General features: G+C 61.6%; 9 protein-coding genes and 2 long non-coding RNA genes across 27 annotated transcripts; 5 read left to right on the top strand and 6 right to left on the bottom strand.

The window, feature by feature from the left end:
• Window positions 1–4128: 4128 nt before the first annotated feature.
• Window positions 4129–32369, bottom strand: ASS1 (argininosuccinate synthase 1). The gene is made up of 15 exons (XM_064171102.1): window positions 32281–32369; window positions 29524–29636; window positions 29015–29083; window positions 28571–28759; window positions 26645–26701; window positions 25668–25742; window positions 24023–24093; window positions 23642–23672; window positions 18294–18384; window positions 15800–15884; window positions 15007–15071; window positions 10430–10561; window positions 7034–7190; window positions 4955–5020; window positions 4129–4409 (listed from the first exon to the last, which is right to left on the bottom strand). The coding sequence occupies exons 2-15, from the start codon at window positions 29629–29631 to the stop codon at window positions 4355–4357; spliced, it is 1251 nt and encodes a 416-aa protein (XP_064027172.1). The 5' UTR covers window positions 29632–29636; window positions 32281–32369; the 3' UTR covers window positions 4129–4354.
• An 832-nt stretch (window positions 32370–33201) lies between these two features.
• HMCN2 (hemicentin 2) lies at window positions 33202–67472 on the bottom strand. Its single transcript, XM_064171433.1, has 79 exons — window positions 67238–67472; window positions 66354–66424; window positions 65088–65246; window positions 64532–64654; window positions 63967–64138; window positions 63552–63658; window positions 63264–63384; window positions 62908–63168; window positions 62645–62789; window positions 62301–62422; window positions 61917–62189; window positions 61674–61815; window positions 61003–61130; window positions 60409–60522; window positions 60107–60256; window positions 59282–59476; window positions 58881–58976; window positions 58486–58610; window positions 58102–58246; window positions 57876–57988; window positions 57495–57651; window positions 57123–57285; window positions 56537–56664; window positions 56328–56436; window positions 55826–55995; window positions 55452–55547; window positions 55166–55342; window positions 52416–52535; window positions 52088–52249; window positions 51494–51766; window positions 50805–50972; window positions 50545–50658; window positions 50271–50357; window positions 49610–49804; window positions 49028–49201; window positions 48536–48649; window positions 48133–48275; window positions 47814–47964; window positions 47407–47625; window positions 47030–47143; window positions 46776–46963; window positions 46500–46596; window positions 46110–46271; window positions 45636–45749; window positions 45381–45512; window positions 45089–45232; window positions 44806–44965; window positions 44484–44608; window positions 44217–44400; window positions 43951–44048; window positions 43407–43679; window positions 43127–43317; window positions 42912–42993; window positions 42506–42642; window positions 42230–42389; window positions 41916–42063; window positions 41548–41675; window positions 41271–41427; window positions 41028–41149; window positions 40657–40821; window positions 40442–40549; window positions 40215–40349; window positions 39794–39928; window positions 39511–39701; window positions 38821–39034; window positions 38517–38651; window positions 38256–38446; window positions 38087–38168; window positions 37686–37955; window positions 36523–36672; window positions 36197–36334; window positions 35884–35999; window positions 35554–35791; window positions 35368–35430; window positions 35156–35284; window positions 34752–35066; window positions 34529–34648; window positions 34147–34273; window positions 33202–34033 (listed from the first exon to the last, which is right to left on the bottom strand). The coding sequence occupies exons 1-79, from the start codon at window positions 67470–67472 to the stop codon at window positions 33697–33699; spliced, it is 12192 nt and encodes a 4063-aa protein (XP_064027503.1). The 3' UTR covers window positions 33202–33696.
• A 1777-nt stretch (window positions 67473–69249) lies between these two features.
• NCS1 (neuronal calcium sensor 1) lies at window positions 69250–89965 on the bottom strand. Its single transcript, XM_064171434.1, has 8 exons — window positions 89527–89965; window positions 76699–76723; window positions 74899–75037; window positions 74028–74106; window positions 73823–73911; window positions 73454–73531; window positions 72828–72944; window positions 69250–72709 (listed from the first exon to the last, which is right to left on the bottom strand). The coding sequence occupies exons 1-7, from the start codon at window positions 89588–89590 to the stop codon at window positions 72846–72848; spliced, it is 573 nt and encodes a 190-aa protein (XP_064027504.1). The 5' UTR covers window positions 89591–89965; the 3' UTR covers window positions 69250–72709; window positions 72828–72845.
• A 10112-nt stretch (window positions 89966–100077) lies between these two features.
• On the bottom strand, window positions 100078–123423 carry GPR107 (G protein-coupled receptor 107). 2 transcript variants are annotated; one of them, XM_064170910.1, is made up of 18 exons: window positions 123288–123423; window positions 118476–118601; window positions 117859–117909; window positions 117567–117655; window positions 116793–116959; window positions 115287–115321; window positions 114991–115047; window positions 114343–114453; window positions 112928–113061; window positions 112190–112265; window positions 111760–111833; window positions 111131–111248; window positions 109976–110106; window positions 108233–108276; window positions 105354–105403; window positions 104110–104193; window positions 103136–103260; window positions 100078–100562 (listed from the first exon to the last, which is right to left on the bottom strand). In XM_064170910.1, the coding sequence occupies exons 1-18, from the start codon at window positions 123405–123407 to the stop codon at window positions 100466–100468; spliced, it is 1689 nt and encodes a 562-aa protein (XP_064026980.1). In that variant the 5' UTR covers window positions 123408–123423; the 3' UTR covers window positions 100078–100465. The 2 variants fall into 2 exon arrangements, with proteins under 2 accessions (XP_064026980.1, XP_064026981.1); XM_064170911.1 differs by having other exon boundaries at window positions 123283–123343.
• Window positions 123424–124344: 921 nt separating this feature from the next.
• Window positions 124345–128385, top strand: LOC135190072 (uncharacterized). Its single transcript, XR_010308419.1, has 4 exons — window positions 124345–124505; window positions 125497–125547; window positions 125858–125936; window positions 128176–128385. It is a non-coding gene; the product is annotated as an uncharacterized LOC135190072 (long non-coding RNA).
• A 554-nt stretch (window positions 128386–128939) lies between these two features.
• FNBP1 (formin binding protein 1) lies at window positions 128940–195855 on the top strand. 15 transcript variants are annotated; one of them, XM_064171021.1, is made up of 18 exons: window positions 128940–129218; window positions 154192–154307; window positions 156939–156995; window positions 157988–158135; window positions 161415–161477; window positions 162003–162107; window positions 170436–170564; window positions 171741–171887; window positions 175475–175672; window positions 177061–177243; window positions 179766–179855; window positions 182655–182669; window positions 186584–186693; window positions 188363–188495; window positions 188846–188967; window positions 189552–189691; window positions 190497–190655; window positions 193137–195855. In XM_064171021.1, exons 1-18 carry the CDS (start codon window positions 129195–129197, stop codon window positions 193142–193144), a joined length of 1947 nt encoding a protein of 648 aa, XP_064027091.1. In that variant the 5' UTR covers window positions 128940–129194; the 3' UTR covers window positions 193145–195855. The 15 variants fall into 15 exon arrangements, with proteins under 15 accessions (XP_064027091.1, XP_064027087.1, XP_064027090.1 ...); XM_064171017.1 differs by lacking the exon at window positions 193137–195855 and having other exon boundaries at window positions 190497–191608; XM_064171020.1 differs by lacking the exon at window positions 193137–195855 and having other exon boundaries at window positions 179769–179855; window positions 190497–191608.
• Window positions 195856–196684: 829 nt separating this feature from the next.
• Window positions 196685–211780, bottom strand: USP20 (ubiquitin specific peptidase 20). Its single transcript, XM_064171016.1, has 24 exons — window positions 211664–211780; window positions 208592–208702; window positions 208218–208271; window positions 207356–207418; window positions 207136–207243; window positions 206442–206538; window positions 206207–206276; window positions 205643–205756; window positions 204861–204939; window positions 204103–204541; window positions 203396–203533; window positions 203028–203140; window positions 202472–202644; window positions 202024–202118; window positions 201884–201917; window positions 201488–201533; window positions 201079–201259; window positions 200417–200543; window positions 200157–200326; window positions 199550–199631; window positions 199144–199252; window positions 198784–198886; window positions 198482–198553; window positions 196685–198241 (listed from the first exon to the last, which is right to left on the bottom strand). The coding sequence occupies exons 2-24, from the start codon at window positions 208670–208672 to the stop codon at window positions 198081–198083; spliced, it is 2709 nt and encodes a 902-aa protein (XP_064027086.1). The 5' UTR covers window positions 208673–208702; window positions 211664–211780; the 3' UTR covers window positions 196685–198080.
• Window positions 211781–212294: 514 nt separating this feature from the next.
• On the top strand, window positions 212295–218023 carry C35H9orf78 (chromosome 35 C9orf78 homolog). Its single transcript, XM_064171034.1, has 9 exons — window positions 212295–212477; window positions 212952–213011; window positions 213939–213990; window positions 214171–214241; window positions 214451–214528; window positions 215007–215204; window positions 215601–215737; window positions 216300–216398; window positions 216913–218023. The coding sequence occupies exons 1-9, from the start codon at window positions 212395–212397 to the stop codon at window positions 217002–217004; spliced, it is 870 nt and encodes a 289-aa protein (XP_064027104.1). The 5' UTR covers window positions 212295–212394; the 3' UTR covers window positions 217005–218023.
• Window positions 218024–218676: 653 nt separating this feature from the next.
• Window positions 218677–224300, top strand: LOC135190286 (torsin-1A-like). The gene is made up of 5 exons (XM_064171476.1): window positions 218677–218897; window positions 219617–219882; window positions 221878–222053; window positions 222136–222263; window positions 223011–224300. The coding sequence occupies exons 1-5, from the start codon at window positions 218693–218695 to the stop codon at window positions 223259–223261; spliced, it is 1026 nt and encodes a 341-aa protein (XP_064027546.1). The 5' UTR covers window positions 218677–218692; the 3' UTR covers window positions 223262–224300.
• Window positions 224301–226223: 1923 nt separating this feature from the next.
• On the bottom strand, window positions 226224–231731 carry LOC135190285 (torsin-1B-like). 2 transcript variants are annotated; one of them, XM_064171474.1, is made up of 5 exons: window positions 231407–231731; window positions 229775–230040; window positions 228855–229030; window positions 228082–228209; window positions 226224–227994 (listed from the first exon to the last, which is right to left on the bottom strand). In XM_064171474.1, exons 1-5 carry the CDS (start codon window positions 231729–231731, stop codon window positions 227717–227719), a joined length of 1173 nt encoding a protein of 390 aa, XP_064027544.1. In that variant the 3' UTR covers window positions 226224–227716. The 2 variants fall into 2 exon arrangements, with proteins under 2 accessions (XP_064027544.1, XP_064027545.1); XM_064171475.1 differs by lacking the exon at window positions 231407–231731 and adding an exon at window positions 230506–230767.
• Window positions 230728–231731, top strand: LOC135190287 (uncharacterized). Its single transcript, XR_010308472.1, has 2 exons — window positions 230728–230826; window positions 231439–231731. It is a non-coding gene; the product is annotated as an uncharacterized LOC135190287 (long non-coding RNA).
• Window positions 231732–233061: the final 1330 nt, after the last annotated feature.

Here is a 233061-nt window from a genome sequence, read left to right on the forward strand (position 1 = left end):
CAAACCTATTCCCATCCACGCAAGGGGAAGCACTGAAGGTCTCAGTTTCCACTTCCCATCTCTCACCCCCGCCCAAGCCAGAGGAGAGGGCAGGAAGGCACCAACGGCCGTGGATCCAGTTACCTGCAGCCAACAAAACCTACCTGTCCCATCCTGCCTGCTCCCTCTGCCCCCCGCTCCGGGGGGACAAGCCAGCAGGACCCCCGAGCACGCCCGGGTGGCTGCCCAGCACGATCGAGTGACCAGATGGACGTGGGGCTCACGCCGCAGCCCCCTCCGCGGGTCCCTGCTCCCCCCCGAGCCGGCTGAGCTTTGACGTCTCTGTCCCCCCGGGGCAGCCTTTTGTCAGGGGCGTGCAGAAGGGCCCCTGTGTCCCTCTGATCCCCCCGGCCGCAGCATAAAGCTGGCTTTCAGGGCCCCGCCGTTGGGAAAGTGCCGGGCAAGGAGCGAGGCAGCTCCTTGTGAAGCGCCGAGACAAAGCCACCTTGTTAGGGGGCTTACAAAGGCAGCATCTCCCCCTGCCCTGGGAAGCTGCCAACCGCCGACTCCCAACCTCACCACGGCGGTGGCTTCAGCAGCTCTGCGGTGCCTCAGCCCCCTGACCCGGGTGTGGGGCTCAGGGCACTGCTCCCCTGCTCCCAGGGACCCCTCGGGGCTGTGGCTCCAAAGGGCAATGGGAAGCGAAGGCTCTTTGCTGGGATCCAGCGGTTCCCCCAAGAGCACTGTCACTACCTGGTGCCCCTGCCAGGGCACAGGTGGCCCAGGCTGCCCAGGAGGTGGTTGAGGCTCCATCGCTGGAGACTTCCAAGGCCCGGGGCAGCCTGATCCCGTTGGAGGTGTCCCTGCTGCCTGCAGGGGTGTTGGACAAGGTGACCTCTGAGGGTCCCTTCCAGCCTGATGCAATCTGTGAGTCTGTGACACCACAGCCCAGGGACCATCACCTGCACACAGCTACCTGACATGGGGGTGGGAGAAGAAGATTTTCTGTCTCTCCTTTGGGATAGATGGGCTGGGGACCATCCCCAAGCCCCCCACACATGTGCAAGTGGATGCCCAGGAAGGGACAGGAGGGTGGCACAGCCCCATAAGACCTCCCAGCTTTCCCCCTGCAAATCTTTGCTCACAGGGATCCACTGATGCCTTTTTCTGCCCCCTCAAATTAAAGTTTAAGCAGCAGCCCAGCAGCCCTACAGCTGCTCTGCCCCACCAGGACTTCCCTCCTGCTGCTCATCTCCTCTTACTGCCTTCTGCAGGGGAAAGTCCCTTCCTTGAGCATGGTTGGGTGATCTTTGCCTGACCTTCACCAGATCTGCTGGTGGCTCAGCCCAGCCTCTGACAGGCACCCCCAAGACCCTGCCCTGTTTTGCAGACCACCTCTGGGGGTTCCACACAGCGTGGCCAAACCTGAGCATTGTTCTGAGCCGCTCCTGGCAGCCCTTGCTCTGAGCTCCCCGTGCATGTTAAACCTCCCACCCAGCAATTACCTCAGCCTCCTGAGAGAGAGGGAAATTGATTCCGCCGTAGTGATGCAGCAGGCTGCAGGGCCAGCCTTGGCTGGTCAGCTGGCAGCAGCCAGCCCCTCTGGGCGTGGGCAAAGCTCTCCTGGGCACCGCAGCCAGCAGGGGAGACCTGCCTCTGCCGGCAGTCCCTAGGGATGGGCAAAGTGGGGCAGAGCCCACGTGGGGAGCTCCAGCGGGCAGCCAGAGCGGTGCCAGAACAAGCCGAGGAGCTTTCCCCTCTGCTCTGCCCTGTGCTGTGGGCTTGCCTCCCACCTACGCTTGCAGGTGGCACTTCAGCAGATCCACATTGCTCTTGGCACCATCCCTACACCCCCCTCCTCCTCCTCTCCCCGGAGAAATGCCATTCCCAGGTATACAGGGCCAGAGGGCACATCACCTGCTCTGCTTTGAGCCGGCAAACACGAGCTGCTGTTGCCACCCACGCTGCCCACCCTAGGTGCCCATTCTTCTCAGCCATTGCTCTGTGCCCATCGGGGCTGGGCAGGGCTGGAGGCAGCCTCCTCCCTGGGCCCAGCAGTGAATTGGATTGCTGCAGCTTTAAAGGGGCTGCAGCGCTCGGCGGCTGGCTGCGGGCTGGCGGCAGCGGGGAGAGCCGGAGGACACCTGCGGAGATCCTGTGCAGCTGGGGAAGATTAGGCTTTTCCACTAGACCAGAGCCATTACCTTCTTCCAATAAACCATCACTTCCGCTAGGAAAGCCTGCAGATGAGATATCGATTGCAGTGACCCCGGACCAGCCCTTCCCCGCAGCCTGCCAGGGTGGCAGAGCGGCCCCACGGCACACAAAAAGGGAGTGCGGCTCCACAGGGGCATCCCCGAGGAACCCAACCCCCCCCCGGCTGCAGAGGGTTGGCTCGGAGCAGGGTGGAGCTGGAGCAATGGGAGATGCTGTTGGGGGATGCCCACAGTGCAAAGAGGGGGTGCAAGGTCCCCAGGGGTATCCCCAGGTGGCCAAAGGTTGGCTCGGAGCAGGGTGGAGCTGGAGCAATGGGTGGAGCTGTTGGGGGCTGCGCAGAACCCCAGACTGCAGCTTGGAAGGGTCCTCAAGGACCATCTGGTCAACCTTTCTAGGTGATGGTGGAGTGGAAAGGAGCTAGCCCAGCAGCCTGGCAATCTGAGCCTTCAACCTGTCCCACATAGCAGACTCCAGCAGTTCCCTTGGGAGGTGATTCCAGTGCCCAGCTGTTCCCAAGGGAACGAGTCTCTCCTGGAGTCCAGTCAGAGCCTCCCCCTCAGCAGCCTGTCCCCACCACCCCTTGTCGTCTCCACATGGCTCCTTTTAAAAGAAAAGTCTCCATCTCCAGATCTCTTCTTGGGGTCCCTCCAGGCTCTTTCTCAGCTTTGCCATGGGGATGAGGAGACCTCAACCCAAGCTTGCCCCTCAGTGTTGTGGATTTGCTGCTGAAAACAAAGGGAGGGAGGGAACAGGGTGGCCCCACACAGCAGCTCCCCCTTCCCACACCCCACGGGGGTCAACCAGGCTCCCCCAGCCCCAAAACCCAACTCTTCTGACAGCCCTCTGCTGCTTTCTCCTCCCAAGATGGGCACTGCCAGTAATAGCAGGGAAAGGCACAGCCAAGCTGGGAAAATAGCAGGTTATTTGCCCAGCTGTGATGTCAGAGCTTGTCATGCTCACAGGTGCTGCAGCAGAGCTGGCAGGGCACACCTGGACCTCCCCAGATGACCACCACATCCCTCTATCCCTCTGGGGGCTGCAGAAGCCTTCCCCTTTTGGGTGGCAGCTCTGGTTTTTCACTCCCCAAACGGGTGGGATGTTGGCACACCCCTGCTGCCAGGATGGGGCTGCCTGGTGTCCTGCAGCTGTGCCAGGCACAGCAGGATGCAGCACAGTGAGTGCATCGGTGCCAGCTGTGGAGAACACCTCTGCTCTCAGCCTCAGGGCATCTCAGACCAGCTCCTTCCCCATCTTCAGAGGTGGGGAGAAGCACAGAGCTGGGTGGTGCACGGCTTAGAGCTTTCTTCCTTCCCTTCAGCTTCACAGAATCACAGAGTGCCAGGTTGGAAGGGGCCTCAAGGATCATCTGCCCCAAGCTGGCTTGGCAAGAGCATGGTCTGGCTCAAACGGCCCAGCTGAACCCTGAAGTGGCCCAGTGCTGGGGAGCCCACCACAGTTTTGGAGCAGATCTCTCTTGCCCTTCCAACCCTGCATCCCAGCCAGCTGCAAGGGATCCACAACCCACCCGGGCACGATGGGGAGAAGCCCAGTGCCCAGCCTGGAGTCAGCACTGCTGTCCTCCCACGAGCCACTCGGGGTGGGTTTGTTTCACCATCCTCTGTTCTTTTCTCTCCAGTATCCCCCAGGTCTGCACCAAAACTGTGCCAGAAGGAGAAAACCAAAATCTCCCAAAAGCTGAAAACTGAAATTCTCTAAACCCATCCTCACCCCTCCAGGGTGCCCTGCAGCACCCAGGGCAATGTGCCCCCATCGCCTCCCACCTTCACACCAAGGTACCAACAAACCCCTCCACGCCCTTCGCGAGCCACTTAACCCACGACAACCCCCCCGGAGGCAGGCTTGGGGGGGCTCTGGACCAGCAGAGCAAACAAACAAGGCAGGGATAAAGTCCAGCTCTCAACGAGCAGCCCCTGCGTGTGGCTGGAGGTTTATTGCTGGCCTCACTTCTGCTCTGGCCAACTTCATTTTCTCTTTTTTAACCCCTTCTTTTTCTCCCTCTCCCCCCAGATCATCTCAAAGTAACAAAGCCATCACCTCCGGCAGGCTCTGGGCGAAGCCAGTGACCATTCTAAACCATCACCACCGCAATTAGTGCTCCACGCAGCCAGCGCGGGCTGGGCGGCTGCTGCTGCTGCTGCTATTCATCCTGCTTCCCGGTGACCTTGCTCTGGAGCCGATGGTATTCCTTCAGCCTGGAAAAGAGATTTAACACACACAAGGAGGGGGGGAGAAACACAACCAAACCACAACTAAATTAATTGTAAATTAACAGTAATAACACCCATTTCCTATCAATTAATTGACACAGAATGAGGGGGCGTGAGGAGCAGGCGTTTGTTAAGGGCTGCACGGTTTAATTATTTCTTCCCCCCCCCCCCCCCCCCCCTCTTTTCCAAGAGATAATGTAATTAATTTATCTTAGAGGGGTGAGGGATGGGGGTGGGGAGGGGGCGCACAGAGGATCGGGGAGGACAAAGCAGTTAACAGGCGATGGGGAAATTAAGAGCCCATTATGTAAATGCAGTTGTTTTACAGCCTTGGAGCTGGGCTTGGGGCAGCGCGGGGGGGGAGGTGAGAAATAAGAAGGACCTGGAGACTGGTGGTGGTGAGAAGGCTGTAATCAGGCGGTGGGGGGGCTCAGGGGGAGGCTTTGGTGCGCCTCCGAAGTCTGAGCTGGGAAAGGGAAGAGCGCAGAGGGTGCTGGAGGGCTTTTTCCTCCCTCCTCGACCCCACAGACCTCAGCGAGTTGATGTTGATGAAGCCGGTGGCGTCTGCGGGCTCGTAGTCCCCTTGCACGTTCATGCTGCGGAGAAAAAGTCACTGTCACCGCCAGGGGAGGTCCTGGGGGCTGCTTTTGGGGAAGGGAAAGGACTTGGAGGAGCTCAGAGCTGCCGCCCTGCTCTGCTGCCGCGTCCTCGTCACTTGCTGGTGGGTGAAGAGGGCTTGGAGCAGGGTCCCCGACAGCCCCCGGAGAAGGAGCGAGTGGCTTCGGGAGCGGCAGAGCCACACTGACGGCGTCCTCAGGCTCCCTAAGTCCTGCTAGAGGCACAGCCCCAGATTTCCCTCCGTGGTCCTTCATTCGCATCATCCTTCCTCCACGTGTTTGTGTGTCAAGCAGGGATGCTTCGTGTCCCGGAGCTTCCACCAGGGACTTTGCCCCAGGCAGGGGATGTGGTCTTGGACAGGGGATGGGGCTCCGGGCAGGGGATGCAGTCCCGGGCAGGGGACAGTGCTCTAGGTGGGGGATGGGGTCCTAGACAGACAACTTTGCCCCAGGCAGGGGATGGGGTCCCAGACAGAGGACTTTGCCCCAGGCAAGGGACAGGGTCCCAGGCAGGTGATGAGGTCCTGGGCAGAGGCCGTTGCCCCGAGCAGGGCAGCAGTGCTGAAGGAGCCGTGCCCAGCACCAAGGGGTTCACGACTACAGCAGCCACTGCCTTGCTCCCACCCGGAGCTCACATCCCAGCTTCCCGTCCCCAAAAGCAGCATCCACCCAAATCCCAGCTCTGCTGCTTTCCTACGTCCCCAAACACAACTCATTTCCCAGAAACCACAAACCTTGAGGGAGGAAAGAAGGGGGAGAGATAAAGGAGGGGGGGGGGGGGGGGGGGGGGAGGAAAGAGGGGGAAAGGAGAGGAAAAAAAAGAGTTTACAATGATTTTACCTCCCCTGACGGGCTACAGAAAAACCTCTGGGCTTTTATTTTTGCTCATTGGAGTGGTTCTGACCTGCTCTATAATTACGTTACTTTCTACCTACTGTGCAGAGGCATTTCCACCCAGCTCTGCCTCTCACAGCTTTCTCTCGGGTTCCTGTGACGCCGTCACTCAAAGGCTTTCAAACCAGCGATGTAGAAATCAAGAAGAAAAGGAAAATGGTTGGAGACACAGGGAGAATAAGTGGCCCTGCTTTTCTCTCCCTCTCTCTCTTTTTCCTCCAGCCCACCCCCCCCCCCCCCCCGCCCCCCCCCCCACCCTGGCCCCATCTCCTCTTCTTTTTTTTTTCCTTCCCCCCTTTTTTTCATTCTGTTTTTTTTTTAATATACTTTATTCATTTAATCTCCCCAAGTGAGAATGTGAAGCATAATGAAGGGTTGGGATGGATTATTAGGAGCTGTTGATTTCGAGAGGGAGGGAAAGGGGGGAGAAAAAAAGCTGGAGAAGAGAAAGAGAGAAGATAATTTGACATTTACTCCGACTGATCTAAACTGGTTTGGGTGTATTTATGGCTTATAAAGTGTTTAGAGAGATTGAAAGGGGATGGGGGGGGGGGGGGGGGGGGGGGGGAGAGAACCAGGGAGAAACAACGTCAAGGAAAAGGGAAAACCAGAGGGAAAAAATCATAGTGGCTGAAAAACAGAGCTTGAGCCTCAGCCAGGAGCTTGGCTGGCAGCATGGGGGGCACTGGGGATGGGACAGGGCAGGATGGAGTGGGATAGGATTAGGAGAGATGGGGTGAGATGGAGTGGGATGGCCCAGGATTGGATGGGAGGAAATCAGATGGGATGAAGATAGGATGGGATGAAGATGGAGTGCTGCAGGATGACATAGAGTGATGCAGTGCCATGGGATGCAGTAAGATAGGATGGGATGCAATAAGAAGGGATGGGATGCAACGGGATGAGATGAAATAAGATGGGATGGGTGCAACAGGATGGGATGCAATGGGATGAGATGGGAAGCAATGGGATGAAGCAGGGTGGGACCAGGGGCCTAGGTGGGGTGCAGGAGGATGGAATGGCATGAGATGCAACAGTAGGAATGGGATGCTGGCTGCCAGCACCTCTGCCCACCCTGGCCCCTCAGGCCCCTCTCACCTGACCAGCTCCTCGTTGTACAGGGACCGTGGGGACTCCCTGCCAAGGATGTAGACCTGGCCCTTGAAGACAGAGAGCTTCACAGTGCCCACCACAGCCTCCTGCGAGTGCCCGATGCAGTGCCGCAGGAACTCACACTCGGGGCTGTGCCAGAAGCCTGTGGACAGGAGACAGGGTCAGAGGGGGTACAGGGAGGGTGGGGGGCCCCGGGGTGTCCATGCAGGGGGCTGCACCCCTTTGAGTCCTGCAGGTGCTGGGTAACTTTCAAGGAATGAGCTGCAGCTGTGGGACTGGGAGAGGGAGATGAGGAGCTGGGACACCCAGGTGCAGCTCTGAGGGATGGAGACCTCATGAGTGTCTCTTGCTCTTGGTGGCCCTCAGGGCCCCGCTCAGGAGAGGAGACTGGAGCCAGCTGGCAGAGATGAGGCATCAGGCCTGGTGGAGATGAGGCATCTCCTTCCAGCCTTGCTGGGCAGAGGTGACCACAGAAACCAGAAGCTTGGTTAGGTTCATGAAACTGCTGCTCACAACTCACCACCTCAGGAGCACCAGGTGCAGACAGGCAGGTGGGGACACAACTAGTGGGGGGACCAGCTCCCAGCTCCCCAGGAGGGGATGAGCTGCCCCCAGCCTATTCCCATGCCTTAACTCCATCTAACCATGACCACGGCAAAAGCTCTTGCCGAAGTTGCAGGCAGCACAGCAGCCCCCTGGCACCTCGAGTGCCCAGCAGCCAGGCTGAAGCCCGGGACAGGTGCTGGGGCAAGGTGTGGGCACACCATGGCCCCCCAGAGCTCATCCTGCAGCAGCAGCTGTCAGTGCTGCCAGCCACTGCGGGCACACGAAGGGGCCACGGCCCTGCCTGTCACCCCCTTGCTCCCTCCTGTCCCTAAGCAGGCTAATTAGCCAGGGAACCCTTGGAGACCTGGAATAAAGCCTGGGAGATGGAGAAGGAGATAGAGGCAGGGAGAGAAAGAGCCCATTCAGCCCCTGGCTCATCCCAGGTTTTATCTTTCCCATCGCCCTCCCTGCACACCGGTGCCCTCTCACCTTTCCCTCCCCAGCTGGGCTCGGCCGAAGCCATTAAGGAAACAAACAATTTCTTTTCTTGCTTGGCCTCTTGGCCCCCAGCAGGGCCACAGCCTGCAGCCTGGTCCCCAGAACCAGCGTGGCCATGCTCTAAGGCACAGCACCAACCCCTGTGAGCCCTCGCCACCAAAACCACCTCTCTGCCTCATCATGGCATGGACAGGGGACTCAGAGACACCGGTCCGGCAGGGACACCATGCAGGGGGGGACCCCAGCTCCCCTGTTTTGTTAACCACCCTCCAGGTGCAACTGCAGCTCCTGCAGGGTTGGTGTGGGGTTGCCACATCCCCTTAAAACCCAGGCCACGTTAAAATAATAACCAGCTACTGAAATCCCACCTCGGCTGCTGCAGGTGGGAGGAAGCATCTCCCCCTCCCTACTCCCCCAGCACCACAGACATTCTCTGCTGGAAGTGATCCCCCTTAATGACCTCATCCTCCCCTAATGACAGCATGGGCAGGGGGACAATGGCATTTCCACACCTGGCTGTACCTGGTGGGACAGAGCTGGCTTCAAAGCCAGCCCTCCACAATGGGATCAATGGGGAGGGGGAAGATAAACGCCAATTGCCCTGCAATCAGGGACTAGGTGTGAAAGGAAGCTGAGCTCAAAGCCTGGCCTGGGGCACGGGGACCCACGGGTGCTGCCTGCAGTGTAGTCCTGACTTCCTCTGCCGGGAATGTCGTTTTCAGCCCTCCCATGCCCGGCAGCCTCCTGGCCCGGCAGGCTGCTCCCTGCAGCCTCAGCAGTGCTGGGGAGCTGAGCCGAGACCCCCCCAGACTCTGCCCATGGGAGTAGCTGAGCAGACTCAGACTGGAGCTGGTGGATGCATCGCAGTGGGGAGAGCAAAGTGGCTTCATTTCGGTCCCTAACTGCAGGTGCCAGCCCCCATCCCTTGTCCCTTATGGCTGCCAGTCCACCCTTGGCCGGTGCTGTCTTCGCCCGGGCCTGGCTGTGCTGCGGGAGGCTGGAGGAGGCTGGAGGAGGCAGGAAGCCACAACCCGCAGTGCCGCTGTGTGGGCTGCACACCACATAGCACAGCCAGGACGCTCCTGCCCCTCCTGCAGCCCCCTGCACCGCGGCAGCCAGAACCGTGGCGTCTCTCTGCCACACTCCCCTGGGCTTGTCCCTGCCAGGGTGCCAGGAGAGGAGCCTGGCTTCAAACCCCACCACGGGGATGGCTGCGCTGGGAAATGGGGGAAGCTGGTGAGGGGTCTGGAGAACAGGGTCGGGGAGGAGCAGCTGAGGGACCTGGAGGTGTTCAGGCTGGAGAAGGCTGAGGGGAGACCTCACTGCTCTCTACAGCTCCCTGAAAGGAACAAGCAACAGGACAAGAGGAAATGGCCCTCACATTGTGCCAGGGGGGTTTAGGTTGGGCACAAGGAACAATTTCTTCTCTGAAAGGGTTGCCAAGCCCTGGACCAGTCTGCCCAGGGCAGTGGTGGAGTCCTCATCCCTGGAAGGGATTCAAAGCCATGGAGATGTAGTGCTAAGGGACATGGCTGGTGGTGACCTGGCAGTGATGGGTTAAGGATTGGGCTCAAAGATCTTAAAGATCTCTTCCAACCAAAACGGTTCCATGACTCTGTGAGTGCTGTTGTGCTCCACCCAGGGTGTTCCATCCTGGTGGGGCAAGGGCAGGAGGAGAGATGGAGAGGGTCAGAGGGAAGAGCTGCAGGGTGATGTGGTGGTGGGGACCAAGGGACAGTGAATTACAGCCTGTGAGACATTCAGGTGTGCTGGGTGGAGGAAAGCAGAGCTGCTAGGCTGGGAGAGATGTGAGGAGCATTCCCCACCAGCATCACATCCCAAAGGCAGGCATGGAGCCCCTTGGCACAAAAGCAGAGCGTGGGGTCGAGCTCAGCCCTTGGCACAAATGAATCATAGAACCAGTCAGGGCTGGAGGGGACCTTCACAGGAAGGCTGGAGGGGATTCTTCACCAGGATGGTGGAGCTCCAAACCCCCTGCCATGGGCAGGGACACCTCACACCTAGGTCAGGCCGTCCAGGGCCTCATCCAGCATGACCTTAAACACCTCCAGGGACGGAGCTTCAACCTCCTCCCTGGGCAACCTGTGCCAGGCTCTCAGCAGCCTCATGCTGAGGACCTTCTTCCTAACCTCCAGTCTGAATCTCCTCATTTCTGGCTTCGTGCCCCTCGAGTAGCCTTGAACCCCACTCCTGAACCTCAGAGCCCCAAGTCCACGCACCAGCAGGACCTGCAACCTCCAGCAGTGAGGGAGGAGGAGGAGGAGGAGGCTGAAGGCTGGGAGGGGCTGCGGCAGCAGGGCCAGGCTGCAGACCTACCATTGTACACCAGCTCGGAGAACTTCGCCGCCAGCCCCTGCTTGATCCTCCTGACTTCGCGGTCCATGGTGAAGGCCTCGATATCGAGATGCGCCTGGTGGAGGACGGTCCCCGCTGGGGTCTCATAGATACCTGCCCATTTGGCCAGGCAGGGGGAGCGGCAGAGAGAGAGAGAGCAGCAAATGAGACCCAAACTGTCAGCAGATGACAAAAAATAATGAGTGGGCTGACAGGAGGAGCCGCGGCCGAGCGCACTCAGCGCCGGCTCGCCGCAAAATGCAGCTGTCATTATCTTCACGCTGGGGCCCAGACAAGTCCACTCTGCACCTCGTGGAGAAAATGCCTACGTTCCCCGCTCCGAGGCGGCGAAATGACAGGCTTTGGGAAGCCATCCCCCCGCCGCTCCCTGCCCGGCGCGCCGCGCCTGAAAACCTGCAATTAACGGCACGGCGCAGGGCCGCGGACCCTCCTCTGCCTCCCTCCTCTGCCTCCCTCCTCTGCCTCCCTCCTCTGCCTCCCTCCTCTGCCTCCCTCCTCTGCCTCCCTCCTCTGCCTCGCCTGCCGAGGAGCAGCCCCGCCAAGCGCTGAGGATACCTGGTGGCCGGGAGGGCTCGTTTGGGGTTGGCAGTGCCCCCTGCCCTCCATTGCGCAAGGGGCCGAGGGGGGCTGCGTTATCTGCTGGTGCCGGTGGGGGCCGGGGCGGGTTGCTGCTGCTGCCTTTGTTCCGGCCGGACGGGGATGGTTCGCTGCAGGGCGCTGGAACCGCGGGTGGCTGTGTCGTGCCACGTTTGGAACCCATCTACGGTCAGGGCTGCTCCACCAGCATCTCCCTGTCCCACCTCCCTCCGTGGGAATTGCTCACTTCCACGTTTGTGACATACCCATGGGCAGGGCTGCTCCACCAGCACCAGCACCAGGGAGGTCTTAAAGCCAGCTTGGGCTGACTGAAGGCTTGAGGTGTCTTGACCCTCACCTGCTGCCCATCTGCCTGCACCCCTGCCCATCCCAACTGACCTGATGCTAGAGGACCGGGGGCTGGAGGTGACAGGCAGGGCAGAGCCGGGGGGAGCTGACAGGCACTCTCCCAGCCTCACCGAGGAGAAAAGAGACACCTTCAAAGTGACACTGGCAGCGTCTCCAAGTGTCTATTTTCATCTCCCCGTGTTTACAGGAAAAAGACAGAGGTGTCAGCACAGCAGCCTGGAGAAGCTTCAATCACCCCATAATTACTGCTGGGGAAGGGGGGGCACCAGAGCAGGGGGGGCACGGAGGGGGGCAGCCGAGGAGACAGCTGCTGCTTAAAATTTCCTCATTTGTAACCTCTGCTGTCAGCTCACCTCCAGCCCAGCCGGGCTGAGTCTGGGCTCACTCCTGATGGCATCTGCATGGCATGGTGGCTTCCCGAGGGGACAAGGGGAGAGTGGTGAGGCTCGTGGGGACACCCTGCCCTTGGGGAGGTGCTGGCCACGGGAGGATGCTGCCCACAGGCCAATCACAGAATTAACCAGTTTGGAAAAGACCTTTGAGACCATCGAATGTAAGCCATCACCTATCCCTTCAAATTAGCTAACCCCTGGCACTCATGCCTCATGCATGCCACTTATGCCACTGCAAAAGTGCCTCATGCAGCCTCCTTTTAAACATCTCCAGGGATGGGGACTCCACCACCTCCCCGGGCAGCCCATTCCAATGCCAATCACTCTTGCTGTGAAGAACTTCTTCCTAACATCCAGCCTGAACCTGCTCTGGCACAGCTCGAGGCTGTGTCCTCTTGTTCTGTCATCGGGTGCCTGGCAGAAGAGACCAACCCCACCTGGCCACAGCCTCCTTTCAGGTAGATCCTGCCCACAAAAAGCTGCTTGCCATGACAAGATGCTGGCTGTGGTAAGATCATGGCCGAATTTCCACCACTGGTCTGGGACTGAGGCCAATCATGACTTGGTGTGGGTTCATTGCAGGGAAGAGGTTTTCCACTTCCCTCCTCCACCTGCTCAGCACATCAAGGGGAGGAAAAAAGGAAAGGAAGGAGAGAGCTGTGGGGAGGAGAAGCCCCAGATGAAGGCAACAGCTCTTTTGGCAGCAGCCATCCCTTCCTTCCCTCCTCCTCCCCACTGATTTCATTTACTTCACTTAATTAGCCCCCCTTTGGAGTTAAAAAGATAATTTGATAATGAGGATGCAAAAGGCAGGAGAGGCAGGGCCGCGGTCCCGCCGGCAGCCAAGAGCCCCTGGCTGGCTGCAGCTCCCCAGCATCCCATAATTACCACCACCCCCTCCTCTCCCCACACCTAAAACAAATGTGACAAAATGGAGTTAATGGGGCTGGGAGGGCTGCTGTGGGCACGCTCTGCTTGCCCTGTGCCTGTCAGCCCTTAACGAAGCTCAATTAGGAGCTTAGTAAAAATCAATGCAAATGAATTTTTCTCTTCTCCAGCTCCCCAGGCCGAGAGGTGATGGAGAGGAGGCACCTGGCAGGAGCCTTCACTGCCACCTCTGCAGGGCTCTGCTGTGCTGCTGCCTGCCTGTGCCTCAGTCTGCCCTGCAGCTGAGGAGTCCTGGGGTCAAGAGGGGCCCCAGGGGAGAGGGTGGTCCCTGTGCTGCCCTGAGGAACCTGCAGAGCCCCAGGCCCTGGAGGTTTATAGAGCCGTTTATGTTGGAAAAGCCCTTCAAGGTCATGGAGTCCAATCATTAACAATCATTAACCCGAGTTAACTAAGCCGCATGCCCAAGCACCACATCTCCAGGGCTTTCAGGCAGGGACAGTGACTCCACCAGCGCCCTGGCAGCCTCTCCCAGCGCCTGGCAACCTTTTCCGTGAAGAAGTTTTTCCTAAAGCCCAGCCTAAACCTGCCCTCCTGCAGCCTGAGGCCATTGGCCGGGGGAGGTGGTGGAGTCCCCACCCCTGGGGGTGTTTAAAAGGAGGCTGGGTGAGGCACTGAGTTCCATGGGTTAGTTAACGAGAAGGGTTAGGTGAGAGGTTGGACTCGATGATCTTAGAGGTCTTTTCCAACCTGGTTCATTCTGTGAGTCCCTCTCTAGTTACCTGGGAGAAGAGACCAACACCCACCTCATGACAGCCTCCTTTCAGGTAGTAAGGGACCATCTCCTCCGGGCTGCAAGCTCAGGCTCCATCTCCTGCCCTGTTGACCCCAGTGGGTCCTAAACACTTCTGGCAGGGCAGTGGTGGGGCCACTTCAGCTGCTCTGCACCCCCCCTTGCGGCACCCTCACTTGCTCCAGCACCCTCCCACCCCATCAGCTCTCCACCTCTCCCGCAGAACATCTCTCAGCGCAGATTCCTGGGAGGGTTTTGTTAACTCCCAATTACAAAACGAGGGGCAGGGAGAGAGCTGAGCCCCGAGGTCCCTGCGCCCCCCACTGCCCCCAGAGCTGCCCGTCCCGCCGTGCCCGGCGGCGCAGCGGCGGTGGCTGGGCCGTGTCAGGCAGCAGACAGACGTGACAGCTAAATGGGCTTTGGAGAAATTATTAAATGCTGGAAGGGTCACTAGAGCGTGTCAGTGGCTCTTCAAAAATCAAATGGATTCTGACAAATTACTCAGCAGCCTGCGTGCCAAGGCGCGGGCTGGCGCGGGAGGCTCGGGCTCTGGTTTTGTTCTGTGTGTGTGTCCCCCTCCTCCTTTCAGTTTTAATTCGATTATTCAAACCCAGATGGAATGATTTGGGGTTTTGTTTCCCTCCTTCCACGGCTGATGCTCTCAGGGAAGGGCTGGTGGGGAGGGAGGCTGCGGGCTGAGCATCATCCAAACGTTTGCTGCCGCCCTGTGCAGAGGGCAGGTTTAGGGAAAGGGAGCAGCTAATGAGTCGTTGATGAGATGGAAAACGAGAAGGTGGGGGTGAGGAGATAGGGAAGGGCCACGGAATGGTGGGGGTCGGAAGGCACCTCGGGAGGTGGTCAAGTCCAACCCCTCTGCCAAGGCAGAGCCGCTTAGAAAAGGCCATGTAGGAACATGCCCAGGTGGGCTGGGGATGGAGACCCCAGCAGCTGCCTGCGCAGCCTGCTCCAGGGCTCCAGCCCCCCTGTGTTAGTTTCTCCTCACGCTTAGATGCAACTTCTTACCGTGACGAGCTGCCTGCTCCCTTAGCCCTGCACAGGGCAGCTCGCTGCCTCCCGAGGTTGGCTGGTGGGGGTCAAAGTTCAGACTCAGCCTCAGACCCCCCCAAATAAATAAAAAATTGGGTTGGAAACTCCCCCCAGACCCCTGCACTTTGGAGCAGTGCTACAGAGTCTTGCACCCTCCAGGGCCTCCCATGAGCATCCTCCCTCATGAGGCCACAGCTTGGGGACAGGTCTCACTCAAGAGCTTGGTTCTGCAGTGCCACTGGAACCTCAGGGCTGGTGCAACCTGCATCACTGGCAGCAGGCAGACAGCTGCCTTTGTTAGTAGCCAGGCAGAGTCCTCTGGGCAAAAGGTGGTGAGGGGGAAGGAGCTGAGGGCTGTGGTGTGTCCTGAGCCAGAGCACCCCCAGCCGTGCTGAGCACCCAGCACATCCCACCAGGGCTTTCCCTTTTTGGCTGCTTTGGGGCAGGGGTGGCACTGCTGGTGGGCAACTGCTCACCTCTGGACTTCATCCCCACGAAGCGGTTCTCCACGATGTCGATGCGCCCCACACCATGCTTGCCCCTGCCCGGGAGAAGGGGGGGGTTGGACCGTGCCCAGATGGCAGCATGAGCAGCCCCTGAGCAGCACTGGTGACCCCCAGGGCAGGTGACAAGGAGGTAAGTGTGCTCCTTTCCCCTCAGCTTCATGGTGCCACCAGCCCCTCTGCTGCTGCGTGGCTGGGCAAGCCCCTAGGCATGTCTTTGTCCTGGTGGCAACAGAAGCCAGGCACAGGGTGGCATGGGGTACAAAACCCCAGAGGAACTGCTGCTGCAGGAGCAGGAGGAGAACAGGTCAATGAACCTGTCCAGAAGGTCTCTGTGCACCAAAAAAGTTGGATCTCCACCCAAACCAGACATTGAGCCACCTCGGGCAGGCAGTGAAAGGTGATGCCCCCCAAGGCGTGGCAGCTGGGGGCCTGGGGAAGAGCTGGGACCAGGGCCAAAGGGTGCCCTCACGCAGGGGGTGACCTGGGGGCTCAGGGCAGGGCAGCCCCTATCCACCTGGGAGGTGTCAGTGAGACTTTAGAGATTTCTCAGGCACAGGGAGTGAAATGCCAGCGGACTCCTGGCCTCCATGCCCAGCTCTGCTTGCTGGGACTCAGCTGGGACCACCCCATCCTCCCACTGCTGATCACCACCCCCGAACCCACCGGGGTGTGCCTGCTGCCAGCATCCCACATCCACCCCACCCTGGGGACGCTGCCCTGGCCCCCGCTGCCAGCCTGCTGGCAGGGCCAGCCTGGCACTCACGCGATGTCGTTCAGGTAGACGAAGAGCTCCAGGGCCGAGGAACGAGAGGCTCCATCCTTGGCGTTGGTGACTTTCACGGGGACACCTGCGGAGGCGGGGAGGGAGGAGGGGCAGCGTGAGGAACCCCCCCGGGCCGTCACCCCGCGGGCGTTAAATGGATGTGACAGATATGAACTCTAAATAACTTCTTAAGAAGGCAGAGCCGAGCTGGTGCCGGGCGGGAGGCGAGGGCAGGGGAGGGGAACCCTCCTCGGGAGAGGACTGAAATAAATAAATTAAACCCGGCCATAAACCCGTCGTGTCCCGGCCCCCCCCGGCCCCCCTGCCCCCCCGCCCGGCCTTTCCCCTCTCCTCTCCCTGCTCTCTTTTTTAGAGCCTGTGAAATTGCAACCAGGCCCTTCACTAATTGAATTTCACGCTCCGCGATTGTCTTAGGGCACAGCACCTTCTGTCCCACCAGCCCCTGCCACGGGGGGGGCTGACAAATGTGTGTCCCCTCCCTCTTGGCAGCGCAGGGGGATGGCCAGGGGGGTGGGACCCCCGCACCGGGGCGCAGCCGCTCGCACACGCACGCACACGCAGCCCTCCGCAGGGTGCTCCGCGCCAGCGGCTCAGGAGTGCCTCTCTTCGCCTTCCCCCTTCGCGTTTCCCTGTCCCCCCTCCCCGGTGTTCCTTTTTGCCTCTTTTTTTGCCTCCTCTCTTGCTTCTTTCTCCCTAACTTTTTCCCTTTCCCTTTCCCCCTTTCTTTTTCTTTACCCTCTCTTTTTCTCCACCCCTTCTTTCTTTCACTCTTTCTTTTCCCCTCTTTTATTTTTCCACCTCATTTTCTCCTTTCACCCCTCTCTTTTTACTCTCTCCTTTCTTCTCTGCTTTTTTTCCTCCCCACTTTTTTCTCTTTTTCTCCTCTTTTTTCCCCCTCATTTTTCCTTTGCCCCATTTTTGCCCTCTTTAACGTCTTCTCCTTCCTCTTCTTTCTCTTCCCCCTTCTCTCTTATCTTTCCCCTTCTCTTTTTTCCTTTTAAACTCCTCTTTCATCTTTACATCTTTTATTTTCCTCCTTTCTCCCCTCTTTTTTTTCCTCTCCTCCCCCCCCCCCCCCCCCCCCCCCCCCGTTTTTGGTTTTTTTTTTTTGCTTCTCCCCCTCTATTTTTTCTTCCTCCCCTTAATTTTTTTTGAGGGCACCGGGCAAAGAGCAAGGTGGGGACGGGGGGAGGTGGTGTGGCAGGGAGCAGGGGGGTGCTGCTGAATAGAAAGAGGCATTTTTCTTTAAGGGTGTGAAATGAGCAATAAATGTATTAGGAAGCTGACAAGGGGGCTGGGGGGCCCACAAAGAAAAGCGGTGCGGAGTTGGAGCCTAATCCCCCCTCCATCTGCCCTCCTCATTTCCATGGAACGCGCTATCAGTTGCCAATCAGCCTCAATGCCTCCCTTTCGAGTCTTTATTACTGACCCCCCCCCCCCCGCTTCTGATGGGGACTGTCAGCTCCCCCAAACCCACCCCCCCCCTCCTCTGCAGCCCCCTATTTGCCAGGGGGTTTATAAACCCAGTTGTAAATTGCTATTAAATGTAACTCGCGGCAATAATGAGCCTTAAGCTGCTTCTCGGTGCAGCATCCCCCCCCCGTCGGCGCCCTCCCCTCGCCCCCCGGCTCCTTTCTATGGGCAATTGGCCGGGGTCCGCCAGCCGAGCGCCCACAGTGGCGGGGCCCTTGTTGGCCAAAGCTGCTTAGCCCTGAAAATAGTTAATAATTAGATTAAAACTTCAAATAAATTAACTAGAGGCTGAATAGGCTCCTGGAGGGGAGGGGGTGGGGGCTGCTGGAAGGGATGGGGGCTGCTGGAGGGAAGGAAGGAGGGGGCGAGGGGGGCTGCTCCTTATAGGAGGATCGTTTTGATGGAGCAGGGATTCTGGTGGTGGGGAAGGGGTCCCCCTCCAAGCAGAGTCTTCCCCCTCCCGACTCTGGGCTGTGCTCGCTGCTGCTGCCAGGATGGTTGTGGCACAGGCACGGACGTGGCTGGTGGAGGTGGGAGATGCTGTCCTGTGCTCTCTCTGGGTGTTATCTCCAGGGCCGGACCCTACCGTGTGTCTCCCTCAGGGTGGGATGGGAGTGTCCCTGTCCTCTCCGTGCCATGTTGAGAGCACCACTGGACAAATCCTGCTGGAGCGTCTGCCCAGCTATGGCACCTCCTGGGCCCACCCTGTGTGAACAGGACCCCATACCCATGGCAGTGACCTGGCAGTGCTGGGTTAATGTTTGCATTCAGTGACCTGAAAGGTCTCTTCCCACCAAATGGGTCCATGGTTCTGCCACTACGCCTGGGGTGGGGGCTTGGATCCCTCACCAGGAGGCCCTGGTGAACTCCCTGAGACATCCACACACCTCCCAGCATGCTGCAAGTGCCATCCCAAGCCCTGATGCCACCCACTGGGGCTCACCCCACCTGCCACCTGCAGCCCCTGTCCTCCTGGGTTCAGCTGGGAGAAGATGCTTACCCCGCTCAAACTCGATCTGCAGCACGTCCGGGGTGTCAGGAGAGGTGGCTGGATCACAGGTCTTTGTGTACAGCCCGGGGGGGGCCTGATTCTGCCACAAGGGAAAAGAAGAGGGAGAGTCAGTGGCATTGGCACAGACAATGCTGTTGGCAGCCCCAACCCCTGTGTGCACCTCACACCCTAAAGCTCGGGGGTGGCACAGCACTGGTGCTCACCAGGGCCCCGGAACAAAGGGGTTGAAGGAATCAGCCAATTTTCCCCCTCAACTGATCTCATCTTTCCCTCCAATGCCTCCACAGCTGGAGGTGGGATGGCTGCAGAGGAGCAAGGCAGGCAGGGGAAGGCAGGACGCTGGCAGCGAGCGGCAGGGTGGGTGGGTAGTTGGGTGCCTGCATCCCTGTGCCCTGCCTGGGTTCATTCGGTGCTCACTGCAGAGCTGATGAGGAGTCCTGACCTCAGCAGGTGCTCCTGGCACCACAGCTCTGCCTCGGGGTCCCAGGGTTAATACACACAGGGGGAAATGGAGGAACAAAGCAAAAACCCATTTCAGAGCACAACCACCTTTGTGAATGGGTTTTCTTCTCCAGGTTTACAGGCAAGAGGCATCTTTTCCCCATCCGAGCCAGGGCACCAGAGCCTTGGGTGCCAGCCACACAATGCAGCAACCAAAGCAGGAGCCAGAAGAAAGGGGGGGGGGGGGGGGGGGGGGGGGGGGGGGGGGGGGCGTGGCAGTAAGAATTTTTAGGAAAGGTTTGCAGAAGAAGGGAGAGAGACCACAACAAAAACCCTTCCCAGCCCAGAGAGCAACTGCTTGGCAATTCTGTGTGTCCCCTTGGCACTCACATGCAATGCCACATGCTGACCCCAAAACACTTTCCCAGAGCAGTGTTGGCAAAGTGCTGTCTCGAAAGGGACCCACACACACCCACCCGCAGCTCCAGAAGGTGTAGGAGAGGGAAACTGAGGCACGGAGCACCCAAGGCATGAGCAAAGCAATGAGAAGGCAGAGAGCAAGCGAATGGCAGAGCTGGGCTGGGCCAGAGATGTCCTTGGCCAGCGCTGGTGGGAACTCAGCAAAGGAGCCTCCAGTGCCCTAAAGCCCCCACTGCAAGCAGCTCAGGTCGGGATTCTCCAAAGGGAGACACTCCTGCACATGTCTGAAGTAGTGGGGAACTGGCATTGCCCCCCAAACCCAGGCTGGTGAGAGTGGAGCTCTGGGCACCACTGCTCGGTGAGGCTCTGCCCGCACCCACCCACCTGGCCCACACTGCTCCCTGTTTCTCTTCTCCTTCTTAAAGCACTTTTCTTTTCCTGCTCACTTTCTCTTCCTTTCCCTCCTTTCCAGAGAGGATGAGAAGGGGCAGGTACAAAGCAAGTCAGGAGAGCCAAACCAAATACCAAACACAACAACAAACCAAAGCAATTTAGGAAAAGCTCAAAGAAAAAAGTCTTGACTTTTAAAAAAATATGAAGTTCTTCTCCTGTTTTCCCCCTGCTCACTTCTCCTCCTTTTTTTTTTTCCTTTTCCAAAGAGCCTAAGGAGGGTCCAGGTCCAAAGCAAGCCAGGAAGATCCTAAAGCAAGCCAGGAAAGCCCCAAAGAAGTCATTGCTCTAAAACCTAAGGGTGAGCTTTTGGGGAGCAAAAGGAATTTCTGTGCAGATGCTTCCATCTCGTTTTGACTTTCGAGCTGGGCAGCAAAGCTTTCATGAGCACTTGCTTTTGTTTTTGCCCGCTAAACAGCAGAGCCTGATCGCTGCCAGCACCCGGGAGGGTGGCAGCGTCCCGCGGCTGCAACACACCCCCCCCCCCCCCCCCCCCCCCCCCCCCCGGGACCCCCTTTGACCGCACCCCAATCCCCCCTGCAGCCGAACGGCAGGAAAGCAACAGCCAAACGGCAGGAATTGAGCCCTACCTACCCCAGCAACTCCCACCCACCCCCGGCCCCCTCCTCCGGCTCCCGTTCGACGCCGTCCTTGCCCCTTTCCCATGTTTCTTGCCTCCGCCGGGCCGCCCCCCCCAGCCCGGCCGCACACGCACGGATTACACGGGCTGAGGATTTCAATTTTACATCGTCTGGCCTTTCCTAGCCCCCATCACACTGATTAACCAGAGATGATGAAAAACTTGGAGTTCAAAAGGAAAAAAGAGAGGAGAGGAGGAAGAGAGAGGAGGGGAAAAAAAAAAAAAGAGAGAGAGAGAGAGAGAGAGAGAGAGAGAGAGAGATCCCAGAAAGTATTAAAAACTCTTTACTAAACATTGGAAGCCAAAGTCAGGTAGTTTCCAATTTTCCAAGCCAACTCCGAAGGCCCCCATTAAATAAAATAACTAAATAGACATAACAGTGACATTTGGGCTTTGCATTCCATCATTACGGGTGCCAGCCGCTCCTCTTTTTATTCTCCCTCCTAAAAGCACAGTTCAAATGACAAATAGTTTGTTGTAGTGTATCAATGCCTTCTATTTATCCCTCCCTGCAGGGGGGCTTAGTCCTGCGATGTCATCTTTAAAGGGGACGAGAAGGGAAAAGAGAAAAAAAATAAAGGAGGGGGAAAGAGAAGGGAGAAAAAATAGAAGGAAAAGGAAGGGGGAGGTAAAAAAGAGGGGACGAAAGGAGGGGGAAAAAAGAGGGGGGTGAAAGGAGGAGGGAAGAGGGGGGAGAAAAGGAGGGGGAAAAAAGAGGGGGAGAAAGAAGGGGGAAAAAGGTGAAGGATGACAAAAGGGGGAAGAAGAGAAAAAAGGGAGGGGAAGGAAATACAAGGAAGTGAAAATGTGAAAAAATGTGAAGGAGATAAAAAGGGGAGGAAGGGGGAGGGAGGAAGAAGGGAAAAGCAAGGGGGAGAAAGAAAAGGAAAGGGGGGGGGAAAGGAAAGGGAAAACAGGAAAGGGGGAAAACAGGAAAGGGGGAAAACAGGAAAGGGGGAAAACAGGAAAAAAAAAGGAAAGAAAAAATAAGGAAAGAAAAAAAGGAAAGAAAAAAGGAAAGAAAAAAGGAAAGAAAAAAGGAAAGAAAAAAAGGAAAGAAAAAAGGAAAGGAAAAAAAGGATAGAAAAAAAGGAGAGAAAAAAAAGGAGAGAAAAAAAAGGAGAGAAAAAAAAGAAGAGGAAAAAAGAAGAGAAAAAAAGGAAAGGAAAAAGGAAAGGGGGAAAAAAGGAAGGAAAGGGGGGAAAAGAAAGGAAAGGGGGAAAAAGAAAGGAAAGGGGGAAAAAGGAAAGGAAAAAGGAAAGGAAAAAAGAATGGAACAAGGAAAGGAACAAGGAAAGGGGGAAAAAAGGAAGGAAAGGGGGGAAAAAGAAAGGAAAGGGGGGAAAAAGAAAGGAAAGGGGGGAAAAGAAAGGAAAGGGGGGAAAAGAAAGGAAAGGAAAGGAAAGGAAAGGAAAGGAAAGGAAAGGAAAGGAAAGGAAAGGAAAGGAAAGGAAAGGAAAGGAAAGGAAAGGAAAGGAAAGGAAAGGAAAGGAAAGGAAAGGAAAGGAAAGGAAAGGAAAGGAAAGGAAAGGAAAGGAAAGGAAAGGAAAGGAAAGGAAAGGAAAGGAAAGGAAAGGAAAGGAAAGGAAAGGAAAGGAAAGGAAAGGAAAGGAAAGGAAAGGAAAGGAAAGGAAAGGAAAGGAAAGGAAAGGAAAGGAAAGGAAAGGAAAGGAAAGGAAAGGAAAGGAAAGGAAAAAGGGGGGGAAGGAAGAGTGAGTGGAAAGGGAGGGAGAAAAAAAAGAAGCTGGAAAGACGGGGCAAGAAGAGAAGAAATTGGAAGCAAATGGTCCATGAAGTAAACCATGATGCAGAGCTATCGATGCCGCAAATGGTTTATTCATCCGGCTGATATTGTTGTGCCCGGGCCTGAATGAACTCTTTCAGGGTGCCATATGAAGTTAAAGCAAGTAAATTTCTATCTTTCTCCACATTAGCTGCCTCATTGCCCTTCAATCGGGCCTCACAGAGGCAGAAAATAGCTCAACCATCTGCTTTCAAATCCCTGCCTTTGGCAGGTCCCGGGGGTTCGGGGAGGGGAGCCCCTCGTAGTGCCTGGCACCCCGGATCGTGCCACAGCCACCCCGGTGCCCAGTGCTGTAGGAAGGGGATGGTGGAGATTGGAACAGGCTGCCCAGGGAGGTGGTGGAGTGCCCTTTCTTGGAGGGGTTCAAGAAAAGGGTAGCCACAGCACCTGGGGACAAGGTTTGCTGCCCCACGGTGGTGCTGGGTTGGTGGTTGGAGTGGATGATCCTGGAGGCCTCTTCCAACCCCCAAAGTTCTGTGATTCTATGGAGTCCCACACGGTGCTGTGGGGAGAGGAAGGGAGGGGCAGTGGGGACATCATGCAGTGGGTAGGGGGCAGTGGGGACGTCGTGCAGTGGGAAGCCACTTCCCGGCGCTGGCAAAGGGAGATGTGCCCAAGCAGAGGATGCTCAGGGGCAGGGTCGCTGCTCTCTTCTCTGCTAAACTGTCCCCATTCCCCAAGCTGAGCTTGGCAGAACCTCAGGCCTGGGGGTCCAAGCCAGGAGGAAAGGTGCTGAGCATGGAGCCATGTGTCAGGATGGGTGCACTGGGAAGGGCATGGATCAGGCTAGAGACACAAAACCATCCCTGTGCCAACCTGGAGGAGAAGATCCACCAAGGACTCAACCTGGCAAATACCAAGCCACAGACATCCCTCCAGAGGGCACGGAGTGGGACCAGGATCCTAACGCCACCTTCCTCTTCCTCGCACCTCCACCAGAGGCTGCAGTGAGCCAGCTGTGGGCTCTGAGCTCCTGCCACCTCCTCTCCCCCTCTTCTCCCACGCTGTCTCATTACCCCTGATGGAGAGTTCTGTGGCCACCCGCGCCATGACCTGCTGGGGTAGGACCTGATCGGGCAGGGGCCAGCGGGCAGCCAGGCCAAGAGCACCCTTCACAGGCAGCCGCAGCCAGGCTCATGCCCACAGGAGCAATGTGCCCTGCGTGGCACCCGCCACCGCCAGGACTTGGCCAGAAAGAATCCATGGCTCTTGGTGTCCCCATGGGTGCCCTCAGGGGTCTTCAAGAGGAGGCAAGAGGAGGTTTCACCCCGTGGCTGGTGGGGATGGCAAAGCAAAGTGAGCTGGGTGAGCTGGCAGGGGACAGCTCGGACCTCTGCCACCCGCCCCAGCCGCTGCTCTCCCACCAGCATCTCCTCTAATTGCTCCTTTGTTGCCGCCCCTGACATTGTCCCCTCCGGTGTCACCCTGGAACGTTCCCTTCCCCTGTTCTCGCCGGCGGCAGTTAACGTGCCGGGAGAGGCGGGGGGTCGGGAGGGGGTGACAGGGCCTCCCCCCCAGCCCGCCGTGAAATTGCCCATTAGGCTGCCAAGAGGCGTCGGGCAGGCAGCTCTGATCGATTACCTTGGGGTTCTCCAGGATCCCGGCTTCGTAGCTGCAGCAGGCAGGGAAGGAGAGAGAAGTCACTGCAACACCTGTAGCCCCTAGCCCCGCCGAGACCTCCCCTCCGCTCCCCCCACCCGCTGGGGATGGGCATGAAGAGGAGCTCTGCATCTCCGGGGGCTTTTAGAAGCAACCCTGCAAGGAGCACAGGGCTTGGGAGAGACCAGGAGATGGCCACGGGCAGGTGGGCAGAGGGGGAGGCTGGGGGTTTTGGGGTCACCCTTGGGTGGCACATGGTGGGCAGGCTGGGGCTCTGGGGGTGCCGTGGTCTGTCCTGGCCACACGGGACCGAGGGGCCTGGGGTCCCAGGATGTGTGTCCTCGAGCCACAGGAGCCTCTCACCTGATGTGCATGAGGTTTTCATCCATGCTCCAGGGCGTCTGCGGCGTGACGGGCACCGGGATGCCATGTTTCTGCCAAGGGAAGGGGAGCAGGGCTGAGGCAGCTGGTGGGGACAGCAGCAGCTCCTGCTGGGGCAGCCCCCGGAGCACAGAGTCGCAGCCTACAAACAGCAGCGAGGCGGCGCAGAGCAAGGCGGACGGCAGCGTCCCTGGCCACGAGCAACGCCAGCTCCCAGCAGGAGGGCCACCTGGATGGGCACATCAGGGACGCAGGGAGGCTGGCAAGAGAAAGGCCACCCCAGCCCTGCCACGAGGGTGCTTCAGAACACCTCCTGCCCAGCAGGGCCATTGTGCGTTTGTGCCAGCTGCAGCTCCAGGGCGGTGCATTCCCTGAGCTGGGCTCCTCAACAGGTGGAGCTGACACGGAGACAGAAGTCTGCAGATCCACAGAACGCTCTGCAGCCCGACCAGGGCTGATGCTCTGCCAGGATGGCACAGCACACAGGTCCCCACCACCTGGTGCTGGCACACGGTGGTGCAGACACATGGCACACAGGTGACAGCCTGAGCACACCATGCCTGGGGATGCACGGCCCTGGTGGCCTCCCCGGTGCAGCGCCCAGCTCCCTAACAAGGTCGCCAGGGCTCACCTGGCCACGCATCTCCTTCTCCTGGGCAGAAGCAGAAGAGAGAATCCCTTCTTGTGTGTAATGCTGCACAGAAGCAGAGCCTGAGACCCACAGCAAACCCCCAGCCCCACCTTGTCCCTTTGAACCTGCCCCAGCCTGGTTCATTTCCCTTTCCCCCTTCCTCTCCAAACAACCCCAAACAAAACCCAAACACATGTCCCATTTTCCGTGGCACAAACCCTCAGCACTCCCCACAACAACTGCCCTCTTTGACGATTTGTTTGGCAACATATGGGCAGCTCTCCTCCGCCAGCCCCTCAGAATCCCCCCGGCAGATGGCGAACACAATCCTCAACACGCAGCTCTCGATGGCCCTAATGGGCTTGGAGGGCTCCTCAGCCTGCAGCCCTCCAGCTCCACACCTCCAGCTCCTTTTCCCAGGCAGCCTCCAGGGCAGCTATTTAAAAACTGAAGCAATTTTCTGGTTTATGCACAGAGCTGCCTTTTCCCTGGTGATTGATTGAGCCCAGTTGTCAAGCACTGCCACCAAGTCGTGGCAGAAGAAAGGTACCCTGGTGGGCACATAAAAACCTGATGCAAAACTTCTAATATGTTTTATTGCAACTTGTACTTCAAAAAGGAAGGGACAACAAAGGCAAACGGATTTGCTTTGTCTCTTAGGCGAGTCAGGGAGCTGGGACCTGCTTCCTTGGGAAGTGAGTTGCCATTAATAGCCAGGTAATGATGGGCTCGTGGGGAGAGAGGAGGAAAAGAGTAATAAAGGAGGGGGGCAAAGCTCACAAAACCCATCCAGAAGGCTCCAGCATGGTGCTGCAGGGCTTAGTGCTGTCACCTGCCAAGCCATAGTCACCTGAGCATCCCATAACCACCCCCAGCATCCTGTGATGCCTCTGAGCATCCCATAACCACCCTCAGCTTCCCATAACTACCCTCAGCATGCTGTGACGGCTCTGAGCCTCCCATGCCCACCCTGAGCCCACCCGGCCCTGCTCCTACCTTGGCATAGTCCATCAGCTCCCGGCGCCCTGGGAAGCGCTGGTAGAACTCAGGCAGCCTCCACGGTGCAACAACCTGGCAGGAGAGTGGGAGCATGAGACAAGAGGTCCCCACGCAGCCCCTGGGTTGCCTTGGCACCCCCCAGGGATCCCCACAGAAGGGTCCCACCAGCCCTGGGGAGCCCAGACCCGGGAGGTGTTGGCCCCCAGCTGACACTGAATCTCCCTGCTGGGGTTGGAGTAACCCAGACCCCTGACCCCAGCACGGTGCTGGGTGCCAGGGAGGAACAGGCAGCATCGGCGACCTGGCAGCTGCCTTGGTGCTGCTTCCTCCCTTGTGGCGTTTGGGGTAAAAGTGATCAATTAAGGATCATTAGAGCCCCTCGAACGCCAAACCATCGCTTTCTGCAGCTGGGTGGTCGTTAAAGCAAGGCACAGCCACTCTCACCCCTGTTAAAACAAGGTCCTCGCCAGCTGGGGAGGGGGCAGCAGCCCAGGGGTGGGGCTCCAGGGGACAGTTTGAGACTCTGAGCTGCTGGAGCAGGTCCTGAGAAGAGCAACAAAGCTGGGAAAGGGTCTGGATTACAGGGCTGGGGAGGAGCAGCTGAGAGGGTTTGGTCTGGAAAGAAGGAGGCTGAGGACAGAGCTCATTGCTCTCTACAGCACCCTGAGAGGAGGCTGCAGTGAGGTGGGGGCTGGGCCCTTCTCTTTAGTATCAGGTGATAGGAAAGGAAATAGCCTAGAATTGTGCCAGGGGAGGCTTAGGTTGGAGATGAGAAAACATTTCTTTGCTGCAAGAGTGGTGAGGGACTGGCACAGGTTGCCCAGGAGGGTGGTGGAATCCCCATCCCTGGAGGTGTTCAAGAACCGTGTGGCCACAGCCCTTGGGGACAGGGTTTGGTGGCCATGGTGGTGCTGGGTGGAAGCTTACTCTTGGTCTTAAAGGTGACTGCCCCCAGAAGCAGCTCTGGGCCTTACCTTGATCTGAGGGCACAGGGCGTAGCAGCTGAGCTCAAACCGAACCTGGTCGTTGCCCTGAAAGATCAGTGGAAGATGCCGAGAGGTCAACCCCACCCCGGGCTGGGCTGGGAGGTGGAAACACAAGGCCTGAGGATCCATCTCCTCCTTTCTCCCAGCAGGAGAGGGTCCTGCACGCCAGGACCTGGGTCAGCTTTGTCTCTCCTGGTCCCTCATCATGGCCAGCCTGAACCCTGAACCACCTTTCCTGCTGCTCCTGAGAGCTGTGTGCCCAACCCCCTGCTGCAGCTCCCTCATTCGGCTCCAAGGGGGCCTGCCTGACCCTGGGGTCCCCTGGGCTTGACAACCCCAAAGTCTGAACCCAGACCCCCCGGGTCTGGACATTTCCCCCTGCAGACGCCAGAAGCCAAGTGGAGGGAGAGAAGAGAGCTGGGGGGTGGGAAGACCACAGAGGCCAGGCGGATGCAGCAGCTCAGAGTTAAACAGCTCTGAGCCTCTCCTTATCCTAATTAGCCTGTGCTGATCAGGCCCTGCTGGCGAGGCCAGGCAGCGGGGCAGGGGTGAGGAGCGAAGTGGGCACCACCCAGGGAACAGCCTCCCCCGAAGGCTGTTTTCCACCAGCACCAAGGGGTGCAGGGACCTCCCGTTCCCAGCCTTCTGTCCCCCGCAGGCTGGAGGATGCATTTACAGCCGGGCTGGGAGGTCCCCCGGGACTATTACCGGGAGCTGGGGACAGCTACCAGAGCACTCACTCCCCCCCAAGGCCCAAAACAAGTCCATCTGCTCCGGCAGCAGCGGGGGCACCGCAGATGGCCCCGTTCCAGGCGTGCTGGCCTCAGCCGGGACGGGGCAGTGCCGGATCGGGTTACCCGCGGCCGGTCCCTGCCTGTGCCCACGGCTTAATGGTTTGGGGAGAGGGCAGAGCCTGGGCGGCAGCTGAGGTGCCCCTGGGAGCAGGGGTGGGTGGTGCTGGTGGCACGCAGGAGCAGTGGGGACATCGTCGCCTTGGGGTGCACAACTCCAGGGCATCCCCCGAGCTGGGGTGCTGCTGGGCACGGGTGAGGTGGGCAGGGAAGGGCTGCAGGGAACCCATCACAGCAGGAACAAGAAGTACCACAGCCATGAAGCACCACCTGCCCCTCTGCCCCCTTACCTTGGTGCCATCCTGCCCCTTGGCTAGCTCCTGGCTACCATTCCCTTTCTGGCAGAGTCTTGGTCACAGCTGGGGACGCCCAAACCCACACCCCTTAAACTGAGCCTCTTGAACTCCAGCCCCTCTAGGTGGGCACCTCGCCCATCCCTAGGCCAAGATGGGCACCATCTGTGCTGTGGGATGCAGAGCAAGAAGCATCCAACCAGGTCCTGTGTGCACACACAGCACCCACGAGTCCCACAGTCTTCTGGTGACGGTGCCTTGAATCGGGCTGGGCACGGCCAGAGGCGCCAGGGGTAGCCCACGGCCCCACTCTCGTCGAAGGTCTCCCCTCTCTGGGCAGGGGCTGGCTCCGAGCATCTTTTCCATGGTCTCTGGCTGCCCCTAGCGGCAAAGCCTCTTTCCTGCTGCCACCAGCCACGGCGGCAGCCGGAGATGGGTAAGGACAGCAGCACTCTGCCAGGTGCCCTGAGTCACCCCGAGTGGGATTCAAACCCCATCAAGTCCTAGCCCGGGCAGTTTCTGGCAAGCTGCTGCCAAAATGGGGTTCAGCCGTGACCTGAGCCGCCCCCAGCCTGCCCAGCGGGCAGAGGGAACCAAAACCGGGCACAGAACTGCCGGAACTGAGAAGGAAGCACCAAACCGTGGGTGGGTTTTACACACCCCACAGAACACCCACAGAGAAAACCTCCGTAGACCCCTCCTGATGCTCACAGCTTGACCAAGTGCCCCCCGAGCACCCCGTGCCAAGCTCACGCCCTTAGAGCCCTCACCTTGCCAGTGGCCCCATGGGCGACATGCTGGGCTCCCTCCCGCCGGGCGATCTCCACCAGCCTGCGGGCGATGCAGGGCCGTGCCAGCGCCGTGCCCAGCAGGTACCGCTCCTCGTACAGCGCATTGGCCTGCACCGCTGGCCAGATGAACTCCTCCACGAACTCCCTGCTGATGTCCTCGATGTAGACCTGCCGGGGCAGAGGCAACTCTGCCAGGGAGCGCCCGGGGGTGCCCCTGCTCTGCCGGAGTGGGGGGTGGAGGGGCAGCAAGTGGCTCCTCCAACGCTCCTGGCTAGCTGCTGCCCAAAGGCTTTGGCCCAAAAGCCCTGGAGAAGGGATCCCTCGCTGCCACGGGGTGTAAGAGAGCCCAGGGCTCAGTGCTGTGGTGGGGAGCAGAGGGAGCTCAGAGCCCCCTGGGTGCCCAGAGAAGGGGGCAGCAGTTACCTTCCTGGCCCCCAGTGCCAGTGCTTTCTTTCGTGCTGCCTCAAAATCTTCCTTCTGCCCGATGTTGGCCTGGGAGGGGACAAAAGAACAGGACCGAGTTTGAAAGGAGAACACAAAATCCAGGGCAAGCCCAGACTGGCATGGGGCACCACGTGAGGAATGGCAAAGCTCACGTAGGCTGGGCTTGAGGCCACCAGGGATGGGCAGGAGGTGGGTCCCCCACCCAGGATGCCATACCCAGGGGCCAAACCTCCCTCTGTCAGGCCCCGTGCCCTGCCCTCATTAGCAGAGAGTCATTTGCTGGCAGGGACAGGCTGTGCCATACAGGGCTGGCAGCTGAAGAGAGCAGCACCCAGGCTGGGCAATGGTTAACCAGCAAGAGCAGGGGCACTGCCATGGCCACACGCACACCGGGACCCTGTCACCCACCCAGGTGCCCAGACTCACAGCCCAGCACATCCCCACCCCCCAGGACAGAGTCCCCATGGCAGGGCTTGGCATGAGCTCACCAGGTAGGCAATGACATCGTAGCCCTGCTCCTTCAGCCACACCAGGATGCAGGAGGTGTCCAGGCCACCACTGTAGGCAAGGACCACAGTGCCCTTGGGCTGAGCCATGGCAGCTGGCAAAGCAAATGGACAGGGGGTCACGATGGCACAGCCCATGCCTGGCACACAGGTGCTGCAGCCATCGGCTGTGGAGCCCTTTCCCGTGTCCCTGAGCTGCCCACGGGGCTGTAATGGTGCAGCCTGGGGTGAGGGCTGTCCTGGGGATGGGATGTTCTGGGAACGCAAACACGACCCAGGGCAGGAGTAACCAGGAGGAGAGGAGCAAAGCCCACGGCAAACGGAGCCCCGCGGCCAGCCTGTGGGGGAGCTGCTGGGACAAGCTCTCAGACTGGAACAGGCTCCTGGCACTGCTCCTGTTCGTGGGCAGTGGGACCTGCTGGCATCAGGTGCTAGGTGCTCCCATGGGACATGCTCAGCCCAGGTCTGGCAGCCTCGTTCCTCTGCCAGGAGCACCAGGAAGGGACTCACCATGGCATCAGGGGGGAATCCACTGGACAAAGAGCCCTCCTGGGACTGCGAGGAGCAGGGGCTGAGGCAGGAGGAAAAGCTGTGGCACCAGGGCCAGGTCTGGACTGTAGCTCCCAGCCAGAGAGGCCGCCTAGTCCGTGTGCCAAGCAGCGCGCCTGGTGCCAACTAGTGGACAGAGGAGGCCAGGGCAGCCATTGGGAACGCTGAGCTCTTACCCACACTCCACGCAGCTCCTGCTCTGGCAACCCTGGCACAGCCTGTCCCTCACTCCCAAGCACTCTGCAATGCCAGGAGCTGGGACACAGACACAGGCACCCACCACGGTGGACATGCAGCCTAAAGCCTTGCTAGGGCATGACTCAGCACGTTGTGGTCATGTGCCAGGGCTGGTGTGGAGGTGCCACAGCAGGAGGCAAGGCACTGCCACCCACCAGCTTTGCCCCAGGCACTGCTGGGTGTGTGACCAATGCAGGACTGGGGTGCTCAGCAGCAGCCCCCAGAACCCGGCCCCAGCCTAATCAATGCTCATCAGACTTTCATCCTGGTTACACTGCCCTGCCTCTTGCCAGCATGAAGTGCCTGCGTGGGCATTCGGCGCCACTCACCCCTCGGCCAAGGATGTTGAGGAGCAGCCAAGAACAGGAGCTGGTGCAGGATACAGCAGGCCAGGGGTGGGATGAGGAGGTCCCACTATGAGAAGGGGCTCTGGGCTGTCCCCACGGTGCCCAGCTGGGCTGTGAGTCGCAGGGCCCCAGGCAGAGGCGATGCCAGCTGACCCTTGGCCGGGGCAGGCAGGGAGCAGAGCCAGCCAGGTCCCGTCCTGGGAAGCTTCTGTGCTGCTGCTGCTGCTGCCAAGTCAGCACAATCCTGCTCCTGGGGAAGGCTCTGAGCCTAGCTGTCCCAGGGTGGCCACCCAGCAGCCTTTCCAGTGGATGTGCTCACACCGGGGTGTGCCCCTGCACCCTGGGCACTGTCAGCATGGCATGGGGCCAGCATCCCACAGGGCATGGCTTGGAGCTGGCCCAGGTGCAGGATCCGACCTGCTGGTGCTGGTTTCTCACTGAAGAGCAGGGGGGTCTGGCCCCCCACGGCCCCCTGCAGCTCCCCGCGCCTGCCCGTGCCCATCAGGCTGCCTGCGCAGGCAGCACCCAGTACCCAGCTCCTGCAGCCAGCACTTCCTTGGCCCGGGGGCCCCGCGGGGGCGTGGGCCTGGGACCCTGCCCGGGGAGGCTCTGCCGTTCCCTTCGTCAGCAGGGCACTTGGGAAAAGCCAACGCAGCTCCCCAGTGACCTGCAGCTCCTCACTGGGCAAACCCCCTCCTTGACCCCCGACGCCCTCCCAAATCCATCCCCTCTGCGGCCATCAGCATCGCTGCCAGGCTGACGCAGCGCCGCCGAGACCTGGCACAGTTGCTTCACCGGTGGCCTGGCAGCAGGTTGGAGGAGCTCCTCCACTTGTGCCTGCTCAGACACATTCTGCTGCCCACAGCGCGCCCAGAGGTCCTTGCCCCGGGGCCGCATCCTGTATCCCAGGAACGGTGCGAGGCAACCAGCGCTCCCAGCTCAGGAAGCTGGGCTGCTGCCAAGCCCTCTGCCCAGGAAGGGAGAGCCCCGGAGCTGTGGCAGCAATAAATGCGAGCAAACAAAGCCCCGCGCAGGGACTTTCTCGGCCCCGGGTGTTATTCCGCAGCAGTTTCCGTGCGAGCTGGGGCAAGGTTCGTGCCGCAGCCGCTCTGCAACTTTTCGCTTTGGGTTTTAAACCCAAGGAAATAAAGGAAAGAAAAGGGAGAAGGAGGAAAACAGCTTGAAACGCTGGTGAGGAGAGGAAGCGCCGAGCCCAGCCGGCCTGGCACCGCAGCCCCTGCCCCGGTGAGTGCTGCCCGCGGGCAACAGGGGCAGGAGCGCCCCACGGGGTCCCAGCAACAGTGCTTGGGGGAGGGGGAGCTCATTAGCTCTGGGCTTTGTCCCAGCATCGCTCTTGACCTCGTAGAGGGCCCCCTCTTGCTCCCCCCCAGCATGACCAGAGCAGAGCAAGGAGGGCACGAGTGGTGTAAGCTGAAAGCCAGGTCCTGCAGGGCCCAGTAAGCCCTTCCCTGGCACCCTGGGGTGAGCAAGACCCTCAGCCCTCCACCAGGGTAGGTGGGGAGGGGTCAGCCAGTTGGAGGGCACGGGTACCCCAAGGCAGAGGACCCCCTTTCCCCTTCAGCCCCCCTGTCACGTTCTCACTCACCTGCTCCCTGCGGTGCTCTGGTCAGGTGCCTGGAGCATCTTCCTCCTCCTCCTCTCTTATAGCTGGGCGTGGGCAGGCGGAGCTGCTGTAGGACTGTCCCCTCCGTGGGCACCGGCCCCTTGCCAGGCCCTGCCTCCGCCTGCCCACAGAGGGGACGGCAGGGGACAGCTACACCCCGAGTGGGAGGGAAAAGTGTGCCCAGCCCTCTGCTCTGGGCGCTGCCACTCCTGACCTCCCCACCAGCCCCCCACAGAGCACCAAGAGTTGCTCCCCATGTCGAGAGGGCCTCAGAGAGATGCTGACTCTGAGAAGTGGCAAAACGAGGGGCAAAGGGGAGCTGGAGTTGTGCAGCCCCTCGACTCTGCTGCCTGGCACGATGTGACAGGGGGAGGGTGAACTTGTTTGCAACTCCATCAGAAGCCCAAGTGGGCAGGAGGGCATCGGGCAGGGGCTGGGCAAGGGGCAAAACTACCTTCTCCCTTCACACCTGTCCAAAGGACCCAGAGCAGCAGCAGGCACGGCCCTGGTCAGGGGAAGAAATCACCAGCCCAAAGGACAGGGTTGGCTGGGGGCATCTCAGTGCCCCTCCCTGGATGCAGTAATGGGGTCCAACTGCACCTCCAGCACACTCACTTGGCATCCTCAGGCCAAACCTGGGCACACAAGGGCTCAGGTCCTCAAGCCCAGCACCCCCTGCCCCTCCAGCCCTCTCACACACAGAGAGGCCCCATCCTGCTCCTGCTGACCTAAGGACCCAACACTGGGGCAGGATTAGACCTTCAGATGTTGGACATTTGCCCTCTGGAGTTACCACATCCAGACAATCTCCCTTCTGTGGTCCAAGGCCACGCAGGGAGGTGGCCAAAGCCATAGCAAGTCTGAGGTCTCCCCTGGCTGAAGGAAGCTGCTGCAGGGCTGAGGTTTGAGCACAAAATGCCTTTATTTGGGACAGACCTAGAAATAAATACCTGTGCCTGGCACCCCAGCAGGCTGGGCACACGAGGCTGTTTCTCTTTCATAAACACTTAATGGCAGGGGGCCCTGTGCCCTCCTCGGCCCTAGGGTCACATCCTGCACCCCGGAGGCTGCCACCCCACTCCACCCCTGCCTGGGGGCTGGTCGTGGCCAAGGCCACCCAGAGCTGTTAGCTCCAGAGCCTGTGGTGCAGACTGGGGCTTGCCACAAAGCCTGATTGCGAGAGGCTGGCAGGACACGGTGACCCCCCCGCGGACCTGCTGAGTCAGGGTCTGGCCCTGGTGAAGACAACACAGAGGCTCCACTGGGGGGCAAGGAGGTGTCCAGAGGGCAAAGGAGCAGTGCAAGCTCAGCTCTGCCTGAGACGGCTGCCCCCACTGGTGTGACGGTGAGGGACAGGAGGAGAAGCGACCCTGTGGCCCCTCCTGTCCCTCGGCTGTGTCAGTAGGGGTAGGGTGAGACAGAGATGATGATGAGGAAGGCGATGGGTGCCCGCTGCCCGCCCAGTGCCTGCACCTTGAGGCGGTGGGTGCCAGGCTCCCGCAGCGGGCGCAGGGTGGAGATGATGCCACGGCCCCGCTCAGTGCGGAGGGCAAAGGGGCTGCCAGGCTCCTGCTGCAGCAGTGTGAAGAGAGAGCGACGGCGGAGGGCAGTGCCCGGGGTGAGGTGCACCACGTCCCGTCTGGCAGCGATGCCAAGGGGCAGGGCAAGCAGCTGGTACTGCAGCGTGGGAGTCCCAGCTGGGCCACAGTCTGGGGTGCAGCGACCGACACAAACTCTGCAGGAGAACCAGGGGGCACAGGGGGCATGGCAGGCTGGCAGGGGCAGCCAAGTCCACGGTGCCACAGAGTGCAGCAGGACAGGCAGCCTGAGTCCCACAGCATGACTCACCCAGGGCTGGAGCCTCTCTGGTACCCAGCCGGACAGGGCACATCCATGCAGTGGGCACCTCCCCGGGTGTTGAAGCACAGCTGGCTGGAGCCACACTGGATCATGCCTTCTGCACACTCATCCACATCTGTGGGCAGAGAAGGGACAGTCTGTGGGCATTAGGGGTTCCTATGTGCCCCAGGCTGAGATGGGGATCCCAGCTCCACATCTTCCCCTGCTGTTTGAGGTCTTGGGCACCTCGTTGGGCAGCAAGATAACACCACCCAGGCTTGGCAGCCCGAAAGGGAGGGCATCCAAGGCACCATGGGGAGTAGGTTCACACCCCAAAGGACCCAGGCCTTCTATCAAGGCAGGGGCATTGCCCCAGCACCCCCACACTGACCATGGCAGGTCTTCCCATTGGGCAGCAGCTGGTAGCCAGGGGGGCAGAGGCAGTGGTAGCTGCCCAGGCTGTTCCTGCACTGGTGCTGGCACCGGCTCAGCATCTGGCACTCATCAAGGTCTGTGGGTGAGATGGGCGAAGGCAAGCAGGGAAGCATCAGGCCTCTCCAGTGCCCAGCTGTCCTCCAAGCTACCTGCAAAGCCCTCGTGTGGTGCACACTCACCAGTGCAGGTGCCATTCCTCCTGACGAAGCCCGTGGGGCAGGGGGCACCCCAGGCACCTGCAGCCTTTGTCACACGACGCAGGGTGAGCTGAGTGTAGAAGGGCTGTACCCGTGGGGCATTACTTAGCCCCATCCAGTGCAAGGGAGTGTCTTGGGGAGGGCTGCCTGTTGTGGCCCCTCCATCTGCCCCTGCTGTGCCACACTGTCCACCTGGCAGCAGGGTCCTGCCAGGGGGACACAGGCACTGGTAGGAGCCCCGCAGGTTGCGGCACTCGAAGGCACAGGGTGGAGGAAAGTGCAGGCACTCGTTCACGTCTGGAGGAAAGGGGTGGGGAGATTCAGGACAGGACAGTGACCGTGGCCCTGGCACCCAAGGACATGTCCCCTGAGACCCCAGCTCGTACCCAGGCAGGGCCAGCCAGCACCCAGGGAGTGGTACCCGGGCGGGCAGGCGCAGCGGTAGCTCCCGGGCACGTTCTGGCAGCGCTGGTTGTAGCGGCAGGCATGCGAGCCCTCGGCACACTCATCGACATCTGGGGAGCAGAGAGGGGACAGTGAGGTGGCACTGTGCAGAAGGTGCCACCATCCTCATGCCCCCCTCAGGAAGGGTCTGTACCAATACAGTAGAGCTGCTCAGTGTTCACGATGAACCCCCGTGGGCACTGCTCTCCGTCGGCCCCTAGGAACCAAGCAGAGGTGATGGGAAGGGACAGGTCACTGCCGGGACGTGACTGTCGCACCCTCGCAGGCACCAACAAGGGATGCCGGCACCTCCATGCCCACCCTGGCACACCCTCGTTACCCGCGCGGAGCGCAGCACGGAGCTGGAAGCGCAGCTGCTCTGAGGCTGGGTCGTAGGACGCTGTGATGGTGCTGGCCCGGACCTGCTGCACCCGGGGGGGCCGCAGGCCCGCGGAGGGGTCGTACTTGATGGTGTGGTTGCAGTGGGCACGAATGGTGTGCCCGTCCTGCAGGAAGCTCTGCACAGAGTCCCCCGAGAGCTGCCCTCTGCCCGTCTGCACGTAGCGCTCGCTGAAGTCCTGGGGAGGGGGGGCGGTGTCAGGCTGCAGACCCCCCATGGCTCCCAGTGTGGGAGTCATTGCCCTGCGGGGAGGGTGGGCAATGCCAGCACCTGCACCGCGGCCTCGCTGATGCCCTCTGGCACCGAGCCCCTAACTTCACTTTCCAGCAGCAAAGCACCAGCAGCATCTGTGCCCCGGGCAAGGTGGGTGACCCGCAGGAGGTCCCCTGGCAGGGGTGGGCAGTGGTGAGTAGCAGCCATGGCTCTCCCAAACAGCTCCATCTCTACTGTGGAGCTCAGCCCAGTGCCAGGCTGAGACCCCAGGGATGGTGCTGAGGGGAGATGGAGGCTGAGGATGCAGGACCAGGCATTGCAGTCCCTGGAGTGCCCTGGCATTCCTCAGCTAGGGGTCCTGGCATCTCACCTGTGGCAAACTCCAGCTGTGATTCGTGCCTGAAGGTGCCCTGAGAGAGCAGGAACCCGCTCTGGGCATCCCCACTGGTGCGTGCCAAGGACCAGTAAATGGGTGCAATGATGGCAACCAGCACCCGCATCAATGGCCCTGGGGGTGAGGGGGACAAGATGCCACCGTGAAGCCAACACCCTGCTAAGGACACACTCGATGCTCTCCAGGCAGCCCCAGCCCTCTGCTCCGTGGGGCACAGCACAGCTTGGGGGTGCAGCTCCCTGCACCTGAGCCAGGGTCAAAACCCTCCCTGGGGGGAGAGCGTGGGGGGGGCAAGCACCTACCTACAGTGGGTGGGACGCTGCTAATGCTGCTCTGCACCGTGGTGGCACTGGAGTGTGGGTCATCCAGCAGGCTGGCATCCAGGCTGGTGACACCGAGCTCACGGGCATTGATAACACCAAGCAGGCTGCCCCGCACCCGGCGTGGCTCCCCTGGGGCAGAAGGGACAGGGCAGTGGCTCTGGGGCTGGAGGGTGCTCGGGTTGGCACCTCTCCTCTCCATGGGTTGTGCAATGAGACAAATCTGGTTCCGGGAGATGAAGGCAACCCGAGCAAGGTGGGCAAGCCCCCAAGGGTCCTGGCATCAAGTTGCCATCTCAAGAGGGGATGCTGCAAGCATGATTCCTTGCCTTGAGCTCACCAACGGGCACCAACAGCCCCCAAACCCTGCTCTGTACCAGCCTCTCCCTGCTGCTGGCCACAGTCCCAGAACTGATTTTCTCCTCCTCCGCCTTGCCTGGCAGCAAAATGCCAGCAGCCGTGCAGAGGGCACGCAGGGCACCCGGCGCTTCCGCCGTGCTGCCGGGGTCTGGCTGCTGCTCCCCGGGAGGCAGCAGGAGAGGAAGCGCCTGAGCAGGCGGCAGAGCCCCGGGGGAACGGGAATCGAATCACGGAGAGCGCAGGCAGGAAGGGAGAGGAGAGGGGAGGGGAGCAGGGCTGGAGGCTGGCACGCAACGGCTGCCGAGTGAGACTCGTCTGGGCTCAGACCTTCAGATGGGCAGGAGAGGGCAAACCAGGGCACGACTGAAGGAAGGAAAGGTGATGCCCCTCCGGGCTGCTGCAGAGAACCACTGAATTGTTTGCATTGGAAACGTCCTCCATGGTCACCCAGTCCAAGCAGCAACCCAACAGCACCATGGGCACTAAACCACACCCCCAGGTGCCATGGCCACAGGCTTCATGAACAGCTCCAGGAATGGGGACTCCACCACCTCCCCGGGCAGTCTGTGCCAGTCCCTGACCACTCCTGTAGCAAATAAATTGTTCCTCATCTCTGACCTAACCCTGCCCTGGCACAGCTTCAACCTTTTCCTCTCCTCCTGTCACTTGGTGCTCGGGGGAAGAGACAAACACCACGCAGAAGGCCTTAGCCCAGGGCACAGTGGCACTGTGAGCAGCCTCCCAAGCAAGCCAGAAGCCCCCTAGGCCCTGGCACAAACACCCACCTTGGACAGCCAGGGACACGTGGGCAATGGCCGAGCCCAGGGCATTGTGAGCGAGGCAGGAGTAGCTGCCCACATCCTGGTGGCTGGCGGCAGGCAGGAGCAGTGTGGCATTGGGCAGGATGTGGGCACGGGGACTGTCAGGCAGTGGCTGCCCATCCTGCTGCCACTCCACGGAGGGAGTGGGCTCCCCTGACACGACACAGTGCAGCAGCACCCTCTGCCCAGCACGCACCGTCATTGCTCGTGGTGCCACTGTCACCGTGGGGGCACCTGGGCAGAGAGAGGGATGTGGGCAGTGCCACAGCTTCCCAGCGAGGCTGGGGCCATGCCCCAATGGTTAGGGGTGGGCTGGGGAGTGACATGACCCTCAGAAGGAGGACTCAAAGTGTGGTAGCACTCACTCTGCAGGGCCAAGGTGACAATCTTTGCTGCTGTGCCCTCATCATTCTCTGCCACACACCGGTAGTGCCCCACATCAGTGCCCTGACAGTACCAATGGCATTAGCACAATGCTTAACTCTGCCTTGAAATGTCCCCAGAATGGGCCAGCAACCCCCAGGCCCTACTCACCCCCACAGCATGGATGGCCAGGGAGCCGTTCTGCAGCTGGTGCAGATGCCCACTAGCCACCACTGGCACTCCGTCCTTGCTCCAGTGGATGAGTGGCACAGGGTGGCCGTGGGCATCACAGTCAAGGAGGACATCGCTCCCAGGGTGCTCCACTTGATAGGTGCTGGCATTCCCCCGTATGATGGGTGCCTCTGAGAAAGGGAGATGGGTGGCAGAGGAGGAGCACTGGCTGGGCACCCCTGTTTCCCCCCTGGCACCTACCTCTGACAGAGACAATGGCGGTGGCCCTGATGGCACCAGCACTGTTCTCAGCGTGGCAGACGTAGGTGCCGCTGTCAGCCCGGGTGGCTGCCTCCCGCCGCAGGGCACTGCGGCCGCTCTGCCCCATCACACCATCTGCAGGGGGCAGCCCCCCCAAACAGCCAGTTGTACTCTGCCAGCCGGGCGTGCCAGCGTCTCACTCACCCCGAGCAGCTCAACAAGGACGGGGATGGCCCCGGGACCATGCCCTCCCTCCAAGCTCAGCACCCTCTGCCCCTGCCCGGGCGCAGGGCTGCCCACGCACCGCTGACGAGCTGTCCGTTGGCTGTCCAGGAGATGCGGGGCCGAGGGGTGCCCGCGGCGGCACAGAGCAGCTCCAGCCTCTCGCCCTGGCGCAGAGTGAGGTCCGTGGGCAGGTGGGTGAAGGTGGGCAGGGTGTGGACAGAGAGGAAGAGCTGGCGGGTGGCCCTGCCAGCCGAGTTCACCGCGGTGCAGGAGTAGCTCCCGGAGTCCTCTTCCTGCACCGGCACATGGGGGGCAAGGGGAGGGGCAGATGGGCTCTGGGGTCCAGCCCTGGCTCCGTGTGCCAGCCCTGGAGCAGGCTGCCCAGAGAGGTTGTGCAGGCTCCTTCTCTTCAGACATCCCAAGCCCCACCTGGCTGCATCCCTGTGTGACCTGCCCTGGGTGGTGCTGCTGCGCAGGGCGGGGTTGGACTCCGGCTCCAGAGGTCCCTTCCAGCCCTGCACCGTTCTGTGGTTCCATGGTGACACTGCCCTGACCCAACAGCCTCTTGCAGAGGTCTACAGGGGACTCTCCCCTTACCAAAGGTTTTCGAAGGCAGCCAGGGGACACGTTGGCAGTGCCAGCCGGTCCTGCCAGCCGCAGCCCAGGCAGGGGGCAGAGCCCCTGCGCTCTCCTGCCAGCAGCAGCCTCTCCGCTCCCAGCTCCCCAAACCCGCGGCCAGAGCTGGGCTGCGGGAGGGGCCGGGGCTCACCTGGACGTCCCGCAGCAGCAGCTCCCCGGAGGGCAGGAGGGTGGCCTTGCCCCCCCCGCCCCGCACGGGGGCGCCCTCCCGGCTCCAGGACACGCGTGGCTCGGGGACACCGCGGGCGGCACAGGGCAGCAGCACCTCCAGCCCCTGCAGGGCAGCCAGCTCCGCGGGGCCGGCCGCGATGACAGGGGGCACTGCATGGGGCAGGGCACAGGAGCTCGCTGGCATTCGGACAGCCCTGAGCCACTGCGAGGTGACGAGGGTGAGGTAGGCACTGGGGCATTACCTTGCACGACCAGCCTGGTTCTCCCCGCAGCGGTGCCCGAGGGGTTGTGAGCCACACACAGGTAGGTGCCCGCGTCCCCCGGGGAGGCTCGGAGGAGATGCAGCTGCCCATTAGGAAGCACCTCCAGCCCAGGCCCTGTGGGGTGGGCAGGAATGAAGAGCAGGATGGGCAGCACAGCTGTGCCAGGGCACAGATGGATGGGGCACAGGGATTACTTCCCCTGCTGAGTGCCCCTTGCTGGGGAGTCTCTGGGGAACAGCTCTAGCAGCTTCTGCACCCTCCTTGGATGGCAGCCTGGAGCACCCATGCACAGTGCCACCCAGCACCCTGCTGGGACACCTACAACCCCATGGCACCCAATGCCCCCCAAGCAAAGGCTGGCAGCACAGTCTCTGCTAGCATGCAGTGGGCTCCCACTCACCTCCAGTGATGCCAACACCATCTTTCTGCCAGCTGAGCTCTGGCCGGGGCATGCCAGTGGCCTCACAGGACAGCACTGCACTGGTGTTGACCATCACCATCACCATGCCAGGCAGGGGCTTCAAGGCAGGGGGCTCTGTGAATGGCAGGGAAATGCTGCCCACCAAGGCTCCCCCAAGGCTGTACCAAGGCACAGGGAGTGGCACCTCCAGGATGAGCCCTGCATACCGTGCACCACGAGCCGGAGGTGCTTCCGAGCTGTGCCAGCCACGCTCCTGGCAGTGCAGGTGTAGTGCCCAGCGTGTGCAGGCAGTGCCCGCCTGATCTCCAGGGCCCCTGGGAAGAGAGCAGGCAGGAGGGGACAGAAGAGAGGCTGGGCAGAGGCCAGGGAGAGGCTGGCCTGGAACTCCAACCTCCCCGGGGTGCACAGTTCTGTGCCACACCTGTGGGCAGGACGTGGTAGCCTCCTCCGCGGCTGCCCAGCTGAGCCCCGTCCTTGCTCCACCGCACCGTGGGTGGGGGCACACCAGAAGCATAGCAGGTGAGGACAGCAGGGGACAAACGGGTGACAGCCACGTCAGTGAGGTCATCGGCAATGGTGGGAGGCTCTGGGGAGGTGGAGGAGGGAGCTGAGCAGGGCCAGGTGGTGAAGGCTGAAGGGGATCCCGTGCCCATATGCATGGGCACAGGCGTTTCTTGTTTCCCCTCTTGCCCACCCCTTGAGAGGGGCCCGAGCCCACAGCCACATCACATCTGAGGTGGTGACAGAGCCGGGGAAGGTCCCTGCCAGCAGGAGCCGAGCGCAGGAGCTCACCGTGCACAGCCACACGGAAGTCCTTGCGGGCCTGCCCCGCGGCGTTGGTGGCAACGCACCGGAACCAGCCCTCGTCCCGGGCACTGGCGCTGGAGATCAGCAGCGACCCCGAGGGCTGCAAGCTGCGTGGGCAGGGCACGTGTCAGGGGCAGCCTCTGCCCCGTGGGGATCAGCAAGAGGGGATAAAGCCCACCCTATGGAGTGGGACCCCTCAGGGGGCAGAGTGGTTGGTGGTGCAAGTACCTGTAGGTGCCAGGAAGGAAGTGTGGGCTCAAGGGGTGCCCATCCTTCTCCCACCTGATGTGGGGCTGGGGAGACCCCCAGGTGTCACAGGCCAGTGTGGCTGGCTGCTGAGCCAGCAGAGTGAGATTGGAGGGTCCAGGGACGATGGCAGGAGGGACTGTGGAAGGGCAGGGTGGTGGGAAGCAGAGGACAGAGCAAATCATTGCACCCATGAGAGCAGCTCAGCAGCCTGCAGGGGGCTGAGCCCAGGAGGGACCCTTCTGGCCCCTGCACTTACCCAGGACGTGGAGGGCCAGGCCACGTCTGTCAGAGCCAGCAGGGCTGGAGGCCATGCAGAGGTAGTGGCCTGAGTCCTGGGCCTGGACAGGGTCGATCTGTAAGGAGCCACCTGGCAGGAGCTGCAGCCTGGGGAGGAGAGCAAGGGAGCCCTGTGGGTGCTGTGTGGGGACAGACAGCTGGGAAGGTGGCAGGTGCCACTGCAGCTGTGTGCCATCTGTCCTCCAAGCTGGCATGGGGGCAGAACACAGCTCTTCGTGGTGAGGGCAGTGCTGTCTCCCCTCTAGGGACACAAACCACCTGCTGACATAGAGGGTGGCATGATCCAAGAGCCATCTTCTGGTACCACCAAACCACGAAGCCTTGTACCTGTTGGTGCCATGGAGAGGCAGGAGCCACCCATCCTTCTGCCACTTCACCTGGGGCACAGGCCATCCCTGTGCTGGGCATGGCAGCACCACCGAGCTGTTGAGCAGTGCCCTCACCTCCTCAGGGCCCGGCTGGATCTCTGGGGCCACTGTGCCAATAGAAGATCAGGGGCAGGGCTCAAGGGGTGGGCACTGCAGGCTGGGCACCATCCAGCCCTGCTTTCCCCTTACCCCAGAACGTTGCCCATCCCTGAAGGAATGGAGGAGCAGCTGGTGCCTGTGGTGACCAAAGCCCCGTGGCAGGGTGGCACTCACCGTGAACCTCCACCCAGACACGCAGGCTGCTGGCTCCCAGGGGGCTGCTGGCTCCCAGGGGGCTGCTGGCCCTGCAGCTGTACTCGCCACCGTCCGCCGGCACCACGGCCAGGATCTGCAGGAAGCGGCCCTGGGCCAGGACCTGCCTGCGAGCATCCTCCTAGCAGCCCCAGAGACCTGTCAGCAGCTCTGCCCTCCTCGCCCCACCAGGAGCCTGGTGGGGCTGAGGAAGGTGCCCCCCACTGCATCTGCCATGCCTGGTGCCACCACACATACCTGCAGCGGGGACCCCTCCTGGTGCCACTCAATGTGGGTGGGCATCCTGGCATCCTCAGGGCACTCCAGGATGAGCTGCCCCCCTGCCACAGCAGTGATGCTGGGGGTGTCTCCAATGCTTGTGATGCTGAGAGGTGCTGTGGGACACGTGCCAGGTGAATCAGGGGGTGCCACATGGGTTGGGCACCCCCATGCCTGCCCTGTCAGTCACTCACAGTCCCTCACTCTGCAGGACCCTCTCACTGTGCTCCAGACCCCTCTTTGTGAGGTCTCAGCCCCCACTGCTGTCCTCAGCCTGCTCCCAGCAATCCCAAGGAGGGACGCAGAGGATGCTGCAGCTGCCTGCTCCCCGCAGGGCTCCAACCACCTCCCCACCCCCTCCGTGCTGCTCCCCTGGGGACGCTACCTTGGACGGTGACTTGGAAGCTTCTGCTGTCCTCGCCCGCGGGGCTGGCAGCCAGGCAGCTGTAGAGCCCAGAGTCGGGCACCTGCGCAACGCAGAGGGGGAGAACGGGGGGGGGCAGGCGTGGAGGTGGGAGAGGGGCGTGGAGGTGGGAGAGGGGCGGGGGGGGGGGGGAGAGGGAGGTGCGGAGGTGGGAGAGAAGGAAATGGAGCCCCAACCTTGGTGCTCTGGATGAGGAGGGTACTCTCATTGCCTGCCAGGAGCCAGGGCCCTGCCAGCAGCCGCCCGTCCTTCTCCCAGGTGACGGTGGGCACGGGGACACCTCTCACCACGCAGGTCAGCTCCAGCGAGGTGCCCTCAGCGATGGCGATCTCGGTGGGCTGGGACGCAGCCTCCACACGAGGTGGCTCTGCAGGGCACTCGGTGAGGTGGGATGGCTGCGCCCCCTCTCTGTGGCCAAGTTACCCTTCCCGGGCACCCCCCGGGACGGCCACGCACCTGTCACCAGCAGCGGGAAGGCTTTGCTGACCTCCCCCACCTCGTTGGCCACCAGGCAGGAGTACACCCCCGTGTCAGCTGGCCCCACGGCCGCCAGCCTCAGCCGCGGGCTGCTGGGCACCTGGTTGTTGTGCCATGCCAGGGGCTCGCCGTCCTTCAGCCAGGTCACCACTGGCGCTGGCGTCCCGGCAGCTTGGCAGGTGAAGGTGACATCAGAGCCCTCGGCCACCATCTGCTCCTCGCTGCTATCTGGGCTCTCCAGGACCGGGGGTGCTGGGGAGGGAGGAGGTCTCATGACTCAGGCTGTGAGGGCAAAGTCAGCTCCCCAGGCACTGGGGGTGGCCTCGGCAGCTCCCTGGTGTCCTGAGAGCACCCAAGTGTGGCTCAGCCTCCCTGCAGGTTGCTCTGGGGCTGCCTTCAGCTGGTGGTGCCCCACTCCAGCCTCTCCAAGCCCACCCCAGCAGCCCAGGACCCTGCTGAGAGACAAAGCTGCATGGCACAGTATGTGCTCTGCCAGCAGAATCGGTGCCCAAGTGCCCCATACCCAGCATCTGCAGGATGAAGCTGCGGTTGGCCACCCCTGCCCGGCTGGACACGACGCAGGTGTAGGTCCCAGCATCAGAGAGCTGTGCCCGAGAGATCCTGCCCATGGAATGGGGCACAGGGAGGGGACATCAGCTCCAGGTCCCACTCTGCCCCCCAGGGTCTCCACATTGACATGCAGGCACCCTAGGGGGCAGCCATGGTCATCCTGGCACCAAACCTGGGTGCCAGCGCCAACACCCGCAGCCGAGCAGAGTGTCTGCTCACCGAAGGAGACGGCCAGCCAGGAGCAGGGTGACACGGGGGGACAGGGGCAGGGGCAGTCCCTCCTTCAGCCAGCGCAGGCGCAGCGGAGGGGACCCCCGCACCCGGCACCGCAGGGTCACCACCGCAGACAGGACACCTTGGAGCACCTCCGGGTCATCAGCACTGCTCTCAATGGAAGGGGGAACTGGACGAGGGGACAGAGGGGGTGACAGGGCTGTCAGGGCTGGGTGGCCCTCTCGCTGCCCCAGGGGTGCCAGCCCTGCTCACCCAGCACGCTCAGCCTGTGCAGCCGCACGTCCTCGCCGGCGCTGTTCCGGGCCAGGCAGGTGTAAGCCCCCGAGTCAGCAGCTTGCAGACCCTCGAGGAGCAGGGAGCTGCCATCCGGGGACACCCTGCACAGGGACAACCTGGCAGTGACCTTTGTGCCCATCGCCAGGTCGCTCAGCTGCTTCTCAGCAGCCCTGTGCCCTGCGGCAGGTGCCAGCCCGAGCAGCGCGCCCGAGAAGCAGCAGAGCTCAGCCCTGCGCTGCTCTGCCGTGGGCGAGGCTGAGCCACCACCGTGGGGCGCCCCCTCCGACCCCAGACTCACCGAGCGTGGGAAGGGGACTGCAGCCCCAGGGGCTGCCCATCCTTCAGCCAGGAAATCTGGGGAGTGGGCTGCCCCTCCGCCTGGCACTCCAGCCTCACCCTGCCACCCTCCAGCACGCTGAGCTCACTGGGGACCTCTGCATTAGCAATCGAGGGTGCCACTGTGCCAGGAAGAGGAGAGGAGGGACTGAGAAAGAGGATAAGGAGGAAAACAGGGTGGGAGGGGGGAGGCTCCTCTCCAAACAAGAGCCCCCGGGGACCCCCTGCCCCCAGGGGAGCCCTACCTCGCACCAGCACCACAAAGTCCTTGCGTGTCTCAGCCCCTGACTCCCGTGCCAGGCAGCTGTATCTGCCCTGGTGGGAGGGCTGCAGGGGGCTGAGCTGCAGCTGGCTGCCCCCAGACACCAGGCCCTGCTCTGGGCTGCTCTCTGTGAAGAGATGGGGAGATAGGGGGGACAGGGAGATGGGGGCTGCAGCAGCACTCCCCCACCCACCCCCCACCTCAGGCATGCTGCCCCATCTCTCCCTTGCCAACCCCAGAGCCTGGGGCTGGGGCTGCTCTGCCTGTGCACACACCCAGCAGGCTCCCATCCTTCAGCCAGGTGACAGTGGGCACTGGCTCGCTGGTGCCATGGCAGGTCAGAATGAGGAGGGTGCCCACGTCAGCATCAAGCATCTCCAGCTGTGGGTCCTGGGTGCCCGAGGGCTCTGAGGAGGAAGGTGAGGAGCAGGGGTGAGGGTGTGTGGCAGGCACCCGCAGGCTGGCGTTTGCCATCAGCCCCTGGGCAGGTGCTGGGCAGCAGATCCTGCAGCCAAGCTCTCGCCACCTACCGTGGACAGTGAGGACAAAATGCTTCTTGGCCTGGCCAGCCACGTTCAGTGCCACACAGGTGTAGGTGCCAGAGCTGGAGAGCTGCAGGTGAGAGAGCTGCAGCACCTGAGAGGCTGGCAGAAGCAGGGCAGTGACTCAGGGCAGGCTGGGCCAGGAGCAGGCCGGGGCCACCACCACCCCAGCAAGCTGAGCCATCCCCAGCAGCTGGCCAAGCCCCGTGCAAGGAATGTCTGAGCACCGAAGCCTCTCTTTGAGGTCCAAAGCCTCACTCTATGAAGCAGGCTGCTGAGCTCCTGAGGAGGAGCAGGATGCCACCCTTGGCCCCCTCAGAGAGGGTCACCTGGCAGCAAGTTGTTAGCTTGTGGTGGGCAAAAGGTCTGAACTTGAGTCCCACGTCCAGAACCCAGGAGGGCAGGCCAGGGAAGCTGGAGGCCAGCAGCAGCAGCTGGTGGCCCTTGCTCAGCCCAGCGTACCTGGGGTGGCAGAGACCTCCTGGCTGGGCTGCAGGGCTTGGCCATCCTTGTACCAGGTGATCTGTGCAGCAGGGTGGGCCCGGACCTGGCACACCAGTGAGACGCTGCCATTGATGGCACCATCGATGCCTTCGGGGCTCGGACCCACGATCCAGGGGGCTTCTGCTCCACCACACCCCAGAAGTGCCAGAGAGGAACAGTCAGCACGGAGACCAAACTGTCTCCAGCAGGAAACACACAAGCCAGAGCATTCTGGCATCTCTGTCCCCTCCAAGGGCTGAGAGTGACATGCACAAGGGGGCAGAGGAAGTCACAGGGGACTGCAGCTGGCAGAGGAGGAGCAGGAGGGTAAGTCAGTGACCCAGAGAAGAGTCCTTGTGGGTGTCTTACCCTGCACAGTGAGGGCAAAGTGCTTCTCAGCTGAGCCAGCTGTGTTCTCAGCCACGCAGGTGTAGCTACCAGCATCCCCTTCCTCCACCATGGTCACCTGCAACAGGGCAGCAGAGCCCCTCTGAGTGCTGTCCTGAGCCAGAGAGCTGCTGGGGCTCCCGCAGGGGCCTCGGTGCCTGGCAAGACCAAGGTAGTTGTCTCCTTGGGGAGGCAGGAGTGCCCTCTTGCCTCATGTGTTCCCCCTGGCACAACCACACGGCCCAGGGGGGCACCAACCTGCAGGACCATGCCACCCTCCAGGAGCTGGTGCCGGGAGTCAGCCACGATGGGGATGTGGTTCCGGAGCCAGGATATGATGGGCACTGGGTGCCCAGTGGCTGCGCACTTGAAGTGGGCACTGCCATTGATGGTGGCTGCCACCTCTTCAGCCGTGTCCTCTGTGCCACCGTGGATGGCAGGGGCAGCTGGAAGCAGGTGGTTATGGAGCTGCCAAGTGCCCCCATTCCCCCCTTGCCCCAGCCCATACTCACTCAGCACCTCCAGGTCGTAGTGCAGCAGGTCCTGTCCCGCCGCGGTGGTCACCTGGCAGCTGTACCTGCCTGCGTCCTCCTCCCGCACTGCAGGCAGCTGCAGCACCTGGCCCCCTGCTCACAGGGCATGGGCAAGGCTCTATGTGGGGCCAGAGGGCCCCTTCCTACCTCCTCCTCCCGCCTCGCTCTGCCCAAACCCCCAGAGCAGCCACGGCGACACGGCCGTGGTCCTGCTCCTGCAGGTCCCACGGGTGCTGACCACGCTGTCAGGAGCAGGGGGGCAGGATCCGACCTCCTCCATGCTACCAATGCTCTCGACCCTCGGAGCTCCTGCAGGAACCCTCCCGAAGCCCACAGCAGAGGTCTGTGCCCATTACCTAGCAGCAGCAGCGCCCCCGGGCCGGGGGAGAGAGGCTCCCCGTCCTTGTACCAGGCGAGCTGGGGGGCCGGGGTGGCCTCGGTGTCGCAGTAGAGTGCGGCGGGCTGGCCGAGCACAGCCTGCCGGCGCTCCGTCACCTCCCCAGCCTGGTCTTCCTCCCGGTAGAAGATCTCCAGGGCTTCGCTGGGACCTATCTGCTCCTGGAAGAGGGGGGGCACTGCGGGGACAGGCTGCGGTCAGCTGTGGGGAACGTGGGGACTCACCCCCGCGGTGCGAGCAGAGCATCCGCCCCGCCCTGACCGTGGCCAAGCAGGTGCAAACCGCTCACCCTGCTCTGCTCCCGCAGGGGACCCCTCCAGGGCCCCCTCCACCCGCCGAGACACTGCCTGCCCACCCAGGGCTCACCTTGGACCTGCACGATGAAGTCTCTGTCGTCTTCACCCACGGAGTTGGTGGCCACGCAGGTGTAGTGCCCCGAGTCGGAGAGGGCGGCTGGGTGGATCTGGAGGACCTGCCCCTCGCTGAGGATCTGCAGGTGCCCGGCGCTGTCCAGGAGCTGCAGGGGACCCCAGCCCCGAGGCAGGGCAGAAACAGGAGAGGAGGAGGAGGGCTGCACGCCCGGGTGTGGGGCAGAGCCCAGGCAGCCACACAAAGGATATCTTCCCCCCCCCCCCATCCACCTCCAAGCCCAGCAGCTCCTCGCCGGTGAGAGTCAGGACCTCACCTGCCTGTCCTTGTACCAGCGGATGGAGGGCTGGGGCACAGCCCAGGTCTCACACTCCAGCACCACTGTGCTGTTGACTTTGGCCTTCACCTCTTTGGTGGCAAATTCCCCCTGAAGGTCATCTCTGGCAATCCAGGGTGGAACTAGTGGGGAGTGAGGACACATCTGGCATAAGAGAAGAGCCCCCAGCACCCCTGCTCCGCCCTGGTGGCATCTCAGGGTGCTGCTGACACCCCCAGATGAACCCTTTTGTCCTTCCCAGGGTAGACCAGAGACTTTTTGGGGCCACTTGCTGCTGTGTTTGTGACCATGAGGTGCAGCTCCGTGGAGTGAAGGCTCAGGAAGGGAAGGAAGGGGCACCCAGGTGGCATCCTGATGTAGGGAGGACACAGAGTTTGCTCACCCAGGACCTTCACAGCGTAGTTCTTCACAGCCTCCCCATCCTCACTGGCCACGATGCAGCTGTAGGTGCCTGCATCCTCCTCCTGGGCATTCAGGATCTGCAACCCATGACCACCTGGGCAAAGGGGGTCTCCTGAGGGGGCTGCCACTCACAGCCAGGGCTGGCTGTCCCCAGGCAGCACAAGAGGACACCTGCAGGCCTGACCTGAAGGGATCCAATGCTCCTCTAGAGCTTGCAGGCTTCCGAACCCAGCACTGCCCAACTGGTGCTGCTGGGCACACTCTGGCTGTTAGCAGGGGATGCAGCACGTGGAGGAGCAGCACCCACCTGGTGACCTGAGCCCCCCAGGTCCTGCAGCACGATGGCTTCTCACCCCCCCCCCCCCCACCCTGAGGCACAACCAGACCAAGGCAAGGCTCTGCTCCCACTCCCCAGGGCAGGCAGCAAGGGGCCCCCAGGCTTGTGCAGAGCCAGTGGACCCCAGCATGGTACCAGGGAGCAGGTGGATGTTTCTAGAAGCTTTGAGGGGAACTTCATCCTTGAGCCAGGTGATGTTGGGCGAGGGGTAGGCCAGAGCCTCACAGATCAGGGAGATGGGGTTGTTGATGGTCACTGTGACTTCTTGTGTGGCAGCAGGGTGGGCATCTCCAGCAAAGCTAGGACGAGCTGCAGAGATGGGTTTGCATGGCAGGGCTGCATCAGCACCCACCAAGGCTTCCAGAGCTTCACTCCCACATCCCAGGGCATGGCCTGAGTTCAGGGAGGTGGACTGCAGCACAGCTTGAAACTCTGACTTGTGTTGCTGCCCTCCAAAAGCAGAGAAGACACTCTCCCTTCCCATCAGACCCCCTCCCTTCCCATCAGACCCCCTCAGAGCCTGATCCTGCACCAGATGTGCCCTCTGTGTCCCTTCCAGAGGCTCTCTGGCAGGGGCAGGGCACTCTGTGCCATGCTGCTGGCTGCAGCACTAAGGGATCTCCACCACCTTCCTGGGGCAGGCAACTATGAGGCCCTCCGAGTCCACGTGCCCTGATGACACCCAGGGCTCTGCCTCCATCCAAAGAGATCTCATACCCAGAACATCCAGCAGGAAGTGCTTGGTTTGGTTTGCCCCCGAGCTGGAGGCCAGGCAGGAGTAGCTGCCAGCGTGGGCCGGGGAGGCTCGGGGGATGTGGAGCACGGAGCCGTCGGGGGAGATGGAGAAGGCGTCTCCGGCGGGCGGCAGAGGGAGGGCATCTTTCATCCAGATGATCTCAGGCTGGGGGTTGCCTGTGGGGGGTGGGAAGCAGATTTTGGCCCTCAGGTAAAGTTTTTCCATGCGTGAGCACAGCCTGACCGAGGTCACTGTGCTGGAGCTTTTCTGGGAAGCAGGAGCAGCCCAGAGCCAGAGTTATCACGATCTGGATCAGGCTCTGGGAGGCTGCTGGGTGAGCCAGCGAGAAGAGAAACTGTCCTGAGTGGGAGGTGATTGATGATCCCCAGCTCTAGAGAAGGAACCAGATGAGAGAAATTCCTGCTCTGTTTGGGACAGATGGGGGCCCACGTGGTGAGACCAGCTCCCTGCGTGGGCCTGGCCCTGCCCTCACAGCCCCACTGCAGAGCCAGGGGCCAGCCCAAAAGCCTCCTCAGCCCCCTTCAGCTCTCCTCTCATCAGCTGCTGTTGTCTATTGGCTCCAGGCCCCAAGGGCAGGCTCAGGTCCCTGAGCTCCATCTCCCCTCCCTGTGTGATGCTCACCTGCAGCCAGGCAGGACCAGGTGACAGGGTGACCCTCGGGCACTCTGGTGACCTCTTCTTCATCCCCGTTCCCGATGTGGGGAGGGACTAGGAGCACAAGCAAGCAGGGCCCTCAGCAGCTGGCCAGCGCCCGGGAGCCTCCAGGCTTTGGAGCCGAGGCGCGAAGTGCTCTGGCACTGCAGCTCCCACCGTGCCCAGTCCTAACGCACGTCTGCAGGGCTGAAGTTGGGAATACCTCCAGGAGTCCCGCAGCAGGGGGACAACCCCTCCTTACCTACAACCTCCACGTGAAAGATCTTCCTGGCCTCCCCAGCCGCGCTGCTGGCCAGGCAGGAGTAGTGGCCCCCATCCTGGGCTCGTGCTTGGTGGAGTCTCAGCACCCAGCCCCCTGGCAGCGTGAAGCAGAGAGGTCTCAGGGTCCTGGTCCGGGCAGCAGCAGGGCTGGAGCTCCACCATGCTTAAATCCATCAGCCTTGGGGCAAAACTTGTCCCCCAAGCTCCCATCCCTCCCAGCATCCATGCCCCAGCTCTGACCTGACAGCGCTTGGATGTGCTCGCCGGGGCTGACAGGAGAGCCCTGCCAGGACCAGGTGACCGTGGGCAGGGGGACACCAGTGGCCTCGCAGCTCAGGGCCAGGGTCCCATGCAGAGGCACGCTGATGTTGGTTGTTGATCCTGATCCTTGAATGAACTCTGGAGGAACTGGGCACAGGGAACAGGACAGACAGCCCTTGGCAAAGGGGCACCAGAGGAGTGAGGCAGACTGAGTGAGCTCAGCTTGCCCCCACGCTCCTGCCCAGCCAGCCTGGGCACACAAGGCCAGCAGCACCACTAACGTCCTGCGAGGCTGCCAGATTTGAAGGTGCAATAGCACAGGCAGCTCACAGTGAGGGACTGCCACCTGCCCACATGCCAAGCCCCCACTCACAGCTGTGGCATCAAGCTGCACACACACCTCAGGCCCCGGTGCCTTGCCCCATGAGGTTCCTCCAACCCCTTGGGCAGCAGATGCCTTGCAAGGCACGAGGTGCTCTGCTCTGCTGGCCCTGCAGAGAAGCTGCTGCCTGCTGCAGCCACCTGCACAGCTGCTCACCCAGGACCTGCTCCCTGCTGGCTCGTCCCAGACCCACTCCAGCTCAGGCTACTCTCTGTGTCTAACACTACAGCAAACCCGCAGCACCCTCCCAAACCTGTCCCCCTGCACCCCCATCCCCCACCCTTACCGTGCACCACGACATCAAACTCCTGCTCCACCAGGTCTGCCACCAGGCAGGTGTAGCGTCCCGCGTGGGCCAGCTCCGCCGCGGGGATGCGCAGCCGCCTGCCCCTCTCCAGCAGCAGCAGCCCCTCCCCTCCAGCCACGGGCTGCCCGTCCTTCACCCACGTCACCGCGGGCACCGGCGCCCCCCTGGCATCGCACTCCAGAGTGGTCTCACCAGCTTTGATCACAGAAACCTTCCTCAGGGCTTTGGTGCTGCCCTGGATCCTTGGCAGCACTGTTGGCAGAGGTCACAAGGTTGGGGTGAAACTGAGGTGGCAGCAGGAGGCTGAAGCAGATGTGGGTGACACCAAGGTGGCAGCAAGAGGCTGAAGCAGATATGAGCAGGAGCAAGTTGGGCTGCTGGAGTCCAAGTCAGCTGCCACCAGCCTGGAGCCAGAGCAAAGCTGGAGGGTCGAAGCTGGCCCAGGGAGCTGCATCCTTCCCGACACACCCCAGGCAGCGGCTGCCAGCTCCTGGGTCCAGTTGTGCCAAGAGAGGTTATGGCACCTTCGGCCACCCCCACAGGTCCTCTGTGCCCCCGGGGCCAGCAGCTTACCCTGCACCTCCAGGTGATGCTCCCTGCTGCTGCTGCCAGCAGCATTCCTGCACTGGCAGCTGTAGGTGCCCCTGTCCACCAGCCGCACCTTCTGCACGTACAGCAAGGTCCCTCCCGTGGACACCTGCCGTGGGCTCCCAGGCTGGGAGGAGAGAGGTTTGCCTGCGGGGGGAGAGGGGCAGAGCTTTCCTCTTTCCCAGAGAGAGCACTTCCCACCCAGAAGCTGGATCCTGCTCCACAAAAAGTACTCCTGGCTCCACGGAGCACAACGTCTGTCTGAAGAGCCAACACGGGTGGGGAGGGAGGAGGCTGAGGAGCAGGACCCTACCATCCTTCTGCCAGCTCAGCGTGGGGAAGGGCATCCCCTGGCACTCGCAGGCCAGCCTGACAGACTGCCCCTCCAGCACAGACACGGCGACAGGCTCTGACGAGGAGAAGGACGGAGGCACTGCAGGGCACAAGAGGGGCAGCTCAGCCCTGGCACCGGGCAAGGGGGCAGGGACAGCTTCCATCAGAGCCGGGCACAGAGAGCCAGCAGAGCTGCCCTGTACTGGCTCCTTGTGGAGACAACCCTGCTGCCCCTGCAGGCAGTGATGGTGCCCACAGCCTGTGCCCTGCAGCAGAGGATGAGTGAGGATCCTGTGCCAGCCACGCGGGCAGGCCAAGGCCAGACAGAGCCTTATTAGGCAGCAGAGCTCCCCGAGAAGGTCACCTCCCTCCTTCCATCATCAGATGCTGCTTTCGGTTGTGCACAGACACAGCTGGCCGGGAAGCAGCAGCTCCTTCCCGTGGGGGACATCAGCTTGCGGCAGAAAGCCTCAACACCCAGAAACCCCCAGGAAACACAAACAGCAGAACCCAAACAGCCCAACCCAGCCCAGCCAGGCCAGACGTGCAAAGCTTCCCCGGGAAGGGCTGGCGGGAACAAGCCTGCAGCAGGAGAGCTGCAATTGCTCCACTCCCTGGCTCCCTGCCTGCAGGACTTCCACCAACTGGCCTAGAGCATCCCTGAGAAAAGCCAGGCTCAGGATGGGAGCCTGCAGGGATGCTCCAGCCGAGTGCTGCTGGCACACTCCTGACATTGGCAGGGAGGAGAAGGGGGCAGCAGCTGCAGCAGCCACCACGTCAATGCAAGGAGAGGATGGAGAAGCTGTGGCCACAGCAAGGAAATGTCCTCATCCTCCTGCCCTCTGCCTCCTCATCCAGGTCTGCCCCCAGCACTTGCACAGCCATCAGCTTTCCCCCTCACACCCCTGCTGGGGAGGATTCTCCACCACCCCCAGCCCCAGCACTTCACAGAGCTTCAACATCTTGTGCTGATAGAACCCCAGCATGGTAGGGCTGGAGAGGACCTCTGGAGATCACCCAGTCCAGCCCCTCTGCTAAAGCAGGGCCCCCACAGCAGCTTGCCCAGGATCCCAGTGCCCAGCTGGGTCTGGAAGCTCTCCAGAGAAGGAGCCTGCACCACAGCGAGTCCCTTGGTGCTCTCCAGGCCCCTGGCCCACCCCAGGGACACGCTGCACACCCAGACCGGGGGGGGGGGCAACAGAGAACTGCTCTGGCCTCAGCGGCCCTCACCCCACACGTGGAGGTTGCGGTGCCTGTCCGGGTGGCCGGGCGCCTGGCACGTGTACCTGCCCGCGTCCTGCACGCTGGCCTGCTCCATCTGCTGGGGCAAGCAGAGAGGCTGAGACGCTCTGCAGCACAGCTGCACCCACGCAGCCCACCCACGCAGCCTGGGGGAGGCTTTCATACCAGCAGAGCCCATAGGAACGGGGTGGGAACGGTGCTGAGCCCTGGGCAGCAAGGAGGACGCCCACTCGCTCTGCACCCACTCTCTCCCAAGGGTGTGTGTGCGGGGGGGGGGGAGCCTCACGGCCCCTTTTCCCCTCCCCTGCAACACTCTGAAAGGTCAACCTGCAGCACGGTCCCCTCTGCAGACAGCTGCAGCCCTGGCGTCGGCCGGAGCCAGTCCCCATCCTTCAGCCAGCGAGACCCCCGGGCGGGACACTGCAGCACCACTGCTTGGTTGACCATGACAGAGATGTTCTCCTCCTCCTCTCCCTCTCCCTGCGTGCTGTAGGGCACTGGAAGACAAATCCACAGGGTGGCACCTTCCTCAAGCCACCCCCTTTGGTGCCCCTGCCCACGGCTGGTGCCCTGCAGCTCTGTGTGCCTGCAGGACAGCTCCACGGCCCTGAGTGCCACCTCCAGCCCCACGCTGGTGGGAAGGGGCTGGGGGTGCACAGAGGCACTTACGCAGCACCTCGAGGGTAGCCTCACGTCTGTCCTCCCCCACGGGGCTGCTGGCCACGCAGGTGTAGGTCCCCGAGTCGTGGAGGCGAGCAGTGGGCAGGGACAGCAGATGTCCCCCAGAGAGGACCTGTGGCTCCCCGGAGTGCAGAGAGAGCCCAGATGAAAGCAGAGAAGCTGCCAGCTGGGCTGCAAGCTAGTGCAGGGACAGGGCTGGGTGGGCATCAGCCTGCCTAGAGCCCACTCCCATCACATCCCGAGGACCCTCTGCCCATCCGTGCCCCTCGTGGCAGGGAAGGCCAGCACAGGGCTGGGCACGGAGCAAACACGTTCAGAAGGCAGGAGATAGGAGAGGACATCTTCCTGGAGAGATGTCCCCACTCAGCCCTCTCCATCAGCAGCTGTCTCACCTGTGGGCCACCTGCCACCATGCTGGGCACAGGGTTGCCATCCTTCAGCCACAGCAGCACTGGAGCTGGGGTCCCTGTGGCATCACACTCCAGTGCCACTGGCTCGTTCACCACCACTGTGAGGGGCCTGGGCCCAACTCCGATCCGGGGGGGCACTGAGGGAGCAAAGAAATGTCACGGGGTGCAAAAGGGCAGGGTGGGCAGGAGACACGACGGTGGGCACCAGGCAATGCCCATCCACGAGGCCATAGTTTTCTAGGACACTGCTCGGGATGCACATAGAATCTCCTGGCTGGAAGTGCAAAGGGGCAGGGGCTCTGCCAGTGCCAGCTGCCAGGAACATGTGCCGAGGGCTGGAAAGAAGCACCCAGCTCTGAAGCAGCCGCGGTCCTTCTCCTGCCCACCGAGAACTCACCAGTCACCTGCAGGCTGTACCAGAGCTCGGTGGCACCTGCCACGTTGGAGGCCAAGCAGCGATAGCTGCCGGCGTCGGAGCGCTGGGCACGGCGGATCTGCAGGAGCTTCCCGTCCCTGGACAGCGCCCAGCCTGCTGCAGCCGAGAGCTGCTCCCGCCCCCTGTACCAGGCGATGTCTGCAGGGAAGCAGGGGCAGAGCTGTTGGGGGCGATGCTGCTGCTCCCCGCTCCCTGGGCACAGCCCCAGGGACACAGGAGCAGCAGCCAGGGTTGAAGATAGACGCACCAGGGGAGGGCAGCCCTGAGGCCAGGCACTCCAGGGCCACTGTGCCGTTCTCCAGGACGCTCAGGTCCACCACGCTGGGCTCGATGCTTGGAGGCACTGCAATCCGGTACCCCCAGCGCCCCCAGTCACCAGCTCTGTGTGGCCCAGCACAGCTGCAGCCACTCAGGGCAGTGCCGGGGGGCACAGCCAGCAGCTCTGGGCACACACCCAGCCCTGGGACAGCAGCGGCCAGAGCTCAGGCTCTGCTCTGGGAGGGGACCACATCAGCAGCCGGTGCCACTGCTCCTCAGATAAGCAGCAGAGGTGTTCCCACCCCAAGGAGGTGTCCAACACGCGGGGTGCAGAAGGGACCTCACTCCAGGTGCTGCACTCACCTTGCACCGAAACCTGCACCTCTGCCTGGCCCAGCCCTGCCCAGTTGCTGCCCTGACAGATGTAGAGCCCTTCGTGACCAAGCCCCACACGGGCAATCAGCAGAGTGCCCCCATCCTCAGACACCACTGCGCCGTCCTGCTCGCCCAGTGGGTGCCCATCCTTCAGCCACCTGCAGGGAAGGGGCAGGTGTGTCCTCGGTCTGTCCTGCCATCACCCACCCAGGGAGCAAACAGTGGCATGCTGGCAGCAAGGACTGTCCCCCTGGCACCTGGAAAGGGGCTGGCAGTGCCCAGGGGTTGGGTAGAGCAGGATCCCAGGAGCAAGGAGCAGAAAGAGACATCTCCCACCCTCTGGGACACCTCAAAGTGGAGGTCCCTATCACCCATCCTCAGCTCCCGTCCCAGTCTCTGCTGCAGCTTCCCACGCTGGACTGCAGAGAACCCCAGCAGGGAGGCCAGGGCAGTGTGGGCAGGACTCACCACCCTCTGCTGCAACACTCACCGGATCTGGGGTGCAGGGGTGCCCACGGCTCGGCAGTGAAGCCTCAGGGAGCCGTTGGTGACAGCTGTCAGGTGGCTTTCTCCATCGCCGATCTGCAGCCGGGGGGGAGCTGGGGGCAAAGAGGACCTCAAGCTGGGACCATCCTCAGAGCCTGGCAAGGGGATGTGGGGGCAGGCAAGGGCTTGGAGGACACAGGAGCCCCGTGGCACCTTGGACATGCAGGCTGTAGGTGAGCGAGGCGCTGCCAGCAGCGTTGGTGGCTGTGCAGGTGTAGAGGCCAGAGTCTGTCACCAGGGGCTCTGCCAGCCGCAGGGACCCCGAGGGCAGGACGCTGTAGCTTGGGGGAAGAAGTGACAGGAAGGCTGGATGGGAGGAACAGCTCTGCCATCCTCACCTACCCGCCCCTGGGCAGCAGCTGAGAGCTCACCACCACTGTGGGACAGCCAAGAGAAGGTCCTCAGGAGGAGGACCGTGGGTGCAGCCCCTCCCTTTGCTCAGCTCCTTCATGAGCTCAGCAAGAGAGAGCAGCATGAGCCACCCTGGCGGGGGGCCAAGGGAAGGCAGAGGTCCCACGGCCCCTGCAGCTGGAGCTGGCCATGCTCTCCCTCCCAGCTCTGTCTGCGCTCCACAGACATAATCTCATCTCAGCCCACGGCTGCAGATTCCTCCTCCTGTGCTCCCATCCATCAGGCAGGCACACGAGGACAAACCAGCTGAGTCCCCACTGCTGCTGCTCATGGCCTTGCTCATGACTCATCAAGAGAGCACAGCCCTGGCACCCCCAGCCCCCCTTACCTTTTAGTGGTGAGAGGCAGGGGCTGGGACCCCTGTGTCCAGAGCACCAAGGGAGGGGGGTAGCCGTGAGCCTCGCAGGGCAGGGTGGTCTCCTGGCCAGGCACAGCCACAATGCTTACAGGCTCCGATGCCTGTGACCCATTCACGCTGATCCTGGGCTTTGCTGGATGGAGAAGGAGAGCAGCTGGTGCAGCAACACCTCAGGTGCCCCACAGCCCTCACTGTTGCTCTTCCCATCCCCAAAACCCAGCTGGCACCTGACTGGGTGGCCCAAGGAAGCTGGGGGAGTCCCCAGGCCATGCTCCCCCAGCCAGCCACTCTCTAGAGATGCTTTACTGAGGACTGGTGCCAGGGCCAGCCCTGGGCACTCACTGCTGACAGAGAGCTGCAGTTCCTGGCTGGAGAAGCCTGCTGTGTTTGTGGCTGTGCAGAAATAGGTCCCAGCATCTTCTAGGGAGGCAGAAGGGATCAGGAGGGTCCCATCAGGGTGGAGGAGGTAATGTGGGCTGGGTGAGATGGGCTCCACGCCCTGCAGAGGGGGGAGAAGGGAGACAGCTGAGACTCTTCCATGAGCTGAGCATCCCAAGGACAAGAAGAGGGCTCTGAACTCATCAGAGCAGACCTCCTGGTCCCAGCTTTCCAGGGCACTTGCTGGCACCTCCCTGAGGCAGCCACAGCCACACTGGCAAGTTGTGTCACCTCCAAACATGTTATTCCACACCCATGGACAGCCTGCCCATCCCTGTCACCTACCTTTGCCCAGGTGACAGTAGGGGTGGGCACACCCGTGGCATTGCACTGCAGGCTGACAGCTGCTCCCTCGGTGGCAGTGACAAGGACAGGGCCAAGCTCGATGCTGGGAGGAGCTGGGGAGGAAGGGAAGCAGCTGACCCTGCACGGCCAGGGCCACGTCCAGCCAGGAGAGCAGAGCTGTGTGCTGGGGAGGCACAGAGGGGGGCACGGGCATCCTGCCCCTCACCGTGGATGAGCAGGGCCACGTCCTGCCTGTGCGAGCCGAGGGCGTTGCTCAGCTCGCAGCTGAAGCTCCCTGCGTCCTCCCGGGACGCCTGGGCCAGGCGCAGGCTGCCGTCGGCCTGGATGGAGTAACGGCCGCCAGGGGCCACCTGGGCAGGGGCAGAGAGCAGGCTCGGGGTGGGACACACAGACCCCAGAACGCTGCTGTGTCTTTGGGGCATACCTAGAAACTGCTCCACCCTCCCAGCCTGAAATCTCCCTGGCATCCTCCACCAGCAGCGTTGGCCCCGGCCGGTTGGAGAACCCATCCCGGGGCAAAGCCCACACCACAGGGCCATGCTGGCAGCTGCCCACCCCCCCACCGTGCCAGCAGGCAGAGGAGCCTCACCGGCTGCCCATCCTTCAGCCAGCGTCGGGCTGGCAGTGGCTTCCCGGCCAGGATGACACAGGGCAGAGACACAGGCTGGCCCAGGAGGGCACGGACCACGGGGGCTGCCAGGGCGATCTCGGGGGCTGCTCAAAAAAGAGGAAGGAGAGAGGATGCTAAGGGGAGAGAGGGTGGCCAGGGGTGCTCGGGAGAGCAGGTCTGGATCTCTGCTTCTCCGAGAGCCAGGGCGAGGCTCGGCAGAAGGCAGCTCAGACGTTCGGCTCCCCCGGGACTTTGGTGCACAGTTGGGTTCGGGCTGTGTGGGCACAGGGGAGGGGTCTGTGGAGCATCCCCCCCCAAGGTGACCGCACGGATCAGCTGCTCCCTCCCACGGCCAAAAGCAGGCAGAAGCAAACCGTGTCCGGTGACCGTGAGCTTGACCTCCGCTCGGACCGTCCCGAACTCGTTCTGGGCTTCGCAGACGTACACAGCTTGGTCCCGCAGCGAGGCGCCTGCGGCACGGCCGGGAGCAGCCTGAGCGAGCTCCAGCAGGGGGGCACAGCGCCCTGCCCTGGCCTCGCCACCTCCGCACGGGGCACCCTGCGGCGCTGGGGGCTCGCAGGCTGCTATGGCCTGGCCAAGCTTGCGCCGGTGAGAAGGGCACACAACCTCCTGAGCGGGGCTCTCCGAGGGCAGGAGGAGTGGGCACGGGGGCTCAGCCCGCTGCTGGGGCACCAGCCTGCAGCAGGCAGACGGAGGTGACACTGGGCAAGCACCCAGGTCGGTGTGTGCTCCCCACCACCCTCAGCTCTCTTACTGTGGATGAGGAGCTCAGCAGCTTCCAGCCGGCTGGAAACACGACCTGGCTCAAGCCAGTTGGGCACAGGCTGCCCGTCCTGCCGAGCCCAGGTGACCCGTGGCGGGGGGGAGCCTTGGACACGGCACGGCAGGCTCACGCTGTCCCCGACGTCAACGACCACGTCCCGCAGGGGCTCAGGGAAGTGCGGGACAGCTGGAGGAGAGAGCAGTGGAAAGGGGCTCAGGTGGGTCCAGCACGCTGAGTCCCCACAGCAGGCTCTGTGTGCAGCCATGCCCAGAGGTGGGGCCACAGCACCCAGGCGCCCTGGGCAGTCCGAGCATGACTGAAAGCCCCTGGGGCTTCTCCCGAGCTGATGCAGCCCTCGGTTTCCACCCCCTGCAGCTGCACCCAGCACCCCCCAGCTCAGCAAAGCCCCTTGCACCTTTCCACCCTTGGCTGCCTCAAGCACTGCTGCTCCCAGCTCCAGACCCCCTCCCCTCCTCCCCAGGCTCTCCCGTCCCTCCTGTTCCAGTGGGACCCCCGAGCAGGGGTTGGGGTACCTGGGTTTTCAGACACAGAGAAGCCAACCCCTACCTCCAGCCAGTCCCACCGGTAGCACTTTGCACCCCCAGGCTTGACCCAAGCAGATGCAGTAGCATCTGGACCAGTCTTCTGCCAGTTCCTTTCCCTCCTCCTGACCCCTGGCAGTGCCACCAGATTTCATCCTGCTTGCACTGACCACTGACACCCCCATGATGGGACACTCAGAAACGGGGGTGCAAAGTGCCTCGGGGACCAGCAAGCAGGAGCTGAGCTAGGAGAAAAAGCAGAGGCAGAACTCACAGCCCACATCCAGCAGGGTGCCATGGGAGGCGGTGCCAGCCTCCCCCAGAGCCTGGCAGACGAAGTGCCCTGCGTCCTCCTCCTGCACTGCCTGCAGCTGCAGGGCAGCACGCCGAGTGCCAGCTGGGAACGTGGCCACCGCCTGCCCGCCTGCCCAGACACCACCCCATCAGTGCCCTGAGTGCCTCCAGGGACACCCCCCCCCCCGCCATCAGGCCAGGGGACCCCACAGGTGACGTTCCTGAGGGGCAGCAGAGGGGCCCTGTGGCACAGAGGGGAGTTGCTCCCCCCCCAAGTCTCACCTTTGTACCACACAACGCGGGGTGGGGGCACCCCTGAAACCCAGCACTCCAGGGTCACATCTTCTCCCACCAGCACCCTCAGGCTGGGTGTCACTGCCAGGATGGCAGGAGGCTCTGTGCCACGGGGAGACAGATGGCTTCAGTGACTCCCTGCAGCTCTAGGGGTGCTGCCATCATCCCCAGGTAATGGGGGACCCCAGAGCCCCAAGAGCTGCCCCCCAGCACCATCCATCACAGACAGCTCCTACCCATGGCTTGCATGGGTGATGGCTTCAAAGTGCCAGAAGCTGGACTGAGGTCAGAGGCAAGGAAGAGATCCTTGCCCTCGAGGGTGCTGAGACACAGGGACAGGCTGCCCAGAGAAGCTGTGGAGGCTCCAAGCCTGGAGGTGTTCACAGCAAGGCTGGATGGGGCCCTGAGCAGCCTGCCCTAGTGGGAGGAGTGCCTGCCTGGGCAGAGGGCACGAAACCAAAGCAGCTCTAAGGTCCTTTCCAACCCAAACCATTCTCTGATTCTCTGCCACCAGCCAAACAGAGCCAACAAAAGCCTCCTGCAGCAGCTCTGAGCCCTGCCCAGGACGCTGCCAGTGGGTACCAGTGAACTCCAGAGTGACAACTTGCTCTTCCCAGCCCAGCACGCTGACAGCATAGCAGCTGTAATTCCCTGCATCCTCTGGGATGGCAGCTCGGAGGTGCAGGGCACCCTGGGCATCGGTGAAAACCCTGCAGCAGAGGAGGAGAGAGAGAAAGGAGCTTTGTCAAACCAAAAACCTGCTGGAAGGAGTGAGTGGGCTCCAAGCCATCCCACACACGGGCAAGTGCTGGGCAGCTGCGGCGTGGGCGAGCACTTGCAGCCAGCCCAGCAGCTGCAGAGGACACTGCTGTGGTGCAGAGGAGCTGCAGAGTTGGGGTTTCTGTCTCCAAAGTGAAAAAAAGCTCCCCCCAAATCCTCTCCAACACCTCACAGCCTGCCACAGGCAGGGAGGTGGAAGTCAAAGAGCAGAGGAAGCTCGAGGCAGGCACAAGGACTGTTTTGAGACTGGGCAAAGCACCTGGAGTGCCCCTCGGTGGGGACGGTGACCAGAGGCAGCAAAAGAGATGTGTGACCTTGGGGCCGGCAGCCTGCAGCCGGCTCAGGTGCATAGCCTGGGGCTACTGCAACACCTCCTCCTCTTCCTCCTCCTCCCAGAGCTAGGGGCAGCCCCGGGCCCCTCTCCCGTTCCCAGTGGGACAGGGAGGATGAAGAATTCCGTGCCCGGGGGTTACCTCTCATCCTCCTCCAGTGCCCAGCCCCAGCGCTTCCAGAAGGTCTGGGGCTGGGGGTGCCCCCCGGCTGTGCAGTTCAGCTGCAGCTCCTGCCCCCTGCCAAAACGCTGGGGACTGGCATCCACCTTCACCCATGGCACCTCTGTGTGAGTGGAGAAGGGGTCAGCCCCTGGGTACCATCCATCCCCCCACCCGATGGAGCATGGCACCACCCGGCCCAGGGACCCCCACAGCAGTGCTTACCCTGGACAAAGAGCCAGAGGGAGGCAGTGGCAGTGCCATGGGCACTCTGTGCCATGCACTCGTACAGTCCCCTGTCCCCCAGCTGCACACGGCCGATCTCCAGTGAGCCGTTCTGCAGCAGCCTGGTCCGGCCGTCCCCTGGCACTGCCACCTGCCCGTCCCAGCTCCACGTCAGGTTGTAGGGCACATTGCTCAGCACCAGGCAGGACAGGACCACATCTTGGCCAGGGGACGCTGTGACGTTGCCCAGGGCTAAGAGTCGTGGTGGTGGCTCTGCAAACGTGGCACCGTGGGATGCACTGAGCCCGTGCCAGGCCACAGACCTGCCCCCACCCGAGACCGAGAGGTAGGCACCAGCCCGGGTCACCCCCACCCTGCCCCCACCTGAGACCGAGAGGTAGGCACCAGCCTGCGTCACCCCCACCCTGCTGGTGGCTGTGCACTCGTAAAAGCCTTCATCGCTCCTGGAGACCACAGGCATCAGCCAGCTGATGTTCCCCGAACTCCTACGAAGGGGCAGAGACCTCAGTGCCAGCCCCGGGGCCGCCGTGCCACACCCTGCTCCAAGTGGCTGGCACTTCCTGGCAGGTCAGGCAGAAGGCTGCGCCCCCACCCCTGCAGGCACATCTCTGCTGCCTTCAGGTGCTTGGAACCTGCAGGCGCCCACCCGGCACGGCTCAGGGGGCTGGTGGTGCCCACACTGGTCCTGTGCCACAGCAGAGGCTCACCTGAAGTGCTGCTCGCTGCCCAGCTGAGTCCCTGCGCGGCTGAGCTGCAGGCGGAAGGGGACCTGGCTCCGTGCGGAGCAGGAGATCAGCTGCGGCTCCCCGCGGAACGCCTGCACCCGGCTGGGGATGCTCACCTCGGGGGGGCCTGGAAGCAGTTGGGGACACACACAACAGCCCTCTGGGGCCGCGCTGGGAAGTGGAACCCAAAGCAGAGGCAGCGCTGGAGCCTCTGGTCCCTTCTCAGCACCCTGGGGAGCACTCACCAGCGACCACGCTGCTGTAGGTGACCGCGGAGAGGCGGTGCAGGGGGTGGCCCTGGGCATCCTCACCCTTCACCTTCAGCAGGAAGTCACCTGGGGGCACACGGAGCAGCGAGCCCACCCAGAGCTGCCCCGAGGAGGTGGAGAGGGGCCGGGTGGGCAGCGAGAGGAGGACGTGGCCAGAGGTGTTGAAGAGCTCAATCTCCTGCAGGCGCCCTGGTGGCGTCAGACCGGTGCAGTTCACCACCACGGAGATGGGCAGGCCTGCAGAGAGGGAAGGGAAGGACCACCCCGGCCGTGTTCCCAGCTGCGAGAAGCCCAGCTGCAGAATCCCCACCTCTGGGCATCCCCACCCTCACCCTGCACTGGCGGGTCCCCGGGCTGGCTGCCATCTGTGCCCGGCTGGCTGGAGAAGCTGGCTTGGAAATCGACGCTGCTGATGCCGGAGATCCTCAGCGAGTGGCGGCCGCTGCTGCGCGTCTGCGAGGGGAGCCAGAGCACAGCGCCGGGGCAGGGAGAGGTGGGGAGGTGGTGGTCAGCCCCTTCCAGCCCTCTCGCGTGTGTCCCGCCCGGCTGGAGGTGCAGCGGAAAGCCCACCCCTGGCAGAGCCCATCGAGGGGGGGGGGAGGGGTCTGCCACCAGCCTACCGTGACCAGCCACGTCCCTGGCTCGTGGGGCTCCACAGCCAGCACCAGGGCTGAGTTGGGGATGTTGAGCAGCTCCTTCAGACCTTGGCCTTTCTCCAGGACCTTTCCTGCAAGGGCAGGTGAACCTCTGGGGTGGGCAACCAGGATCCCTCCCCGGGTTCCCTCCTTGGAGCACTCTGTGGTGCAGAGCCCAGCAGACAGCTCAGCCTGGGCACAGAGAAAACCCTCCTGAAACCAGAGCAAAGCCAGGAGGGGAGCAGAGCAGGCCCACTTGGTGCTTCAGGAGGGCTTTGCAGCTCCTTGCTTGAAGTTTTCAGCAGAGGGTTTGGCGATGCCCATGCCTGCAGCCTCCTGCTTGTCCTCTCCAGGAGGCAGAGCATCACCTCCCACCCCTTCTCCTGCCCTGCTCTCCTACCTGCTGGATCCTGGACCTGGATCCTCGGGGCAGGGCCACTCAGGGAGATGGTGACCTCCTTCAGGCTAGGGTCAAAGGGGACAGCCCACGTGTGCTCCCCGCCCTCCTCGTGGTCACTGGACAGTAAGTGGACTTTGGAGGCCTGGATGGCCTCTTCCACCCACTTCAGCACCTGGGGGCACGTGAGGGAGGGTTCATTTGCATCTCCACCTGGCATGGCCCTTTTGGAGCCACCTCAGGTGCATCAGGTCAAAATCTCAGGCATGGCTGAAAAACAGTGCCCAAGGGAGGGACCAGCCCCACCCAGGTCCTGTGGGTGCCAGCACCAGGGCGGCAGAGGGATGGGTGGGCAGGAGGTGGCAGCCCTGGCTGAGCTCCCTCTGCTAGTGGGAGGTGTCCCCGCCCATGGCAGGGGGCTGGAACTCGATGATCTTTACGGTCCCTTCCAACCCAAAGCGTTCCAGGATTCGGTGACTAACCCCGGGGAGAAGATCAAAGTGGCCATGCCAGGCTGCTCCCACACCCCTGGGCCACCCAGCCCTGCTCCTGCAGGCGTCCTGCTCACCTCTGCCACCTGCTGCTTGTCCAGGTGGAAGATCTGCCCGGCGCTGGTGGCGGCGATGCGCTCGTACACGCGGTACCCAGGGTGGCTCCTGTCCCCGCAGTCCCCGGTCAGCACGAACACCACCTGCCACGGCAGTGCTCCCCATGGCACCCCACACGGCCACGGGAGCCTGGCCACGCGGGGAGGGCACCAACCAGCAGCCCCTAGTCCGTGGGGCCAGCCCTGGGGGCGCCAAATTCACCCCAGTAATGGGCAGCTTTGGGGGGAGGTTGCTGGAGGGGAAGCTCCCTTGGTGTGAGGCTGCTGGAGCCCTGCAGCAGGCTGCCCAGAGAGGCTGTGGAGTCTCCTCTGGAGAGACTCCAAACCTTCCTGGGTGTGTTCCTGTGTGCCCTGCCCTGGGTCATGCTGCTCTGGCAAGGGGGTTGGAGTGGATGGTCTCGGGAGATCCCTTCCAACCTCACCACTATGATTCTACTGCTGCAGCCGAGTGCTGGGAGCTGCCACCATGCCCAACCCCAGCCTGCTCTGGCAGGAGGCCGTGGGCAGCATCACTCACCTGGCTCTGTTTGTGCTGCAGCAGCCTCAGCAGCTCCTCCTGCTCCTCGAAGTCCTTGGCCCGAGCATCCGAGAAGACGTAGACGAAGGAGCCAGGGTGGGAGAGCTCCACCGCCAGCCTGATGGCTCCCACGCTCATCTCCGGGCAGTCCCCTCCGCCCTGCGGCACACAGCCAGGGGCGTGGCACAGGCACCGGGGCACCCCCAGGCACCGGGACACCCCCCCCGGGCTGCCAGGCTCTCGGGTGGGGAGGGTTCGCAGCGCTTTGCTGGAGGCAGCCCAAGCCCAGCCGCAGCCATGCGGTCACAGAAGCACAGATTGCCTCGGGCTGGAAGGGACCCTCAAAGGGCGCCTTGGCCAGCCCCCTGCGGGCAGCAGGGACACCTCCAACTGCAGCAGGCTGCCCAGGGCCACGGCAAGTCTGACCTTGAATGTCTCCAGGGCATCTCTGGGCAACTGTTCCGGTGCTTCCCCACCCTCACTGTGCAGAACTTCTTCCTGATGTCCAACCTAACTCTGCCCTGCTCCAGTTCCAATCCATTGCCTCTCATCCTGGCATTCCCAGCCCCTCCCCAGCTCCCCTGGAGCCCCTTCAGGCAGTGGGAGGCTGCTCTGAGGTCTCCCTGGAGCCTTCTCTTCTGCAGGCTGCAGAGCCCCAAACCTCCCAGGTGACACTCAGGGTCAGAAGGCCCCTCCCTGTCTCCCCACTAAGGAGGGTCCCAGGCTCAGAAGCTGCTGGGTTCCCATGAACACCTCTAGTGGCACACCCATGCCCACCCCAGTCCACCAGCTCCTGCCTCCATGGGCTCTGCACCCCAGAGCATTGTGGAAGGAGTTGCAGCTGCAGCTTTAACCCTCCCTGCAGAGCACAGCTGCATCCCAAGGGAATCAGCAAGGGCAGGGAGGGGTAAAGCAGCAGGCAGCTGAAATAGCTTAGAAACAATTAAAGACTCGAATAATTTTCAAACAGCTCTCCTAGAAAAGCAGCTTTGGATGCTAAGGAGGGTTTGTACAGACTCTCCTAGGGGAAGAATTCCCACTTTGGGATGAGGGCTGGGAGCCAAGAGCTCTGCCTGCTGCAAGAGCCTGGGACACTGCACCAGTCTGACCCACTCTGCTCACATCCTGGCACCAGCAGCCCCCAGCAAGCCTACCTCAGCCTTCAGCCCCCACAGGAACTGCTCCTGGCACCCACCAGCACACAGAGCTGAGCTTCCCACCAAGGAGCAGCCCTGGAGCAGCAGTGAGAGGCTGAGGACTCCTTACCTGGACCTGGAGCTCCCTCAGGCGCTGCTGGAAGAGCCAAGGGTCTGTGGTGAGGGTGGCAGGTCCCACCTCTGCAAACACACCAACACCTCCACTCAGGCCCCAGCACCAGCCTCCCCCTGTGCCACCTGCCGGCGCTCACCCTCAGTGAGAGCTGAGGGTCTGGGCACCTGCCCTGGCTTGGCACCAAGTGAGATGTGGATTTGGGCTGTGCCCAGGGGCACAACCTGCCCTGGGAGAGCTCCCCCTGACATTTGGGCTGGTTCTGGCCCAGGTGAGCTGCAAACTCAGCACCTTTTCTGCTGGGGGATGCTCCCAGATAAGCAAAGCAGAAATCCCTTTCCTGCCTCTGCCTCCTGCCCAGCTCCAACTGTGGGCATTCAGACTCAGTGCTTCTGCTGCAAACAGAGCCTTGGTGCTGCGCTCCACGGACAGGGTGGGGACTGCTCTGGAGAGCAGCTGCTGTCTGCATGGGCCCACGAAATCCCCAGGGCAAAGGCTTGGACAGAAAAATGATTCTGGTTCTGCACTGAACAACCAAAACCTCTCAGCAAGTGGTGGCCTGGAAGCACCTTGTGGACCTGTACAGAAATGCTCCCCCCAGGATTAGACCTGGGAGGCCAGAACAGGCTGCCAGTAGAAAAGCCACCCAGAAGTGGGTGCCAGCACCACTGGGATTAACCCAGTGAGAAGTGGTTTGCCCTGTGTCTGCAGGGTGGCTTGGGCAGGGGACCCCTGCCCAGCACTGTGCCCTTGAGCTGCCATCCCCACTGCCGTGGTCAGCAGGGCACTAAAACCAGGGAGAAGGGCCCTGGGAAGTGACTCCTCGGCCCCACCCCCCAGTCCCACCCCCCGGCGGGGCACTCACCCTGTGCCAGCCTTACCTGGGTCGTGGAAGGGCACCAGGGCATAGTTGCTGATGGGTTTGGTGCTGCTGCTGAGGGTCCTCTCCAGGATGCGGGAGGCTCCGTCCATCACCTGCACCAGGTCGTCGTACATGGAGCCGGTGACGTCGAAGACAAAGGCCAAGGTGGTCCCCTCCGTGCCGGGGGGGGCCTCAGCGAGACCAGGAGCCAGCAGCAGCCAGAGAGCCATAAACACCCCTCCATGGGGTGGCATGGTGGGGGAGACCCTCGGGTGCTGGAGGCTCCCCTTGTGTCCCTGCCCTGCTCCTTGGCCCCGCAGCAGGCAGGGCTACAGGGTGCCAGGGGCCACCCGCAGAGGGGACAGGGCAGAGGACCGCGCCCGGGGCCGCCCAGCTCAACAGCTGCGGACCTGCTCCTCCAGCGCTCAACTGCTGGGAGGGAGGGAAGGAAAAGAGGAGGTTTGGAGCCAGCGGGAGGTGGGTGGGAGCTGGGATGGGGATGTGGGATTGGGAAGCAGGTCCTGCCGCCCATAGGATTGTCAGGGACACTGCCCAGGCGCCCTCCCCGACCCTGCAGCTCTCCCCGGGTCCGAGAGCCCCCTGCTCTGCCCGGGGGGCCGGGGGGTCAGGGCAGGACACGGGGGCTCGCGGCTGAGGGCCGGTGGGAACCCTGCCAAAGCCCCGGCACCGGGACCAGAGCCAAAGGGATCCCGAGGGAGCAGCTCCCCCTCTGCCAGGAAAAGGACATGGGACAGGGGGCTCTGGGCAGGGGTTCCCCAGCGCTGCCAGCCCGGGAACGGGGAGCAAACATCCGTGCAAAGAGCAGACAAAGCTGGAGCCGAGACAGAGGCTGCGAAGCGCTGCCCTTGGCCGGGAGCTGCGGATCCCTCCGGCTGCTCGCAGGGATGCTCCGCAGGGATGCTCCTCGCTGGCTTCACTCCCCCCCAGCTGCACCCAACGAGAAGGCCCTGGCCAAGGGCCCGCTCCAGGTGACGCTGAACACCCAGGGCCGGATCCTGTGCCGGGCTCAGCACCTCCTCCAGCCCCCAGTGCCTCCCGTCAGCTCAGGGACCCCCGTGCCACATCCACACCCACAGACAGTGGGACCCTCTGCAGACACAGCCTCCTTGTTCGGACCGTTAGGGCACCTCCCGGCAGTAATTAGTCAGCCTCGTTAGGGGAGCGAACAAGCGGAGCTGGGCTGGCAGGGAGGGCTGGCAGGGAGGGCTGGCAGGGAGGGCTGGCAGGCAGGGCTGGCAGGCAGGGCTGGCAGAGCTCCGTTCCGGACGGCTTGGCAGGGCAGGATGGTGGTCGTGGCCCCACTGCACGTGAAAAGCCTGATCCAGGCTGTAAGCCTCCCACCGAGCCCAGCCAGCCGCGGGGGGTGCTGAGGGGCACCCCCACCTCTGTTCTGAGATCTTGGTGCCAAGGATCCTCAGCAGCTGCTGCCTGCCAAAGCAACCCAACAGCTCCCGGGCACAGGGACTGCCAAGCTCCAAGGGGGGTCAGCCCCGGAGTCCAAGACTTCTGCCCCCCCAAGGCCAATGCAGCCCCACAGCAGTCAGGGTCCTGCATCACTGCCTGACTCAGGGGAGCAATGGCTCTAGGATAGGGGTCCCACAGCCTCAGCCCTCCCCATCCAGCTGGCATAAGGTGTCCTGACGGCATGGGAGGCAGGCACCAATGGGCCCCTGCTTCTGGGCAGTCAGGTGAGATGCTGCTGGCACCCAACACAAATGGGGTCTGGGAGTCCCCACAAGCATCTCCCCCCCACCTCCATGGACCCAGCTCGTGGGGGCTGCTTAGCCTCATCACAAGCCACAGCAATTAGCAGGCTGCTGGGGAGGATTCACCTGATGTGCTCCCCCCTCTTGGGCCCTGCTTTGTGCCAGGGTGGGAGGGAACTGCCCCAGAGCCTTCTGCCACCTCCTGGCTCTTGGGAGCGGGCAAGAGCCCAGCCCTGGAGCTGCAGGGCAGTTTGGTGACAGAAAAGCACCAGGCAGAGGCATGGACAGAAAAATGCAAAGCAAGTGAGGTCCAGACATGGCATTTTAATGGGCAACACCGACAGGGACACACGAGAGGGACACACACACGCTGCGGTCGCTGGGGCCAGGTCTGGCTGCACTTAGGGTCCCTGTCCCAGGGCCAGAGCTGCTGATGGCTTCGCTTCAGACCAGCACCAGAAGCCCAGGAGGCAGCAGCACAGGGCCGGGGCCTGGGGGCTGTTTGCTTTTAATCAGCCACAAGAGGCCCAGAATTAATCAGTCCCAGATGCTCACAGCCTGCTCCTGGAGCTCCCCACGTGCCCGATGGTTGGTGGGGCCTGCCAGCCCCTGGTGGGCACAGCCATGAGCCATGTCCAGCACTGGAGCCCCTCTGGGCGCAGGCGTGGGGTCGCCCCGCAGAGCGGGCACGGCTCTCCCGGGCACCTCACTGGTGGGGGCACTGAGGCACGAGGAGGTTAAGGCCAACGTTCCCAGCACGAGGTGCTTCAAGCCTTGTCTTCAGCAGGACCAAGAAGCTGCAGCTCCTGGTGGAGTTCAGAAGGAGCTGGGGGCCCTCAGTGCTCCCCAGAGGGAAGGCAGAAGTATCCAAGCCAGCGTCCCAGATCCACATCCAGGGGGGAGATGGGGGCCAAAAGAAGTTGCTCAGGGAAGCTCAGCACACCAAGGGCAGGGCAAGACAGACCCCAGCTGGGACCCACCACAAGGCTGGAGCCAGGAGCCAGAAGAGAGCAAACTCCAAGCCCTCAGGAGGAGCCTCTGCCCAGGAAAACACCATCACCCCCAAACCACCACGGGGCTCCTGCTCTCAGCCCAAACCTCTCCTCCTGTTCTGCTCCTTCTGTAGTGTGCAAATATTTAACGGGGGGGAGGGAGGGTGAGGCCTTGGGCTCCATCTCTGAGCCCCCCAGAAGCAGCAGGAGGTTGCTGGCAATGATGGCAGCACCAGACACTGAATTTTGGGGGTTCTGGGGTCTGAAGCCCCCCCAAGCTGATGCTGGTCCCTCAGCCCAGCCCTGATGGGGGCCACACACCTGTTGCCCACCCTGATGAGACATCAACAAGCACTGAGGCAGCTGAAAGCGTGGCAGGTGCTCCAAGAATGAAAAGCCTCTGGGGGGAAGTCTCAGGGCAAATGAGTTTGTCTTTGCCTGGGAATTGAGTCAGAGCTCCTGGAGTCCATCACTTCTCAGCAGAGGTGACCACAGCAGCATCACCCTCACCAGGAACAGCAACTGGCACTGGGCAGGGACCCGTCTGGCAGATGAGCATTAAGAGAAGTTGGAGGCACTGCAGAGATCTACCCAAGAGAGCTGAGTTTTGGGCACAAAGCATCAAGGAAAAGGAGGTTCCACAGGAGGGAGCAAGGTGGCACCCTCCAGGAGCTGCCCAGCAATGAACCGTGGGCACCTGCAGGGGCAGGAGCCACGGAAGAGGCAGAAATATTGCACATGAGGCTGGTCCCCTCGGGCATGGGGAAGGGTGGGGGGTTATGGGCATCAGAAAGGGCACCAGCACACAGCTCTGAAACTGAGCAGTGGGGCTGCATGGCAAAGGACAAGCATTGCCTGGCTGGAGCCTGTCCCTGCCCCGTGGGGACCATTCAGACCCCTCTGGGGCACTGTCTTGTCTCCTGCATCATGGGGCACCTGTGAGAACATCCTTCACATCCAACCTTGTGCCACCACGGGGATAGTCCCTGTGGCCAAGGGCTGTGGAGACTGGCTGGGCTCAGCCATGGGAGCTGCAGGGTGGGGTGGGAAGGTGGTGCCATGACAGCTGCAGAGGGGATGGAGGGGAGAGTCCCAGGGTGGTAGGAGAGCAGTGTAGGTGTCACTGGGCCAGGAGCAAACCACAGCAGGCCAGGAGGGGTGGGCACCCCAGCTGGCAGCAGGGCACCCATGAGCATCCTGCACTGTACAAACCTCTCCTGCCCCAGGGTGGAAACAGCCACAGCAGCATCCACACAGTGCCAGTCCTCCAGCAGCGATGCCAGCTGTGCCCCATGCCGTGTCTCTGGGGCTGAGCCCTGCTTGGGCACATCCCAGTGTGTTGGTGGGTGGTGGAGAGGCCACACTGGCACCCCGAGCCCCAGGCTCGGGTGGCTCCAGATGCACTCCCCCAGCCCCCTGAGGCTTGGCTTGCACCAAAACCCTCCACGTCCTGAACCAGGAGCAAGGGCACAAGGGAGCAGCCCAAGCTCTGCACTGCCATATGGCCCCAGCTGAGCAGGGGGCACAGAGAGAGTCAACACCACGGGCACCCCCTCTGCTCCCCCAGTCCCACTGGCACATTCCCAGCCACCTCCTTGGGGTGCAGCCAGACCTTGCCACCACCTGCCATGGAGAAAAGAGGAAAGGAACCCACTGGAAAGCAAAACTCAACTCTTGGCTCCGTTGATACTTTTTCATGCAGTGAGAAAACGAAAGGAAGGAACAGAGCTCAGGGCGCTGCAGTGCCCGGCGGTGCCCGGCGGTGCCCTCAGCCGGCCCGGCCGAGGGGCAGAGCTGGGTCTGCTGAGCCAGCCTCGGCTGAGCTTGCACAGGGCAGGGTGAACAGAAAAATGCAGCGAACAGGAGAAGGGGAAGAGGAAAAGAAGCTGCAGCATCCCCTTGAAACAGCAGCCAGCCCACGCAGCTCGGGGTGGGGGTGGGAGGAGAGGGGGAAGGCAGAAATGGTTTTGGCTTCATTGTTATTGCAGGCTCCCAGTGCCCCGCAATAGAGTAGGAGGAGGTGAACCTCACATCATCATCATCATCATCATCATCATGGCCTCGATGCTTGGACACAGACACGAGAGACTAAACACAGCAGCAACATTTACAACAAATAAATAAGGGCATGGAGCCTCCAGACGGGCAGGTAAAAAAAAGCCTCCCTTCCTTCCAGCCGGGGCAGGAAGCGCAGCCCCGGGCGGGCACACGAGGCTGTCCCACCGGAGAGAGAGGAAATCGCCGCGGGTCGGATCCATCCCTCCTCAGCCGGCCCGGGCTGCTCTGGCACCGTGGGCGATGCCAGGGCCACGATCCCAGTGGCCGCCGCCGCCTCAGTGCCCTGCTCACCCTGCAGAGGCAGCTCCCCCCTGCCCCGGGCAGCTCCCTGCTACCTTTGGGCTCCGTCTCCAGCTGGCACATCCCAGGAGAGGAGCATCCCAGTCCCATCCCGACACGGAGGGCAAAGGGAGCAAAGGGAGCGAGGAGGCTGGAGTCGGGGGGGCTCCGCCCCGGCGATGCTCGACCTGTTCCCCTGGCACTGCAGTCTCGGGCGCTGGCTGCCGCTCAGCCCGGGGGCTGGCACGGGGCGGCTCTCGGTTGGAGGAAGCAGAGGTTGGCAGATGGCAGCAGCTGGTTCAGAGCGCAGAGAGGGGGCGAGCTCGCGCCGCGAGGGCATCGCCTGCCCGCGGAGCAGGGAGGGAGGCCGAGGGGGGCAGGCAAGCTTCGCGCGGCGGTGGTCGGATGGCACAGAGGGCATCTTCCCCCAGGCAGCTGCGGGAGAGGGAGAGCTGTGGGTGAGGACGACGGGCAGGGAGCCCTGCCTGGCTGGGAACAGCACCGCGAGGGTGGGAGATGGGGCACCCCCGGGCACCCCCTGCTCTGCACTCACCACCACTCGGCCCTGGGACTATACGAGCCCATCGTAGAGGGACAGAGCCTGCACGATGGAGGGGTCAGCCTTGGAGCCCTCCTGGAACTCCTGCAGCGTCAGCTTCCCGTCCGCGTTCTGCAAAGCACTCCTCTCACTGCGGGGCACCCGGGCACGGGGCACCGGGCACAGGCACCCCGGCACAGGGCACCCCAGCACAGGGCACCCCAGCACAGGCACCCCGGGACAGGACACCCCAGCACAGGGCACCCCAGCACAGGGCACCCCAGGACAGGGCATACTCAGAGGGCCTTGCCAGCTCAGACTTTATGACTGAGCACCCTGGGCCCCAGCAGCACCCTGGGCCCCAGCAGCACCCAAGGCCCCAGCAGCACCCATGCCATCCCACACAGCCACCTGGGTCCCCCCCACCAGCAGCACAGCCTCAGTTTCCCCTTTGGACCACCCATGCCCGCAACTGCAGTGTGTGCAGTGCTATCTGCAGCACCCAGGAATGGATAGGGGGAGGCAGCATCGGCCTAGGCAGGGGGAGGAGGCACCTGTGCCAGCTGGGGTGCAGCAGGAGGGCCAGAGCTGCCCCCCAGAGCCCTGGGCCCTGGCAGCCCGAAGCAGTGAGGCATCCTCACCTTGTCCATCATGGCAAAGATCCGATCCACCCTCTTCTCCGGTGTGTTCTCCTCCTCGGGAAGCTCCACTGTGTTGCCCTGTGGTGGCAGCATGGCACCTGGTCACACACCCATCTGTGCCCTGCCTGGACGGTGCCCCTGGGCAAGGACTCGTGTTTTGCCCCCCGACACCCCCTACAGCACGACAGGGCACGAAAGGCTGGAACTGGCACCAGAGTTGTCCTTAGCAGCCACATCCAGACCCTGCCCTGGCCACGATGGCCACAGCCCCCCACAGAGCAGTCCAGGGAGGCAAATGGGCAGAGGTTTCAGCACCCTCCCCCCTGCCCCCCCACAGTCAGGACCCTCTCACCCCAGCCCACCCCTTACCACCATCTGATAAATGGCATCCACAATGTCCAGCATCTCGTTCCTGGTGATGTACCCATCGTTGTCCAAGTCGTACAGCTTAAAGGCCCCTGCAAGCCAGAGCAATGCCAGCCGCTGGGCACGGCGCTCCCCCTGGAGGCATACGCCCACGGGGCACCCCCAGTGCCCCCCCGGGGCTGTGGGACCCCATGCAGGCAGCACTTACACCTCAGCTTCTCGTCCAGCGTCCCCCGGGAGGTGACTGACAGCGCCTGGATGAACTCGGAGAACTCAATCCTCCCATCCTGGCAGGGGAGAGAGGGGTCAGTGTGCTGCTGCCACCCCCATCCTGCCCAGTCCCCTCTGCCCATGTGTGCCCTCCTGGGTGGCACAGCCAGCACAGCAGTGGGGAAGGAGAGGGGATGCAGGATCTGGCCACTGGTGCTCAGTTCAGCAGAGAGCTCCAGGGAGGCATCAGAGCTGCACCTCAGTATCTGCAAGGGACCTGCAGGTAGGCTGGGGAGGGGCTGGTCAGAGGGGGCTGTGAGGACAGGTGAGGGCAGTGGTCTGGAACTGGAGCAGAGCAGAGTTAGGGTGGGCAGCAGGAGGAAGCTCTGCACAGTGAGAGTGGGGAGAGGGTGGCACAGGCTGCCCAGGGAGGTGGCTGAGGCCTCAACCCAGGAGACATTCAGGATCAGCCTGGATGTGTCCCTGGGCAGCCTGCTCTGGCTGGAGGTGTCCCTGTGCCTGCAGTGGGGTGGACAAGATGCCCTCTGAGGGTCCCTTCTGACCCAGTGCAGTTTGTGACTGTGAAGCCTGGTGGGAGCAGCTGCAGGGCACAGGGGGCACGGCACAGGGGTGCTTTCAGTGGCACCAAACACTCAGGGTCTCTCCTCTCCTTTGCCACTTCAGCTGCCACAAGACTCCCTGGCTGAGACAAGCACAGGCCCTTGCTCACTGCAGTCACCTCCACCCCAGGCCTCAAGAGCATTGGAATATTTTCCTCCTCCAGTGCCAGGCAGCCACATTCCAAAGCCATCCCAGCAGCCACCAGCACAGGACCCAGCCATGCCCACCCACCCAGCTGGCACACTCACTTTGTTCTCATCAAAGACATTGAAAACAAAGGTGGCAAATTTGGTTGGGTCCCCGAAGGGGAAGAACTGTTTGTAGATCTTCTGGAAGCCAGCAGCATCCAGCTGCCCGCTGGGGCAGTCCTTGATGAAGCCCTTGTACCTGTGGAGAAAGGGCACAGGTGGGCACCCAGTGGGTGTCCCTGCTGAACACAGCCCCCCCACGCCCTGGGCAGCTGGCATGGGCTCTCCCCAGTGCTGCAGTGAGCTGGAGCCAGGATGGGCCCTGGGTGCTGCCTGTGTCACCATCACCTGTCTGCAGCACCCCAGCCCTGTGGGACAAGGGCCCTGTGGGCACCACAGTGAGGGTGGCAGCAGGGAGAGCCTGCAGAAGCAGCAAGTGGCACTGGTGACACCGAGTGCTGCCCACCTCTCAGCTCCAACCCCACTGGGAGTCCAGACATGGCACCTGAGGCAGAGCCAGGCTCCTGCTGAGCACTGCCCAGGAGCTGGGAGACGACAGGGACCCAATGCCCAGCCAGGAGCACCCAGCAGAGCCCTCTAAACCTCCTCTGAAATACCCACCCCTGCAGAGAGCCACCCTCTGCCACCAGGGCCATGCTGCAGGTGCAGGTGCCAGGACAGTGGATGCCCAGCTTGGCCCTGAGGCCGCTGCGTGGCGAGCAGGAGTGGGTTCACCTCTTGCTCAGATCTTTGGATGCTCCTGAGCAAGAATTTGTCCGTAGGGAGCTTCACACAGGGCTCTGAGCTCTCCTTCCCCTCCCCTGCTCCAGCCTGGCACACCCACACTGGGCACCCCCTCCCAGATCTCCAGCATGGAGGTGGCCAGGAAAGGACCCCCCCGAGCCACTGCACCCCACGGGGGAGATCAGCAGCAACCCCACGGACGACCTGGCACCACCACAGCTCAGTGCCCACATCCTGCAGCCCAGGCTCTGTGTGGCAGTTTCTGCACAACCCCAGGTGAAAGCTGCTGGGAGGAGCTGCGAGGGGGAGGGCACGGTGGGGGCACTGTGTCCTCAGGGTGGCACAGCCCAGGGCATCTGCCGAACCCCATCAGCGCTCAGACACACGCAAAGCTCTTGGACCCAGCTGTGGGCTGGCCCTGGGGGGGTGCTGGGTGAGGGGCTGCCCGGGTCCGTGGGTGTGGGCACCGCACGGGGAGCACGCAGGGACCAAGGGAGGGCCCCGAGGGCACCGCGCAGGGCGGGTGAGCGTTACACAACGGCGCCCAGATCTGCCAGCACAGCGGGCAGAGCGCTGGGGGAGGAGGGGAAGGGGGTGGCGAGGTGAGAAAGAGAGGTGCTGGTGGCATCGCTGCCATGCGGCAGCTGTGACTCACCGCGGGGGGCAGGGGAGGGGATAAAGAGAGCGGCGCTGGGCCCTGGCACAGGCAGGCAGAGGCAGGCGCAGGCTCCTCTAGGGCGCTGTGCTCGCGGGGTGCAGGGCACGGGGCAGGAGCCTGCTGCGGGTGAGGCACCAACCCCAGCCCCTGCCAGCCTCTGCCAGCGGGGACGCGCTGGGGCAGCACCAAGCTCCCGCAGCCGAGGCCACGTCCTCCAGCGGGACAGTGCCCACGTCCTGCTGCCCTCTCTGGGGAGGGGGGAGGCGAGAGGAGCCCTGCCCCACCCCACACGGGCACCAGCAGCAGCCAGTGCCAGGCCCTGCCGTGCGGGGGGGTGCCAGCGAAACCCCTCCCTGTGCTGCTCTGCCCTCCGTGGGCTGAAGCCTGCAGCCCAAAACGGAGGCGTCCTGCGGCCCCCCGGCCCCCGCCCCCCTCGGCTCCCCGCGCCAGGCACTCACCACTGCTGCACCTCCTTCTCGGTGACTGCAAGAGAAGAGAGGAGAGAAAAGAGAAGGGAATTTAGAGCTTCCCAGGGCTGCTGCTCTGCACCTCGCACAGGAGCTTCCTCGGGGCTGCCAGCGAGGCACAGCCCCAGAGATCTCCACCAGCCTGGACGGGGCTGAGCCCGCAGGCACTGAGATCCCTCCAGTGCCCACCAAGATGTTTTGCCAGGGGAGAGCAAATCACTGGGAGATGCCATGGACCAGACAGAGGCCAAGCTGGGTCAGAGCCAAAACACCCCTGGAAATCCACATCAACACACTGAACGTGGGCATGGGCACAGCCCCGGGGACTGGCATTCCCCAGGGAAGGCACCTGCCTGGCAATGGCACTGATACACTGAACACGGGCATGGGCCTGGCCCTGAGACTGGCACCACTCCAGGAACCAGCTGCCTCTGAACCACATGGAGCAACATCACCAACCCCACCCCAGCACCCTGGGAGCTCTGCTGGGCTCTGCAGAGACCCCAAACAGGTGCCAGGCTAGGAAACAGTGTGGGTGGGCACCTGGAGTGTGCCCAGCCTGGGGGCAGCTGCTGAGACCACGAACGTACCCAGTGGGATGTGGGAGGATGTGGAGCCCGAGGGGGCAGGGCTGGTGCCTGTCCCCGAGCGTCCTGCTGCAGAAGCAGTGCCCGGCTGGCACTGCCGGCAGGGAGCCCTGTGCCAGCAGGCGGGCACGGGGGGAATGGCCTCATTACTCATTTCCTTTGCATCCTGCATCTAAATAATAATGCAAAAGCAAAGTATCTGAAACGTGCTGGGCAAGGAGGCGGCGAGGAGCTGCCAGCGGGCACCCGGCTGATAAAAATAGAGCCGAGGCACAGCAGCAGATGCCAATTACCTTGGATGGCAGAGAAAAGGGAAAGCAAGCTCCCCTCAGAAGGATTTACACCCTGCCTGGCACAAGCACAGTCTGCAGAAGGCAAGGGCTGGAAGGTGACAGTGGAGCAGCTGGAGGGGCACAAGTTGGTCCCCATCTCTGGCGGGCGGGGCAGGTCCCCACGGGCAGGACTCCTGTGCCCAAGGCTGTCCCCATGCATACACGAGGGTCCCAGCTCGGGGACTGCTGGAGGGTCAGAGACTGACATACGCCCTAGAAGGGCTTGGCACAGGGCAGCCTCTTGCCCAGGGAGCCAGCAAAGGGCTGTGGGTGCCAGGAGCACAGGCACCAGCTGTGCTGGGAGGGTGCCAGCCCCCGCGGACCGCCGTGGGGTGTCTGGGAGGCAGGAGCAGGGCTGCTCAGCGCTCGGGACCAAGGACAGCAGAGAGCTGTGGGCAGAGCGCGGCAGGGACGTGCGGGGTTGTCCTGGCAGGAGAAGAGCAGGCAGGGGAAAGGCCTCCTGGCAGGAAGGAGCCAGGAAAGATGTGGCTGAGCTGGGGTGGGCAAAACCAAGAGTTGTGCCAGTCCCAGAGGAGTCTCCAGCCCCAAAGCAGCACAGAAGCATCCTCCCAAAGGCAGATGCTGAGCAACATCTCTAACAGAATCAGGCTCCCTGCACATGTTCTCCACCAGCATCGATGCCAGCCTGCCCCCCCCGCAACGCCCTCCCCACTGAGGATGCCAGGGGATGCCCCAGGCACCAGCTCTGCTGCCCCAAACACCTGCAGGCACCAGTGAAAGCAGGTAGCAGGAGGAGAGGACTTTGGGCAGCCCCTGGGCAGGTGAAAGGGGCAGCAGCAGCCCCAGGGCTGTGGCTGGGGCTTGGTTCAGGCCGTGTGGGCAAAATGCCTTCTGCTGCCCCCCTCCCCCCGGCTATTTCGGGCTGCGAGATGCCTCCCAACTAATCTGTGCTGGTTTTGGTACAGGGGAAGAGCTGGCATTGATGCCCGGGGGCTGGGGGGCACAGAGCCAGCTCCCCTCCTGGGGCTCGTTAATGTGCATCCCTGGACTGGGGCCATGCACACTCCCATCCCTCCTCTGGCACACTGGCGCCGGTGCCCTTCCTCCTGCCGGGGGTGCAGGGGTTTGTCCACGGCTGGGTATGCCCCTGGAAAACCAACCCCATCTGGGGGCATCCCTCTGCTGCCACCAAACCTTCCTCCTCCCCTGGGCACAGTGTTCCCAGCATGGCTGCAGCTGGGCAAGCAGGGGGTGAGCCGTGCCCGCCTCCCTGTACTCTTAGGCACAGGTCCCAGGCATAATGCCCTCACCACTGCCTCTTCCCAGCTGGGTGCCCACACTGGAAGTGGTACCAAGGAGACCTGCAGTCATAGCAGCCTTGGGCACATGCTGGGCTGAGCCACCCATGCTGGGGCTGGGGATAGGGGGCACAGGCAGAGGCAGGGCTGCCCCCCTGCTTCCCACAGTGCAGCCCCTGCCGCCCCCTGGCACGCAGAGCCCAGCAGAGCTCACAGAAGGCACCTGTGTGGTACTGGCTGCTGCACCTCCCTCCCCCAGCATCGATCTTGGCAGTGCTGAGCCGATGCCAATCAATCTGCAGCCACATGAACCCCAGCCAGGTCCCACCCCAAGCGCTGAAGGGCAAGGGGGTGGCTGGCAGCATGGCACCGGAGCAGGGTTGCAGCCCGGGCATGGCCGCTCCCGGGGGCGCCCTGGGCAGGGCTATAAATAGCAGCCGCAGCAGCTCGGTAGCGGCTGCAGAGCGCCCCGGGATGCTCGGGAGGAAAGGCACCGAACACGGGCGGGGCACGGGCACCGGGCACGAGCCGCAGTGCCACCAGAGGCCTCGCCAAGCCGGCAGCCCTGGCAGATGCCCCCTGCATGCAGGCACGGCGTGGCAGCCTCATGGCTTTTGCTGCTGTCACCCCCAGAAATGTGGGGCACAGAGCTGCGGGCACCGGTGGCAGCAGGCAGCAGGGATGGCACTGCAGGAGCTGCCCAGCATGGGCGCACCATGGCCACCAGCCCTTGGCAGCCTCGCTTGGTCCATCCCTGCTCCTGCTGCAGCCGGGAGGAGGCTTTTGGCAGAGGGTGGCACAGCCTGCAGGCAGCCTCCTGCTGGCAGCTGCCTGCACCCACAGCCTCCCACCCTCTGCCCGCACCTTCCCGTCAGTGCCAACCGCAGCGCAGTGACAGCTCCGTCACCACCGCCCTCCCTGTGCCCCCTCTCTTCCCACCACCCAGCTGCTGCTGCAGCAAGAGGCAGCTCGGGTTAATCAGTGCTGCAGTTCGTTAATTAGTGCCAGGCAGGGGACAGGAGGGACCCAGGACTGCCAGTCCCCGTCCCGCGCCCTGCCCACGCTGCCCCCTGGAGCACAGGCACGGTGCAAGGGTGCAGACGTGGCTGGATCCAGAACCATTTGGGCCCCCCCGGCCGCGATGCCTCAGCCCCGCGGGGCACTTTTGTGCTGCCATCTCACCCTCGCCCTGGCTGGGGACCAGCCACAGCCACAGGGCTGGATCCTCGGCAGGAAGGTGCCCACTCAGCCATGGCCATGGCACAGCTCTGTCCTCGGGTTCAGCAAGCACCATCCCACCCTGCTCCACCTTGCTCCTGCGGGGCACTGCCACCTTACCAGGGAAACCAGGGTTAATCATTGCCAGGCACAGAGGCTGCCCCCCACCTCTGCAGGTCACTCCAGCTCTGCCGGCTCATCAGCTCTGCCACCAACCTGGTCTGGCATCACCAACCAAGGCATGGCAGTGCCAGTCCCATGGTATTTATCTCCACAAGGGCCTCACTGAGGAGCAGGTCCCCAGCCTGCTCATGGCACATCCCAGTCCAGGGGAGATGGCACACCACCCTGCACTGGCACTTCCATCTGGGCTGGGGGCTGCTTGAACCCACTGTGGGTAAACTGGGCACCCCTGTGGGTGCTGCTGTGTGAGTGAAGTGAATTAATGGGGCACCCATGTACACAGCAGCCGGGCACCCCTGCCTGACCTGGGTGGGCATCCATGCAAACCCCCTCTGGGGATGGTGTGTGGGCTCGGAGGGCACTCATGCAGAAATCATTTGGGTGCTTCTAGGTGAACTAATTGGGTGCTCATGCATGGCTCCAGGGCTGCCCATGCGTATGCCAGCTGGGTGCTCGTGCATAAGTCCTTGGGGCACTCCTGACCTTCTCAGGCACTGATGCAGGGAGCAATGCAGCACTCAGAAGTGAACCCACCCCATGCTCCTGCCCGAGCCAAGTGGGCACTCACGTGTAAAAGGGTGCCACAAGCAGCGAACATGCTCGTGCCAGCACTGACTGGGCACTGGGGTGTGAAGGGCAGAAATTAACTGGATGCTCAGGCATGACCTGACTGGGCACCCATGCACTAGCCAACTGGGCACCCATGCACTGCTGAACTGGGCACCCATGCAGCAGCTAAGAGGGTGCTGATGCAGGGAGCAGTGTGCGACCCAGCACAGCCTAGGTGGCACACAGGCATGAAGCACTCAGCTGGTCACGTATGTTAAGCTGGGCACTTGTGTGTGAGCTGGGTGCCCACACCTCTTGGAGGCTGTGGGGGGCACCAGACTGCTCCTGCACAGCTCATCAACCCCTCAAGCATCAAACACTGCAGGGCCAGGGGTGAGCCCACAGACCTGCCACTTGTGCCCTGCACTCCTCACCCTGGCAAAGCACTTCCTTGAGAGTGACCTGGGCAGAAACCTGTTACAGAGCCCCCTCCCAGCACCACCAGCTGGGTATGCACCACCAGGAGCTCCCCTCCCTGCATCAGGGCCTGAACAAGTACCCAGCACAGACACCAGCACAGCCACACACACCCCACAGACACCCAACACAGACACCCAGCACAGCCACAGACACCCCACAGACAGACACCCAACACAGACACCCAGCACAGCCACAGACACCCCACAGACACCCAGCACAGCCACACACCCCCCACAGGCACAGCCACACGGCACAGCCCCAGGTCCCAGCAGGGCTCAGCACAGCCATCATGACGCAGTGAAGCCTTCACACCCTGAGCCCCAAACCCAGCCCCAGGGAGGTCCCACCCCAGAATCACAGACTCGGGTGGGTGGGAGAAGCCCTCCAGGATCCCCCAGGCCCAGCCTCCAACCCAGCACCCCCACAGCCACTAAACCATGGCCCCAGGTGCCACAGCCACATGGTTCTTGAACACCTCCTGGGATGGGGACTCCAGCACCTCCCTGGGCAACCTGTGCCAATCTCTGACCACTCCTGCAGCCAAAACCCTTCCTCCTCTCCAACCTAACCCTCCCCTGGCACAATTCCAGGCTATTTCCTCTCCTCCTATCACCCGAGACTAGAGAGCAGAGCCCAGCCCCAGCTCACTGCAATCTCCTCGCAGGGAGCTGCAGAGAGCAGTGAGCTCTGCCCTCAGCCTTGCCCCAAACCCACCTCACCCCAGCAGTGCCCAGTCTCCACTCCTGGGCACATCACTGGAGGTGTCCCCACACTCAGGGTGTCCCCATGCAGATAACAGCATCATGACCTATCCTTGCACCAACCTCATCTCAAAGGGATGTTGCAACAGCCTCACCACATGGGCACCAGCACGGCCAGAGCTGCCTACCTGTGGCAGCTGAGCATCCCATGCCAGCTCGCCCAGTTTGGCTTCTCTCCCCACCAGACACAGACACCAGCAGCACCACAATGGGGCCAGGCTGGGAGCAGGAGGCCAAGGGGCAGGTGGTGCCCCTTGTCACTGGTGTAGCTGGAGTCATTTGCCACTGCTGGGCACGGAGCAGCAGGCTGGGAGCTGCCCGCACGCCTGGCACTCTTCTTGCCCGCAGCTGCCACGCGTGGTCTGTCTTGCTCCCAGACTGGAGAAGCAGGTCCATGAGCAGCTCTGCTCTCATCTCCCCCAGGGCTGGCACCAACAGGGCTGGCACCAACAGGGCTGCCTGGGCCAATCTGCTCCCCGGCTCCTTTTCAGATCGATTAAATATTGAAGCCCACATTAGGCCCTGGGAGCTGTGCCCGGGAAGAGGCAGCAGCTGCCCTCTGCAGCCAAGAAGCAGGGGCAGGGCAAAGGGCAGCACCCAGGTTTGGCACCAGTCAGATTGAGCTTCCTTGTCCCAGCAGGAGCTGGTGGGCAGGCAGGTCTGTCCCAGGCTGGATTTAATCCCAGCTTCCCCAGAAGATGGCACAGTGATGGGATGGGGCAGCCTCCCTGCCCTGGCGGTGTGGAGGTGGCCATGTCCTGCCTCCAGCTCAGTGCCCCTCTTGGCCTGTGGCATTTCAGCACGGGCTGAGGCTCCAGGGTGCTGTCCCCAAGCCACAGCACGATTCCTGCTCCAGGCAGAGGGCAAGAGTGGGTAGAGGAAGGGACACCCCTGGCTCAGCCATCAGACCCTGGAGCCAAGCAATGTCAGGAGGGCACTGCAGGGTAAACCCTTGCTAGCAGCAGGGCAACCCCTCCCCACCTCACCCACCGGCTGCCACAGCAAAGGCTGCTGGAGGTGCCAAACACCTGCTCCACCACGGACACTCAGGACATCAGCACGGGGAGCAGTCACCCCTCAGGAGATGATGCAGAAACATGAGTGGATGAGGCACAGGCAGCTGATGAAGCTCAGGAGCCTTCCTCCAAAGTAGAAACCAAAGCCTTGCAGGGACAAGAGCCTGCAGGAGGTGTGGGGAGAGAGCCCTGTGCTGGCACTGCAGGGATGAGGAACCTGCAGCAGTGCCCACCGAGGGGCCACAGTGATGATCACCGTGCCCTGGGCTCATCCACCTCCCAGCCACCCTGGCATAAGGACCTTGACTCCCCTTCCCATCCAGATCGCTGCAAGACTCGGGAGGATGAGGAGGGCAGGGAGGAACAAAGCAGCCTCACACATGTCAGCCCGAGAAGGCAGGCAGAGCACCCGCGGGCTCCTGCTGGAGCAGCCTCTGCCTTTGATGCCTTCAGAGCTCCTTGTTTCACAACCTTAATGATAGCAGCAGCGGCAGAGGTCAGCAGAGTGGTTAAGCAGCTCCATTAACATGTCAGGGGACAAATGAAATGGGATTCCTCTGCCGCCCGAGCAGCAGCAGCCAGGGAGGCTGCTCCGCTCCGCTGCGCCGCAGAGGCAGCCCGCGGGGCGCTCCTCACATCTTCCCCTTCCCACCCCAGCGCTGCAGCCCCCTCCAGGCACCACGGCGACACCGCAGAACTTGATTCTGACACCCCAAAGCTTGCTCCACTTGCACCTACTCACAGAGCTCCCAGGACCACGCAGACGCGAGGTGCCCAACCCTGAAACCTGGTGGGAGTGGGTTGGGTGCCCACGGGGCAGGGCTGGAGATGCCTTCAGGGCACCGCAGCTCTCTGGACACAGCACTGCAGGTCCCCACCGAGCTGGCAGTGACCCTGCACTGCAGCTGCCACCTTCACAGCTGTGTGGCTGCAGCCACAACAGAGCCCAAACAAAAGCAGGTCCCTGGGCACCCCTCTGGTGCACCTTGCCCATCACCACGGCCTGGCACAGCAGACCTGCTCTGCTCCCTCTCTGCAGCACTTGCCCAGGGTGCCCAGGGTGCCCTCCTCCTTCCCTCAGACTTTCCTTCTGTGGTCCTGCAAATCCTGATTTGTGCTGAGAGCACTCAGAGCAGGCAGGCAGCACTCAGCAGCTGCAGCAGCCAGCAGCAGCCCAGGCTCAGCTCCACACGCTGAGCATGTGCCCATCTTGGCATCTTGGTGCCCTTCTTCCAGGAGCAGGTCCCACAGGACTCCTACCCCGGGGTGGGATCCATGGCTGTGTGGGCAGCCCCACAAGGGCTGCTCATGGGGCTGAGGGCAGCCATGGGGCTGGGGCTGCTGCTGCAGAGGCTCCATCTTTAGGTCCCTCACCCAGCACCTGCTGCCAAGGGCTGAGGGGTGTGCCAGCAGCATGCCAGCTTGTCCTGCTTCCTGTCGGATGAGCAACAGGAGGGATTTCAACACAAACCAACCTGGCAGAGAAACTCAGAGCCCAGGGCCAGGCACTGAGCAGACTGAAAATAAACTGGCAGCAGGGAGCCGCTGAGGTCCCTGCTCTGCTCCCGCAGCCCCTCGGGTCCTGCCCACCACCCCAGTGGGCACACTGGCCTGGCACGAGGGACCTGGTGCCCCCAGTGGGGCAGTGCTCCATTTTCCTGTCTGGAAGCTGCTGCAATTGGGGATTTTTCTTCCCTGCTGCCCAGAATTCCAGCCGTGGCCCCCAGGCTGCAGATGGATGTGTTTGGTGTTTGCTCCTCAGCTGATGCCCATCAGTTCAGGGCACTGCTGGAGAGCAGCAGAGCCAGTTCCATGGCTTACTGTCACAGAGCACAACATGGTGATGCTGGAGTGAGTTTGGAGTCCACAGAACAGATCACAGTGGGTGGGAAAAGAGCAGCTTCCCCTCCCCGTGCCCACTCCGCAGCCCCAGCCTGTCAGCACCGTGGGCATTGCCTCACCAATGCTCCTGTGCCATCACCAGAGCCTCGCCATGGCTTCCGAGCTCCAGGAGCATCATCGTGGCTCTGTGCCCCGTGCCAGCAGCGATGCCACTGAGCTGGCACAGCTCTGAGCACACCACGGGGCAGGGCTGCTGCAGGCAATGGGCAGCAAGCAGCATTCAGGGGGTCTGGACACGAGCAGCAGCTGTGAGCAGTGACCCCTGAGAGCCAACCCCCCCAAGCGCCCTGGGGGTGCTCCAGGCCAGGCTGCGTGGGGCCTCCAGCAACCTGCTCAGCCTAAAGTGTCCCTGCCCCTGGCAGGGGCTGGAACTGGATGATCTGCAAGGTCCCTTCCAACCCACCCCGTGGCTGCATGCAAACGCCCACAGAGAAGCTCAGCTCTGCCCTCCTGCTTCCAGGTCTGTTCCACCACTGTCAGGGTCGGCAGCGCTGCGGCTGGGCTGGCCTGGGAGCACTGCTGCAGGCAGGGATGCTCAGCACCTCCTGCCACAGGATCCCAGCAAAACCTCTCCCAGGAGCCCAGCTCCAGCTGTTCCCACCCCCCGCAGGCATCCTGCACCCACCGCTGCACACGTGCGGCTCACGCAGCTCTCTGCAGGCTGCAGCAGCACTTCAGCACCTCGGGAAAGCTGCAGCTCAGCAGGATCCTCCCACTGTGGCCCCGCAAAGCTCTTAAACTCAACCCCAAAGCCCAAGTTAAGCCCAGGCTTCAGTCCCTAGCAGGGAGGGGGCAGCAGATGACATCTGGGGAGGACAAAAGGTTCCTTCAAGTCGCTCCTCAGGTGCTGTCACCTCCGGGGACAAAACACAGCAGCCAAAGCTGCAGCTCCCAGCTGCCTCCTCGGGGCAGGAGGAAGATGAATGCATCAGACTCCAGAGCACTTCAAGGGCTTGGGGGGGAAAGGCTGCAGGAAGCACAAAGCAGCACAGAATTTGCTCTGCAGCAGCAGCACTCGGAGCTGGTTGCTCCTGCAGGCTCCTGCAGGGCACCAGTTTGGCCTCCAAGGAAGGCTAAACCCTCGCCCTGCAGCCAGGCTCTTCCTGCCAGCACCTGGCACCCAGGTGAGCTTGGCACTGTTGGGCCGTGCTGGGCACTCAGGGGCATGGAGACACTGAAAGGGACACGAGGATGGGTCCAAAGCAAGCCCTGTTGATGGCTCTCTGCACCTTCAGGTGTCCAAGTGCCATTAAAACCTGGCGCCCAGCACTGCAAGTCAGGAGTGGAGCTGGCAGGGGAGCCAAGGGCTGAGGCTTCCAGGCTCCTGCCCTTCCGTGCCTGGTGCCCAGCAGGGCCTGGACAACCTGCCCTGAATATCCACAAGAAAATGATTCTGCATCTCATGGAGGCTACCAACAGCAACCTGGGCACCAGCACCATGTCCACCACTGCCCTGGCACAGTAGCAGTCCTTTGCTCCTCTCACACACTCCCGTGCCAGTGATCTTGGCGTGTCCCAAGCTCAGTGCCACCAAGGCATGGCTGGAGCAATGCCACGGGCAGGGGCTGGAGAGAGCAGAGGGGGTAGGGGCCAGCAGCTGGGGGACACCACACCAGAAGCCAGCAGGCACCAGAAGAGCACCAAGGAGACACAGCACGGGCAAGGATGGGAGAAGCTTGCAGGAATGCCACAGGGGGCAGGGAGAAGGGGGCACATCTCCTGGTGCCTCTGACCCTGCAGGACCAAGAAGGGGCTGGAAATAGCCCAAAGTGATGCAAGGGAAGGAAAATCCTTCCCTGGGAGAAACCCTTCACGCACTGCAGCCGCAGCTCACGCTGCCATAGGAACCTCCCTGTGACAAAAGCAGGTCCCTGTCATCAGCTGCCTCCCAGAGACATCTGCCCAGATGTGCTGTGACAGCACAAGGCAGGGCCAGCACCCACTCAGCACCCTGGCAGCCAGCATGTGGGGAGAGCTCCACGTGCCAGGGATGCTCTGAGGAGGATCAGCCTTGGTCTGCCAGGAAAGTGCTGGGGAGCAAAAGCCCTTCCCAAGCAGCCTCCCAGGAATTCCCAGGTGTGCCATGCACTGGTGGGTGCAGCTGTGCCCTGCTCGAGCTGGTCCATGGCACAGGGCTCTAGATCAGTCCCTCCTGCTGCACTCTGACCTGCACCTCCTTTGCCTGGATCTGCCAAAAGACAGACGGGAATGAAGATCCTGCCCAGCCCCCAGCGTCTGGAGATAAACCAGAGGCCCTCAGATGTGCCCAGGAGGGCAGTGGAAGAGCTCGGCCAGACAAGGGAATGTGTGCTTATCGTGCCAGCTGCTGAAGAGGGGCAGAGACGCTGAGGAAAACAATGAATGGCAGAGGTGAGATGAGCAGAGCTCCACAGACAGCCTGGAATTAGCAATGGCTCTCCCCGACAGGCCTGGCACCACCAGCCGCATGCTGCAGGGGCACCAGGGATGCTGCACCAGGCTTCAGCCGTGCAAGAGGCCACATGCTGCCCCAGGGCACTGCACAGGGTGTGGGTGCTGCACAGGTTTGGGGCACCTCGAGAAAGAGGCAGCAAGAGGCCTCTAGGAGTGAGCAGTCAAAAGCCCCACAGCAGGGCAGGAGCTCAGCAAGGGAGCAGAGGACCCGAAGCCTTCTTCAGAGAGGGTGCAGTGGGAAGAGGGCACCCAAGGGAGAGGAGCAGAAACTTTGGAACAAAATGGCTCAGAAGTCCACCAAAAGAGACATCTCCATGCCCACAGACAATGGTTTCACCAGTGCTGCCTGTTTGGCATCAGCTGGCAGGAAGACACAGGGCATGGCTGCCCGTGTGCCCTGCCATCAGCCCCGCTGGGGTCAACACCTTCCCTGTGCTGCCAGGAGCTGCCCCAGGGCTGCAGGGAACCCAGTGTGCAGGAGCCCACCAGCAGGCAAGGCCATAGCAGGCATCTTGGCAGATGCCTCTCTGCTGGAGATCCATTGTGGTGGCAGCTACAGAGGGACACGGCAGTGACAGTCCCTGGCCCAGCACAGCTGTACCCGTGTGGGGCACAACAGCAGTGGGGACACCAAAGCAGGGCTTAGCCCAGCTCCAAACAGAGTCTGTGCCCAGCCAGCACTGCCATGCTCTCACTCTGCCTTCTCCCTGAGCCACCTCGAGGAAGCCCAGCCAGAGCAGCCCAACCTCTCCTGCTCAGGGCTTGTCTCTTGCAGCCGTGCCCCCCACCCCCTGCCCTGCTGCCGGCTGTGCCATGCCAGGATTGCAGCCTGGCGTGCAGGGTTGTGCAATGCACCAGTGTTGCCTCCTCTCCATATGGGAGAAGTTGCTGCATCCTCCTCTGTTGCCTTTTTGGGTAAGCGCTGCCATGGGACTGCAGCAGCGGCAGCAGGCAGCGGGCAGCAGGCAGCGGGCAGCAGGCAGTGGGCAGCAGGCAGTGGGCAGCAATGCTGTGCTGGAGGGGGAGATCTCAGAGAGGGAAACTCGAACCACAGCCAGCAGCAGCCTTTGTTTCCTTTGTGCATCCTTCAGCAGCAAACCTGATTTTGCTCCATTTTGGCTGGCTCAGGCTCTCGCCAGCATGGTAGGATCAGGGTGGAGGTGCAGGCAGGGGAGACACTCGCCGAGGAAATGAGGGTACTAAACGGGCAGGGAGACACTCACAGACACCCAGCGCTGGTGCCAGGCTCCTCTCTCCACTCCAGAGCACAAGGACTAAGGAACCCCCTCCAACCAAGGCACACGAACTTGGAAAGGCAGCCGGGGGGGGCTGGCTCCCTGCAGAGGGAAGCTGCCTGGTCCCGAGGGTGGCAGCAAGGGGAGGACAAGGACCACTGCCAGTCCCCGGGTACCGCCTGGCCCCCGGGCACCTGCCTGCTGCTACCCACCTGGTCCCTGGTATCTGCCTAGTCCCTGGTACTTGCCTGGCCCCTGGGCACCTGCCTGGCCCTCAGGTACCCGCCTGCCCCTGCGTACTCGCCTGGGCCCCAGCAGCCACCTGGTCCCCGGTAGCTACCAGGCCGCCGGTACCCGCCTGGTCCCTGAGTGCCAGCCTGGCCCCCGGTAGGCGCCGAGCAGCGCCGGGGATGCTGCGGGCGGGAGCGGGAGGGGGCCCGGACGCAGCCCTTGCCCCGCAGCTGGGATCTGGGAATCCTCGGCGGAGGCTCAGCGGCAGGCCAGGGAGAGCCTTGTTTGTGCGGCGGCTCCGCGCCCCCGGCGCCGCTGCCCTCTCCGCCGCCCTCTCCGCCGCCGCCGGGGGGGATTTACCCTCCCAGCCTGAGCCCTGAATTCCTGCAACAAAGCCCGGCCGAGCCTCGGCCCCTCCCGGCAGCGGCCCCGCAGCCAGCCCAAAGCAGCTCCCAGGCTGGGGGGGTTGGGAAGGGAGGCCGAGGGGGGGCCCCGGCACCACCACCCTGGGGTGTCCGCGGAGCCCAGCGACCCCCCAGCCGCATGCCCATGGCCCCCGGGGCCGGGCCGGCAGCAGCGCCGCGGCTCGCCCCGCGCCCCCGGCCCGCAGCCCGCAGCCCCCCGGGCACTCACAGTAGGTTTTCCTGGTCAGCTCCTCCACAACTTCAGGCTTCAACTTGCTGTTGGATTTGCCCATGGTGCCCGCAGCCCGCCCCGGGCACGCAGCTCGCCCGCACGGCCTCACTGCGGGGGCATGGAGAGGGACGGGGGGAAGGGGACACGGGGGACACGGGGAGGGGGGGCCGGCGGCGCCTCGGTGGCAGCTCCCGGCCGGGCTACATGCCGCGGGGGAGCCGGGAACGGGAAGGGAAGGGGAAGGGAACGGGCGGGCGCGGGGGTGCCTTTGTTAGCGGCGCTGGCTGCAGCGGCGAGCGGCGAGCGGCGAGCGGCGGGGCCGGCCCGGCGTGGCCGCGGCTGTCTGGCTGGCTGGGGCTGTGTGTCTGTCCGCGTCCCTGGTGACTCGCTCCCTCCCTCCCCGCCCTCCCAGCGCTGCCAGCCGCGGAGCGCTGCGGGGGCTGGGGGGGGGGCGGCGAGCCCCGCCCCGCGCTGCGGGATGGAGCCGGGGGGCTGTGGGGGGGTGGGATTCGGAACGGCCCTGCCGCCCCCACACCACCGGGACCTCGCGTGGGAGGGGGATCCCGGACCGGCCTCCGCAGTGGGGTGTTCCCACCACCGCCCCCCCCTCGAAGCAAGTCCACAGGGATCGGCAGGGAAAAGCCGAGCAAGACATGGGCTGGGGGCGGGGCAGGCAGAGCATGGAGCTGGGGGTCCTGCTCCTACCTGGGGGCCGCTGGCAGCAGGAGGAGGGGGAGGGAGGAGAGGTCACGGTGGGAACACCCAGGCTGGAGCAAGGCTGAGCTGAAGGCCTGGGGTGACCTTGGTGGGACACCAACATCTTCAGTGCCAGAAGCATCTTGCAGCTCCTGGCTGCCCCCAGCTGCAGGCAGGTCCCTGCCTCTCGCCCCAGCATCAGAAAACCATGGACTGCTTCGGCCTGGAAGGGACCCTAGAGATCATCCAGTTTCAAGCCTCTACCAGGGCAGGGACACCTCCCACCAGCCCGGTTTGCCAAAGGCCTCATCCAACCTGGCCTCGAACACTTCCAGGCTCGGACCCTCCACAGCGTTTCTGGCCAAGCTGTTCCAGTGCCTCAGCATCCTCCCTGGGACGTCCCCTGGGCTCTCTGAGCTCCCGTTCACTCTCTGCAGCAAGCCCATGGAGACCAAGCTCAATTCCCCCCCAAAGCCCACGGTTAGTGGCAGTCAGGAACCCATCCAAGTGCCAAGGCAGCAGCACTCTGCTCCTTCCCACCTCAGGCCCATGCAGAGGCCCCCAGAGAAGCTCTCTGCCATGATGCCAGGCTGAGGCTGCTCTCCTCCTGCTCTGATGCAATGGAGGAGCTGCCCAGGCATGCCTGGGAGCAGCCAGGGAGGGAGAAGCACCTCCTGCTTGGAGAGAGGGAAAGCTGTCTGCGAGGCTGCAGAGCCCTGCACCAACACAAGGCATGTGCCAAGGGGACACAGCCAGCCCTGGGCTCTGCCACTGCCAGCCAAGGGTTGCTGACACCCACCTCTGGGAACACAGCCCCTGGGGGGGTGTTTCTGAAGAGCACAGTCCCCTGGCACCAGCCTCACAAACGAGCTTGTTAAGGCAGAAAAAAATGAAGCCAACCACCCCCAGGGCCCAGCTTGGGCACCCAGCAGTGGTACAGCCCAGGGGATGAATGGGAGGATGGGCACCGAGTGCCAGGGGAGCACTCAGCAAGCACTCAGCACAGCTCCTGCCCTCCCTCCAGCAGCCCTCCCTGTCACCACCCCAGCTTTTGGGGGCAAAGACTCACCTGAGACTCAGGCAGGTTTTAGCTTGGTGCCCAGATCTGCTGCACAAGGGCCAGGGCAGCCCCTTCCTCTGCTGCCCACCAGCAAAGCACCACTGTTGGCATCACTGCCCCTCACCAGTGTCTGTGTCCTGCTGCTGCCTGTGCCATGACTGGCAGGGTGCCAAGCAAAGCCAGCACCCCAAACCTCCCCCCTGCAGCCCCCCCGTTTCAGCACAAGCTTTGCTGATGCTGATTCCACCTAAGCCTGCAGCGTGGGGAACGCTGAGGAGAGAGCTGAGGGCACACAGGCAGCAGGGGGAGCGCCCTGGGAAGGTGTGCGCTGAGGTGGTCACTTTCCCCCCCCAGTGATCAGCTTTAACCCCATTATTGCTCGGACAATGCCGGGAGGGGCACTTGCTGCAGGCAGCGACTCCTCTGCAGCCAGAGGCACACAGCCCCCGGCCAGGAAAGGCTCCCGGGGCTGGCGGGACTGAGGGCTGCGCAGCAGCTGGGGCACAAGCAAGTCCTGTCCAGCTCGGCACGGTCAGAGCACTGGAAAGGAGCTGAGTTGTTTGCTCAGAGAGCAAAACCCATCAGAGGGCCAGCCCTCGAGAGTGCTTTTGCTGTGCAGGTCCCTCTGTGCCCCTCCTGCGAGCAGGCCTGGGCAGTGCTCACACCTCCCCCTCGCCAGCCTCTGCAGCTCCAGCTCCCAGCCCTGGCCCAGCCTCACCAGGCGGCCGCGGAGCTGCTGCTGGTGCATCCGCGGCTGCTCTCCCTGCTGCCACTGCTGCCATGGAAATCGGCATTCCCCGGGAGATGTCTGCTGGGCCGCAGAAAGGTCTTGCTTGCAGGGAAGCTGCTGCCTCTCTCCTGCCACGCCGCTGCCCGGGGCTGGGCTGGGATCTGAGGATGCTCCGCACTCCTGCCTGCCGAGGCCGGGAGCTGTGTGGGCTGTGCAGTCAGTGTGTGTCTGCAGGAGGCTTCTCCTTCCTCGGGTGTTTGCTTAGAAGTCTTTCATAAACCCACTGAGCTCCTTTCCCCCAGGCCACAGCAGGGCTGCCAGGCTCAGCCATGCAGCCTTTTGCTCCACCTGGGCTCACCATTTGATGAAGCATCTTCAGACACCATCATGGGGTGGGGGGGGTCCCCCAATGTCTCCCTGTTGATTGAAGTGCTGGGATCACAGTCACCCTGTGGGCTGAGCACTGTGAGCCAGCAGCAAGGTCCAGGCCCCCTGCTCTTGGTGCTTCAGCACAAAAGGGCTTTTCTTCCCCCCTTTCTCCTCTGCTCAGACCTGAAAAATCAGTGGCATGACACAGCCCAGGCACAGGACCCTCTGAACCCTACCTCGGGCATGGCTGGAAATGGGAGGTGGGATCATGTCCAGCATCCCACACTTGCACTGTTGGATGTGCAGTGGTGCAAGAGCTGCCCTAGGAAGAACTGAGAGAGACAGGGGATGGGATAGGCTGAGCTGAGTCTGGATTCAGCACCCAGCTAAGCTCAGCCTGTTCCCTGCCTCTCTCCTCCCCTTCCTGAGGCCGAGGAGGCCCCACACAGGGCACACTCCTGCTTCAGGCTTCACCACCCCCCTTCTTCCTTAATGCATCACTAAACCCACACATCCATCTGGCTGTCACTGCCGGGGTGGTCAGCATCACCCCCAGACCTCCCACATCCACCCATGCAGAAGCAGATGGAGAAGGTGCTCCAAAGCCCAGTGTGAGCTGGAGGCAGCAGCAGCAGGCAGCCTTTGCCTGGCAGTGGCCTCACTGAGCACTCTCAGCCCCTGCTTGGTGCTTTTTCATGCAAAAGCCACTTTTGGTGAGAGCTTTCTCGTGCCAAAGCAGGGAGGTGGTCAGCAGGGGAGCGGCGAAGCCTCAGAGCCAAGCAGAAGGAGCTCACACACGAGGTGAGCTGCTCCAGCTCCACAAGCTGTGGCTATTTTAAGGGTAAGGCTTCAGTGACCTGACTCAGGCAAAGAGGAGCCAAAGAAATTATTGGCATGGGTGCTGGCAGCTCCACCAGACGGAGCTGTGGCCACCGCTGGCACGGGGAGCCACCAAAGTCGCTGCTTCTCCAGAGCTCCACATCAAATGCCAGCAGATGAGCTCAGCGTGCTGGAGCAGCAGCCACAAAGGGCACGGCAGGAACGCGGCAGCCAGTCCCGGGGACATCCTCACTTCCCAGGCAGACCCTGCTCGGATTGCAGCCACTCTGCTGCCTGTGGTTCCAAGAGGGCTCCGGAGCTCCGAGCTCACCAGCCAGGCCTGAGAGAACGTGAGTGGTGCTGCTCCTGCTCTGCCCCTGGGCGCGCTGCAGGCACCAAGCACTGCCAGTTGCTGCTGTGACTCTTCTGCCAACTGAGCCAGACAGGACCGAGCAAGCCTTCAGAACGCAACATTTGTGTCCCCAGCGCCCTCTGAGAGTCCAACCCAGCAGCACAGCTATCAGCATTACCCGTTGGAGAGCACAGCTCCGGGGAGACCTTCTCGGGGCCAGGAAGCTGGCCAGGGTGACCTCTGAGGGGTCCTTCCAGCCCCATGCTCTCTGTGATTTGGTGCCAGCCCCGGGCATGGCTTCAGAGAGCACAACAGAAACCAAACCTCCCAGGCTTTGGGGCTAAGTGGCCCAGGGACTCCTTTCCCAGGAAGCAGAGCTGCGGATGCCGAAGTGGTGGCGCAGGGCAGAGGGAGGGCTGGAAGCCAGCAGAGCCCCACCTGGGCTGCCCCCAGAGCTGCGGATGCCGAAGTGGTGGCGCAGGGCAGAGGGAGGGCTGGAAGCCAGCAGAGCCCCACCTGGGCTGCCCCAGAGCTGCCGCCGAGCGGCGCCGTTGCCCCGCTCCTCCCCGGCACCCCTGCAGGGAGTTAAGGGTTAGGGGTTTAAGGATTACGTTTTTAAGGACTACATTTTCTCTTCCCAGCCTCCAGGGCTGGGGCTGTTCGCTAATGCGGGAGCGGGAAGGGGTGGCGGTGGCGAGCTCAGCTCCCAGCTGCCCGCCGAGGGCAGCCAGCGCTTGGCTGAGACAAGGCCAGGCAGGAGGAGGTGTCGAGATCTGCCTCCGTGGCACACCGCAGATCACAGCTGGCAGCAGGGAAACCACCACCTTCTGCTCCTGCCACGCTCCCGTCCTGCAGCCTGAGCCTCGGGCCCGGCGGTGAGGAGCAGGGAAGGCTCCTGCCCGGGAGCAGCCAGCGAGAGCCGCGGCCGTGCCCGCCCCAGGGCAGAGCCGAGCGGCACCGGCAGCGCCTCCAGAGCCCCCAGCCCGGCAGCAGGGGCTGGAGGAGCTGCGCCCCAGGCTGAGCCTGAGCACTGCTCCCCACTGCTGCTGCCCACCTGCACCGCACGCTTTGACCCCCCAAAGCTGGGAGAGAAGCACACCCGGAGCTGGGGGCTGCAGCAGAGGGAAGGGGACTTGGCAAAGCAGACAGGGGCAAGGACCTCCAGCACAGCTGCCTCCTGCCCAGGCCACTGCTCCTGAAGGGGGACCTGGGGGGTCTGTGTCCACTCACTGCTGGGCCAGGGCAGGGGGGGTTGTGGTAGTGGTTTTGATGTCATGAGCCAGACAGAAGTGAGCTCCTCTCCAGGACCATCAGCCTGGTGGGGGTGTGTGAGGGAGGGTGCTCTGTCTGCACCCTCACCAGCATGGACACTGCTGTGCATGGCCTGAGGAGCAGCTGCTGGTCCCTGCTGACCTACTCTGGCTTTAGAAAACACAAAGCTCTTGGCAAGCTCTGCAAGCAAACTGCTGTCAGGAGTGATGCCTGCTCCAGGCCCAGCCCTAGAGACGTTCAAAATCAGACTGGACATGGCCCTGGGTAGCCTGATCCAGGTGGACACATCCCTGCTGCCTGCAGGGGCTTGGACAAGATGACCTCTGAGGGTCCCTTCCAGCCCAATGCAATCTGTGGTTCTGTAACCCCCCTCAAAAGAACCCCCAGCCACCTCCTCCCCTAAAGAAAAGCCAACCCCAGAAGGCAATCTCCAAACCCAGTCAAGCAAAACCAACCCGTCCCCATCCTTCACCTCTGCTTGCCACAAGAGGCTGGGGCTGCTGCCTCCCCCAGGGCTCTCTGATTCATGGCTCCGTGTGCTCAGCAGACCCCGGCAGAGAGTTCTGCTTCGGCTTTTGCAGCCCCAGCGCCAGCCCTGCCCTGGCCCCAGCGCCGCTCCGGGCAGGCAGGTACCAGCTTCCTTTTCAGATGGTGCTTTTCTGACCCTCCTGCAGAGCAGCTGAGCTCCCTCCAGCTCTGACCGCAAAGCCAAACCGAAGCCCCAGCCCAGAAGTGATGCAGGCAGCAGAGCTCAGCCGGAGATAAGCAACTGGCAGAGGCTGGAGCCAGCACTTCCTCCAGCTCCCAGCCACCGAGGGGTCGCTCCCTGCAGGGTACTTAGCAGCGATTTGTCCACTCGAGCGCTGATTATCTGCAACAGCACCGAGCTGCCTCCGCTTCTCCAGGGAGGTCGTTTGCAGCCAAAATCACCTCGCTGGCAAAAGGCTTCTCCTAGCGTCTCGTTTGCCTCTGCTCTCATCTCTTCTCACCGCTGCACAGCTCAGGCCTGCAGCCACACTAATTGATTCCCCAGCCCCGGCCGTGGCCTTCCTCCCATTCAGCCATTTTGCAGCCTGCTGCCTCCTCTGCCTCTTTGCTCACCACTGAGTCAGGCTCACAGCTCTGACTCTTGTCCCACTCTGTCACTGCCCAGGGCCCTCTGCACGCTCGCTGCAGCTGCTCTTGGCAGCCCCTCCAGGAGGAGACTGCCTCCAAACGAGACCCCCCCAGATGAGCAGCTTTGGCCTCCCCCAGCAGATGCAGGTCGGTGCCAGCCCTGAGAGCTCTGCCGGTGTGGGACTCCTCCTGGCTCCAGAGCTCCAGCAGCACAAAACCTCCCCAGCAGCTCAGGCACCAGCGACAGCTCCGCGGCCCCCTGGCAGGGGGCTGGAACCAGGTCACCTCTGAGGTCATCTGGCTCCAACCTTCCTCCAGTGGTCACCTCCCACCAGCACAGGCCTCCTCCAGCCTGGCCTTGAACCCCTCCAGGGGGGAGCACCCTCAGCCCCCCGGGCAGCCTGTGCCAGTGCCTCCCCACTCTCACTGTCAAGAACTCCCCAGTCTCCAGTCTCAACCTCCCCTCCCCTGACCCTCTGCCCTGCCACTCCAGGCCCTCCCCAGGCAGAGCAGCAAGGGGGACACTGCTCCTGCCAGCTGTGCCATGCAGCTGTGTTATTGCCTCTCCCCCACGGAGCGATTTGCTCTTACTGACCATTCCCCACCCGGGGCACCACAAGAGGCTGCGGCTGCTTAGAGCCTGCCAGTCGGGAGGCAGAGGAAGGTAACAGCAAGCCCTAAAGAGAAGGCAGCTCCTGGCAGCAGGAAGATAATCCTGCCAGGCTGGACCCTGACAGCTGAGGAAGGGAACAACTCCAGAGGTCCCAAACGAGATGCATTCAGCTTCTTTCTGGTCAATCTTTATTGTACACATCGGCATGAGAGCAGGGAAACCAAGTTACACAGACAGGGCTGCTGCTGCCTGCCTTCTGCTGCTCTGCCAACACTGAGGAAGGGTAAAAAACACGGGGGGGGGGAAGAGCCATTGGCAGCTGAGCTGGAACTGAGGGACAGAGCCACAGGTGACTGCAAACCCTGGAACCAGCTCTTGCTCCATAGCAAAGTCTCTTGGAGGTCATTTCCTAAATGATTTCAGAGCTACACCGTACAAGGAGCCCTAAAAGCTGCTTAATGAGACAAGAGGAGCTGGGATTAATTATTAATAGTTGCTAAAGGGAAGCTCTTCAGATCCATCCTCTGCTCCGACAGCACAGCTGCCCCAGCTGCAGGACCAGGAGCTGCTGCTGGACTCGGGCTCTGCTGCAGCCCCGGGAGCAGCACTCAGGGAGCCCCCAGGGAGGTGCTCGTGGAGAGCTGCCCCTCCTAGGGCACTGCTGCAGCATGGCTGAGCCGGAGCCCAGGGCCAGAAGCAGAGGCTGAAGGCAGCTCTGCTGTGAGCACAGGCTGAGGGGGCTGGGGGGGTGCAGCCTGCAGAGGAGAAGGCTCCAGGGGCACCTCAGAGCTGCTGCCAGTGCCTGAAGGGAGCCTGCAGGGAGGCTGATGAGGGGGTCTGAGCCAGGCCAAGGGAGAATGGTTTGGAGCTGAGGCAGAAGTTGTTGAGTGTGAGGGTGGTGAGAGCCTGGCACAGGCTGCCCAGGGAGGCTGTGGCTGCCTCCTGCCTGGGGGTGTTGAGGGCCAGGCTGGATGAGGCCCTGGGCAGCTGAGCCCAGCTGAGAGGTGTCCCTGGGCACGGTGGGAGGTTGCAGCAGCTGAGCCCTGAGCTCCCTTCCAGCCTGAGCCATTCTAGGCTTTGCCTTGAAGCCACAGGCTGTGACAGGCCCCAAGCAGCCAGGCTGGAGGATTCCCTTCAGGACCTGCCCTGCTCCTCAGCTGGTTTTACTGCTCAGCAGAGCCCATCCCTTGGAGCTGCCAGCACACAGACACCAACCTCTGCCTCACAGGCAGCTTCTCAGTCACCCAAACCCCTTCTTCCTCAAGTTGGTTGTCCCTGCCCAGCCTGCACTCCTCCAGCAGGGAACGAAACACTCAGCACACGAACACCTCCCACCGCACCCACTGGAGTGGCCTGGGTGTGCCCTGCCGTGGCCAGGAGGCACATCTCAGTGCTCAGGATCCATGGGGGCTGCAAACCCAGGGCAGAGGGGCCATGAGCCTGCCAAAATCCACCTTCCAGACCAGCAGCTCCAAGACAGAATGCTGCAGTGCAGCAGCTCTGTGCAAGCTGCTGCCAGGGCAGTGGCTGGGGGGTGCAGGGTGGGGGCACAGGGCCCACAGCTGGGGACAAGCCCTGCACAGCTCCGGCATGCCGAGGGAGATGACAACATGAAAGAGCATCTTAATAGGCCAGCATGTGGCTGCTGCAGCTCAGGCTGCTCCACTTGGAGCAGGCAGCAGCAGCCTTCCAGATGACCCCATTCTGTCTTGCTTGCTTTCAGCAAGTCTCCTGATGAACCATCAAGGCAAACACTGCCAAGCTCCCAGAACACAGGACCCTGGCAGTGTGGCACACGGCGCAGCCCTGAGCAAGGCAGCAGGGAGGAGGAGGGCACCAGTGGCACTTGCCCGTCACCAGCAGTGAGGACTTACTGGGCCACTGCAAGTGAAGGCTGAAGTGATCTGAGTTTTGGCTGCAGAGGGAGCTGAGAGCTCCCTCAGCCCAGAGCCCTGCCCCGGCCTGCTCCTGTCACTGCCCCCCAGGGGGACTCTGTGGGTCACTCACCTCAGTACAAGGCAGAGCAAGGCTGGATCCCCGAACCATCTGAACCCACCAGCAGCTCCTTCTGCCCTTCCTGCCAGCCAGAGCTTCCCAGCAGACACACAGCCAGGCTGGAAGGCAGGAGCTGCCCTTACCCTGCCTGCTGAGCTCCCAGCTGCTGCAGCTCCCTGGCATCAGCCGTGGGCTGGCTGTGGGAGGCAGGTGGGGAGCAGCCTGCAGCCAGCCTCTCCTCCCTCCCACACCCCAGCCACTGCCAGTCCACCACACAGCCCTGCAGGAGGCTTTTCAGCCTGCCCCGAGGAATTCCACCAGAGGCAGTGGGAATTCACTGTGGGAATGGCTGCAGCAAGAACCCTCTGGCTTTGGACTTGCCCCTCCACGTCCATCTGCTCTCCCAGCACTTGGGTCAGAGGCCAGAAGCAGTCCTCTCACTCGAGAAAGCAGCTCCTGAGGGAGCCTGCAGAAGAGCTGGCACATCCAAGGCTGTGGTGATGCCAGCCTGCCAGCCAGCACCATGTCACCACACAGGTATGAAGGCTTCAGTGGCTCACTGAGTTCTGCATGGTTTATTCCCTTGAAGCTTGTCCTCAGCACACACAGACCTGCTTCCATCCTGCCCCAAAGCAACCACCCCTTGCTCTGCCTCACTGCAGCCACAGCCAAGCTGGCCTCATGGGCACCACAGGGCACCTGGAACAGGGCTCCAGAGGCTGCAAGCCTGCAATGGAGTCCACAGCCCAGCCCCACATTGCCCTGCACTGAGGCCCTGGTCATAGCCTCCTCCTTTCCTGACACAAGCCATTCAGGCCTGGCTGCTTTTGGCTGCAGCAGCACCACTCTGAGCAGTGGAGCTCACCTCCAGCAGCAGGATCCCTCACCTTGCCCTGCCAGAGCTGCCAGCTGCCATCCAGAGAGGCCAAGGAACTCAGCCAGGGCTGGACCAGAGCTCTGTGCTGCAGACCATTTGCTAGAGACATTTCCACTGGAGCTTGTGCCAGGCAGGAGAGCAGAAGAGTCTTTGGCAATACCTTGAGGAGGTTTCATACAGCAGCTGGAAGTGCTCTGGGTCACAGCCTGGGCCTGAGTGTTTCAGGAAGCATGGCAGACCCCAAAGAAGCCAGCACCAATCCTGCACCTCTCATGGAGTTGTCAGGTGGGGGTGAACTCATGGGGAGCAGCTCCAGGGAGAGTGGAGAAGTCAGAGCAGGGCTCAGTGCCCTGCGGGCTGGTGGAGAACAGTTCCTTGCTCCCTGGACAGCCACACAGGTGAAAACCTGAGCCAGCAGGTGGGAGTCTGCCGGGAGACAGCAAGAGGCCACTCAGCAGCTGTGCCACTGCTGTGGGGCAGAACTCACTGCTCTGTCGTCCTCCCTCCAAGCCTCCCAGCTCAGTGCAGCTGCTCCTGCGTTTTGCAATGTTTTGTCCAAGCCCAAAGGAGAGTTTACAAAAAGGAAAGAATAAACTGACCCCAGCCCCTCCCCCCCTGCCCCCCCAGCACACACACTCCATGCCAGGGCTGTGGGTATACAGAGGAGTGCATTATACAAAAGAGAGGCTTTACAGACACACTGAAGGGCTCCTTCCACCTTGGGATCACACATCCTGGAGGTGCAGCTGCAAACAATTCAGCAAACTTAAACCCATCCAGAAAGGGGAAGGGAGGGGGAAAAAAGCCCCAAAGAAGAAGGAAGCTACCCCAGGCCCCGGGCAGGCACCGCTCCCTGCTGCTCCCACACCCAGCCCTCGGGAGCCAGGGGGAGGCTCAGCTGCTGCACTGCTGTGCTGCCCCAGCACAGCCCAGGCTGCAGCCCGTGCTGGGCACTGCTGCTTGCTCCCTTTCCACCCAGAGGAATACCAATAAATTAAAACCCAAAGTCTGTCTGAAAGTGCTGCCCTGGCGCCGGCTCAGGCTGTGCTCTCCCACTCGCCCTGGGGCTCTGCTGAACCATTCACCACCTTCTTCACCTTCTTCATGCCCTCCATCACTCCAGAGGTTGTCACCCTGGAAGAGAAGGGAGAAACATCAGAGGAGAGGGCTTGACCTGTGGCACCCATCTCAGCAGCAGCCTGTGCTTGTCTTTCTCCAGTGTCTCTTTAGCAAGCCCCTCCAGCCTCAGTGTTTGGTCTCCACCAGTGTTTGGTCTGGATGCTTGGATGCACCTCCCACCTTCATGGAGGGACAGCAACAGTTCCAGACTCAAACTGCAGCCAGGCCAAGGCAGGCCACAGAATGGCTCAGGCTGGAAGGGAGCTCAGGGCTCATCTGCTCCAGCCTCCCACCATGGGCAGGGACACCTCTCAGCTGGGCTCAGCTGCTCAGGGCCTCATCCAGCCTGGCCTGCAACATCCCCAGGGAGAAGGCAGCCACAGCCTCCCTGGGCAGCCTGTGCCAGGCTCTCACCACCCTCACACTGAAGAGCTTCCTAAGAGCTCAGCGATTTTCTCCCTGTGTAGTTTTGGTTTGGAGCACAAGGAGAAGCCTGGCAGCAGCCAGCAGCCTGCTGCAAACTGGAGTGGAACTGATCAGCCAGAGAGCAGAAAAAGCTGGGGGAGGGCAGGAAGATCACTTCTGAGGGAGAGCATCATGGATCAGTCTGCCATGAAGCAGGGAAGGCAGAGGAAAGCAACCAGGCAGGACGTGAAGCCTCAGCACAGAGCTCACCCCACGATGGAGAGAGAGGCCAGGTCCCAGGGCAGCAGAGCAGGTACCAGAGCAGCTCCCACAGAGCTCCCTGCTCAGGTCTGGCTGCTAGGGAGAACCAAAGGGGATTTGCTCCACCTTTGGCTGCTCCTGCAGGTGCCCCTCCAGGGGAAACCTCTGAAGCCCACAGGGATGCCTGAAGATCTTGGTCAGCAGGAGCTGCACAACAGCAACCTGGTCCCCAGGCCTGCCAGCAAAGGCAGTGAACTAATCCAACAGCTGATTAACAAACTCAGTTAACAAGCTACAGGTGCAGGAGCCCTGGGGCAGGCTGCCCAGGGAGGTGCTGGAGCCTCCATCTCTGGACACACTCCAAACCCACCCGGGCATGCTCCTACTCTGGGTGTCCCTGGCTTGGCAGTGGGGCTGGCCTGGCTGATCTCCAGAGCTGCCTGCCAGCCCCCCCCCCCGTGATTCTGTGAGGAGTGGAAACATGCCCGAGCTGCTCCTTCCCCCCCTCATCCCTGCACTGCTGATTTCTGTGTTCCTGCCCCAGAAACGGCAGCAGGACACGAGGCTGACAGCTCCTCCTGCCAAGTGTGGCTGCACCTCTCCAGAGAGAGCTTTCATCCTCCCAGCTGTCAGCAGCAAGCCCACGGGCTGGCAGGGGGGCTCGGCAGGCTGCCTCCCACGGCAGGCACAGGCACTGCTGCTGCTGCGGGGCTGTGACCCTGCCTGAGGAGCAGCCTGGGCCTGCCTTCAGCTGCTGCCACTCTGCTCCACGCAGGACAACCTCTGTTGGACTTGAGGAGAAAGCCTCCAACAGCCGGGAATGCTTCCTGCCAGGAGAGAGGCCTGGGGGCTGCAGAGCCTGATTCCAGCTCCCTCTGCTCCTTCATGGATTCACACAACGGGTTGGACCCTAAAGCACACCCAGCTCCAACCCTCTGCCACGGGCAGGGACACCTCCCACCGGCACAGGCTGCTCAAGGCCTCCTCCAGCCTGGCCTTCAACAGCTCCAGGCAGGGGGCAGCCACAGCCTCCCTGGGCAGCCTGTGCCAGTGCCTCCCCACCCTCACTGTCAAGAACTCCTTCCTAATCTCCAGCCTCAACCTCCCCTTCTCAAGCTCCAACCCCTCCCCTCCAAGCCCTTGCAGAAGTCCTGCTCTTGCTTTAGATCTTCGCTGTGAGAGCTCCAAGGATGCAGAGTCCCACAGAGGAGGCTGTCTGCCTCCTGCTGCTTCGTCAAAGACACTCTGGGTTTCCTCTGACACTCTGCAGATTCCCACATTGTCCTCAACACCATTTACACTTCCTGCCAGAGTGAGCTGTGGGCAGACTGCAGGCCCTGCAGACAGAGCTGAGCTGCAGAGCTGCACCTCCAGCACATGCCAGGCTGCAAAACAAGCTCCATGGCCTCAGCCCTCCCCTCCCCTGGCTCAGGGAAATGTTGAGTCTGAACAAACTGGAGGCTTCTGCAGCAAATGTTTTAAAGAGCCTGAACTGAACAGAAAACCTCTGGGAGAGCAAACCAACCCTGAGAGCCAGTGTCTCAGCACCCTGCCCCCGTGCCAGTGTCTCAGCACCCTGCCCCCGTGCCAGTGTCTCAGCACCCTCACTGCAAACAACTTCTTCCTAACATCCATCTTCAATCTCCCCTCTGCCAGTCCAAACCCATTCCTCCTCCTCCTCTCATTCCCAGACCTTGTCAATAGTCCCTCCCCAGCCTTCCTGCAGCCCCCTTCAGACCCCAGAAGGCCACTCCAAGGTCTCCTCCAAGCCTTCTCCTCTCCAGGCCCCAACTCTCAGCCTGTCCTCAGAGCAAAGAAGGATTTAGTGATTAAAGTAAATTGGTTTTCAGCATTCATTTTCCCAAATAAAAGGTGGTGGTGGAGGAGGAGGAGGAGTTGGTGGGGGGGAGGGGGATGCTTACACAGCTTCCATCTCCAGGTCATCCTCATCATCCTGGGACAGCTGCAGGTAAGGGTTGTCGCAGGCGGGGCGGAACTTGTAGCCGGTGAGGACGAAGAAGACCAGCGTGGCCATTTCATCCAGCAGCTGCAAGGCAAAGCACCAGCTTGGAGCTCAGCTCTGCAACCCCCCCGGGCAGAGAAAATCCTCCCCCTCCCTAGGGCTCAAGATTTACTGCCCGAGCAGCCAGTGCCAGAGCTGGCAGCAAGGATCCCAGGCCAGAGGCTGCCAAGCTCTGTGCTCCTGCCCCTGCCCTGCCAGCCCCAGGCCCCACTGCTGCGGCCAGAGCCACAGCAAGAGCTGGCTGCTAGGTGAGGGGGCAGAACAGACACGAAGCACCCCCAGGCTGGGTGAGCTCTCAACCCACCCAACCCTCCCTGCACAGCTCCCTGGACCAAGCGCTCAGACGTCAGCAGGCAGGGAGAGGGAGAGGCAGCAGAGGGCAGGGCTGAACCTGGCTCCCCGCAGCCTCAGCTGCACAGGGCAAACCTCCCTGCTTGGCTGCTGCCTTCCTTTGTACGTTCTTGGTTAACTTCCCTCGGACGTTTCCAAATTGCAAGCCGACAGCTCAGGCCTGGCCCTGCCCCAGCGGCCCTGCTGGCCAACCAGAGAGCAGAGCCAAAGCTCCGCTTCGCGCTGCTCTCGGCACCCCAGGGACCGAAGGGGGAGGCAGGGCGCAGGCTTCGAGAGCAGAGCGCCTGCCTGGCAGGGAGCGCCACAGCTCAGCCACTCCGACCCCTCCGCAGCCAGCAGGGGCAGCCTCACCGAGCTCAGGCTGCCCAGAGCCCTGCCCAGCCTCGCCCGAGTGTCCGCAGGGAGGGACACGAAAAACCATCTGGGATTTGGGGGGTTGGATGCAGTTCCATGTAGGGAACAGCAGGAAACACAGGGCAGAGCTGCTGAAGGCAGGGATGTGCCCGGCCTGGCTGCCAGTACCTGGTAGAGCCATTTCCACTGGAAGGGCACCGCGATCTTGATGAGGATGGCGATGATGCGAGTGAAGTAGATGTAGCACACGATCTGGGGAGGAGGGCAGCAGGCACAGTGAGGACAACAGCACCTTCACCCCCCCAGCACGTCCCAGACTGCTCATTACATCAGCTGAGCCCTACCATGCTCCTGGACAGGCAGGGAGCGATGGGGAGGGACCTCAGAGATCATCCACTCCAACCCCAGCCTGCTCCAGAGTACTGGCAGCAGCTCTGAGGTCCCCACAGAACCTTCTCCTCTGCAGGCTGCACCCCCCCAGCTCCCTCAGCCTGTGCTCCCAGCAGAGCTGCTCCAGCCCTTGGAGCATCTCTGTGGTCTCTTCTGGCCTACTCCACAGCTCTGTGTGCTTCTGGAGCACTGGAGGTGAGGTCTGAGCAGAGCAGAGCCAAGGGGCACAGTCTCTTCTTCTGCCCTGCTGCCCACACTGCTCTGGCTGCAGCCAGCACACAGCTGCCTGCTGGCTCCTGGGGAGCTGCTCAGCACCCACCGCCCCCCCCAAGGCTCTGTCTTCAGGGCTGCTCTCAACCCATGCTGCACCCAGCCTGGATTTGTGCCAGCTGTGGAACCCTGCACTGTGCCTTGCTCAGCACCCAAGGCCCTCACACTGCTGCTGACCTCCTCCAGTCCCAGCAGGAGGTGCTTTCGGAGCTGGGAGTCCGTAGAACCTGAAGGGTTGTGGCTGTCATTTAGCCTCTTAGCCCTCACAGGAGTCTGAGAGGAGGCTGCTGGCAGTGATTAAGGAGGCTGTGATCTCCTGGGAGGTGGGCTCATGGCTCCCACTGACTTCATCAGCTGCACACAGGCGTCTCAAGGCACCATTTGGTCCCAGGCTGCATTTTTAGCAAGCTGACAGCACGTTACTCAAGCCCATCAATCCAACTGGCAGCTCAAGCTGTCTCCAGAGGGAGGCAGGAAGCCTTACAAATAGCTGGAACACACTTCAGGACAGTCAGGAGGATGCAAGCAGAGATTCATGGAATTGTTTGGGTTGGAAAAGGTCTCTAAGATCACTGAGTCCAACCACTGACCACAGCACCACAGCCACCAGAGCTCTGGCAGAGGAAGGGAAGCTGCAGTGGGCTTTGCACCCAGCATGGCACTGCCCTGGCCCTAGCAACATCTCCACCACATCCACCAGCTCCAGGAGCCTCCAAGAGCTGGGCATGCAGGCTGGCAGCTGTGCCACTTACCATGACATAGTAGTGCCTGAAGAGCTTCAGCTTTGCCAGGTTGATGGCAGCTAGGAGAGAACACAAAAGGCCATCAGAAAACAGTTAAGGTGAGGCAGCTCCTGCCATGCCTGAGGTGACCTCCACAGCCTGCTGGGCAGCCTGGCCAGTGCCTCACCAGCCTCATGGGGAGGAACTTCCTCCTCATGCCTCACCTAAACCCAGCCTCCTCCACTCTGGAGCCACCATCTCTTGTCCTGGCACTCCCAGCCCTTCTCACAAGTCCTCCCCCAGCTCTCCTGCAGCCCCTTCAGGTACTGGAAGGGTGCTCAGCTGCTCCTCCCCAGCCCTGTTCTCCAGGCCCTTTCCCAGCTTTGTTGAGCTTTCCTGTGCACCTCCCCCAGCCCCTCAATACCCACCTTGGGGTGAGGGCCCAAAACTGAGCCCAGGACTGAGCTGTGGCCTCACCAGTGCCGATTACAGGGCAGAGGGAAGCTCTGTGCCCTCCCCTGGGATGAAGGCAGGCCTGTGGGTCTAAGGCCTCTAAAAGCAACTGCAGGAGCAAGTGCTGGGAGTGAGGCTCTGATCTCCACAGCACTCAGCTTAAAAGCATTCCTGAGGCAGCAGAAAGAGGGCAAACACCTCCAGCAGCTCCCAGTGGCACGCCCCAGAGGTGGCCCTGGTTAATCCTGGATCTTCTGCAGCGCATCAGGCACTTGGCAGAGAAGCTCCCAGCAGAAAGGTTGAAGTGGAGGAGAAGCAATCTGCCTGCAGCACGGAACTGCCACATCAGCCCTGGCTAAGTGGGGCAGCAGAAGTGCTGCACTGGGACACAAAAGGCTTCCTGCAGCTCTCAGCTCACATTTCTCACCACTTCCCATGCTCCAGGCCTGCCCATCCAGCTCTGGACACTTCAAACACTGAGCCTTCCCTGCAGCTCTGAGCTGCCTGTGTACAGCCTGGGGCATGTCTGCCCTTCTGCAGCCCCCTCCTTGCTGGAGCTGTTTTCAGAGAGGTTTCCACAGAGCCCTGGCCTGCAGCTCCTGCTGAGTTCCTGCTGCATGAGCTGCTGAATGCTTTCTCCTGACATGGGGACAAGCAGGAAAACCTTCACCAGCCTTTGCCCATTGCACACAGGGAACACTGCCTGGGAGCTACAGGCTGCAGCCTGCTCCCCCTGCTCCTTCTGCCAGGGGCTGCAGGAGAACACCAAACCGAGGGGGACCAGGCTGCAGCCTGCCCCAGCACTCAGCACAGGGCACAAGCAGGACCAGAACTTCAGGGGGGCTTCCAGCACCTTTATGCTTCACTCACTGCACATGACCCACTACAGCAGGCTTGGACTCACAGGATGGGTTGGACTGGAGGGGATCTTAAAGCTTGTCTAATTCCAGAACCCCTGCCATGGGCAGGGACACCTCTCACTAGCCCAGGCTGCTCAAGGTCTCCTCTAGCCTGGTCCTGAACAGCTCCCTGTGGAACCTGTGCCAGTGTCTCACCACCCTCCCCCTGCCCTGCCCAGCCCCTGCCCTGCAGCTCCCCCCAGCGCCATGGCCTGAGCTCAGCCAGCCCCGCAGCGCCCTCTGGCGGCTAACGCCGCTAAGTGCAGGGCAGGCACGGGCCGGGCACCCACGGCTGACCCCCGGGCGCTACGTCTCGGTTCCTGCCCTTACCGCTGCTCAGCGCCACAGCAGCCGCAGGCTCCGCCGCCAGCCCCAGCTCCACCTCACTTAAGAGGCTGCTTCAGCAAGCTTTGTAAACGGCAAGAGCACAAACACCCCAGAAGGTGTGGAGCCGTCAGAGGGGACTGAAGCCACCGCTGACATTCCCCTTGCAAGGGCAGCATCAACCTCTCCGACTCTGGCCTCTGTTTTTAACCCTTTCGGTCTGGGGTTGTGTGTGGTGGTGGTGGTTTGGTTGTTCACTTTTCTACCAACTTGGAGTCTCAAACCTGCTCTGGGCTCACCCTCACTGCTGTTTCATTTTAACAGATGGCAAGAACAGACCTAACCTGTGGTCTGCACCGAGCCAGCTCAGCCCCTGCCCTCATGCTGCACCTACTGGAGTAGAGAGGCAACCTGCACTGAGATGCAAGGGACTCAGGGAAGCCCAAGGAAGTGATCTGGAAGAAGTATCCAGGGCCAGGAGGCTTTCTCCAGGAAAGAGAGACAAGAGTTAAGAGATAAGTGGGTTGGAAGGATGCTGCCAACAAATGAAGCTCTCAAAGAGGAGTAAGCCTTGGAGCTGCCTGCTGCCAGGGAGCCCAGGCTGTGCTCCAATGCCTGTGTCTGCAGCCAGCTGAGGAACCAAGTCAGAAGGGGTGAGTGGATCAGGAGCCACATCAGGGCTGCCTTCCCATCCATCATCTCCTTTCCACTGCTACAACAAACAGCACTCCACTGCACAAAAGCAGTGCTTGAAGCTGCTGCACAAACACCGACGAGCTGAGACCTGTGCCACGCTGAGTGCCAGCTGATGGCTGCCTTCACAAGCAGCTTCATTTCCCTCCGTCCTGGCAGGAGCAGATCTCTGCAGGAACTGGATTAAAGGGCTCTACTTTGACTAGTGCTCAGCAATCCTGGCATTCACTTCTAGTTCTGCTTCTGAACACTCCAGGCACATCTGTCAGGGCGATTTGCTCTCGATGTCGTGGCTGGCCTCAGTGCAGAGCTGCACAGGAGCCACAGAACAGCTCCACAGATCAGTTTTGACAGGCAGAGAAATACATCAAAAAAGGTCCTTTTCCAAAAGGTATTCCCAGGAGCCAAGTGAGGCAGAGCAGCAGCAGCAGCAGTTTGACACTGCCAGGGTAGATCTGAGCTTTAGCTGATGTAGCTTAACTCAAGAGCCTGTGTTTGAGGCATGTAGCACAAAGCAGCAGAGCACTGTGCCGGACTCACCTTTTCCATCTGTTGCTGAAGCCTCCTGTAAGTGTCTGATTGACCTGAAAGAGAAAAACAAGGAGAAGATGAAGTTTTCCACTCCCTTTTCACTGCAGTCCTGTAGAAGACCAAGCAGCTCTGCCAGCTCTCTGTGGCTGGGCTGTGCTCATCATTAGCTGGGCTCAGCGTGCCGGGCGCTGCTCACTTGACAGCAATCTGCCGGCTCAGGCAGCGAGCTCAAGGATCTGCAGCACCTCCTGATTAAAAAAGCTGATTGCTGAAACCTCCTTCAGCCTACAGAAAGCTTTGTGGGAGGGAGTGAGCAGAGGGAGAAACTGGGGCACTTTCCAGCATAGAGCTTTCTGCTTTAGCTATTCAGAGCACTGCCAAGCACTTGGCATCTCACTGCTCTTTTAAGCTCTTTTCATTTAAATGGTTGATTACAGCTTACATGTCTACAGAGGCAGCTTATGTAAGAGAAGCCTCCCTGCAGGGATGTAAATCCAGGGGCCAAGTCTTAGTCACCCTGCTCACGGAGCCAGCCCCCAGCTGCAGTGACACTACCCAGACGAAAGCAGGGCAGGATTTTACATCCTGTGCTTCGGTGCCAGCCTGTGTGGGTACCACAGCAGTGCAGGCACACTGGCTGCAGGCTACAAACAGCTACAGGGCAGCTCACCCAAACACTTCACACACAGCCCCTTTATGGCAAGCAAGCTCTGTGCCAGCAGATCAGCAGGCAGGATGTGGACTGGGGCAAGAGGGGGTGAAAGCAGAGCTCCCTTTTGCTCCAGCAGGCCGCCCCCCAGGGGCACATCCCTGCAGCTTTGCTCCCCAAAGGCTCTCAGCCTCCATGAGCTGCAGCATTCCCACTGGAGTAAGGGAAAGGACAAGTGGGCAGTGCCTATTTCCTGGAGGGTACTTCCCAGCCTAGGCAGAAGACCACTAAGGCTGTGGAGGGTTTTGTCCTTCCACAGATGACAGCTGGGGAGGCAAGGCAAGGCCAAGCTGAAACCCACCCTGGCGACTCAGGCTGGAGCGACAGGTCTGCCTGCCTGTCTGCCCACACATCCATGCACAGGCACCCAAACTCTGGAGTTAAACACTCCAGAGTGAGGACAGCTTCAGCAGACAGACATCTACAGTCACTCTGGGATTCCAAAAGGAAAAACACTGGAGGCAGAAGGAGAATATTCCCTGTTTACTGCGGAAGGAGCCAGGAGCTGCTCCGTAACCTCCTTCAGACCCAGCTGTTTATCCAATTAGGGCTGAAATGAACTTAGAAGATAAATGCTCTGACTAACTGGCAAGCAGCAACAATAGTGTTTATCTGAATGATCTGTGTTTTGGTGGGGGTTTATATAACCAACATTGCTCCTTGCCAAGCAGAGTGGAAGGAAGGGCAGGGAAATGCTCCCTCTGGGATTATTTCTCCTAAACAGTCAAGTGAAAAAATGCAGCTCCTCTGCTTGAAAGCAGCCCTGCCCTTAGCCAGCACTGCTGGGGCAGGGCTGAGCAGCCTAAAGGCAGAGAAGCAGCCCCCAGCTGCAAGTGGGAAGGAGGCAGAACTGCTGCACAACCCCAGGGCTGCATGGTGCTGGCCTCCCTGCAGTCCCCACGCAGCTCGCCCTGTCCTCACCTCCACAGCCCAGCACGAGACCCAAGCAGTGCCAAGACTGACAGGGCCCAGAGGAGGGCAGAGCAGTGCCCAGCAGCTCTGTGAGCAGCAGGCTGGTGCAGCACACCCCACACAGGACTCACCATACCACTGGAAAGAGGATGGCTCCACAGCACAGCAAGTCCACCAGGAAGAGGATCTCCTTCCACAGCCCGTACTCAGTTGTGCCCTCCTCTGTTGACTCGATGATGATGTAGGCCACGTTTGCCAGCACCTGCAGGACAAAACATGCTTCATGGCCTCAGCAGCTTGCCAAGGAGGTAGCAGAGGAGGGCTGGCAGCTCAGCAAAGGCTGCCCCACAGCAGCAGAAAGAAGCCAGCCAGGAGCAGCAGTAACTGTTCTGCAGCTCCGTGTCAGGACAGTCACAGCAGTGCCTGCACAGCAGCTGCAGGAAGGGAACTGCCTGGAACTCATTTCTGCTGCCATGCAGCAATCAGCTCCTCTTGTTCAGTGCTGTTCTGGATCCATCAGGGGGGACAGGAGAGCAAATCCATTTATCAGGGCACAGAAAGGACTCTGCAGGCACAGGCAGCAGACACTCCAAGCATACTATCTGCAGTGAAGCCAGCAGCTCCAGCTGGCCACTGACACCTCCTGCACGCTATACAGGCTCTGCAAGAGCCTCAGACACTGCCCAGGTCCTTCTAGGTTGAGGGATTCCCCCTGCAGAGGCAGAGGAGCTGTTCTACCTGCAGGAGAAGTGGTGCCCTCCTGGGCATTCCAGTTGCTGGAGCAGGAGACAGGCACTGCTCCCTGGGAATGCCTCCTCAGAGCCAGTGACCCTAGGAGAGTTCTTCCCCTCTCTGTTTTCCCTTAAGCCCACCCAGCAAGCAATCTAGAAGTGAAAGCCTTCATTTAGTTTCTCTTACCACAGACTCACAGAATGCAAGGGGCTGGAAAGGACCTTTGCAGGTCATGCAGCCCAAGCCCCCTGCAGGCAGCAGGGACAACTCTCAGCGTGCAGCACTCCTTTGCAGCCCCAGTTTTGCCCCAGCACCAAGACAGCAACCCTACAGCTCTTAGCTCAGTGCTGACACTGCCTGATCACTGTATCTGATACTCAATACAGGCAGAAAAGTGAGGAGAGCTCCAGAAGTCAGCTCTGGCCCAGGCAATCCCAGCTCAGCTCTAGACTGCAGCCCCCAGGTGCACACAAGCAGCAGCTCTCTGGTGTTCTGGGCAGGGCTGCCAGCCTAGCACAGCTTGCAGGAGCAGCAGCAGCACTGCCAGTGCCCACCTGAAGGGGGATGACAATCATGAAGATCTTTTTGTCCTTGTCAGACAGGATGTGTTTGATGAAAGCCCAGCCCGTGCCAATGAGGGCGATGGTGATGAAGAGGAGGGCACCCTTCAGTCTGGAAGAGAAACAGGCACCAGTGAGACTTTGTCACACTTCCTCCTCTGCCCAGGCTCTCTCCTCCAACCCAAGGGCTGCTGAGCCCCTTGGCAATGCTGCTGCTAGCCCCAGGAGCAGATGCACTTGCACAGCTGTGATGCCACGGCACTGCCACACTTAAGTCAGCTGGCACTAGGGGCAGTGCTTACCTGGGGGAGCCTCCCATTCCCCACCCTGAGCAGAAGCACTGCCAGCTGCACCCCCTCACCATCCCCACCAAGAGGCAAGGAGATCCTTCAGGATCAGTGTCAGAGCAAAGCACACTTCTGTTTTTCACTCCTCCACTCACAGAGGTGCCAGCTCTCTGCAGCTGCCCCCACCAGCAGAGCCTTCTCCCTCTCACAGTGCTGGTCTCTGTGCTCTCATGCAGACCAGAGTGCCAAAGCAGCAGCGACCTGCCAGCTTGCTCGGGAGGGGCACAGCCCCCCGGGGCATTCAGTTCCATCCTTTGGCTCCTCTGCCATACTTACAGGTGAGTGATGTAATAAACGACAGCCCAGCCCTCGATGGGGAACCCCTGAGAGGAGATGTAGTGGTAGTCGATCTGGAAGCAGAGAACACAGCGCTTGCCAAGCTGCCCAGCAGCCCCTCCCCCACCCCTGCAGGACAGGGCTTCCTGGCAGCCTCCTCAAGCTTCCCCCCGCAGCCAGCCTGTGCAGACTCAGCTTTGGGACCCCCCTGAGTGCTCCCTGCCAAGCTCTGGGACACTTCAAGTGCGTCCTGCCGAGGTGCAGTGCCTTTGCTTGGCGATAAGGATGAGGAGTGGCTGAGCTCGGGGGTCTGCTCTGTGGCATGGCAGATCCTCCTCTCCCCCTCCCCAGGCAGGCTGCCCTACCAGCTCGCCCTGGAGCCCAGGGCTCCCCCCTGCTGAGCACCTGCGGGCAGAGGCGTTCCACATACCGCATGGAAGACTAAGGAGAGAGACTTGGTGAAGGGCAGAGCTGCCATCAGCCAGTGGATCTTGAAGACATCGTTTCTGGGAGAACAGGAGGAGGAAGAGCATCAGTTAGAAGCAAGGGGTTGGGACTGGATGGTCACAGAATGAAGCAGGCTGGAAAAGACCTCTAGGATCATCGAGTCCAACCTACCACCTAACCCTTCTGATTAACTAGCCCCTGGCACTCACTGCCCCACCCAGCCTCCTTTCAAACTCCTCCAGGGGTGGGCACTCCACCACCTCCCCGGGCAGCCCAGCCCAACGCCAGTCACCCTTGCTGTGAAGAACTTCTTCCTAACATCTGCCCTGAACCTGTCCTGGTGCAGTTTGAGGCTGTGTCCTCTTGTTGTGTCACTGGGTGCCCAGGAGAAGAGACCAACCCCACCTGGCTACACCTTCTTTCAGGTAGTTGTAGACAGCAGTGAGGTCTGCCCTGAGCCTCCTTAAGGTCCCTTCCGACCTAACCCCTTCTGCCCACCTGTGGATTTCAGGCAGGCCTCACTAACTCAGGACAGCAGCAAGCAGTGCCCTGACTGCAGCAGCTCTCCTAAGCACAGCTCTAAGCATCAGACAGAATACTGCAGGGCACTGGGAGCTGCAGGGATCAAGCCTGTGAATGGGCTTTGGAAGAGGAAGGATGGCAAGTGAGGCTCAAAGAAGGCAGCTCCGTGCCCGGGGCTGAGCCCGCGGCAGGCCCTCACCTGCGCTTCCGAAGGATGTGGATCCAGAGGGTGCCAGAGAGGAAGAAGAAGAGAGCCATGGAGATGTAGAGCTTGGGCAGTGGAATCTCCCCTGCTGACAGGTAGCTCTCGGGATTCTTCTCGGTGATTTCTATCTGGATGTGAGAGGAAGCCATGGGCACGGGGGCAGCACTGAGCCAGCAGCTGCAGCCGCCCTGCCGAGGGCACTGCTGGAGGCTCCCAGACCTGGACACAAGCAGCTCCTCATCCCCCTGAACCTCCCACCTCTGCCAAGCTACACCCACCCCAGCTTCCTTGGGAAGCTGGAAAGCATAGGCCTTCAGCTGGGCAAAGCCATTGGCCCCAGGAGCAGTTTTCTCTATGCCAACCCTCAGCTTCCCCACCTCTGACTCAGGAACAGCATCCAGAACCTTGGCTAAACCAAACTGTGTCAGCACAGGCCTGATTTTAGGTGTGGAGAGTCCTACACAGCTGAAAAACTCACTCCTAGGTTTACTGCAGTGGGTTTCTTGGCTTGTCAAGAGCAAGGAACACTGCTGCAGGTGCTCCCTGGCTGAACATCCTGCCTGTGCCCCTGAGCAGGTCGTGTGCCAGGGCCTCACTGCATGATGACCTGTTTGCAGCACTGGCCCTGCCCTGCCCCTCTGCATGCAGCCCAGCAGGTCACTGAGCCAGGTCTGCTTCTCTTCCCAACTCCTCCTGTGGGTCAAAGTGCCTAGCAGCAACTCCAACAGCAGCTCCTGAAGCAGATTCCAGGGGGTCTGAGTCAAGGTAGGGCTGCTAAGTGCTGTCACCTCCACCTGCCCTTGCCTTGCTCTCACAGCAGCCACACAGAAGCTGATCTGGAGCCTGATCTGGCTGAGTTCTCTCAGGCAGTGAGGGGATTCACCCCAGAGGAGCTCACTGTGCTCCAGGATGGCTGCCAGCATGAGCAGATCTGTGCTAATGCTCTGGCTCAGAGGAGCACAGGACTCCTGGATGTCAGAGGCAGGACACTTCTCTGCCAGATCACCTTTCAGATGAGGCCAAAAGAGTGTTTAGCCAGGCCAGAAAAAGCAAACCCACTGAATCCACCAACACCAACAACTTAGATCCCAGCAACTGCCTCAGTATCTGCAACTGTGCACAGGAAAGCAGAGATCTTGGAGCACAGCAAAGCACAAGCAGCTGCTCAGCTCCCAGCTTGCTCCAGCACCCAGGCACAAGAGTGCAGAATGAGCCCAGCCCAGAAGCAGCCTGCAGGTTTCCAGATGGTTCCCCCAGGTGAGTGATTGTTGCCTGCCTGTGGTGCTTCCTTCCCTGATGCACAGCTCTGAAGCACTCCCAGCACACACAGCCCTGCACAGTGTGCTGGAGCTGGCAGCTGCCTCTCAGCCTCAGGGAGTGGGGTCATGGCACCTCAGAGCTGCACTCACATCCAGGCTGAAGAGCCTCTGGTCCTTCACGGAGCCCTCACCGGCAGCACACTTGTGGAAGTAGAGGCTGTAGAGACCTTCTTGTGTGTCAGAGCTGATGTTAAAGGAGAACTGCAAACAGGGAATGGGAAAAAGTCAGCATCCTCCTCACCCACAGCAGGGCTGCCCTGGTGAGAAGGCATCCCCAGCATGGAGAGTCATTTAGGGTGAGCTGGCTTCTCTCTGACAGCAGACTGCCCTGAGGGTACCAGAACCACAGGCAGGCTCAGGTGGGAAGGGAGCTCAGAGCTCCTCTGCTGCAACCTCCTACCGTGCCCAGGGACACCTCTCAGCTGGACTCAGATGCTCAGGGCCTCATCCACCCTGGCTCTCAACACCCCCAGGCAGGAGGCAGCCACAGCCTCCCGGGGCAGCCTGTGCCAGGCTCTCAGCACCCTCACACTCAGCAACTTCTTCCTCAGCTCCACTCAAACCCTGCTCTGCCTCAGCCTCAAACCATTGCCCCTTGGCCTGGCTCTAGAGAGCTCCTGCACATTACAAAGGGAGATTTCCAGCCCCTGCTCTCAACAGGAGCCCACTCAAACTTCTAGGCCACCCTTTCCAAGGGACAGTGAAGGAAGCACCTGCAGAGGTTAAGAGAGGCCCTACCTGGAAGGCAAAGGTCCCTCTGTCACTGTGCACAGGATGCTGTTGCTCTATTAAGTTCTGGGGAAAGGAAAGGAGACTTCAGATTGGTTTTAAGCAAGGAGCTACCAACGTTTGTCTGCACCAGCCAGAGAACCACAGCAGGGTTTGGGGTGGAAGAGACCTTAAAGAACACCCAGGGCCCCTTCCCAGAGCAGGCTGCTCCACCCAGCTCCATCCTGGATGGCCACTTTGTGGCTCTGCTCACTCTGGAATATTCCCCAGGTGCTCTCTGAAGGCAAAAGCAGACAGTGCCTTACCTGGGGGGCAGTTGTGCTTCGCTTGGACCTCTTATCTAGAGAGAAGGAGGAGGGGAACACTTAGAGCACTTGCAGCCAGAGCCTGCATCCTCCCAGACTGTGCCAACCCTTCCTCAGGTCTCCCCACACCTGTCTGCCTGGCACTTTCCTAGACAACCATCACCAGGGATTCTTGCCCAGCCCCTCCTTGCTCTCCCAGGACTCTTCCCAACCACACTCCCTCTGAACACATCCTGCACTGCCAGCACAGGCTGCTCTGCAGCTGCACCTCCTCCAGATCCCACCCAAGAGATCCTCCTGACCCTCCAACTGGAGGCAGATGCCCTGTACCAGCCCCAGGCTGCAGCTCTGAGCTCTCATGTTCCACCTGAGGACTCTCTCACTAACTCACCTGGACACCACCTCACTGCCTGACAAACACAAGGAGGTCCTCATTAGCCCTGGAGAAGGGAAGAGCTCTCAGCTCTCTGTGAGCAAGGCACAAGTGGCCTCAGTCACCACTGTGCTGAACCCAGAGGCCCAGACTGGCAGCAGGCTCCAGGAGAGCAGTGTGCCAGGCTCCCAGCTCACTTCCCTCCTGCACAAGGCCTTCCCATCTGCCAGGAAGCAGAAGCTCAGGACCTGGACTCCAGGCTCCTGCACCTCAGTGCAGTGTCACTGCATATCCTGCACCTTTTAAGGCAAGAAAAAGCCAAGCTGGAGCTGTCAGACCCTGACAGCAGCCAGACTCAGCTGGCACACCCAGGCTCCTCAGCCCCCTGCAGCTTTAGCTCTTGACTTCAGCAATATCAGAGCTTGTGAAGACTGCAGGGCAAGGCAGACTCAGACTACTCCAGGGCCTACACTCTTCCAGGAAGGGGCAACACAGACTGTTGAGAGCTAATCCCATCAGAGCTGAGATTACAGAAGTGTTTTGTCTGCTGCTCTGGAAGCCTGACAGAGATTTGTGTCTCCAAGAAAGGTTCTGGCCTGGTTACCTCCCCTCTGCTCCACCCCCTGGCCCGAAGCATGCCTGGTGTCAAGCCTATGCCATACCTGCCCTGCTCTAGGCAAGCCTTTAAAGCCTCGGGGTGGAGGCTGGAGCTCATCCACAGCTGAGCTGCTCCAGTGCTGGCAAATCTCCCTAGGCAAGTCTGACTTTTCCCCTGGCACCCAGTTTGAGACAGCCAAGACTTGAGGAGGGGCAAGAGCCAGAGATCATGGTCATCACTGCCACTCTCACCTTGCTTCAGCTGCCTGCTGCAGGCTGCCACACTTCAGCCTTCCTTTTGCCAGAGAGAAGCCCCCAGCCCCTCCCACAGGTCCTGTGGCTCCCCAGCAGCCATGTTAGGGCTCTGCTGGCCTACAGAACCACCGAGCAGCAGCCTGCAGCCCACAAGGCAGCTCCAAGCACTGCCTCACACAAGGCTGTGTCAAGCTGAGCCCCAAGGGGGCCTGGAATGTGAGCAGAGCACACTGCAGGGTGCAGACCCAGGGGAGCACAGAGGTCAGCTTTAGCAGGCTTACCTTTCCTGCCTGCATCTGCCTTGGCCTGGGGAGGGCTCTTCTCAGGCTGACTGCTCTGCTCCGAGGTCTTGAGGAGTTTGGTGCTGGAGGCAGTGACATTGTCCCCCGAGAGGAAGGAGATGGCAGGTAAGAGAGCAGCAGCCTTGGTAGAGAACCTCACTACCACCCTGAGGAAGCAAAGGTTTGCAGAGAGGGACAGCAAATCAACCCTCCTGAAGGGGCTGCCACAGCCTACCTGCACCCAGCAGAGGGCTACCAACTTGCCTGGACTTGGGTGTTTTTAACCACAGAGAGTTGGCAGCACCAGAACACAACCTCCAGCAGCCTGGCACTGAACCAAGCACTCTGAGAGGGCACACAACACATCTGCATCAGCTGCAGGAGCTAAGAAGGGTCTGCAGCTGTGGTAAGCAGAACCTGGTCAGAAACTGTCTTTGCACACAGCTACTTCCAGGTGAACTCACAAAAGAAAGCGACCCAGCCCCAAAGCTGCTCCCACACGAGAGGCAAAGGCAAACAATGAAACTCCACATCCAGAGCAAGGGCTGCAAAGGGACCCAAGACTTCAGGTCATGTGTCCCCTTCCAACACACCCCAAGGATTCTGGACCCTGTCACACTGCAGACCTTTTCCTTTGGCCTCTACTCAGCTCTGAAGCAACCCAGTGAAAACCAACAGAGAGAGAGCAGCGTCCCCAGCCCCTAAGGACACGTCACAAGTTCACCTCAGCTTCAGCCAGAGGAGGAACTTCAAGATGTGGTAGATTCTACTCACACTTGAGTTTTGAAGTCCAGAAGTAAGATCACAACAGAGGCATCCTGCTCTGGTTTCTTTTTCAAGATACAGTAATCCACTTCTTCATCCTGGGAATAGAAGCAAACCACTTCTGCAGTGCCCTCCTGCGAGGGGATGAGATGCTCCCAGGCAGAGGTGACCAAGCTGGAAAGCTGCATTCCCCTGAACAGCCTGCCCATGTCTACAGGCATTTGCCTGCTTTCTGCCTGGAGCAACATGCAGGCTGTGAGCTGCCCCAGCTGCAAAGGCAGCTGACACCTCTTGCCCTTACCAGGTAGGTGGAGAAGCCATCGTTCCTTGTTCGATCCAAGCTGAACCCCACCTGTGACCAAAGAGAAGGACCTGTCAAGCTCCACCAGCTCCTTGGGGACCAGGAGCCAAAGCACCACGGACAGAGTCACAGACACTGCTCTCCAAATGAGTGGATCTGCACCTTAGGCAGAACTTGGGTATTTTGCTCATTGTCCTGTCTCTAGACACCCTCAGCAAAACCTTCCGGCAGGATTCCTGCAGGCGCTGGCAGGCAGCTCTGAGGTCCCCCCAGAGCCTTCTCTGCTGCAGGCTGCACCCCCCCAGCATTAGACTCCTCTAAAAACAGGACAGTTGCAGCTCTGGGTACCTGCTGAGAGCCTGTGAGATGCAACAGGACAAGGAGGGGAAGCTCTGCCACTGGAGACCTCAGCAGAGGTGACAGAGCTGTGCAGCAAGGGCAGCAGAGCTCCCAAGGACTTCACCCTCTGAGCAGCTGGAGGGTGCTCAAGGCTCAGTCTCACAACACATGGACAGTGCAGAGTGGGGAGTGGACCCAGCTGCCCAAGGAAGGGAGGACCCCCAGTGCCAGGGCAGCCTCACAGGCAGCTCAGCACATCCCAAGCCCAAGGAGCTCACCAGGAGGTTGCTGCTGTCGTCGGAGCCCAGTGCCGGCTTGAGGGAGACGTTGCTGACATTGACTCTCATGAAGCCATTCTTGAAGAAGCCAAAGGTATTCAGGTGAACTTTCTGCCTCACATCATCCTGTGAGAGAGGTAAGATCACAATCACACAGGGTCAGCTGCAGCAGCAGGCACAGGAGGCTGGGACACAGCCGTCAGACCTTCAGGCAGAGCATCTGCTGGGTCCCAGCAGGAGCAAAGCTCGTTGGGAGCCCTTCAGAGACAGGCAGAGCTCTGACTGAAGCAGGCCTTGGACAGGCCATGGAGAGAGAAGCAGGGAAAATGTCTTCAAGAATGGCTCAGGGTGGAAGGGACCTCAAAGCTCATCCACTCCAACCTCCCACCCTGGGCAGGGACACCTCAAGCTAGAGTCAGCTGCTCAAGGCCTCATCCAGCCTGGCCTTGAGCACTCACAGGGAGGAGGCAGCCACAGCCTCCCTGGGCAGCCTGTGCCAGAGTACTGGCAGGCAGCTCTAGGTGCCCCTGGAGCCTTCTTCTCTTCAGGCTGCACACCCCCAGCTCCCTCAGCCTGTGCTCACAGCAGAGCTGCTCCAGCCCTTGGAGCATCTCTGTGGCCTCCTCTGGCCTCACTCCAGCAGCTCTGTGTCCTTCTTGTGCTTAGGTCAGCAGAGCTGGAGGCAGGATTGAGGGTGAGGTCTGAGCAGAGCAGAGCCAAGGGGTACAATCCCCTCTCTTGCCTTGCTGCCCACACTCCTCTGGCTGCAGCCAGCACACAGCTGCCTGCTGGGCTGCAGGAGGGCACTGCTGGCTGCTGGGAGCTGCTCAGCACCCAACACCCCCAAGGCTCTTTCTCCATTCCATATCTGCCATCACTGATCAGGCACAGCACTGCCCCCGAAACAAGAGGGTGCAAAAACCCAGCCAAGCTCCCTGTGAGCACAGCTCCTGCCAGTGCAACAGGCTGCAGAGGCTGACTCCAGGGATGTGACCTCAGAGGGCTGGCTCTGCCCAGCTGGTACCCAGTACCACGGTGCTGGCATTGCAGGGGTAGTGTCTGGACAGCTAAACACACACCATGCTGAGGGACTCTGGGCATGGTGCAGATGGGAAAAGGCCTTCCTTGGTGCCATCCCTCCAGGCGAGCTGTAGCAAGGCCTTGTGTCAGTATGTGGGTTCCAAGAGAACCCCCTGGGTTGGTCTGGCTTACAGAGAAACTCAGGGTCCCTCCTCTGCTCCCAGTGTTAGCTGCAGAATGGTTCAGTTCCTCAGTCTGCTGACTGCATCCCTGCCTTGCCCTGCTCAGCTGCCAAAGGCTCACAGTGGAGCTCAGGCACAAAGCAGTGAACATTACACACAGCTGCCACATCAGACAGGGCAAGGTCACAACCCTGCCACTTTGCACTGCACCAGCAATAAACAGGTGTGCAGCTGGACCTTCAAACCCACTGCCTGTGAGTTGGAAGAGAAGCAGACAGAGCAATGCCAGCTTCAGGGGGGGCTCAAAGCCCTTCTGCAAGCTGCCACTGCACAGGAGGAACTTGTTCCTTCCTCTTTCTCCTGGGAAAGGCTTCTCAGGCTGCACAAGGCTGAGCAGGGAAGGCAGCTGCTGGAGGCGAACAAACTGTTCTGGCAGGGCACTGGGAGAGCACAGCAAGTTCTCTCCACGCCTTCACCCCAGCACTGACTTTGACATCGCTGCATAAAACACTGTGGAGACAGCAGTACTGCCTGTGGCAGCAGGACACTCACCCTGACAGCCAACCTGCAGCTGGGGCCCTTAATGCTCAGAGAAGAGAGAAAAGCTCCCTGACACAGGGCCCACAGCAGATGCCTTGTCCAGTGGAGCTCCACAGCTCTGCTGCCTCCAGGTTCTAGGGCACTTGAGGTGCTTGAGACCAGAGCCCCTCTGGTTCCCTGAATCCTGCCGTCAGAGTTCCCAGCCAGAACATTAATGCAGCTCCTCACCCAGCACATCCTGTGGACTGCACTACATCTGGCCAGGGACATCTGTCTGGGTGTGGGCAGAGGGGAGCACGGTGGGGGGATATGAATGGTGCCATGCAGCCACCCTGCAGACAGCACCACACAGACGCGCCCAGGGGAGCCTGGAGGGCTGCTCAGCTTCCTCTGCCCATTTACTGATGTGCTCCCCAGAGCAGAAGATAATTAACACCCAACACCCCCCCCTTCCTCCCTGCTTCTAGCTCAGCTCCGAGTGCTTAGAGCCTACAGATTTAGTTCACCAACCCTGCAGCTTTACCTGACCCCACACACTGCTGCCAGTCGCCACCAGGCACCAGCAGGGTCTGGCTGGGCACCTCCAAGCTACCACTGCCCAACTGCCTCACCTCTCAGAGCAGCTTTAGCAGGCTGGAGGAGCCCAGGCTCCGTTTACTGCAGCATTCAGGTTAGGTTCACACACAGGTGTGACCCCACAGGAGTGAATACTCACCCAGCTGGCTGCATACAGCTCGGCTTAGCCCACAGCAGGGGCATGCAAGGGTTAAACTGCCCCTTTGGGAAGGGCTGGTCTGGGACCAGCAAGGGACAGGTTCCAGCCAAGCAAAGGCAGAAAGGTCTCAGATGCTTCCAAGGTCCTAAGGCCCAGGATGGGCACAAAAAGTCTTTCACCCCTTACCCAAACTCTACCTGGGAGCACACTGGCAGTGCCAGAGGGCTTCAGCAAACACAGCTTGGAAGGGAGCTCAGAGCTCAGCTGCTGCAACCTCCCACCGTGTCCAGGGACACCTCTCAGCCAGACTCAGCTTCTCAAGGCCTTATCCAGCCTGGCCTCCAGCACCCCCAGGGAGGAGGCAGCCACAGACTGCCTGGGCAGCCTGTGCCAGACTCTCCCCACCCTCACTGTCAAGAATTTCTTCCTAGCTTCCAGCCTCAAGCTCCCCTCTCCCAGCTCAAAGTCACTGTCCCTCATCCTGGCACTCCACCCTTGGGAAAAGTCCCTCCCCAGCAAGAGAAGCATTCCAGCTGCCAGCTCCTTTGGGACCCCCCTGGCCAATGTTTCCATACCTCCTATCACCTTCAGGTACTGTAGGTTTGCTGTTTGCTTGGCTGGGTTTTTCAAACACATGAAGCCAACCAGGCTGATAACAAGTGGTGCTGAGAAAGAGTCTCCGTTGATGAGGTCAGCCCAGCAGCAGGACTCAAACCAATCATTTCTCTAAGCCAAGCAATAAATCAGTTTATGAGCTGCTGCAGAGGGGGAGAAGCTCTTTTCGGAGCAGGAAGCTGCTCAGACTGTGGGCTTGCTCTGCTGACAACAAAAGCAGCTTCACCTTAGCAGGCTAACTACAAAGATAGAAGAATGAGGCCATTCTGACGGGAGCAGTTGGAGCTTGTTTGAGGAAACCCGATCCCAAACACACAGCGCTTGGCACCGCCTCACAGGACAGGCAGGAGCAAGGAGCCAAGGGCAGGAGCAGCAGAGGGGCACTTCGCTGTGAAAGGGCACAGTTGTTGGAGCCTACAGTACACATAAAAGCTGTAAAGCAGCAGACGAAGCAGAAGGGGAGAGGCTGTGCTGTGCCAACACAGAGGATGTTTGTGCAGGAGGCGGGGGAAGGCATCCACATCCTTCTGCACGGCTCGCCGGGGCAGCGCCGCAGCTCCACGCTGCACCCACAGCCCACCCGCGGCACAGAAACCAGCAAACACTTCCGTGACTGATGGAGGTGGGCAAGATGCTGAAGGGAATGGGCTGAGGCCGGGCTGAGGGAGCTGCGGCTCAGGGGAGCCTGAGGGCTGCCCTCATCGCTGCTGCTAAAGCTGTGCAGGGCAGCGCGGGGAGGACGCAGCCAGGCTCCGCTCAGCGATCCCCAGCGACAGCACAAGGGGCACTGGGTGCCAGCTGGAGCAGAGGTGCCACGGGAACAGGAGGGGAAACTTCCTCCCTGCCCTGGGTGCTGGAGCAGGCTGCCCAGAGAGGCTGTGGAGCCTCCTTCTCGGAGACTTTCCAAGCCCAGCTGGATCTGTTCTGTGTGCCCTGCCCTGGGTGCTCCTGCTCTGGCAGGGGGGGTTGGACTCAAGGATCTTTCAAGGTCCCTTCCAGCCCCTAACATTCTGTGATTCCAAACGACACAGAAGCCCCTGGGAAGCCTCACCCCAAACACAGCTAAGCTACAGCCCAGCAACCTGCAGCTTTTCCCCGGAACCCCCCCAGAGCGCAGCCCACTGCAGCTGCAGCTCCTCAGCGCCAGCCGCACCACCTCCCGCCGGGCAGCCGCGGGGAGCTTCTCCCGTCCGCGGAAGCACGAGCAGAGCTCCATCGAGCCACAGCAGCGAGCTGCCAACATCGCTACCACCTTCCACCGGAATGCCACCTGGAAGGCCTCTCAGTCCAGCGAGCACTGCGACACTACCGCGGGACGCAGATGAAGAGCCCCAAACCTCCTCACAAAGCTGGCCCCAGCCCAGCTGCTGCCCCCTCTCAGCACACAACTTTCTGCCTGGCTCCTGCCGGGCTGGGAGCAGCTTCAGCCTCCAAAGCACTGCAGCGGGGAGCCTCCTGCGGACGCCTTCCCCACGGCTAAGCAGCGGACGGCCAAAAAGGGCAGGGACAGCGCTAAGAGGATCCCAGAAGGGGAAGGACAGTAAGGGGGAAAGCGGAAGCGAAGGGGGCTCGGGCAGGCTGCGGCGCGGCAGAGAGCGCAGGCAGAGCCGAGCGGGCCCGGGGCAGGAGGCAGCCGAAGGCGCAGGAAGGGCAGCCCCGGCCGCGGGATGCGGACAGGCCGGGCGGGGCCGCTCCCCGCGGGGCCGAAGGCAGCAGGGACAGGGGCGGCGCAGACCTTACTTTGAGGGTGAGGTGATGGACGCGGGCGCCGGCCGGGCCCGCCCAGAGCAGCAGCAGCGGCAGCAGCCCCAGCAGGGCCGCGGCCCGGCCCAGCGCAGCCCCAGCGCCGCGGGCAGCCATGTTCAGTCCAGCATCAGCATCCCCGCGACGCTTCCGGGGTCAGCGGCGGCGGCGGCTGCGCAACAGCGCCGGGGCGGGGCGGGGCGCCCGGTGCTGCCCTGCGCCCGGTGCTGCCCTGCGCCCGGTGCTGCCCTCCGCCCGGTGCTGCCCTGCGCCCGGTGCTGCCCTCCTCCCCGTGCTGCCCTCCTCCCCGTGCTGCCCTCCGCCCGGTGCTGCCCTCCGCCCGGTGCTGCCCTGCGCCCGGTGCTGCCCTGCGCCCGGTGCTGCCCTCCGCCCGGTGCTGCCCTGCGCCCGGTGCTGCCCTCCTCCCCGTGCTGCCCTCCTCCCCGTGCTGCCCTCCGCCCGGTGCTGCCCTGCGCCCGGTGCTGCCCTGCGCCCGGTGCTGCCCTGCGCCCGGTGCTGCCCTCCGCCCCGTGCTGCCCTCCGCCCGGTGCTGCCCTCCTCCCCGTGCTGCCCTCCTCCCCGTGCTGCCCTCCGCCCGGTGCTGCCCTCCGCCCGGTGCTGCCCGCCGCCCCGCACTGCCGCCCGGTACCCCCGCTTGCTGCCATCTCCCGGCCCCGCCGCCGGCTGCGGCTTCCCACCTCTCCCTTCTTCCTCCAAGGCTCTTCTGGGCCTGCCCACCCTGTCCCGGGCCGGCGAATCCCTCCCCCGGTAGAGTAAACTCGACTACGGGCGGGACTCGGGGGAAGCCGGTCACTGTAAGGGCCAGGCTGTGCTGCCGCTGCGCTTCTGTGCCCCACAACCTCCCTGGGCAGCCTGTGCCAGTCTCTCACCACCCTCACTGCAAAGAACCCTTTCCTAACATCCACTTTCAATCTCCCCTCTGCCAGTCCAAACCCATTCCTCCTCCTCCTGTCACTCCCAGACCTTGTCAATAGTCCCTCCCCAGCCCTCCTGCAGCCCCCTTCAGACCTCAGAAGGCCACTCCAAGGTCTCCTCCAAGCCTTCTCCTCTCCAGGCTGCACAGTCCCGACTCTCTCAGCCTGTGCTCAGAGCAGAGCTGCTGCAGCCCTCTCAGCATCTTGGTGGCCTCTTCTAGACTGGCTCCCACAGCTCCTGCTTGTGCTGGGGGCTGCAGAGCTGTGCACAGGACTGCAGGTGGGAAGCATGGAAAAAAAAAGGCAATTCCAGAGAGATGTTGAGGTGCTGGAAGGTGTCCAGAGCAGGGCAGCAAGGCTGGGGAGGGGAGCACAGCCCTGTGAGGAGAGGCTGAGGGAGCTGGGGGGGTGCAGCCTGCAGCAGAGGAGGCTCAGGGCAGAGCTCATTGCTGCCTGCAGCTGCCTGCAGGGAGGCTGTAGCCAGGTGGGGTTGGGCTCTGCTGCCAGGCAGCCAGGGACAGAAGAAGGGGACACAGCCTGAAGCTGTGCCAGGGCAGGTCTAGGCTGGCTGTTAGGAGGAAGTTGTTGTCAGAGAGAGTGATTGGCATTGGAATGGGCTGCCCAGGGAGGTGGTGGAGTGGCTGTGCCTGGAGGTGTTGCAGCCAAGCCTGGCTGGGGCACTTAGCGCCATGGTCTGGGCGCTAGGCTGGGCTGGCTGAGCTTGGAGCTCTCTTCCAGCCTGCTCGATTCTATGATTTCTGGTGGGATCCTGTCCCTGGGCAGTAGCTTGGGCATGCCACTAGATGTCCTGTCAGCACCAGGCCTGGCAGGGCACACAGCTACAGCCTGCAGTTGCCCGGCTGGAGGTGTTCAGGACCAGGCTGGATGAGGCCTTGAGTGACCTGTGCTAGCGGGAGCTGTCCCTGCCTGTGGCAGGGGTTGGCACTGAACAAGCTTTGAGCTCCCTTCCAACCTAAACCATTCTGTGGTTCTAGGAAAGCTGCGGCTTTTTAGCTCCCAAGAAATGGTCCTCTGCAGCCAGAGGCTTTCCTGCCCTGCTGCACTGCCCAGGGCTGGGGACACTTTGGCAGCTTCAGTGGTCAAACAGCATGAGGCTTTGCTCTGTAACTCAGCAGACTGCTCCAGCTGAGGAGCCTCTCCCAGTCTGAAGGTGCTGCCTAGTAGCAGTCAGGGATTTCTCTGCCACCAACTAGAAACTGAAGATCTTTTTTTCTCTCTCTCTCTCTTTTTGCCCTCATGTGACTCTCCAGCAGCCACCAGGACATTGTGGTGACTGCAAGCCTGCCACTTACCCAGACTAAGTAATCTCCACGTTGGAATTTGTGTCATGTTTACTTTGCTATGCATTTTTCTAAGCACTTTTATGTTCAGAGATGTCTGCACTGGAGCTCAAATTGCTCTCCACATGCAAGCTGGCTGCTGCCTGCAGTGTTAGTGCCATGACAGAGCTCACCAACACGCTGCTGTGTGGCTTCCAGACAAGCTTCTCCTTGCTCTGCATGTGCTGCTCCTAACCGGTGCCGCTGTTCTCACCTGCATGTCTTCTCCCTTGTCTCCCTCACTGGACTGGACTGGACTGGAACCTTTTACAGGTTGTTTCCTCTTTTTGAGGTGATCATGGGCGGCTCTTGAGATTGGATGGAAGCTACCAGCAGCACCAGAAAATTCTTGGCAGAGGCACAGCCCCCAGGTACAGCTCAGAGGCAGGCAGGTTGCATGCCAGCTCCTTGGTATGGGCATGGAACAGCAAGATCTGGCTGTTCCCAGGGGACACAGAGCTGGGAGAGGAGCAGGGTGACACAGACAACAGGAGGAGCCTCACCTCCCAGGGCCCAGTTCCACAGTTCCCAAGCAAAGTGCCCAGAGCGAGCCCCAGGATGAGTCAAGGCGAGGCCATCAGGTGAGCTCATAGCAATGAGGCAGAGTCAAGGCTGAGCTAAGCCCCCAGGCAGCTCAGGTGATGCTCACCAGCATTAGACACAGTCCAGCAGTAGTTGGGCAGGTCCACAGGGACGAGGCCAGATGTGAGCCAGGCTGACAGCCAGGCAGGGCCCCCTGCATCACTGAAAGCAGGCTGAGCCCTCAGGCCAGAGCTTAAATGGGGCTCTCCAGGCCGTGGGTGGAGGAGGCCACGGGTGGGGCTGGCCAGGGGCATTGAGGTCTATCAGCTCTCGATCAGGACTTCATCAGGCGCTGCTATGGCATTTAGAGAGGGCCGAGGCCTCCTGCGGCGTGTCTGAATGGGCTGTGTGTGGTGTGGGAGCAGAAGGGAGGCAGCTGAGCAGCAGCTGAGCTGGCGAAGCCCTGGGGGCAAGGTGTGCCCTCTGCCCGTCCTGCTGCTGGGGCAGTCCCTGCGTGGGAGGGCTTACAGGCCACGTCCACACTCCTCTTGGATGTGGATGAGCTGGGTAGAATTGTAAACAAATACAAGGGAAGCAGCTGTGAGGGTGATACGTCCGGGGGGAAAGGTGGGTCCCCTTCCTCTGCCGTCCTGCGAGCTGGGAGTGCCTGTCCCTGCTCTGCGAGCTGGGACCTTTCTTGCTGTGCACAAGTAAACAAAGGCAGAGCGGAGGGTTGGGGCTGGGCTGCACTTCGGGGGTGCATCTGACCTCCTTTCAGCTCTCTCTGAGCCGCTGGGCAGCTCATCTGGCTGCTTCCAAGCGGGATTGGCCTTTCCTAAACAAAGTGCTGGCCTTCTAAAAAAGGCAATTGTTTCATCTGGGGCTTAGGATCTACCTCTGGGAGCAGCTCTGAATCACGACCAGAGGAGGGGCAAGCCCAAGTGACAGGAACAGGCCATATCTGGATGGCAGATCTGTGCTCGGCAAGGCTGGGGGGAGCCTCCCGCCAGCGAGAACTGAGTTAGGAGCTGAGAGAGAACAGAATCTGCCAGAGCTGTTCTGAATTACTCCTTAGAGCCTGGGACCTGCCGAGCTTCCCAGCGTCCTAGTGCAGCACCAAGGGCCCTTAATGCTCCCATCATTGTTAATTACATTGCTAATTAGGGGCCAGCGAGCTGCAGGCCCTGCTGCTCTGGGCACTGTGCAACTGAAACAATCAGGTAAGTGGCAGCCTCTGCCCCGGCGAGTTTCAGGGTAAATAACAAAGGCAATCAAAGGGAGGAAGCAGTCTCCCTTCAGAAACGGCCAGAGCTGATTGTTTTCGGTTTTAAAGCGTTTGTTTTCCTCCCCCATCCACGCAAACAGTGATAACATTTGGTAGGCTGGGGCATGGTTGGCTCTGATGTGCCATCAGAACACAGAACTTGCATTTCTGGCCTTTATCTCTCCAGAACAGGTTGAGCACTTCTATCTCTCGGCGTGGACAGGTTTCCCTGCCCGCGCTGGTGTAACAGGTTTGCCTTGTTCCCCTCCCAGCTCTTTGTGCAAAAAGAAATTCCACAGCAAATGCACCCCGGGTGATACCAGGGCTGCTTTCTGCTTGCTCTCCGGACACTCTAGCTCAAGGATTTACGGATGGAGCTGTCACAGAGCCCTGATGCAGCCTGCTGGGCTGGGTTCGGGATGCTTTCTGGACGGATGTAGGACTGAGGACAGCAGCAGCCTTGCGTGCCCCTTCCCTGCGAGTCCGTGGGAGCAGGAAGGTTGTGCTCTAGGCAGTGTGGCAGGCTCGGAGATTTGAATGTTGGCAGCAGCAGGCTGTGAAGTGAGTTGCACGGCGTGGCTCTTGGTGGCTGTGAAGTCAGCCCCTGGAAGCTGTGAGCGCTAGCAGGGGACAAAAGCTCTGCCTGTTCCCTGCGTCTCTTCAAAGCCAGCTGAGCGCGGGGCAGCCTCCTGCTCTTGTCTCCAGCTCGCTCGCAGGACGAGCAGAACAAACACAGCTCAGTTGCTACCATCACACTTGTCCCCCTTGTTGTTCCAAACGCTGGCACTGCTCAGCGAGCTCTGCTCTTGTCCTCTCTCATCCAGGTTCGTAACTCACTCTCCGCCTAAAGGAGACAGCCTGGCAGCGGCTCCGTGCTAGGCACCAGCAGGCTCCCCACCTTTTCCTCGGGGGAGCAAACGCTTCCCTGTCCCCTCTGCTCCTGTCTCCTGAACAGACCGAGCAGTAAACGAGTAACTAAACACTCAGTCTGCAGCTGTCTTTGCACTGATGGGATCTGAGGCACAGCTGTGAAGTCAGAGAGCCCAGGTGGAAGCCGTCGAGGGGCACATCCCCGGCGCTGGCCGGGGCCGGGCTCTGCGCCGTGACCCCGCCGGAGCCGTGCGGACACAGCCTCATTGCTGTGCCTGTGTGCTCGCTGCCCGGGCGCGCCGGTGGCAGATGGCGGAGTTAATACCGCCGGATTTGGGTTACTTCGGGGGGCTGAGGCTGTGCGGCGGGCAGCCCTCGCAGCCCGCCCTCAGGCTGCGGCTGTCCTCTCGGGAGGCCTCCCTGAAGACAGGCATCTGCCTCCGAACGGCCTCACCTGGCCGGGCACCGGCGGGGCAGGGCGCCTGAGGGCGGGCGTGGACTAGCGGCGGGGCTGCTCCCGGGGCGGGGAGCACCCACGGTACCCACCGCGCCCAGCTCCGCCGGGCCGCACTGGCTGAGCGGGGTCGCAGAGGCGCGGAGCGGGGCCGGGCGGGCCGCGGAGCCCGGGGGCGCGCACGGGCTGGGGCCGCGCCTGCGCGCTGCCGCCACCGCCCCGCCGGGCCGCGCCTGCGCAGCGCCGCGGAGCTGTCAACCGCCCCCCCCGCCGCGGCCGCCTCCCCGCGCCCCGCTCGGGCCATTTTGCGGCGCGATGAGGCGGGAGCGGCGCTGAGCAGCCAGCGGCCCCGGCCTGGAGCGTCCCGGCTAGTTCCGCTCCACTCCGGACCCTCCTTGGCTTGCTTCGCCCCGCTGGGGCCCGGCCCTCCGTGCGCGGACAGCGAGGGGGAAGCCAGCCCAGCCCAGCCCGGGGACAGCGAGACCCCCGCCCGCCGGCCCGCGGCGGCGCGGCGGAGCCATGAGCTGGGGCACGGAGCTGTGGGTGAGTGTGGAGGGTAACGGGGAAGGGGAGGAGGGAGCGGGGCCGCCGTTGCGGCAGTTCCCGCGGAGCGCCGCGCCCGCCCCGTGTCATAACGGTCCGCGGCGAGGGGCCGCGGCGTGCGGGGCCGTGCGGGCAGCGCTCTGCGGGCAGCGCTCTGCGGGCAGCGCTCTGCGGGCAGCGCTCTGCGGGGGTGCCCCGCGCCGGAAAGTTTTTGGTGTGGGCTCTGCGGGGGATCCCGGCGGGGACTCGGTGGTTGCGGTTATTTATCCTCGCTGAAACCGAGCAAGCGCTTGGCAGCAGGAGCAGCCCCGCGGCCGTGGGGCGGAGGGTGCGGGGGGTTCTGGAGCCAGGGCCGGGGTGGGCTTGGAGTGCCGGAGGCTGGAGTGGAGGGAGGCTCGGCGGGGGATGGATGGATGCGGAGGGGTCCGGTTTCAGCAGAGGGGGCTGCGGGGGGCGAGGCTGGGCGATAAGGTTGCCTTTGGCCGCTTTCGGAGGGCTCCGTGCGCGGCCGGGCCGAGGGCTGCGGTGGGCTCGGGCCCTGTGCGGGGTGTAAGGGGGGGGGGGGGGGGGGTCGGCGTGCGACTGCTTCTTGGAGCCCACCTGGGAGGTGTAAAAGCCTTTGGCTTGCGGTGGGACGCTGCTGGGGAAAGCCAGACTGTTACAAGAGCTGGAGACTGGCAACGGCGACTTGAAATGGGCCCTTGGTGACCTGGGGAGAGGAGGCCCCGGGAGGCCCGGAGGCAGGCACCCAGCTGCAGCGGACACGGTGCAGCCATGCTCGGCGGCGTGGCGGTGGAGCTGGGGGCAGAACCTGCTCCCGGGGGCTTGTGACACCGGACGGCAGGCTGCAGGCAGCTCTCGGTCTGCGGGTGGGACAGCAGCAGCCTCCGGGCAGGCGTGCGAGGGGACGGGTGGCTCTGCGGGGCAGTCACCAGTGAGCGCCGGCGGTCGGCGGGATGGCAGAGCGCTGCGGGCTTGGCCCCGGATCCCTCTGCTCGGCGCTGGGATGTAAACACGCCCGAGCTGCTGGAGCCGCTGGAGGTGGTTGTTGGAGCGGTGCTGGATGCGCTGCCGCCTGCTCTGGCACAGAGGGCGGGCAGCATCCTGCTCTGCTGTGACATTGTGGCCACCTTATAGCGAGGTCTGCTTGGATCTCGACAGCGAATCAGGGAGCAGATGCTTGCTGAGAGGGGAGGCTGTGATCTGCCTGCTGCAAAGAGCTGCTCCCTGCTGCTGAGGTCGGGAGGGATGCTCTGTGCGTTCACCAGGATGCCGCCAGCTCTGCCGTGCGGGAATGGTTCTGGGCAGGTCTGCAGCCGCTGCCTTTTCCTGCTCTGGCATGCTCCGAGGGGAGATGAAATGGTTGGAGTGGGACTAGAGTCAGCCTGGCAGCTGTGACACGGAAAAGTGGGGGCTCTCCGGGTGGGCTTGATGCTGTTTGTGCTGAGATGTGCCTACAGGAGGGCAGGGGCAGAGCAGAGCCCAGCAGGAGCTGTTGCTGGTTTGTGCAATCCCCGCAGGTGTGTGTGCAGTCACAGACTGCTTCGGTAAGGGCTTGCTGGTGAAGTTGTTGTCTTCAGCAGCATCAAAGTGTTGTTTGCCATGTCCTCAGTGTAGTAGTTTGAGAAGTGCAGCAGGTTACTGAGGAGAGCCCAGCAGATGAAATGACTCCAGATACCAAACTGGCAGGAGCTGCTTGCTTTTAAATCAGGCACAGCTCTGAAATCAAATCAGTTTCCACTGCTCTGCATATTTAGGGCAAAACACTGATTTCTCTCTCCGTTATCTCCCTTTCCCTGGGCAAGAAAACCACCCAACCAGCCTGGATGTGACAGCTCTCCCCTCCTTTTGGTGCTCACAGCCTGCTTTGGGCTTTTAAAATCCAAATTACGTTTCCATTTCCCCTAGAAGTTTGTTCGTGTTTGCTTTAGGGAGTGGGAATCCTGCCTCCAGCTCTGGTGTGTCCAGCAGAGGAAGGACACAGCTGCTGGAGAGAGGCCAGAGGAGGCCACAGAGATGATCCCAGGGCTGGAGCAGCTCTGCTGTGAGCACAGGCTGAGGGGGCTGGGGGTGTGCAGCCTGCAGAGGAGAAGGCTCCAGGGGCATCTCAGAGCTGCTGCCAGGGCCTGAAGGGATCCTGCAGGAAGGCTGCAGAGAGACTTTGCTGAGGGGATCTGGAGCCAGGCCAAGGGGAATGGTTTGGAGCAGAGGCAGAGCACGGCTAGAGTGGAGCTGAGCAAGAAGTTGGTGAGAGTTTGGCACAGGCTGCCCAGGGAGGCTGTGGCTGCCTCCTGTCTGGGGGTGTTGAGGGCCAGGCTGGGTAAGGCCTTGAGCAGCTGAGCCCAGCTGAGAGGTGTCCCTGGGCACGGTGGGAGGTTGGAGTAAGAGAGCTTTGAGCTCCCTTCTGTGCACCTTCGTGGGAGGTGTTGTAAGCAGCCAGTGCCTGTTCTGCAGTGTGCTGCTGTCTGGTTTGGTGAGGCCATAGGATGGGCTGGGAATGCAGGCAGACAGAGGGGCTCCAGCTCTGCCCATCTGAGATTTACAGCCTGTGCCTCTGGTCTGGGTGCAGGCTCATGATTCACCCCTTCCCATGGAGCAAAGGAGAAGTAAAACTGAGCTGGCTGCCCAGAGCCTGTCGAGTGCTCGTGGGGATGGTTTGTGTAGCATTTCTGCTCCTTCCTGGAAAAAAGAAGAGCTGGTTGCAGAGAGCCTCCTGCTTCAGAAGCAATCAGATCCCTTCAGCAGGCTCTCAGCTATTCCCAGGGCAGGATTTCAGCCTTGTGCTGTGCTCTGTGCCTCTGGCCTGCAAATCCTGCTGCAAAGCCCCTGGTGATGCTTCCCTTGAATCCTGACTTCGTTTTCATCTTGCTGTTGGCCCCTGAGCAGACCCACGAGCAGCAGAGTTATCAGAGGGGCTGAGGCAGCATTTCTGCTGTGTGTGAGGCCAAGTGCTGGGGCTGCTGAGATATCTGGGGCCTCCAAGCCATCGGTTGTGAGGGAGCAGACCCTGGAGGTCTGCTGTGAGCTGCAGGCTGTGAGTCTCCTGCTGTGGCAGGGCAGCAGTGGCTGTGCCTCTGCTGCTTCATGCGCTCAGCGGCTGGAAGAAGAGGAGCTGGATGAAGGACAAAGTACAGCCTGAAGAGCAAATCATTTTGGTTTTCTCCCCGTGTAAGGGCAGCATCAGAGGCTAACAGGTGGCAGGCAGCAGGAACCTGCTTGGAGTCTGATTCCTGCCTTTGGTGATGTTCTCTGGTACTTGATGTAAGTGGCAAGGAAAGATTTTGTGTCATGGAGCTGCTTGGGTTGGAAGAGTCCTCTGAGGCCCAGTCCAGCCATCAACCTCCCCTGGCCACCAAACCCTGTCCCCAAGTGCCAAGGCCACAGAGCTCTTGAGCACCTCCGGGGTGGGGACTCCAGCAGCAACCTGGGCAGCCTGTGCCAATCCCTGACCACTCCTGCAGCAGAGACATTTCCTCCTCATGTCAAACCTAACCCTGCCCCGGCACAATTTAGCCATTTCCTCTCCTCTCACCGCCTGATAACAGGGAGGAGAGGCCAACCCCACCTCGCTGCAGCCTCCTTTCAGGGAGCTGCAGAGAGCAGTGAGGTCTCCCTCAGCCTCCTCTCCTCCAGACTGGGCAACCCCAGCTCCCAGTTTGGGGGAACCAGGTGGAAATTTGTGATGAAGTGGCCCAGGAAGAGCCCAGTCAGGTCAGGACAGTCCCAGAGCACGGCAAGGGGTGAGGTGAGTCAGTGTGGGCAGAGTCACCCTCGTGTCAGGAGTGTGTCAGAGCTGCAGATGTCCTGGGTGTGGGTAAGGGCTCGGGGGGGGGTTGCTTTCCACATTCACACTGAGGCTGAAAACAAGTCACAGAAGGGCCAAGGCTGGAAGTGACCTCGGAGCTCCTCTGCTCCCACCCTGGGCAGGGACACCTCTCAGCTAGACTCAGCTGCTCAAGGCCTTGAACACCCCCGGGCAGGAGGCAGCCACAGCCTCCCTGGGCAGCCTGTGCCAGGCTCTCACCACCCTGGTGCTGAAGAACTTCTTCCTCAGCTCCAGCCTCGCCCTGCTCTGCCTCAGTCCACCCCTCTTGTGCTGCGGGATCCTGGCCAGGAAGGTGATTCAATCCCCTCTGACCTTGGCCAGGCTCTGGGTGTCTGCCATCAGCTGTCCCTGTCCTTCAACCTGCCCGAAGGTGACTGCTCTGTGGTGGCAGAGGACTTCATTTGCTGCCCTTGTGCCAGGGGCTCTGCTGGCCTGACCCTCTGGGGACTGTGCCTTGGGTCTGCAGAGTGCTGCAGGGTCTGGGGGGTACCAAGGCTGTGGCTGTGGTGAGTTCTGCCTTGCAAGGCTCACCCCCCTGGGAAGCATGAATTGTCTGCAAGCCACTCATCGTGGGCAAAGCTGCTGTCGGCAGGGGCAATGCCCTGGGCTGAAGGACTCTTGCAGGCCATTCTTCTGCCTGCTTCCTCGCCGTCAGCTGAGCCAGAGCTGCAGCCCTCAGCACCCGAAGGTCTCCCTTGCTATCTGAGAGTGATAAACGGCTTCCTCCTGCCCCGCTCCCACCAGCGGGATGTGTGCTCGGGCAGCTCTAACCCTGCATTTCCCCAGCCTGGCTGCAGCAGTGTCCTTCAGGGCTGCTCCTCGCTGCGGGGTGGGGACTGACTGCCTGGGGCACCCCTGGAGCGGGGTGGGCACAGCGCTGGGCTGCCCCGGGAGGCGGCGGAGCTGGTCTGGCTTTGCCCTGTGACTCTCTCCTCCTGTCCAAGCACTGCTGGACAGAAGCCTGCCCAGGTCATCGCACCCACCCCCTTCCCACGCTGCCAGCCCCCTGCCGCTCTGGGTGGTAGCTGTTCCCCTGCGGGGCTGAGCGGCCAAGGAGCTGCTTCCCGCGGCGCGGGCACAGGGGCTGGAGGTGCTCAGTCGTGCGTGCTGGAGACCTCCTTCCTCTGCTGATGAGCTGAGAGTCTCCACTCCGCCGGGGCTGCCCCAGCCCGCAGAGAGGGAGGCTGCGCTGCTGGCAGCTTAGAGACTCTGCTCCGGTGAGAGCACAGCTCCTGGCGAGTGGAGATTGTTGGAAGGGGCCTGGGAATCGCTGGAACTGCTTTGGCATCGCTCAGGCAGCTCCTAGAGACAGAGCTGCGGATCCTGACCCCATTCCCTTTCTCGTGCTTGGCAGGCTCTGGGTTCTGGTTAGTAACTTGTCAAACCTTCAGGAGAACTCAGAGGCTGGAATTTCACCCACAAAAGATCCTCCCAAAGGCACCCTGGCAGCACACAGGGCGAGAGGCTGGGGGAACAAAAGAGCTGAGGTCAGGGATAAATGCATCCTGCTGCTAATTCTGGCTTGGTGAGGCTCACAGCGAAGGTGGTGGAGGAGTGCTGGAGATGGGCACTTCAAAGCAGCCCAAACGTTTCATTAGCTGAGTCTCCCGTGGGGTTCTCTGGGCAGCTCGGAGGCAGCAGAGCTGCCTGCCTTAATGCCTCCTGGTTTCACAGTGGGGCACTCCCTGGCTGCCGTGGGCAGGCTGCAGGGTCAGGTCCCTGGTGAGCTGCTGGGAGAGGGACCTGCCCTTTGCAGCACACTCCTTGGTGCCTGCCCAGGCTGGCATTTGGGCTGCAGCAGCCTGCGAGCAGTGCTCAGCTGGAGCTCTCCTGAGCCTCCTTAGGAGCTTCCTAGGAGCTGATGTCTCAACTTGGCGATGCTGTGTTCTGGGGGAGCTCCCTGCTGCTGGTGGGAGGAGGGATGTGGATGGGAGCTTCTGGCGGGGCTGTAGTTGGTGTTCCTGCCGCCTGCGGGGGTGGGAGGTGCCTTTCGATGGCCCCTTCCAGCCGCATGCCTTCTGAGGTCCTCTCACACCTTGCTCCTTCCAGACACCAGGAGTGGGAAGGGTGTCTCCTGTCCCCAGCATCTGAGGGCTTTGGCTTTCAGCTCTGCTGTTTGGGGTCCTGCAGCACTGCCCCCAGTGCTTCCCCAGCTGCCTGCCAGGGAGCAGAGGAGCAGGATCCTCTTTCTCTCTTTGCTGGCCACGCTGCTTTTGGTGTAGCCCAGGATGCCACCGGCCTGCTGAGCTGCACATTCACCCTCTGAGCATCAGCTAGGACTGCAGAAGGTCTTTCTCTCTCCCCTCTCAGTCGCAGGCTCTTACCACTCGTGTTGTGGCTGCCGCGGATCCCTGCTGTCCTGAGCCATCTGGGCAGGCAGTCCCGCAGGAGATGCTCCCCTGGGCTCTCTGCAGCTCCTCGGTGTCAGTCATGCTGTGAAACACTCCTCCAGAGCAGCCTTCCCGAGGTGGCTCCACACCAAGAGCAGGAGCCGGCGCTGCCCTGGCAGCCCGGAGCCGCTGAGCCTGCCGCGGAGGTGACCTGCTCCTGGCTCTCTGGAAGCTCACTTTCATCCTCCCGAGGTGGGGCAGGCTCCGAGCCCAACCCACGGCTCTGCTCAGCTGCCTGGGGGCCAGAGCAGCTCTAAAGCCTCTCTTAAAGACTGGCTCTGGTGGTGCCCAGTGCTAGGACAGGAGCAATGGGCACAGGCTGGACCCCAGGAGGCTCCAGCTCGACGTGAGGAGAAACTTCTTGGTGTGAAGGAGGCTGTGGAGCCTCCTGCTCTGGAGACTTTCACACCCCACCTGGATGTGTTCCGGGGTGCCCTGCTCTGGCAGGGGGTTAGACTCAATTCCCAGGGGTCCCTTCCAACCCCTGCATTCCATGACAGTCACTTCCCCCTTTGGTCTCATCCTGCACTTTCAGATGGAACTCATCTTACTGCTTCCAGCCCTGGACACTGTTTCCTGTCTCCCTGGGTCTGTGAGCAGGGAACTGGTCAGACTGGTGAGAGAACAGCCTCGGGTGTCTGTGGGCATGCTGCACTCCTTGGCCTCCCCAGGCAGCAGCCTTGGCCCTGGAGCACAACCTGGGCAAACGCTGAGGTGAGAGGGGGCACTGGCACCTCCTTGGCGCTTCAGCTGCTTTGGCTCTCTGTTCCCTGGGTGATCTCCTGAGCTCGGTCCCAGCTTCTCTGGGTTGACTTCAGGGTGGGTCGTTGGCGTCGTTAAACAGTGCTGCTTTTGTCCCTCGGGCCTGGGGGTTGTGCTGGCTCCGGGCAGGAGCTGAGGCTTGCCCCGTGGTGCTGGGGAGCACAGCCAGCAGCAGCACTCTGGCAATGCTGCCCTGGATTTACTGGGGGAAGAGTCAGACTAGTTGGGAAAACAACCAGGAGAACAAAGCAGCTCCCCAGGGAGGCACTGGGACTGCACTGGAGCCTCCCAGGAGCTGCAGCTGCTTGGGAAGGAAGGGCCCTGGGGAGCAACCAATGCAGCCAGGTGGTCCCTGAGCCCGAGGAGATGCTGTGGTGCTCAGCAGCTGCTGCACTGACTTGGCTCTTGCACTGGGAGACCAAACGTGGAGGGGAGGCGAGGGAGGAGCAGGGATCAGGCTGGGATCCAGTCACAGAAACTTGGAGCTGCTGGCCTAGGAGCTGCTGCTGTGATTGGAGTGCCAGGAGTGGTGGGCATGGGGACGTGTGAGGGGACACAAGTCCAGCTGGCACTCCTGAGAGTGAACCTGGGGAGCTGAGAGGAGCAGGTTGAACTAGGCAAAGGAAGCAGCAGGAGTGGGCTCACCTTGGCATGAGGGAGAAGGAGCCAGCAGCGAGGCAGCAGCTTGGGTGAGAGCAGGGCTGGGCACTGGACAGGGCTTGGGGCTCTGGCAGGATGGGCAATGGGATTAGTGCCTTAGGAATGGCAAGTCAGGGCTGTGATGGGATCAAGGAGGAAGGGCAGAGGGGGAAGGGAGAAGGATGGGGCAGAGGATGGGCACTGAAGCAGAAGGCAGTGGAGGAGCCTGGCAGTGCCCTGCTGGGCTTTGGCAGTGCTGCTCCCTGTGGCTCTGCCCATGCAGTGCTGCAGCAGTGCAGCTGCAGCTTTGCTCTCTGGGTGGAGCTTTCCAGGGCTGCGCTTTGCATCTTTGCTGAGCCTGGAAGAAGCTCTGCTCAGCTCCCCCAGTGAGGGCTTTGCCCAGCAGCGTGGGCACTGCGGGTTCTGTCCCCTCTTGCTGTGCAGGAGCCCTCGGGGAGCTGTTTGCCAGGTGCCCAGTGCATGTGGGCAATGTTCTGCTCTCTGCCTGCTCTTGTGCAGAGAGGAATTCTCTGGCGCCTGTGCCTTGTGCTTGCGAGAGGGGAGGCAGAGCTGCCTGGTGTGCAGCGAGGGAGCTCCACAGGAGTGCCGTGGGGAAGGGGAATGTTCCTCTGTCACGTGTGGGTCCTGCAGGAGTGGCATTCGCTAGGAGCTCAGGTTTGGCTGTGGAGAAAGCAGAGCTGGCAGAGGCTGAGCTGGGGAGCCCTACAGGAGGGGTCATTTTTCCATCTCTCCTGCCTCTGCCTCCCAGGCAGAACCACCTGAGCTGCTGCTGGGTTGCTGTCAGGGGAAGAGCCTGACACAGTGAGAGGGGAGGACTGCCTGTGCCAGTCGAGAGCCTCGGTGCCCTCTGGGCTGCTGCCCCGCTGTGCTTCACAGAGGAGGCTTCCTGGCACCCTTAACCAGCCCTGAGAGCTGGCAGGCTGCAGAGAGCTTCCTGCAGGCTTTGGGGCGCAAAGCGGCCCAGGAGAGGTCTCAGCAGGGGAGTGTGGCTCAGAGCTGCTGCCAGCCCCTGGTGCCAGCCACGGCCTGGGCTGTTGGTGCTGCACCTTGGGCAGCTCCTCTGCTGGAGGTGGTGAGGAAGCATCTCAGTGCCATGTGCGACTTTGGCTCCCCTCTGAGCCAGTGCCCTGCGGATTTGCAGCCTTATTTTTGGCAGGGGGCTGGGGGGGGCTGGGCCTCGGCTCTATTTATAGCGACCGAGTGATCCCTGGCTGCGAGCAGGCTGCTGGGCTGCAGGGGTGGCTCCGGAGGCAGCCCTGGGAGGGTGGAATCACTGAATCCTTAAGGTTGGCAGAGCACCACCGTGGGCACTAAACCACGGCCCCGAGGGCCATGGGCACACGGTGCTGGAACCCCTCCGGGGATGGGGACTCCACCCCAACCCTGGGCAGCCTGTGCCAATCCCTGACCACTCTGGCAGCAGAGAGGTTTCTCCTCATCTCCAACCTAAGCCTCCCCTGGCACAATTTCAGGCCAATTCCTCTCCTATCATCCGATGCTAGGGAGCAGAGCCCAACCCCCCCTCAGTGCAGGCAGCAAGGAGGTCTCTGCTCAGCCTCCTCCTCCAGGCTGAGCACCCTCAGCCTCGAGGCATGGATCCACTCCTGGTGGAGCAGGGCAGCACCCAGCAGCTCCTGCCCTGCAGAGCTGTGCCTTGTTCTTCCCTCTGCACCGTGGCCCTGCTCTGGGTCCTGCCTCTGCCGTCTTTTATCCTGTGCTCCCTCTCAGGCTGTTGAAAGCTTTCCCAGGGCTCGCTGCGAGGGGCATGAAGTGCTCTGGGAGTAGCAAAGCTGTCAGTGGGGAAGGTGAGAACTGCAGGAGCTGTGCTGCTGTGAGCCCCAGAGCCCTGCTGCAGGCACCTTTGGGGCCTAGATCTGCACCATGCTCTTCCAAAGAGCCTTGGAGAGAAAGCTTCTGTGTCCCAGTGCCAACCTGTAGTGGTGGGGGGGAGTGCTGAGTGGTGCCAGCCAGCAGCAGCCTTTGCTGAGCTCAGCAAACAGAAATATTCCACTTGCTTCTGAGCAGCTGAGGTGAGGTCCTTGGTGGTTGGCAGCAGCATGGCAAAGTGGTGCCCTCCTTCCAGATGGAGGTCAGGGGATCTGTGCTGGGATGTGGAGGGGTTTGATGCCTTCCCAGAGCGGTGAGGATTGGAAGGGACCTCTGGAGGTCGAGTCCAAGCCCCGTGCCTAGGCAGGGGCACCTAGACAGGGTCACACTCTCTGGGCAGTGTGCTCCAGGGCTCTGCCACCCTTACAGGAGTTCCTCCTGTGCTGCCATCCTCTGTGGTTTGCTTGGGGCTCAGCCTCTGGGAGCAGCACTCTGCAGTGTTCACAGAGGGGGAGAGATCCAGAGCCCATCCCTGCCAAGGAGCTGCCCAGGTGGTGAACCCATGGAAGTTCGGAGCCATTCCTGCCACCAGGATGCAGGAACCCTGAGTGCTGTTTCCTTTCTCCATCAGCCACCAGCACAGGCTCTGGAGGTCGCCGGGCAGGGGATCAAGGCTGACTGCCTCTGCTCGGCGGGGGGGTTGGTTCCTCCATCACAACAGCACAACCCTCCGAAGCTGGCTGGAGCTCTCGGGGCTGGCTGGGGCAGTCTGGGAGCCATGTGTGAGCCCCAGCGCGCTGCAGGAGGCTCTCTGGGGGGAGCAGAGTGACGAAAGGCAGCAGCAGAACCCAAAAGGAAGCAGCCAGAGGCACAGGGCAGGCTGCAGAGGAGCCTGCAGTGTGCTGCTGCCTTTGTCTGGAGCCTGCCGAGCGCCGGAGCTCTCCCGGGGCAGCAGAGGAGGCAGGGCTGGAGCCTGGCGCTGGGGCTCCGTCCTCGGCGCCGCACTCAGAAGTGGTTCTGCTCTTTCGTGCCCCACAAAGAGCTGCAGTCGCAAAGGCGAGGTCGGAGGAGCAAAGCCCCTGGGGCAGGGAGCGCAGCGCCTGGGCAGGAGCAGTGCTGAGGAAGTGGCTGCGGTGCCTGCAGCCAGGGGGACCCTGCCGGCCGCGGGGCTGCAGGGAGGCTGCAGCTAGCCAGGGGCTTCTGGGGGCAGAGACCCCAGGGCTGGGCTCAGCCTTTCATTTGCTCCAGGAAGGCCTCAGAGCTGCACCTCAGTATCTGCAGGGGACCTAGGGGCAGGCTGGGGAGGGCTGGTCAGAGGGGGCTGTGGGGACAGGTGAGGGCAGTGGTCTGGAACTGGAGCAGGGCAGAGCTAGGGTGGGCAGCAGGAGGAAGCTCTGCATGGTGAGGATGGAGAGAGACTGGCACAGGCTGCCCAGGGAGGTGGCTGAGGCCTCATCCCTGGGGATGCTCAAGATCAGCCTGGATGTGTCCCTGGGCAGCCTGCTCTGGCTGGAGGTGTCCCTGTGCCTGCAGGGAGTGGACAAGATGCCCTCTGAAGGTCCCTTCCAGCCCAGTGCAGTCTGTGACTTGATGATTGGACTTGATGATCTGTGAGGTCTCTTCCAACTCTGATGATACTGTGATACTGTGACTGGGCTGGGGAATGAAGCTTTGTGGCTGTGTGCCAGGCAGGAGCTCTCTGTGCTGGTTGACCACCTTGAGCAGCACTGGTAGCAGTGCAGCAGCCCCCAGCAGTGCTGCAGCCCCCAGCAGAGAGGCACACCACAGCTCTTCAGTCTTGGTCTTTGCTCCTAGCCACTTGGTCTCTGCAGAGCAGGGCAGGTGAGCAGTGGTTTTCGTTCTGCAGAGCTTTGGGATCCTTCCTAGAGCAGAATGAACCTGTCTGGAGTGCCCCAGGAGGATGAGAGCTGGAGAGGCTCAGGAGCTCTTTGTGAGTGGCTGCCAGGGGGTGCTGGATGGCACTGGGAGAGGCTGGCAGATGCCCTGCTTTTGAAGCCCTCTGGCAGCAGAGGGGCTCTGCCAGAGGACTGCACCACAACACAAGCCCCTTGGTCCTGCTGGTGGTCCCCAGCAGTGTGCTGGCAGGCAGGGCTGTGCTGCAGGGCAGGTGGGCATCAGGCTCAGGGCTGGGCCAAGCTCAAGGTTTGACTTGGGCTTCTCTTGGCTGGTTCAGTCACCCTCTGGAGCAGAGCTGTGGCAGAGCCTGTGTGGGGTGGGAGGCGCAGCCGGGGGGCAGCCGAGCAGCACCCCACGGCCTCCTGTCCCGGCAGTGGAGCTGCTGTCGGGCAGGAGCAGTTCCCCTCTGTGTGCAGGGCAAGCAGGCATTTGGCTTCCTCTGCTCCAGCAGGTCCAGAGGCCAAGCTGCTCCCCCTGCTTGGCAGACACAGCGCCCAGGAGGCTGCAGCCAGTATCTGCTGCCGGATCTGGGAGATGATTCAGCTGCTCCTGGGGCCAGGGCCCAGCCCTGTGCTCACAGCACGGGTGGGAGCCACGGGGCCAGCAGGGAGCTCTGCCACAGCTCCACGGCCTGCTGGGGGGCAGGAGGATCCTCTTGTGCTTCTCCAAGCAAAGGAGTTGCTTCTGTGCTCAGAGTCCTCCAATCCACCAGGCACAGCTGCAGCAGTGGAATGGGAGAAAGGGGAAGCAAGGAGTGGGTGTGAGGAAGAGTGGCAGAGGAGGAGGAGGAAGGCTGGCAGCTGGTGCACAGTGCCCGGGGCTGGTGACCCTTCCATCAGGAGCTGTACATGCAGGCTGGGGGCTCGGGGGGCAGCCTGTGCCCGTGGTGGGATCACTGCAGCAGTCCCCTCCGGCTGTTGCTTTGTCCCCCCACGGAGCTCCTGGGAGGTCCAAGCTCCCAGCGCCTGGGGCTCTGCCCTGGCCTGCTCCTGAGGCCCTTGCTGATGCCAGGGGCAGGGCCTGGGTCCCTCTGGAGGTGCTGGATGCAGGCCAACTGTGGGCTGTGCCTGGCAAGGAGAGCACTGAGGGCAAGCAGGACTGGAAGGATGGAGCTTGTGGCACTTGTGCCCAGGTCTCAAACCTCTCCCAGCTGTGGCTCTGCAGGCCAGGGGGAGCACCCAGCTGTGGGGGAGCTCTCGTGTGGAGTGCAGCTCTGAACTGCTGAGTGGTGACTGGGGCAGAGGGCACCTGCTGGATGCCCTGCACTCAGCTCAATCCAGCTGCTGGTGGATGCCCAGATCAGTTCTCTGCCCTGGCACTGCTGTGTTCCTTGTGTGCCGTGAGGAGTCTCCATGCCTGGCAGCCACAGTGCAAAGAATTCTTGCCCCAGTGCACTCATTAATTAATTCCCTTCAAATAAGTAGGCAAAAAGTGCAAGGCAGCATCAATGTTTAATGGCCTCTGCTGCAAGCCCTCCTGGGCTGCACGTTTGAAGTTGTGCCTGGGATGCTCGCAGGGCCCTGGTGGAGGGGGCTGGGATCTGAGCCTCTGTTTGCCTTCCCTTTGAGGAGTGCGTTGGTTACTCCTTAAAGAGCTCCCAGGGCTGGAGCAGCTCTGCTGGGAGCACAGGCTGAGGGGACTGGGGGGGTGCAGCCTGCAGAGAAGGCTCCAGGGGCACCTCAGAGCTGCTGCCAGGGCCTGAAGGGAGCCTGCAGGAAGGATGCAGCCAGGTGGGGTTGGGCTCTGCTGCCAGGCACCCAGCAACAGAACGAGGGGACACAGCCTGAAGCTGTGCCAGGGGAGGTCTAGGCTGGATGCTAGGAGGAAGCTGTTGGCAGAGAGAGTGATTGGCATTGGAATGGGCTGCCCAGGGAGGTGGTGGAGTGGCTGTGGCTGGAGGTGTTGAAGCCAAGCCTGGCTGGGGCACTTAGTGCCATGGTCTGGTGATTGGGCAGGGCTGGGTGCTGGGCTGGGCTGGAGGAGCTTGGAGCTCTCTTCCAACCTGCTTGGTGCTATGGTTCTCGTGAGGGAGTCTGAGCCAGGCCAAGGGGGAATGGTTTGGAGCTGAGGCAGAAGTTGTTGAGTGTGAGGGTGGTGAGAGCCTGGCACAGGCTGCCCAGGGAGGCTGTGGCTGCCTCCTGCCTGAGGGTGTTCAGGGCAGGCTGGATGAGGCCCTGGGCAGCCGAGCCCAGCTGAGAGGTGTCCCTGGGCACGGTGGGAGGTTGGCACTGGATGAGCTCTGAGCTCCCTTCCAGCACAGCAGCGGTGCAAGGGAGCAGCTCTCTGCTCACCTCCGTCCCGTGGCACTGCAGTGTCCTGTGGCTGTGCTGGGGACGCTCCAGGGGCTCCCAGGACATGAGCACTTCCCTGCTGGGGTCTGTTTGCTGTGGTAGTTTCCCACTTGGTCTTGCCCAGGACGTGAGGGGAGTGGAGATCAGGCCCCTGTGGCGCTGGCGTTGCAGTGCCCTGCTCTGTGCCCGGGAGGTTCCTCTGCTCTGAGCTCACTGAGTGAATTAGGGAAGAAATATTCCTGCAGCACATCCTCTGCTCTCGCAGCCACCCAGAGGAGGAAATGACCTCCACTTGCTCCAGCAGGCTTGGGTTGCATCTGAGGAGAAAAAACACATGTGGTCAGGGGTTGGCACAGGCTGCCCAGGGAGGCGCTGGAGTGCCCCAGCCCTGGAGGTGTGCAGCTGTGTGGCCATGGCACAGGGGGCATGGTTGAGTGCCCACGGTGGTGTGCTGGGCTCGATTGACAGATTCATGCACTGGGATGGGTCACCCAGTGCCAACCCTCTGGCGTGGGCAGGGATACCTCCCACCAGGCCCCCTGCCCGGGGGTGCCAGGGTGGCTGCGTGCCCCCTGCTGAGGGGTGCTGGGCTCAGCTTCTCTCCTCTCTAGCTGCTCGTGGTTGTCTGCTGTGCCGTGGAGCATCTCAGGCATCCCAGGGCGAGTCGCTGGGCTGGCTGCTGCTGTGCCCAGCTGGGTGCATGCTGCAGTGGTGCCTGCAGCCCAGAATGTGTGTGGGAGAAGGTCCCCCCCGTGTGCCCCCCCGTGCCAGCCTCTGTGCTCCGGCCGCTGTTTGGTTGGCAGTGCTGAACGAGTGCTCTGTGCCCGGGGCTCAGCTCTCTCCCCCTCTCCACTCCACCTACTTGGCTGCATTCATCTCATTTTTCCTGTGATCTCCTTACTGCGAGCTGGGGGGGGCAGCCCCCGCGGGCCGGGAGAGGCTTTGCTCGGCGCAGGGCACTGCGGGCACTGCCCCTCTGGCCGGGAGCTCCGGCGCTGATTAACAGGAGCTGGGGCCCAGGGATAAGCCTCTCGGCGAGGGGATGGAGCTGAGCCGCTCAGAGGCTGGGCGGGAGCTGTCTGCCTCCGGAGGAGAAGCAGAAGCTGCCAAGGCTGATGTGCTGCTGGCACCGAGTGCTGTGCACCGCTGGATGCTCCCGCGCTGGGGTGGCTGCCAGGGCGGCTGCCAGGGCTGCCACTGCCACATCGGGTTTGGTTGGGCCACCAGAGGTGAGCCCAGGCCAGCCTCGTGGAGCTCACCGAGGCCAAGGCAAGGTCCTGCACCTGTGCTGCAGACAGGCTGGGTGAGGAGCAGCCTGCAGGAGAAGGCTTGGGGGTGCCAGTTGGTGCCAGTGCCCAGGAGCAGGTGGCTGGCAGCCCAGAGGCAGCTGAGTGCTGGCTGCAGGCAGAGCAGGGAGAGCAGCAGCACAGGGAGGGGGTTCTGCCCCTCTGCTCTGCAGGCACAGCCCTGATCTTGGCCGGTCCTGCGTGTGAGTGGCCTGGGCAGAGCCTGGCCTGGGTGGTGCTGCAGGCTCCAGAGGTGAAAGGCTCCGGCGAGCGGCCGAGGGGCAGCACTTGGGGCTGGCACAGCTGGGGAGGAGGGGAGGGGGAGAGCAGCAGGCAGCTGAGATCTCTTTGTTTGAGCTGCAGGGAAGGGCTGTGGACACTCCTGCGTGGGGATCAGTCTCTGGCCCTGGGTCCCGTGGCCGTGGGAGGCAGCCTGCAGCTCGGCAGAGTCCCAGCCTGCTGGGACCCCTCCTCCAATCCTGCCTCCAGTGCTGCTGTCCCCAGCATGAGAAGCACACAGAGCTGCTGGGGGGAGGCCAGAGGAGGCCACAAAGATGCTCCCAGGGCTGGAGCAGCTCTGCTGTGAGCACAGGGTGAGGGAGCTGGGGGGGTGCAGCCTGCAGAGGAGAAGGCTCCAGAGGGACCTCAGAGCTGCTGCCAGTGCCTGAAGGGATCCTGCAGGAAGGCTGCAGAGAGACTTTGCTGAGGGAGTCTGAGCCAGACCAAGGGGGAATGGTTTGGAGCTGAGGCAGAAGTTGTTGAGTGTGAGGGTGGTGAGAGCCTGGCACAGGCTGCCCAAGGAGGCTGTGGCTGCCTCCTGCTTGGAGGTGTTGAGGGCCAGGGTGGATGAGGCCCTGAGCATCTGAGTCCAGCTGAGAGGTGTCCCTGGGCACGGTGGGAGGTTGCAGCAGCTGAGCTCTGAGCTCCCTTCCCACCTGAGCCACTCTGTGTATCTCCAGCCTGGGAAGCTGAGTGGCCTTCGGGGTGCCCTGGCTGGGTCAGCAGCCTGCTGGTGGCTCTGCTGCAGTTAGCAGTGCTCAGAGCAGCTCCTCTCTGTGGCTCCTGTTTAATAATTAGCACACAGCTGCCCAAAGGGGAATCTGTGTGGGCAAGAGCTTTGCTGAGCTTTGTTTTAACAGCTGCTGCTGGTATGGGAGGGCCTCACAGCATGGAAAGGACAAAACAGCAGAGGATGAAAATCGGTCACCAGATAATGCCAGGATGCAGGCAGGCACCCAGAGGTTTGCTGGGCATGAGCTGCAGCCCTGCACTGCTTCAGAGGAGACTGGAGCAGGACTCTGGGCATGTGTGAGCAGGAGGAAGTGAGCTGGTGCTGGGGAGCAGGGGAGGGTTGCAGCATTGCCAGCTGCAGAGCCTCCCTGGAACAACAGCATCATCCATTCAGCACTGCTAGCAGGCTGCAGGTCCTGGGGGAGGCAGCTGGGGCTGGGCTGCAGCTCATGCTCCGTCCCCTCCCAGCAGCAGCAGAGCCTTGCACACCGCAGGCTGCTCCTCTTCACAGCTCTTGTTTACAGCACACAGCCCAGAGGGTCCCTCTGGGTCCTGCCAGCTCTGGATCCTGGCAGCAAAGCCCCAATCTCTGTCCTGGTGCTTTGCTCTGCTTCCTAACTGAGTTTGTGGCTGTCATTACTGCCGATGGCAGGGCTGCTGCCGAGGGCCCCAGGAGCCTTCAGCACTCGTGAGCCTTTGCTTGGCTTTGCTGGGCTGTAGGGGCTGAGCTCTGCTGCTGCTCCTCATCCTCGGAGGGAGGAGCTCACCTGGGGCGGTCGAGTTGCACTGATGCCACTGCATGGAGCCACAGGCAGGCTCAGGTGGGAAGGGAGCTCAGGGCTCAGCTGCAGCTGCTGCAACCTCCCACCGTGCCCAGGGACACCTCTCAGCTGGGCTTAGCTGCCCAGGGCCTCATCCAGCCTGGCCCTCAACACCCCCAGGCGGGAGGCAGCCACAGCCTCCCTGGGCAGCCTGTGCCAGGCTCTCACCACCCTCACACTCAACAACTTCTGCCTCAGCTCCACTCTCAGCCTGCTCTGCCTCAGCTCCAAACCATTCCCCTTGGCCTGGCTCCAGATCCCCTCAGCAAAGTCTCTCTGCAGCCTTCCTGCAGGCTCCCTTCAGGCCCTGGCAGCAGCTCTGAGGTGCCCCTGGAGCCTTCTCCTCTGCAGGCTGTTTGCTGTCAGATTAAGTAACTGAACAAGTCCAGGAGGTTGCCCTGCACTTGCACCAGAAGAATTTGGGTTCCCCAAGCTTCCATCTGGCCTTGTTGAGGTTTCTCATTATCTTGCTCTCCAGGAGCTTTCTCCTGCCCTGGGTTGTAATTTGCACATTAGGCTGTGTTTTGAAACCAAACCTTGGCCTGTTGAGGGCTTCCTTGTGTGCAGAGCTGCAGGCTGGGAGTGCTGCTCTCAGAGTGGGCTGCTGGGGACAGCTGCTTCTCATTGTGGGAAGCCAGGCAGAGCCTCAGACCTCAGCCTGGGGTGAAGTGGTTGGAAGGGAATGAGCTGCAGCATGGGCAGCTCTCAGAGCCCTTGGACACTGGGGCTGCGAGCTGAGCCTTCTCCTGGGTCTCAGAGCTGTGGCAGCAGTGGGCAGGGGCATGGTGCTTGGGCACCTTTCTCTTGCAGGGGGCTCAGAGCCTGCCCAGCAGCATCTCCCCCTGGCAGCAGATGGCTGCTGGCAGGTCTCATGTCTGTGTGTGGCCCTGGCAGGGCTGCTCTGGGTGACAGTGGAGCAGCAGCTGTGGATGCTCTGCACCACCTGGGGTCATGTTCTGCCTGCAGGGCTTCACACCAAGCTCTGCCTTGCTGCAGGAAGGCCCCAGGGTCCTGCTGCCCTTCTGCCCACAGAGAGGCCTCTCCTTTGCTGCTGTTTCTTCAGTCACCTGCTGCTCCTCAGCCGTGTCCTGCTCCAGCTGAGCTGCTCTCACCCCCCAGAGTGGGTCACTCTCTTGTCCTGCCTCTCCCCCCGATGTCTGTGCTGCTGTTGTCCCAGCAACCACATCCTCTGGTGTGGCACATCCTCTCTCACCTTCCTTCCTGCCTGCTGCCTTCGCACTCTGCCTGCCTGCTGCTGCGGGGGGGCCACGAGCTCTGCTTTACCACATCCTTTGTAGGATGCAGCAGGCCGAGGGGGAGGAGGAGGCTTGGTGAGGCTGCAGGCCTGGGCTCCAGCAGGTGAGGGGAGGCTGCTTGCTGCAGGGGAGAGGAGCAGCTCCTGAAGCCAAGGGCAGGAGGTTTGCTGCAAGGGCTCCAGGAGGAGCTCCCCACTCCTCTGCAGCCGTGGCTCAGAGGCTGCTGCAGGAAGGAGCAGTTGCAGGTTTAGCTGTCAGAGCTGGGCACGGGAGGCTGTGTGTGCCCATGCTGGCAGCTGGTGATGCTGGGTGTGCTCACAGCACAGAGCAGGGGCAGCAGCAGGTCACCAGCAGCAGCTCAGGCTGTGCTCTGATGACCTGGCAGCCAGGTGGCTGCTTGCCCAGCCGTGCCCTGTGCTGCTGGCCAGGGAGCTGCTCTCCTTCCTCTGCCTGCTCCCAGAGCTCCTTCCTGGCTGTGCACTGCTCCAGCTCATCCATGCCCTGCTGCCGTGCTCGACATCAGCTCCTCTGTCACCAGGTCTGACCTACTCTGGTGTGGTTTGGGTCGTGGGGGTTGTACCCAGGCAGCCTCACTCTGTTCCCTGCCTGCCTGGTTGTGCTCCAGACCCGACCTTGTCCCACCATGGCTCTGCTGTCTGCTTACATCCAGCTCTCAAGTGCCAGCCTCGGTGCCCAGGTGGCTGCTTCCAGCAGTGTTCCTTGGCTGACTTCAGTCAGGTTTCCATCGAGGTAGGGTTAGGGGTGGCTGAGCCCTACCCCCGAGGCAGCACTTGGAGAGGTCCCTCCTGAGCCTGTGGGAGGTGGGTTCCTGGGTGGGGGTGAGCAGGAGCAGTGAGGGCACTCCCTGGAGCTGCCCTTGGCTGTTTGAAACCCACAGCCTGAACGGTGGAGCCCAGTTTGCTCCCCAGCCTCAGGAGCAGGCCGAGGAGGAAAAGCATTTCAGGGGCGAGAGAGAGACCAGGAGAGCTGAATCCAGAAGGTCTGTTGGAGCCAGCAGCAGGGGCAGGGGGCAGTTTGTCTGCCACATAAACCACAGCCTGGTTCCAGTCCTGCTTCCTGGGAGCCCTCTGCTGTGCCTCAAGGGGCAGCAGGCTCAGTGTTGTCCCAGGTGAAGCTCAGGTGAGCCAGCAGAGCTGAAAGAAGAAATCAAACCCTTGTGGGCTCTGGGGGGGGAAAAGGAGTTTAAGGGATGGAAATGAAGGGCAAGGGAAGATGAGATGGGACTTTTCTGGGGTATTTGTTACTCAGCTGGAGTGGGAATGTGCCTGTGCAGGGTCGGGAGGAGCTGGCTGGGCGCTGCCAGGGTGCCATGAGCCGGGGGCAGATGTGGCTGTGCCCGCGGGCAGCACCGGATGCAGCTGATGGAGGAGCAGCTCCGAGCAGCCAGCAGAGCCTCGGCAGCAGCTGAGAGCAGCCAGCACAGATGGAGACCCTGTCCCGGCAGCAGCTCTGCTCTGCTGCTCTCAGCCCCTGCCTGTGCTGCCTGCAGCAGCAGGTCAGTGCCCTCAGCTCTGATCCCTAGGCGCTGGCAGCACCGAGGTGGCTCTGGGGACCTCAGGGCTGGGCTGTGTGTGGCACTCTGCCAGCAGAGAGCTGGGAAGATGAGGAAGGGACTGGAGCATCTCTGCTGTGAGGGGAGGCTGAGAGCCCTGTGGCTGGTGAGTCTGGGCAGGAGAAGGCTGAGAGGGGATCTGAGCAGTGTCTCTGAATGTGAGGGCTGGGTGCCAGGGTGAAGGTGCCAGGGTGAAGTGGGCTGAGGAGGGACTATTGACAAGGTCTGGTAGTGACAGGAGGAGGAGGAATGGGCTTGAACTGGCAGAGGGGAGATTGAAACTGGATGTTAGGAAGAAGTGAGGGTGGTGAGACACTGGCACAGGTTGCCCAGGGAAGTTGATGGGCACAGAATCACCCACTGTGATCAAAGAATCTGTGCCCCACAACCTCCCTGGAGGTGTTCAGGATCTCTAGTGGGAGGTGTCCCTGCCTATGGCAGGGGGTTGAAGCTGGATGAGCTTTGAGCTCCCTTCCAACCTGAACCATCCTGTGGTGCCAGGCTGAAGGTGCCAGGCTCTTCTGGGCCGTGTCCTGTGACAGGACGAGGAGCAGTGGGTGCAAGCTGCAGCCCAGCAGGTTCCACCTCACCTTGAGGAGGAACTCACTTGGTGTGAGGCTGCTGGACCCTGGAGCAGGCTGCCCAGGGGGGTTGTGGAGTCTCCTTCTCTGCAGACTTTCAGAGCCTGCCTGGCTGCATCCCTGGGTGCCCTGCCCTGGCGGGGGGGCTGGGGCTGCTCTCTGGAGGTCGCTTCCAAGCCCCCTCTGCCGTCAGTGATGGCTGTGCTGGCAGCTGCTGAGGCGCTCCCGGCAGCTCTGCTGCTGCCTCCCCAGTGCCGGGCGGGGCTCGGCTGAGCCTCCCAGGGCCTCGCTCCTCTTAATTACCTTTCTAATCTGAAGTTGTTAAACCGTGAAATCTGAAGCAGTAACTTGGGCTGGGGAGCTCGGATGTGTTCTTGATCTTCACTCTGATGTCTCCTTGACCTCGGCTCAGTTCCTCTGTGCTGCTGGGAGTGGGTGAGTGCCCCAGAATAAAGAAGTGGGAGGAGAAGGTACGAACCAGAGGTGAACATCAGGGCTCGATTCCCCTGCCCCTCCTCCTGCTGTTGGGAGAGTGAATAAACAAAGCGATCTGGGGAGGAAGTGGAGCTGAGCTCCCTGGAGGAGCAGGCAGGAGAATCTCCACATGTGCTTGGGGTGGGTTCTGGCTTCTGCTGCCAGCTGAGCTCCAGCAGGAAGATGCTCAGCGGAAGAGCTTTTTGTTGTGGTTGTGGTCAGCGTCTGCGCAGCTCTGCACTCCCAGCCCCTGTGCCCACTCCTGCTCCTCAGCCCGGGCAGGGGCTTGTGAGGAGGGCTGGGAGTGCCGGGGCGAGGGACAATGCTTTGAGCTGGGAAGGACCAAACTGAGGGTGGAGAGGAGGAGGAGGAAATTCCTGGCAGTGAGGGTGGGGAGACCCTGCCCAGCGAGGCTGTGGATGTCCCCTCCCTGCAGGTGTACAAGGCCAGGTTGGATGAGGCCTTGGGCAGCCTGGGCTGGTGGAGGTGTCTCTGCCCATGGTTGGCACTGGGTGAGCTTTAAGGTCCCTTCCAACCCCAACCTTTGCAGGAGTGAAGCAGCAGGAGTGGCAGTGCCAGCCCTGCCTGGTTACTGCTGCCCCCAGAGCCTGCTCCGGGCTGCTGTGACACAGCGATGGAAGCTGCAGCACTAAGCCAGAGCTGAAGCTTTGCTCACACCTGAAGGCAGTGCCAGGGCACTGCAGAAGGCAGTGCCAGGGCTGCTGGCCTGGCTGTGTGCTGCAGCTGAGCTCCACCTCCTCTGCCTCCTGCCTGGGAGGAGTGGGGACAGCCATGGGCACTGCGGCGCCCTGGTGAGGGGGGTCCGGCTGGCAGGGGCGAGGCTGGCACTGCAGGGCGAGTGGGGCAGCCCTGGGGGCAGCTGGTGGAGCCTGGGCCTGAACTGTTGCACAAGAGGTGGGACCCTGCTGGCCGGAGGAAGATCTGCCCGGGCTGCTGGGCAGGGCCGCGGGAGCCATCGCTGCTGCCTTGCTCAACACTTGGTCGTGCCCCGCGGTTGGCCCAGAGGCAGGGAGGGAGCTGCCCGGGGGCTGCTGCTTCTCTTCCTGCCTGCTTGTCCTCTCCCCGGGCCCCTCGGCAGGGCTGAGGCTGGAGGAGGAGGAGGGCTGCGAGGGGAGGGATGTGGCAGCTGCAGGAGAAGCAGCCAGGCAGAGCACTCCCAGCAGGGCTGGGGCTGATGTGGGCTGCTCTCAGACCTCCTTGGCACTGAGCCTTGAGGCTCCTCGGCTGAAAGCTTCGTGCCCCAAATCACGCCATGTGCCCTGGCACTCCTGAGGCTGCCTGGGCAGCCTCTGCCTACCCTGGGGCAGAGGGAGGAGGGCTCATTGTTGGGCTCCTCTGACCACACTGCCCTTGCTTTGGGGGTGGCAGTGCCAGGTCTGCTTCAGCAAGCTGGAGCCCAGGCCCGGGTGTGACAGAGACGCTGCGGCGGGCACTGCTGCCAGGGGCGGAGCTGTGCCCACCCACGGGCCGGCAGAAACTGCTCTGCAGAAAGCTGAGTCTGACCCTGCCTTGCTTCCTGCCCTGCTCAAGTTCACCCTTTGAGATGCTTCTGGTCGCAGCCCAGTGCAGGACAAGTGTCTGCAGTCACCTGCCCCAGCTCTGTGCCCAGCACAGCTCTGCCTCTGCCCAGGCACCACGGAGCTGGCTTTTGCCAGCCTCCAGCTGGTGAGGCCACCGGAGCAGCCCAGGAGAGGCAGCTGTGGGATGCCAGAGCAGCCTGAGGCAGCTGCCTGCAGCTTGGTGCTGGGATCTGAAGGTGCTCTGGGGATGGGGGGGGGGCGCCTGGGGCGAGGGAAGCTGCTCTGGCTCTGTCTGCAGGGCAGGATCTCCTGGCAGGGCTTCGCTCCTGGGGAAACCTTCTCCTGCCCTCTCCGGCAGCTGGATTTGCCTGCAGGGATCAGGGGTGGATTCCCTCCCTAATCCCTGGAGACCTCCCTGCTCAGAGCTGGGGGCGTGTGCGAGTGCCTGTGGGCAGCCCTGGGCTGCCTGCTGGGCTCTTTGCTTAAGATGCAGCTGTTGGTGTTAGGGGATGGAAAGGGAGGGGGAGGAGGGCGTGGGGGAGCTCCAGCTCCTCGGCTGGCACCAGCATGCTGTCGGGGGTGTGGAGGTGGTGCCTGGGGCAGAGCAGCAGGTGCCTGCCCGAGCTGGCACCATGCACACCGTGGACCTTCCCCTGAGCCCTCTGGCAGGAGGGCTCCGTGGGGTTGCCCCTGGTGTCTTCTGCCCAGCTGTGGAGGGGCCTGCAGGAAGGAGTTGGCTCTGTGCTGGCCTGGGGCGGGTCCTGCCCTCCTGCAGGGCACAGGCAGCCTCTGCTCCAGTGCTTCAGGGTGGTTTGTGCTGCTGGGCTCAGGCTCTCTGCAGTTGGATTTCACTTTTCAGTTGCCTTTGACCACTTTTCCCTGGTTCCTGCAGCAGGAGGCTCAGAAGTTCTCTGCTGGGTTTGGGGCTTTGCCCTGCTGCCCTTTGCTGTTCTGCCCTAGGTGCCTCCACCTGGCTCAGGTGGTGCCTTCTGCTGCAGCAGACCCTGGGGGTCCTGCCGTATGCATGGCACCCACAGGGTTTGCCCAGCTCTGCAGCCTGACCTCGGGCACCTGTGGCAGCCCAGCAGCAGCTGCTGTGTGCATGCCTGCAGGAGGCTCTGCTGGAGCTGCTCTCGGCCTCAGCACCAAGTGGGGGTTGCCTGAGTGCAGCAGGTCCCTGCAGCAGGCTTTGCAGTCGCCCCCTGCCCCCTGCCCTGCCGGGCTGGGAGCCCCTGGGGCAAGGCTGCAGCAGGCACAGCAGCTCTTGTGCCAGCAGCTCCGGCGGTGGCAGCCCAGGCCTGGCTCGGGTCTGCTGCTGCGTGCGGGGTCTGGGGCAGTGGTGGCAACCTGGGCTCTGGGCTGGGCCCAGGGCTGCTCACAGTCTTCATCAGTGACACAGGCAGAGACTGAGGTACCCCTGGCAAGTGTGCTGCTGGTGGCACTCAGCTGAGTGCTGTGGGTGATAAGTCTGGAGGATGGGATGGCATCCAGAGGGACCTGGGCAGGCTGCAGGGGTGGCTGGGGAGAGGCCAAGTGCAGGGTCCTGTACCTGGGCTGGGGCAGTATTGGTGTCAGTCCAGGCTGGGACTGATGAGATTGAGGACTTGGGGATGCTGGTGGAGGAGAAGCTGGGCAGGAGCCAACAGTGGGCACTGCCAGCCCAGAAGGCCAAGGGTAGCCTGGGCTGCATCCCAAGCAGCATGGCCAGAGATGGAGAGAGGGGATCCTGCCCCTCTGCTCTGGGGAGACCTCACCTGCAGTGTGCCCAGGTCAGGGACTGGCACAGGGAGGTGGTGGAGTCCCCATCCCTGGGGGCGCTCAAGAGCCCTGTGGCCGTGGGGGTGCTGGGTTGAGGGCTGGCCTGGCTCTCCTGGGAGGTCTCTCCCAGCCCAGGTGGTTCTCTGATTCTCTCTCAGTGCACCACAGTCTGAGAAGTACTTCCCGAGCCTGGCAGGAAGCTGAAGCTGTGCAGAGCTGGGGGTGGGTGAGAGGCATGTGAGCAGGGAGGTGAGCAGAGTGCCACAGCTGAGGTGAGCCTAGGTTAAACCTGCAGATAGGCTGCCCTGGAGAATTAATTGGGACTTAGAGTTGCTTAATTTCTCTTGGCATTTGCAAATCCCAAAGTGCCCAGTGGAATGTTCTGGCCTGGAAAGGGCTTTATTGAAGCCATGTGTGGCTGGCTTTGGGGGCAGAGGGCTTGGAGAACAAAGCAACATCTGTGTGGAGGGCTGGAGGTGGGCAAGGAAAGCAGCTGAGAGCGTGGCTGATGCCATCTGCTGGGGCAGCCTTCGGTCGTGAGGGGCCTGCTTCAGGCAGAAGGGGCTGCAGGGGAGGCAGGCCCTGCTCTGTAGAGGAGCTGAGAGCAGTTCTGAAGGGTGACTGCAGCCCAGAGCCCTGCTGGAGGTGGGGTCTGGCTCCATTTCCCACGCCAGAACCAGCTCAGATCTGCAGAGCTCTGCTGACTCTCCCGAGTGAAATCCCAGAATCCTGGAGAGGCTCAGGGGGAAGAGACCTCAGAGATCAGCTGCTCCGAGCAGGTGCCTGGCAGGGCACCTCCCAGAGCCCAGGCTGCCCAAGGCCTCATCCAGCCTGGCCTTGGACACCCCCAGGGAGGGGACATGCACAGCCTCCCTGGGCAGCCTGTGCCAGCCTCTGCCACCCTCAGTGCAGAAGGAATTGCTGCTGCTGTGCACTTGGGAGCGATTCTGGTGGTCTGTGTTCAGGGAGGCAAAGCTCTTTCTTTTTGGCTGCCTGCAGGACCAGTTTGACAGCCTGGAGAAGCACACCCAGTGGGGCATCGATGTGCTGGAGAAGTACATCAAGTTTGTCAAGGAGAGGACCGAGATCGAGCTCAGCTATGCAAAGCAGCTCAGGTAAGCTCAGCTCGGGCCAGCTGGGCTGTGGAGCTCTGCCCTGGGAGCTGCCTCTCCCCAGAGCCTGGCAGCACCCCTGGGGCTGTTTCCAGTTTGCAGTGATGGCTCTGAGAGGGGGAAGCAAAACTGCTCTGAGTCCTGCTTCACTCTGCTCGAGGTCCTCTGGTTGTAGGTGAGCGAGCAGCAGGGCTCGGCACAGCTGGTGGCTGCTGAGTGCCCTGCAGGACAGCTCTGGGATGCTCTGGGGCTGCTTTCAGAAGGCTGTCAGAGTTCTCAGGACACCGAGAATTGGTTCAGGCAGGGTGGGAGGTTTCTTTTCTCAGCCAGGCTCTCTCTCAAGGTCTGTTGCAGGTCAGAGTCAGTCTCGGCCAGGCTGAAACCTGAGGTTTGGCTGTTGGCAGCTTAGTGAGCTCGGTGCTGCTCCTGTGATGCCTCCTGAAGAGAGCAGGGGTCCTGCCAGCTCACCTCGGGCAGCTCCAGTACCCATCTGATCTGAGCATGGAGTCTGGAGGTCAGATCCAGGCTGAGTGGGGAGCAGAGAAGGGAAGGGCTGCAGAGAGCCTCCCACAGCCAGGGGCTCTCAGGCCGTGCCCAGCAGGGTGTGAGGGTGCGCAGGGGAAGCAGGGGCAGAGCACAGGCAGTGTGTTGGCAGCCAGGGTGATGAGCTGGAGGTGGTGGAGCTGCCTGGGGAGGGGAGTGCAGGAAAAATCCCTGATGAGCCCCCCGGGGAAGCCAAACCCTTTGATTCTGGCGTGGCCATGAAAGGTCTTCAGAGCTCCTCCCTCTTCTCGGGCTTTGCAGGGCTGAGGTTCAGGCTGGTTAAAAACCTCCCAGAGCAATCACCCAGAGTCTGTGCTGCTGCTGTGGGAGGGGTTTGGGCTGCAGCAGGAGCCTGCAGCTGATGAATCCCTGCCCGATGGTTTTGTGCTTCCTCGGGGGAGTGCCAGGAGGGTCCCCCAGGGGTTCTGCTCCAGACAAGCAGGAAGTGGAGGCTGCCCTGCAGGAGCAGATTGCTCACAGCTAGCAGAGGGGGTTGAGTTCCAGAGGCTGGGTGAGTGGGGGGAAACCCCAGCAGAGGCTGTGTGTGAGCAGGGCTGTGCTGTCAGCAGTCACACAGCAGAGTCAGAGGATTCCTGAGGATGACAAATCTCAGGTGGAAGGAGAGGAAGCAAGACACAGCCCAAGGGCCTCGGGGCAGTGCAGAAGCTTCACCTCTGTCTGGAAACTCAGCTCCTGAGGTTTGTCTCTTGTCCTGTCAGGCTTCCAAACCAAACTGGCTCCGTTTGTTTCTTCTCTCTGTGCTTGGCTTCCCCACCCAGAGCTGCCCCTGCCTCTCCCCTGCCTGCCCCCACTCACTGCTGTACCCTGGGGGCAGATGTGTCCCTGAGGAGCTCTCAGGCACTGAGCTGCTTGGGGTCACCTCGAGTTAGGGGTAGGAAAGAGGAGAAGGCAAAAGCATGGAGCTGTCAGATGCTGAAGTGGAGTCCTGCAGCTGCCTTCACAAACCTGGAGGCTGGGGAGGCCTCCTGGGACCCCAGCCCTGCAAAAGGGCTGCAGCACATCACTGCCTGCCAGGAGCTGCAGAGGTGCCAGGAGAGAGGGGCAAGGTGGCACCAGAGCCTCCTGGGGTTCACTCACTTGCATTGCTGGTGGAGCTAAAGCAGCTGAACTCAAGTTTATAGACTCATAGAATCAGCCAGGCTGGAAGAGAGCTCCAAGCTCCTCCAGCCCAACCTAGCACCCAGCCCTGACCAACCAACCAGACCATGGCACTAAGTGCCCCAGCCAGGCTTGGCTTCAACACCTCCAGGGATGGGGACTCCACCACACCAGCTGCTGGGTGCTGCCACTGCAGTGCTGCCAGCAAGGGGCACTGACCCCACGGCTGTGCTGCTGGCCAGGGTCTGCACTTGGTGCTGCCAGCGCAGTGCCAGCTCCACAGTGCCTGTTTCCTGCCCAGGCTGCCTTGGGGAGCAGGTCAGTGTGTTGAAGTGCAGCCATGAGCTGGCCGTGGGCTAATGAGCTGCAACCATCTGTGCTAGTTGGGCTGCTCACAGCTCTGGGCTGCTGAGCAGGTGAGCTCCCTGCAGCTCCCACTGCTGTGGGAGTCTTCTGCTGCAGATAGGCAGCTTTGGCTGCCCAGGAGTCTCCTCTGCTGCAGGAAATGCCCCTGCAAGGGGCTGGCTGACCTCTGGGCCCCTTCTGGTGGGTGGCTTTGTAGGTGCCCTGCTGATGGCAGGGATTGGCACTTGGTGATCTTTGAGGTCCCTTCCAACCTAAACCATTCTGAGTCTGTGATGGAGTGGTACAGGGGGAGGGGCTGGGCTGGAGGGGACCTGCAGAGCCTGAGAACCGCAGCGGCAGGGCCTGGGCTTCGTGGCTGCAGAATCTGCCACTGCCTTGCAGCTCCAGAGGCTGAGGCACCTCCAGGCCCTGCCCTGGGGCTCTGCAGCAGCCTCAGAGCCAGGTGCAGGCACCCTTGTGGAGAGTGCCTGGGTGAGCGCAGGCGAGAGGTGAAGCCTCACAGCTGTGTGTGTGCAGGGGGTGCCCAGGAGCTGGGGAGCTCATCTCTATCCCCACGTGGGCTTGGCTGATCGATTCTGACTGATTGATTAATTGGTTTATTTTTAGGAACCTTTCCAAGAAATACCAACCCAAAAAGAACTCCAAGGAGGAGGAGGAGTACAGGTATGTGCCTGAGCCACTGCTGGGGAGCAGGGTGCAGGAGGGAGGGGAAGCTGGGGTCAGCAGCTGGGGCTTGCTTTGTAACCCCAAGATCTTAAGGCCAAACACAATGGAAGGGAGGCCCTGGGTGCAGAGCCAGGCTGAGCTGGCAGCACTGGGGAGTGGATCTGGCCTGGGTTGCCCTTGGTGCCCTTCGTGGTCTGGTTTCTGAGCTCCTGCCTGGGGTTGGTTCTGCTTTGCTTTTGCATGTCCCAGCTCTGTGGGGCTGGGTGACCAAACCCTCAGCTGCTTTCAGCAGGAGCAGAAACCTGTGAACTTCAGGCTGAGGCTGCAGCAGTGTGTGGCAGCAGGAGGAGCTCAGCTGGCCTGGCAGCACCCAGCAGTGACTGTGCCAAGGGTGATGCTACCAGCACACAGCAGCTGGTAGCTCCCCAAGTGCCAGGGGCAGGATGCAGCATCCTGGCAGGGAGGGATACAGGAGCTGGGGGGGCTGCAGGGGTTTGATCACATTGGGTGATTCTGTGCCCCACAGCCTCCCTGGGCAATCTGTGCCAGTGTCTCACCACCCTCACTGCCAACAACTTCTTCCTAACGCCCATTTTCAGTCTCCCCTCTGCCAGTTCAAACCCATTCCTCCTCCTCCTCCTGTCATTCCCAGACCTTGTCAATCGTCCCTCCCCAGCCCTCCTGGAGCTCCCTTCAGGTCCTGGAAGGCCACTCAAAGCCTTCTCTTCTCCAGGCTGCAGATCCCCAGCTCTTGTAGCCTGTCCTCAGAGCAGAGCTGCTGCAGCCCTCTGAGCACCTTGGTGGCCTCCTCTGGACTGGCTCCGGCAGTCCTGTGCTGGCTGCAGACCTGCACCCAGTCCGTGCCTGCGCCGCACTGCACACGCAGCTTCGCTTCTCAGCCTCCAGCCAGCTGAGCCAGGCTGGGCACCGCGGGGGGGCAGGGAAGCGCCAGAGCCGCCCCTGAGGCCAAGGCCTTTTTGCCCCTGCAGGTACAGCTCGAGCAGAGCCTTCGTGGCCACGCTGAGCGAGCTGAGCGACTACGCGGGGCAGCACGAGGTGATCTCGGAGAACATGACCGCGCTCATCACCGCCGAGCTCGGCCGCTTCGTGCAGGAGCTGAAGCAGGAGCGCAAAGCGGTAAGCGCTGCCGCCGGGCACGCAGCCTGCTGCCCAGGGGCGCTCGGGCGGGGCTGCCAGGACATGGGTTGGGTGCCCGGCCGGGTCCCTCAGTGCCCTGCACTGGAGGTGAGCAGAGCAGAGCCCTGCCTGCAGCACAGCCCTGCTGGAAGAGCTCAGGGCCCCGAGGTTGTGCAGTCTCCTCTGGAGCCTTTCCAGGCCTGTCTGGATGTGCTCCTGTGTGCTCCTGCTCTGGCAGGAGGGTTGGACTCGGTGATCTCTTTGGGTCCCTTCCAACCCCTGACATCCTGTGGGGCTGTGATCCTGTGACCCAGCTGTGCTGGGGGCTGTGGCAGCCAAAGGCTGGCGTAGGGAAGAGTCCAGCAGCACTGGGGGAAGGCTGAACGAGCCAGAGAAGTTGCCCAGAGGACTGATTTGGATCTTGGCTCACATTTTTCTGCCTCTTAGCCAGATCTGGCCAAAAGAAGTCTCAGGGAAATGATTGTGAGAAGTGTGGAAGCTGCCTCCTGTGGTGGTGGTGATGAATCTGTTCCTCAGGCTGGTACCCTGCATGGGGTGCAGCTGGGAGCACTACCTCAGCTAGCAGCTTAGGAAGGTGAGGAGCAGTGTGGACAGCAGGAAGAGGTTCTGCACAGTGAGAGCCCTCCTGCTCCCCATGGGCTCTGCACCATATGCAGGAGCATTCCAGTGACACTTCTCTGTCACTTGTGCTGTCTGCAGCTGATTTTCCAATCATGTGGGGGTGTGAGGGGCTGGGAATTGTGGCTGATTAGTGAGAAGTAAATGTGTTGAACCTTTAATGGGAGCTGATAGCTCCTCTGTCAGGAGAGCAGCAGCTATTGGCTGGTGCTGGTGTTTGCAGACCTGCAGTGATTGCAGCTCCCACAGTGGCTGAATGGCAGGAAAGTGATTGGCATGGTGGTGAAATGGCTACAGGAGAAAAGCCCTGCCAGGGCATTTACCTGCTGCTGCTAAGCCTCAGCGCTTAGCAGCCAGCAGCTGCCAGCCAGACTTGGTGGCTCTGTGAGGTGGGACCTGGGAGGTGGATCCTTGTCTGATCCCTCCACTTTGTTGCTGGATGAGCAAATAGTGTTGAAAAGGAAACTGCTGCTGCCTGCAGGCATCTCCTGCCCATGCCCTCTCACCTGCCAGTGCGGCACACGAAGGCATCCATCACCTGCAGCGCGGGCAGAGGGGATGGCCCAGAGGGCAAAGCCTTTGTGCTCACCCCTGATAGGTGGCTTGGGGTGTTCAGAAGTGCTGCTGGCAGAGTTCTGCTGCCTGCTGCTCGATGCCATCAGCTGTTCTGCTGCAAGGACATAGATTTGGAGTGGCAAAGACCTTCAGATCGTGCAGGTGAAGCAGCAGCCATCAGCATAGCACAGCTGAGTCCTGGAGTCAGAGGGGGTCAGGCTGGAAGGGACCTCAGGGACCTCTGCTCCAACCTCCCCATGGGCAGAGACACTTCTCAGCTGGGCTCAGCTGCTCAAGCCCTGAACACCCCCAGGGAGGAGGCAGCCACAGCCTCCTTGAGCAACTCATTGCAGAGTCTCATTTCTTCCTCAGCTCCAGCCTAGCCCTGCCCTGCCTCAGCTCCACACCATTCCCCCTGGGCTGTCTCCAGACACCCTGATGCAGAATAACTCAGCTGCTGCTTTGTCCTGGGCCTTGCATCTGGAAGCCTTCCCGAGGAAGAGCTGGGCTCATCTGGTGCCACTTTTGGTTTTGCAGTGAGAGGGCAGAGGCCATCAGCTGCGGGAGGCTGCAAGCAGGGGAAATGAGTTTGGGGAAGTTGGAGCTCGTACAGGGTTTGAGGAAACTGGAGGCTTCCTGTATGACTGTGAGCAGGTCTCCTGCCCACACTCCCTTGGTTTTCTTACCCTTGGGATAGGGGCAGAGACGAAAGGCAGGCAGCTGGGATGGCCTCTTAGCTGCCTCAGCTGGGAGATAGAACTCATCCTCTGAGGGCAGGAGAGGTGCAAAGGCAGAAGTGCTCTCCCTGCATCACACCACAGTGGTTTGGGCTGGAAAAGCCCTTCAGGGTCACTGAGTCCAGCCATGAGCTGCTGGAGTACAGAACAGCCTGGGTTGGAAGGGACCTCAGCTCCAAACCATTCCCCCTTGGCCTGGCTCAGACACCCTCAGCAAAAGTCTCTCTGCAGCTTTCCTGCAGGATCCCTTCAGGCACTGGCAGGCAGCTGCAAGGTCCCCCTGGGGTCTCCTCTGCAGGCTGCATCCCCCCAGCTACCTCAGCACCACATCTCTGCCTCTCTGAAACCCCTTCAGGGGTGGTGTTGCAGCCACCCCCTGGGCAGCCTGCTCCAGTGCCTGAGAACTCTTTGGCTGAAGAAGTTTCTTCTGGTGTCCAACCTGAACTTCCCCTCCTGCAATTCGAGGCCATTTCCTCTTGTGCTGCCAGAGATCTTCACAGAGAGCATTGGGTTGGGAGGGACCCTCCAGGGTCCTCCTGTCGAGCCCCCTGCAGTCAGCAGGGACTGCCTTTGGAGAAGAGCCCAGCCCCACCCACAGCCTTTGTCCCTTACCCACTGCAGCTTCCTCCCTCATCTGAGGGCTCTGAGGGGAGCTCAAAAGGACTGGGAGCAGCAGAGTGCTTAGAAGCTGCTTGAGCTCAGTCCCTGTGCTGCCTGAGAGCTCACCTGTGTGTGCCAGGTGCTCCCTGCCTGGCAGAGTATCAGTATCACAGTATCACCAAGGTTGGAAGAGACCTCATAGATCATCAAGGCCAACCCTTTACCAGAGGAGGGTTGATGGAGGGACCCAGGACCTGAAGAGCTCAGAAGAGATGAGAGCTGAGCTGCTGTGGAGCCTGAGTGACAGCCAGGCCCAGCAGCAACGGTTGGAGTGTGCCAGGCGAGGGCATCTTGGTGCATCCCACCTGGAGGAGATGTTGGTGCAGGGTTGGTGTCCAGGCAGCAGCCAGGGAAAGCCTCCTCAGGTCCAAGTGGCTCAGACTGGGTGGTGCTGGAAAGTGGTAATTAGGAGCTGGAGGGAGCAGTGCAAGGTGGAATTGCTGGGGGGGTTCATTGGCCTGAGACTGACTAACCACTTTCATGGGCATGGATCTCCAGCTGCAGCCTGCTGCAGCCACTGCATGCCTGCTGCAGCCTGCTGAGCCATCAGGCAGCCACTGCACACCTGCCGTGGCCACCAGCCTGGGGGACACAGCTGCCTGGGGCCTGTCCTGGAGCTCCCTGAGCAGAAGCTGCTCCTTGTTCTTGGGTGTTCACAAGGTCTCCTCCCTGTCTGTCTCCTCCACAGCACTTCCACGAAGGCAGAAAGGCACAGCAGCACATCGAGACCTGCTGGAAGCAGCTGGAAGCAGTGAGTAGAAGCTCTCTCGGGAGGGGAGGGCACACTGCGGGCACCTCCCTGCAGTTCCCATCAGGGTGGTGCCAGAGGAGAGGTGCTGGGGACAGAGGGGGTGGGGAGAGGAGGCTGTTCAGCCCCGCTACCTGGAAGCACACTGGTGGAGAGGAGGGATCCCTGCAGGCTGGCAGCTGTGGGGGCAGGGGTGGCAGCAGTGCTGTTGGGGTGGCAGCAGTGCAGGGCAGAAGGGCAGCGGCACTGTTGGGGTGGCAGCAGGGCTGTTGGGGTGGCAGCAGGGCTGTTGGGGTGGCAGCAGTGCAGGGCAGCAGGGCTGTTGGGGTGGCAGCAGGGCTGTTGGGGTGGCAGCAGGGCTGTTGGGGTGGCAGCAGCGCAGGGCAGCAGTGCAGGGCAGCAGGGCTGTTGGGGTGGCAGCAGTGCAGGGCAGCAGGGCTGTTGGGGTGGCAGCAGCGCAGGGCAGCAGGGCTGTTGGGGTGGCAGCAGCGCAGGGCAGCAGTGCAGGGCTGTCCTCTGGCCCTGCAGAGCAAGAGGAGGTTCGAGCGTGACTGCAAGGAGGCGGAGAGGGCACAGCAGCACTTCGAGAGGATGGATGCTGACATCAACGTCACCAAGGCAGACGTGGAGAAGGTGAGGGGGACGTGGGGGGGCAGCTCCAGAGCCTCACTGCTGCTGCTCAGTGACTGAAGGCAGTCTGCAGCCACCCAGGGAGGCCTCAGGGTCACCGTGGCTGGAAAAGATCTTAAAGATCATCAGGTCCAACCATCAGCTGGCACTGCCAGGGCCACTGCCACACCATAGAATCACCCAGGTTGGCAGAGACCTCCAAGCTGTCCCCCAGCCCTATCCAGTCAAGCAGACCGTGGCACTGAGTGCCCCATCCAGGCTTGGCTTGAACACCTCCATGGCCATGAGTACTGCATCCAGAGAGCTTTGGAAGGCACCCAGGGGCAGAGAGCTCTGCAGAGATCTCTCTTGGCATGAGATGGCTCTGGAGGAGCTCCTGGATGAGGCCTGGAGTCGTGTGGGTCAGAGCCACTGTGTCACAACCTGTCAGGGCACTTCTCTCCCCTGGGTTCCCTTCACGTGGGTAGAAGGCAGCAGCAGATGTGGCAGGGTTTGGTTCTGCTCTCAGTCAGCTCTCAGCCTGAGCTTTTGCTTCCAGCCTGTCAGAGCTGGCAGTGAGCTGGGCAGGTGAGGCTGGGGACAGAGAGCGTCCGGGATGCAGGCAGGAGTGAGGGCAGGAGGGCAGGCAGAGCTCAGGCCTCCTGCACATCGAAGGCAGCTGCAGGGCTTGGCCCTTAGCTCTGTGTCCCCACCCCTGATCCTCTGCCCCGGGCTTGCCTGGGCCCCCGGGAGCTGAGCTCCTGCCGGGGGGTGAAGATGTGGCCCCATGTGGGGGCTCCTCTGCCAGGGGAGGACCAGTGCAGCTTTGTCTCCGGGATGTGGCTTTGTCCGAGGGAGAATTAAGGCTTGCCCCAGAGTGCTCCGGAGCCAGGCTGTGCCAGAGGGCACAGAGCTGAGGGCTGCTCCCTGCAGGAGGGGCTGAGGCACTCCAGGCCTGGCCAGGGTGGGTGACTGCTCTGTGTGGGGTGGTGCTGGCTCCATCCTGGGGCCTGCTGCTCCCTGCCGGGGCATGGAGGCAGAGGGAGTCCCCTCCTGCCCGTCCCTGCTTCTCGTCGTGTGTCTGCAGAGCAGGGCTCAGTGCTGCCTTCCGAGGGGCAGAAAGGGAGCCTGGAGCAGCCGGGAGTGCCGGGGAAGCTGGAGAGGCATTGGCTGGCTCTGCAGTCACTCACTGGGGTGGATGGAGAAGGAAAAGGTTATCAAAACGAGTGGAATGTGGAATAATATTGCTGAACAGAGAGCAGAGTGTTTGCCAAGGGCATGTGTGAGCCTGGGCGCAGCCAGGGCAGGCTCTCAATGATGCCCTTTCTTTGCCTGGCCCTGCCCGTGTGACTGGCCTGGCTCTGCCACAGCTCTCGGGGCAGAATGGGGCATTGTTGGCCTGGAGGTGCTGGAGGTCAGCAGCATGGTGACTGTCACCTCCTCCTGCAGCCCTTCTGCCTCCTCCTGCCCTTACGGCTTGGCCGCTGCCCTCCTTCGGCGGGAGCACGGGGCAGGAGCAGCAGTGCCTGCAGCAGTCCTGCAGTGCCACAGGAGCAGCATGGGCTGGGGCCCTGAGCAGCTCCCCGAGCCGTGCCCTGCAGCCAGCACCTGCAGAGAGCTGCAGGAGTCCCCACGAAGGTGCTGGCAAAGTCCAGGGTCCGGAGCTGTGCAAGCAGCCTCAGGAGCTGCTGCTGCTGCCGGGGAGCCTGCCGGTGCCTCTGGAAGCCTTCTCCTGCTCTGGCGAGCTGAGGGCTCCACGGCACGGCAGAGCTGCTTTGCTCCGTGCCCGTGTGGGGCATGGCTGTGCCCTGGCGGAGCCCGGGACATATAAGGCAGCGCTCTGCTGTCTGCTCCAGCGCTGAGCAATGCGCGGGGCTGCGCAGCGCTGCCTCCGCGGGCTCCCTGCGCTCCTCAGCAGCTCTGCTGGAGGGCTGCGAGCAGCGCAGGCTGCTCAGGGGCCGCCGCCAGAGGAAGTGGCGGAGGCCAGGCAGGGGGAGGGCATTCTGCTCTCGGTGCCCTCAGCTGTGCTTTGAGCTGGGGGTCGGGCAGGACCCGTCCCTGTGCCGGGCTGCGGCGGTGCCCAGGTGGGGGCAGTTTGCCTTCAGGGCGGGCGTCGAGCAGCTGCTTCAGAGCCGGGTGCAGGCTGGGGCTGGGACCCCGCGGGGCCATCCAGCCCCATCCCTGTCTCCTGCTGCCGGTGGCAGCTCTGTGCTGCAGCCCTGGGCACAAAGAGGAGCCCTGGGAGAGCTGCAGGGCTGCTGTCCTGGCGCCAGCTCAGCACCACCCTCGGAGTTTTGTTCCTGCTGCCTTCAGAGGCTTCCACCTTGGCTGGTTTTGAGATGACTGTAGCTGAGGTGAGGATTTAGGAAGCAGCTCAGTGTCAGGGGATTTGGAAAGCCACACGGTGCAAACCTGACCTTCAGCTCCCATCAGTCAGGGAGCTTCTGCCACTGCTGGGGGTTTTGTTTGCTCTGACTCATCTTTAGGAAGTCTTCAACCCACACCCAGAGAGGACGAGCTTGGAGGGAGGTTTGGTTTGTGTTCCTGCCCTGCAGGCACCCCTCTAGGGCAGGAAGCTTTTCCTCAATCTGCTTTCTCAGGGGCTTGCAGCTGCCTCAGCTCATTGCAGCTCAGGACTCCAGAATGATCCAGACCTGGATCCAAAGTCACTGCACAGTTCCCATTCCTTCCTCTCTTCTGTGCCCACTCCTGTTGTGTCTAAGCTCAGAGGTGTTCCTGTTCTGGCTCTCAGGTGCACTGCTCTTGCCTTGCCCTGGTGCCAAAGTGACAATGCAACAGGAGACAGCTCAGGCTTGCTGCTGTCTCCAGGGGCTGTCCTCAGTGCCCTCTGCCAGGTCTGCCCCATCCAAGATTTGTGAGTTGCAGAATAGCTTCAGATTGGCATAAAGGCATACAAGCTGCTAAGTCAATAGCCAGGCTGTAGCTCTGCCTGCAGACCCTGGCATTTCCTGCCTCAAGCTCAACTTTCCCTTCCCTTTGCTCCTGCCACCTTCCTTGGGTGCAGTGTAAGGAGTCTGTGCCCCTCCTCACCCAGGCAGACCTTGTCCTCTTGCCCTGCCTGGGGCAGTCAGGAGCTGCATCTCTGGCAGTCTTGCAGTGCACAGCTGTAGAAATGCTGCTGCTGAGAGAGGCTCCTGGAGTGCCCCGAGTGGTGCCCAGGGGGATGAGGGCAGGAGGTGCCCTGCTTGTGCAGCCTGGAGGGGGATGGAAGTCCCCCTGCTGACAACCATGGAATTGTTTGGCTTGGAGAAGCTTCTAAGATCATCCAGTCCAACCATCAGCCCAACCCCACCATGGGCACCAAGCCATGTGCTGGGTGCCACAGCCACATGGTCCTTGAACACCCCCAGGGATGGGGACTGCACCACCTTTCCAGTGAGGGTGGGCAGGCACTGGCACAGGCTGCCCGGGGAGGCTGTGGATCAGGGGTTCCTGGACATGTTCAAGGCCAGGCTGGATGAGGCTGGTGGAGGTGTCCCTGCCCATGGCAGGGGGTTGGAACTGGATGGTCCTGAAGGTCCCTTCTAGCCCATGCTGTGGCCCTGAGCATCCTCAGCTCCTGCAGAGCCTTTTGTGTGCAGCTTGTCAGAGCCAACCTGCTTTAGGGGCAGCCAATTCTGTCAGAGCTTCCCAGCAGCTCTCTTGACCTGTTCAAGCCCTGAGGGCAGACCAAGCAGAGGCCTCAGAGCTGAGCTCCCCGTGTGGGTTTTTCAGTCCAGGAGACTCTCCTGTACCCATGAGGCTGGAGCTTACGGTGAGCAGATTCCTGCTGGGAGCTTCCCTCCCCCCTGGCTGTGTTTCAGGGCTTGGAGGGAGCTGCCCAGGCCTGTGCCCAGTATTCCAAGTATGAGCAAAGCAATCTGCAGTTCCCATTACTTGTGTCCAGTGCTTGCAGCCCTACCTGACAGGATTCCACTGCCTCTGCTGGTGCAGCTGAGCAGCCCTCCAAACACCTAAGCACTGCTGCCCAGGGCTCTGGAGGCATCTCTGCTTGGTGCTGCCTCCCTCAAGCCCACTCAACCTTGCCTCCCCATCAGTTAGGTGTCCTTGGAACTGCAGCCTGCTCACCTCTCAGCTGCTGCCATGCCCCAGGACCCTGGGCACAAGCTGCAGTTCTTGCTTCTTCTCTTGCACAGCTTCAGGCTGCTCTGAGCACAGCTTAACTGACTGCAGTGGTTGGAAGGGACCCTCCAAGGTCACCTTGTCCACCTCCCCTGCAGGCACAAGGGACACCTCCAAGTAGAGCAGGCTGCCCAGGGACACAGCCAGGCTGGTCTTGAATGTCTGCAGGGCTGGGGTCTCTGCCACCTCCCTGGGCAGCCTGTGCCAGAGTCCTTTGCCAGTTCAGAGAGTCCAAAGTGGTTACTGTAGGGTAGGAGAGAATGGAGCCTGATTTGGAGGCTCTAAATCAAAGCCTGGTATCCTGGCCCTGTTTGGAGGAGCCTGGCAGGATGCCCACTGGTATTAATGATCCTGCAAGGGCTGCCAGGGTGGCTGCTACCAAGAGGAGTCCTTCTGCTGGTGGTGCTGGTGCCTGCTGCTAACAGAGCAGCTCTGTGAGCTTGGCTGTGGAGGGAGGCCCAGAGCCTGCAGCTGAAAAATCTGTGAGCAATTGAGAGCATTCCTGAGATTGGTGAAGTGTTTCTGAGCCTGCCTTTATCATTAAGCTATTCTGCAGGGGTTGGGTCACTGGGAGGGGGCTGGGGGTGGATTCTTGTGTTTGCATTTCAGTCTGGTGCTGGGTTTACCAAAGACAGCTCTCTCTTGGCAGGCAGGGCCCTGGCAGGGCTGCAGCTCACATGCTGTCTGGGTTTGGAAAAGGAGAGGGGGGGGAAGAGTGGGAGAAAAGAAAGGGGAAAGAAAACTGGAGCAGAGTTTTGACTGGGAACTGGCATCCTGCACAAGAGAGGCTGCTGAGATGTGGAACTGTTCCACCCGGCGTGGATCTGCTGAACAGCAGCCAAGGCTTTTCTCTGCCCTTTTCAGTTCTCCATCTCCCTCCCACCAGAGCAGCCTCGGGGAGCTGCAGTTTTTGTCTGTGCAGCCCCAGCAGACACTGTCCCTATTGACCCTCTGCTGCTGCTGGAATGTGCCCGAGGAGATTGTTCCCAGCAGAGCCCTTGGCCCTTTGCTGAGCTGGAGACCCCATGGCAGGCACAGCCTGGCTGCTGGCAGCTGCCCTAGGCACCGCTGGCTTTGGCTCAGCCTGGCTGCTGCAGCCAGCCCCACACAAGGGTTTGGGGGAGCAGAGCCCTGCAGCCAGCCCCACACAAGGGCTTGTGTTGTGCCCCCCTGCAGCAGGGACACCTCCAACTAGAGCAGGCTGCCCAGGCTGATCTTGAATGTCTGCAGGGCTGAGGTCTCCAGCACCTCCCTGGGCAGCCTGTGCCAGTCTCACTGCCCTTGTGCTGAAGAACTTCCTCCTGCTGTCCTGCATCTCCCCTGCTGCAGTCTCAAACCGTTGCCCCTCCCCAGCCTTCTGCAGGGTGCCTGCAGCTCCTGAGGGGCAGCTCTGAGGTCTCCTGTACAGGTGTGCAGGGAGCAAACTGCTGCTCATCTTCTCCCCACCAACGCCTCCAGAGCACCTCCCTTCTCCTTTCCTCTCTTCAGGGTGGGGAGGATTTCTGTTGTTGCATTCCAAGCCCCTGCCCCTGCCACCTCTCTCAGCTGAGCAGGGAAGAAGGCAAAACTCTCTCTGCTGAGAGGCTGAGCCAGAAGTGACTGCTGGAGAGCTGCTGTGACTCTCTGCAGCTCCAGGCCACTGCAGCCCTTCCTCTCAGTGTCATCAGCTCCCTCCCATCATTCTGTGCTCCAGCAGAGTGCAGGGACCCAGTGATGACAGCAGCCCAAGTGCCAGACTCCAGTGAAGGAACAAAGAAACTTCTGGACTCTTTTTCACTATATTTGTATTTTAAAATCCAGATAACTCACTGGAAAAATATTCCAAGTGTTTGGAGCTTGCCAGAGACATGACAGGGCCAGGAGGAGCAGAGCATTGCTGGGGCTCTCATACCAAAGCTCTCTGCTTCGGAGCATGCCCAGAGTCCCTTCCTCAGCTGCTGCCTCCTCTCCTTTGGGGCCAGCAAAGGTCCTTTGGTCTGCTCCTCGTCCACCCTCTGCTCAGCTCCAGCCACTGACCTCACTCATGCAAGTGAGCCCTGATGGCTTCCTGCTCGCTGGAGCTGCCTGGGGATGGATCACAAATGGACTTCTTGGTGCTCTGCCCCCACCAGAGAGCAGGGCACAGGCTCCTGAGCTGCGTCATGCCCAGTGGAAGCAGAGGAGCCAGCCGGGGAGTGGCACTGGGGCTCTGCAGAGGGCAGCTCAGACAATGGGTTCCTCTTAGAGGACGAGAATGATGCTCACAAATGAGTCTTGATCTGCAGCATCTGGCCCTTGAGGGCGTGCTGGGAGCCAGGCACGGCCTGGCAGCTGGCACCTGTGCATGGGCACCTCTGCGTGTGCAGAGCGAGGCCAGGCCGAGTGCCAGCCCTATTTGCTGTAGAGCTGTGGCAGTGTGGGGTGGTAGAGCTCACCAAGCTGTGGCACTTGGGCAGGGCATGGATTGCTTTGGCTCCTTGGAGCATGTCTGCAGCAGGTAAATCTCTGCAGTGCCCCTTGGCAGGAGCCCTTGGCAGGGCTGAGAGGCTGCCTGGGGCTTTGCCCCTGTGAAACTGATTTCTCTGCTCATAGTCTGAGTCTTCTCCACCTGCCCCTGCTGCTGCCCAGCATTTCCTCCTGGTGCTTGAGTGAGTCTTGTAGCAAGAATGTGAAGGGGCTGGGGAGATGCCTCCGGTGGTCTGTGCTTGCAGGAGTGGCTGGACTGGGGTGAAAGAAAGGCTGAGGTGAGCTGGCCCGGGGGGAGCCTGTTCCTTTGCAAGCTGAGATCTGAGACCTGGCAGAATTTGTTACCTTCCAGGTCTGGTTGCTAAAATGTTCCAGGATTTGCTGCTCCATGGATTTGTTGTCAGAAAGCTGTTGTCTGCCTGCAGCAGCTGGCAGCACAGCCCTGCCCTCAGCTCTCCCTGAGCCTTGCAGGGACTCAGAGTCCCTGCAGCACCCCAGAGCCTTGCAGTGGTTGCTCCAGCAGCCTGCCCTGCTCCTTCCTGGAGGGGACTGCTGTGACACGGAGGCAGTGTCTGAGCAGGAGCCCTTCTGGATGCTCACAACAGTGTCCCAGGGCTGGCTTGGCAGCAGGCACTGAGGAGGCTGCCCGAGAGGTGAGGGCAACCTGAGGGCAGTTTTCATCTCCAAGGCCAAGTGTTGGGCTGGCTGCCGTCGGTGGCAGAGGCTAGAGCAAGGCTTTGGGGCACAGCCTGGGGCAGGAGGAGAGGGACTGCAGGAGCCCTGTGAATGCCCAGTGGGGGAGAGGGGAGATGTCAGGGGTGGACACGGGATGTAGGGGGGAGGGGAAGAGGAGGAAGAGCTGCTGTGTGAAGGCCAACAGCGAGGAAGGAAAAGGCAGCAAAGCTCAGCAGATGGGAGAGAGAGAGCAAGGGAATGGCAGTGGGCAGTGGAGCAGGGAACAGAAGGGCTGGGGGAGCAGAGCTGGGAGGGGGGAGCAGAGAATAGCAAAGGGTCACTCGGGGACAGACTCTTCAGGGAGAGAAGTGAGATTAATTGCCCTGTGCTGCTCTGCTCTGCTGGAGCAAATCATCCCTCGGGGTAAAAATAGGAAGGGAGCTGTGGCTCGGCTGCTGCCCAGCCCAGGCTGCCCCTGCCTGCTGCTCGTCACACCGGGGCGGTGAGGAAGGGCTCTCTAGGGGCACGCTGGGGGCAGAGCCAGGAGGCCTTGCCCTGGGGTCAGAAGTGAGGCAGAAGCATGGCAGGGCTCTCGTGTGGCTCCCCTTGCCCCCAGCATCCTGCCAGCCAGCAGGTCTGGGGAGGAGGAGAGTGTCCAGAAAACATCTGTGGCCTTTGGGCTAGGAGGGGAAAAAGCCCTGCAGTGGTGCTGTGCAGGCAGAGCTTGGTTATGGGATGGAGAGTCGGTGCTGGCACAGGCTGCCCGGGGTGCTGCCGGAGTCCCCATGCCTGGAGGTGTTCAAGGGCCCTGTGGTGCAGTGCCCATGGCGGGGTTGGTGTTGGGCTGGGTGACCTTGGAGGCTTTCCCAACCCTCAGAACTCTCTAAGAGAAGAGAGCAGCAGCAGCTGAGGCACTCTGAGGTGGTGCTTGGTGTGGGTGAATTGTTTGGTAAAACAGGAGGGAGCCACAAGCTGAAGCCTGCAGAGAGCCACCTGAGGTGCCTGTGCTGCCTGCTGCCCGGGGCAGGCAGGTGAGAAGTGCCCCAAAGCCCGGGCAGGGTGAGTGAAGCCTTTGCTGTGCCTCCCCAGGCCAGGCAGCAGGCCCAGCTGCGGCAGCAGATGGCAGAGGACAGCAAGGCTGAGTACAGCTCCATGCTGCAGAGGTTCAACGGCGAGCAGCACGAGCACTACTACACACACATCCCAACCATCTTCCAGGTGAGGGCAGGCTGGGCACGGTGGGCAGAGGGCAGGCTGGGCATGCTGGGCTGAGGGCGGGCTGGGCAGAGGGCACAGTGGGCACGCTGGGCTGAGCGCGGGCTGGGCATGCTGGGCACACTGGGCTGAGGGCAGGCTGGGCAGGCTGGGCAGAGGGTGGGCTGCTGCGGGCATCTGGGCAGAGGGCAGGCTGGGCTGAGGGTGGGCTGCTGCAGGTGTCTGGGCTCTGTCACTGCCTAGTGCTCTGTGGGGGGGGGGGGTTGGCACTGCTGCCAGTGCTCTGTGCAGCCTCTGGAAGGATGGAGAAGCCTGGGAGGAGAAACTGCCCCTCTGCGAGGGGGCAGCCCTGGGGAAGGCAGGGTGACCTGTCCCGATGGACTGTGCCAGCCGTGGGAATGCCCTGCGGCTGGGCACTGGGAGCATGGTTGTGTGCCTGGGGCAGGAGTCAGCATTCCAGCTGGGAAGCCTCAGCCCTCTGCAGCCTGCCTCAGCCCCGCACGTGGCAGCTTCCACCAGGGCAGCTCTGCAGTGGGCAGTGGCAAAGGCCTCGAGCAAAGATGCTGTAGAGGAAGAAGCAAAAAGGCAGCAGAGCTCTGTTGCCTGGCACCAGGCTCTGTGCTTGGCTGGGTGAAGGGAGGGGGCTGCAGGGGAGCAGGAGCTGTCCGTGGCCGTGCCCGTGGGCTGGGGCATCGGAGGTGGGAAGTACAGGCCTTGAGGGAGCAGGGGTCCCTGACGAGGTGCTCCTGGCAGTGCCCAGCCAATGGACATCTTTGTGCCCGTGACTGGAGCTTCTCAGCTCGGCAGCTCCTGCTGCTGCATGCTGCTTCAGACCAGGCTCTTGAGATGGCTCCAGGGGCTGGAGAAACCTCCCCTGGGGACACGCTGAGGGGGCTGGGGCTGGAGAAGGCTCCAGGGAGCCCTTCCAGTGCCTGAGGGGGCTCCAGGAGAGCTCGGGAGGGACTCTCGACAAGGGCTTGGGAGTGCCAGGACGAGGGACAATGGCGTTGAGCTGGGAGAGGGGAGACTGAGGGTGGAGAGGCAGAAGAGGTTGGGCCCCCGGCGCGGGAGGGGACGGGCACTGCTCGGTGCCTCAGCAGGGCGGCTGGCCCGGCCGGGGCTGCCGGTGCTGCCGGTGCTGCCGGGGCGGGGCGGTCCGAGCGGGCTGTGGCGTTGCAGCGCATCCAGGAGATGGAGGCGCGGAGGATCGTGCGGCTCGGCGAGTCCATGCGCACGTTCGCGGAGGTGGACCGGCAGGTGGCGCCCATCATCGGCAAGTGCCTGGACGAGATCACCAAGGCGGCGGAGCAGATCGACCCCCGCAGCGTGAGTGGCGCCGCCTGGCGGGGGCGGGGGGCACCGAGCAGGCTGTGAGCCCTCCGGCTGCCGAGCGTGGGGGGGGCATCTGAGCAGAGGTGCCAGGCTCGGCGCGGCGGTGCCCAGTGGTGTGTGACCGAATCACAGAATCGGCCTCGCTTCTCACTCGCTCCCTGGAGCAGGACAAGGAGCAGTGGATGGAAGCTGCAGCGCAGGAGGCTCCAGCTCAGGGCACACAGGAACGCATCCAGACAGCCCTGGAAAGGCTCCAGAGGAGTCTGCACAGCCTCTCTGGGCAGCCTGTGCCAGGCTCTGGGACCCTTCCTCTAACGGGCTCCAGGACTGGGGGCAGCACTCCAGGTGGGGTCTCAGTTACAAGCTGGAACCCAGGAGGCTCCACCTCAACGTGAGGAGAAACCTGTTTGGTTTGGGGGTGCTGATGCCCAGAGAGACTGTGGAGTCTTCTCTGGAGGCTTCCAAAGCCCACCCGGAGGTGTTCCTGAGTGACCCTGCTCTGGCAGGGGCCTGGGTTAGATCTTTGGGGGTCCCTTCTGTGCTCCTCAGCACCCATCACTTGCGTGGGGACTTCAGTCCTGGGTGCAGGCAGCAGCGGGAGAGCTTTGCAGTCAGGACGAGCAGAGAGCAGCTCCTCACCCCCAGGCTGCCTTGTCTGAGGCAGGAAGTGCTCAGATTGTTTCCCAGGCCCACCGAGCAGCCACTTCCCCCTTCTTGTGCTTCCCTTCCAGCAGCAGCCTCTCCCCCTGCTGCACTCATGAATCTCTGAGCCCCTCTGGTTGCAAACCAGGCTCCTGCACGGCAGGGGAAGCTGCTGGGCAGAGTTCCAGCTCCCTGCTAATCACCAGTTCTGATCCTGATGGATTCTGTGTCCCACGGGCAGAGCATTGAGTGCTGCAGAAGCAGATTCCAGTTACTCTGGTGACAGTGGAAGGGTTTCAAGTGCTGCTTACAGAAACTGCCACAAACAGCTCTGGCAAAGCCTCTGCTTTGCTCTCAAACCTTCCTTTGCAGCTGTGAGCTCTGCTGGCAAGCTGTGAAGGAGCTCTGGCAGACTTCTGCCCATCCTTGCTGGAGTTAAAAGAAGCCTCCCTGGTCAAAAGGCTGCTGGAGAGCCTTCAGCTGCACTTAGCACAAGGGCTGCTGCCCCCTTTGTCAGCGGAGCCTCTGCTTGCCCCTTCAGCCCTTTCCACGGCTCCCATTAGCGTTTCAGACGCAAGCAGCCTGTGGCACACTGCCTCTTGAGCTGCCCGTGCCCCCTCTTCACTGCCATCTGTCCTGAGCTGCTCAGTGCCCACAGCCTGGCGATGGCCTGGGCTGGCAGCACTCCTGAGCTGAGTCCTGCTTCCTGCTCAGCTCCTGCAGAGCAGCTGAGGGGGCCAAGGGGTTCAGCATTGCTCTTGCAGGGTGGGAGGAGAGGCACAGGGAGCAGATCTGCACTGGGTTGGAAGGGACCCTCAGAGGGCATCTTGGCCAACCCCCTGCAGGCTGCCCAGGGACACATCCAGGCTGACCTTGGATGTCTCCAGGGATGAGGCCTCAGCCACCTCCCTGGGCAGCCTGTGCCAGTCTCTCCCCACCCTCACTGTGCAGAGCTTCCTCCTGCTGCCCACCCTAACTCTGCCCTGCTCCAGTTCCAGACCACTGCCCTCGCCTGTCCCACAGGCCCCTCTGACCAGCCCCTCCCCAGCCTGCCTGCAGGCCCCCTGCAGCTATTGAAGTGCAGCTCTGAGGCCTCCCTGCAGCCTTCTCTTCCCCAGGCCCATGTGCCACTGGATGCTGTTAAGACCCAGGCTGCCAGGAGGGCAGATTCAATATTTGCTGTCTTCTTTACAGCATAAGTCTGGCAGAGTTCTGCCTCCTGCCAGCTGCTCAGGCTTGGTCACTGCATGTGGAGCTGCGGGCAGGGGGTTGCTTTGTGCCCTCTCTGGGGTGGGCAGAGCTCCTGCTGGGAGCAGCAGAGGCTGCCTGGGGATGCTGCTCAGTCCTGTTTCTCCTGCAGCTCTAAATCTGCAGCTTTTCCATCTCCTTCTCCTCCCAGCTCAGCACAGAGGTCACATTGCAGGGGTGAGCTGTGGTGACTGCTGGGTGAGCCTGTGCAGAACCTCAAGAAGGCTCCAGCAGCAGACAAAGTGAAGCTGCTGTGGGCTCTGGAGCTGCTGTTAGGACATTGTCTCGGTGATGGATTCAGCACGCAGCTATTTTTAGCTCCATTGTGGTGCAGAGATGCTTTGAGGCCATGGAAGGAGCACTGAAACAAAGGGGGAAAGCTGAAAAGCTGCGTGCTGAGGACAAAGCAGCAGCGGGTGCTGGGTGTAGCCTCGGGGCTGTCTCTGCCTTCTCTGTCATGCATCTGTGGCTGCTTTAAAAACATCTCTTGAGGTATTTAGATTTGGGGGAGTTTTGATGAGCTCGTGGAGGGGATTCCTCTGCCTCCCTGCAAGCTGAGCAGGAGCTGCACAGGGCAGCTGCTAGCTCAAGGACCTAAAGGTTTCATTTACCCCTCAGAAGCCCATGAAGTTCCTGCAGCTGTGCTCTGCTCAGCGCAGCTCAGCCTGAGCTCTGCAGCTCTTCCTCTCCCACCTGAGTCCTCCTCCAGTGTTACCTGCAGACATCAGCTGGTGGGGACTGGAGCTGCCCTGCTCTGTGTCCCTGAGTTGATTGTTTAGGATCCACCATGAAGCTGAGGCTGCAGCCAGTGCTGCTCCCAGCTTGGAGCATCCTGTCTGGCGCAGCCTGGAGACCTGCTCACTGTGGGCTGCCTGCTGTGCCCTTCCCTGCACTCAGCACCTCAGCAGCTGGGCCTGTTTGGCTGCTGGGCTGTGCCTGGGGCTTGGTTAGGGCACTTCGTGGGGGCTGGGCCTCAAAGCATTTCATGGCAGTGAAAAGGAGGCCAAGAGAAGTTCTCTGGTCCTAGAGCCCTGTCCTGGTACCAGGGGCTGGGAATCCACAGCTGTGGCAGCCCCACAGGCTGGTCTCAGTGGGCACTGGGTAGTGGTGGCACAGCTTCCTCCCACCTGCATATGTTCCTGTGGACTCCATGATCTCCAGAGGGCCTTTCCAGCCCCTGCCATTTGTGATTCCTGCCTCTGGCAGGGCCCCAGGCATGAGGCTGATCACTGTGACAAACTTGCTTGTCCCTCTACTGGTTCTCTGTGCCACCCAACTCTGACCTGAGGTGAGCCTGAGCTGTGCCCTCTTGTGCCATGGCAGGACTCACAGCTAGGCATGGAATCATGGAATGGTTTAGGTTGGAAGGGACCTCAAAGCTCAGCCAGTTCCAACCCCTGCCATAGGCAGGGACACCTCCCACTAGAACAGGTTGTCCAAGGCCTCATCCAGCCTGGCTCTTGTAGCCTCTCCTCAGAGCAGAGCTGATGCAGCCCTCTGAGCATCTTGGTGGCCTCCTCTGGACTGGCTCCAACACTTCCATGTCCTGCTTGTGCTGGGGGCTGCAGAACTGCACCCAGGACTGCAGGTGGGGTCTGAGGAGAGCAGAGCCAAGGGGCAGAATCCCTTCCCTTGCCCTGCTGGCCATAGAAGCCTTCCCCTCAGAGCTGTTCCCCCTTGTGCCTTTGCAGGACTCTCAGCTGGTCATAGAAGCCTTCAAGTCAGGGTTTGAGCCCCCAGGGGACGTTGAGTTCGAGGACTTCACGCAGCCGATGAAGCGGACGGTGTCTGAGTCCAGCCTCTCCAACTCCAAGGGGGATGGCAAGTCTGAGCCCAAGTTTGGCAGCAAGTCCAAGGGCAAGCTGTGGCCATTCATCAAGAAAAATAAGGTACTGAGGTGCAGAGCTGAGCTTGGTGCTAGGTGTGGATGTCAGGGAGCTGCGTCCTGCTGCAAAGCCTGGCGGGACCAGGCGCGGAGAGGCTCTGGGGTCAGACGCTGGCAGCTGGTGTCGTGCCGTGGTGTTTGTGGTAGTCTTTGGTTGTTTGAGCCTCTTGGAGTCCTCAGAATTTTTGTTTTTCCTGTATAATTGCCCTAATTACATTGCAGTGTCACTGATCATTTCCCTTCAGTTGTCACATCTCTGCCATGGTCATTCCTGTTCCTAACTCAGAAGGAATTGTAAGCCGCTGAGCTAGTGCCATGTGTGCCAACTAACCTGGCTCCCATGGGGAGCTTTCCCCTGGCACCACTGTTCTGAGCCTTCTGAACCTCTCCTTGGCTTCTCACTTGTGTTGTCTCCTCAGCCTGTGCCCTGGGTGCAGCAGGTGGGTGGCTGGGGCAGGGCTGCTGGGGCTCATCCTTCCTGAGCACGACTAACGGAGCACAACTAACAGAGCAGCTGCCCTGAGCAGCTCCTCCTGAACCGCTGTCTCCATCCAGCCTTCTCCCATCCCACTGTCGTGTCTGACACCGTAGTGCATGGCAGCACTCACCTGGGCCACCAGGGCGCCTCGGGGGGGCCGGGCTGGCTGGCTCGGACAGCAGCCCAGAGGAGCTTTGGCCTTGCTGCGACCTTTCCCAAACCTCTGCTGCTAATCAGAGGCAGAAAGCATCTCCCCAGATAGGTCATTGCTGGGGCAGGGGGGAGCTCTGTCTGGTGCTTGCATCACTGGAGCCAGGAAGTGAGGCCAGGGCTGAGCAGATCTGCAGGGGCAGCGTGGTGCAGGGGTGGTGCCAGGGGCAGCGTGGTGCAGGGATGGTGCCAGGGGCAGCGTGGTGCAGGGGTTCTGCAGGGGCAGTGTGCCGCAGGGCCAGGGTGTGGCCTGGAAGCAGGAAGAATCTGGTTTGTTGTCTTCCAGATGATAGAAACTCTGCTGGGCACTAAGGTCCCTTCCTTACCTGATCCATCTAACTTGAGGCACTTGCAGGCTGTCTCCTGTGGGTTTCTCGGAGCTGTGCACAGAGCAGAACAGGGCAATCGCTGGGGGCAGCACTGCCTGGGAGCCTGCATGAGCTTCCTCTCCACCGACTTTGTGTTGCTCTCCTGTGGCACCACTGCTTAAGCCTCCATCCCATCCTCCATCTAACAGCATCCTAGAGCACTGCTGCCCCCTCCCCTGCCCCTCTCTTGAGCCATGGCCTGGCTTTGGTAGGTAACTTTGGATTGGTTTCTTTCCCCTGGGCCAAGTGTTGGTTTTGATGCTTGTTTTCGTTTTGTGTTTTATCTCTTTGTTTTGGTTTTTTTTATCCTGTCACTTCTCCATCTCTTACACGTAGCTTATGTCCCTTTTAACGTCCCCTCATCAGCCCCCTCCTCCTCCCCCTGCCTCTGCCTCACCCTCTGCTGTTCCCAACGGCCCCCAGTCTCCCAAGCAGCCAAAGGAACCCCTCTCCCATCGCTTCAACGAGTTCATGACCTCCAAACCCAAAATCCACTGCTTCAGGAGCCTAAAGCGTGGGGTAAGTTCTGCTCCGGATTCCTCTCTCTCTCCTCTCCCTCCCCTCCTCAGGCTTTTATTGCATGTTCTGTTCTGTGAAGCCTCCCTGTTTGAACCAACCCCTTTGGTGTTCTGTCCCCACACACGCAGACAAACCCAAGGAACCCCAAACCTCTGCCCAGCTATTTCTAGTCCAAAACCCCAGACCGAAACCACACAAAGCTCAGCTGCTGCTGGAAGTGGCCTGGGCGGGGCTGGGGCAGAGGAAGGATTGGCCAGAGGTGGCAGGAAGAGCTGAGAGGTGAAGTCCAAGTCCCTCTGTGGTGGCTTTGTGCAGGCAGAGCAGCTCTGGAGGAGCAGCAGGCAGAGCTTTGCTGTGGCCCTGATGCTGCACCTTGTCTGCCCTCTCAGGGTGGGTTCAGCTCCACGTCAGTGACAGGAGGAGGAGAGTAAATCAGGAAGGATCTGAGGAAGCAGTTCTGGTTCCAGGCAGATCCCTCAGACCATCTGACACTTGCACTTCCCTCTGCTGCATGGCCAAGCAGCTTTGGAGTGCAGCTTGGGCCGATGCTGGTTTGCACTTTGTGGGGGCAAAGAAGGCCTCCGTGGCCAAGCCTGGGGCTAGACCAGTCTGCCTCAGCAGGCTGGGAGCCATCACCCCTGTTCTGGGCCCAGTGGCCCTGTCTCCATCACTGCTGTTGGGGCAGAAGACACAAGCTTGTGATTTCCCAGCCCAGCAGCTCTGCTCCCATGCTGGGCAGCTGCTGTGGAAGTGTTTCTGTTGCCTTCAGTTCTCTCCCTGGGGCCTTCGTGGGCAGTAAGCAAAATGAGACAAAAAGAGGCCTGCACATGGCCTCGTGCTGAGGAACTGCTGACCTTGCATTGCTCTGGCTCCCAGGTTAAGGTCCTTGGAATGGTTTTCCTCTTATCCAAGTGGCAGGGAGGGGCCAGAAGTGCTCAGTTCCAGGAGGTTCTGTGGAGCAAAGAGCAGCCCAAAGCCTGACACTTAGTGAGAGGTGACCTCAGGGGTGAGTCAGAGACAGTCGGGAAGTGCTGCAAGGTTCTGCCTCATCTGCTGCAGGCAGGATGTGGAAACACCACGAGTGCAGGGGGGGCTTAGGCCTCTGCTGGGGAGTTGCCATCTCATGGGGCCTTCAGATCCTGAAAAGGACCTTTCTGGTGCTTTGCACTGGGGAAGGGAGAAGGTCCTGAGCTGTCCAAGGGCAGATTTGTCCATCTGGAGGTGGAGCAGGGGAGGCTGCAGAGCTCTGCAGCTTGCTGCCTCTCACTTGGCAGCTGTCACTTCACCTGCCTTAGGTCCGTGGTGGTTTATGTTAGCCAGGTGGTCAGACTGGAAGCTCCTGGAGGTGCCAGGTGAGCTCCAGAGATAAAACCATTCCAACCAGGCAAAACCCAAACCAGAGCCACTCCCAGGTGCTGCTGGTTTCAGAGGAGGGATGAGTGAGTGGTTTCTGTCCCACCCGCAGCACCGAGCTGGGCTCAGGAGCACGAGCAGCAGCGTTAGCAGTGCTGGGCTGGGATCACAAGATCCCAGGGCTGAGGAGGACAGAGGGCAGCTGCTCTCCAGAGGAGAGCCTTGGGCCTGCACACAGGTCCATCACTGCAGCAGCTCGGGGAGAGGTGGAGCAGTGCAGCACAAGCCTGGCTCTGTAGGGACGGCGCAGGCAGAGGAGAGCAGGAAGTGAGGAAGGCCTTGCACAAGTCATGGCTGGGTTTGTGCCTGCTCTGCTTGTTCTGATTCCATCTGGAGGTCAAAGCAAACTCAGTCTTCTGCTGCTTGGTCTTCATGATGGCTGCTTCTGCTGGATTGCCATAGCAGCAGCAGCCCCAGCACCTCCCTGCTGAGCTAAGCCAGCCCAGGGCAGCGCTGGCAGCTGGGGCACTGGCACTTGCTGCCATCAGCTGGGCCTGTCTCTGCTGCTGGGAGCCTGCAGAGAGGACAGGGCTGGGAGCTGGGACACAGGGGGCACTGTCAGAACCCCCTTCCCAAAGGCCCGTGGAGGACTTGTGTGGCTTCCTTGGCAGTAGAGGTCGTTGACTTCACCCCAGTGTGGTGACTCCACTACCCCAGCTCAGGCTGTCCCCCTGCCTCAGCCCCTGCACACCTCCCTGTTGGTCTGGCCTTTCCCCTCTCCTTTGTTCTTCTGGGAGCATGCAGAAACAGCAGAACCCAACCAGCCCTCCCCACCTGCCCTGCTCCCTGCCTCTGGGACCACTCATTCCACCCCAAGGCCTTGGCTGTGCCAAGCGCAGGAGCTGCTGCTGGGTGGGGTGGGTACAGCCCTGGCTTGCTGCAGCACCGAGGTGTGCTCTGGCCCTCTGTGTGTGTGCCCAGCCTTTAAAGATGGGACATTTTCTGGGGTCTGTGGGAATGCTGAACTCTTGCTCTTGCCCTGGGAGGCTTCCAGCTTGCCCTTGCAGGGTAGGCTGAGCCCCAGCTGCCCTTGGCTGGGCGAGCAGCAGCCGCCGGAGCTGCCACCGTGGTCTCCACCGTAACGGATTTGTTTTCTCTTGCTGACTCAGCAGCAGACACAGTCTTTGTATATTCACAAAGAGCTGATGAAGAGGACTTTAGGGACCCCCACCTGTGCCGTTGAGGCTAGGGAGTATGTTGTAAGTGCCTGTATGGTGTGCTCAGCCCATGCCGTCGCTGCACAGTCGCTAACCCCACTTACAACGCCCGTAGTGTGCCATGGAGGTGTGCTTGGGAAGAGGTAAAAGGGGAGCTGGGGGAGGGCAAGCTGCAGCTTTTTGACTGTGGGCAGGACAGAGATGTCTGCCAGTGCTGGCAGTGCTGAAATTGGCACCATTCGGGCAGCTGGACCTGTGAAATTGGGAGTGGGCACCAAAGCAGGTCCCAGGCGTTGGTTCCAAATTGTTTCATGGATTCGTGGAAAGGTTTGGGTTGGAAGGGACCTTAAAGCTCACCCAGTTCCAACCTCCTGCCGTGGGCAGGGACACCTCCCACCAGCCCAGGTTGCTCAAGGCCTGTTCCAGCCTGGTTTTGATGAGTGTGGTCTTGAGCACCCTCAGCCAGCCTCTGGCGCCCTGCAGCGCAGGGACACATCCTGTGCCTTGCTGGTGGAGCTCCCCTAGAGCTTTCTGCAGCTTCCCTGAGCCATCTGTCCTCAGGATGGTTCATGGAATCCAGATCTGTGACCTCGAGACACTCTGAAGCAGAGTGTGGGGAGACTGTGCCAGGACCCCAGGAAAGAAAATGCCCTTTGGCTGTGTGCAGGCCAGAGCTGGATTGCAGCCCTGCTCTCTGTAAGTGAGGTTAGTGGCCGTGGCTGTCTGATAACACATGGCCCTGCTGCCCCTCATGCTCTCATGTGTTATTGGAGCTTGTGGCTCTTGAGCTCTCCATTTCCCCCCTGCTAGACTTGGTTTAAAACAACAGCTTGAAACAGATTTGCTCCTTCTGAAGAAATGTCTGAATGAATTTTGGCCCTTTGGGGCTGGTGGGAGCAACTGCCCTGTTCTCCCAGGAGCTGCGAGCAAGTTTCTAGCTGTGAAAGCCCAACAGAGTAGCCCACAGTAGTCACTGAGTGTTTGGTGCAGATTTCCTTCCAGTCTGCTTAGATTTGTGTATAGAAACCGAATTGCTCTGCTGTAAGATGATGCTCAGAGGCCAGAGTGGGAAGCTGTGGCTCTGGCTCGTTCCAGCATTGCATCGGCTGCAGGCCAGGAGCTGCTTGGTGACTCGCACTGGCGGTAACGACCCCCATGTCCCGTTGGGAAGTGCTATTAATCAGGTCTCTATTTTGCTTACTTTATCTTTGGTGATACTTAACAGCACACGAATTGAGCATCCAGTGTCTATAATGCTGTTGCAAGGAGCTGACTTTGCAGCAGGAGAGCAGCCCTGCTGCAGCTGCTGCAGCAGAGCAGTGCCTGTAGAGCGAGTAGCGAGAGCGTAGCGCATGTAGCAGCCACATCTGTGCCTCCTCTAGAGTGCTTCGTAGGTAGAGCCTGGGCCTGCTCCATCAGTCTCGTTCTGTGCCCAGGACCTCAGTGTGTGCTGGTCGTGTCTGTGCTAAAGTTCACAGGAGTGCCAAAGCAGTTGTGCCAGGGAGAGCTGCCCTGGCTGGCCCTGCAGCCTGCTTCTCCTCCAGTGCCTTGGGGCTCTCTGCTGCTTCTGGCCTGGGGCTTCTTTCCCTTTTTTCAGACCCAGAGAGTGACTTTCTGCTGCACTGTGGTGGCCACCACGTGTGTGCTGAGCTGCTCTGCTGTCCCTGGGCACAGCACTTCTGCAGGGGCTCACTGTGGGTTGTTCCAAGGGCAGATTTCCCCCGTGCCTGGCTGCTGGGATTGGCTCCCAGTGGAGAATGCTGGCAGAACCCTCACGGGCTGGGGCCACCCTGGTTTTTAAACCCAAGTCCTGCAGGACCAGAGAGGTAGCAGAGCTCTGAGTGGAGACAGCTCCTGAGGACTCCCTGCAGGTGATCCCAGCTGCTTGTTCCATCTGCTTGTGGCACCAAGGATGTGCCCTTAGCAGCTGGAGCATCTCGGAGCTGCAGAGGGCTGCTAGGACAGGCAGAGTGCAGCTGGCAGCAGGAGCCTGGCTGCAGGCTCGGTTCTCCCCTTGCAGTCTGACCTTGTCTCAGACAGCAGCTCCCTGTGCCCCGCGGCGCGGAAGAGAGCAGCAGTGCAGCACTCTGGGTGTCCCTGTCCCTCAGAGCCTCCCGAGTGGCAGCTGCCAGAGGAGTAGAAGCTGAGGGGTGGGCTCAGTACCCTCCTGTGTGTCACTCCGGGAGCTCTCCGTGCTGCCAGGGCAGTGATTGGGGATTTTTCTCCCCTCCTTGGTCCTGCCCTTGTCTGACTCCATGGCCGAAGGGCTGTGGAAGCTCTTTGTTGTTAAATGGTTCCAGAGCAGGACAGGAGTGCGAGTGCCCAGGCAGCAGCAGGCACCACCCGAGGGGAGTTTCAGGGACGCTGTGCCCGGCAGACAAGCCCGAGAGCGGAGCCCCCTGGAGCCACCTCGGCGCTCTCTGCCGCGGGAGCCCCGGGGCCGCCTCCCCTTCTCCGCAGCCCTTGCAGCAGGCAGCCGCTGCCTGCCCCCCAGCACAGCTCTGCTCTGCAGCCGCTTGCGAGCTCCGAGGTCTTCTCCCCAGCAGGGCTGCTGCCGCCGAGGGAAATCCAATCCCACCCTTGCTGCGGCTGCTGCAAGGAGGCAGCCCCGGGCAGGTCCTCCCCCGCAGCGGCGCAGCGCGGCCGGGGAGCAGCGGCTGGCAGCGGAGCCTCTTGTGAACTTTGGCACAGACCTCTCGGTGGTGCCCATCCTGCCTCCCGGCAGCGAGGGGCTCGTGTCGGTGGTGCTGAGGGCCGCCGGGGGAGTTCCTCTTCTACTGATGCTCTGTTTTGTTTTTTCTCTCTCTCCCCTCCCCGTCTCTCTCCAACTCCCCCACGAAGCTTTCTCTCAAGCTGGTAAGCACATTTCGGCATGGTTTGTCCTGTCCTCGGCACCTTCCCCTCTGTGTGCGTGCCCGGCCCCTGCCCCTGCCCCCTGCCCACTCGGTGTTTGCTTTCTTGCCCTTCCTCACATCCCTCCGGAGGCGCAGCTCTGGAGTCCGCTGGAGGTGATCCCAGCTCAGCCTTCCTAATCAGCTGCTCGACATTAACTCTGCCTCTGTAGCTTAGTGTCACTTGGTAGAATCCTTAGGGCTATGAACACGTAGAAGGAATTCTGCTGCTGCCCAAGGGTGCAGAAAAGCATCGACAGGATGGAGTGGGAAGGAGAAATGATGATGCTGGAAAGAGAAATAAAGAGAAATCAAATGGTAAAATTAAAATGGAATTGAAACGAAATTCGAGGGGAAAAAAGAAATAAACATTTGAAAATTCAAAATCGTTAAAAATCGAAATGAAATAAAATGTGGGGAAAAAATGAAATGAAATAAAATTTTTAAATTAAAAACAAAAATTGAAATAGAATTTGGGGGAAAAAAATAAGTTAAAAATTTACAAATAAAAATTGAAATTAATTTTTAAAAAGAAATAAAATAAATATTTAAAAATTAAAAATAATTTAAAATTGAAATAAAAAAAATTGGAAAAATAAAATGAAAATAAAATTTAAAATTAAAAATAAAAATTGAAATTAAATAAAATTTGGGGAAATGGAAATAGAATTAAATTAAAAATAGTTAAAAATTTAAATAAAATTTAGAAAAAATGAAATGAAATAAAAATTTTAATTTAAAAACAAAAATTGAAATAGAATTTGGGGGGAAAATTAAGTTATATTACAAATAAAAATTGAAATTAATTTTTAAAAAGAAATAAAATGAAATTAAAATTTAAAATTAAAAATAAAAATTGAAATTAAATAAAATTTGGGGAAATGGAAATAGAATTAAATTAAAATTTTAAATTAAAAATAGTTTAAAATTTAAATAAAATTTGGAAAAAATTAAATGAAATTAAATAAAAATTTAAAATTAAAAAAGTTTAAAATTGAAATAATTTGGAAAAAAGGAAATAAAACGAAATTAAAATTTTAAATTAAAAATAATTCAAAACTGAAGTAAAATAAAATTTGGAAAAATAAAATGAAATCAAAATTCAAAATAAAAATTGAAATGAAATAAAATTTGGAAAAAAGAAATAGAATGAAATTAAAATTTAAAATTAAAAAAAAATTTTAATTGAAATAAAATTAAAATTGGAAAAATAAAATGAAAGAAAAAATCAAAATTAAAATTAAAAATGAAAAATTGAAATAAAATTTGGGGGAAAATGGAATACAATTTAAGAATGAAAACTAATTCAAAAAATTGAAATGAAAAAATGAAAAAAAAATTAAGCCAAACAAATTGGGAAAAGTGAAATTAAAAATAAATTTAAGTTTTAAAAAATCAATTCCTTTTTAAATTCGTTTTTTAAAATGAATTAAAAATTAGACAATTAAAACTCAAAACGAAATAGAATTTACCAACAAAAAATTTAAATGAAATTAAAAATTAGAATTAAATTAAAAATGTAAGAAAATTCAAATGGATTTTAAGCCTCCACCATGAAAGAGCTGAAAGCCAATGCAGAGCTCTGAGTGCTCGCAGGACCTGCCCCAGAGGGCAGTGCCTGTGGAGGGCAGCAGAGTTTGCTGCCCGTGCCCGGGGCCCCCTGGCGCTGCCCGCTCCTGGCCTACGTTTCACAGCCCTAGGTAGTGCTGCAGCCACTAACGCTGGGCTCTGCTGGCAGCCTTCACCCCCGGGGCTCAGCCTGGGGGCTGCAGATGCCAGCTGCCAGCCCTGGGGCTCTCCTGGATGCAGCTGGGAAGGTTTGTTGACCCCACGGTAAGAGGGGAGCTGGAAAGGGACGGGAGGGGACACACTGGGGACAGCAAACTGCCTGCTGAGCTCCACACGGGAGGTGCTGCCTCAGCTGCTCCACACCCTGGCAGCTGCTCCACCTTTCTGTGCCCTCGGGGAAGCCACTCACAACCCGAATGCAGCTGCTGTGTGCCCCACTGCATGCCAGCATGCAAGAGCCACGAGGCACTGGATACTGCTTTGGGGGGCTTCAGAGGACCTGCAGCAGAGCTCCAGCTGCAGTAGCTGGAAGTGTCTTTGGGCACCTGCAGCAGAGCTCCAGCTGCAGTAGCTGGAAGTGTCTTTGGGCACCTGCAGCAGAGCTCCAGCTGCAGTAGCTGGAAGTGTCTTTGGGCACCTGCAGCAGAGCTCCAGCTGCAGTAGCTGGAAGGTGTCTTTGGGTACCTGCAGCAGAGCTCCAGCTGCAGTAGCTGGAAGGTGTCTTTGGGTGCCTGCAGCAGAGCTCCAGCTGCAGTAGCTGGAAGGTGTCTTTGGGTGCCTGCAGCAGAGCTCCAGCTGCAGTAGCTGGAAGGTGTCTTTGGGTGCCTGCAGCAGAGCTCCAGCTGCAGTAGCTGGAAGGTGTCTTTGGGTGCCTGCAGCAGAGCTCCAGCTGCAGTAGCTGGAAGTGTCTTTGGGTGCCTGCAGCAGAGCTCCAGCTGCAGTAGCTGGAAGTGTCTTTGGGTGCCTGCAGCAGAGCCCAGCTGCAGTAGCTGGAAGTGTCTTTGGGCACCTGCAGCAGAGCCCAGCTGCAGTAGCTGGAAGTGTCTTTGGGCACCTGCAGCAGAGCCCAGCTGGAAGCTTTCTTCCCCTCACCAGACCAATCTTTAGGCTCTCTCTTCCCTACACATTTTGCTCTTGGCTGCATCACTGTGGACCTCTTCTGTCCAAAGCAGCTTCAGAGATGTGTAGGCCATGAAAGCTTCCTGCTGGAAGGAAGGGGCCAGGGCACAGAGCAGATGTGCAGAGGGCTCAGCCCCACCTGCAGCTTCCTGCTGGCAGCTTCCTCTCGGGTCCTCCTGTGCAGGAGCCTCAGCTGGGGCTGCTCAATCTCTTTGCTCCCATACACAGCTGCAGCCCAGCAGCTGGTCCTGGCACAGCCTCTTCTTCCACAGCCCTTCCCCGTGGGCCAGGGCAGCCCTGGACAGATGCAAGGTTAGGACCAGGACCCTCATTGCTGTGTGGTGACACTAATTAGTGTTGGGTGCTGCTGTGTGTCCAGCACAGCCTGCCCAGGCTGTCCCCTTGCCCCCTGACGAGGCACAGCTGGGTGGCACAGGATGGTGCTGTGGGTGGGGTTGTGTCCCCTGCTGCATCACTCTGAGGCAGAGCAGTGTGAGGGCAGAGAGGGACCCTGCTTGCAGGACCCCTCTGTGCTCCTCAGTTGTCTGTGGCTCTCACTCCCAGCTGGCTGATTCCATGACTCCTGAGTTACTCTTTCTATGTGCTGGAACAAGTGAGGGAGGAGAAATTGGGAGACTTGGAGTTGGAGCCTGGGTGCTGGGAAGCCTGCAGCGTGTCCTGACCTGGCAGAGCCCCCAGGGCAGCTCCTCTGGGGCCTTAGTGTGGTGAGGAGAGCCCTGGCACAAACGGCTGCACTGGAGCAAGCCTCAGGCAGGGCAGGGCAGCAGTTGGTGCATGTGACAAGTGTGTGGCACAGGAGCAGCAGGGAGGTGCCTGGAGCAGAGCAGGGCAGGCAGGGAAGGACAACTTGGCACGGGGGTGGCACTGTGTGCCATTGAGTGTGGTGGTGAGTGTGGGTGAAGAGGGATTCCCAGCCCTGCTGCTGGGCTGAGCCAGTCTGCAGCTGGTGAGCTGCCATCGGCAGCAGAGCTGGGATGTGCTGCTGGGGTTCTCCCGATCCCCCACCCACCCCAGGGGCTGCAAACTCTCCCTACAAGCCCAAGCAATGCTTCAGGCCACTGACTCTGCACAGATCTCTCTGAGCTGCTCTCAGAATGCCATCCTGAAGGATTCTGTCAGGCTCTGATTGTTTTTTCCTCCTTGTCCCTCCCTCTCCATTCCACTCTGCAGGGAGCAGGGCCAGAGGACTTCAGCAACCTCCCACCTGAGCAGAGGAGAAAGAAACTTCAGCAGAAGGTGGATGAGCTAAACAGGGACATCCAGAAGGAGCTGGATCAAAGGTAGGGCAAAGCTGTCCAGCGAGAGGTGGAGTCTGTAGGCTCCCACGGGACAGAAACCACAGCCTGAGGCACAGCAGAGAGGAGCAAGGCTCTGGGCTCATCCCATGCTCTCCCAAGGAAAGAACCAGCAGAGCAGAGGCTCTCTGAGGTCCCTTCCGACCTGAGCCATTCTAAGGACTCTGGGGGTGTTCCAGGCCAGGTTGAGTGAGGCTTGGCATGGCCTGGGCTGGTGGGAGGTGTCCCTGCCCATGGGTCAGCTTTAAGGTCCCTTCCAACATTCTGTGGTTCTGGAGTTAAGCCCAGGTTAAGAGCAGGGTTTAAGTCAGCAGAACTGAGGGCTCTTTGGACTGGCCTAGGAAGCAGCCCCAGCAGGGCAGTAAGAGTTAAACTCCTCCTGGTCCCTCTGCAGCCTTGTCCCAGCGCAGAGCAGTCCCACTGCTGCCACCCACACTGCCCCTCCCCTGCACAGGGCTGCAATTGTCCAGGCTCTGGTGGGAAACTCAGAAATGTGGAGGCTGTTAACTTGAGTCGTGGGACTCAGCTTAACCTTCCTGCCCCCAGCCCGTGCCTGGAGCAGGGCTGCGAGGGGCTGTGCCAGCAGCTCCCAGCCGGGAAAGGTTCATCTGCATTCCCTGCAGGCTCGGCCGCGGGGGCTGGGCTCAGCGCTGTCCACCAGAGCTCCACAGGCTCTGCAGGGTCTGTGAAGGCGTCTGCCAGGTTAATCCTGCCCTTGCTGTGCCACATGCATCCTGGCAGGCCTGAAGACTGCCCTCTGTCAGCCCAGGCACTTGGCATCTGGGCCGGTAGGTGGCAGCCCCCAGAAAGCCCCCTCAGAGCAAGTGCTGCTGACTCACCAGGTCTGAGGTCCCCTTGAGTGGCCCAGGGTCCATCTGTCACTGTGCTGTGGCAGTCACAAACCACCTGGGTCTGGCCTTGCTTTAAGCACTGTGAAATGAGGCTTTTGCTCCTCGTTTGGGCTGCAGAAGCCGAAGTGCAGCAGGCAGGGGGAGGGTTCCTGGTTAGCTCTGCATCTTCGCTGTGCCCAGCTCCAGCTCCTGTTTCTCAGCTGGGTTCCAGCCCCTGGTGGGTGCCTGTGGTGCAGCTGGGGCCGGGCTGATGCTCCTCTAGAGGCTGAAGCTGTTGGGTGCAGTGGCTACAAGATGAGTTTCTGCTGTGCCTCCTTTCCCCGGGGCCAGCATCAGATTCTCTAGTTCAGAAGGAATGTGGCAGGCTAAAAGCCAGGCCCAGTTGCTGCTCTTGCCTTGCAGGAGGCCACGGCTCAGGGCTTCAGCTGCTCTCTGCTAGCAGGCTCCAAGCAGGCCAGGGGGAGCTGGCATCAGCAGTCCTGGGCTGTCTGCACTGGCACAACACAGCAGGACCTCTGCCCAGGCTGCCACTGCCAGCCCTGCCCACAGGAAAGCCCTCAGCTGCAGCTGGACTGAGCAGTCTGGAGGGGTTGGCTTGTGGACAGTGTCTGTGTCACCTCACTGTAGGTGAAGCTGCCAGCTCTGCCAGTGTGAACTGTGGCATTTGCTGTGGCTGGCTCCACTCGGGCCAAAGCCTCTGTCTGGATCTCCTCAGCTGCCTTTTGCAGAGCAGGGCCGGGGCAGGCTGGGGCCTTTGCCTGCCCTCAGACACTGACACCTTTGCTTCTCCTGCTGGCCCTCAGAGATGCCTTAACCAAGATGAAAGATGTGTACAGCAAGAACCCTCAGATGGGAGACGCTGCCAGCGTGGACCAGAGGCTGGCAGAGCTTGGGCAGAACATCGAGAAGCTGCGGCTGGAGGTGCAGAAGTTCGAGGTATGGGAAGAGACCTGCAGGTGGGTGGCACTGGGTGCCTGATGCTGTCCCCCTGCAGGGCTGGCTGGCAGAGGTGCAGGGCAGGATGCCCATGTGGGTGGCACTGGGTGCCTGATGCTGTCCCCCTGCAGGGCTGGCTGGCAGAGGTGCAGGGCAGGATGCCCATGTGGGTGGCACTGGGTGCCTGATGCTGTCCCCCTGCAGGGCTGGCTGGCAGAGGTGCAGGGCAGGATGCCCATGTGGGTGGCACTGGGTGCCTGATGCTGTCCCCCTGCAGGGCTGGCTGGCAGAGGTGGAGGGCAGGCTGCCCATGTGGGTGGCACTGGGTGCCTGATGCTGTCCCCCTGCAGGGCTGGCTGGCAGAGGTGGAGGGCAGGCTGCCCGCACGGAGCGAGTCAGCGAGACGCCAGAGTGGCCTCTACGAGGCCCAGCACACGGCAGCCATCAACAGCTGTGCACAGGACAGAGAGAGGTACAGTACCCACGGGGTGTCCTGGGGGGCACAGTACCCACGGGGTGTCCTGGGAGGGGCGCAGGACCTGTGGGACCCAGCTCTGAGCCCTGTTTGTGATTATGATGTGGTCTGGGACAGCCCCGGGCTGGCAGGGAGCAGCTGGGGGGAGCTTTGGTGGGGAAATGCCCAGTGAGGGGGAGTTGGGCTCCTGTCTCTAGGGCCAGGTGACAGGAGGAGAGGAAATGGCCTGAAACTGTGCCAGGGCAGGGCTAGGTTGGAGATGAAAGATTTCTTTGCTGCAGAGCTGGTCAGGGACTGGCACAGGCTGCCCAGGGAGCTGCTGCAGTCTCATCCCTGGAGGTGTGCAAGAACCATGTAGCCCTGGCACCTGGGCCCGTGGTGGTGCTGGCTTGCTGGTGGAACTGGGTGGCGTCAGAGGGCATTGCCAGGCTCAGTGACTCCGTGGCCATGGTGGCAGCTGCAGAGACAGAGCTGAGCTCTGCGCGGCTGAGCTGCAGCTGCTGGCCCTGCCCGCGGTGCCCGGCGCCAGCTGCTCTCGGGAGCCTGCTCGCTATAGTTGCTGTGTCTCTTCCTCTCTTGAGCAGCCCAGATGGCAGTTACACAGAGGAGCAGAGCCAGGAGACTGAGCTGAAGGTGCCTGCCACGGACTTCGACGATGAGTTCGATGATGAAGAGCCCCTGCCCACCATAGGCACCTGCAAAGCTCTCTACACCTTTGAAGGTACCACCCAGCCCTCGCTCTCACTGCTGTGTCTGCCCTGCATGGCAGGGGCTGGGCTCAGCTTTGGGTCTCTCGCTCCAGGAAGGACACTGAGAGGCTGGTGCAGGACCAGGGAAAGGCAACAAAGCTGGGGAAGGGTCTGGAGAACAGAGCTGGGGAGCTGGGGGGGTTCAGGCTGCAGGAGTCTGAGGGAGACCTCAGTGCTCTCCACAGCTCCCTGAAAGGAGGCTGCAGTGAGCTGGGATTGGGCTCTTGTGTCCAGCGTCAGGGGATAGGAGGAGAGGCAATGGCCTGAAATTGTGCCAGGGCAGGGCTAGGTTGGAGAGGAGGAAAAATGTCTTTGCTGCAGGAGTGGTCAGGGATTGGCACAGGCTGCCCAGGGAGGTGCTGGAGTCCCCAGCCCTGGAGGTGTGCAAGAAACCTGTGGCCATGGCACCTGGGGCCATGGTTTAGCGCCCACGGTGGTGCTGGGCTGGTATTGGACTCGGTGACCTCAGAGCAGAGCTGTGCCAAGTGGGAGCCTTCCCTGGCCCCTGCAGTGCTCCAGCAGACACAGGCAGTGGCAGCCAGGCTCTGGCTGCCCTGCACTGTAGAGAGCTCTGAGGCAGCAGCTGTGCCCTGCTGGGAGCAGCAGGCCAAGCCCTGCCACCAGGGTCACCTTCAGGGGTCCCTGTGCCAGGCTCTCCTCTCGTTCCTGCTGCCAGCCAGGCTGCGGGCACCGCATGGGCATGGCGTCAGCCTGCCCCCAGCTGTGCCCTGCCTCTGAGCTGCCGTGGTGCAGGGCTGAGCTGAGCTGTGCCCCCAGGTCAGAACGAGGGAACCATCTCGGTGGCAGAGGGGGAGCTGCTCTACGTCATCGAGGAGGACAAGGGCGACGGCTGGACGCGGGTGCGGCGCAGCGAGGATGAGGAGGGCTACGTCCCCACCTCCTACCTGCAGGTCTATTTGGACAGGAACGCCAAAGGTGCCAGGACTTACATTTAATGCTTCTCTTGTTGCTTGGTTTGCTTGGCCAGAGCCACCCGGCCCTGGAGCTGCTCTGTGCCACGTCAGAGCCTGTGCCAAGCCTGTGCGGTGCCACCAAGCGTGCTGTGTGGTGCCCACACTGACCTGGCTGCCTGTCCCGCAGAGCCTGCCGGTGCTGAGCCCAGCAGGGTGCTGAGCCCAGCAGGGTGCTGGCCTGGCACGCTGGGGGGAGGGGCAGCCTGTCCTGGGCAGCACTGCTCAGCTGCCACAGCCAGCACAAAGCCCTGCGGCTGCCTCTGGCTCTCCTCCGGTGGCATCTGAGACATCCTCTCGAGTCAGCTGCTTGTGCCAGGCTGGCCCTGTGGAGTGGCACACGGGAAAGGTGCTGCCGGCTCAATCTGGTGCCTCTCAGAGCCTGCAGTGATCTCTGGACCCTCTGGATGGAGACCTGGGCAGCAGTTAGTGGCTGGGCTGGGAGGGAGAGGCCTCACCAGAGCAGGGCTGCGCAGCAGCAGCACCCTCTGGTCGGGGGTGGGCACAGCACTGCTGCCGAGGGGGAGCCTCTGGCCCTTCCCTCCTCAGAGATGGGCTTTGGGCTGCACTGCTGCCTCAGTCAGGGGCAGCTGCTTCAGGTGACCACCGCTAAAGGTTTCACCTCCTACTCACACACTCAGTGCAGGCAGCCCCTGGTTGGGCTCCTCTCTGCTGTTGCTTTTCCCTGCCCCCTGCGGGGGGCTGCGAGCAAGCAGCACTGCAGGGCAGCCCTGGCTGCCTGCTGCGGGCCCCAGCAGCACTGGGGCATGCCACAGGCTGAGGAGTCCAAAGCTTGCAGCTCTCTTTCACAGCAGGATGTGCCTGAAGGCCACTCGCAGTGCTTTGTGCTGAACCCTTCTGCCTGGGGCTGTGGGCAGCAGGAGGAGGTGGTGTGGGGCTGTGGCTGAGCAGGCACTGGGGGGGGGGGGGGGTGTCACTCCACTGGGTTGGATGTTGAGCAGCCTGGAGCCCCCTGCTGCAGGGCCAGGGCAGGGCTGGTTTCCTGTTGGCACCACGCAGCAGCTTGTGTCTGCCGTGGCAGGTGCAGGGGGGGTGAGGTGCAGAAAGCCTTGGGTGAGCTCTGAGTGTGCTGCACACGGGGAGTGGGGAGAGCAAGGAGCACCTCCTGTGTCCTCCTCCTGTCACCCCGGGCACGGGGGGGACGTCCTCTCCGCTGCGGGGCAGTGGCTGGAAGCAAGGTGAGGGTTCTGCTGGGAGCTGTGCAGCTGGCACAGCTCAGCTGGTGGCATCTGAGCAAGGAGCCTGAGTCACACCAGGCAGCAGAGCAGAGGGCTGGGAGGAGGTGAAGCAAAGCAGAGTCTGTGCTGGGGGGGAGCAGCCTGAGTCCCTCCTGCTGACTACCACAGCCCCAGGCTGGCTCCAGTTTCCCTGATGGGAGGACATGGCAGGAGGAGATGGTGCCAGCAGCACCCTGTGGTGTTGGGGTGGTGCTGGCTGGTGGGGTTGGCACAGCCTCTGCAGAGCCCTCCCAGCCTCAGGAGATCTCTCCTGGTTTAGTGCTTGCCAGGTAAGGCAGGAGGTACAGAGGCTCAGCTGGGCTGAGGCTTTGGACCTCTGCCCCTCTGCTCTTCCAGTGTGGGCAGTGTGCCAGGACTCCCCAGCCCAGGTGCCCAGGAGCTGAGCTGGCTGCAGCCTTTCCTCTCTCTGGGTGCGTGGCTGCTGCTTACCCTCCCTGCCGGTGCGGGAGCTCCCAGTCCCTCCTCTGCGGCTCTGGTCCCCGAGCTGCCTGCAGCTGCTGCCTGCTGCTGGGGCTGTGCCCTCTGGGCAGAGGCTGTTTCACTTCTGTTCTCTGAGCATCCTGACCCGCAGGGCTCTGCAGCTCCTGTACTGCTGCCTAATAAACGTTCTCTCCTCTCGCTGCTCTCGGGGGTGTTCTTTGCCAGGGGCAGTGTGCTGCACTTTAGCCTGGGGGGAAGCACAGCCCTGGGTGGGCCCAGCAGTGTGCAGGGGCTGGGTTTAGAGGCTGCTTCCAGCTCCCTGTTCACGCGGGGCCTGCCCTGGGCACCGAAGGGGCTCTGCAGGCTGCGCTGCTCTGGTTCCTCCTCAGATCCCTCTTCCACCTTCCTGCAGCTGGCCCTCGGTGCCAGCCCTGGAGCTGCCCCAGGCTCAGCACCTCCCTGCACGCTGAGGTGCCACAGCTTTGTGTTCTCTCCTGCTCTGAGGAAGTGCTGGCAGGGTCCTGCTCCCAGCCTGCTGCCCCAGCAGTGCCCCAGCAATGCCGGGGGGCAGGGCTGGGGGGGTGCTGCCGCTGGAGTGCTGCCTCTGTCTGCCCCAGCTCGGGAGCCCTCCTTAACCCTTTCTCAGCTGTAGCTGCTTGGCTGCTGTGTTCCCCTTAACCTGCTCAGGCAGTGCTGCTCTTCAGGCTCCCTCTTGGCCCAGCCTCTTTCTAATCCAAGTCTCTCTCTTTTTGTCTCTTATGTTTTAGATCCCTAAAGGTGTTTGTGCTGGTGCAAGAACCTCGGGGCGAGCTTGTCACAGAAGGAGAAACAAAATGGTCTGTGAACCCTGCAGGCAGACACACACTGCCCTGGGAGCCAGGCTGCCAGCCTTGGCTGCAGCTCCCACTCACAAATTCACACCTAAATTGCCCCCAGCCTGGCTCAGCAGCTTGCTCTTCATGGCATGCACTCACCAGCCCTCCCCACGCCTCTGCCAGCCTGGCACAGCTCCTCTGTGACCACAGCCAACACTTGCCCCTGCCAGCACCCCTTGCTGAGGACTGGCTGCCCTCGGAGGCAGAGGCTGAGCAGGGCCCCAGCATGGTCTGTCTGCTGTCCCCCCGTGTCCCTCAGCCCCCCTGAATGTATGCCCTGGGCCAGCAGCTCTCACACGGTGCCTTTAGTGCCCATCCCCTGGGCAGCCTGGAAGGGAGGTGGACTGCAGGTGGAGAACTTCCCCTGGGGCAGGCTCCCAGCAGCTGGGCTGGGGGCTCTCAGGGGGATCCTCTGGGCCCAGGTGCATCATTCAGTGTCCTGCTCCCCCCAGAGCTCACTGATGCCAGCCGCTGCTGCGTGATAGCTCCAGGCTGATGCTCATCCCAAGTGTCCACTGCCTGTGACCTTGCTGTGCCCTGCCAGCCCCAGGCTCACCTCTGAGTGCTGTCTCCTGCCTGTTCTCTCTGCCCCTTCCTCTTTAGCCGCCTCCTCCTCCTCAGACAGGCAGTGGCAGTGTGGGCTGCAGCCCCAGGCCGTGGTGCCCAGGGCTCCGTTGGGCTCCGTTTTGCTCTCGATTCCAGCTGCATGCTCACCCCTGTCGCCTTGCCCAGGTCACCCTGCCCCGGTGGCCTTGCCCAGGCCCCACTGTGTGCTGGCTCCTTGCCCTCTCTGCCTGCAGTTGTCTCCTGTTGGGTTGTTTTGCTGCGTTCCAGCCCTGCCTCCTCTCTCTGCATGGCCTCCTGTGTGTCCTCATCACTTCACTGCTTGAGCTACAGAGTTCCTTTAGAGCAATAAGAGCAGACCCCTGGGCACCCTCCTCCTCCTCCCACCTTGCCATGGACTGGAGCTTGACCCAGGAGCCAGCAGGCACTGTGCCCACCCTGCCCTCTCTTGGGCTCCTTTGAAGCAGTAGCTAAGTGGTGCTGCCTTTGCCCATCTCCTGCAGTGGGCACAGAGCTGCAACATCCCCAGCCCTGGCTCAACCTTGACCTCAGCTGCCCGAGGAAGGCTCAGAGCTTCCTCCCCTCCTGCCCTTGGCTGTTGGCTGCCCCTTGCCCTTCACTGCTGCTGGGAGTTTGATCTGGTACCTGGCTGAGCCCCATCAGAGTCACTGCTGCTCAATCCCTCCTGAGGGCTAACTCAGCGATCAGCAGATCGTTCTGGGAGGGAATCCACTTTGCTCTTAGGGCTCTTCAGCACCTCTGTGTCCCCAGAAGGTGAGAAGAGGGACAGGGAAGCCTCTGGCAGTGAGCTTGGCAGCTCTCGGGCTGAGTTAGCAGCTGCTCCCCGTGCTGTGGTGGCCTGGCCTGTCCCCATTGGGATGAAGTCACTTCGGAGCTGGTGGCAGGCACTGCTCAGAGCTCTTGGCCCTTCCTCATCCCAGATCCCCACTGCTGCTTTTGCTGACACAAAGCCCTCAGCCTGCAGCTCCTGTCTCTGCTGGTGTCTGCCAGCAGCAGCTTCTGCTTTTCCTCCACCTGCAGGGACTCAGGAGCCTGCCCCTGGATGCAGGCGCTGGCAGGGCCCTGATCCACTCGATCCCCATCCCCAGTGCTGCTCTGCTCACTGCACTGCCCGGATCCAGGAGCAGGCAGCAGCAGAGGATGACCCAGCCCTTGGCACCTGAGCGCCTTGCAGGGGCTCTGTGGCACCCCCTGCTCAGGCTGCAGCAGCATCAGAAGCATCTTCAGCATGGGTTTAGCTGCAGGGTTTCTCCTCCTGGTGTGGAATCAGCAGCTGGAAGAATTCCTCCTCACCGATGTGTGGAAATTCCAGGCTGTGCTGTGCCCTGGGTGCCCCCTGCCACCCCCTGCACATCTGAGCAGCTGCAGTGTTGGTGCTGCAGGAGCAGGGACTTGGCTCTTGCTGCCTGGTTTGCTCCAGCAGCCTGCCTGCAGCTTTGGTAAAGTTGGCAGCCCCTAGCTCAGAGCTGCAAGAAGAGGCCTAAGGTCAGCCCAGGCTCAGTCCTCTGCTCAGGGCAGCCAAGGAGGAGCCTCAGCAGGACTCAGCCTCTGCACAGGCCTAAGGACTCTCTGGGGCTGGTTTTTACAAGCTCTGACGTTCCTAATGCTGCCCAGGAGCCAGGGCTGCTCCTCCTGGCACCTCCTCAGCCCAGCAGAAGCCTCCCATGCCCTTTGTTACCAGCTGTAAATAGAGAACTGACACTGGAAGCTGTGGCTCCTGCTGGGTGCTGCTCAGAAGTTCATCCACTTTGATGCTTTTTTGGGTTTTTGTTCTCCTGCCTGAAGTGTCAAAAAGAGACCTAAAAGAAGCCAAAATTCTATTTTCAGAGGCTGCTGTTGAGCACTTTTTTATCTGTATATCTGTGTTTGTGGTTCCAGCATGGGGCCCTGGGTCCTGCTGGCATCTCAGTGTTGTGATTTCATTGCCAATGTGTAACAGGTTCTGGTGTTGCCCTTCCATAGCTGGAGACAGAATCCAACCAAATAAAAGTGCTTCCACCTCGTGCCCGTGGCAGGGGAGTCACCACCTGTGCCAAGGAGCAGCTCCTTCCAGCCAGGCACCTCCCAGGACACTTCTGAGCAGCCAGAGAAGAAAAAGGCTTTGGAATTCTGGAGTGGCTCAGGTTGGAAGGGACCTCAGAGATCATCTCCTGCAACCTCCCACCGTGCCCAGGGACACCTCTCAGCTGGGCTCAGCTGCTCAGGGCCTCATCCAGCCTGGCCCTCAGCAGCACCTGAGCCGAGCCGGAGGGGTCAGAGCAGAGCTCTAGGGCAGGGCTGGCAGCACTCTGATGGGCAGAGGGTAAGAGAACCTCCAGCCTGGCTCTGCCAGGCAGCTCTGGGGCTGTGGGCTGGGCACACATTGCCCCTTCCGAGGGGAGGGCACTGGCTGGGGGCTGCTGGCAGGCTTGGAGCTGCTGTGCAGCTGCCGAGGGGGCAGGGCTGTGGGCGAGATGTGAGCTTGGAGCTGAGGACCCAGCGGAGCCTCTGGCAGCCAGCGAGGCCCAGGGGGCAGGACATAGCCCTGGGTGGGCAGAGGGCACAGAGCTCCTCAAAGCTGCCAGGGTCGTGGGGTCCCTGAGTGGGCCACTTGAGCAGCAGCCTGCCAGGAGGCTCCTGGAGACTTGGGCCCTGAGCCCTGCAGCTGCCTTGCTGGCTTGAGCTGCCAGCTGGGGCTCACCAGGTGAGAGAGGGCAAGGTGCTCTCAGCACCCAGCGAGGAGCTGGTGCCCTCCTGCAGCAGCACAGAGGGGGCACTGCTGCTCAGGGCAGGGGGGTCCCTGCCAGGCCTCTTGGCTGCAGCAGGTTTGGGCTTCTGCTCCCCTACCCAGGTAGCCAGCAGAGCAGAGCCCAGGCTGAATGCAGAGGCTTTATTGTACCACGGTCTCAGCAGTGTGACACAAGCACAGCAGGGTGGGCAGGGGCTGCACAGCCTCCTGGGGGCACCACGGACACACAGGGGCTGACAGGGACACGGCAAGGAGAGACCCCAGCAGTGACTCCTCCTCTGCCCCCACCAGGGCCAAGGCTGCCCCTCACCCTGCATCCCCTCAGGCCTGGGCACAACTCCAGGCTCCCAGCAGGAGCAGGCTCAGCCTGGGCACAGAGTGATGAAGGAGTCCTAAAGGCTGTGCCAGAGCTGCCCTGTGTCAGCTCCCAGCTGAAGGCACTCCTGGGCCACCCCTGGGGGCTGCCCCCAGAGCTAGGGGGGAGGCCCAGGGCAGGAGGCGAAGCTCCCTGCGGTGCTCTCTGCAAGCAGGGACTCAGGTGCAAGGAGCAAACGAGGTCTGGCTTTAGGGGCTGGGGGAGGAGGGATGAGGCTCCCTCAGCAGGGGCTAGCTGCTGGCAGCAATGAGATGAGCAGCAAAGCCAGGAGGTGTTGGCACCAGCACAGAGCCATCTGGAGCCTCTGTGGCTTCGGCCAGCTCCAAGGAACAATTTCCCTACTGCTGGAAACAGACTCATGGAAGGGGCTGGAAGGGACCCCAAAGATCCTCCAGTCTCACCCCCTGCCACGGTGGGGACAGCTCCCCCAGCCCAGGCTGCTCAAGGCCTCATTCCCCATGGCTTTCATCACTTACAAGCTTGGAGCCTCCACAGCTGCCCTGGACAACCTGTCCCAGTGCTCAGCACCCTCCTGGGGAAGGCTTTCTCCCTCCTGTCTCATCCCAATCCAGTTTCTTCCACTTAGGAGCCATCCCCTCTTGTCCTGCCGCTGCAGGCCTCTGCCCAAGGTCCCTCTGCAGCAATCCTGCAGCCCCCTTCAAACACTGGAAGGCTGCCAGAAGGTGTCCTTGGAGCCTTCTCCAGGCTGCACCCCCCCAGCTCCCCCAGCCTGTCCCCACAGCAGAGCTGCTGCAGGCTCTGATCATCTTCGTGGCCTCCTCTGGCCCTGCTCTAAGAGTTCCATAACTTCTGTTCCATTGCATTTATAGAGTGGAGAGGAAAAGCAAAGTGCCCAAAGCCAACCCTGCAGAGAGGCAGGGCCTGGGGGCACAGGGGGCAAGCTGCAAGTGCTGGGTCCTTGGGAGCCAGCAGGAGAGGGCCTGGGTCACAAGAGCCTGGAGAAGCTCGGCTGCAGGCTCCTGCCCCACGCTGCCAGAGCTGGCTCACAGAGAAGCTGCTCTTCTCCCCACCCTGCCCAGCACCACCACATCCAAAGCCACATGACAGGACAGTGGAGGGTCCCTGCCCCCCCAGGAGAGGTGCAGGAGCTGCAGCCACCTCGGGGGGGCTGGCTCCCAGGGGCTCCTCACACTGCTCGCGTCTCCGCCTCGATCTTCTGCTCCCCGTGCAGGGCCTCCTGCTCCTGGGCCTGGGCCAGGCTCTGCCTGATGGCAATCTCGGGCCCCCCCCCGTACAGGGTGCTCAGGTAGGTCCAGGTCTCCTCAGAGATCTGCCCATAGTCAGCGCCTGCAAGGGGCAGCAGCAGAGTCAGGCCTGCAGCCCTGGGAGGGACAGGCTGGTGCCCCACAGCCTGAGGATGTCCTCAGCCACCTCCCCCTGCTCAGCCCCAGGGAAGCTGAGCCAGGAGACCTGCTCCAGAGCCACCGAAGCCCTGCTGGCAGCTCTGCTCTGCACAGCACAGCGTCCCCAGTCCCCATGGGGCACCTCTCCCTTCCCCAGAGAGGAGCCAGCCAGCACCAGCCTCACCCTGCTTGACTTGCACATGGCCCCCGGCTTTGGTGAGTGCGATCTTGCTGTTGTCGATGGGCCCAGGAGGCTCTGCAGGAGGAGAGCAAACCTCAGCCCCATGCTGCTCTCCATGGTGCCACCAGAGCCAGGGTATCCCCGAGCCAGGTCTGCCCTGCCCTTGGGGCCTCCAGCCAAGCCCAGCGGCTGCTCCCAGCCCCACTCAGGCTCCAGCCACAGCAGCCAGCACTGAGGACCTCCCCAGCAGACCTGTTCCCACTTCACCTCTCACCCCCCCGAGCCAGAGGTCTGCAGCTTCTTACCATTGTCCTTGCCCTTGACAAAGGCCTCCCACTCGCGGAACCACTGCATGCTGATGCAGTAGATGACACTGGGAGACTCCTCTGCCTGGAAGGCCTTGTTCAGCTGGGGAGCAGGACAGAGACAGGCAGGATGCAGCTCCTCTCCTTGCTGCGCTCCAGAACCACCCCAGGCAGCTCCCCCACCCTCACAGCCTCCTCCTGCTTGCCAGCCCTGGTGGCCGCAGGCAGCCACGCACAGCTCTGTGCTGCTCCAGCTGCCTCGCTGTGCTGCAGGCCCCTGGCCGTGCTGGAGAGCATGTGGAGCCTCCCCAGCAGCTCAGAGCCCTGCCCTGGCTGCTGCCAGCTGCCCCCCGTGCCCACCTTGATGAAGGTGTCGATTTCGATGCGGCGGCGCTTGGCCAGGGCCTCGATCTCCACCTGGCAGATGGAGCACACGTAGAGGTGGTTCACAGCAGGGCCTCCCCCAAACCTGAGCACGGGAGGAGAACAGAGCTGCAGGAGCATGGAGATGCTTCCCAGCCCTGCTCCCTGCTCAGCTGCAGCTGGAGGAGGGCAGCCTGCAGCTGAGCTCTGTGCTCTGCCTGCCATGATGGAGCTCAGCTGGCTCTGAATGAAGAGGCTACACCAAAGCCCAGCCTCTGCCAGCCCTCACTGGGCACTGCCTGCCTTTAAGGGCCCCGGGAGGGGGATTGTGCCCTGGTCACTGCCCCAGGTGTGGCACTAACCCCAGGCTCTTCGGGAGGCAGCAGGAGGCAACTCCACTTACCTGTTGTAGAGATACTCCCACACGTTCTGGGGCAGGATCACCACCAGGTCGTCAATGTAGTGGTACTTGTTGGGAGGGATCCCTGTGGAGGGCAGGCAAGAGGGGCAGTGAGGCAGGAGGCTGGCAAGAGGGGCAGGGGTAAGGACTGCTGCTGCTAAGGACACAACTGAGAGGGGCAAAGCTTCCTTGCTGGGAACTCCAATCCCAGAACTGGTTCCTTTGCTGACAGGAGGCAGCTCAGAGCCTGGGGAGGGCTCTCAGCTTCTCATCCAGTGCTGCGTTTCCAGATGGAGATTTGTGATCTCGAGGGCAGGAGAGGCAGGACAGCAGAAGGTGCCAGCAGCTCTCTGCAGCTTGGCCTGGGTGCCAGCCTGGCTGCCAGGCACCCTCAGGCAGCTGCTGCCTTAGCTGCTTGCTCCAGCTTCGCCTGGAGAGCCAAATGCAGGCTGCAAAGTGTTGTCTCCAGCACTGCTCCACCCTGGGCAGCAGGACCATGGGCTCCTCGTCCCCTCCTTCCCAGAGCAGCCCTGGACACAGCTGCAGCTTTCTCTGCGAAGCAGAGGCAGAGCTGAGAGTTGCCATTCCCAGGTGCCCAGCAGGGCCTCACCCCCGTGAGAGCAGAGGAAGGTCTGGTTGGTGATGGGCCCGGGCTCGGCGAAGGTGTTGAACTTGTTGAGCCACTCCCTGGAGATGTAGAACTGCAGCAGGCTGTGCTCCTTCATGCTGGCCAGCGACACCACCTTCTGCCGCTCCCGCACCGCCTCCTCGCTGCTCTTCCTGCAGCAGGGGAGGCAGAGGCAGCGCTGCGGGGCCCCGGCCGTGCCAGGCCGGCCCCGGGGCGGGGGCCCGCGGGGTGGCACCGCTCACCTGTAGAACAGGACATAGGCCTCGGCGCCCTGCACCGCGCTCTCGTGTGCCTCGCTCACGTACTGGTCGTCGAACTCGTACCACTGCCCGTTGATCACGTTCTGGCAGTAGGCAGTGTAGTGCCCACCTGTGGCACGGCAGAAGCAGGCTGCTGGGGCTGGCAGCGGGGCACCGGGCAGGCCCAGGCCGAGCTCGGCAGCACAGGCAGCACCAGCTGCTGCCAGAGAAGAGAGAAAGAGCAAAGAGCCCAATTCACAGAACGGGTTGGGTTGGAAGGGACCTTGAAGGTCTGCTGGTGCCAATCCCCTGCCATGGGCAGGGGCACCTCCCACTACCCAGGCTGCTTAGGGCCTCAAACAACCAGGCCTTGGATACCTCCAGGGAGGGGCATCCATAACCTCCTTGGCAGCCCATTCCTGGTCAGGCAATCTCTGCAGGAGCAGCGGAGCCTGGCACTGCCACCCTGATTTGTCTGTCCTGGGAAGGGCCTGAGAGACCAAGGAACAAGAAAGGGTCTGGGCTGGCCCAGTGCTGAGGCTGGCACAGCTGCAGGAAGCCATCAGGAGCTGCTTGGTTCTCTTCCCAAAGGCTGGGGAGCAGAGGACAGGGCTGGTGCTGCACCTGCCCCGGGGAGCTGCTGGCACAGAAGGACTTGGACTCACTGCCTGCTGTGCCGTGGTGACAGATGACTGAGAGCAGGTCGTAGGTGGTGATCTGGGAGACACACTCCTTGGCCAGGAAGGGCCTCAGGTCCAGCCCCTCCAGGGGGAAGGAGACATGGCTGCTGATCTTGAAGGAGTACATCACCTCGTGCCGGAACCGCTTCAGGTGGATGCAGAGGATCTGCAAGGACAGGCAGAGGGAAGCCCGAGGCAGAGGGCGGCAGCGGGCACTGAGCTCAGCTCCTCTCGGCCAGCAGTGCTGCTGGCTCATCAGCTGAGGGCAGGGAGGGGTCTCCTGACTGGCACAGCACTTGGCCACCGCAGAGGGGCTGCTTCTGTCCTGCCTCCAGCCTCCCAGCTCCCTCGGGGCTGCTGGCAGCAGGGCAGGTGCCCCGGGGCCGTCCCTCACCTCTGGCAGCCGCAGCACCTTGCAGTATTTGACTCCATTCCGCAGCCTGGGGGAGAAAGGAACCAGCTGAGAGACCCCAGGGCAGAGGGACGGCAGAGGGCAGGGCTGGACCTTGCTGGCTGTGCAGTGCCAGAGGAATGCAGCAGCAGCAGACCCAGGCTGCAGCAGCACTGCAGCTTCCCCTGCCAGGCCTCATCTCCAGTCACATCCTTCTGCCTTTCTTCCCCCCTGCACCTCTGCCACCTGTGCCCAGCGACCTCCCAGAGCAGAGCTCAGCACAAGGCAGGGCAGATGGTCCATGCCCCTTGGCAGGGCAATGCCCAGGCCCAGTGTCTGGCGGCAGACGTGAAGGTGAAGGTGCAGGAGCAGAGCCCAGCCCAGGGGGTGCAGACTCACTTCTTGCAGCGCTCACAGCTGTACATATTGTCCCCTGCAGGGCAAGAGGAGAGAGCAGCTCAGAGCACACAGCACCTCCAGAGCGCTCCTCCAGCAGCCCTCCTTTGCTTGTGCTGTCAGCCTCACTGAACACAACTCACCCTTCAGCTCATCTGCTGCGAAGAAGGCAGCCAGGCAGTCCTCCAGGGTCACCACAGGCCCCCAGAACCAGCTGGGGATGCAGGACACCACGAACCTGCAGAGGGGGCACCGAGGCTCACGCACTGAGCAGCTGCACCCTGGCATGCAAAGGCCCAGCAGGTGCTGGGTTTCCTCCTGGCTTGCAGGCCCTGAGCTCCCCACGTCCCAGAGCAGCAGGCAAAGCTGAGCTGGCTCTCCCTGCTGCCCTTCCCACTGTGCCTGGTCAAACTGGGAATGACTTGGGAAACTACACCGGGAATGACTGCCCTGGGGGCCAAGCCTGAGCCGAAGGCAGAAGGCAGTGAGGACTCCTCAGCTGCCCAGCAAGTGCTCCAGGGAGTGGGGCCTGCTGGCACTCCTGCCCTGGCACTGCAGGGCACAGCAAGAGGGGCAGCAGAGGGCCCTCACCTGCGGATGTAGTCCATGATGAAAGCAATCCAGCCCTGGGAGGCGTAGCTGTCCCCACAGCTCCCTGCCTTGGCTGGCACGTTCTGGTAGATGGCAGAGTGCAGCTTGGCCAAGTCCTCCTTCCCCGGGATGGGGAGGGACAGGTCCTGGAACGTCTCCACTGTCGTAGAGACCTGGAGATAGGCAAGAGGAAGAGGTCTGGGCTCTCTGAGCAGCGTGGGGCTGGGCCTGGCCTTCAGCAGCTCTGCTCACTGCTTGGGTTTGGGCTAGGCCAGAAACTGGAGCTGGCCGTGAGCAGCTTGCTCTGGGCAACGACTGCTCCCTGCTGCCAGCAGGGCCCTTTGGCATGAGGGTTCCTGGTGTGAGTGGCACCCTCTGGGCCAGCTCAGTGACATGGGCAAGAGGACAGAGCCTGCAGGGAAACAGCTCCTGTGCCTGCCCCCTGCTCCACTCAGCTGGGCTGCCCCGCTGTATGCCACAGCGTCTGGAACAGGGGCACCACCTCCCAGCAGAGGTCTAGGAGGGAGAGTAGGCTGGCACACAGCAGGGCACTCACCCTGTCACAGGTGAGGCACTGCACCAGGCTGAGGATGGAGCCGTCGAAGATGTCGGAGATGACACTGCGGTAGCGAAGCTCCTTCTTCTTCTTGCCAGAGGCCTGCAGCTGGGCTGGGGGCAGACAGGGCACAGACAGGGCACACTCAGCTGCCCCCCAGCCTCCCAGCCGGGCTGGGAGCAGACAGGGCACAGACAGGGCACGCTCAGCTGCCCCCCAGCTCAGCGGTGCTGCAGCCACGCAAGGCAGTGGCAGGGCCAGTGCCGCCCTGCATGTTCAGACACCGCTTGCACGCCTGCTGCCTGCTGCCTGCTGCCTGCTGCCTGCTGCCTGCTGCCTGCTGCCGCCAGGAGCGGGAGGGGCTGTACCTTTCTTCAGCACGTAGGCAGGGCCCATCCTGGCCGGGCTGGAGCGCGGAGGGCTGCTGGAGAGCTTGGAGTGCAGGTCGGGGTGGGCAGGGCTGCAGGGCCTCGACGGGCAGCGCACGTAGGCGTCGTTGTCAGGCTCTGTGCGGGACAGAGCAGCAGAGCTCTGCAGAGGAGCCCAACTGGCAAGGGCAGCCCAGCTCTGCCTGCCAGCACCAGGGCTTGCCCAGTACGCCCAGTTCAGTGCCTGCTGACTCGTTCGTGCAGGCTGGGGGCTGCAGCTCCCTCCCTGCACAGAGCTGTAGAGGACAGCTCAGGATCACAGCTACAAAACCCCAACCTGCCACTTGTTCACACTTGTGACTGCTGAGGTTTGCCAGCTCGCTCCTGGCTGCCTCCTGCACCCACGCAGCCCTGCAGCCCCCGGTGCCAGCTGGCAGAGGCAGGGCCTTGCAGAGAGAAGCTGTGCAGGTGGAGCTGGCTCCACACCTACACCTTCACTGCTGCTCCTCTTTCCCCTGACACACACCACTGCACAAACCCCACAGCCCACGGGGGCACAGCCCTGCTGGAGAGGCCACTGAGGGTAACCTCGGGTGGAAGGCCTCTGCCAGCCCCAGCAGGCAGTCACAGTGCCCGGTGCCCACCGCTGCCCCGCCAGGCGGTCTCTGTGCAGGGCGGCAAAGAACAGTGCTGCCAGAGGGCTGTACCTGGTGTCCTGCACGGGCTGGCAGGACCAGGAGCTGGCAGCATCTCGGGTGAGGCTCTGCCATCCACTGGCATCATGGTAGTGTCAACATCTGCGTCCTCGTCCACCTGCTCCGAGTTGCTGCGCCGGTGCCCGCAGAGCTTCCTGTCCTTCATCCTCTCCTTCTCCGAGATGCCCCTGCCGGCCTCGTCCTGGATCAGCAGCTCAGTCTCGGCCAGGGAGCTGCTGCTCACGCCCCCGGAGGTCCGGCTCTGACCATCGCCTTCGCCCCTGTCGCTGCTGGAGTCGCAGGACAGGAACTCGTCCTCCGAGGGGCTGCGGTCGCCCTCCCGCTTGTCCTCCTGCTCGGCGCCCTCCAGCTGCCTGCTCTCGGCCGCCAGAGGCTCCTTCAGCTCCTCGTGCAGCTGATCCATCAGGCAGCGCAGGAACTCCTGAGTGTCCTGCAACGGCAGCGCCGCCCTCGCACACGGCCGCGGCAGCAGACGGCTCCGCCCGCAGCCCCTTCCGATGCTGCCCACCGAGGGAGACAGCGGCAGGGGAAAGGGCACTGCTTTGGTGCCAGCCAGAGGCAGCGCTGGAGGGGAAACCTCATCTAAAGCCCACTCCAGCGGCGGGGGGAGAGGGTTCTACCAGAGCTTAGCAGACCACTACAAATGGGCACAGCTCCTGAGCTCCAGCTGCTCCTTCTGCCCACCAGCAGCACGGCTGCAGCCACAACACTGCCCACATCCCACTGCCAGAGGTTGGGTCGGGCCCCACCTGCTGAGCATAGCCCCTGAACATGGGGTTGACCAGTTTGATGCCATGGGACAGGCTGCTGGGCACGACGTAACTGGGTCTGTGGAGACAAAAGGAAATCACTTTGCTTGCCAGGCCTGCAGCAGGGACACCTCCACCAGCACAGGTTGCCCAAGGCCTCATCCAACCTGGCCTTCAACACCTCCAGGGAGGAGGCATCCACAAGCTCCCTGGGCAACCTGTGCCATGTCTCCCCACCCTCACTGTCAAGAATTTCCTCCTTATCTCCCCTCCCGGAGCTTAAATTGCTCAGCAGTGGCCCAGAGCACTCCCTTACTCTGTCTCTCCTGCAGTGCCACAGGGAGGCTCCCTGTACCAGTGCTCAGATTAAGGACAAGCAGCAGTGGATGGAAGCTGCAGCACAGGAGGCTCCACCTCAGCACAAGGGGAACTTCTTTACTCTGCTTCACAGAGCCTGGCACAGGCTGCCCAGAGAGGTTGTGCAGACTCCTTCTCTGGAGCCTTTCCAGGCCTGACTGGATGTGTTCCTGTGTGCCCTGAGCTGGACTGTGTGGTCCTGCTCTGCCAGGGGGTTTGGACTGGATGAGCTCCTTGGGTCCTTCAACCCCTAATATCCTGTGAGCCTGTGAGCCTGGCACTATTCCTGCCCCTGGCATCGGCGTGCCCAGGAGGGCACAGATCTGCTTGGGGAAACCCCAGCACCTCCACCTCTGCAGCACTTGAACCCTTGAAGGGCAAAGGCCTCCCTGGTGAGTGCCCGCGGGGGCTGGGTGCCCACTCACCGCCTCCTGTGCCAAAGCTCCGACACCAGCTTCTGGTAGCTCTTGCACAGGGCTGGCTTCTTGTCCGTGCGCACCAGGCCCCCGCACTCCAGAAAGAACTGTGTGAGGGGGGGGCTGCAGGGGAGAGGGGGCAGCTCAGGGCACAGAAAGCACTGCCCTGCTCCTGCCCCAGCCTGCAGCCTCCCAAAAGCAGACCTCAGACCCTGGCTTCAAAGGGAGGGAGAAGGAACTGCAGCTGCAGGCCTGGAAGTGACAAAGGCTGATCTGAAGCTGCTGCCAGAGGCTGGCTCTGGCGCTCAGGGGCTGGCTGGGAGTGAGAAGGGCTGCCAGAGTGGCACCAGCAGCAGGCTGCAGAGCTGTGCCATCTCCCATGCAGTGAGCTCCCAGCTCAGTGGTGAAGGTTCACTTCCAGAACTGCCCTGCTCGCTCAGCCCTGCTGTGGCTCCTCACCTCCTGCCCCAGCCTGGCTGCTCTCCCCCTGCAAGCCTCAGGAAGGCCTCAGCTCAGAGGCACTGTGGCCACTCCGTGCTGGCAGAGGAGCCCCTGCCAGGCCTCAGCACCTACCAGTTGGAGAGCGCCTGGAGCGCTGCGTTCATGTAGCAGGAGTTCCCGAGGTTCTTCATCCCGGCGAGGCCTAGGGCAGAGACAGGAGCAGCGTCAAAGCCTGCCCAGCTGTGCTGCTGCCCACCCTGCCCCCAGAGCAGAGCCAGCTCAGCCCCTCCGAGGCAGTCTCCACACTCTGCTGCTGGGGCAGGCCCTAGGATCAGCCCCCCAGCCTGGCACAGCTTGCTGCAGTCACCTCTTGGTTTCAGATCATCATCCTCGGACTCAGACTCGCCTTCGTCGGCCACTGCGATGGGAACAGCCCTCAGAGGGTGAGCAGGCAGGGGGCAGTCCTGGGGCAGAGAAGTGGCACCTGAGAGGCCTGCTCTGAAAGCCCTGGGAGGGACAGCAGCCAAGGCACAACCCAGCCAGCCCCACAGGCACTGCAGAGGAACCTGCTACAGTGTCTCTGCTGCCCTCACTAATGCCAGGAGGTGGAAACAGTGCCTCGGGGACACGCAGCAGTGCCCTGAGCACCTCTGGTCTGACAGCTGCAGCCTCTGTGGGCCATGCCCTGGCACCGAGGACAACGGTTCTGTAGTCTGGAGACTAAACACCCCCAGCTCCCTCAGCTGCTCCTCCCCAGCCCTGTTCTTCAGGCCCCTCCCCAGCTTTGTTGCCCTTCTCTGGCCATGCTCCAGCACCCCCCAGTGTCCTTCTTGCAGTGAGGGACCCAAAACTGAACCAGTATTTGAGCTGTAGCCCCATGGAAGGGGCCAGGAAGGGCTGAAACTGAAGCCAGAGTGGCCAACAAAGCCATCTGCAGGTCTTCTTGCTGGGAAATCCCAGGCCCGGTAAGCCCTGGGCACAAGAGCTGCCAGCAGAAGAAAGGCCTGTCTGTGCCAGGCTGGCTCAGCAGCAGCTGGGCAAGGGCTGTGGCTCAGACCCACCGTGGGGGCAGCAGGGGGCAGGCGAGGCTCCAGGAACACCTCCCGCTCGCAGGCGTAGCACCAGACGCGGAAGGTGGTCAGGTTCACCGTCAGGTTGTGCTTCTTGGCCTGGGGAGCCAGAGGGGAAACCATGGCCCTGGCCCCGGGGCAGGGCTGGAGTGCCCCCTGAGGGAGCTGCCAGCCCCTGCCCACCAGGGAGGGCCCCGCGGGGCAGAGTCACCTGTGCGTGCAGGGTGCTGTGGTCGGCGAAGGACTCCCCACAGCCCACGTAGGGGCACCCGACCTAGGAGAGAGCAGAGAGCCCGTGGGCACAGCAGCACAGCCCTGCCCGGGCTCCCATCAGCTCCTGCACCGCCCCTGCCACTTCCCTGACCTGCTTCGGACCCAGGCCCAGCTGCAGAGCACAGCATCGTGGCGTGGGAGGGCCGGGAAGGGCCCCCCGGAGCTCACTCAGCCCAACCCCTGCCAGGGCAGCTCACACGGCTGGGTTTGGAAGCTCTCCAGAGAAGGAGACTCCACAACCTCTCTGGGCAGCCTGCTCCAGGGCTCCAGCACCTCAAGTCGAGGTGGAAGCTGCTGGGTTGCAGCTCCTGACACTGGACACCACCAGGAGCCTTGCTGGGAACCTGAACTGCTTCAGAAAGCAAAGCTGGAGCCAGGCCTGCACCCAGGCCAAGGCTCCCTTCCAAGGCAGCTGCTCCACTGGGCAGCTCACCTGAGCAGTCTCAAGGTTTCTGGGCATCCCAGACTGCCCCAGCCAGTCCCTGTGCCACCCTGGGTCCCTTCTGCACTGCTGCCCTGGGTGTCCCCTTCTGGGGTTCCACAGCTGCTAGCAGAGGCAGGACCCAGCCAGAGTCACCAGTGGGCATTTTATTCATTGCTGCTGGGACCAGCTGAGGGCACTCAGCTCTGGGTGAGCTCTTACATCCTGGCAGCTCTGGCAGCCCTGACAGCTCTGGCCTTTCACACAGGGGATTCCTTGGAACCTGAAAACCAGTGGGCAGCTCTCCTGTGGCCCCCACCCTGGGGTGCTCTCCAGTGCACTCCTCTGTTTTGCTGCAGTGGTGCCACAGAGCAGTTACCTGAAGACAGGCCCAGAGGTTTGGTCCCACAGCTCCACAGGACTGGCAGGTTCCCTGCAGGGATGACAGAAGGAGGTTGATTGCTTGGCTGGGTTGAAGCAACCCAAGGCCTTCAGAGCTGGGAGTCTCCTCTAGCAGGGGCCCTCACCACCCTGCAGCGTTTCACTCTGCAGGCTCTGAGCCACGTTTGGGCAGGAGAAGAGGGCAGAGGTGGCTCAGACAAAGCCTGCCTCTGCCCGCAGGCAGGGGCCGTCGGCCGGGCGAAGCTGCTGGCCCTCCTCTTGGAGGCAGGCAGCATGTTCTCCAGGGAGCCAGCATGCAACCCCGAGCACCACAGCTGCAGGGGGAAGGACTGAGGGCAGGACACCTCCTACCTTGGATTTGAGCAGCAGATCATCCCTGGTCACCTCCCCTATGGAATCCAGGTGGGGACAGACATCTCTTGTGTCCCCCATTCTCACCACCGCTGCCCGGCAGCTGATTTCCTAGCCAAGAAAGGACAGCTCCCGTCAGCCGCAGCCGGGTTTGCCCTCCCGGCTCCTAGGAGGAGAACTCGGCAGGGTCTGTGTGTTCAGGAGCACAACACCCACCTGCAGGGTTCAGAGACCAAACCCGACCCGCGGGCACTGCCACCCTGCCTGCCCTCTCCGTGGCCGCCCGCAGCAGGGGGCAGCCCTGCAGCAGCAGACGAGAGCTGCCCCAGCCCTGCCTGCCTCACACGAGCTGCTCCTGGCTCCCGAGCCCGACCGGACTGCTCAGCTCCCCTCTGCCCCCAGGCAGGGGCTGCCCTGTGCCAGCTCAGCAGCGGGGGCGGGAGCTGAGCTGCCTCCCTCCTGCCAGGCACACACAGGCAGCAGGGGCAGAGACAAATCCACTCAGCTGCTGAGCATGAAACTGAGGTGAAAAGGGCACTGCAGCCCGTGCCAGGCACACGGTGTGCTGTGGAGGGGCTTCCTGCTGCCCAAGCTCTGATGATCTGCTGCTCACACCCACCACGAGGCTTCAGCACACCTTCAAACATGGTAGCTGGCATAGAGAGCTGGGCCAAGGGGCAGCAAAAGCTCTGGAAGACAGAGCCAGGCCTCCGCCCCTGAGGATTCACCACTTCAGCAGTAGGCCCAGACCTCTGAAAGGCTGCAGAAGGTGTGCCAGCACTGTGCCAGCCTGCCCCAGTGCTGTGCCACCCCAGCAGCACCAGCATGAAGAACTTCCCAGCTGCACAACAAACACTTTGACGGGGGCCGTGGGGACATCAAAGGCTTTGCTCCTGTCCCAGCAGCAGGCAGCTCTGCAGAGAGAGGAGTCCTGTGTTGCTGGAGCAGTGTAAGTAGCCTCACTGGTGGCAGCTAAAGAGGAGAGGAGAAGCAATGATCACAGCCCAGCTGCAGCCAAACCCTGCCTGCTGCAAGGGAACCAGCCCTGGGGAGCCCAAACCACCTGGCAAGCTCTGCCAAGAGCCCAGCGCAAGGCTGCCAGCCTCGGGGAGAACTCCCAGAGTCACCTGGCCCCAGCCACTACAGCAGCACAAAGGGAGGGAACAGAGGAGCCAAGGAGCCTCAGCAGCACCTGCCTGGGCAGCTCCTGGCACCTGGGCACGACACAACCCCAGGCATGAGTCCACAGCAATCTTTCCCCAGTGCTCCTCAGGACTGGCAGAGCAAAGCAAAGCAGGAGGGGAAGGAATGGGATTTGCATGCCAGAAAGCAGCAGTGGCTGTGGCCAGCAGCTGGGGAAGGGGAAGGGAAGCTCAGCAGCCCCAGGCAGCTGCAGAGCAGCCAGGGGCACGGTGCAGCAGGGGATGCAACAGACAAGTGACAGGAGCACAGAACCACTGAGGGACAGAGAACTGGGACACCTCCAGGCTCTTGGCTCCTTCCACCAGAGCCTTCTCCAGAGGCGTCAGCTCGTCCAACTCCACCCAGCCAGGCAGCAGCACCCACGCCCTGCTTGCTCCTTCTCCTTCCCTGGCTTCTATCCCTTTCCCAATAAGCAAAAGTGGTTTACAATGCTCTCAGCCCCATCCACCCTCACAGCTCAAGCTGGGTGGGAGCTGGGTTTGGAGCTCACTGTCTGCTGGCTGGGGTGGGTTTAACTCCTGCTGCGGGACCCCTCCTCAAAAGCCAAGCCACGCCTGCAGGCTCCCCCACACGGGCATCTGACCTCCCCCAGGGCTGCCCTAACAGAACAGGCAAAGTTCCACCTCCGCCTCCCAGCCCTGCCTGAGCACACAGGGCAGGCTTGACCTGTGCCTGCTCACAGTCATAGGCTCAAGAAGGGTGGCAGAGCTCCTCCAGCCCCACTTAGCCCCCGGCCCTACCCAATCAAGCAGACCATGGCACTAAGTGCCCAACCCAGGCTTGGCTTGAACACCTTGGAAGTGTTCAACCCCGGCTGCCCACGGCTTTGCCCTCAGCACACACAGCCCGCGGGTGGCACACTCGGCCCGCGGTGGTGCCCAGGGAAGCACTGCCACGCAGCTGGACCTGCGCTGTGCTCTGTGTGCTGGGCAGAGAGGAGCTACTCAGAACAGGTCCTTCGGCCTCCCTGCAGCACGGCCGTGGCAGCACAGCCACGAACGTGTCAGAACAGTTCCACAGCGACTGCAACCTACTTCCAGCGGCTGAAGCTGCTGCCAGAGCGCGGCGCTGCCTCGGCTCCTCGGGGCCGTTTGCTCCAAGCGGCTGCGAGGTTTAGCACCACGGCCAGAGCAGCTGGCAGGGATGTGAGGCACGCAGAGGGGCCGGGCAGCGACCGCGGGGAGGAATGAAAGAGGTCCTCACACTGCTCATCCGCACAACAACTGCCAGCTCTGTCCCCGCGTCTTGCATAACCCCCCCGGCCCCAGCAGAGCCTGCAGCTGCTCGCAGCAAGATGTTATGCTGGATACTGGAGGCCGAAACGTTCCCGGAGCCGCCTGCTGCCGAGGGAGAAGCAGACGCCAGGCACTGCCGGTGCCCAGCTCGACATCTGCAGCACATCGCGCCCCGGGAGCAGGCATTTTGCGCGGCAAAGGCTCCGGCAGGGATGCGTCGCTGCGGGCCGGAGCCGGCAGCCGTGCAGCGGAGCGGCACCTCACGGGACGTGCTGCCCTGGAACCCCGCAGCGCGGCAGGCCCCCGGCACGCAGCCAGCCCTGTCCCAGCAGGGGCTGCAGCTGCACGGAGGGAAGCCGAACGCAGCAAATCCTTGCCCGTGCCGCCGGCTGCACTGGCGGGTCGGGGGCGCAGAGGCTGCTGTCAGCCCGGGGGAGGCGCTGGGCCCTAGGAGCTGCAGGGCCCACCCCTGCCCGGCACCGCGGGACGCCGGAGGCGGCGCCCGGAGCCCCCCGGTCGCTGCTGCTGCATCATCCCCGGCCCGCCGCGGCCGCTCCCCGCGGTACCGCATCCACGGCGCAGCGGCCGCGATAGGCCCCGGCCCGATCGCCCCCCGCCCGCGGCGCTCTCTCACCTGCGGGATGCTCGGGGCGCCACCGGCCCCGCTCCGCCGCGGGGCTGTGCCTCGGGCCGGGCCGCCGGGTAGGCCGCAGGGCCCGGAGCGGGGAAGGGCCGCGGCGCCCCGAGCAGCGCAGCGAGGCGGCGGCGGAGCGGCGGGCGAGGCGCAGAGCGGGGGCCGGGCCGCGACGGGGCGGGGCGCGGCGGGAGGAAAGGAGGCGCCGGCGGCGGCGCTGCCCCTGCGGGGAGGCCGTTCCCGAGGGGCCCCGCCCGGAGCTCAGCCCCCGGCAGGTGTCCGCGGAGGGGCGAAGCCCTCGGCCGGGGGGGATCCCCCGCACGGCCTGGCGCGGGGCGCACAGCGCTGGGTTTGGCAGCAGCTCGAGGAGGCGCGGCCCGGTGTGGAGGGGCCCGGGCGGCGGACAAGCGCCCCGGGCAGCCCTGACAGGCAGCGCCGCCCGTGCGTGCCCGGGATCTGGGCGGGGCACAGCTGGCGGCCGGGGCACAGCTGGCGGCCGGGGCACAGCTGGCGGCCGGGGCACAGCTGGCGGCCGGGGCACAGCTGGCGGCAGGACGCGACCCGCAGCCGCGGCCCGGGCCCGCTGCCGGCGGAGGGAGGAGCCGCCCGGTGCGGCGCAGCGCTGTGACGCCTCCGCGGCAGACGTCATCGCCGTGCGCGCGGGCGCGGGCCGGTTGCGCGGGGAGCGGAGCGCAGCGGAGCGGTCGCGGCGCAGCGCAGGAGCCGCTGCCATGCCGGGCCAGAAGTGCTTCCGCCGGCGGAGGGACGACTCGGAGGAGGAAGAGGAGGACGAGCAGGTCGCGGAGGAGGTCAGGTGCGTGGGGAGCCGGTGGAGGGCCCGGCCGGGCCTGTTGCTCGCGGGAGCACAGCGGGGACCGGGGCGGGACCCGAGGCCTGCGGTGGGCAGCAGTGCTGTCCGCTCCCGCCGCGCCGTGGCTCCGCTCGGTAGCCCTGCTGCCTCGCACCGCGTCTAGAACGCACCCGCGGGACGGGGCTGGGCACCGGCGGCTGAGGAGGCAGCTGGGGGCTGAGGGTGTTCCGCCGCAGGGGGGGAGGCTGAGGGGGACCCTCTGCAGCTCCCCGAAAGGAGCCCGGAGCCGGGGGGGATCGGCCTTTTCCCTCAGGACGCGAGGAAGTGGCCTCAGGTTGCACCAGAGGGGGTTCAGGTTGGACGTAAGAAGGGAGGAGGCTGAGTCCCCGAAGGTTCTGCGTTACCTGCAGCAAATAACCCTAAATGAATTCGTTCAAAGCCAGCCAGGGAGGCTGAGTCCAGCGGCTTTTGTTCCAGGTTAAAAGTTGAGGAAGCCAAAGAAGTTCAGAGCCTCCGAAGGAGACCCAATGGGGTGAGGTAAGGGACAGCGCCCCCCGGGGGTGCCTGTGTGCCCCCCAAGGGTGCCTGCCCTCCGGGGTGTGTGCCCTGCAGGCAGGAGGTGTCACAGGGAAGTTCTCTCCTGCTGTCTGCCTGCCTTATACCTTGGCTAGGGCCGGAACCATTTTGACAGAGGAGCCTCTGCATTGAGGCCTGAGGGTGGACACAAGGGAGTTTGGCCCAGGCACAGCATCAGTGAGCAAAGCCTGTTCTGCGTCCCAGCCAGGAAGGAAAAGATTGGATCTTGAGTGGATCTCTGAGGTGAAGGAACTGGGGTGGTTCAGCCTGGAGGAGAGGAGGCTGAGGGGAGACCTGGTTGCTCTCTACAACAGCCTGAAAGGAGGCTGCAGCCAGCTGGGGGTTGGTCTCTTCTTCCAAGGAACAAGTGATGGGTGAAGAGGAAATGGCCTCAGGCTGCACCAGGGCAGTTAGGGTTGGACACGAGGAACAATTTGTTCCCTAAAAAGTCGTCAAAGCCTGGCCCAACTTGCCCAGAGCAGTGGTGGAGTCCTCATGCCTGGAGGGGTGTCAGAGCCTTGGAGATGTGGTGCTGAGGGCTGGTGGTGACCTGGCAGTGCTGGGTCCATGGCTGGTCCTGAAGATCTCTTCCAAGCACAGTGATTCTTTTGTGCCACCCTCGGGGTTTAAACTGGAGCCTTTCACACCTCATCCATCCTCATTCCCCACTCCTCTGCAGCTGCTGCTGAGGCCTGAGCTGTGACTCACTGTAAGGCTCTAGAGTGTTGCCTGCCCAGGACAGGGAGAGCTTCTCCAGCCGTGTGGAGGGGCTGGGCAGGTGGTGGTAGTACAGTGGGAGGCCATCTGCTAGCTCTGGAGGGGGGGAGGGAGCTGCAGGGCTGCCTCCTTCCACTGACTTCTGTCTGCTTTCTCCATCTGCCTGCCCAGTGCTGTAGCTCTGCTGGTGGGAGAGAAGCTGCAAGAAGAAGCAACACTGGTGGTGAGTGCTGGAGCTCTGCTGGCCTCGGTGCGAGGATGTGAGATCAGTGTGGCCCAGCTGGCCCCTGGAGGCTGGCCTGGGGCAGAGCTGGGCCACAGCTCGGCACAGAAATGTGCCCTGTGGCTTTGCCCAGGCTTGGAAGGGTGGCTTCAGCATCTCTCACTGCTCCTTCTCTGGCAGGATGACCCATTCAAGATAAAGTCTGGGGGAATGGTGGACATGAAGAAGCTGAAAGAAAGAGGCAAGGACAGGTGAGAGCTCTGCAGAGCCCTGCCTGGGCTGCTGTTACATGGCAGCTGGGCAGGAAGCAGCCTCGTGGTGTTGTTTGGAAGGGTTCAGCATGGTGCAGCCTGCCCAGATACTGTTACCCTGAACCCCCAAACCCAGCAAACCACACCCCCCCCCAGCCCCAGCTCAGAAGCCAAATGAAAGCTCTGTAAATGTTGTGGCTTCCCTTCAGGATTAACGAGGAGGAAGATCTGAACCTGGGCACTTCCTTCTCAGCTGAGACCAACAGGAGGGATGAGGATGCTGACATGTGAGTTGTGATGGGTTCTGTCTGGGATGTGGAGCCTGGGACTGAGAGAGGGCTGAGAGCAGCCCTGGAGAAAGAGCCCTGGGGGTGCTGGCTGCTGAACAGCTCTCCAGGAGCCAGCAGTGCCCTTCTGGCCCAGCAGGCAGCTGTGTGCTGGGCTGCAGCCAGAGCAGTGTGGGCAGCAGGGCAGGAGAGGGGATTGTGCCCCTTGGCTCTGCTCAGACTTCACCTCCAATCCTGCCTCCATCTCTGGCATCCCCAGCTCTGGCATCCCCAGCACCACCAGCCTGGTGGCATTGGGTACCAGTGGGGGCCTTTGGTGCTGGGTGTGGAAGGGTTTGGAGGTCTGATCACTGCCTGGGGAGCTGTTGGGATGATTCCTTCCTGTGCCAGCCCCCGGGGCCCTGCCGCAGCCGTGCCCAGCAGCGCTGCCACAGAAGCAGAGCTGACTGCTGCGTGTCCCTGCTGTGCTGCTCCTCAGGATGAAGTACATTGAGACTGAGCTGAAGAAGAGGAAGGGCATTGTGGAGAATGAGGAGCAGAAGGTGAAGCTGAAGAACGCTGAGGACTCCCTGTACGAGCTGCCGGAGAACATCCGCGTCTCCTCGGCCAAGAAGACTGAGGAGATGCTCTCCAACCAGATGCTGAGTGGCATTCCCGAAGTGGACCTGGGAATTGAGTAGGTGTCTCCTAGATCTGCTGGCTGTGGCCTGGCTGCCCAGGCTGAGCAGCTGTGGCCAGCAGAGCTGTGCCTGCCTTAGCCCCGGTTTGGCTCCATGTACCCAGCACGGGGCTGGGGCTGCGGTGCAGCTCACCTCTGGGACTGCTGGGAACAAGGCTCTTGATGTTTGCGTCTGGCAAGTTCCAGATCTGCTGATCCTCCTTTTTGGAGGAGTAATTTGTGCTCTGCACTGACAGAGGAGGCACCAAAGGGGAGAGCTTCACTTTTGCCTTTGAACCAAAGCTTTTGTCTCCGTGGCAGTGCCTCCTGTCGCAGGGAGCACTTCAGACCCCCCAGACCCAACCCCTCTGCCCTTCCTTTCTCAGGCTCAGGGAGGTTTCTGTTTTCTTCTAGTGCTAAGATCAAAAACATCATCTCCACAGAAGAGGCCAAGGCCAAGCTGTTGGCAGAGCAGCAGAACAAGAAGAAGGACAGTGAGACCTCCTTCGTGCCCACCAACATGGCTGTCAACTACGTGCAGCACAACAGATGTAAGCCTCGGGAGCCCTGCCCCAGGGGTGCTCCTCTCCTCTCTGGAGGGCAGCAGGTGCTGGGACAGAGGCTGCTGCAGGAGGAACTGGCTCCTGTAGCAGCACAAGCAGCTACCTGCTCCCCTTGTCCCCAGAGCCCACCTGGCTGGGCCTTCTTCTGCCAGCCCTTATCATGGAGCAGGACCTGCTCCTGCCATGTGCTGGCTGTCAGCCTGCCTGTGCTGCTTATCCCTGGGCACTTGGGATGCTTGTCCTGAGGCTTGGCTGGGGCAGCTGCAAACCAGCTGTAACAGCTGCCACAGAGTTATCCACCTGAGCAGCACTGCTGCAGCTCCTGGTGCTTAGGAACAACTTCTGCTCTGCAGGAGTGGTCAGGACTGGCACAGGCTGCCCAGGGAGGTGCTGGAGGCTGCATGCCTGGAGGGTGTGCAAGAACTACGTGGCCATGGCACCTGGGGACGTGGGTCAGCAGCCATGGTGGTGCTGGGGGATGGTTGGGCTGGAGGCTCTCAGAGGCTTTGCCAGCACTAACAGCTCCATGTTTGTGTCATTCCCCCTCCAGTCTATCATGAGGAGCTCAACGCTCCAGTGCGGAGGAACAAGGAGGAGCCAAAGCCGCGGCCGCTGCGGGTGGGGGACACGGAGAGGCCAGAGCCTGAGCGTGAGTGGAGCTCTGGGGTGGGGGACATGGAGAGGCCAGAGCCTGAGCGTGAGTGGAGCTCTGGGGTGGGGGACATGGAGAGGCCAGAGCCTGAGCGTGAGTGGAGCTCTGGGGTGGGGGTCACGGAGAGGCCAGAGCCTGAGCGTGAGTGGAGCTCTGGGGTGGTCCCAGGAGAGGCCCTTGGGGCTCCTGGCCGGAGCAGTGATCTGGCTCTTGTCATCTGCTCTCTGGGTGTCTGAGAGGGCACTGCCAGCCCAGACGAGGGCAGTGCACCTGATGCACACCTCCCAGGTTCCCCCCGAGGAGGATGCCTGGAGGTGGCCAAGGGTGGAGCAGCAAAGGTCACCCCTGCCATGTGTCGCCAGGGCTGGCTGCCAGCTGCAGTAGCAGGAGGTGCAGGGCTGGGCAGCACTGGAGCCCAGGGGCAAGAGGCTGTGGGAGGGCAGTGGAGGAGTGCAGCAGAGGTCCCCTCTGCCAGGACAGGAGGTCACCTTCCCTTCTCCCCCCTCTGAAGGGTCTCCCCCGAGCCGCAAGCGCCCCCTGAACGAGAAGGCCACAGACGATTACCACTATGAGAAGTTCAAGAAGATGAACAGACGCTACTGAGGCCCTGCCTGCAGCCTGCTCCGCCTCCAGCCGCGCCTGGGGCTGGGCCCTGCAGGGAGAGTCCCTGCGGAGCTTGGGGAATCAGCTTGCAGGAGCTGTGACCCCCTTGGAGAGGTCAAGTCCTGTAGATGACTTCTCTTGAGCTATAAACCTTCCTTCCTTGGAGCAGGAGCCTCTGTGCCTGGCACTTGGTAGTGACACAATCCTTGTTCTCACAAACCCTCCCCTCACTTCCTCAGGGGTCTGTCCTGGGCCAGTGCTCTTCAGCATCTGTCAGGGGTGTGGGCAGTGGCACTGAGGCACCCTCAGCAGGTTTGCTGGTGACACCAAGCTGTGAGGGCAGGGATCCATCCAGGAGGATCTCACCAGGCTTGACACGTGGCCAGTGCCAACTGTATGAAGGTCAACAAGGCACAGTGCAGAGTTCTGCAGCTGGGTCAAGCCAACCCCAGGCACAAGTCCAGGCTGGATGCAGCCCTGAAGAAAGAGCCTTGAGGGTGCTGGGTGCTGAGCGGCTCCCCAAGAGCCAGCAGGCAGCTGTGTGCTGGCTGCAGCCAGAGCAGTGTGGGCAGCAAGGCAAGAGGGGATTGTGCCCCTTGGCTCTGCTCTGCTGAGACTTCAGCTCCAGTGCTGCTGTTCCCAGCAGCAGAAGGACACAGGAGGATTGAGAACTGCAGCTGGCATGTCCTGCAGCTGTGACCTGTAGCTGGCACATCCAAGAGCACATCTGTCACTGTAGCTGGTGGCTGTCCCTGGCCAGCTGAAGGTCTCTGGTGGGCTAACAGCTCTGGCACAGACCAGAGGGCCGTGGCTGAGGTTCCTGCCCTGCTGTGGGAGCGATCCAAGCATAGAGAGCTGCACCTGCAGAACTCGCTGGCGTGCAGCAGGCAGCTGCCAAGGCATTTCCACTCCAGCAAGGGCTGGGCTCCATGGTGCCCAGCTGCCTGCCCAGGCGCCTCTGCCCGGGTGCTGCTTTGGAGCCCCCCTGGGGCACTGAGAATAAATTCAGTTTGCTCTTCGTGTTGCCTCTGTGGTGTGGTTGGTTGTGTGTTGGCTCAGCGCTGCTGCTCCTGAGCCTGGCTTGCAGCTGCCCTGGGAGAAGGCACGGCCTTGGCTCTGCCCGGTGCTGCCCTGCTGGCTCCGGCACCAGTGCAGGGACAGCAGCGGCCTGGGGTCTGTATCTCGGCAGCACAGCCTGGTGTGGGTGGGAAGGGACCTTTAGAGCTCATCTGATGCAGCAGCCAGCAGGGACAGCTCCAGCTGCCGCAGGGTGCTCATAGCTCCAACCACCCTGCCCTGGGCCGGGGTCTGTCTCCACGCCAACCACTTTGTTCCTTCCACTCTGTTAAGCTTTCCCCCCCGGTTTAAAGCCATTGCCCTCAGCCTGTGGCGGCAGGCCCCGGCTCAGAGCCGGTCTCTATCTCGCAGCCTCTCGAGGCACTGCGAGGCCGCCGAAGGTCTCCCTGGAGCCTCCTCCAGCCTGGCCGCCCCCAGCTCCCCCGCGGCACCGCCGTGGCCTCCCCTCGCCCCGCTCCAGCGCGTCCCTGTCTGTGCGGCGGGCTCCGACCGGCCCCGGCGCCGCGGTCCGAGAGCAGCCTCCCGCGGCCGCCGGCGCCGCCCCTGGCCGCAGGGCGATGGCGGCGGAAGGGGCGGGCCGGAAGCGGCGGCGGGCGCGGGCCGGGCGGGCCATGAAGCTGCTGCGGGCGGCGCTGGCGCTGGCGCTGCTGCCGCTGCCGCTCCTGGGGCCGGCGGGCGCCGTGGAGCCCATCAGCCTGGGGCTGGCGATCGCGGGAGCCGCCGCCTCGGCCCTTACCGGCATCATCTCCTACCCGCGGCTCTACTGCTACTTCAGGGAGTGCTGCCTGCAGCGGCAGGACCTGCGCGCTGCCGCCGGTGCGGGGCCGGGCTGCCGAGGGGGCCGGGGCCGGGGCCGGGGCCGGGGCGGGCTGAGGAGACGCTAGGAAGGTGGCAGGAGCGCGATGGGCACTGCAGCGGCGGCGGGCGCTGGACACGGCCCGTGGGGCCTGCGTGGGTCGGGCCTTTGTCCCCTGGCTGGGAGTGGGTACCGGAGCCGCCTCCCCGCGGGCAGGAGGCCGTGGGCAGCTCTCCGCTCGCCGCCGGCCCCGGGCTCGGCCCTCTCAGCCCCTCCCAGGGCGGTGGTGGAGTCGCCGAGCCTGGCGGTGCCGAAGCCAAGCCTGGCTGGGGCACTGAGTGCCATGGTCTGGTTGGCTGGGCTGGGGGACAGGCAGGGCTGGGCTGGGGGACAGGCAGGGCTGGGCTGGGGAATGGGCAGGGCTGGGGGACAGGCAGGGCTGGGGGACAGGCTGGGCTGGGGGACAGGCTGGGCTGGGGGACAGGCTGGGCTGGGGGACAGGCAGGGCTGGGGAATAGGCAGAGCTGGGGGACAGGCAGGGCTGGGGGACAGGCTGGGCAGGGCTGGGGAATAGGCTGGGCTGGGGGACAGGCTGGGCTGGGGAATAGGCTGGGCTGGGGGATAGGCAGGGCTGGGGGACAGGCTGGGCAGGGCTGGGCTGGCTGAGCTTGGAGCTCTCTGCCAGCCTGCTGTGTCTGGGGTTCTCTGCTCGCTGCTGACTGCTGCTCCGTCCGCGCAGGGCTGCAGGAGAGCCTGGAGAGGAGGCTGTTCGGGCAGCACCTGGTGAGCAAGGTGGTTGTGAAGGCCGTGAGGGGCTTCTTGAACAACACCAACGCCAAAAAGCCTCTTGCCCTTTCCTTGCACGGCTGGACTGGAACAGGCAAAAACTTTGTCAGCAAGATCGTGGCCGAAAGCATCTACAAACGAGGCCTGCACAGCAAATATGTCCATCAGTTCGTGGCTACTTTGCACTTCCCTCACGCCAACAGCATCAATCTCTACAAGGTAAGAGAGGGGCCAGGGCCGCTGGGTTGAGCTGTCCACGTTGTGGCACCGTCGATGCAGAAGCCTTGATGGAGCTCTGTGCAGTGAACTGTGGCTTGTGCCAGCCTGGGGACAGTCAGGGCAGCGCTGGGTGGATCCCAGCAGCCAGCAGAACTGGGTTTGCTCTGAAAGGCTTTGGGCGTCTTTTGCACCTGCTAGTTCCCAGTTTTGCTTAGAGGTGTGGCTGAGCTAAGGGGGAACAGAGTTCAGCAGGCTCGGGGGTGTGGTGGTCTGGGAGTTACCGAGCCCCACACAGTGAATTCACCCAGCTGGGTGTTAAGGAGACTGAAGCTTTGTATTCACAGCTTAGCGATGTCCGAGCAGATAGCTGCAATGTAATGCAAATAGTTACAGTTACAGACAAGGTAAAAGTGATACAGAAACACAACACCCCCCAGGAGGGGCTCCCAACCACCTTTCCACCCCTCTACCTTATCCCAGAGTCTGCCTTAAGTGGAAGGCTCAGCAGGAGGGGTTAGAAGCAGGATTAGTTGGGTCACACAGCTCCAGGCAGAGCAGCAGGAGCCCAGGGAAAGAACACAGACACCAACTCTGACAGACAGAGGCTCTCTTATCTGTGTTTGAGTCCTTGCTTTGATACATCTCACAGGCCTAGGGGTGCAGGAGCCATCAGCACTGTTTGCTTTTCACAGCCTCTCATCTAATTTCTCTCATTAAAGTGTTCACTTAGCCTCAGACTAGACCAGGGGGTGAGGTGATGTGCTGGGGGTGCCCACTGCAGAGCAGAGTGTCTGGCTTCAGCTTGGTGACCTCCAGCTGTGTCAGGCAGCTCAGCAAGCTGCAGCTTTGCTCTCTGGGGCAGGGGAGGACCTTTCTGCTTCCCTGCAGTCTGAGCAGTTTGGGGTTTTCTGTGCATCCATTTGCCAACTGTACAACAAAACCACAAAAGGCTTTGTTGTCAGCAAGCTGCAGATCAGCCTCCTGCCAGGCTGCCAAGTGGCACTGCAGTTCCTCAGGCAGGGAGATGCCATCCATATGCAGTGGGAGCTCAGCTGCATGCTCTCTGGGGTGGGTTTTTGGTTTGGTTTGTCCTAACTTTATCCACAGCAGAGTTTGAGCACTGCTCTTTGGTAGGGCTGAATGTTGCTGTCCAGTTTGCATCAGTCAGAAAAGAGAACTGGATGGGGCACAACTTCTAACTGGAGGAAGTAGCTGTTCCCTCTTCCACAGCTTGCTTTGCCCCTGCCTCCAGCTGAGCTGTTTTACAGCAAGCCAGAGCTCCTCCTGCTTTGCTTGCAACATAAACACCCTTGGGAGACCTGCAGAACTCTCACTTCTCCACAATGCACCAGGCCTGAGGCTCCCTGGAGTCTTCTCCAGGCTGCACCCCCCCAGCTCCCTCAGTCTGTGCTCCCAGCAGAGCTGCCTCAGCCCTTGGAGCATCTCTGTGGCCTCCTCTGGCCTCACTCCAGCAGCTCTGTGACCTCCTCCTGCTGGGGACAGCAGCGCTGGAGGCAGGATTGGAGGTGAGGTCTGAGCAGAGCCAAGGAGCACAATCCCCTCTCTCACCCAGGGGTTTGTGCTGCTGTCAGGGGTGCAGGGCAGTGTCTCTGCTGCTGCTCTTAGCCCTGAGTTCAGCCAAGTGCTGCTGGTCTCAGCAGTGCCCCTCCTGTCCCCTCCCCGTGCCTCAGCTCTGCTGTGCTCGCAGCAATTCCTTTCTCACAAGGACGTTCCCTGCAGGTCCCCTCCTGTCCTCTGGTGTCTGAGTGCTGCAGATGAGATTCTGCCACAGCTGTGCTCACAGAGTGCCATGTGGGAAGGGACCCCAAGGATCACCCGCTCCAACCTGCCACAAACCACTGCTGAGTCCAGAAGCCAAAGCTGTTAAGCCAGCAGCACTGAGCTGCCCTCCAGGGGAGGCTCCAGAAGCAGAGGTGCTGCTGCCTGCCCTGCCAGCACAGACTCTGCCACCAGCTTTTGTTCTGTGCCACACAGGACCAGCTGCAGTCGTGGATTCGCGGCAATGTGAGCATCTGCCCCAGGTCTCTCTTCATCTTTGATGAGATGGACAAGATGCATGCAGGACTCATTGACTCCATCAAGCCTTTCCTGGACTACTACGAGCTCCTGGATGGGGTCTCCTACCGCCAGGCCATCTTCATCTTCCTCAGGTAGCAGCTGGCTCCTCAGCTCCTCTCTGACTGCCTTGTGCAGCTGCCCCCAGCTCCAGGCTGTGTTTTCTCTTTACCTTAGCAATGCAGGAGCTGAGAAGATAACAGAGGTGGCTCTGGACTTCTGGAGGAAGGGGAGGAGCAGGGAGGACATCCAGCTGACAGACATCCAGAATGCCCTCTCCGTGTCTGTCTTCAACAACAAGAACAGTGAGTTGGCCTCGGGGGGCTGCTGGGGGGACAGCCATGGCCTTATGGCAGTGATTTCTACCTGCTGGGGCCTCCAGCTTCAGCTAGCAAGAAGCCAGGAGGCCTGCAGTCAGCTCTGGAGCTGAGGTGAAGGTCCTGGAGCTCGGTGTGCAGCTCGGCTGCCCGCTGGGTTGCATGCCAGGGGAGCTCTGCACAGGGCATTCTGACCTGCCAAAAGCAAACAGATCCTGAGAGCGAGGCCAGCTGTGGCAGGAGCTAAAAACTCTTAGAAGCAATCCAGTGTTTTGTTGTGGGGGAGCCACTTCCTTGGCCCCAGCACACTCAGCCTGTCTGGCTCAGTCTGCTAGAAGCTTTGGGGCAGCTCTTGAGGAGCCACACAGTGAGCCCCCAGCCCTGCTGCAGGCAGTGCTTGCCAGGCTCCCTCACACAGCAGCTTATTAACTCTGCGTGGCTCAGGCTCAGGGGGACCTCGGAGCTCATCTGCTCCTGCCTCCCACCATGCCCAGGGACACCTCTCAGCTGCTTAAGGCCTCATCCAGCCTGGCCTTCAACCCCCCCGAGGCAGGAGGCAGCCACAGCCTCCCTGGGCAGCCTGTGCCAGGCTCTGGCCACCTGCAGAGCTTCTTCCTCAGTGCCAGCCTCATCCTGCTCTGCCTCCGCTCCAGACCATTCCCCTGCCTCTCGCCCTCAAGCCCTGGCAGTGCTGGCCTGCAGGAGCTGGCAGCTGCCCCCCCTTTGCCTTGGCAGGTGGATTCTGGCACAGCACCTTGATTGACAGGAACCTGATCGACTACTTCGTGCCCTTCCTGCCGCTGGAGTACAGACACGTGAAGATGTGCGTGCGGGTGGAGGTGGAGGCCCGCGGGCTCGCCGCGGACGAGGAGCTGCTCAGCAGGGTGGCCGAGGAGATGACCTACTTCCCCCGGGAGGAGAGGATCTACTCGGACAAGGGCTGCAAGACTGTGGACTCAAAGCTGGATTATTACTTTGACTTCTGACACCTCACTGCCGCCACCTGCAGAGGAGCAAAGGGGACCCAAGGCCGGAGTGGAGCCCCCAGGCCGTTGCGTTGGGAAGCGCTTCTGGAGCACGGAGCTGTGCCCCCAGCTGCAGGCTGACAGCAGCACTGCCTCTGCCTTTTTGTTGTCACTACTCCTGGCTCCCAGCTGCTTCAGCCTCCTGTGGCCAAGGTAAGAGGGAACTGAGCTGTGTCTGGCAGCGCTGAAGCCCCTCAGAGCGTGGCCCTTGTCAGAACCTCCTGTCAGGCTGCTGGCACCTCCAGACTGAGACTGAGCTCCTTTTGCTTGGGTTTGCTTTGCTGTGGGTGATCAGTGGACAAGACTGAGACTTTCAGTCCGAGATCCTATGTCTGTGAAAGCCTTTCCTGGGCTGTCTTTGTGTAGGAAGATTCCTAGAAGTGCATGGAAAGTGGGATGTGAGTCTTTGCTTGTGGCTCCAGTGAGGACAGGGGAGGCTCTGAGCAGACCCTGAGCCCTCTATCCAGCCTCACCAATGCCGCTGCCTGCCTCAGAACTCTGCTTTCATTTGGTCTCCTGTAGCCAGGCCAAGAATCTGAGCTGCTTTGGTGCAAGAAGTGTTCAGAGGGCAAGGAAGGGAGTTCAGGTCCTTGACTGCCCACAGCTGTGGCTGGCTCCTGCCTTGGCTTGTTGAAGTTGTTCACAGCTTTCTTGCCCAGGAGGGAGACAAATGTCTTGTAAGAGGGGAAGGGCATTGTGGAAAGGGTGGGAAGGAAACCAGGCTGAATCTTGCAGCAGGAGCTAAAGAGGCTGCTCCTCTTCATCTGCATGTGGAATTCAGGGGGCAGCTTGTGGGGGGTTCCCTTTCACCCTGTTCACACCACACCCTGTGCCTTGGAGCCTGGGATGGAGACACCCAAGGGGATGGGGTGAGGGAAATCAATGTTCAGTGTGTCCATGAAGTTAGTGCAGTGTCAGCCTTGCTGCTGCAGGGCAGGGCTGCAGGGGGGGTCCACTCCACTTTCTATTCAAAATAAACTCTTTCCTTGTGGGAACTGTTCCTTGGTCCCCTCCTGGGTTTCCTTGCACTGAGGGATTTGCTCTTAGTGTTGCACAAAGCCCTTGCTGAGGAGGAGCCTCACCAGGTGGTGTGCTGGGGGCTGGTGTGCAGCTGCCTCCTCTCTGCAGTGCAGAGGGAGCAGAAAAGGGAGATGTGAGTCTGCTGCCAGGGGAGCAGCTGAAGCTTGGAGTGGAAGCTGCCCTTGCAGCCATGGCTGCTGACCGTGCTCAGGCAGCCTGTCCAGCTGGGTGTGCTCCAGAGGACCACTCTGGCTGCTTCTGGAGGCCACTGAGAGCCTTCCTCATCTCCTTCCTGTGCCAGCACTGTCAGCACTGCAGGCCCTGACTGAAGCCCCCCCAATTTCCAGTGGCAGCACCTCGAGGCCTCCTCTGCAAGGGTGGAAGTGAAGAGGGCAGCAAGGCCCCAGCTGTGCAGCTCTGGAGTTGTGCAGTGTGCACATGATCAGACCTGGCACCAGAGTGCTTGGAACTGGGGCACTGCTCTGCTCTTGACCTGGTTACAGCAGGGGAGCAATGATGAACTTTGCACCTCCTCACCAAGGGAAGCAGCTCAGCTGAGCAGTGCTGGCACCTGGCACAGCTGGGTAGCAAGGGTTTTGTTACAGCCCTGCTGGCTGCTTCCTGAAGGGGGAGAGATGATGTTCAGAGGGTGGAGACTGCCTCTGCTTAGTCTCGGTCCTGTTCTGGAGCCAGCTCCTGGCTAGGAGCACCTCCAGCTGGGCAAATACTCCTTGCCACCCTTAGGCTGGACCCTTCTGGCTGTGCTGGGTGGTTCCAAAGCTGAGGCCTCCCTGGCCTGCTGTGGCTGGGGAACTCTGGGCTACTAGAAGGTGAGATCAGTGAGGAGGAGGCAAAATGTGGGCAGGTCTGATCCCTAGAGAAGCAGCTGAGGAGTGGAGCAGGCAGTGAGGCTCAGTTTTGTTCCTCCCACAGAACAAACAACTGCTGCTGGAGTTCATCCTTCTGCAGGGAACCTCCCCAGCTCTGGGGCTGTGCTCAGAGGGGAGCAGCTGTGGCTGCAGGGAGTGCTGCTCTGCCAGCCTGGCCCTGGGGAGCAGGGCAAGCAGCCAGGCTGGCACAGGGCAAAGTCCTGCTGGGCAGGACAGCTTGCAGCTGCCCTGTGTGCTCCAGCAGGGCTGTCCTGGCAACACTGCAGCACAGCACACTTCAGACAGTGCCAACTGACTGGTGGGGAGGTGCTGCCAGCAGCTGTACCCCACTTGAACCAGGCCAGTAGCTACCCCTGGCACTGTCCTCAGTGTTAGAGAGGCTGCAGGTGCTCTGGGCCACGGAGACACAATGGGGTTGGCTTGGAAGGGACCTTCAAGAGCATTCAGTTCCAACCCCCTGCCCTGGCAGGGACACCTGCCCTGGACTCAGTGCTCAAGGCCTCCTCCAAACTGCCTTTGAACACTTGCAGGCTTGGAGCCTTCACAGCATCTCTGGGCAGCCTGTTCCAATGCCTCACTGCCCTCCTGGGGAAGGATTCTTCCCTCCATGTCTCCTAATTCCAGCTTCTTCCAGTCTGAAGCCATCAGCCCTCTTCCAGCACCAACTGCCTTTGGCAGCAGTCCCCTCTGCAGGCCTCTCCAGCCTTTGCTGGATAAAAGGGGAAGAGCCACCCTGAGTGACAGCTTTCCAGGCACAGCACTGAGAGGAGGAGGAATGGCTGAAGAAGCTTCCCAAGGCCTCTGTCATGCAGTGTGTGGCAGGAAGGAGATCCCTGTTCCCAAGCACGTTCAGCAGGTGCTGGCTTCTTGCTGTGCTGGGCAACACTTCCAGTTCTCACAGCCAGAGGCTGCTTGAGCTGCTGCTGCTTGTCAGAAAGGGAACTCAGAGAGCTGCAGCACAGCTGCTTGACAGCTGCATCAGCTTCCTGCAGCTGAAAAACGAGCCCAGCAGGGAAAAGGAAGTTCAGGTTTATTCCAGCTGCAGCACAGCATAGTCAGTGGTGTGAGCTGCACAGGTGCCTCATGGCTGGAGCTGCAGTCTGCTCCCAGGCACAGCCTCCTACGTGAAGAGCAAGAGTCCAATGTCCCAAGGTGAACGGTGCTGAGCTGGGCTTGGGAAAGGCAACTGACACCTCCCTGGGAGCTCAGCATCAGTGCTGAGCTGTCTGCTCTAACCTGAGCTGACATCAGAGCAGGGAGCTGTGCAAGTTTGGCATCGTGGCTTAAAGCAAGGAGCAGTGAGGGAGGGGAAGCTGCAACACACGGCCCCTTGGGGCACTTGAAAAGCAGCCAGGGCAGAGGCACTGCAGCACCTGGCCCCAGAGGGAGGGCTGCTGAGACACTGATAGCCTGCAGCAGGTCCTGCCAGAGGGTGAAGGTTAAATTGCGTTTTTCCCAGCTCATCCTTTACCCTTCCACTTTCTTTGATGCTAAAAGCTGCTATAAAACATCTGTACTGATGAGGGATGGGCCTGGCTGCTCCCCCCTGCCCTCCTCACCTCTGTGCCTCTCAGAGGAGCTTTGCATTGCTGCCGTTTGCATTGCAGTACAAAAATACACCCTGCAAAATAACCTCTGCTGTGAAAGTGGCTTCCAGGCAGGGCCAGAGGAGTGAAGCTGCTCCCAGACCTGGCTACAGCCAAGAGGAGCTCCCCCAGATCCTGCAGGCAGATTGTCCTCCTGAGAGGGCTCTCTGCTGGCACAGGAGCCTGGCCTGGCATCTAACAGTCAGAGCCCTCTGCCTGGGAAGGCCCAGAGCTGCCCCAGATGCCCTTCACCCCTCCCAGAGAACACAACTCTGTTACATTCCTTTTGCCCGGAGCAGTGCGGGGACAACACTGAGCTTCCCCCAGCCCCCTCAGGGCTTACCATGGCTGCAGCAAGCCCACAGCTCCAGCTGCAGTCAGGCCTGTCCCTGGACAGCTGCTGCTCATCTGGAGAAGCCACCACAGCATCAGCCTGCTAGGAAGGACAGGAAACCTTCCACCACCTCATCTGACTGCAAGGCACCATCAGTCCTGAATGCCTCTCCCAGCCCTGCAGTGCAGCAGCCCTGGATCAGGTGCAGGGAAGGGGATGTGAGTGCCTGGATGAATTCCTCTCTTCTCCTTCCCTCCAGTCTGGCTTTTGTGGCAAGAGGAATCAAATAAGAGCCCCAGCAGTTGGCAGAACAAAGCAGGAGAGGCTGGACCAGAGCTGTCTGTGTCACTCTCAAACTCTCCAGCAGTTAAAACTAAAGGGCTGAGGTGCAAGGTTTGGCTCCCGGCCAGGCTCAGAGCCCAGCATGAGGAGATCAAGTTAAAAAAACACAACAATCAAAAAACCAAAGGAGGTAAAAAAAGCCTAAAAGCCCTCCCCCAGCTCACCCTGGCTACCTTCACCACACTCCCTGCAGCAGTGACAGCGCCGAGGGCACAGAGCTGCCCAGCGGAGCCCTGCAGGGCACTCAGCGCTTGGCTCTGTGGTGCCTCACAGCAGCGCCCTCGTGGATGTCCAGCTTGGCCTGCACGGTCTTGCAGCCCTTGTCAGAGAAGAGCCTCTGCTCCCTGGGGAAGAAGGTCATCTCCTCCACCACCGCCTGCACGAGCTGCTCATCCACCGCGTAGCCACGGGCCTCCATCTCGGCCCGCACGCACATCTCGACGTGCTTCTGCTCCAGGGGCAGGAAGGGCACGAAGTAGTCGATGAGGTTCCTGTCGATGAGGCTGCTATGCCAGAGGCCACCTGCAGGAGAGGGCACAGCAGGGCCGGGTCAGCACAGCAACCCTCCAGGGGCGAAGGGACCGCCCGCAGGCGGAGGCAGTGACTCACTGTTCTTGTTGTTGAAGACCCCCACGGAGAGCAGCGGCTCCAGGTCCTTCAGCTGGATCTCCTCCCTCTGCTTCCCACTTAACCAAGCGTCCAGAGCTGCCTGGTTGATCAGGTCCCCTCCTGCATTGCTGCTCAGGAGAGATGTGCAGCGGTGAAGCAGCAGCTCTGTTCCAGCACAGAGGTGTGCTGCAGGCAAAGAGGCACCAGAGCCCTGCGAGCCAGGCTGAGGGGAGGGGCCCAGCTGCCGAAGCAGCCCTCAGGGTGTGAGGGGTTAACCCCAGCCAGGAACCAGGCACCGGCACAGCTGCCTGCTCACTCCCACCTCAGCTCCAGGGAAGGAGAAGATAAGGAGAACACAAGGGAGGAGCTTTGTGGGTCAAGATAAAGGCAGCTTCATATGTTAGTAGGAAACAAAACCCAAGAGAGGCCTTGAGGCTTAGCAAGCACCACCCAGGGACAGCCCAAACACAGCTGCTATCAAATCCAAACCACAACACCACGGCAGCTGCTGTGCAGTTAGCTGCATCCCGGCCAGACCCAGGGCATGCTGCACCCATCCCACAGGACTGCCACATCACCTGTGCTCCACCAGGCTCCTGAGCTCAGCAGCTGCAGGCTGTGCAAGAGCTCACAGCACCCAAGGGGAGCTCATGGTGGAGCTCACAGAGTTCTCCTCTGCCTTTCCAGAGAGAATTCTCTGAGCCAGGTGAAATAGGAGCATCATTACCACACCCCCAGAGGGATCCAGAGTGACTGGAACAGGTGCCACAGACCTGAGGAAGATGAAGATGGCCTTCCTGTAGGACACTCCATCCACCTGCTCGTAGTAGTCTAAGAAAGGTTTGATGGCATCGATGAGACCTGGGTGCATCTTGTCCATCTCATCAAAAATGAAGACAGAGTGGGGACAGGCACTGACGTTGCCCCGGATCCAGGCCTGCAGCTGGTCCTGGAACGAGAGGAGCACTGAGGGGCAGGACTGCTCCGCAGGCACTGCTGGCAGCGCAGGTCCCGCGCTCCCTGCAGCCCCAGCCCCGCCACACTGATCTTCAGTGGCACTTCTGGTGCTGCTCACAGAGGACTTTATCCTTTCTGCTTCCCCAGGCTGAGATGGGAAGCCGAGGAATGAAGGCAGTGAGTCAGGAGAGAGAGGTTGACAGGAGATGGGAAGAGGGAATAGCCAATCGGGAGGGACTCAGACCTCTCCTCTACACGAGCAGAGCAACACCCAGGCAGTGTTGCAGCATCAGGCACCTTAGAAGCCAGCAGCCCTCCCCCTTCTGCCTCCTTCTACCCCAGATTTACGGGAGGGGACATCCCCAGGGCTGACGGGGGCAGCCGTCCTGGCCGTGTCCCCTCCCAGCCCAGCTCTGTCCCACACAGCCAGCACTGCTTTAACCACAGCCTGCTGCAGCCACCTCCCTCCCAGCCTGGCCACTCTGTGGTCTTAACGGGGACCCCCTCCCACAGCAAGCGCCAGGGGAAGCAGCTGAGGGCATCGGCGAGGGGACAGGCCCAGGGAACTGCCCTCCCTTGGCGTTTCTTTGGGCCTCTCTCTTCTGCTTTCTGCAGGCACTTCCTGGCCTCTGGCACCGCCCAGCCAAGCACCTGCAGCGGTCCCCCGGGGCACAGCGCCCTGCACCCGGGGGTCTGGGCACTCAGGGTAACTGCATTTGCTTGTGCCCCTCCTCACCTTGTAGAGCTTCACTTTGTCATGGTGGGGGAAGTGGAGGGTGGGCAGGAAGAGGTGGACGAACTTGCTGCGCAGGCCGGCGCCGTGGACGTGCTCCGCCAGGATCTGGCTGAGGAAGTTCTTGCCGGTACCAGCCCAGCCGTGCAGCGACAGCGTCAGAGGCTTCTTGGGGCTGCGGTTGGTGCTGTAGCCCTGCACCGCCTTCAGCACCACGTCCTTGGCCAGGTGCTGCCCGAAGAGCTTCGAGTCCAGCTGCACCTTCAGCGCTGCGGGGAGAGCGAGGGCTCGGCACTGCGGGGCCACCGCTGGCTGCCGGGCACCGGCCGTGCACCGGGCGAGCTCAGTACGGGCACCAACGGTGCCGGGCACCCGCCGTGCACCGGGCGAGCTCAGTACGGGCACCAACGCTGCCGGGCACCGGCCGTGCACCGGGCGAGCTCAGTACGGGCACCAACGCTGCCGGGCACCGGCCGTGCACCGGGCGAGCTCAGTACGGGCACCAACGGTGCCGGGCACCGGCCGTGCACCGGGCGAGCTCAGTACGGGCACCAACGGTGCCGGGCACCCGCCGTGCACCGGGCGAGCTGACACAGCCACTGCCCGGCACAGTGCTCAGCACGGCACAGCCCCTGCACTGCCGGCTGCCCCGAGCAGTGGCCGGTTACCGGCCGAACCCCCGGGTCAGGGCTGGGGAGCCCGGCGCGGCCCGGCGCCCCCCGCTCCCGCCGTACCGGTGGCGTTGAGGCGCCGCTCGGCGCTGGGGCAGCACTCCACGTAGCTGCAGTAGAAGCTGGGGTGGGACAGGTAACTGGTGAGGGCCCAGGCCACGCCGATGGCCAGGCCCACGCTGAGCGGCTCCTGCGCCGCCAGCCCCGGCAGCAGCAGCCCGAGCAAGCCGAGCGCTCCCCGCATGGCGACTCCCGCCGCAGCTCGCTTCCGCCCGCCGGCCGGAAACGGCCCCGGCCCGCCCGGCGCCGCCGCCGCCATCTTTGTGAAGGGCAGTGCCAGCATTGGCTGCTCTGCGGATGACGCCAGCGCGCCGTGACGCGCAGGTGGGCGGGGCGCCACGTCGCGCTGCGGAGTGGGGGGCAGCGCGGGGGGGTCTCACCTCTGCCTCCCCTGCAGCGCCATCGTGCCTCGTCCCCACTGGCACCCCCTCGGAGCCCCCCAGCCCACTCCCCACCGGCACCCCCCTGGCCCCATCTTCTGGCGGTGTCTCTTCCCCCCGCCCCACCGGGGACTCCTGCAGGACGCCGGCACAAGCGGGTGCCGGACACGCGTGCGGCTCCCTGCCCTGTGCTGCCAGCGTGAGCCTGCTCCCCCTCCGTGCCCGCGGGTGCCCGCGGCTGGCAGGCTGCTGAGGCGCCAGCGGGCACGGGCGGCTGGGCAGCTCTAGCCGGAGGTGTCCCTGCGCGCTGCAGGCGCTTGGACAAGATGACCTGTGAGGGTCCCTTCCACCCCGATGCGGTCTGAGAGTCTGCGACCCTAGTGACCAGGCCACTGCGGGCAATAATCCTGCCGCAGCCACCCCAGAGGAGCTGGCATTAAAGAGGAAGCCTTCACCACGCCGGGAAGGGCCCCCGGCTGGTCCCGCTGCCAGCCTGGCTCAAGGTGCCCTTGGCACTGCCTTACCCGAGGCGTTGAGCGTGGTGTTCATATTGCAGCACTCCAGGAGGCTGCACTTGAGCCAGGACTGAGGGGAGAGGAGGTCCCAAGCGATGGCAGCACCCCCGATGAGGAGCGAAGCGCTGAGAGGGTCCAAAGCTGGTGCCAAAGCGGGGACAAGAGTAAAGACAGCAGCAGCAGGCAGGAGCCTCATGGCGCTAACTGGGAAGCAGCCTCGGGCAGCAGGAGGGCAGAGCAAGGGACAAGAAGCTGAAGAACTTCCTGGAGCGGGAGGCCGGAGGCCGGGAGCCAAGCGCCGCGGGTGCCCGAGGGTTAACCGGGACCGCGTCATCCCCGGGGAAACGAAAGCGCTGCGAGCAGGGAGTGCCACGGGGGGGGCACCGGAGCCAGCCCGCCCGGAGCGCAGCAGGGTGCCAGCTGCTCTGGTGCGCTGCCAAGGTGCTTGTTCTGCGCTTAGCTCTGCAGCTGGCACCGCAGAGCCCACAGGTTTCCATGGCACTGGTGGAGCTCTGCAGACCCCGGGAAGGAGCGCAGCAGAGCACAGTTTGTCCTGACAGCTTCGTGCTCCTACCCCTAAAGAAGTGTGGCTGCAGAGGGGAGGGACAGGCGTGGGAGCAGGAAGCCCACGGAGGTGTCGAGAGTGTCGAAGAGCCACCTGGAAGTGGTGCTGAGGGACGTGGCTGGGTGGCAGTGGCTGCAGTGGGATCTCCAAGGGCTCTTCCAGCCTCAGCAGCTCTCTGGTTTGATGCCAGTTTTACAAAGGTGTGTTGGCAGCGTGGAAAGGCGCTGGGAATGTCCCCGGCAGCCGCGGACATCGCTGCCCCCTGCGCTGGTCTGTGCTGAGCACTAGATGGGGCGGCAGGAAAAGGCTTGGGGCAGAGCTCGGCGCTGCAGCTCCTGCAGAGAACCGAGTGACGCCCGGAACAGCGCCAGCCCAGGGCAGATCCTGCCCGGAGCAGGTCCTGCCCGAGCCGAGCCTGCCTGCATCCGCCTGCTTTTTCCAGGCAGAGGACGTGCTGCGATGCCACAGAACCTCCGGCAGCTGAGGGGGCACAGGGAGCAGATGCAGCTTTAGCAGGGGACCGAGGACAGCCAAAGGCATCCCGCAGAGGGAGCCGGGGCTGGGTTTAGGTGGGATCTGTGGGCTCGGTGGGCTCGGTGAGCTCTCTCTGCATCCGAGGTGGTGTTTGCTCACCTCCGTGTGAGAGTCTGGATCTTCTCTCCCTTGTTCACCTAACTCACCACAGATGAGATCACCTTTGCTGCCCCCAGACAGCAGCTGCTCAGGTGGGTTTGCCTGGAATGCCCAAGGAGGTATATTGAAGGGAGGGGCAAAAGCCACTGCTGACCCCGAGCCCCTACAGGCAGAAGGACTCCCGAGGTGTGCGACAGTTGTGAAGGACCTGCCCGATGGGTCAGCTCTGCCCACTGACAGCACACCTGGCAGGCACTTAGGCATTAATGTGGGCAGGGAGAGCTGCCAACAAGGGAATGAGACACTGGGCCCAAACCAGCGGTGGTGAGCATGGCAGAGAGTGAGTGAGACAAAACATCGCCATGGACCTCCAGCCTGGAAGCAGCAGCCCAGGAGCCCTCTCTCCACTACTGCCAGCACCACCCACGCTGTGCCCTGAGCAATGCCTGCTTGACAGAAGAGCTCC

The sequence above is a fragment of the Pogoniulus pusillus genome, chromosome 35 (assembly GCF_015220805.1).
Source record: "Pogoniulus pusillus isolate bPogPus1 chromosome 35, bPogPus1.pri, whole genome shotgun sequence".
Lineage (NCBI taxonomy): Eukaryota > Metazoa > Chordata > Aves > Piciformes > Lybiidae > Pogoniulus > Pogoniulus pusillus.

Excerpts from the sequence above, each read along its gene's own strand:
- ASS1 (XM_064171102.1), bottom strand. The coding sequence starts at position 29,631 with ATGGCTCAGCCCAAGGGCACTGTGGTCCTTGCCTACAGTGGTGGCCTG. Across the intron at positions 28,760-29,014 it reads TGGCACTGGGGGCCAGGAAG|GTCTACATCGAGGACATCAG; the intron begins GTAACTGCTGCC and ends CTGCCCCGGCAG. Across the intron at positions 4,410-4,954 it reads ATCAACATCAACTCGCTGAG|GCTGAAGGAATACCATCGGC; the intron begins GTCTGTGGGGTC and ends TCTCTTTTCCAG.
- GPR107 (XM_064170910.1), bottom strand. The coding sequence starts at position 123,407 with ATGGCTGCCCGCGGCGCTGGGGCTGCGCTGGGCCGGGCCGCGGCCCTG. Across the intron at positions 117,656-117,858 it reads ATGGCTTCTCCACCTACCTG|GATGAAGAAGTGGATTACTG; the intron begins GTAAGGGCAAGA and ends TTCTATTCCCAG. Across the intron at positions 111,249-111,759 it reads GTTTATTACATCACTCACCT|ACTGAAGGGTGCCCTCCTCT; the intron begins GTAAGTATGGCA and ends TTTCTCTTCCAG.
- HMCN2 (XM_064171433.1), bottom strand. The coding sequence starts at position 67,472 with ATGCCACCCCATGGAGGGGTGTTTATGGCTCTCTGGCTGCTGCTGGCT. Across the intron at positions 50,973-51,493 it reads GTTTGATGTCGTGGTGCACG|TTCCTCCAGAGTTCATTCAA; the intron begins GTAAGGGTGGGG and ends CCCTGTGCCCAG. Across the intron at positions 42,390-42,505 it reads AGGAGGGGTCCCCGCTGCAG|GAGGATGCTCGCAGGCAGGT; the intron begins GTATGTGTGGTG and ends TGGGGCTGCTAG.
- LOC135190285 (XM_064171474.1), bottom strand. The coding sequence starts at position 231,731 with ATGACGCGGTCCCGGTTAACCCTCGGGCACCCGCGGCGCTTGGCTCCC. Across the intron at positions 229,031-229,774 it reads ACAAAGTGAAGCTCTACAAG|GACCAGCTGCAGGCCTGGAT; the intron begins GTGAGGAGGGGC and ends CTCTCGTTCCAG. Across the intron at positions 227,995-228,081 it reads GGTCTTCAACAACAAGAACA|GTGGCCTCTGGCATAGCAGC; the intron begins GTGAGTCACTGC and ends CCTCTCCTGCAG.
- USP20 (XM_064171016.1), bottom strand. The coding sequence starts at position 208,672 with ATGGGGGACACAAGAGATGTCTGTCCCCACCTGGATTCCATAGGGGAG. Across the intron at positions 206,277-206,441 it reads TGATGATCTGAAACCAAGAG|GCCTCGCCGGGATGAAGAAC; the intron begins GTGACTGCAGCA and ends TCTCTGCCCTAG. Across the intron at positions 202,645-203,027 it reads AGTGCCTCACCTGTGACAGG|GTCTCTACGACAGTGGAGAC; the intron begins GTGAGTGCCCTG and ends GCCTATCTCCAG.
- LOC135190286 (XM_064171476.1), top strand. The coding sequence starts at position 218,693 with ATGAAGCTGCTGCGGGCGGCGCTGGCGCTGGCGCTGCTGCCGCTGCCG. Across the intron at positions 219,883-221,877 it reads ACAGCATCAATCTCTACAAG|GACCAGCTGCAGTCGTGGAT; the intron begins GTAAGAGAGGGG and ends TGTGCCACACAG. Across the intron at positions 222,264-223,010 it reads TGTCTTCAACAACAAGAACA|GTGGATTCTGGCACAGCACC; the intron begins GTGAGTTGGCCT and ends TTGCCTTGGCAG.
- NCS1 (XM_064171434.1), bottom strand. The coding sequence starts at position 89,590 with ATGGGCAAATCCAACAGCAAGTTGAAGCCTGAAGTTGTGGAGGAGCTG. Across the intron at positions 74,107-74,898 it reads ATGTCTTTGATGAGAACAAA|GATGGGAGGATTGAGTTCTC; the intron begins GTGAGTGTGCCA and ends CTCCCCTGCCAG. Across the intron at positions 73,532-73,822 it reads ATGCCATTTATCAGATGGTG|GGCAACACAGTGGAGCTTCC; the intron begins GTAAGGGGTGGG and ends CTGCCACCACAG.
- C35H9orf78 (XM_064171034.1), top strand. The coding sequence starts at position 212,395 with ATGCCGGGCCAGAAGTGCTTCCGCCGGCGGAGGGACGACTCGGAGGAG. Across the intron at positions 213,012-213,938 it reads AGGAGACCCAATGGGGTGAG|TGCTGTAGCTCTGCTGGTGG; the intron begins GTAAGGGACAGC and ends CTGCCTGCCCAG. Across the intron at positions 213,991-214,170 it reads AAGAAGAAGCAACACTGGTG|GATGACCCATTCAAGATAAA; the intron begins GTGAGTGCTGGA and ends CTTCTCTGGCAG.
- FNBP1 (XM_064171017.1), top strand. The coding sequence starts at position 129,195 with ATGAGCTGGGGCACGGAGCTGTGG. Across the intron at positions 188,496-188,845 it reads TGGAGGTGCAGAAGTTCGAG|GGCTGGCTGGCAGAGGTGGA; the intron begins GTATGGGAAGAG and ends GTCCCCCTGCAG. Across the intron at positions 188,968-189,551 it reads TGTGCACAGGACAGAGAGAG|CAGCCCAGATGGCAGTTACA; the intron begins GTACAGTACCCA and ends TCCTCTCTTGAG.